Source organism: Monodelphis domestica, chromosome 2 (genome assembly GCF_027887165.1).
Source record: "Monodelphis domestica isolate mMonDom1 chromosome 2, mMonDom1.pri, whole genome shotgun sequence".
Taxonomy (NCBI): domain Eukaryota; kingdom Metazoa; phylum Chordata; class Mammalia; order Didelphimorphia; family Didelphidae; genus Monodelphis; species Monodelphis domestica.
The window spans coordinates 333,457,089-333,745,446 of record NC_077228.1 but is presented as its reverse complement, the minus strand read 5'-3'; the positions used below and the strand labels follow the sequence as shown (position 1 = coordinate 333,745,446).

The window sequence follows — 288,358 nt, the reverse complement described above, 5'->3', positions numbered from 1 at the left end:
ATCTAGTCAATCTTACAACCTAGGCTGAGATATTTTTAACAAAGTCTATTACTGCCATCATTCCAAAACGTGGCAGAAGAGCACAGAAAAACACAAACTCTGTACTGTTGATGAAAACCTTTGGAGTCTAAAATGTTACCAAGAATCTGGTTCTTTCTATTGGAAGGATAGAGTAAGCAGAAGAGTTAAAACTATAAAAATCATCCAGAAGCCACTAGGCTACCTGGATAATTCTCCCTCTCAAGAGCCATCCAGAGGTACCACACCCTCTAGAAAAACCTTTCCACCTCCAAGATGAGACTGGAACAGCCATAAAAGGCAGGTCTTTATATGTTTCATCCAGTACAGTTTTTATAAATGTGGAGGTGGAGAATACAATAGTGCTATAGCACTTCACTTCAACTGTTAAATGGACCCTTTACTTTTTATTACAAACAATTCAAAGGCAGGCAAATGATCAGTCAAAGATAGTGGTGCTCCTAGATATCCTGAAAAATTATTTATAAATAAGTCAATATAAATTTTTACATCATTAAATTGTCCAAAGGTTGTACCATCCATCATCTATGTGACAATTAACAAAGGCAAAAAGTAACAAAAGGCTGTTAAGGCAACATGTTACCTCATTGGACCTGGTGACAAACCCAGCATCCATAAGGACCTATGGTTTTGTCATGGAAAAGGGTTTGTGCAAGTTGTTTATGGACTTCTATGATGGTATTTTCTCCAGTTCAGTCATATGGGGAGGTACAAATAAAGATAGTAGGATGGTACAAATAAAAACAGTGTAACAGAACATATAGCTAATAGCCAAAACACAAGAGCCAAAAATAATTCAGTATAACAGAAAGATTAGATCAATATGTGAACTTAAAAAAATTAAATAATAAAGCAATCAGCAAATACAATATATGTGACAGGATATAGGCACTGAATTCAAGAGTCCTTTTCTTCAATTCCAATAGCTATGTTACAGATTTCTTCACTATTTGGAGGGGGATAAACTCACACTGTTAACATCAGTAAGGCAATGGGGTCTGAAAAGGCTTAAAATTCACCTCTAGACTCTTTGAGATTCCTTTCCCTTCCAACTATCATCATCCATCTAGATTCCTTTGGTCACACTTCTGGGGTTCCCCATACTCACACTGGGCATAATATAGACAAACCTAACATTGGATGTGTTGCAGAGACTGAGCAGGCCAAAATGGCAAAGGGGTGTAGGGAAATTAATCTCCATCCTGAATCTCAGGATTACTCAAGCTAATTGCAAGTGCACCCAGCAATGGTAGGGAGAAAAGACATCTTAAAACTTTGGTAATGCACTGCTCTTTGATAGAATGGGCCATGCTTGTTATTGTATTTATTGAATTGCTGGAAAGTTGTTTCCTTATTGCCAGTATTATTTGAAATACCATTCTTGGTCATGCCCCTCTTAGCTAGTTTAAAAAATGGAAGGCATCTAAAAGGCTTTAGCCAGAGGCTGTTAGGGAAAACAAAAGCTTTTTATTTTAGGCACAATGAAGGTAAAAACTCATCAGCTGCTTAGTTAAACTGATCTGGGAGAGCAAAAGGGTGTGAGTATGGAATACAGGCTGCATCTGATATTTGGGTCAGGCAAACAGAGCCTAATTTCCATAATCTGGCAGCCAGAGGATTCTGTGGTAAATTAAACAAGGGTTTAATCCACGAGATCTCCTCCAAGAAGGGGAGGTCTTTCAGGAACTAATCTCTCCAGAAGCCAGGAAAGGAGGATCAGCTTCTCACTCACCCAAACTGAAGCTCCTAAGGAGAAGGTCCAGGAGCAGTATTACCAGAAGCAGTCCAAGAGCCAGAGTCCCAGGTTGAAGACCCAAGTTATAGCTCCAAGCCGAGTCTCAGTCCAAGATCCTCCAAGCTGAAAATTCAAGCCAAAGATCCCCTTGAACAGGAAGCACTGCCCAGTGGGTGGTCAGTCACTTCTGGAGTTGACACCCACTTTTGGCAAGTGGCTTGTGGACCTTCCCTACTTAGTATTAAGTAGGGGTATTTCCAGGTTTTGTTGATTAATTTTAAAATAGGCAAGAGGACAGTTAATCCTATCTTCACCTAGTAAACCAAATTATGGATGATGGAACAAAAAATAAAGGGTTAAGAAAGAGGAAGTATGTGTATATATATATATATATATATATATATATATATATATATATATATAGTTAAAATATAAATTATTTGAGAAAATAGGTAAAGAAAGAGTCTTGCCAAATTCTTTTTATGACCCAAATATAGTTTTGGTACCTAAACAAGAAAGAGAAAAAGGAGAAAGAAAACTATAGGCCAATTTCCTTAATGAATATTGATGCAGAAATTTTAAATAAAATACCAGGAGGAGATTATGGAAATATATCACAAAGATTATACACTATGACCAGTTGGGACTTATACCAGGAATTCAGGAAAGGTTCAGCATTAGGAAACTATAAATATAATTGACTATGTCAAAAATGAAAACAACAAAAATCATATGATTATGTCAATAGACACAGAAAAAACTTATGAGAAACTATAGCCCTCATTCCTATTGAAAACACTAGAAAGTATAGGATGTGGGGCAGCCAGGTGGCTCAGTGAAGAGAGAGGGTCAGACATAAAGATGGGAGATCCTGGTTTCAAATCTGGCTTTAGGCACTTCCTAGCTGTGTGATCCTAGACATGAACCCCGATTGTCTAGCCCTTCTAGCTCTTTTGCCGTGGAAGTGATACTTAATATTGATGCTAAAAAAGAAAGCATAGGAATAAAAGGAATCTTACTTAAAATGATAGGTAGTATCTATCTATAACTGAGATCAAGCATTATATGTAATGGAAATAATCTTGAAGCCTTCCCAATATGATCAAGGGTAAAGCAATGATGGCCATCTACTAGAAATGCTAGCTATAGCAATAAGCAAAAAAGAAAGAAAGAAAGAAATTTAAGGAACAATAAGCAACAAAGTAAAGAACTATCATTCTTTGTAGACAATTCAATAGTATACTTGGAGAGTCCTAGAAAATCAACCAAAAAATTAGTTGAAACAATTAACAACATAAAGTTGCAGGATATAAAATAAACCCATGCAAATCATCAGTATTTCTATAAAAATTACTTTTTAAATAACTGCAGACAATATTGGGGACAGCTGGGTATCTCAGTGGATTGAGAGTCAAGCCTAGAGATGAGTGGTTCTGGGTTCAAATTTGACCTCAAATCCTTCCTAGCATTGTGACCCTGGGCAAGTCACTTAACCTCCATTGCCTAGGACTTACCACTCTTCTGCCTTAGAACCAATACAAAGTATTGATTCTAAGGTGGGAGTTAAAGGTTTAAAAAAGCCAACTACAGAGAATATAAAATATTTGGGAGGCTACTTGCCAATATAAACTCAGGGACTATATGAACATAATACAATTACAAAACACTTTTCATATAACTAACGATAGATCTAAATTATTGGAAAATATTAATTGCTTATGGGTAGAAAAATGACAATTCTACCTACATTAATTTATTTGTGTAGTGTAATATTAATCAAACTATCAAGGGATTATTTTAGAGTGCTAAAAAAATAACAAAATCCATCTGGAAGAATAAAAGTTAAGAAACCAAGGGAATCAATGAAAAAAAAAGGTGAAGGAAGGTACTACCTTGCAATACCATATTTCAAGCTATATTACAAAGCAGTAATCATGAAAACAATCTGTTACTGGCCAAGAAATAGAGTGGTGGATAAGTAGAATAGTGGAAGTATATATAATACACAGGAGTAAAGGACCATAGATATCTAATGTTTGATAAACCCAAAGATCCAGACATTGAGGGTAAGAACTCACCACTGACAAAATTTGCTGAGAAAAATAGTTTGAAATGAGAAAAGTAGTTTGGCAGAAACGAAAAATAGAACAATATTTTGTACTATGTACCAAATAAGATCAAAATAGACACATGATTTAGACAAAAATTGTAAATTGGTAGAACATATAAAAATGTACCTGTCAGATCTGTGGATAAGGGAAGAATTTATGACCAAATCAGAGATAGAGTGGATCATAGGAAGTAAGATGGTTAATTTTGATTATATGAAATTTAAAAGATTTTACACAAAATTAATGTAGCCAAAATTAGAAGGTAAAAAGTGTGAAGATTAAATTGTAATCACTGCCTATTTTTAGATTTTAATCACCAAAAGTGTAAATTCCCTACTTAAAAGTTAAGTATAGAGATCTGCCTATTTTTAGATCTAATCACCAAAAACATAAACATCCTACTTAATCATTAAGGGGAAGGTCTGTGACCCACATGTGCAATAGTGGGTGATGAATCAGAATTAAACTAACTGCCCCTGGTCAGTCTTAAAGCAAAGCTTCAACTGTGATTGGAGATATAAAATTAGGAGAAGACACAAGAAGTGATACAAAAGAAGCATCTTTAAAAGGAGTTGTCACTTCCTGTGAGAGACAGTTTTTCATTCTTTGGAAGTGGAGACTGGAGACAATTCTTCATTCTTTGGAGTGGAGGCTGGACCAGAAACCCTGTTCCTGGTGAGGCTGCTCTAAAATCTCTTCCTTTGAACTGACATATGAGTGAAAAGCTGACTCTTAACAGCTTGATTTTCCGAAAAAAACCCAACAACAACAACAACAAACAACAAACTAGACTCAGAAGAGATGTACCTTTTGAGAGAGACTTCCCCAGGACCTCAGCTTTGCAGAAGCCTAAGGACTAACTCTCCCTGCCTGAGTTAAGCCAGGGGCTGGGAGTACTTAAATACTTAGTACTTAAGCTAGATATCTTACCCTATCCTCTCTCAGATTTTCTTACTTCACTCTTCCTACATTTTGTAAATAAATTGTAAATAAATCTTTTTGGAATAAATTAAATTCCTTGTGACCATACTCTTAAACAATCCAGCCCAATCCTTTTTAAAAATAACTCTTCCCCCCCCACACAATAGGAAACTAGAGAAAAAATATTTGTCTTTCTGATAAAGGTCTCATTTTTCAAATATATATGGAATGAGCCAAATTTATAAAAATACAAACCATTTGATGAAAAGTCAAAGGATATGAATAGTCAACTTTCAGATGAGAGAATTAAAGCTTAATAATAATAACCTAAAACCATTCTCTAAATTCCTACTGATTAGAGAAATGAAAATTAAAACAACTTTGAACCAGGAGAACATTGTACATAGAGACTGATACATTGTGACACAATCGATTGTAATAGGCTTCTCTACTAGCAGCAATGCAATGACCCAGGACAATCCAGAAGAATTTATGAGAAAGAACATTATCCACATCCAGAGAAAGAACAGTGGGAGCAGAAATGCAAAACAAAAACATATGATTGATCACATAGTTCAGTAGGAATATGATTGGGGTCTTGATGTTAAAAGATCACTCTACTGCAAATATGAATAACTTGGAAATAGGTTTTGAACAATGATACTTGTATAACCCAGTGGAACTGCTTGCCAGATGTGGGAGGGAGGAGGGTAGAGTGGTGGGAAAAATCATGAATCATGTAACCATGGAAAGATATTCCAAATAAATAAAAAAGAAAAAAAAACCTCTGAGGTACTACCTTATACCTATTAGATTGGCTAACATGGCAGAAAAGGAAAATAGTAAATGCTGGAAAGTATGTAGAAAATTAGTGATTTTAAGAATTGTTGATGGAGTTATGAACTGGTCTAATAATTCTGGAGAAGAATTTGTAGCTATGCCAAAAGGGCTAAAAAAAAACTCTGTATTCTCTTTAACTCAGAAATAGTGCTATTAGGTCTGTATCCCAAAAAGATTTAAGAAAGAGGAAAATACCCATTTTTTCAAAAATATTTATAGCAACTCTTTTTGTGGTGATAATTTAAAAATGAAAGAATGCCCATCAATAGGGGAATGACTTAACAACTTGTGGTATATGATTGTGATGAAATACTATTGTACTATAAGAAATGATGAGCAGAATGACTTCAGAAAAACCTGGGAAGACTTATATATACTTATGCAAAGTGAAATAAGCAAAACCATAAGAACATTGTGCACAGTAATAATCATATTGTAAGGTGTGAAAAACAACTACTCTAATCAATATAATGATCCAACAATTCCACAGAACTCAAGATAAAAAATTCTATCTACCTTGAGAGAGAGAACTTATGAACTCTGAATACAGATTGAATTATACTTTAAGACTTTTAAATCTTTCTTGTTTTGTGTGTGTATGCTTGTGTTTTGCAAAATGACTAATGGGGAAATGTTTTGCATGGTATTGGTTGTCTTCTCAAGTGTAGAAGAAAGGGCAGAAAGGAGAGAAAATTGGAAATCAGTCTTCAAAAACGAATGTTAAATTTTTTTTCATGTAATTGGGAAATATTTAATAAATAAATTTTTAAGATTTCCCAAATCAGTATTGCTGAACCCACATGTTCTTTGTTTTGAGGCAAGTTTTTTATTCACTACATCATATTATCTCTCTTTAGAGTCAATAGATTTTTAAAAATAGGTCATCTTGCTATAAATTTCATCCTTTCTTCCAAATTTGTATTGATCTGGACTGTTACCTTAAGTAGTTGATGCTGATTCATAAGTGATTGACAGTTAGCCATTGTATTATGTGAAATAGCTCTTTTTTTATTTTAAAATAATATAATACAAACTTTTTCAAACTGTTCAAAACTGTCTTTTTAACTTAAAATTGTCATTAATTCATTTAATTTTTTTAAATTTGTGTACCAGGAAACATATTTCTCAAGAAGTATCAGATGAAATTGTTAATAAATGCAAATCTCCCTATCAAGAAAAGTACAGAGGCAGCTCCAAGACCACTCTCTAATGTGAGAATGTGCTGTGATTTTCACTTCCTGCTGTGTCTAAAGGAGTAATATGTTAGATTCAAAATACATCACTGTGAATCAAATTGTCATAGCTTCATCAAATTGTGACTCAAGAGCTGTAAGGGATCTCTCCTTCCCAGGCTTAAAACTGAAGACAAAACATTGCTAAACGTCCTCTACTTTCTACCGCAATGCCTTTTTGTCATTCTTCTGTATTTACTTGTTGGGTCACTTTTTACATTCTTTCTTAAGTATTTATACCCTTTGGATTCCTGTAGTTAATTATGGTTTCCTTCCTGAATCCTCACCCAATCAAATTATACATATTCAATTCTCCTTAAGTTATTCCACAGCTAGGACTCGGCCAAATACATCCTGATCCAATTTATAGAACACTTGGTTATATTCTTGAATTAACCTTACCTGATGTTCAATTTTATTATAGCATTTCTGATTTCTAACCTTTCCCCAAGATTGTCCAACCAGGATACTGATATATCATCAGCTCCAACATTTAAGAAGAAGTTTTTCTTCAAAGTTGTAAAGCTGACATATAATTAAGAAGTTCCTTTGCCTTTAGCAAGATGGAAATTGTGTAAACACCTCTGATTCATACACTGAGCAACCCTGAGTGTGTGATAGAACAGTAACAAATACTCATCATGATGAAAACCAAATCAGGGTAAATTGCAGTATAATGCCTCAAGGCCACAGAGAGATGATGTCTTTGATTAAAGGAAGAAAAAAAAAAGAATATTTAAAGGCAACAAGGTCACTCTGGAGCTAAAAACTCAAGAACCTTCTCTTTACAGAGACCTGAATCTTTACAGAGACCTGAATTGAGTGATACATCATGGTGTAGTGGGCAGAGCCTTGTTCCTGGAGGCAGAAGGGCTGGTTTCACATAATTATTGGTTGTGTAAACTTGGGCAAGTCACTGAACCACTATAGGATTCAGTTTCCTCTTCACTAAACAGAGAAAACAATAAACTGGTATCAATGATCTCTCAGATTCCTTAAAGCTCTAAATCTGTGATCCTAAGATTTATTCTCATAATATGAATTTTTTAGTGTCATTTTTTAATATTTATTCATTTCTTTATGTGTCTTTAGGTTCCAGTTTAGATAATAAACATTTATTAAGTATCTACTAACTATGTTCCAGGCACTGAAATTAACATTAGCTGGAGATACAAAGAAAGGCAAAAGGAAATTTTTGACTTCCAGGAGCTCACAATCCTACATCACTAAACTGCCTAGTGGACATACCGCATATCTTGGAGGTCTTATAAACATCCAAAACAACTTTCCAACCAAACTCTTCCCTCTTCCTAATATCTTTTTCTGTTGAAGGTACCACCTTCCTTCTAGTCATTCAGATTTGCATCCTTAGAGACATCACTGACTCTTCCATTTCCCTCACCACCCTCCTCTCTCCCTCATACATAGTGAGTTGCCAAGTCTTGTTAATTGTATCTCCTTAACATTTCTCACATTGTCCCTTGTCCTCATTAAAAAATCCACCACCCTAGGTCAAGTCTTCATTAATTCTTATCCTTTAATTTCTGGTCTCTCTTCTCTCTAATCTCTCCTCCAGAGTAATTAATCTGGTTAAAGCAAAAGTATGACCATGTCAGCCTTTTGCTCAACAAAATTTAGTAGCTTCATTTTGTTTCAAGGACTAAGTACAAACTTTAGAGCTTAGCATTTATATGCTTAGGCCAACCTATGTTTGCTTGTTTATTATTAACTACTCTCCTTCAGGAACCCCATGTTTCAGTGAAATTGGCCTATTTGTTATAATTTCCTGAACTTGGTGTTCAATCTCCTTGCCTGGAAAGATTTATTTTTCTTTTAGCAACTTTACATTCCTTAAAGATTCAGTACAAGTTTCACTTTCTATGGGAAGATTTTTGTGATTTCTTTAATTATTAGTTCTCTTTCCATCCTTCTCAAACAGATAATGCTTTTTTATCTACAAGATGCTTCCTTCTAATAGAATGTAAGCTCCCCGAGGGCTTCATTTATTTAGTTATTCATTTATTTTATTTATTTATTCATCCATTTATTTATTTATTTGTTCATTCATTTATTTATTTATTTATTTATTGGTTGTTTGGTTTACCACTGAGTTTTAATTTGTGATTATAACAGAGCATTGCACATAATAAGAGCTTAATAAATGGTTGAGAAACAGCTTTTCTAATGTGTAGTTGACCTTGGAGCCAAGAAGACCTGGATTCAAGATTATAAGAATATATGGTGGATAAGTGACCCTAGGATAGTCAACCTTTCAGCAATCTAGGTAACTCTCTAGGAAAGTAAGTTGCAGAGAAAGTACTAAGTAGCACCAGTAAAAGGAGTTTCTTGAATCCAAAAGGTCCCTATGTCAGCACAAGTCTAGTCCCTAACCCTAATATATTATTATTTGATTGGATTATAACCTTTATAAGGAGTTTCATATTGGTTTAAACTGTGTATCCCTTTATAAGCTGGATCAAAATTTGGACTAATTAACTAGCAAGTAACATAAACTTGTTATTTTAGACAATGACTCAAGTAGGTATTAAATGGTTAAATAGACTTACGCATCATTAAATGGACTTAGACACAGCATCAAATTGTTTTCTAATAGAAGCAGATCTGAAATAATAATTAGAAATCATTATACCTGGTGTAAAATGTAGAAAAGGTGCCTTGATTTGGCATAAAGACTGAGATTACAGGATAGAGGTAGAGTCAAGATGGAAGCATAGAGGCAGCAAAAGTTCAGACCTCTGAAAACTCTTCCTTATTGATTACAAACTAAATGCTCCTAGGGGACTAAAAATCAAACCTAACAAGAAAGAGCCAAGGAACCCTCCTGCTGGACTCACCTTGAAAGGTATGCCCCCAAAAGCCAGAATTTGAGAACACTTTGGTTTAATGGGAAGGAAGGAGGAAGGTCCCGGGACCCATCCCTCACCTAGAGTGCTAAGCCTCCAGTGGCAGCTGGAACCTCTGGGCTGACAAAGGTGCTGGTCTAGAGGAAGTACCTTGCAGGCAAAGCTGTGCCAGGCTCAAAGCATCAAACATAGGCAGTGGGGAAGCAGTTAAAGAAGAAGTGCACAGTGTAGAGTGGGTAGCCTAGTTATAGCAGCCAAGAAACTCCATATTGCCCACCACTTCCTGAGGTTTTGGCCTCAGGGCACATCCAGCTCAACCCAGCTAGACTTAATCCCATCAAAGTCTTCAGAGGTCAGGGGATGTCAAGCTCCAACACCCCTCCCCCACAGACTACACTGAGAGATTTGCTGACAAAGCTCTAAGGGGGAAGGTGGACAGAAAAGCCCCAAACTACCAAAAAATGAGAGGAGCAAGAGCACAGGCAAATGCAGGGAGTAAAGAAGGGGTAAATATGAGCAAACAACAGAAAAAGAAAAAAGGAATTACAATCAACACCTTCTATACAGGCAATGAACAAAGAGCAAATGGAACAGAGAAGGATGAGGGAACACCAAGCAAAAAAACTAGAAATCCCAGCGTTGGATACAGGCTCTGGAAGAACTCAAAATACAATTCAAAACACAATTAAGAGAGGCTGAAGACAACTGGAAAAAGAACTTGAAAAGTAAGATAAGTTATCTGGAAACAGAGGCACTTGAACTGAAATAAGAAAATAGTGTCTTGAAAGCCAGAATTAACCATCTTGAAAATGAGGCAAAGGAGATGAAAGATGACCTCCAAAGAAAATCAGACCAGAAGGAGAAAGATGACCAAAAAGCCATGGATGAAATCCAGTCTTTAAGAACCAAAACACAACAGTTAGAAGCAAATCACTTCACAGGGCAGCAGGACACTATAAAACAAAATCAAAAGAATGAAAAAATTGGGGAAAATATGAAGCATCTCATTCACAAAACAGAAGATTTAGAAAATCGTTCCAGGAGTGACAACTTAAGAATCATTGGTCTACCAGAAGACCATGGCAAAAGAAAAAGCCTGGACATCATACTACAAGAAATTATCCAAGAAAACTACCCCGATATTCTAGAACAAGAGGGAAAAGTGGAGATTGAAAGAATCCACAGATCACCTCCTGTACTTAATCCCCAACTGACCATTGTAAACCTTAAAATTTCCCAGACCCTACTTTATAAGATTGGATTAAGACCATTCCCCATTTGGGCAGTGAACTCTACTTAAAGCAGGAATGTGAGAATTCTATTTTACCTACTTGGGTCTGCCCTAGGGGAAGATAAAGTTGTAAACTCTTTTCTGAACAATGAAAAATACTTAAACCCATACTTTTCTTAATCTAAGTACCTATAAAGGCCAAGCAACTTGTGAATTTACAAGGAACAAAGAACTGGAAAACTTACTCAGAGCTTTCCTGGTGTGAATTACTCAAAAATCCACACCTTCTTAGGTGTGGACTAAGAATGGGCGGTCCTTTAGAAACATCTACAGTGGTTGGTAGATGTAAGGACTTAGGGGAGGTGATGGAGGAAATTTTGCCCTTAAAAATAAGAGCTCAGAGAAGAGCAAAAGGATCTCAATTTCTGATTCTCATTCTGGAGGAGAGCTCCTTGAGGAGCTCCTCTGAGGGGCTCTGTCCCGAGGCTCTTGAGAGAGAGGCCCTTTGAAGCAATATCTTGCTGGAAGACTCTTTGAGGAAGGACGCTGGCCTGGCGTCACTAGTATCCTTGTTTAGTCAGACCTTGTGGTGAGTGTTAAAAAACTGACTGATTTCTCTTTTAAGACTCAGGTCTAGGCCATATTGGTTTGAGGCCCTTCATACTTATTCCTTTCTTACTCTCTCTCTCTTTCTTTGATTACTCATTGTATTGTTAATTAAAATCTCTATAAAACCCAATTGACTTGGGTATTTGAATAATTGGGAATATTTCCCTGGAGACCACCTTATATTTGATTTAAAAACCCAAGACACTGTAGTGAAACATATTTCTGCGGTCAAATTTATTCACCCTCTCTTATATCTATCACAATTTATATCTTCCACTATTTTAACCACTACAGTTTAAGACCTCAACCATTTTAAATCTCACACCATACCCGGGAATGTTACAGCCAAATTCAAGAATTGTCAGACCAAGGAAAAAAATATTACAAGCTGCTAAGAAGTCATTCGTATATGATGGAATCACAGTGAAGATAACACAGGATCTGGCTGTATCTACACTGAAGGACCGAAAGGCATGGAATATGATATTCTGGAAAGCAAGGGAACTAGGTCTACAACCAAGAATCAACTACCCAGCAAAACTGACTATATTCTTACAGGGATAGGTATGATCAATTAACAAAATAGAAGAATTCCAAGCATTTGTAAAGAAAAGACCAGACTTGAACAGAAAATGTGATGCCCAAGCATAGAATTCAAAAGAATCATCAAAAGGTAATTAAGAAAGAGGGGAAAAAACAAAACCAAAAACGACAACAAAAAAATTTTAAGAGACCCAATAAGTTAAAATGATATGTATCCCTATAAGAGAAGAGGTCACTGGTAACTCTTAAAAATTTTTATTATCACCGGGCCACTAGAAGAATTACACTTAGAGGGAACAGTGACAAACTGTATAGGATGAAATGCCAAGACATAAATATGTATATAGATATATGTATGCATAAATACATATATATGTGTGTATATGTATATACAACTGGAGCTAAAAAAAGAGGTTAATACTAAAATAAATGGGAAAAGAAACAAAATGGGGTGAATTTATATGTTACAAAGAAGCTCATGGGAGGAGGGGGAGAACATCAATACACTGGAAGGGTAAAGAGGTTGAAGATAGGAAATACTCAACTCTTATGTGCACTGAAATTGACTCAAAGAGGGAAGAACAAACAAATACATTGGGGCAGAGAATTTATTTGCACCCTATAGGGAAGTAGAAGGGTAACAAACAGACTGGTGGGGAGGGAAGCAGTACAAGGGAAGGAGAGGGTGGGGGTAGTATAAAAAGACTGTAAAGAAAGTAAGAGGGGAAGAAGAAGGGGGGAGGTTAGAAAGAGAAGTAAAATAATGTTGGGAATCAGGGGGACTGATTAAAAACAAAACATTGGTGTAGAAGGAAATATTGAAAGGAGAAAAGGCAGGACTAGGAATGGAAATCAAAATGCTGGGAAATATACAAATGGTAATCATAACTCTGAATGTGAATGGAATGAGCTCACCCATAAAATACAGGCAAAGAGCAGAGTGTATTAGAAACCAAAACCCTACCATATGCTGTCTACAAGAAACACACATGAGGAAGGTAGACACACATAGGGTAAAAGTAAGAGGATGGAGTCAAATGTATTGGGCATCAACTGATAAAGAAGACAGAAGTCACAATCATGATATCTGACAAAGCCAAAGACAAAAATAGATCTAGTTAAAAGAGATAGGGAAGGTAATTGCATCCTGATAAAAGGCATTATAGACAAATGAGGAAATATAAGTACTCAACGTGTATGCACCACAAAGCATAGCATCTAAATTTCTAAAGGAGAAACTAGTTGAGCTCAAGGATGAAACAGATAGAAAAACTATACTAGTGGGAGACTTGAACATTCCTCTATCAGAACTAGATAAATCAAATCAAAACATAAATAAGAAAGGGGTAAGAGAAGTGAATGAAATCTTAGAAAAATTAGAGTTAGTAGATATGTGGAGAAAAATAAATAGGGACAAAAATGAATACACCTTCTTTTCAGCAGCACATGATACATTCACAAAGACTGACCATGTATTAGGACTTAAAAACATTGCAAACAAGTGCAAAAAGAGCAGAAATAATAAATGCAACCTTCCCAGACCATAATACAATGAAAATAATAATTAGTAAGGGTACATGGAGAGGCAAATCAAAAATGAATTGGAAATTAAACAATACAATTCTCCAAACTTGCTTAGTTAAAGAACAAATCATAGAAACACATTGGCAAATTTGGTGATAGAAACTTCTAGGGAGCAGGGATTTTCCTTCAGATGACACCCATACTCCATTAATCTGTTTTGCTTTAAATTTTTGTTTTCATTTTTCCACTTCCTTTTCGTTACAGAAAAGTGATAAATTTAAGTTATCAGTGGTTGTTAATGTTAAAATTAATTCAGTCCCTTCTATGGCTGCTAGCTTTGCAGTGGTATCTGCTCGGCCATTTCACCTTGAGACAGGGTCAGTGCCACCTGTATGGGCAGAGCAATGAACTACAGCTAGGGCTTTAAGTTTCTTTAGAAGGACGAGATTTCCTTCAGGCTGGAATTGGTTTTTGGGTGGGAGAAGGAACAGGAGAAACTGGGATTTCAGAAGTTGGAATTTCAGTAGAAGGGTCTTGGGAAGTAAGTTTAGCCAAGATTTGCAGACCATGAGAGAAGCAGTTAGGTAACTGAACTATAGGAAAGATATTTTCCATCCCTATTTTGGGGGAAGAAATTTCCTCATTTAGAGGCTCAGTAGGAGGTTTGTAAGGGTCGGACATGTTTTGAGAGGGGTCAGTATTTTCCATTTGACCCTGTGAGAAGTATTTATCCAATTGGTTTTGTATGTTTCCTGAATTTTAGTTTCAAATTTTTTCAAGGTAGCATTTCTCGTCACAATATTTAGGAGTATAAAACTGAAATCACCTAAGAACATGAGAAATTGGAGGTATTCTGAAATCTTTAATGTCACTAATTTTTGAAATGCCATGAAAATTTTGTTGAATTTAGTATTCATTTATATATATACATATATGTATTTAAATTATTTATAATTTTGGTTTTAGTCTTTGTCACTACTGGCTAGGGGTTAAAGTCAGGGAGTGAAAACAAAAGATTTGGGTGGAGACCTTTTTAGGAGCCTTTTAATCCAATCAAGTCCTCTAGGCCAAAGAAGGACAGAAAACAAGACCTTTTGCCTGAGGCTAAGGCTGAGTTTTTGTTTGATTTGGGAGGGGTCATGATCCTTCTCTCCTTCCCTTTCAGGGTAAAATCCTTTCTTTCTTTGAGAAAAGTCTCAGCTTTTCCTAGCTGGACTCACCAGGTTTTTTAATTCTCACTTAATTTAAAAAACTAGAGACACATGAGGGCTTGGGCAAAAAAAGAAAAAAAGTAAAGTAGATCTCTAGGAGCAGGACTTTCTCTAGGTCTTTCTCACCACTACTTAAGCATAATCTAGCCAGCTAGTATTGTCAGTGAGGGTTGGCTAATTGGGTTGTTTGTTCCCTAATGGAAGAGAGATTCGGAAACAGCTTCTCTGGCAGAGGCCTGCACCTTAAGGTTAAACAAAGAAACAAACAAAAATGGCTGTATTCAATTCAAATTAAGGGGAAAAGAGAAAAAAAAAGTTTTATACTAACCTGATCTCACAGCTGTGCTTTGAACTGCTGAGTTAGATGCTGAAAAGACTGACTTGAGGAAGTAATAAAGAGAGAAAGAGGAAAGAAAGGTTTTACAGAGATTTGAGGATACTGGTCACAACCTTCATGGATTAGCCAAACTATAAGGGGAAAAATTGGAAGTTATTGATTGAATATATTATACTAGTGGTCACCAGAGATCAATTCAATCCCAATAAAATACTCAAGTCAGTTTGGGGTTTTTATGGTTGTTTAATTACAATAGAGGGAAGAAATTAAGAAGAAGAAAGAGGGAAAAGGATATAAGTTTTTCTCTGGCATAGTCTAATCCAAAGGAAGTTCAGAGAACTCATCCATGAGGCCTCCTCAGAAGATTAAATGTACCTTCTTTTCAATAGCACATGGCACATATATGAAAACTGACCATGTATTAGGTCATAAAAACATTGCAAGCTAATGTAGAAAAGCAGAAATAATAAATACAATTTTTTCAGACCATAATGCAATAAAAATCATAATCAATAAGGGCTGGTGGAAAGGCAGATTCGAAACTAATTGGAAACTAAATAATCTAATTCTTCAAACTGGCTTGTCAAAGAACTAATTAAAGAAACAATTACTGATTTCATTAAAGAAAATGACAATGAAGAAACAACTTATCAAAATCTATGGGATGCAGCCAAAGTAGTACTCAGGGGAAAATTTATATCCCTGAGTGCATATATCACCAAATTAGAGAGGGAAGAGATCAATGAATTGGGCATGCAACTTAAAAGACTAGAAAGAGAACAAATTGAAAATCCCCAAATTAACACTGAATTGGAAATAATAAAAATCAAAGAGAAATTAATAAAATTGAAAGCAAAAGAACTATTGAACTAGTAAATAAGACTAGGAGCTGGTACTTTGAAAAAACAAATAAAATAGATAAAGTACTAGTTGATCTAATTTAAAAAAACAATTTAACAATATCAAAGATGAAAAGGACAACATCACCTCTAATGAAGAGTAAATTAAAGTAATTATTAAGAACTACTTTGCCTAATAATATGGCAATCAGTATGACATTCTAGGTGAAATGGATGAATATTTATAAAAATATAAATTGCCTTGAGTAACAGAAGAGGAAATAAAATACATAAACAATCCCATCTCAGGAAACGAAATTAAACAAGCCATTAAGGAAGTCCCTCAGAAAAAATCCCCAGGGTCAAATGGATTCACAAGTGTATTTTATCAAACATTTAAACAACAACTAATCCCAATACTATTTGACAAAATAAGCAAAGAAGGAGTTTTATCAAATTCTTTTTATGACACAAATATGGTACTGATTCCAAAGCCAAGCAGACCAAAAACAGAGAAAGAAAACTATAGATCAATTTCCATAAGGAACATAGATGCAAAAATCTTAAATAGAATACCAGCAAAAATACTCCAGCAGGTGATTATGAGGATTATTCACTATGATCAGGTATAATTTAAACCAGGAATTCAAGAATGGTTTAATATTAGGAATACTATGCACACAATTGACCATATCAACAACCAAACTATCAGAAATCACATAATTATCTCAATAGATGCAGAAAAAGCCTTTGACAAAATACAACACTCATTCCTATTGAAAGCACTAGAAAGTATAGGAAGAGAAGGGCCTTTCCTAAAGGCCTTTCCTAAAAATAATAAACAATATATTTAAAACCATCAGCAAGCATCATCTGCAATGGGGATAAATTAGAAGCCTTCCTAATAAGATTAGGAGTGAAGCAAAGATGCCCATTATCATCTTTCTTATTTAACATTGTACTAGAAACACTAGCAGTAGCAATTGCAGAAGAAAAAGAAATTGAAGGTATTAAAAGAAGCAATAAGGAGATTAAACTCTCATTCTTTGCAGATGATATGATGGTCTATGTAAAGAATCCTAGAATATCAACTAAAAAAACTTTAGCAAAACTGCATAATATAAAATGAACCCACATAAGTCATCAGCATTTATATATATTTCCAATACATCTCAGCAGCAAGAGTTAGAAAGAGAAACTCCATTTAAAAGCACCCTAGACAATATAAAATACTTAGGAATCTATCTGCCAAGACAAACACAGGAACTATTTGAACACAACTACAAAACACTATCCACACAATTAAAACTAGATCTAAATAACTGGAAAAACATTAATTGCTCATGGGTAGGATGAGCTAACATAATAAAAATAATAATCCTACCCAAACCAATTTACTTATTTAGTGCCATATCCATTTAATTACCAAGAAACTTAGTTCATTTGGAAGAACAAAAATCAAGAATATCAAGGGGAATATTGGGGGGAAAATGTGAAGGATGGGGGCCTAGCAGTACCAGATCTTAAACTATACTATAAAGCAGTGGTTATCAAAACAATATGATACTGGTTAAGAGACAGAAGGGAGGATCAGTGGAATAGAGTTGGGGTAAATGACCTCAGCAAGATAGTGTACAATAAACCCAAAGATCCCAGCTTTGGGGACAAAACTCCACTATTTTACAAAAACTACTGGGAAAATTAGAAAACAGTATGGGAGATATTAGATTTAGATCAACATCTCACACCCTACACCAAGATAAATTCAGAATGGGTGAATGACAAATATAAAGAAGGAAACTATTAGTAAATAGGGTGAAAATAGAAAAGTATACTTGTCAGATCTATGAGAAAGGAAAGATAGAGAATATTACAACCTTTAAAATGAATAATTTTGATTAAATTAAATTAAAGAGTTACCAATGACCTCTTTTCTTATAAGGATACATATTTTAACTTTAGTCTCTTAAATTTTTTTTGTTTTGTTTTGTTTTTCTTTTCCCCCTCTTTTTTAATTACCTTTTGATGATTCTCTTGAGTTCTGTGCTTGGACATCAAATTTTCTGTTTAGGTCTGGTCTTTTCTTTGCAAATTCTTGGAATTCTTCTATTTTGTTAAATGACCATACTTTCCCCTGTAAGAATATAGTCAGTTTTGCTGGGTAGTTGATTCTTGGTTGTAGACCTAGTTCCCTTGCTTTCCAGAATATCATATTCCATGCCTTTTGGTCCTTCAGTATGATGTAAAAATGGAGATTTGAACCCTGGACTTCAATTCCCAGAAGTCCTTGGAACTTTTTGCTAGCTCCCAGAATTCCCTCTAATCTCCCTGAGTCCTCACTTGGACTGAGAGCAAAAGAGGGGTGTTTAAACTGACTGTACACGCAGCTCGCTCTCTCAGCTTCCACTTCTAGGGACATGCGGCTCACTACTTAGCCGGCAAGATGTAGGTTGCACATGCTTTCTTATTTTGTATTTTCTGTATTTTTTTTTATTTCTTAATCTTTAATAAACCTCATAAAAATATAATACTTTTAGCAGTGAAACCAATTTTAATCTTAACAGTGGATGTAGCCAGATCCTGCGTTATCCTCACTGTGGTTCTGTGGTATCTGAATGACTTCTTCTTGGTAGCTTGTAATATCTTTTCTTTGGTCTGATAATTCTTGAATTTGACCATAACATTCCTGGGTGTTGTCAGTTGGGGATTAAGTACAGGAGGTAATCTGTGGATTCTTTCAATCTCCACTTTTCCCTCTTGTTCTAGAATATCTGGGCAGTTTTCTTGAATAATTTCCTGTAGTATTATGTCCAGGCTTTTTCTTTTGTCATGGTCTTCTGGTAGACTAATGATTCTTAAATTGTCTCTCCTCGAATGATTTTCTAAATCCTCTGTTTTGTGAATGAGATGCTTCATATTTTCCTCAATTTTTTTCATTCCTTTGGTTTTGTTTTATAGTGTTCTGCTGCATTTTGAGGTCACTTAATTCTAGTTGTATTCTGGTTCTTAAAAACTGGATTTCATCCCTGGCTTTTCTGTCATCCTTCTCTTTCTGGTCTGATTTTCTGTAGAGGTCATCTTTCATCCTCTTTACCTCATCTTTCATCTTCTTTGCCTCATCTTCTCCTTTGCCTCACTTTCTAGCTGATTGATTTTAGCTTTCAAGACACATTTTTTTTTTGTTTCCAGATGACTTATCTTGCTGTTAAAGTTGTCTTCAGCCTCTCTTAATTGTGTTTTGAATTGCATTTTGAGTTCTTCCACAGCCTGTAACCAGTTCTCTGGGATTTCTGATTTATTGTTTGCTGATCCTTCCCCCTCTGTTCTGTTCGCTGTATAGAAGCTATCTATTATAATTTCTTCTTTTTCTGTTGCTTGCTCATATTCACCCCTTCTTTGCTCCCCGTATTTGTGCTCTTGCTCCTCTCATTTTTTTGGTTTTGGAGGCTTCTGTCAGTCTCCCCTCTTGGAGCTTTGACAGAATATCTCTTGGTGCAATCTCTGGGGGAGGGTTGTTGGGATTTGGGCTTCCCTATCCTCTGGAGGCTTTTGATTGGATTAAAGCCCAGCAGTCAAAGGGGGAAGGGTGTGGAGCCTGGGCTTCCATGAGTTCTGAAGACTTTTGATGGGATTAAGTTCAGCTTGGTTGGGCTGAGTGTGCTCTGAGGCCAAAAACTCCTGTAAGGCTGGAGCAAATATGGAGGATTTCCACAGCTCTGGCCAGGGTGCCAGCTCTATGTTCCTTCTTTAGCTCCTTCCCTGCCATCTGTGTTCAACGCTCTAAGCTTGGCACAGCCCTTCCTGCAAGGTACACCCTCCAGTCCAGGACCTTTGACAGCCCAGAAGTTCCTGCTACTGCTGGAGTCTCACTGCTCTAGGTGGGTGGGGGGAGGGGACCTGGGACCTTCCTTCTGCCTTCCCCTTAAACACAAGTGTTCTCAAATTCCGGCTTTTGTATTTGTGTACCTTTTGAATTGATTCCAGCAGGAGGGTTCCTTGGCCCTGTCTTATTGTTAGGTTTGATTTTCAGTCCCCTAGGAGCATTCAGTTTGTGATCTGTAAGGAAGGTAATTCAGAGGTTTGATCTTCTGCTCCTTCTAGGTTGTCATCTTGACTCCGCCCCCCTACATTAAATTAAAAAGGTTTTGTGCAAAAAAAACCATTGCAACCAAAATTAGAAGGGAAGCAACAAATTGGGAAAAATCTTTATAACAAAAACCTCTGACAAAGGTTTAATTACTCAAATTTACAAGGAGCTAAATCAATTGTACAAAAAATCAAGCCATCCCTCAATTGATAAATGGACAAGGGGCACGAATAGGCAATTTTCAGATAAAGAAATCAAAACTATTAATAAGCACATGAAAAAGTGTTCTAAATCTCTTATAATTAGATAAATGCAAATCAAAACAACTCTGATGTACCACCTCACACCTAGCAGATTGGCTAACATGATAGCAAAGGAAAGTAATAAATGTTGGAGGGGATGTGACAAAATTGGGACATTAATTCATTGCTGGTGGAGTTGTGAATTGATCCAACCATTCTGGAAGTCAATTTGGAACTATGCCCAAAGGGCACTAAAAGACTGACTACCCTTTGATCCAGCCATAGCACTGTTGGGTTTGTACCCCCAAAGAGATAATAAGGAAAAAGACTTGTACAAGAATATTCATAGCCACACTCTTTGTGTTGGTAAAAAAATTGGAAATTGGGTAATGGCTGACAAATTGTGGTATCTGTTGGTGATGGTATAGTATTGAGTTCAAAGGAATAGTAAAGTGCAGGAATTCCATGGAGACTGGAATGATCTCCAGGAATTGATGCAGAGTGAAAGGAGCGGAACCAGGAGAACATTGTACACAGAGACTGACACACAATCGAATGTAATGGACTTCTCCATTAGTGGCAATGCAGTGACCCTGAACAACTTGGAGAGATCTATGAGAAAAAACATTATCCACATTCAGAGGAAAAACTGTGGGAGTAGAAACACAGAAGAAAAATAACTGTTTGAATACATGGGTCAAAGGGATATGGTTGGGGATGTAGACTCTAAATGAACATCCTAGTACAAACAACAACATGGAAATAGGTTCTGATCAAGGACACATGTAATACCCAATGAAATTGCACTAGCCACATCCAGAGAGAGACCTGTGGGAGTAGAAACACATAAGAAAAACAATTGCTTGATCACATGGGTTGATGGAGATATGACTGGTGTCAAATTTAAAATTAGTTTCTCTGCTAAAAGTATTATATTTTCATGAGGTTTATTAAAGATTAAGAATTAAAGAAAATATAAAATAAGAAAGCACATGCCTAGGCACAGAGCCCATTCACAACCACTTCCTTTACATCTTGCCTGCTAGGTAGAGAGCCGCGTGTGCTTAGAAGAGGAAGCAGAGAGCAAGTAGGTGGTACAGTCAGTTTAAATATCTATTTTGTTCTCGGCACAGGTGAGCACTCAGGTGAGATTTTAGGAAATTCTGGGAACTACCAAGGACTTCTGGGAACTGAAGTCTGGGGTTCAAATCTCCATTTTTACACTGGGGATGTTGACTTTAAATGATCACTCTATTGCAAATATTAATTATATGGAAATAGATTTTGATCAATGATACATGCAAAACCCAGTGTAATTGCTTTTTGGCTATGGGAGGGGATTGGGAAGAGGGCAGGGAAAGAACATGAATCATGTAACCATGTCAAAATATTCTAAATTAATTAAATAAACTTTTTTTTAAAATGAACACATGTACCCCACACCAATCTGTCTGAGATACAAGTGCCTTATTCAGAAATGAACACCAGTGCCTCACTCACTCAAACAAAATCAGAGTCAGAAGGTAGGAGTAAAAAGAGGCAGTTGTTTATTCACCTTCATGAAAGAGAGCACTTCAATGGTGGGCTAAGAAGTGCCAACTGAATAGCCAGCAAGTAGTCAAAAGGCTCTTACCTCCTCCCCAACCCCCCATCCCCAAACTAGGCTTTGACCTACAAATCAAAATACCTGTGCTTCCAAGTCAAGTCAGGTGAGGCAAGAAAAGCAACCAAGCTGTTGTTCATTGCTCCTTCTGTCTTTCATTAGTCTCCCTCCTAAGGCTGTTCCAGAGTCCTCAACCAATTTTTATAAGCTAAATGCTGATTCTGAGAATAGTGCATTCAATTCTATTCCCTCCATTGAGCATCTTTCATCCTACCAGACTTCCATACTCTAGAATTTTAGTCTGTAGGTTCCTATTAATCCTTCCTCTGAAACCTTTGAAATCTACATTCCTAATATTTGTGGTAGTTGTCAGACCACACCCTTTCATTGTCCTTCTCACACTGAAGGAGAGAGTGGTCATTTTCCTCCTGTGGTTCCCATCATTTCTACCAAAACAACCAGTTCCTTGCTGTTAGTGAGAATCAGATCCACTATAGAATTTACTCTTATTCTCTTGCTTTTTGAAGGATGCAATTATCCTTAAGGCAAGTTAGTAGGCAGGGAGAGCTCCAGCAGAGTTCATGTAGCAAGACTGAAAGATAATAGGATATCTTATCCAAGGGGTAGAATGTCTTTTTATTTTGGCAGGGAGTAGGGCATCTAGACTTGTGGTGTTATCAATGTAACTAACTACCAGTGTAGAAATTCAGTTCTACCACTGCAAATCAACAAGTCCTCTGGAACTGGTAATCCTAGAGCTTCCTGACACACCAAGATCTTACTCAGGTTCCACAGATAGTGTGTATCTGAGGTAGCACTTGAACCTCCATCTTGTTGCTTCAAGGCCTGTCCTATAATATACTTTGTTCCAGCTGCCTCTTAGAACATTTTCTTCTATGGATTTAAAATTAAAATTTAGATAAAGAGTTCTTAACTAGGGGGTCTATGAATTTGTTTTAAAAATATTTTGATAATTGAATTTCAATATAATTGATTTCCTTTTTATAAAAAAAAAGTTTAGTTGTGTTTTAACATTACTAACTTTACAGATTACCCTCAATCCTTGAGAGATCTCTTGTCACAAAATAAAACATAAAGCAAATCTAATCATGTGACAACATTTGAAAGTATGTATATACATACATTTCACATCTATTGCATGTACAACTTCCATCCTCTTAATTTAAAAACTTAAAAATAAATTAACAGAAAAGTATTTTCTTCCTCAGCCCTAATCCTATTGGAGGCAAAAGGGGGGAAAAGAGAAACAAATTCCTTTTAACAAATATTTATAGTTAAGTAAGACAAATTATCTAATTTGCTTTATATAAATGCATATATAGATAGATGTGTATACATGTGTGTATATATGATTATATATACAATACATGCATACATATAAGTATATATCAAATAAATATATAAAACAAATTAAGAAATATATGCTTTCAAAGAGACAGGAAGATTTATGGGAACTGATACAGGGAGTGATGAGTAGAACCAAAAGAACAATTCATCCTACAAAATCAGATTATAAAAAAAGAGCAATACATACATATATATATATAGTCATCTATACAAGGTGCAGAATTATAGTGGATTTATAGGTCTATCAATGGGTAGACATATAAATAGATATAAAAGTTCCCTACTCTAAACCTGCCATCTTTTCGTCAGGAAGTGGATGATATGCTTCATCACTGATCCTCTGGAATCACAAAATGGTCATTGTGTTGATCATAGTTCTTATAGCTTTTGAAGTTTTTTATCTTTATCTAAAGCAATTAAGTGGCCAAGTGGATAGAATGCTGAACCTGTAGTAAGACCTGAGTTCAAATATGGCCTTAATCACTTACCATCTATGGGTTACTGGGCAAGTCATTCATTCCTGTTTGCCTCAATTTCCTCATCTGTTAAAATGGGGATGATAATAGCATCAATCTCTCAGGATTATTGTGAGAATGAAAGGATAATAATAATACTAAATAATTATAGTGATTAGCACAGTACCTAGCACATAGTAAGTATATGTAGTCATCTATTATTATCTTGGTTTTGTTCATTTCCTTCTTCATCAGTTTATTAGAGTCTCTTGCTCCTTTTTATAATTGTTCTTTTTTTATAATCTGATTTTATAGGATGAATTGTTCTTCTGGTTCTACTGTTCCCATAAATCTTTCCATCTCTTTGAAAGCATCTATTTCTTGATTTCTTGTAGTATTCCACCACATTCACTCTCAATTGATAAGAATCTTTTGTTTTCTTATTTCTTTTTGCTACCTCAAAAAGAGCAGGTATATATACATATTATATATATATAATATATATATATATATATATATATATGATCTTGTCCTTTTTCTTGAGTCCTTTGTGTTTATAGGTCTACACAATATAATCCTATGTATTTTATTTTATGCATTTAACACTATTATTATGAGAAAGGGTATACAGGTTTCACCAGACTGTCAAAGGGGTCTGTGATATAAACATGACAAAGAACTCCTGTATATAATATGTAAAATAATTTATTGATTGGAGAGTAAGATTAAGAATTGTTTTCTTTTCACCATCATTAAAACATATAACCTTGAGAAGTGAAAATTTGTCTGAGTCCTGATAGGAGGGATTTTGGAGGAAAAGGTAATGGACCAGAGTGGAGACACAGAAATTTGATAGAATGTAGGTAACCAGGAAGTACAAGGGGAAGAGCTCAGAATCCTGGGTAACTGTCATTGGGGGGAGGGTTTTGAACTCTGGGGAAGTAAACAGCTCCTAAACCCAGCTCTCTCCTCCTATTGATCTTTATCTTGAATCCTGTAAGAAACCTACCAGTTCCAGATATACATCTTTGATCCCAGACTCTGAAGAAACATCAAGTGATGTCTCAAGAGAAAATCATCCTGAGTTACCTTGGTGGACTCGGCCAACCCCTGGGTGTAGGTCATGCCTGGCTCCAGTTCCTGACTAAATGATGATCTCTGGCTTTCACTAAAGACTATAATTTGTGTGGGCTTAGTTTAGGTAGCCAGATAGAACTGGGAATAGAGACAGAGAGGTAGGAAGAGTAGCCTTAATTCTGTTGAGAGCCAAAGTGACTCTCTGCAGGGTCAATGGTTTGAGAAAGATAGATAGGGAATCCCTAGCCCATATATACCTCAACTTACTCAAATCAATACTTCATAATAAACCTGTTATTGTTTAAAACAAAAGTCAGATTGCTTGTTCAAGATTATAAAGATAGAGCAGCCATCTTTCTCTCTGTGCCAGAGTAAAAGCCATCACTAGACTGAAATTCCACTAACCTCATTCAGCAGCTTAACTACCATCATAAAACCCCATTTTACATTTTTTTTGTTCCAATTCTTTTTTTACTAATGATTTAATGAGGCTCGATGATACTTTAGTGAACCTTTCTGATACTTGTCATATGTTTGTTTTTACCCCTTACTTTCTGTCTTAGTAACAACTTTAAGACAGAAGGGTAAGGGCTCAGCAAATGGAGTTATGCAACTTGTATAAGGTCACCTAGCTAGGAAGTATCTGAGACCAGATTAGAACCCAGGTCCTCCTGGCACTCTATCCACTGTGCCACTTAGCTGCACCTTGTTATATGCTTGTTAGCAATCAGTTAGACTCTGAAGGACTTGTGATGAAAATGCTATCCACCTTCAGAGAAAGAAGTGATGAACTTTGAATGCAGATTGAAGTATAATTTTTCTCATTTTATTTTTCTTGCAACATGGCTAATATGGAAATGTTTTGCATGATTTTTTGTGTATAATTGATATATTACTTGCCTTCTCAATGGTAGAGGAGGGAAAGAATTTGCAACTCAAAAAAAAATTTTTTTTAAAATATATTTTATTTGATCATTTCCAAGCATTATTCGTTAAAGATCATTTTCTTTTCCTCCCCCCCACCCCCCATAGCCGACGCGTAAGTCCACTGGGCATTAGATGTTTTCTTGATTTGAACCCATTGCTTTGTTGATAGTATTTGCACTAGAGTGTTCATTTAGAGTCTGTCCTCTGTCATGTCCCCTCAACCTCTGTATTCAGGCAGTTGCTTTTCCTCGGTGTTTCCACTCCCATAGTTTATCCTTTGCTTATGAATGGTGTTTTTTTCTCCTGGATCCCTGCAAGTTGTTCAGGGACATTACACCGCCACTAATGGAGAAGTCCATTACGTTCAACTCAAAAAAATTTTTAACAAAGGTTAAAAAAAAAAACTTCATTCTAAAACAAATTACCAATGATGGGTGGGATGGGCAGGAGTTTACAATCATTTAGGACCTGGATTTCAAGTTAAGAGAATCAACTTAGTTGGCCATGCTAGAATATGGCCCAGGGTTAGGCATTGCTAATACATTCTGCCTTGAGCTGTTATAGGAAGATACATTCTCCATCCTGTATTTTTAATTAAAGCCAAGTGAGAACTAGATTCAGGTGATAGAGAACAGGTTGTTTTGTGTTGTGATGGAGCCCAGGAAAAAAGAGATAGGCATGATCCTGCTACAGCTAAGACAGTGGGCCAAAGGTTATGCTGTTCCTATCCACGTGGAAAGCAGGCCCCAAGGATTCAGTGCATATGACTTGTCCTAGAGCGCTGCAGAAACCCTCTGTAGTGGCTCCCCTCACCAACCAGCTAAGACTATCCAGTGGCCACTGTGGCTTTCCAGCCAGCGTGGGATGTAAATTCCTTGCAATGGCACTAGAGGGAGATGGAAGACTGAGATAATAGCCCAAACTAAGGAGAACCAGACTTGAAATTAAATAATGATGAAAGCTGAAGTGGAGGTTGCTCACTAGAAAGCATCCTATCTGCAAGACTAATAGGAGGGTGTTAGTTTGCTAATTAGGCTAATTTACATTGACTTCAAAATCCCAGAAAATAAGAAAGTGAATTAGGAGTTTTGGAGTTGAAAGGGCATGGACCTTGTTCTTTAATTCCCCTCCCTATACCTCCTTTTTTCTTTAATATAATAATGCTTTAGGTTCCTAGAACTAGAGCTAGAAGGGAAATTGGAGGTCATCTAGTTCAATTCCTTCATTTTACAGAAGGAAATTGAGGACCAGAGAGCAATTAGCTTGCTCCCAGTCAAACAGATGGTAAGGGTTAAAGCCAAGGTTTTTTGACCCATATCCTCCAAATGAAATCATGAAGAGTGAAATGAACAGAACCAAGAGAACATTATATACAGTAACAGAAATAATTGTTTGAAAAATAATTGTGTAAGTCTACTTCCAGAGAATAATTAATAAAAAGAAATAAGCAAGGAATAATTATAATTATATATATATATATATAATCTTTTTTTAATGATGCCTTCTCTAGTGCAAGGAGGGGAATATGGGAGATGTGACAATTTTAATATAACAAACAAATAAATTTTAATTAAAAAAAAAAGAATGCAAGGCAAAGGGCAGCTGGATGGCTCAGTGAATTAAGAGTCAGGCTTAGAGACAGGAGGTTTGGGGTTCAAATTTGACCTCAGATGCTTCCTAGCTTTGTGACCCTGGGCAAGTCACTTGACCCCTTTTGCCTAGACCTTATCACTCTTTTGCCTTAGAACCAATAAATAGTATTGATTCTAAGGTGGAAGGTAAAGGTTTAAAAAAAAAAAGAATGCAAGCTTGGCCAGCCAGCCCTCTTTCCCACTGAAATACTCTGCCTCCTTTCTGAAAGCCTCCAGAATTCTTTGCTTTACAGTATAGCCCTAAAGGCATTCCATTTTCTTTTTGTTGTTGTTGTTCTTTTTGATGAGTTTGCAGTTGGCACTTGGGTATGAAAGAGAGGGATTACTTTATTATGCTTGCTATTTATTCTTTCCCAACAAATTAAGAAACTCTTCTCTCCATAAACTTCTGTTGACATTGTTGCTATCAATAGGGAAATGTTGCTGTGCTAATCACTTTTATCTGAAACATTGTTGAAAAGCCAGATATGAGGAGCCTCACTAATTTGTAGTTGTTCATAGGTTTCAATCATGTTTCCACTCTTGGAGTTTTCTTGGCAAAGATACTGGAGTGGTTTGCCATATCCTTTGCCAGACCATCTCACAGAAGAGGAAAGTGAGGCAAACAAGGTAACACACCTAGTAAGTATCTGATTCTGGATTTGAGTTCAGGTCTTCCTGACTCCTGGCCTGATTTTTTAAATTCCTTCTCCTCCCCTTTCCAATTACTTAGCACTAATTTTGCATATATCCAGTATTTACTTGTAAATAATATTGTAAACATATTGGATCTCTTTAGTAGAGTGTAAGCTCCTTGAGGGCAGGGACTATCTCACTTTCATTTGTCTATATATACACAACCCATTGTCTATATGCTGGCCACATAGCTAAGGTTTAATAAATGTTTATTAAATGATTGATTAGGGCCCATCTCTTATAGATAAAAGATAACAGGGTCATTTTGTTACCTCATTAAGTGAAACTCCAGAATTATGGTCCAAGGCCCTTCTACCTGCCTAGTCTCTACTTGTGGCACTATTCAAACAAAGAATGTTCAGGGATCATTCCAGTGGGACACCTGCCCATCATCAGTTGATAAACTATGATGCTTAGCATCTTTGGGGAATTGCCATAACTATTACCAGCCCAACAGAACAGGACCAGCAGTGGATTAGCAACACTATCTCTGATTTAATGCAAATACAGTAGATCAAGGATCCAAATTCCTCGCTTGGAAATGTTACCACTTGCAATGGCTCCATATCTCTGCTCTACCCTAACCTGGACAAGGGACACTCAGTCATGTTTTCTTTTTTGGAATTAATATGTTTTACTTTATCTATATTTGATATTTTTTTCTCTGGAAATATCCCAGTAGATTGTGAGCTCCTTGAGGACAAGGTTAGTTCCCTTTTTGCCTTGTGTCCTCAGCACCTGGCACACAGTATAATGCTTAATAAATGTTTGTTGGCTTGAATTAAATTGAATTGTAGCTTTCACTCCATAATGTAGAGTGGTTTGGTTAATTCACAGAAAATGCTTTGTCACCTTACTAAGCTAAATGATTTCCAAGAAAGGCCAAACTCATTAGTTGGTGTCACCTACATTATCTGACTTAAGGAATAAAGGGCATGGTTTCTGCCCAGTATTGTAAAAGAAAAATCAACACTGGAAATCATTTAACTTTGTAGAGTTTACTTATTACTAGGTAAGAGAGAAAGAGGTTAGCAATGTAAGAAAAGGGAACCCTGGGAAGAGTAGAGAATGCTGAGGGATGACATTTTTTTTTTAAACCCTTACCTTCCATCTTGGAATCAATACTGCATATTGGTTCCAAGGCAGAAGAGTGGTAAGGGCTAGGCAATGGGGGTTAAGTGACTTGCCCAGGGTCATACAGCTGGGAAGTATCTGATGCAAGATTTGAACCCAGGATCTCCCATCTCTAGGCCTGGCTCTCAATCCACTGAACTACCCAGCTGCCTGGGGGTACAAAATTTTAAAACACACACCAGGCATCTTTTCCTTGTTGTCTGTGACAATATTTAGTATTCTACTAAATTCTTCTGGACCTTGACAGCATTCTGATTTCATCTTTGCTATTTAAATACAAATCCCCTCTTCTACATCTTTCTAATTTTAAGATCACCCGATCCATAATGGTAAATGATAATACTTAAGGTTATCATTGATATAGTGCTTTAAGGTTTATAAAGGATTTTACAGACTTTTAAAAATCTCATTTGATCATCATTATAGCCCTATGAGGAAGGGATAACAGATTTTATCATCTATTAAATAAGTATTACTAAACCCATTTTATGGACAAGGAAATTGAGGCCCAGGGAGATTAAGTGACTTGCTCAGGGTTGCATAGCTGATGTACATCCAAGGCAAGATCTTCACTACACTAGGCACTAGAGCACAGTGTCTTTTAACAGAGGCGCCTCTGTTAGCGCAGTTTGCAATTCATCTAAACCTTTTCATTTTGTGTGGGACTTTGTCCATGTTCATACATGGGTTTTCCATAAAAGAATAACCCATCTTGCTGAGGGCCTCCTTCCAAGTCTCTTTATGTATCATTATGTTTTTCATACAAGATACTTTTTTCACTTCTCCCATCTCATTTCTACCTCCTGGATTCTCTGGCTTCCTTCAACATCTCAGCTAAATTCTCCCTTCTGCAAGAAAATTTTCCTGCCCTGCTATAATACTAATGTTTTCTTTCAGTGATTCACATTATCTAGTAGATATTTCTATATAGTCACTAATGTGTTGTCTTCCCCATTAGAATGTAAGTTCCTTGAGGTCATGGATTCACACACCCCCTCTTTTTTTGTATCCTCAGCACTTAGCCCAGTGCCTGACAAATAGAAAGCACTTAATAAATATTTGTTGGGGGCAGCGGGGTAGCAGGGTGCTCAGTGGATTGAGAGCCAGGCCTAGGGATGGGAGGTCTTTGGTTCAAATCTGGCCTCAGACACTTCCTAGCTGTGTGACCCTGGACAAGTCACTTAACCCCCATTGCCTAGCCCTAACTGCTCTTCTGCCTTGGAACCAATACCCAGTATTGATTCCAAGATGGAAGGTAAGGCTTAAATAAATACTTGTTGACCTGACTTGAATTGACTCATGTTTACTAGTAGGTCACTCAGATTGCCTAGCAGTTATCTCTTATGACTGGTCTATCTTGTTCTTGATCATTCATTTCCTAGGATGTTATCTCTAACAATACTACTTGAGAATAGGTAGGTCATTCTTGGAATGCACTACAAGTGACTCATGTCCACCGAGTCCATAGTGGCCAGCACATAAGCCAGTACATGCTACAAGTGTTAATGTCTCCTTCCCTAATCCTTTGGGTCATCCACTCAGTTGTAAGGTAGGACTGATAAATTCCTTCCTCTCTTCTTCCCTCTCCGTCTCTGCCAGCATTTCACTCTAATAGATGGAGTTTTTCTTGCAGCTGGACTTGGCTTGAACTTTTCAACTCCTAGTAATAACTCCAGCCTCATCTACTTAAAGTCTTCCAAGGGTGTGGCTAATTCTCAGCCCCTTCCTAGGTAGTGCCCATTTGATTAAATTAAAGTGTTCACATTTTGGAAGGGGATAAAAGGGTGTTAATATCTTGGGATGGGCTGGAAACCAAATCCTCCCTCTAATTACACAGAGGTTACAACTTCAGTCTTTATCAAAAACCACCCCAGTGAGGACAGGAAGAAAGCTTTTTGGGGAGCCAGGTCCTATCGCCCAGGAAGAGGCCCCAATTTAAGTGGAGGAGAGCTGGAGGGAGCTGATTTGAAGGACATTAAAAGAGGAGGTGTAGCTTGCTGAGCCAAACTCTCCCTGCAACAGTCTTTGCATAGGACCGATCTGTTTGCAATGGTGCATTTGAATCTTAAATCTAACTCTTGTCATGTCAATGAAATGAATTCTGACCCCATGAGAAACATGATGGTAATTACTATTCACATGTAATAATGCTTTATTTTTCTTTAGACTGAATACTCACAATCAATTTTGATGAAGATCAAATTTATTTCTTCTGGTATCTGAAAGAGTTCCAATGTTCTTTGCATTCTAATAAGCAGAGAGCATTCAGAAGTGTTCTGGGAGCTAGGACCTTTCTCTGCCAGCCCTTCTCTGCCCACGTTCATTTATTTCTGGCTCTCCTCTTAAATTCTGCCAAAGGCATGAAGAATGATGAGGAAGTCCTTGGAACAAATGTCTCTACCAAGCTGTACAATTCGTCTTTTTGCTTTCCTTTAAAAAAAAATCAATATCCAGCATATTATTTCTAAGGTCGAAAAGAGGCAGTTTTAGCATCCAGTCTGACATCTAAGTTACTGACCTTGAGGACCCATCACCAACCCAGAATGCCTACAGCCACTGGATGTAGCTAATGAAGAAATTCAAATACTCATCAGCAGGCGGGGCACTTTCTTCAGAATGCAGCTCCCTTTTCTCCTGATGAAACACTGGTTAGGGCTGCCTTTGTGAGAGCTAGCATCTGCCTTCTCTTTCCAGTCACATAAGAAATAAAAATACAGATTTTTCCAAAGAAGGGTGGCTCACATTCATACCTTTGCCCAGTGAATTATCTTCACTTTTTGTCCATAATTCCTTATTCTGATCATAGAACATCAGGAGAGGGAGATCAATACCTATTGGAGCCAAGGGCTGCAGGGGAACCTGTGATTGGTATCTGTTTAAAGGAAAATAAGCATTTAAATATCATTGGATTTAGAAGTGGAAGGAATTTTAGAAGTCATCTCACTTTATAGAGGGAGAAAATGAGGTTCAGTAATGAGAACTTACCTAAGATTACATATAGTAAAAATTTTTCCTTTGAAAGAGAAGACAAAATGACAGTGGCTCCAAGAATAGCAGGAAAATAGGTAGAAAGATTGATCCTTAAATAATTGACTTTAATAATTTATAATAAATTTTATTTTGTATGAATCTTGCAATTTCATTGGGAAACCTTCTCTGCCAATGAAGATCAACATCTGGTCTGAAATTTATCGTGTTGGAGAACTGTATGGGACATTGAGATGTTAAGTATGAAATTGTGGAGCCCAGGGTCACACAGTCATTCTGTGTCATAAGCAGGATTTGAACCTATGTCTTCTTGAGTATGAGTTTAATCCACTGCCCTATGCTGCCACTTCCAATAATAATAACCACTCAGTTCTTTCAACCTTGCAAATCTCTTTACATGTTACCTTGGCCAATCGTCATTACAAGCCAGTGAGGCAAATGCTATTATTGTCCTCGCATCTCAGACTTAGAAACTATCACTCATGATGCTTTAATGACATGGTTAATAAATGTCTGAGGCGATTGGATTTTATTTTGGGGTGCTCTGTTCCTTAGTTGTAGCGAACAACTTGTGCATCTGTGACTCTACAGTCAAACTCATGACCTTCTCTCAGGGTTTTGCTGATAAATGTTCCTCAGACCGAAAAACAAACCTTGTTTTAAAACCTTGTCCTTTGTAGAATGGAGTAAGCTGCAGGATCTTTAAGGCTCTCCTCTGGTAGCTGCTTAATAAATAATCTTGAATAAATCACTCGTCAGGGCCTTAATATACTCCCTATCTTTTAAAAAAAACCTCTCTGTAACTAAATTAAAAAAAAAAAACTCTCTGTGGCAAAAGAATATTATAAGGATTATGCTAGTGGAGAAAAAGAAAACCAGATTTACTACTAAGTGGTGATGATGGATTTCCAGACCTCTGCATCCACATAATAATATCAAGAGAATTTAGCTGCTCCCACGTTAGGTGGGAATTCTGTGGTAAACTGGATAGCTTGCGATATGTATTGTTCAATCAATCAACTGAGAGCATTTATCCAGGGCCTACTATGTGCCAGGCACTATTCTAGGCCCTAGCAGTATGAAGATAAAAATTAAACAATCTTTGCCCTAGAGGAGCTTATATTCTACTGGGGATAGTAAATACTCATTTTTAAGTACTGGGCCAATGCCAGCCTAGGATATATCTTGACATGCATGTGAATTAGATTTCTTTCTTTGCTTGTTTTTGATTTTTTTTTCAGATTATACATTGACACAATCCAATTTCTGACATTTTGCAATCCATATTTTCTCTCTCCTACCCACTCTTCCTCCCACCTCAAGAAGGGAGGCAATATGATATAAAATTGTATGTATATTATCATACGATATATTCATTATATGGTGAAACAAGACACATACTGTTTACACTAGGGAAAAATTCATGGAGGAAATAATGTGAATAATGGCATGTTTCAATCTGTATTCAGACTCTGTTCTTTCTATGATTGTGGGAATCTTTTTTCATCATGAGTCCCTTGGAGATATCTTGAATACTTTCTTTGTGCATAATAATTAAGTCATTCACAGTCGATCATCACACATTATTGTTGTTACCATGTACAATATTCTCCTGGTTCTGCTCATTTCATTTTTCATCACTTATTTCCAGGTTGTTGTTGTTGTTGTTGTTATTTTTTGTGTGTGTGATCATCTTGCTTGTCATTTCTTAAGGCATGATAGTATTACAAGCATATACCACAACTTGTTCAGCCATTCCCCAAGTGATGGATATCCCTTCAGTTTCCAGTTCTTTGTCACCACACACACACACACACACACACAAAGAACCATTGTAAATATTTTTGAACAGGTAGATTCTTTCCCCCATCTTTAATCTCTTTGGAATACAAACGTAGTAGTGATATTGCTAAGTCAAGGAATATATAGTTTTATGGCCCTTTGGGCATGAGCAAATTGAATTTAAGTGAGAAAAAGTTGTTCAAAGTTGTCAGCCTCACTTTTTTTTAAAACCTTATTTTCTGTCTTAGACTCAATACTGTGTATTGGTTCCAAGGCAGAAGAGTGGTAAGGGCTAGGTAATGGGCGATATAAGTGACTTGCCCAGAATCACACAGCTGGGAAGTGTCTGAGGCCAGATTTGAACCTGGGACCTCCAATCTCTAGTCCTGGCTCTCAGTCCACTGAGCCACCCAGCTGCCCCCAACTTCACTCTTTCTTCCAGTCATCAAAGTTCAGTGGCAAGTCAAAAGTCCAGACAACTGATGATGCACTGGGATTGCAGTAGACTGACAGGTTTGTGGCTTGTCGATTATCTTCAACCTGATTTGGCCGTTCTGCCAAGATGGTTTTACATGTATGTAAAGAATGGGCATCCATATTTTATGTAAAATAGGAAATAGGACATATGATTTCATTGACATAGGGAATCCTCAGACAAAGGAATTTCCTTTATTAGGTTGGCATCTTCCCTGTAATTTGGAGAGTTGCTTTAGATTACGGGAAAGGTAAGTGATTCATCTAGGATACACAATCAGTATGTCAGAAGTGGGATGTAGGGGTGTTCTGGGACCTGATCCTCCAAGTTCCTAGACTCTTTGTTAAATTTTCCACATGAGCATTTATACATCAGAAATGGGCTCCAAAACACGACTTGCTCTATTGCTTTGTTGATTGTCTAGATTTTAAAAAATGATGGATAACATGTTGATGATACATACAGTCAAGTACATTCAACCCCCTCAACTCCCTTCACCCCATATTAAACAATCCAGTATGTCACTGTATTTAAATCCAAGTATTCTGACTTTAAGACTTACCCCACTACCCACTTTGCATACCACCTTTCTGTATACAAATATACTATACATAAATATAGGTGGATGTTTATATTGTTGGAGAGAATACTTCCACATTGATAAAATCACAGATTCATTGTCATATTGAAACATAGTAACATACTTTCGGTTTGAACTTCCTGCTTGAAAAGTGGCATTTTCAACAACAATAAAGTATGTATAATTTCACAGACCAATTTCTCTCCAGTCATGCAGATAAGCTTTTCTCACTGGCATTTTGCTTAAGCTCACACTACACATTTTGAAACAGAAAGCTGAGAAAGAAGTCTTTAAGAAAAATTCTTTGCCATTTCAGGCAAATGTAGAAGGAAAAAAAGAAACCATAACAAACTCCAAACTCAATATCAGAATATTGCATAGAATGTATTTGCCACCCTGAAATCCCATGGAGTGGATGTTACTTTCATTTTTCATTACATATTTTTAAAATCCTGAACTCTAATTTATAGTATCTGGATGTGAGAATCCTAAATAGATCATGGATCTAGGAAGTTAGAAATCATCTCATTTAAGGTCTTCATTTTTGCAGAAAAGGCAACTAAGATCCAAAGTTTTTAGGAAAATAGTTTTAGCCATGGAAGGGACTTAGAGACCATAAAATCCAACCCTCCATTTTATAGATGAATAAATTGAGGATCAGAGAGGTTAAATGACTTGCTCTTAGTCATATAGCGAGTATCAGAGGCTAGATTTGAACCAAAATGTTCCTCTCTTATTCTCCTCATTCTATCTCTATCGCTTTTGTCTTTCTTCCTTGATTACTCACTTACCTTAGTCACCAGTCTTGGCTACAAATGATTTTCAGTTGTTTCCAGTGATCAAATTCACCTTCATAGGACATAGACTTCTTACCCCTGAAGATATTCAAAAGACCGAAGTCAGTCCCCCATGAATTAATCGGCTTCATCCAGCAAACTGTTTGTTAAATGCTTACTATGTGCCACGCTTTGAGCTTGTTGGGTTTGTTAAACAATTCAGTATTCTTGTTTATATCAAGTAATATCTTGAAAATTATGTGCTAAAGTGATTCGAACAAATGTACTGTTTGGGAGAAGCTAAGTCCTATGATTCTACGGTTCTGATAATATTCATAGCAAGAACAGTAGCTGGCATTTACATAGCACTTTAAGGATAGCTAAATGCATTTTGAGAAGTGTATCATCATCATCATCATCATCATCATCATCATTTTAAGTCCTTTCCTTCTGTCTTAGAATGGATACTAAGTACAGGTTCCAAGGCAGAAAAGCAGGAAGGATGAGACAATTGTAATTAAGTGACTTGCCCAGGGTCACAAAGCTAGGAAGTGTCTCAGGTCAGATTTGAGCCCAGGTCTTTCCAACTCTGCTACCAGAGTGCCCCTAGAACCTCAGGCTTCCCAGCTGAAAGAGAATGTGGTACAATGGAAATAATTCTGGATTGGGTATTAGAAGACTGGGTTCAAATCCTGCTTCTATCCCTTGCTATAAATGTGTGACCTTGGGGAGGTCACTTAGCCTCCTTAAGCCTTAGTTTCTCTATTTGTAAAATGGAGGCAAAGGATATGCTAAGTCAATGGTATTAAAGTAGAAATTGAATCTTATGAACAGCATATTGACTTCTTTTTCAGTCATGTCCAGCTCTTCATGACCTAATCTGGGGTTTTCTTGGCAAAAATACTAGAGTGGTTTGACATTACTTCTCCAGCTCATTCTACAGATGAGGAAACTGAGGCAAACAGAGTTAAGTAACTTGCCCAAGGTCACACAGCTACTCCACTGAGATCTGAGATCAGATTGGAGGTGAGGTACTCTAGCCACTGGACAACTAGCTGTCCTGCATATTGACTTTTAAAAATAACAAATCAGCACTATCTGTGTTGTATTACACTCTTATTTATTTTGTTAAATGCTTCCCAATTACATTTTAATCTGGTTTAGACCAGGTGTACAAAGTCAGCCTGAGTGACTCCATTTGAAAACTTTATTGAAAACTTTGAGAATGTTAGTCTGCCCTGCAGGTGCACTAATCCCATCTCTATATAATACCTGCAATGAGGTGGGAGCTGCAGTGACACTAATTCCATCTTTTTATAATTACACATACCAATCAAAATGCTTTTACCCTTATATGGAAGCTGTTTTTTCCTGCCTATAAAAGCAGCTTGCAGCTTGAATCCACTCCATTTATTTGCTGTCTTGGTGTGCTCTTTTGTCTTACTTCCTTTTTTTGTCTTATTGACCAAGGCTGGGTCTGAATCAAGATTTCTTTTTTTTTTTTTAACCCATCTTAAAATCAATACTGTGTACTGGTTCCAAGGCAAGAGAGTGGTAAGAACTTAGGCAATGAGGGTTAAGTGACTTGCCCAGGGTCATACAGCTAGGAAGTATCTGAGTTCAAATTTGAACCTGGGACACCTCATCTCTAGACCTGGCTCTCAATCCACTGAGCTACCTCGCTGTCCCCCAAGATTTATTTTAACACAGATTTCAGGGAAGATACACTCACAGTCTATAAATTTAACACTTGCTGGATTATATGACTTGTGAAATTCTTTACTTCTCACAACTCTGAAGCTATCACTGATGAATGAGAGGAGAAGGGACACTGTTACAAATGAAACTTGTTATTATATTTCTGGGAGCATCTAATTGGAAATCCAGAGGGAAGAGAGGGAAATTTCTATTTATTCCTACATGTCCTCCTGCTGTATGATCAGATACTTCTGCAAAATGCTCTAATAGGTTTCATTTGTGCTTTCCCTTTTTCTACTGCTGTGCCCTCTAAAAATTAAGTTCAAAACTGGGGAGAAGAAATTTCATTTCTTACTGGCAATGGGTGACAAACTTTTGAAATTACTAGAACATCAGTTAGTAGGTGTAACTAGCCTTCTAAGTATTATTTTTTTAATGCATTGTTTAGCTGACTGCTTTTTTAGGATTTTTATTTTCTTCGTTAACCATGAATCAGAGTAGATAGATGACAGGAGTCTCATCTGTTTCAAATCACAGTGATGAAACTTCCTATTTTTACGTAAGATATTATTATATCTTTATATAATACGTAGATATTATATAATGTCAATTATATAATAATTATATATAATGTATATTCTATATATAGATTATTATATCACTACCTGATGATTACATTGTTTGCATTTATCCATCCTGCTGAGATATCTTATAGATGCTAGCAAAAACCATACTTTAGAGTACCAGAGAAACAGCACAGTCTGAAGCTACCATCACATTATTCATCTAGCCCACTTAGAACTTCTCTTGTGCTTTGGTTGCTGTCCACTCGGGTTTGTATCTTTGTGATTCCATTTGGGGTTTTCTTGGCAAAGACAAAGGGGGACGGATTGCCATTTCTTTCTCTAGCTCATTTTACAAACGAAAAAAGAGTCAAACAAGGTTAAGTGTCTAGGCCAGGGTTGCACAGCTATTAAGTGTCTAAATCTGGATTTGAATTCAGGTCTTCCTGCTCCAGACCTGGTACCCACTTTGCCATCTAGCAGCCTTTGGGCTTTGGTAGTCTAATACTTAGTTCCTAGGAGGAATAACTCTATGGAAGTTAGGACTTTGGGTACTTCTAGCTGTCTAGTAGTTGTATAACTTTAAAAATATATAGCTGAGTGGATGAAGCAAATACAATTCTACAAAATTATATGATAACCAGGATTTGGGAGACTCTCTTTCCCCATGTTCTTGCATGTGGATATAGTAAAATGTTATTGAACTGGATTTAGGGGAAAAATAATAAAACTCACTAATAGATCAATAGATGCTTAGTTTGCTATTTAAGATTTCTTCACCTAAAACCTTAAATAGATCATAGATCAGAAATGCAGTGTTACTGATTTTGATGAGATTGATAATCAGTTCTGTTATTAACATATCATTCGAAGAGTAGACATCTTGCCAGTGAAATTTCTGAAATTTAGATACCTTTTTAATTGTTGAGAAATGAGTAATAACAAGACTAAAGAATAACTTGTGTTTTTGTGTACTTGTTTTAAATGTGTTGTCCCTTTTTTTTAACATGACTGCCCTTTTCTAGTGTATCCTCACCCAGAACTCTCTCTTAAAACAAAGGAAAACAGTGAATATTATATAAATTCTACATTTAATAGTATGATGCTGATATTTTGAATTTTAGTCTTTTACCATTGTGCCCCCCAGAGATTCTGAATGCTGGTCTTTTTAACATTATTTTCCTTTATATTATTATAATCATTAGATATTGTGCTCCAGGCTTGCTTTTTCTCTCTATGTTAGTTAATAAAATCTTCCCACATTGCTCTGAATTCTTCATATTCATCATTTTTATGTGGCAATCATATTTCATTATTTTTGTATACCACGTTTCGTTCAGCCCTTTCCCAACTGTTGTACACTGAATTTGTTTTTAGTTTCATGCAATCCTCTATTTATGAGTTTTACCCCTAAATATTTTTCTATCTATATAAAAGCACTGAAGATCATAGATAAGGTCTGTGAAAGCCAGAGGGAGAGTTTTGGGGCGGGATAAGGAGTTGTTACAAAGGAGGTAGCATCCCTAAGGGGGTCAGGATAAAATTTGAGAATCAGACTCTTGAAATTAAAAAGAACCTTAGAGGCCAAGAACAACAGCACGGTATAGTGGATAGTGCATTTGACTTGAAAAAAGAAAGACATGAATTCATATCCCTACCTCGACATGCTCTATCTGTATGACCCTGAGCAAGCCATCTAACCTCTTTGTCTCTGTTTTCTCATTTTTAAAATGATAAGGAGTGGGACTGGACTCAATGACTTCAGCATTTCTTCCAGCTTTAAAGCTCTGATTCTAAACCAGTCTCCCACTTAATATGACTTCTTATTTTAAGGTCTATCCCTTATCCTATTGTTGAATTCTTCTGGGAGCCTTTATTTTGTGCAGGGGTCCAAATCAGCTTTCATTCTTATCCAGGTTCTGATCCTGACTTCTGGACTTTGTGTATTGTTCCTACCCATTAGAATATAAGCTCCTTGAGAGCAAAGGTCATCTTTATTTATTTTTAGAATTAAAAAGAAAATCAACTCTATTGAGATACAATTATCAAATAAAATTTTGAGGCCAGAGAGCACAGCTTAAGAATTGAGGAGAGTAGCAACCTATGTTTATAAAGGTCGTGTAAAATGACCTGAGGAAGATGATACATCAGTGGAAGATTTAAAGAAAGAAAGTGAAATGTTAAAGAGACAATTGAAAAATAAGGGAGAGACTATAGCCCCTTTGAGGGAATTCACAAATAAATCAATAACTTGCCACTTTTGTGAGAAGAAGGGCCACAAAATGATGGAATGTAGAACCTTTCTTAAGATGATTGGAAGGAATACTCAGTTTAATAATAGCTTTAGAGATAATAACTATAGAAATGATGATAATGGTCATAGAAACCAGAACAACTATAGAGATGATAATGGTCATAGAAACCAAAATTTTAGAAATTTTAGAAATTATAATAATGATTATGGAAATAACTATAATGAATATAGAAATAAGAATTTAGAAACCAGAATTATAGAAACAGGAACTGGGAAAATAATGACAATGCTCCAAATGAAGAAAATTATAATGATAATGACCAACAACAAAATATAAGAAATGGAGCTTGTCCAAAAAATAGCCGAGGTGCCCTTCAGGGGGGTGCCCAAGGAATATCCCAAACACAATGATGGTGCCTGGGGGGTGCTGGGGCACAAGAAACAGAGGATACAACCTTTGATTTTCCAGACCCTGATGTCCTACTACCCGTTGTCCCTATCCACTGCCCTCCCCATACTAATGAACCCCATGTTACCTTAAAGGTGGGTAACACTTATTATGATTGTCTTTTAGACACTGGAGCTACCTGGTCTGTATTGAAGAAGGTACCAGATTTAAATTGTAATTCCGTTGATTCACAAAGTGTAGTGGGAGTATCAGGAATACCCCAAAGAGTTGAAAAACTTGCCCCTAGAATGGTGTCTGTAGGACCCCTAGAGGTACAACATTCCTTTCTTTTAATGCCTGACTCCCCTTTAAATTTGCTGGGGAGAGACCTTGTATGCAAACTCAAAGCCACAATAACTTGTTCACCAGATGGTTCTTTATCATTGGAAGTACCAGAGGAATCTTTAAATTTACTCCCTGTACTTCTCTCAGAAAACCAGGAGGCAAAAGAGCCTTCCACTTTTGAAATACCTAAGGATATACCGGAGTCTCTTTGGGCCACATCTTCTTCCGATGTAGGCTTACTTAAATCTGCTGTTCCTGTGCAGATAAAAACTAAATTTAGCCCACCTCCTTTCATCCCTCAGTATCCCCTCCCAAAGGACGCAATTGAGGGTATTACACCAGTTATTAACTCATTAATAGAACAGGGAATAATAATCCCTTGCAAATCTGAATACAACATGCCCATCCTGCCAGTTAAAAAACCAAAAAGAGGGCCTGATGGCAAGCACCTCTATAGATTCATACAGGATCTGAGGGCAGTGAATAATCACGTTATAAAGAGACACTCCATAGTTTCTAACATAAATACTATTATTTCCTCTATTCCTAGCACAGCTACATACTTTACAGTAGTAGACTTGTGTTCAGCTTTCTTTTCCATATCTATACATGAGAACTCCAGGCATATTTTTGCTTTTACCTGGAAGGGCTCACAATATACATGGAGTCGGCTGCCACAGGGTTATGTGGAAAGTCTGAGTTTATTTGAGCAAATTTTGAGCCAAGACACAGACAATATAACATTTAAAAATAGTAAATTAATCAAATATGTAGATGATCTACTCTTGGCTTCAACAGATGCAGAAACATGTCAAGAAGATAGAAAACACCTTCTTTTGGAATTGCACAAAAGAGGACATAAAATCTCAAAGGATAAAGTTCAGTGGTGTCTCCCAAAAGTAGAATATTTGGGATTCATCTTGACTGCGGGTGTTATATTTCTCCAAAACGAATTGAGAATATTCAAAATTTAAGAGCTCTGTAAACCTCAAAATTTCTTAGACTTATAAATGTTGGAAATTTCACCATTGGGAAATTTCATACTTGAAAAATTCCCTATTGATAGTGGGTCTTGGCTATTGGAATGTGAACCCCATTGGCATGAGAGTTTCCCCCTCCTCCCTTCTTAAGATTACTTTAGGACAGAAACCTTTTGCTGAACAATGGAAAGGACTTTGACCTATGCTTAAGCATAGAACAGGAATTTCTTTGAGTCATGATTGATTTTAGAATTGATACAATGGAGATACTTGGAATCAATCTCCACCCTACTCAGTCCTAACAGGATTGAGGAAGGGCTGTAGCAAAGGATCAAAGATTTAATTATTTGAAAATATGACCTTCAACAGACATGTGCAAAGCCAGAGACCTCTGGGCGGTCCTGGGTTAAGCTAGAGCCTCCATTGGCACAGGGAAAGTGATGGACAGTGATTGGTAGATGTGAGAACTGAGGGGAGGCAACTTGGATGGTTTCCTGAGAGAGAGGGGGTCTGAAGACTCAGAGTGGTGGTTGAGGAGTTTGTCTGAGTGGTTGGAGTGTGCTCTGAGAAGCTTGCTCTGAAGGAAGCTGAAGGTGGGGGCCTCTGAGACTGTTTCTCCATTTTGGTCACGTGAGTAATAGGGACTGATCTCTTTTCTTTGCCCCAGCTATCTAAGGGCTTGGGCCTTTTGGCCCAGCCTAAACAGAAGGGGTATTTAAGCCCTATTCCCTTCTCTCCCTTTTCTCTCTCTCTATCTCTAATTCCTTTCTTCCTCCTGTTTGTAATTAAACTCCATAAAAGATTGACTGCTGACTTGAGTTTTCATTTAGGAATTACATAGCTGAATTTCTTGGCGACCTTAAATTAATATATATCAGTCTTTTTAAAGTGATTTCCTTGTCACAGCTCCTACTACTAAGAAACAGTTGAGAGCAATTTTAGGAGCAACAGGGTTTTGCAGACAATGGATTCCTTGCTATAGGGAAATTACTAAACCCCTTATAGCATTAACAAAGGATTCAGTTCCTGAAACCCTCAAATTAGAGCCTGAACACTTGTCAGCTCTATCAGATCTAAAAAAGGCTATCATGTCTGCCCCTGCTCTAGGCATCCCAGATTACAACAAGCCATTTACTTTGTATGTGCATGAGTGAAGAGGAGTAGCTTCTGGCATGTTAACTCAGACTTTGGGACCTTCTCAGAGCCCAATTGCTTATTATTCTGCTCAATTGAACCCAGTAGCAGCAGGAGCACCACCATGTCTTAGAGGAGTAGTTGCTACAGCCTTACTAGTAACAAAAACTGTTGATTTAGTATCGGGATGTCCATTAACAATAATGTGCCCACATGAGGTAGAAGCATTGTTGATAAAACATAGAACACAGGCATTCTTGGATCAGAGAATTACAAGATATGAAATAACCTTATTAAATAGTGAAAACATTACTTTAAAATGTTGTACTACTCTTACCCCTGCCACCTTCCTTCCAGATTTACCAACTTCAGGAGAACCATTACACAATTGTGAAACATTAGTGTCCAAGGCAGAAAAGCCTGAAGATAATCTCTTGGACACTCCCTTAGACAATGCAGATCTGATTTTATTTACCAATGGTTCCTCTTTTATGAGGGATGGCATACGTTACACTGGAGGGGCCGTAGTCTCAGAATTTGCCACTGAATGGTCAGCTTCACTACCTTCTAACATTAGCACTCAAGGAGCAGAACTCATAGCTCTGAAGCAAGCTTGTATAATTGCCAAGGATAAAAAGGCAACAATTTATACGGATTCTAGATATGCTTTTGGCATTTGTCACTCAGTCAGAATGTTATAGCTCCAGAGAGGATTTTTAACCTCAGCTGGAAAATCTATAGCTAATGCAGAAATTATTAATGAAGTTCTTTCTGCTCTTCAGCTTCCTGAAGCCCTAGTTGTAGTTCATTGCTCTGCCCATACAGGTGGCACTGACCCTGACTCTAGAGGAAATGATCGAGCAGATGCCGCTGCAAAGCTAGCAGCCATAGAAGGACCGGAATTAATTTTAACATTAACAACCACTGATGATTTAAATTTATCACTTTTGTATAATGAAAAGGAAGTGGAAAAATGGAAACAAAAATTTAAAGCAAAACAGATCAATGGAGTATGGGTGTCATCTGAAGGAAAACCCCTGCTCCCTAGAAGTTTCTATAACCAAATTTGCCAATCTATTCATAAAAACGGTCATTTTGGCATGCAGGGCATCGTGGACTCTGTCAAGAGAGTATGGATAGCCCCTGGTATAACTACTATAGCCTCTAAAATATGTTCAGCATGCTCTACCTTCCAGGCATATAACCAACATGCATTTCATGGAAAAGCCTTTGGTGGACGTCCTCTGACTTACACACCTTTTGAACATCTACAGATAGATTTCATAACAATGCCAAAGGCTAGACATTATAAATTTTGTCTCTTAATTGTAGATCAACTAACCAGATGGCTGGAAGCATTTCCTGCGACCCGAGCCACAGCAGATTTTGTTGCAAAGATACTTTTAAAGGAAATTATTCCTCGCTTTGGACTACCAGAACATATTGATTCAGATAGAGGAAGTCATTTTACTGATTCTGTCCTGAATCAGATATATTCTTGCTTGGGAATAACTCCCAAATTCCATGTTCCATATCATCCCCAGAGCTCAGGACAAGTTGAGAGGATGAACAAAGAACTTAAAACTATGATTGGAAAATTATGCACTGAGACACATTTAAAATGGCCTGAAATCCTACCTCTGGGCCTATTTTATCTTAGAAGCAGGCCTAGAGGAGACTTACACATCTCACCATTTGAGATGCTTTTTGGACATCCACCTACACAGGCTAAACCTTTTTCCCCTGCATATACATCACTATTAGGGGGAGATATTACTATTGCTTCCTATATACAGGAGTTACAGCACAAACTACATGAACTTCATGAATCCGGAGCTGCAGTACAAGCCTGACCACTAGACTTTTCTCTGCATGACCTGAACCCAGGAGATAAAGTTTATATTAAGAATTTCAAGCATACTTCCTGGGAAGGACCATTCCAAATATTGTTAACTACTGAAACATCTATAAAGGTTGGAGAAAAGGACTCTTGGATTCACTGCTCACATGTGAAGAAAGCATCTTCTGCTGAGACTGATTGACTGTAACCTGTCACATGCATTGGAGATAATAATCCATAGACAAATGGATGCTGTTTTTCGAGAGACACATTGAATTACTGATTTTTTCCTGAATTTTCATTATTGCTTTTCTTTTATTTTTTTATCAGAATATTTGATTTTTTCTCATGTTTTATACTAAAGGTACATATAATTAATATTAATATTTTTTCTGCAGTAATACAAGTTAATATATATATTCTTGCTAGTAGTAGTAGTCTCTCGGTGATCGAGAATGACTATTGTCTTTGTGCAGTTTCATCTATGGTGTACCCTCATGTGGCTTTGGAGTCCAAAGGCTGAGGCTCACAGTTTGTGGCACATAGGGCATGGGACTCCAGTTGTTACGGGAGGTGTGGTTGTGGCCTGGTGTCGGCGTTCATGCACAGCGGCAAGACGTCGACGTCGCTCATCTTCAAAGGTGGCGGCGGCATGGTTAATGTGGGTTCGCCAGCTGCTTCTGTCAGAGGCAGCGAGTTCTAGTTGCTTTGGTGTGATGCCAGCCCACTTCAAGTTGGACTTTAGCTGATCCTTGAATCTTTTCTTTGGTCGGCCTTGTTTCCTGAGTCCAGCTGACAGTTCACCATAGAATACCTGTCTTGGTATTCACTGTCGGTCCATGCGGATGACGTGTCCAGACCATCGTAGCTGGGTTTTGAGGACTATTACTTCGATGCTGGTGGAGTTGGCTCTGTCGAGGACTTCCTGGTTGGTGATTCGGTCCTGCCATCGGATCCTCATGATTGACCGGAGAGAGCGTTGGTGGAATTGCTCCAGCTGTTTCATGTGCTTCCGGTACAGTGTCCATGTCTCACAACCGTACAGGAACGAGCTGAGGACCACTGCATTATACACTTTGAGCTTCGTCGCAGTGCTTACACCTCTGTGTTGGAGAACTTTGCAGCGCAGCCGCCCAAGTGCCTGGCTGGCCTTTTGGATCCTGGCATTAATCTCGTGGTCTAGGGACCCATTGTTGGCGATGGTGCTGCTCAGGTACTTGAAAGTGTTGACGTTAGAAAGCTGCGTGCTGTCGATTTTAATGCACAGCTGGTTAGTTGTCCTCCCTGGTGCAGGTTGGTACAGCACCTCTGTTTTGCTGAGGCTGATAGTCAGGCCAAACAGTTTTGTTGCGGTGGAGAACCTGTCCACAATGGTTTGCAGATGATTTTCTTGGTGGGCCATGAGAGCACAGTCATCTGCAAAGAGAGCTTCCAGGATGAGTCTCTCTGTTGTCTTTGTTTCTGCAGTCAGGCAGCGAAGGTCGAATAGTGAGCCATCCAGTCGATATTTGATGTAGATGCCCAGGTCTAGATCCATCACAGCATGTTGTAATACTTGGGTGAAAAATAGGTTGAATAGTACCGGAGCGAGGACACAGCCTTGTTTCACACCATTGGAGATGTTGAAGCAATCGGAAGTCTCTCCACCAGATAGGACTTCCCCTGCCATGTCGACATGGAAGAGCTGGATCAGTTTGACGAATTTTGCTGGGCAACCGAGCTTGCTGAGGATCACCCACAATGCGTCCCTGTTCACTGTGTTGAACGCCTTTGTCAGGTCTATGAAGACAATGTAGAGACTCAGGTTCTGCCCAAGGCATTTTCCCTGCATTTGCCTCACTGTGAAGACCATGTCGATGGTGCTGCGATCTGGTCGGAAGCCACATTGTGATTCAGGCTGTAAACCTCAAAATTTCTTAGACTTATAAATGTTGGAAATTTCACCATTGGGAAATTTCATACTTGAAAAATTCCCTATTGATAGTGGGTCTTGGCTATTGGAATGTGAACCCCTTTGGCATGAGAGTTTCCCCCTCCTCCCTTCTTAAGATTACTTTAGGACAGAAACCTTTTGCTGAACAATGGAAAGGACTTTGACCTATGCTTAAGCATAGAACAGGAATTTCTTTGAGTCATGATTGATTTTAGAATTGATTCAATGGAGATACTTGGAATCAATCTCCACCCTACTCAGTCCTAACAGGATTGAGGAAGGGCTGCAGCATAGATCAAAATTTAATTATTCCAATCTCTACCCTACTCAGGTTAACAGGATTTAGGAAGGGCTGTAGCAAAGGATCAAAGATTTAATTATTTGAAAATATGACCTTCAACAGACATGTGCAAAGTGTAAACCTCAAATTTCCTTAGACTTATAATTGTTGGTAATTTCACCATTGGGATATTTCATACTTGGAAAATTTCTTACTGATAGTCTATTGGAATGGGAACTCCATTGGCATGGGAGGTTCCTTCTCTTCCCTTCTTAAGATCACTTTAGGACAGAAACCCTTTGCTGAACAATGGAAAGGACTTTGACCTATGCTTGAGCATAGAACAGGAATTTCTTTGAGTCTTGATTGATTTTAGAATTGATACAATGGAGATACTCCACCCTATTCAGTCCTAATAGGATTGAGTAAGGGCTGCAGCCTAGATCAAAATTTAATTATTCCAATCTCTACCATACTCAAGTTAACAGGATTTAGAAAGGGCTGGAACAAAGGAGTAAAGATTTAATCATTTGAAAAATATGACCTTCAACAGACATGTGCAAAAGCCAGAAACCTCTGGGCGGTCCTGGGTTAAGCGAGAGCCTCCATTGACAGGGAAATTGATGAAGAGTGATTGGTAGATGTGAGGACTGAGGGGAGGCAACTTGGATGGTGTCCTTAAAGATAGGAGGGTCTGGAGACTCGAGGGGGAGAGAGGATTGAGTTTTGGTCGGTGTGGTTCCTGGGCTCTGAGGAAGCTTGCTCGGAAGGAAGCTGAAGGTGGGGGCCTCTGAGACTGTTTCTCCATTTTGGACACGTGAGTAATAGGGACTGATCTCTTTTCTTTGCCCCAGCTATCTAAGGGCCTGGGCCTTTTGGCCCAGCCTAAACAGAAGGGGTATTTAAGCCCTATTCCCTTCTCTCCCCTTTCTCTCTCTATATATATCTCTAATTCCTTTCTTGCTCCTATTGTAATTAAACTCCAAAAAAGGCTGACGGCTGATTTGAGTTTTTCATTTAGGAATTACATAGCTGATTCCTGGGCGACCTTAAATTAATATATATCAGTCTTTTAAAGTGATTCCCTTGTAACATTGTGGCTGACCACACGGGAGTCTAAAGAATCCTCTCAATAAAACTTTTTCCTTGCCTTTTTACTATACTGTTTCACCACTTAGTCCTTTTTTTTTTAAAAAAAAAAACTTGGCTTAAAGACACAGCTGCTAGAACACGTGAGTATAAAAAACTTTTTCTCTTTTCTCCTTAAGTTAAATTGGAATCAGCAGTTTTTTCTTTTTCTTCCCTTTAATCTTAAGGGACAGCTGGGTAGCTCAGCGGATTGAGAGCCAGCCCTAGAGGCAGAAGGTCCTGGGTTCAAATCGGACCTCAGATACTTCCCAGCTGTGTGACTCTTATAGACAGAAAACAGCTGTTTTTAAATCTCAGCAACAGGACTCTAAAGTCCTGGCTGGAAGAACTGTTTCTAAATATCCTTTCCCTTAAGGAACAACTTCCTGGATTAAAAAAAAAAAAAACCTGTGGAAAGTTTGTTGCTTTGCCCTGCTCCCCACGTGTTTTGTGAAATTACAAAATATACATATAAAAATGAGTACTACATTCTTTGACAATTATATGGCAGCTGAAGAAGTAGGGGCATTGAGGAATGAAGGATACCTCCAAATTTTTATATTAATAGGTACTGTCATTTTTGTACTCCTCAATACTATATTTAGAGATGAAAAAATAAAAAATATTGAGGATAAAATAAAACAAAATGAGGATAAAATAAAACAAAATGAGGATAAAATAAAACAAAATGAGGATAAAATAGAAAATATTGAGGATAAAATAGAAAATGTTGAGGATAAAATAGAAAAAAATGAGGATAAAATAGAAAATATTGAGGATAAAATAGAAAATGTTGAGGATAAAATAGAAAAAAATGAGGATAAAATAGAAAATATTGAGGATAAAATAGAAAAAATTGAGGATACAATAGAAAAAATTGAGGATACAATAGAAAAAATTGAGGATACAATAGAAAAAATTGAGGATAAAATAGGAAATATTGAGAATAAAATAGAAAAACTTGAGGATAAAATAGGAAATATTGAAAATAAAATAGGAAATATTGAGGATAAAATGGGAGATATGGAAGATAAAATAGGAAAAATTGAGGATAAAATGCAAGCCCAATTAGAAGATCTAAAATGTTTCTTACAGGATCAATGGGCAAACACCCACTCTACCAGAAACAGACCTGTTTCTGAACCTTTGAATGAGGAAATTTCCTTCCCTGAAATAGAGATGGAAAACACCTTCCCTATAGCCCAGTTAACAGACTGCTTCTCTCGTGCAGTGCAAATCTTGTCTGAATTTAATCCCCAAAACCCTTCCCCTGCAATCCCAGCTTCTCATGTTCCTTCTCCTACAGAAAACCAAATTCCAATGCAAGGGAGATCTTGTCCTCCTAGAGAAACCTGTCCTTGTCAAACTGACCCACAGGTGCAAAATTCAACTAGAGGCCTGTTTCCTCTAAGAGAAGTACCTGAAATAGGACGAAATGGGGATGTGGTGACTTTAAGACATAGGATACCGTTTACTCCCCAAGAAATAAATGAATTTACACGAAATATCCCCACATATGAACAAGATCCTTTTCTAGTAACAAAAAAGATGGGAGACATATTTTTTCAATATAATCCGTCTTACAAGGACGTTGAGAGCTTACTACAGGCTTTTTTAAGTGAACGTGAAAAAAATAAAATAATTGCTCATGTCAACAAAACCCGGGGGCATAATGCAGCACATTGGCCATCTCAGGATCCCGAATGGGACTATAATAATCCTGAGGACTATCTACAACTATACCGTTGTAGAGAGGCCATCCTCACGGCCATGAAGGAATGTGCGGACAGTACAGATAAGTGGATGGAACTGGAAAAAATTAAGCAAAAGGAAAACGAAACACCCTCCAGATTTATGGACAGAATTATCGAGTTTGGGGACAGATACTTAGATTGGGACTTAAATAAAGAGAATAGTTTAAGACAAGTTAGAAGAATCTTTGTAAATAATTCTTGCAAAGTAATTAAAAATTATTTTAAAACACAATGCCCAAGATGGTCAGATATGGACCTTGAAGAATTGCGAAAAACAGCTATATATGTTTTTAAGGGAAACGAAGAAAAGGAGAAAGAGAATAATGATGACATGGAGGAAATGAAGAAAAAAATGAGATGTGTAATAGATAGGATAACTAAATTAGAAAGTGGGCATGATAATGAACCAACGACAATTGCCCCTCTCCAGAAATCCAATTATCAATCCATTACTTGCCACTTCTGTGAGAAGAAGGGCCACAAAATGATGGAATGTAGAACCTTTCTTAAGATGTTTGGAAGGAATACACAGTTTAATAATGGTTTTAGAAATAATAACTATAGAAATTATGATAATGGTTATAGAAACCAGAATTCTAGAAATTATAATAATGACTATGGAAATAACTATAATGAATATAGAAATAAGAACTTTAGAAACCAGAATTATAGAAATAGGAATTGGGAATTTAATGACAATGCTCAAATTGAAGAAAATTTTAATGATAATACTCAACAATATATGAGAAATGGCGCTCGTCCAAAAATTACTCGAGGTGCTAATGATCCTCAGAGAGGTGCCCTTCAGGAGGGTGCCCAGGGAACTTCCCAGTATAATAAAGATGATTCTTCTTAGATTGTATTGATTTTGTTGATATTAATTAACCTTTTTCAGTTTTTTTTCTCCTCTCCAAATAGTAGGAAAGATGAATAAAGAACTTCACCATTTGAGATGCTTTTTGGACATCCGCCTATACAGGCTAAGCCTTTCTCCCCGGCTTATACATCGCTATTAGGGGGAGATATTACTATTGCTTCCTATATACAGGAGTTACAGCACAAACTACGTGAACTTCATGAATCTGGAGCTGCAGTACAAGCTGGACCATTAGACTTTTCTCTGCATGACCTGAACCCAGGAGATAAAGTTTATATCAAGAATTTCAAGCGAACTGGAGCAACTGAACCTTCATGGGAAGGACCATTCCAAATATTATTAACTACTCCAACATCTATAAAGATTGGAGAAAGAGACTCTTGGATTCACTGCTCACATGTGAAGAAAGCATCTTCTGCTGAGACTGATTGACTCTATCCTATCATATGAATTGTGACTCTATCTTATCATAAGAATTGGAGATAATAATCCATAGACAAATGGATGCTGGTTTTTTTTCTCTCAAGAATATATTGAATTACTGATTTTTTTTCTTATTTTTTCTTATTTCTTTTCTTTTATTTTTTGATCAGAATATTTGATTTTTTTTCTCATTTTTTGTACTGAAGGTACACATAATTAATATTAATATTTTTTCCCTGCAGTAATACAAGTTAATATATATACTCTTGCTATAATATCAATTTATGCCTAAAAGCTTTAAACTATGGGAACCTGCCATTTATTGATAAAATATTATAGGACTGTGATTAATGTTTGTGTCTGATTCCAGGAAAAGGGATAAAAACAAGGAGCACAGACTAAACCTGAATAGTGCCAATAGAGCACACTAGAAATATTAAAGTGAGACTCGAGGTTGCGACGCTTAACTTATGTTTAAGTCGTAGGACTTCCTTGTATCTACACTCTTTTTGAAGTACTCAAACAAGTAAAAAGCTTGACTATCATGCTGGCTCCCTATATCCCTGAGGAAAAATCAGACAAGGGAATGACATTTCCCCATCAAAATAGAATTCTAATTCTTTTCTTCTTATATTATGGCAACTTCCTGTAGTCTTGGCTACAAATGGCTAAGTGAAATATTACTGCATTCTGTCCTACATACTTGTGGGATAGAAATTACTTTAAACTGGACCTATACAAGGCCTATTTTGAATTTTTCTTATGTTTTTGATTATTTTTCTATTCTTTTGATAATTGACACATACACCCCCATAACTGAACATTGCATTCTGAGCTAAACTTGATATTTTTTTTTAAATACTTACTTCAGGGGGGATTGTATTTTAATTTAAAATCTAAGAATTTTTGAATTTTTTTTGTTTGAGATTTTATTTTTATAAAAATCCAAGACTTTTGTTTAAGATTTTACTGTTATAAAAAATTTTCAAAGATTTTGATTTTGTTCGAGAAAAGATCTTCAAGAAAGAAGCTTGAAACTTTTATATCCAGAGAATGAACTGTTGCAGAAAGATGCCAAAAACCTACACTTCATCAAGAAGATCAAGAATGAACTTTGGATGTGATTGATTGGACTGAACTTTTGATTGAACATTTATTGTAACATTTATGCCAAAAGGGACTGCCCCTAATTTGGCTTTCTGTCAATGCGCCTAGCAAACATTGGTTTTGCTTTCTTTTCTTTTCTATTTCCTCTCTCACTATTCTAATTTCTCTTAGAAAATTGAATATTGTGTATATCTTTAGTTAGAAGTGAATTTAGAACTACAAAATGATTATGTTAAATGATCAATGGGGAGACTAGTCTCCCAATGATCATCAGGGGGGATTGTAAACCTCAAATTTCCTTAGACTTATAATTGTTGGTAATTTCACCATTGGGATATTTCATACTTGGAAAATTTCTTACTGATAGTCTATTGGAATGGGAACTCCATTGGCATGGGAGGTTCCTTCTCTTCCCTTCTTAAGATCACTTTAGGACAGAAACCCTTTGCTGAACAATGGAAAGGACTTTGACCTATGCTTGAGCATAGAACAGGAATTTCTTTGAGTCTTGATTGATTTTAGAATTGATACAATGGAGATACTCCACCCTATTCAGTCCTAATAGGATTGAGTAAGGGCTGCAGCCTAGATCAAAATTTAATTATTCCAATCTCTACCATACTCAAGTTAACAGGATTTAGAAAGGGCTGGAACAAAGGAGTAAAGATTTAATCATTTGAAAAATATGACCTTCAACAGACATGTGCAAAAGCCAGAAACCTCTGGGCGGTCCTGGGTTAAGCGAGAGCCTCCATTGACAGGGAAATTGATGAAGAGTGATTGGTAGATGTGAGGACTGAGGGGAGGCAACTTGGATGGTGTCCTTAAAGATAGGAGGGTCTGGAGACTCGAGGGGGAGAGAGGATTGAGTTTTGGTCGGTGTGGTTCCTGGGCTCTGAGGAAGCTTGCTCGGAAGGAAGCTGAAGGTGGGGGCCTCTGAGACTGTTTCTCCATTTTGGACACGTGAGTAATAGGGACTGATCTCTTTTCTTTGCCCCAGCTATCTAAGGGCCTGGGCCTTTTGGCCCAGCCTAAACAGAAGGGGTATTTAAGCCCTATTCCCTTCTCTCCCCTTTCTCTCTCTATATATATCTCTAATTCCTTTCTTGCTCCTATTGTAATTAAACTCCAAAAAAGGCTGACGGCTGATTTGAGTTTTTCATTTAGGAATTACATAGCTGATTCCTGGGCGACCTTAAATTAATATATATCAGTCTTTTAAAGTGATTCCCTTGTAACAAAAGCCAGAGACCTCTGGACGGTCCTGGGTTAAGCTAGAGCCTCCATTGGCACAGGGAAAGTGATGGACAGTGATTGGTAGATGTGAGAACTGAGGGGAGGCAACTTGGATGGTTTCCTTAAAGAGAGAGGGGTCTGAAGACTGAGGAGGGGGTTTTAGGAGTTTGTCGGAGTGGTGGCAGGGTGCTCGGAGAAGCTTGCTCTGAAGGAAGCTGAAGGTGGGGGCTCTGAGACTGTTTCTCCATTTTGGTCACGTGAGTAATAGGGACTGATCTCCTTTCTTTGCCCCAGCTATCTAAGGGCTTGGGCCTTTTGGCCCAGCCTAAACAGAAGGGGTATTTAAGCCCTATTCCCTTCTCTCCCTTTTCTCTCTCCCTCTCTCTCTCTATCTCTAATTCCTTTCTTCCTCCTGTTTGTAATTAAAACTCCATAAAAGGTTGACGGCTGACTTGAGTTTTCATTTAGGAATTACATAGCTGAATTCCTTGGCGACCTTAAATTAATATATATCAGTCTTTTAAAAGTGATTTCCTTGTCACAAGGCAGGTTCTGCTCTGAAACGGATGACAGGAGTCTGTTGAGTATAACATGGGCAAGGATCTTTCTGGCAGTGGAGAGTAGTGAGATGCCTCTGTAGTTGTCACAAGCTGCTCGTGAGCCTTTGTTCTTGTATAGGGCTATGATGGAGGCATCTCTGAGTTCTGAGGGCATGTCTTCCTCTTCCCATATGCTGGTCAGCACTATGTGGAATGCCTGGAGCACCTTTCCATCTAAGGCCTTGTACACCTCGGTTGGGATCCCGTCTTTACCCGGTGCCTTGCCTGCACTAATTTGTTTAATGGCTTTTTGGACTTCCTCTATTGAAGGAGGGATGTCAAGTTGTTCAATGCAGCGGTTTTGGGGGATCTGGCCAAGGGTGCTTTGGCCAACTGAAGAGGGTCAGTTGAGAAGCTGACTGAAGTGTTCTTTCCACCTGTTGTTGATGCCTTTTTTATCTTTTATGAGAGTGTCACCGTCAGAGGATAGCAAGGGAGTGGTAGTGGGTTTTAATGGCCCATAGACAGTCTTGAGGGCACTGAAAAATTGTTTGTAGTTTTTCATATCAGCAAATCGCTGGATTTCTTCTACCTTTTTTTCCCACCATCGGTCTTGCATCTTCCTGATCTCACGCTGTGCTGTGGTTTGAAGAGACTTGAATCTGTCCTTTTTAGGAGCAGAGTTTGGGTTATTTTGCCACTCCATAAAGGCTTGGTTCTTCTTGCTCAATAGGTCTTCAATAGCAGTGTTGTTCTCATCGAAACAGTCCTGGTGGTTGCGTTGTTTGGGGCCTAGGACTGCCTTTGATGTTTCTTTCACTGCATCTCTGAACTGGTTCCATTTTTCGGTTAAGCTTCCAGTGAGTGGTCCCTTGGCAGACAGCTTGTTGTCCAGGCAGGACTGGAAAGTTTGCAAATAAGATGGATCTCTTAGACGACTCACGTTGTAAAATGTGCGAACTGTCTGGGCGCGTTTTGGATGGTGAGGCGCAATGCGCATTTGTCGCTTTAACCAATCGGTGGTCTGTCCAGCATTCAGCTCCTCTCATGGCTCTGGTGATCTTTACATCCTGGATGTCTCGCCGGTGTACAATGATGTAGTCAATGAGATCCCACTGTTTTGATCTTGGGTGCATCCACGTTGTTTTATATTTGTTCGCCATTCTGAACACAGTGTTCATGATGGTGAATTCTAATTCTGAGCATTTGCTGAGTAGCAGTAGGCCGTTGTTGTTCATTTTGCCCACACCGTGTTTGCCGAGCACTCCTTTCCATCTTTCATGGTCCTGACCAACGCAGGCTTTGAAGTCTCCCAGTAGTATCAGCTTGTCATTTGTGGGCACTGAGTGCAGGATGGCACTCAGGTCAGAGTAGAACTGCTCGATGGTCTCCTCTGTGCTGGTCAGTGTTGGGGCATATGCGCTGATGATTGTGGCATACCGGTCTTTGCTGAGAGGCAAACGGATCTTCATGAGCCTCTCGCTGATGCCCACAGGCAAGTCTGGCAGCTGTTTGAGCAAACTGGTCTTGATGGCCAGGCCAACACCATGGATTCTGTCTTCATTTGAGGCTCTACCTTTCCAGAAGAAGGTGTATCCAGTGGTGGGTTCTCTGAGTGATCCCTCTTCTGGTAAGCATGTTTTGCTTAAGGCTGCAATGTCGATGTTATATCGCGCCAGTTCTTTACCGATTAGAGCTGTTCTTCTCTCAGGTTTTGGGGTATTCTCTCTATCAAGTAATGTCCTGATGTTCCATACTCCTAGTTGGAGTTTCTTTGTATTTTTTCTTTGATTTTGACCACTTAAAGGGGATGACCTGCCAGTCATAGTGTGCTGACTGGGTGTTTGTAGGGCAGGCAATGTTTGGGACACCTTTTCTAGTCCCCTCCCTTGATTAGGGTGAGCAATGCTGTCCTAGAGAGGGCTGCTCAGTCACCCAGGATGCTGCCGAACGTCCCTGCTGCCCACAGGGCCGAGCGACCACTGGTCCGTGGGCCACCTATGTGCAGGATCGTGACTACAACTGCCAGTGGTCACCTCCACCTGTTGCGTCGTCACTCCCCCATCACCACAGGTCTTGAAGAGGGTGGACGAGGTTAGGATAGATGAGTGTGCACAAAGATACTTGTGCGTGAAAGAGATTTAAGTGGAAAAGCCGATGCACAGAGACAGTCCCACTCTCTTGGCGTTGGAAGTCTGGGTCCAGTGGCACGAAAAATTGTTACGTCTGGAGACTTCCTCAGCTGCATTGGATGGCTGTATTGTCCTTTGTGCTCCAACATGCCCTAAGCACTCCACAGTGCTTTGCTGCGTCGCCCTCTCAGCCGTTGAACCTTCTTATTGGTTTCTTCCATCTGTTCAGCCGAAGCAGTCTTCACATGCTGGGTGAGCAAGGCCCTGGTTCACCAGGGGTCGATGACCCGAAGGCTACCCTCACAAGGTTTAGCCGGCCTGTCAAAGCCGTTGCCCGGGGTGTGGCCGCTGCCACATACTAGCAGCTACTGGGAGCCACAGGTGAGAGCTGGGTGTCAGGTGAGGGTCAGAGGCTGGAGAGCTGCCCTAGGAGGGCACAACAAGCCCTCCATACCAGAGATACTACCCCTCCCTGAGCACCCCATACACCCTTGCTATAATGTCAATATATACCTAAAAGCTTTAAACTATGGGAACCTGCCATTTATTGATAAAATCTTATAGGACTGTGATTAATGTTTGAATCTGATTCCAGAAAATGGGATAAAAACAAGGAGCACAGACTTAACCTGAAATAGTGCCAAAAAGAGCACACAGGAAATACTAATGTGAGACTCGAGGTTGCGACGCTTGACATACGTTAAATCATAGGACTTCCTTATATCTACACTCTTTGTGAAGTATTCATACCAGTACAAAATTTGACTATCATGCTGGCTCCCTATATCCCTGAGAATGTCAAAAAAGGGTCAGACGAGGGAATGACATTTCCCCATCAAAATAGAATTCTAGATTTTTTCTTTCTTATATTATGGCAACTTCCTATAGTCTTGGCTACAAATGGCTAAATGAGATATTACTGCATTCTGTCCTACAGACTTGTGGGATAGAAATTACTTTAAATTGGACCTATACAAAGACCTATTTTGAATTTTTTTCCTTATGTTTTTGATTATTTTTCTCTTCTTTTGATAATTGACTCATACACCCACATAACTCAACATTGCATTCTGAGTTGAACTGAATGTTTTTTAACACCTACTTCAGGGGGGATTGTATTTTAATTTAAAATCTAAGAATTTTGATTTTTTGTTTAAGATTGTATCTTTATGAAAATCCAAGATTTTGAATTTTGTTCGAGAAAAGATCTTCAAGAAAGAAGCTTGAAACTCCTATATCCAGAGAATGAATTGTTGCAGAAAGATGCCAGAAAATCCACACTTCATCAAGAAGATCAAGAATGAACTTTGGATATGATTGATTGAACTGAACTTTGATTGAACATTTATTGTAAATGTATACATTTATGCCAAAAGGGACTGACCCTAATTTGGCTTTCTGTCAATGCGCCTAGCAAAACATTGGTTTTGCTTTCTTTTCTTTTCTATTTTCTCCCTCACTATTCTAATTCCTCTTAGAAAATTGAATATTGTGTATATCTATAGTTAGAAGTGCATTTAGGATTACAAAATGATTATGTTAAATGATCAATGGAGAGACTAGTCTCCCAATGATCATCAGGGGGAATTGTAAATCTTGAAATTTCTCAGACTTGTGAATGTTAAAAATTTCCCCATTGGAGAATTCTCAATTGGAACAATTCCCTACTGGGAACATTCCACATTTGGATGTGAGAACTCTACTTGGATCAGAAATGGGAGGACCTCTACTCCACCCATACTTAGGACTGCTTTAGGGGGAAAAACTCCTTGCCAAACAATGAGGGTACTTGGGCCCATACTTATAATGAGGCAAAAAGTTCTTTAAGCCATGCCTATTTTTAGAATTAATACAATGGGGTGCTAAGTACCTATTAAAGGTCAGGCAACTTGTAAACTTGCCAGGAGCAAAGAGGTGAAAACTTATTCAGAAGTTTTTTCTGGTACAAACTTACTAAAGGGATTAGTCAACCCAGCAGTGTTTTTAGAATGGGTTGTCCTTTGGAAAAACGTCTACTGTGATTGGTAGATGTAAGGACTTAGGGGAGGTGACATAGGAGAAAAACCCCTATATAAGAAAAAGCAGAAATCTCTTATGACAATCTTTTTGAGGATCTCTTGAGAGAGGCTCTGGAGAAGGGAAGCTCTTGGAGGACAATCTCTAAGGAGGTCTCGCTGGAGCTCTTCTGAGGGGACTCTGTCCCTCTGGAGGCTCTTGAGAAAGGCCCTTTGAAACAGTCTCTGGCTGGAAGGCTCTTTGAGGAGGACTCTGGCTGGAACTCTCTCTGAGGAGACTCTGTCACTAAAATCCTTGCTTAGACAGACCTTGTGGTGAGTGATAACAGACTGACTGACTGATCTCTCTCTCTTAAGACTCAGGCCTAGGCCATGTTGGCTTAAGGACCTTCATACTTATTTCCTTTTTCTTTCCTTCTCTCTTTCTTTAATTCCTCATTGTATTATAAATTAAATTCTCTATAAAACCCAGTTGACTTGGGTATATTCATAATTGGGAATAGTTCCCTGGCGACCACCTTATATTTGATTTAAAACCAAGACACTGTAGTGAAACATATTTTCTGCGGTCACAAATTTACTCACCCACTCTTATATCTACTACAATTTAAGTCTTCCACTATTTTAATCACTACAGTTTACAACCTCAACCATTTTAACTCTTTTAATCACCATATTTTATGACCATAACTATTTTAACTCTTACAATTTACTCTCCAACTATTTTAAAAGCTACAGTTTATGGCAGACAATTATTTTAAATATAACCCTTCCCCAAATGATTGAAAAAGGATATCTAAAGCTTGTCTGTCAGGAGAAGAATATGTGGAAGTCTGAATATGAGGATGAAACAAAGATTCAGGCAGAAAACAATAGGAATGCTCAGCTTATTACCTGACATGTTTAACTGGGCAAGGAGCTTATGTGGCAGCTCAAAATCATTTGGCTTATAATTCACTAGCATACCAGCAAGTTAAAGTCATAGTATTGCAGGCCTGGCAAAGACTTCCCATGGCCAATAAGGCCCCAGAGTTAAGCAAGATCAGACAAGGACCAGAGGAACCTTTTCAAGAATTTGTCTCCTGATTGTCACAGTCTCTAGAAAACCCCCGAAGCAGAAATCCTTTTAGTCACCCAACTTGCCTTTGAACATGCTAGTCCGTTTTGTAAGATTGCCATCAAACCATATGCAGATCAAATTTCCCTAGATGGGTACTTGAAGCCCTATATAAACACAAGACCCTCATATATTCAAGGTGTGGTGTTTGCTGAGGCAGCGTAAAACAAACAAGCAAACAAACAAACAAACAAAAACGGGCTACTTCCAAAAAGCGCTCAGACTTGTTTCCAGGCTCTTCCCTGTCCCTTTGCCTGCGCTATTTCCTTGGATACCACTGGTTAAATCAGTGTAAATCAAAGATTGATCAAATGAGAAGGACCTTCCACGGAAGGGCCAACCACAGCCCCATCAAATGATAGAGGCAGCTCCCACCAGTTGACTTTCCCCCAACAGAAAGAAAAAAGGAACCATAAGAGATTTCTCCCAAACCACCATAAGTAGTACCAGCCTTGATTTGGCCCCTACTTCTTTTTCCATTACTCTGTATTGTAAATTAGTAATTAAATTAATGATCCAAGGAAAAAAGTGAACCAGTGTCCCTCTAAAAGAAAAACCAAAACCAATTCTAGCAATTTCAGTCTCCCCCGACAGGACTTGTGTTATATGTTTATCTTGTAAATCTGTGATGTCTGTGTCATGAATCTAGATTTTTTTCTAGTCTGTATGTGGGCACTGGGAGGATTAATTTTGGGGGAAAATAAAAGAGATACTTTGCACCTGGCTACCTCTCTTTCTCTCCTTGATTACCCCAGGGAAGAATGGAGGAGACAAACCAGAGATTCAGAAAAAGCATTGTAGAACCTTTTGCGTGTCCTAAAACTTGACAAAATTTAATCAAGTGAAAAGAAATCTTACACTATGCTCTCATTAAAGCAGAAGTCAAATAAACAAATTTGCCAAACATTTCTCTTATTTCTCACTGGCAATGAGAGAGGGAATGTAGAAATCTAAAAGACAGAAAAAGGGACAAATTGATCCCACCATTGAATTCTATCAGCCAGTCAAATACTGAGACATATATTTTATGAAAATCACAAAGGATTTTAGAATGCAATCTAAGGAAACAAGCTGAACAGCTTTCAAACAGCTACCTATAAAACAATGACTCAGAGAAGTACAGTGACACTCAAGCAGGTAGTTGCTTAAGAAACTTGTGCCAACTCAAGCTCTATAAAGTGTACAAATAATGTTCAAAGAATGCAGGTTTCCCTAATTCACCACAATTGGAATGAGAATTATATAAAAAAGGGGAAAACCACAGATATTACTAATAAATGGTGAAAAATGTAAAATATAAAATATTTTTAAAGAATTGGTTTAAATTAAAAATTGACACAATCTAAACATTCTCGGAGAACCTATGAAAATGAAGAAGAAATATAGGGAAAAAGAAATAGTCAATGCTTAAAATAATTCCAACTTTCTAAAGTTTTCTAAACTTTCAAAAATTTCTTCTAAAACAACATTTTATTAAACCACAAAGTTAGAAAATGATGACATCCTATACAAAAATTTGGTTCAATTTAAGTGGTTATCTGCTGGAAGCCATCAGGCCATGACTCCTTGACAGAGTCACGCATGGTAGTTAAGGAGGCCACAGAGTGGCCCTTGGCAAGATGTGATTGCCCACTCTATTCCCCTTTGCATGACCTCTCTCATCAATATCCTTTACCTGTGGAATTGACATGATTACTATTCCCCCTAGTCTCAGAAGGAATAATGCAAGAGCAAAATACCTGTACCCTAATTCTCTAAAACATCACCAAAAGATCAGACCCTCAAACCCTATCCCAAAAGACTATCATGGGTTAACTTTTACTTAGGTACATAATCCCCAGTGAAACTGCAGCTACAAGCCAAGCCCCAAACTTTCCCACTCACAGAAACTTATTCTCATGAAGCCAGCACACAAATCAATCATAGAGGCCCATACAATAAGTACAAGTATATCAAGCTTCAATATGCTGACTCAGTGACTCAATTACACAAATCAGTAACTCCCTAGTAAAGAATCCTGAGAAATGACCAGCCTAAATTTGAATTGTGTTCCCAGTATCCCTCAACCTCAATGATTGTTGAATTGTCTTTTAAGAACTGTTGATTAATTATCCTATTTTATTAAAAGCAATAAGTAATTTTCCTTAATTGTAAACTCAAAACTTCTCACAGGGTAATGAGAAAATTAAGCCACCTGTGACAAAATAATTTACCTTGTGTGCAACCTTTTATTCTGTCTGTAATCACAATATAAGAATATAAAATGTTAATCAAGTAATTTATTAAAAGTTAATGTGTCACTTTTCCAATTATCTCTCTTTGAACATGTGTGTTAGGTAATGTATCTGTGTGCCAAGAAAATGGGTATAAAAATAAATCCCAGGCCTGGGAATGGTGGAGCAGTTATCAGATGCAAAGCAGTCCCATGGCCTTAATGATTAAGCTGTCTTCCATTTGTTATATTTTTTTTTTGACTGATTGTTCACCACCTGTCCGGAAACCCTGGAGTCACAAGCAAGGGTGGACTTTGCCCATGGCAGTTATCTTTACTTTTAAAAAATTACAAAAGGCAAAAATTAACATCTAGTGTGGCAGCTTAAAACTAAACTTTAAGATACTAAAACTTACTCAAATAATGCCTACTGTGTTGGTTGTCTGACCATGGCTAAAAAAAGTTATTTGAGTAAACTGGAATTGAGATCAAAATGTAAAAATTAAAGATATTAAAGGAAAGAGAAATTCAAATATTATTAATCTGCTATTGTGAAATATCATTGAAGATTAACATGCATTAAAATACAATTTGTCAATGAATAATTATGTATAAAAATGATGTATGCAGCTACACTGTAAAAAAATTTATTTCTTACCTGAATTGAATAAGGATAGATGAACAAATGTGATATGCAAACAGAGTAAATGAATAATGCATCTTATTAGAAAAATTTGACCAGTCCAGAAATCATATAGGATTTGGAATAAGATTGTTGATTATAGACAATTAGGTGCAATTACCTCTCCTCTGTTTTTATAAGGGTAAAGAGGAGATAAGGAGTGTGAAAAATCTAGTGCAAAATATATACAACAAATGTTATATGAGAATATAATTGGTGAAATTTAATTAATTATATAAAATATTTTGGGGTATCCATTGAAAGTTCTTAAGTTTTAACTCAATATCCATTCAGAGTAATTTAATATCAAGGTTAATATATGCAAATTTTACAAGTACAATAATCTAAATAGCAAAAGAGGATTAGAAAAATAAGGTTACTAGTAAGAAAAAGATTTTTCCTCATTTCTAAAGACTTAAAACTTCCTACAAATTTATTGGCCCTTTTCTCACAGTAAATTTAAAACCTAAGCTGTTAACAGCCTTATTGAATTTTGATCTGGTATGGAAAATAATATTGCAATTAAAGCAGTTATAAGGATTGAGTTTTTGTCTAAATTGTTATATATTGAGTGTTACCAAAACATGTATTTTATTCTATAAAAACTGAAAATGTGTTTAAATATAAACTATATGTAAAAGCAATTTGTCAGGATTTGATCATGTTTCCTTGCAATGATATATGATTTGTCCTGTAAACTAAAAATTTAAGATGAATTGATTATGATAATGTACAAAAAATATGTTATATATTAGGATAATGCTGACTCTCTTCCAAGTTACTGATCAGTCCCTGTACCAGCCACCATTAATCAAGATAATGCCAGTAGAAATTAACTCCCAACAATATTGTTAACCCTTTTTCTATATAAATTGGGAAGACTTGCCAGATAGCTTATGAATTGTTAGTGAGTATTGAAATTTAGAAAAAACTGGAAAATTATTGGAAAGAAAAATTGGTTATCATAACTTGTAAAATCACATTTTTTCATTGTGTATATGAATCTTGGAAATTTTTCAGCTCCAAGGTACAATTGGTGAGATTTGCTATTTAAGGTAAAAGACTTTGGAATTGCGACTATTATTTTTGAGTTTTGAATTCAGATATAGTTGTCTGATAGATCATTGAACTGTATCCACCTTTCAAAAGGAAAGAATAATCCTGATTCCAACTTTTTGTTTCAGTTGGAGTTACAATGAATCTCTTGTAAGTTAATTCGTTCAGATAATCACTGAACATGAGTTGGAGGAACTGTATTAAATAAAGCCTGAAAGCTTTATAGAAATATGAGTTCTTACTATTCGTGCTCCTTATGCCTATACCCCAAGTTCATGTTCTCTTTTCTTCTGTCTTGATGTCCTTTTTCATCCATTTCCAAAGCTCTAATCACCTCTATATGGATGACTGCCAAACTTAAAATTTCCAGAATCAAATTTTTCCAACTGTATAATTACCATTCTAATCTGTATATCCCACTAAAACTTCAAGTTCAACACTTACAAAAACAAATCTTCTTCAAAATTCATTTTAACTTCTTTATGTCTATTAATGGTATCATTATTCCCCCCAAATTACCCAGGCTGAAATTCATGGAAAAAAATTTCTCTTCCCAAAGAGAAAACATAAGTTCCTTGTGTGCAAGGATTATTTATTTCATTTTGCCTCTGAATCCTCAGTGCCTTGCACAGTGCCTGGCATTTAAAAATACTTATTAACTGATAGATCTTTAATTACTCATCCTTCTTTGCTCACCACTTCCAATCAATTGCCGAATCCTACACATCTGTTTTTACAGTGTCTTTTCCATTCATTATCTCTGCCACTACCCTTATGTGAGTCTCTTATCTACCTTCTCTCACTCATTCTCCACGGACCTATCATTCTCAGAATTGCCAAAATAATTTTTCTCATAGGCATAGTTCTGATTACATCATACCTTCTTAAAAGATTTAAATGACTCCCAATTTTTGTTGTTGTTCACTCATATCCAATTCTTCATGATCCCATTTGGGGTTTGTTAAGGGAAAATTTAGGGCTGAGACTGAATATAATTTTAGTTTGTCACCAGGGATTTAATTTCTAAATCCCAATTGAAACACTCAAGTCAGAATGGAATTTTATGGTGGTTTATTTACAATAGAAGAAAGAATTTAAGAATGAGAGAGAGAGAGGAAAAGAATCTAACTGCTCCAGCCTGAGCTGAGCCAGGCCTGAAGTTCAGAGGCCTTGGCCAAGGGGGCCTCTCCAGAAGGCCAAGGGAAAGGGGAGTCAGTCTTATTACTCACCTCCTGACTGTCTCAAAGAAGCTGTCTGAGGGGCTCCTCCAGGCTCGAGTTCCAGGGTCAACATGCACCCAGGTCCTCCCCACTGGAGGTGACACAAAATACAAAGGCAGTTCTCTACATCACTTCCCGCATTTCAGTGATAGAGGCTGACACTAGAGAAAAAGTACCAGATTGAAGAGTATATGAAATTGATTACCTTGACAGGGGAGGGGCCCTAGGAGTGAATTTACTGAGGAGAGAAGACTGGTGAGGAGAATAGTGAGTGTCTCTCCGTCTTGAGATGTTGAAGAGAGAAGGTGGATAAAGACTTTCTCCTGAAGGTTACCCATTTTTCCTGCTGGTGACTAGAAATCTTTCCTCCCAACACTTCCCAATTGAAGGGACTTTCTGAAGAGAAACCTGAGCGGACTTTACCTCAGCTCCTGTTGCCCAGAGGTGATTCAATTTGACTTTCTCTCAGGGGACTCAGGCTGCCAAGGCCTGAATCCCCCCCCCAAAAGCGAGGAGGGAGGGGAAAGGGTTTAGATAGAGACAGGAACCCTCTTTTCCCATTTTCCTTTTCCCATTCTTCCCTGCCTGTTATTCCTTTTGTATTATCTGATTGAGTTAACATTAAAAGTTATCTGTTACGACCTCCGGTCAAGATGGCGGCTTAGAGAAAGCTAAAGTTCAGATCTCCGGAAACCCTTCCCGACCAATCTCAAACTATAGGCTCCTAGGGCGCCAAATTCAAAACGATCAACAGCATAGACCCTGGGACCTCCTCCTGGACCTGGACCTGGATCAAAAGATATGGCCCCCCCTCAAAAGCCAGAACTCGAGAATACTTGGACCTAAGGGGTAGGAGCGCAGAGTCCAAGGCTCTGGGAAGCCGTGGCCCCTCCCCCCTCAGAGAGCAGGGTCGTCTGAAACAACAGTAACCCTCCACGCGGCAAGACAGCCTCAGGGCCAGCTATTCTGAAGGCAACTTCCGGAAAGCAACCCGACCCAGTGGAGGGGGCACCCAAACAGCAGGGAAACAGAGAGAGTCGGGGGTGAATGTAACCCCCTGGCCAGATCCTTCCATTCCAGTTCCAGTGAAAGTCACTGCCTTAAGGCATACTCAGTTCAACTCAGGGAAAGTTCATAGAATGGACAATCTGCCCAGGACTAAAGCCTCTGAACACCAGACAGAGATAAGACAAGCTAATCCTCCCCATTCAGAGATGGCAAACTCCACAGAAGCACAGAAGCCCCAAAATCCCAAGAAAAATAAGAAGAAAGGGGCGACTTTGGACACATTCTATGGAGCCAAAATACAAAATACAGAGCAGATAGAAGATAATATACAAGAAAATGCTCCAAAACCTTCCAAAGGAAATGGAAACTCTCCACAAACCTATGAAGAATTTGAATCAGAAATGACCAAAAAGATGGAAGCCTTCTGGGAGGAAAAGTTGGAAATAATGCAAAAGAAATTCACGCATCTACAAAACCGGTATGATGAAACTGAAAAGGAAAACCAGGCTTTAAAGGCCAGAATCAGGCAGCTGGAAGACAACGATCGTGTAAAAGAGCAAGAATTAATAAAGCAAAGCCAAAATACCAAGAAATTAGAAGAGAACATAAAATATCTCACCGACAAGGTGATAGATCTGGAAAATAGAGGGAGAAGGGATAATTTAAGAATAATTGGACTCCCAGAAAAGCCAGAAATAAACACCAAACTGGACATGGTGATACAAGATATAATCAAAGAAAATTGCCCAGAGATTCTAGAACAAGGGGGCAATACAGCCACTGACAGAGCTCACAGAACACCTTCTACACTAAACCCCCAAAAGACAACTCCCAGGAATGTAATTGCCAAATTCCAAAGCTATCAAACAAAAAAAAATCCTACAGGAAGCCAGAAAAAGACAATTTAGATATAAAGGAATGCCAATCAGGGTCACACAAGACCTTGCAAGTTCTACTCTGAATGATCGTAAGGCATGGAACATGATCTTCAGAAAGGCAAGAGAGCTGGGTCTCCAACCAAGAATCAGCTACCCAGCAAAACTGACTATATACTTCCAAGGGAAAGTATGGGCATTCAACAAAATAGAAGACTTCCAACTTTTTGCAAAGAAAAGACCAGAGCTCTGTGGAAAGTTTGATACCAAAAAACAAAGAGCAAGGAATACCTAAAAAGGTAAATATTAAGGAAAGGGGAAAGGAGAAAAATGTTATCTTCTTCTTTTATTCAAACTCTCTTCTATAAGGACTACATTTCTATCAATCTATGTATACTAACATGTGGGGAAAATGTAATGTATAAATAGGGGGTAAAGAAAGACCAAATAGAATAATCTTTCTCACACAAAGATTCACATGGGAAGGGGAGAGGAAGAAAACTCCTATAAGAAGGAGAGGAAGAGAGGGTTTTTTACTTAAACCTTAATCTCAGGGAAATCAACTCTGAGAGGGAAAAACATCCAGATCCATTGGGATCTTGAATTCTATCTTACCCAACAAGGGTAGGGAGAAGGGAAAACCAAGGGGGGAGGGGGAGAGGGAAAACAAAAAGGGAGGGAAAGAGAGGGGGGAGGGGGAGGGAACAAAAAGGGAGGGACTAAAAAGGGAAACATCAAGGGAGGGGAGAAGGGGGACCGATTCAAAGTAAATCACTGGACTAAAAGGTAGAGCCAAAGAAGAAAAGGTTAGAATTAGGGAAGGATATCAAAATGCCAGGGAGTCCAAAAATGACAATCATAACTTTGAATGTGAATGGGATGAACTCACTCATAAAACGTAGATGAATAGCAGAATGGATTAGAATCCAAAACCCTATCATATGTTGTCTTCAAGAAACACACATGAGGTGGGTTGACACCCACAGGGTCAGAATTAAAGGATGGAGTAAGACCTTCTGGGCCTCAACTGACAGAAAGAAGGCAGGAGTGGTAATCATGATATCTGATAAAGCCAATGCAAAAATAGACCTGATCAAAAGGGACAGGAAAGGTAATTATATTTTGTTAAAAGGGAATTTAGACAATGAGGAAATATCATTAATCAACATGTATGCACCAAATAATATAGTACCCAAATTTCTAATGAGGAAACTAGGAGAATTGAAGGAAGAAATAGACAGCAAAACCATATTAGTGGGAGACTTAAACCAAACATTATCAAATTTAGATAAATCAAATCAAAAAATAAGAAAGAGGTAAAAGAAGTGAATGAAATCTTAGAAAAATTAGAATTAATAGACATATGGAGAAAAATAAATAGGGATAAAAAGGAATACATCTTCTTCTCAGCACCACATGGCACATTCACAAAAATTGACCATACATTAGGTCACAGAAACATAGCACACAAATGCAGAAAAGCAGAAATAATGAATGCAGCCTTCTCAGATCACAAGGCAATAAAAATAATGATTAGTAATGGTACATGGAAAACCAAATCTAAAACCAATTGGAAATTAAACAATATGATACTCCAAAATCATTTAGTTAAAGAAGAAATAATAGAAACAATAATTTCATCGAGGAAAATGACAATGGCGAAACATCCTTTCAAACCTTTTGGGATGCAGCCAAAGCAGTAATCAGAGGTAAATTCATATCCCTGAATGCTTATATTAACAAACTAGGGAGAGCAGAGATCAATCAATTGGAAATGCAAATGAAAAAACTCAAAAGCGATCAAATTAAAACCCCCCAGCAGAAAACCAAACTAGAAATCCTAAAAATTAAGGGAGAAATTAATAAAATTGAAAGTGATAGAACTATTGATTTAATAAATAAGACAAGAAGCTGGTACTTTGAAAAAACAAACAAAATAGACAAAGTACTGGTCAATCTAATTTAAAAAAGGAAGGAAGCAAAGCAAATTAACAGCATCAAAGATGACAAGGGGGACAGCACTTCCAATGAAGAGGAAATTAAGGCAATCATTAAAAATTACTTTGCCCAATTATATGACAATAAATACACCAATTTAGGTGACATGGATGAATATATACAAAAATACAAACTGCCTAGACTAACAGAAGAAGAAATAGAATTCTTAAATAATCCCATATCAGAACATGAAATCCAACAAGCCATCAAAGAACTCCCTAAGAAAAAATCCCCAGGGCCTGATGGATTCACCAGTGAATTCTATCAAACATTCAGAGAACAGTTAATCCCAATACTATACAAACTATTTGACATAATAAGCAAAGAGGGAGTTCTACCAAACTCCTTTTATGACACAAACATGGTACTGATTCCAAAACCAGGCAAGTCAAAAACAGAGAAAGAAAACTATAGACCAATCTCCCTAATGAATATAGATGCAAAAATCTTAAATAGGATACTAGCAAAAAGAATCCAGCAAGTGATCAGAAGGATCATCCACCATGATCAAGTAGGATTTATACCAGGGATGCAGGGCTGGTTCAATATTAGGAAAACCATCCACATAATTGACCACATCAACAAGCAAACGAACAAGAACCACATGATTATCTCAATAGACGCAGAAAAAGCATTTGATAAAATACAACACCCATTACTATTAAAAACACTAGAAAGCATAGGAATAGAAGGGTCATTCCTAAAAATAATAAACAGTATATATCTAAAACCATCAGCTAATATCATCTGCAATGGGGATAAACTAGATGCATTCCCAATAAGATCAGGAGTGAAACAAGGATGCCCATTATCACCTCTACTATTTGACATTGTACTCGAAACACTAGCAGTAGCAATTAGAGAAGAAAAAGAAATTGAAGGCATCAAAATAGGCAAGGAGGAGACTAAGTTATCACTCTTTGCGGATGACATGATGGTCTACTTAAAGAATCCTAGAGATTCAACCAAAAAGCTAATTGAAATAATCAACAACTTTAGCAAAGTTGCAGGATACAAAATAAACCCACATAAATCATCAGCTTTTCTATATATCTCCAACACAGCTCAGCAGCAAAAACTAGAAAGAGAAATCCCATTCAAAATCACCTTAGACAAAATAAAATACCTAGGAATCTACCTCCCGAGACAAACACAGGAACTATATGAACACAACTACAAAACACTCGCCACACAACTAAAACTAGACTTGAGCAATTGGAAAAACATTAACTGCTCATGGATAGGACGAGCCAATATAATAAAAATGACCATCCTACCCAAACTTATTTATCTATTTAGTGCCATACCCATTGAACTACCAAAATACTTCTTCACTGATTTAGAAAAAACCATAACAAAATTCATTTGGAACAACAAAAGATCAAGGATATCCAGGGAAATAATGAAAAAAAAAACACATATGAGGGGGGCCTTGCAGTCCCAGACCTTAAAATATATTACAAAGCTGCAGTCATCAAAACAATTTGGTACTGGCTAAGAAACAGAAAGGAAGATCAGTGGAATAGACTGGGGGAAAGCAACCTCAACTAGACAGTATACGATAAACCCAAAGATCCCAGCTTTTGGGACAAAAATCCACTATTTGATAAAACCTGCTGAGAAAATTGGAAGACAGTGTGGGAGAGACTAGGAATAGATCAACACCTCACACCCTACACCAAGATAAATTCAAAATGGGTGAGTGACTTAAACATAAAGAAGGAAACCATAAGTAAATTGGGTAAACACAGAATAGTACACATGTCAGTCCTTTGGGAGGGGAAAGACTTTAAAACCAAGCAAGACATAGAACGAATCACAAAATGTAAAATAAATAATTTTGACTACATCAAATTAAAAAGCTTTTGCACAAATAAAACCAATGTAACTAAAATCAGAAGGGAAACAACAAACTGGGAAACAATCTTCATAGAAACCTCTGACAAAGGCTTAATTACTCAAATTTATAAAGAGCTAAATCAACTGTACAAAAAATCAAGCCATTCTCCAATTGATAAATGGGCAAGGGACATGGATAGGCAGTTCTCAGATAAAGAAATCAAAACTATTAATAAGCACATGAAGAAGTGTTCTAAATCTCTTATAATCAGAGAGATGCAAATCAAAACAACTCTGAGGTATCACTTCACCCCTAGCAGATTGGCTAACATAACAGCAAAGGAAAATAATGAATCCTGGAGGAGATGTGGCAAAATAGGGACATTAATTCATTGCTGGTGGAGTTGTGAACTGATCCAACCATTCTGGAGGGCAATTTGGAACTATCCCCAAAGGGTGACAAAAGAATGTCTACCCTTTGATCCAGCCATAGCACTGCTGGGTCTGTACCCCAAAGAGATAATAAGGAAAAAGACTTGTACAAAAATATTCATAGCTGTGCTCTTTGTGGTGGCCAAAAACTGGAGAACGAGGGGATGCCCATCAATTGGGGAATGGCTGAGCAAATTGTGGTATATGTTGGTGATGGAATACTATTGTGCTAAAAGGAATAATAAAGTGGAGGAATTCCATGGAGACTGGCACAATCTCCAGGAAGTGATGTAGAGCGAAAGGAGTAGAACCAGGAGAACATTGTACACAGAGACTAATACACTGTGGTATAATCGATCGTAATGGACTTCTCCATTAGTGGCGGTGTAATGTCCCTGAACAATTTGCAGGGATCCAGGAGAAAAAAAAAACACCATTCATAAGCAGAGGATAAACTGTGGGAGTAGAAACACTGAGGAAAAGCAACTGCCTGACTACAACGGTTGAAGGGACATGACAGAGGAGAGACTCTAAATGAACACTCTAATGTAAATATTATCAACATAGCAATGGGTTCAAATTAAGAAAACATGTAATGCCCAGTGGATTTACGCGTCGGCTATGGGGGGTGAGGGGGAGGAAAAGAAAATGATCTATGTCTTTAATGAATAATGCTTGGAAATGATCAAATAAAATATAAAAAAAAAGTTATCTGTTCCCTAAGCTGAGTGTGAGTGAATGAATCAAGGGGAGACCTTTTGTTCTCAAGTAGTGGAAGGGGGACAAGAGGGACAAGAGCAAATATGGGAGAATGGCTTTAGCTAAGGAGAGAAGGCAGAAGGGGGAAAATCTTCAAACCCCCTCTCCTCTCTCTGAGCCAACCTATTGCATCTACTATCTCCCTTGAACCCCACTTTGTAGAAAGGGGGTTCTCCTTTCTTCCCCCCTCTCACTATTCATCAGTGTCCAAGTCCCCCATCGGTGTACATCCCTTCCTCTCTCTTATATTTTTTTAAGACAGTCTCACATGTGCCAATGGTGGATCAAGTTTGGTTTAGGATTAGCCCAGGGGACAATCAGTTGTTTCTGATTTCTCACTTGCTAGCCCATGCCAGTGTGGTATGGGTTTACACATTCCTGGGTGCTAGACTAAGCAAAATGGAGAAAATCTAAAATTCACAATCCTCCTGATAATGATTGAGGGACTAGTCTCCCAAATTGATCACTAAATATAATCATCCTGTACCCCTAAACTTTCTAACTGCAGGTGTATACAAAATTTTACCTTCTAAGAGAAAAACTACAATAGTTAGAGTTAAGAGGGAAATAGAAGAGAGAGAAACAGCTGGGTGCATTGACCAGTTGGGAACAGTCTCCTTTTGGCATGAGTGTACATTCAAAATAAATGTTCAATCAACCTTCAGTTCAATCAACAGCACCCCAAGGTTCATTTTGGGTCTTCCTGATGTAGTGTAAGGTTTATGTATCTTTTTTCAAACAGTTCATTCTCTGGATTTTAAGAGTTAGCAAGCTTCTTCCCTGAAGATCTTTCTTGAACAAAAAATTTAAATCTTGGATTTTATGAAAGTACGATCCCCCCTGAAGAGGGTATTGAGAAACACCCAGTTCAGTTCAGGATGCAAGGTTGAGTTATGGGGTGTGTGAGTCAATTATCAAAAGAATAAACAAAAAACAAAAAAAGAGAAAAAAATAATGGAAAAAAATTAAACTTTTTTTTCTAATAAGGAATTCAAAATCAGTATCAAAATATTGAAAATCTATGTATACAAAATTTTGATTAAGCAAGAATAAATTCATAACAGGCCTTTGTATTAGGGTTTAATAAATTTCTAACAGGTCCTTGTATTAGGGTCCAATTAAAGTAATTTCTAATCCCACAAGTCTGTAGAACAATGCAGTAATATTTCACTTACCCATCTACAGCCAAGGCTACAGGAAGTTACCATAGTATAGGAGAGAAAAAAGGGCCAGATTTTTATTGATAGGTAAGTGTCATTCCCTGGTCTGATTTTACCTTCATTCTCAGGGATAGGGAAAGCCAGCATGATAGCCAAGCTTTGGTACTTGGTTGTAAGTATTTTCACAGAGTGTGGATACAAGGAAGTCTGATGTCTTAACATATGTCAAGCGTCACAACCTCGAGTCTCACACTAGATTCAAGTCCTTTGTATTGGCTTAGAAGTGCATCAATCCTATCTGGATTGGTTTCTTTCTTTTTTGACCTGTGTGCTCTTTTTGGCACTATTCAGGTTAAGTCTGTGTTCCTTTTTGATCCCGTTTCCTAGAATCAGACACAAACATTAATCACAGTCCCATGACAATTATTGATAAATAGCAGGTTCCCACAGTCTAAAGCTGTTTGGGTATGCATTTATATTATAGGAAGTATATACATGTACACGTATATATATATATATATATATATATATATATATATATTAAACTTATATTATTATAGATAAAAAATTAATATTGATTGTATGTACCTTAAGTACAAGAAATGAAAAAAGGGAAAAAATCAAATATTCTAATCAAAAGAAAAGAAAAGCTATAGTAAAAATAAGGGAAAAGAAGAAAAAATTCAGGAATTTAATGTATTCCCCCAAAATGGCATCCACTTGTCAATGGATTATTATCTCCAGTGCATGTATAGGATACAGTCAATCAGTTTCAATAGAAGATGCTCTCTTTACTGTGAGCAATGAATGTAAGAGTCCATCTCTCCAATCTTTATAGATGTTGAAGTAGTTAACAATATTTGGAGTGGCCCTTCCCAGGAAGGCTGAGTTGCTCCAGTACACTGGAAGTTCTTTATATACACCTTGTCTCCTGGGATCAGGTCGTGAAGTGAAAAGTCTAGTGATCTGGCTTGTACTGCAGCTCCAGATTCATGGAGCTCATGCAGTTTGTGCTATAGCTCCTGTAGATAGGAAGCAATAGAAGTATCTCCCCCTAATAGTGATATATATGCAGGGGAGAAAGGCTTAGCCTGAACAGGTGGATGTCCAAAAAGCATCTCAAATGGTGAGATGCATAGCTCTCCCCTGGCCTGCTTCCAAGATAAAAATAGGGCACGAGGGAGGATTTCAGGCCATTTTGAGTCCTATTTTATCTTTTTTTTTTTTTGGAGGGGGGGCAGAATGAACCTTCAAGTTGTACTGTGAGCAGATACACAACTGTATCATTCAATGTGGTGGTCTCTGGGTTTTTTTTGTCAATGTGCCTAGCAATTATTGGTTTTGTTCTCTTTTCCTCAAATTATTGTAATTTCATAGCTGGTATGACCCACTGGAGAGACTAGTCTTCTGCCGGTCTCAGGGGGGAGTGTATAAATGGAGATTTTGAACCATTGACTTCATTCCCCAGAAGTCCTTGGTATTTCCCAGAGTTCCCTATAATCTCTCCTGAGTCTCCTCATTGGTGAGATCACCATTGGTATTTAACTGGCAGTAACACCTCCCACACTCTCTTCCTTTGCAATGATGCAACAAGTATAGTGGTAAGCTAAGTGCAGGGATTTTAAATGGGCTAATCAGCTATGGGCACGTGGTTTTTATTTTGTATCCTCTTTATTCCTTGATTTCTAATGATCTTTAATAAATCTCATAAAATATAATATTTTTATTATTAGAGATATAATTTAATTTTTACAGGTTTTGCGGCAAATATATTTAAATAGTTTGCTCTTTCCTTCTCCAGGTCATTTTACAGATGAAAGAACTGAGGCAGATAGGATTAAGTGACTTGCCCAGATTCACAGGGCTAGAAAGTGTCTGAGACCAGATTTGAACTGAGGAATATGAGTTTTCCTGACTCCAGGCCTAATAACACCTATCCACTTTACCATCTAGCTGCCCCCAATTATACTTTCTTAAAAACCTTCAATAGTTCTCCAGTGTTTACTGAATAAAGTTCAAACTCCCTAAGCTCTCAGCCTAGCCTGAATCTTATCTTCCTCCCTTCCCACTCCATCATCCCATCTTCTCTCTCATCACTACAAAGATACCTTCCTTTTCTCTCTCTAGGCAGCAAACTCTCAGACATAAAGTCTGTGAACTCAACTGAAGTAAATCTTTTCAGTTTCACTGACCTCTGGTAGTTCCAATCAGCTTATGAATTGGCAGCCCTCACATAGATAAGCAGGAAAATGAAAACTATCCTCTCATCTCACAGAGATAGGAAACTTGCATCAGCTAGATGAAAACTCTAGAATCTATCCCCCCAAAAGATTCTTAATACAAGGTAGAAAGTGCCTGGCCATTAGAAAGGGTAAAAGTAAATCTAAATATGAACCTTGTAGGACTTTCTCGGAGGCACAGTTCTGTGGGGAATATTGCAACAGCCTACTGAGGGGCCAGATTTTTTAATAACTAAGAAGGATATTATTGACTGGTTCCTATAACAATAACTTATAGATGAAAAAGACAGATGTCTTGTGGCATAGATATGGGCCTGGGCTAATGCCCCTGGGTGGATTATAGACAGCTGTTCTCAGACTTACATGGTTTTCCAGTGGCTTCTACTCATTGTCAGTGCTTTTCCTTCATGTATTCTCCAGCCAACCTGAACTCTTCATTGATCCCCAAACACATGCTATATTTTCCCACCTCTGTACTTTGACATTTCTGTGGCACAGTGGCTAGAGTGCCAAACCTGGAATCAGAAAGATTCCTTTCCATGAATTAGAATCTAGCCTTAGATACTTACTGGCTGTGTGACCCTGGACAAGTTCACTTAAACCTGCTTGCCTCAGTTTCCTCATCTGTAAAATGAGCTGAAGAAGGAAATGGCAAACCACTCCAGTATTTTGCTCCCCAAAAACCCCAGAGAGGAACACGAAGAATTGCTAAAATAGCTGAACAAGAACTTTTGCTCTTCCTGTTCTCTATCCTTGGATTTTCTCTCCTTATCTGCAGTGTGAAATCCTACCCAGCCTTGAAGTCTCAGGTCAGATTTTATCCTATCTATAAAAGCTTCTCTCTGGCCTTCTCAGTTCTGGGGCTTCTACTGTACTTCTCCCTTTTAAAGTCAAATATTTCTGTTTGTAGAAAAATATTTATAGCTTTTCTCTTTATGGGGGCAAAGAACTAGAAACTAAAGGGATGTCCCTCAATTGGGGAATGGCTGAACAAATTGTGGTATATGATGGTGATAGAATACTATTGTGCTATAAGGAATGATCAACAGGATAGTTTCAGAAAGAGCTGGAAAGACCTACATGAACTGATGCAGAATTAAATAAGGAGAACCAGGAGAACATTATATTAAGTAACTGCAATATTGTAAAGCCATCAAATGTGACAACAGACAGCTACTAACAGCAATATAATGATGCAGGACAATTCTGAGGGACTTCTGAAAAAGAATGCTCTCCACCACCAAAGAAAGAACTGTTGGAGTAAGAATGCAGATGGACACCTATGATTTACCACTTGTTTATTTGGATATATGTGTTGGGATTTTGGTTTTATAGGATTATTCACTTATAAAAATGAATAATATAGAAACATGTTTTGCATAATAATACTCAGGATGGGGAAGGGAAGAACGGAGGGAGACAATTTGGATTATATAACTTCAGAAAACTCATGTGGAAATTTGTTATTAAAATAAAATAATTTTTTGAAGTCCAATATTAACTTCATCCACAAAGAACTATTAAAGAGGTAGTAATCAAACCTTTACATCTTGTCAATGAGTTAATGAGATTGTAAAGAGAAAAAACACCCGATTAAGGAGACATCATTAATGCCAGGATTTGGTTAACAAGGAGTTAGCCTTGTGAAGGAGTTCACCTTGTTAATGGAATTATACTTTATTAGGGAAAGACTCAGGAAGGTAATTGAATGGTTCTTCTTTAGTACATCCTCTACAATAGTATCTGAAACCAGTGGAAGAGGAGGACTTTTAAAATAAGATATTAGAATCACCACTGAAGTGTGAAAATTGGACTGGACCAATCAAGGCTTTATTAAAGTCAATAATACATTTGCTTATGAGGGTTGTTCTTGTCTTGCTTTTATGCTTTTTGTGTTGTTCCTAGTTAACGTCCACAATCATACTATAAATTCCTTGAGGGTAGGTGCTGTGAGTTTTATTTTTTGTTCTCTCCTGCCTTGTCTAACATAGTTCTTGAAATCTATCAAGGAGAATATAGTTTGTGTGGTGAATAGAACTCCCCACTTGGTGTCAGAAAGAGCTGTATTCAAATCTGACTTCAGACGCCTGCTCATTGTGTGTCTTAAGCGACTTAACCTTTGCCTTCGTCCAATTCCTCAACTATAAAATGGGGATCTACTTCACAAGGTCATGGCAAATCCTCTTAGCACAATGCCTGGCACATAGTAGACACTTAATAAATGCTTTTATCCTTCCCATCTTCATATTATCTGGTCAATAAATATTTGTTTCATGATAGAAACTGGTACATTTAGTTCCCTGGCATTGGTGGAACTATGCAAATGGATCAAAGACAGCCTCCAGCAATATTGGGAAAGTAAAAGAAGCTTATCTTCATATCTCTCAGCCTCTCCTTTCTGAGCTATGATCTCCTCCCACATAAGGTACCTTTTATGAACAGGTAGTGACAGAAAGCAAGCAGCTAGATGACTCAAGAGACAGAATGCTAGGCCTAGAGTCAGAAAGACCTGAGTTCAGATTCTGCTTTGCACATGTGTCATATGCATGACCTTGGGCAAGTCACCCTGGTTTGCCTTTATTCACTGGAGAAGGAAATGTCAAACTACTGCAATATCTTTGCCAAGAAAATCCCATGGATGGTATTGGTACACACAGAGTCACGAAGAGTGAGATTCGAATGAATTACAAAACAACTGGCAGAAAAGAGCATGCAAAGGTGAAAATAATTGATGTGTTAGTTCTCCCAGGAGTATTGAGCAGCTGTAAGTCAAAGGAATGAATATCAGTTTGGTACAATGGATAACATTCCACCTCTGGAGTTAGAAATTGTTTAGCTATTTTTCAGTCACTCTTTCTGACCCCATTTAGGAATTTCTTGGCAAAGTTACTGGAGTATTTTACCATTTTCCATTTCCAGTTCATTTTACAGATGAGGAATCTGAGACAAAAAAGTGACTGGTCCACGGTCACACTTCTAGTAATTGTCTGAAGACAGATTTGAACCCAGAAAGATGAGTCTTCCTAACTTTAGGACCAGCACTTTATTCACTGTGTCACTTAGCAGAAGGTGAGGTATTTTTCTGAGAGTAAGGAAGAAGAAAAAGTTCCTTTACATGGGTCCTTGAAATCACAAAATAGATAGCCACCAAGTCTGTCTAAGCTCTAAGTAAGCTTTGAAACTGGCCATGGTCAATCAGTCCCACTCAACCTTATTTTATCAGATTTCCTTTCGCTTTCTGCCTTAGGGAGGGAGGCAGTATCCAAGAGCTAAATTCATGACTTGGCAAATGCACCAATAAAGATCTTTTATATCTGTAGATTCATTGAATTTTTTTCTGCACTACTTATTTCCCATTTGCCTCCTCTTTTCACTTTAATTTATTCTGCTGAGTCCCTCAATCACTACTGCTAACGCAATAGAAAAATCAATAGGCTTTCCTTGTGAAGACAGTCTCTGTCTCAGTGAAACAAACCCAGAGCCTTCATATTTTGTTTTTCCAATTGTAATTCATATCACTACTTATCAAATGTTAGTATGCTCAGAAGATAAAGGATTAACTCTAAAGCTTCTTAAATTGTATGCAATATTGTGCTTTGAAATCTAGGCTTCTGATTTAATTTGCCATCTTTAAATTGCCATTGTCTTAGTCTGAGCCTGTCAGGTTTCTCTGACAGTTTCTAGAACTGTGCCATAGGGAAATAGCAGGAAAAGGGGGCAGAAGCTATAGTAGCAGACCTGGATGTTCCAGAATCAAGTTAGCAGTCAAGGTGCACGTTTCAGGAACCCCAGCGGGATCAACTAGGAGAGGAAATCCCAACTCAAGACCCCAACAGCTTGGAAATGTTGACCTTCTGGGCTCTCGACTTCACTTGTAAGTTTCTCCTTTTCTTGCCTGGATCCAATCCTCCACCTTGATTCCAACCATCTCCAAATATTTACATTCCATGGCATCTTCCTCCCCCTTCTAGTTCTCCTTTATGTGTTATCTTCCTCTTTTAGAGGAAGGGCAACAATTGTATCCCCAGCACTTAGCATAGTTCCTAACACATAGTAAGTACTTAATAAATTCTAGGACTATTGATCTATTTATCTAACTTCTTAATTTATTCACTATGTCTGTCACTTCCTTGGCTAATCATTGGGTTCTCAAGGATGTATCCAAGGAAGGAAAATTACTTGTTGGTTCATATAGACCATGGCAGGAACTGGATTGGATGAAGATAAGAAGATTAAGGGAAGGAATATAGATCAAAGGTCAAGCAAACATTGACCAACATATAATGAGTTTTTTAGAGGTTCCTCAGTTAATCCTGTTTATTGGATAGTCTGAGTTTTTGTAATAATAATTAAAGGATTAATAAAATTTAGTTTACTAAAAAATATATTGAACTTTAAAAGCATTGTTCTTGCCCTCAGGTTTCTTGCTTGATAATAATTGAATGAATGAAAACAAAAAAAATAGTATTCAATTTACACAGATCATTTTGAATTACATCCCCATATTACTTAGGGAAGAAAGGAGGTAAAAATAAATGCTAGATATCAACAAGAATTCTGCCATTTTTAGGATACCAACCATTTCCTAGTAGTTTGTGATTTTTTTTATTCCTAAGTTTGCATACTATTTCCTACTTTGAAGATTCTAGTGTGCTCTCATGCTGGATTTCAATGAAATAATTTCAAAGTTTGTATGTGAAGTAACAGACTGACATTCAGTAGAGAACTTTAGTAGTCTTCACATTTGGTAACTTTGTGGTAAAGGCCTACAGAAAGCTTTTCTAATTACATTAAATGTTATTTTTAGCATCAGGCATGTGAAGCTGGAAAGACATTTATTCTAAACTGAGAAAGACTTCTAATAAAATTTCATATAGGTGAGAATAACAAATCTCTGGAACACGGCGCATGAGCCCTGCTGAGCAAGTTCAAAAAATGCCATGCAGACAAACCCCTGAGAGGGTTTTATAGGGTGTGACATCACTTGAGCCAAGGGCAGAACTAGTGAATTTAAGAGGCTAGATTTAGAATGGGAGATTGGGTTCAAATCCTGATTCTGATATTTACTATTGTAGTGGGAAAAGCTTCAGGTATTCCCCTTTTGGGACTCCCTTATACCCTGAGGACTGGCTTTGCAAGGCTGACACACCCAGAAGCTTGCTACAAACAGGGTGATGGAGAGCCCCCTCCTTCCCTTGCACCTTCTGGAACTCCAGAACAAAGCAAGTGATTCTACTTCATGGGGCAGTGCAAATCCATGATGGATTGATGTTCTGGACTTACACTGTCTGCACCATACTAAGGACTATACTAGTCTGCCTGACCCCTTGATGTCTGTCCTTGCCTGTGTTCTGATGCCCAAACTTGCCTGTCATGTTTGTGTTCATAACCCATGGAAACCATTGTGTATGTATCGTGTAACCTATGGAAACCCTCCCTGATTGATTGTGTATTAAACAGCCAGAGTTCCAAAGCTTGGGGCCCAGAACTTTGAGGAAAGATCCCATCTGGGAGCCTGGATAATAAATCTCCTTCCTTCTTTACTCCAAGTGACTTTACTCCCCTCACCTGGCTAAACAGAAAATTCTGTAACACTATTAGTATGACCACAGGAATATCTCCTTACCTCTCTTCAGTTTCCTCAACTATTCAGACAGATAAGGTTCCTTTTTGTTCTAAATCTGATGGACTCCTCTAGCTGCCCAAGTTGCCCCAGGCATGCTAAGCCACAAGGAAAATAGTCAATATCCTCCCTGGCCTGTGAGACCTCTTAATTTTCTGTATTAAGATATATGTGGTGTCTGAGAGATTGCCATGTACATACACACTGGGGCATCTAGTGACTTCCTGAGGGTCTCAGAGGCAGTTTGTGAGAGGTGGGACTTGAGCTCAGGCTCTCTTGGTTTCTACTAATATATGGCTTCATTTCTCTCTGGCTTGTCCCCTTTATTTTTGTTTCCACTTCTGCCTCCCTTCTGAATTACTTCAAAGTCAATCTGCTCTTCTTTCATTCTGTTCATGCATCTAGGCAAAACTACAAGGAAGAAAGAAAAGAAGGAAGGAGAGAAGGAAGGAAGAAAAGGCATTTACTAAGCACTTACTATGTCTAATAAAAATCTTTAGTGATAGCAAGGATCTTAAGAAATCATTTAAGACAATTATTCATAACATTATATCCCTAGTAATCTTGTAGTGGGTAGAATTGTGTAAGAGAGACAGGAAGAAATGCAAAACAAGGAAACTATATTTGGAGGTCATCCTTCTACCTAATCCTTTTGATATTATCCTAAATCAGAGGTTCTTAGCCTGGGATCCCTAAACTTGTTTATATATATATATATATATATATATATACATATATATATATATATGTATATATATATATACACACACATACTTGTACACACACACACATATATACATATATAAACTCTATTTCTACATAATTGTTTTCCTTTGTAATCCTATGTGTTTTATACATTTAAAAAGAGGTCCATAGACTTCCCTAGGCTGCCGAAGCATTGGCCAAAAGCATATTTAAATATACAGGGAAATACACAGAAATAAAATCTATAAGTATATATCTAAATATATGTGTATATTTACATTTAAATTTACATTAAATATAATGATATAAAAATGGTTAAGAATCCTTGTCTTATTTTATTCACCTAGAAAACAAAATAATTTCATACTCATGGCTTCACATGCTCTTTTAGTATTTGTTACTAAGTGAAATCCTCAGGATATTTTACAGATATACAAACTAATGGCTAAGCTATGTCAGGACTTAAAAGGTATTTCTAAACTCAAGTCAGATAAAGACAGAGGCCAGGGAGCTGCAAGAGAAATGTGGTTCAAAGGGCACACTTTAATGAAACTTGAAGAAGTTTGCTTTTAGAAGATTGAAACCAGGTGATAATTATTTTAGACACAGTAAATCACTGCACTAAGATCACCATTGGAAGGAGTACCTTGCCCTAGTAAGAACCCAGACATTTTGAAGTATTCAAATAACTTATATGATGAAGTTAAAATTAGTAATTACTTCAGTGTTTTGAAGAGTTGAAGTAATTTATAATTTATAATAGAGCTTTAATTACTGGTTAGAAATCATTTAGCTGATTGCAATTTTTCTTATAAAAATATAACTTGACTGCCTTAGTTTTCCTTGAAAGACATACTTTGCCAAAAGTACAGATAATTTGTTTGTAGTGAGAATTACAACAAGATTTGGAAAGTCAAAATGTTACATAAAAGCCTTTAAATTTTTTTTTTAATCCTTACCTTCCATCTTAGAATCAATACTATGTTTTAAAGCAGGAGAGTGGTAAAGGCTAGGCAATAAGGGTCAAGTGACTTGCCCAGGGTCACAGAGCTAGGAAGTGTCTGAGGCCAGATTTGAAGCTAGGACCTCCTATCTCTAGGCCTATATACAATTCACTGAGCCACCCAGCTGGCCCCAATACCTGTAAGATATTAAAAGAACCAAAGGGAACCTTTGACTAGACATTAGTCACTCATCATCCTTACCCCTGCAAGAGTGAACCCAGAATCTCCTCTCTATTTGAACTCTCTTCCCAAAGGTGCTGTATATGTATGTGTGTATAGTATAACATTAAATACATATATGTAAATAAATATATACTGGGAAGATTAAATTAAATCTCTCCCCTGATTGTGAAAATGAAATTAACTCCCCTGCCCATTTTTAGGTTTAGTCACCAAAAGTATAAACATCCCACTTAATCATGAGGTGGGAGGTCTGTGACCCACATGTGCTATAGTGGGTGATGAATCAGAATCAATCAATTGCCTTCTGGGCAGTCCTAAGCAAAGCTTTAGGCTATGATTTGTCCATGTAAAAAGTGGAGAAAGTGACTCAAAAAGGTGTCTTTTAAGGGGAATTACAACTTCCTGTGGAGGAGACTCATGGGAGAATTGTCTGAGATCTTCAGAGAGGACTTCAATTTCTTCTGGAGTTCTGAGTTCAAGTTGGAGGCTGGTGAAGAATTTTCTGACTGGACCTGAGACCTTTTCTGGTGAGACTGTTCTTAAATCTCTCCCTTTGGACTGACTCGTGGTAAGTGAAAAAGGCTGATTCCGTTCCTGGATTTTTTTTTTTTAAGTTCTATCCTTCTCCAAGGCAGAAGACTGGTATGGGGGTTAAGTGACTTGCCCAGGGTCACACAGCTGGGAAGTGTCTGAGGTCATATTTGAACTCAGGACCTCCCATCTCTAGGCCTGACTCTCAATCCACCGAGTCACCCAGATGCCCCCTGTTCCTGGATTTTCTGAAGGGATTAGCCTCAGGAAATACTTACCCTCTTGAGAGAGGCTCCCTGCATTGCCATGTCCTCAGCTACAAGGGCCAAGGCCCCTCTGGCTAAGGACTAAGTTTTTCCTACTTGGTTGAGTCAGGGGCCAGAGCAAAATACTCACTCTTTCTATATTTTGTAAATAAATTGTAAATAAATGTCTTTGGAATTAATTAAAATTCCTGGCTACCTTTTCTTAAATAATCCAGTCAAACCCCTTTTATAATTAAACCCTTTTGGGGCAGCTGGGTAGCTCAGTGGTTTAAGAGCCAGGTCCAGAGACAGGAGGTCCTAGATTCAAATCTGACCTCAGACACCTCCCAGCTATGTGACCCTGGGCAAGTCACTTAACCCCCATTATGTAGGCCTTACCACTCTTCTGCCTTGGAACTAATACACAGTAATGATTCCAAGACAGAAGGTAAGGGTTTAAAAAAAATAATTAAACCCTTTCCCCCCTACAATACATACATATATATATGTATATATAAATACATATACATATATAAATATATAAATATATTCCAAGACAGAAGAAAAGGATTTAAAAAATAATTAAACCCTTTCCCCTATAATACATATATATAGAAATATATAGAAATAAAATCTATAAGAATATATCTAAATATATACATGTATTTACATTTAAATTAGCACATTTAAATGTATATGTTGAATATAATTAAATAATATTAAAACCTGTTATATAATATGCAAATTCAATTATATATTTAAATATTTATACATATATGTATATTATACATATATTTAAAAACATTAAATATACATACATACACATAGTTCCTGACACAAAGGCCCATCTTTTAAATACCAATGTTCTCCTAGTGCTATAATATGGCTCTAAATTATGGGATCAGTACTTTATTTGTATTTTATTAATAATTAATAATTTATAAATTATTATATCACAAGCCCAGAAGAATCAAAATAAGCACTCCCAGGTCAATGGAAAGATACATGGTGGGCATAAGTAGCATATTATCATTGTGGAAAGTGGCCAGTAATCCCTGATCATCAAGGGCAAATTTGATGAGAAAATGAGGTGGCATGATCATGTAGCAAGAATGAAAGATAAGAGATGAACCAGCTAATGCTGCCCTGATTCCCTCAGGATATTAAAAGGACCTTAGTAAGGCCTCTGATTATGTGGATTTTGGATTTGGTTATTTGGAAGGATTTAAGAAAATACAAGGACAAGAATCATTGAGGATGAGAATTTATGGAAATAATCATGATCAATAATAGAGGGAATTGGAAATCATGACTCAACCAAAGTATTACCATAGTACTCTTGAAAAACCTTCTGGATTTTTATCCAGATAGAAGATAATTATTGTAATGGATAGAGATGTAAGGGGTTTATATAAAAGGTTGGACTGGATTATTCAAGAATAGGGTGACCAGGAATTTAATTTAATTAATTCAAAAAAGATTTATTTTAACAATTTATTTATTTATTTATAAAATATTTAAAATTAAAATATTTATAAAATATAGAAAGAGTGAAAGTAAGTAAGTCAGAAAGAGTGAAAATAAGAAAATCAGAGAGAGGATTGGGTAAGATATCTAGCCTAAGCACGAAGTTTTTTGCTCTACCCAGGACTCAGCCCTGGCAGAGCTAACTAGTCCTTAGCCAGAGAGGCCTCAGTCTTGAGCCGAGGAGCTGGGGATGTAGGGACTCTCTCAAGTGGATAGATCTCTCTTGAGGCTAGTCCCTTCAGAAAATCCAGGAGAGGAGTCAGCCTTTTTCACTCACCCCATGTGGTAGTTTAAGAAAAATAGAAAAAGTCCGAGATCCTCAGTCAGAGCTCCTTCAAAGTTCATTGGAAGATGAAAAACAGAAGAGCCCTCTCACAGGAAGTTCTTGGCATTTTTAAAGACCATTTCTTTTCATCACTTCCTGTGACTTTACTCCACTTACATATACCAATTACAGCTAAAACTTTGCTTAGGACTGCCCAGGGGTCAGTCAGTTGATTCTGATTCATCACCCACTATTGCACACGTGGGTCACAGACCACCCCTACTCAAGTTTAAGTGGGGTGTATACATTTCGGGTGACTAAATCTAAAAATGGGCAAGGGAGAGTTAATTTCTTTTTCACAATCAATGGAGGGTTAATTTAATTGTCACACTATGTATTCAACACAGTCTTACTGTTAAATGTACTATATGATGTCCTATTTTTAAAAATTAGACAATTGGTTTACAATCTTCATGATATATAATGATTGTTTAGAATAAGTTAAGTTACTATTTACTTTGTGCCAGGCACTGTGATAACTACTAGGGAAACAAATACGAGCAGAAAGAAACTGTTACAATTAAAATTATCTCAAGAGACTGATTTTTGGGAAAGAAAATGTATATTGATTATATCAGGCTTATTTGTTAGACCAGCTTTATAACTGATAAAGTTAGAATAGGTCTCTGTGGCTCTCTTTAGACCAGGAATATCTTAAGCTAGGTCAGGCAGCTCAATAAATAAATTTTTAGGACCTCAATATTCAGCCCCTCCTTTGAACATCCCAAGACATCTTTCATTGGTAATAGCTAATTAAGAGGCATTCCATCAACCTATCCATCACTCCCCATCCCCATAGGTATGTGACCCCACAGGTCACATACATATGGAGAAAACCCTTATCCCTTTCAAATTATGGTAAAAAAGAAGATATTACTTGGGATCCCCAAGGGCAAAGAAAATGAAAAAAAAATCAGACTAGATGATATCTCTAACCTATATCACAGACATAGGAATACACAGTAATTCTCCCTAATGTACAGGAAAAATGCAGTATAGGAAAAACAAATTCTTGCAAAAGACAGTCCCTATCCTCAAGAGATTTGCATTCTAATAGGAGAAAACAACACACACACAAATGATGAAATGGTAGAGGATAGAGAAATGAAGGTATCAAACATGAAAATATTATAGAAAATATCTAGTAGAGTCAGGAATATCACTTGAGTAGGAATGAAGACAGGGTTGGCCTCAATATCTTCCTCAAAATGGAGGTTCTTGATAGAACCAGTCATTTAGAAGGAAATGGCCCAGAGTTAGAGGGTATTTCTAGTGTATGGAGTCTAGGGATAGAGTGAGTTTATAGGTTTTTATTGCATTATAGACAAAGTCCAGGAGAGTCAAGAGTGCAGCATGGAGAGGAATGAAAAAATGACTGACATAGGTGTCTGGAAGCACTTGGGGGAATCAGCCAATCAGGAGAAGGGACCATAGGGAAAAGGGTACTTCTTGTGTGTAGACCCCAGGATAGTGAGCTTCCAGGCTTCTAGGGCATTATGTATTGGGCATATTGACTGGAGAGCTGGCCTTGGCCAGGAAACTAGGTTCAAGCACTGCCTCCAAGACATGATGGCCAAATGACCTTAAGCAAGTCAATTTGTATCTCAGTAGCCCAGGCTCCTTTCTAAGACTATAAATTGATGAGCAGTTGCCAATCTGCATTGGTAGAGGAATTTTCCTCAGAAGTTCAATACATAAAAGGATTTCTAGAAATGCTCTATAAACCAGAATATTTGATTAACCAGAACACTTCATTACTAAAGATGCCAGCTAAGAAAGTTCATTGTAGTTTTTGTATTCATCAAAAAGAAAAATCATGTTGAAAAGAGAAATAATTCTTTAGGGGGTTGCTTTAGTATTATGGAACTAAAAACTTTATGCAAATCACTAGTGCTTCAATTTCATGTACAAATTAATTCAGAAAAAGGATCAGGACAAGATACTAATTTTCAGATATTATTTTTGAATGCTAACTTTGTAGTACCTTTCATAGCTCATAAGCTGCCAAAGGGCAGAGACATTATTAAAGACATCAAGTAGAAATGGAATAACACTAAATAAAAATAATTTTAAAATCCAATAAAACTATTTTAATTATTACTGCTTTACTTAACCTATTCCTTAAGGATATATAGTTCTAAAAATTCAAAATAATAATGTATTCATCAATGTCTCCTAGCTTCTTTCAAGTCTCCTCTAAAGGCTTACATATGTCAGTTCTCCTTGATCTTAGTACCTTCCCTCAGAAGCTACCTGCCATTTATTTCATATATATCTTGTTTCTAGATAGTTGCTTATTCTCGAATTGGTTACAAGTCAAACCAGGCATCCCTGAGAATTTTACCACTGAACCACCATTCCAAGAAGACTAGTACTTCTGGTGTAAGAGATCTCTGACACTTAATAAGTTTGTAACCTTTAAGTGTCTCCACTGTAAGGGTCAAAAATGTAAGGGGTAAAAATAAAAGGGTTGGACTAAATTTATCAAAGTGTGGTTGCCAGGAATTAATTAATTCCAAATGATTTTTTAGCAATTTATTTATAAAATATAGAAAGAGTGAAAGTAGAGAAATGAGAAAGAGGGCAGAGTAAGAAATCTAGCTTAAGGAGCTAAACTATTTGCTCAAGCCCTGGCTTTACTCCTGCAGGGCTCCAGAAGCCCAAGTCAGAGGGCCCAGGGGTCAATTAAACAATTAAACTAGCAGAGGCTACTACCTCTTAGAACAAACCAAGGAAAGGAGTTAGCCTTTTTCACTCACCCACAGGGTTGTCCTAATAGAAGCAGTCCTCAGCCAGAGTTCCTCCAAGGTCAAGTTGAAGTCGAAAGACCTCTTCACAGGAAGTTCCTGGCATTTTTAAAGACCATTCCTTTTTGTCACTTCCTGTGCCTTCCTTCCATTTTACATGGACCAATTACAGCTAAAGCTTTGTTTAGGACTGCTCAGAGGGCAATCAGTGGGTTCTGATTCATCACCCACTTTCACACATGTGGGTCACAGACCTCCCCCACTTAAGGATAAATGGGGTGTATATACTTCTGGTGATTAAATATAAAAAATGGGCAGGGGATAGTTAATCCCATCTTCATACCAGGCAACTCTCTAGGACTTACATTTTAAAAAGGAGTTGTTGCTGAGGGAAAGAATTTCTACAGTGAAAGATTCTCTATAGTGATGAAATCACAGGACTAGATATCTTTTCCCTTTAAAAAAAGTGTCTAATACACAAGGTGTATAAATACCATCAATCTTTGCCTGATCACCAACTAGTTAATATGAAGAAATTCCCACTATAAATAAAATCTTTTAGAAGAAAATATTCGAAGAGAATAGAACAGATAACTAACAGTATAATACATTACAATAGAAAGCAGTTGCAACAAAGTGGAGAGGGTAAGGAGAACTTGGAGAGATAAATAAAAGAAGTAGTTGTATTTTTTCTACCAAAGGCAACAAGAAATATCATTTAATTTGATCATTTTATATTGTATAACCTGTCAGAAACATAAAGAAACTGACCATGGACAATAATTATAACTTATGTGCCTTTTCCCAAGACAAAGAAGTTGAGGAATTTTGTGAAGAATTTGACAAGATCCTCCATATAGTCAAGATATGATTTGAAACTTGGTGATATCAGCATGAAAATGGGATTTGGGGAAGGATAATATTGGAAAACATAGTTTGATTCTAAGAAAAGAAAAGCAACTTTTATAGACATTCAAAAGACTGACAAGGTGATTAGAGGCCTGGGCCTGGAATTAGGAAGACCTGAATTCAAATTTGGTCTCAGATTCTTAATAGTTGTATGACATTGAACAAGTCACTTAACTTTTGCCTGGTTCAGTTTTCTCAACTGTAAAATAGAGATAATAATATCTGTCTCTTAGGTTGGGAACCTAATGAGATAAAATTTATAAAGTACTTAACAAAGAGACTGTCACAAAGTAAGCAGTCCTGTAATCTAATCTAATCTAATTTAATCCAATCCAGTCCAAACCAATCTGATCTAACAAACTGTCTCAGAACAATTCAACAAAATCTGTTTATTCACAAAAAATTAAAAAAAGGTGTAAATCTAATCTCAAATAAGAGAAAACGAATTTTTTTTTGGAGGGGGAAAGAGAGAGGAGATAGAACTACCAAAAATGTGAGAGAAATTGAGATCACCTCCATCTATCTCCCCATATTGTATCACTTTATATAGTATTTGGAAGAAACGAAGACCAGACATGGGCTCTATCTGGCACCTGAGTCCAGAATCCATCTTCTGAGTTTTGCCTTCCATTACCTGATATGGTTGGAATGGAAATGAATGAAAGATTGTAGCCTAGAATGAATGTGGTAGATTGGCTTTGATATTAAACACTTATATTCCAAGATATCCACAAGGGATTTTATGATGAAAAATGTCAAAGATGGAATCATTGGAGTTTGATTGCAGATCCAAACATGCCATCTTCCATTTTATTTCCTCTGTGAGATTTTTATCGTACATATAATACATGTCTTCTGTCATGACATTAGCAATATGGAAATCTATATTGAATGAAAGTATTGATATAACCTATATGAGACTAAATACTTGGGCAGAGCAGGATGGAGAAAATCTGAATCCTAAAATGTCAGAAGACAATTGTCAAAAGTCCTTTCTAAGAACACTATATCCATATCCATATCCATATCCATATCCAGAGAAAGAACTGTGGAACTAGAAATGCATTAGAAAAATATATGCTCAATGCTCAATCACATAGTGTGATAGGGATGTGATTAGGGTTTTGACTCCAGTCCCAGCATTCTGTCCACTCTACCACCTTACTGCCCTTAATAAGCAGGGAATAGTAATCTGGGACCATCTAGTCAAGAGGTAGTCATTGAGGAGTAATTGGCAACCACAACCATCTACCTGAAAGTCTGACAGATGAACAAGAAGGTTGACCAATACTCACAGCACCCTTTCCTGTGGAATGGCTGTTGCTATTGTTGCTGAGGGTAGCTAGGTAGCACAGTGGATAGATTACTGGGCATGAATTCAGGAAGACTCATCTCCATGAGTTCAAATCTGGCCTCAAACACTTAGCTGCATGATCTAGGGAAAGTCATTTAATCCTCTTTGCCTTAATTTTCTCATCTGTAAAAGGAGCTGGAGAAGGAAATGGCAAACCACTCTAATAGCTTTACCAAAAACAAAACAAAAGAAAACAAAAATCCAAATGGGGTCATGAAGAGTCAGATACAATTAAAATAACTGAATCACAAAAATCACTGCTGATATCTAGAATACATGTCCAAAGTATATGGGGGAAAATGTACAACAGAGAGCCAGTGGCCAATAATCCTTCTTTGTGGCCCAGAGTGAGACCAAATGAGAAAAATGAAAGCATAGAGTAAATGAAAACTTTGTCACTGAAGGATCCTTGGAAAGGAGAGGTCTAATTGGGAGTCTGAAGTATTTGTTTTTAATGCTGTAAAAAAGAAATTTCAGGATATCTCCAAAACAATATCTCTGACAAGTCAGCCCAAGAAAATCCTTTCTCTTAATAGTCAGAAGGCAACATGCAGAACTAATCTTAGCTGACAAGGGAAATCCAGGAGGGAAAGAATGAAAGCTTTTTCTCCTATATATTCCTAATTACCAAGGAAAGACTCAGTTACAAAATTATATTCAGTGAGCTTGCATGGTATTGAATTAATAAATGATGGGTGACTGCCAAAAAAATTCAGGAACCCTCACAGTGTGGTCCAGAGACTACTAATGTTTTGCCAGCATCTTCAAAGTGGCCCATTGGCTGGACTTCTATGATAATCACATATTTTTTCTAGAATTAACAATTTATTTATGCTAACTAATAAAAACTAGATTTCAATTTCAATTTCATTGATATTTCATTAATAATACCAGGCTAGAATCAGGAAGACTTGACTTGACAGTCAAATTCAGTCTGAGATATTTACTAGGTCTGTGACCCTGGGCAAGTCATCTTGTTTGCTTCAGTTCCCTCAACTGTTAAATGGAAATAATAAGAGACACTTACCTCACAGAGCTGTTGTGAGGATCAAATGAGATAGTACTTGCTAAAAAAACACACACACACATGCACATGCACACACACACACATACATACACACACACACACACACACACTGAGGACTGGGTAATAGAGTAAGAGTTAAGCCCAGAGATGGGAGGTCCTGGGTTCAAATCTGGCCTCAGACACATCCCAACTGTGTGACCCTGGGCAAGTCATTTAACCCCCATTGCCTAGCCCTTACCACTCTTCTATCTTAGACTCAGTACCAGGTATTGAGTCTAAGATGGAAGGAAAGGGTTTAAAAGTAAAAACCACTATAGCAGGTGCTACATAAAAGATTATGCCTTCCTCTTTACTTCTTGCCATTAATTCTAGTAAGAGATTTTGTTTTTGTTTTTGTTTCTTGATGGCAAGCTGGAGTTGTTCTAAGTGCTTTACAGAGTTCTTCTCAAAGGATCCTGCAGCCCCCAAAAGTTTGAGACCCAATACTGAAAGTACCACATACAAAGAAGGAGACAAGTGAGGTGGACTGGCTAGTCCTCAAGGCTCTTGATTGTCCAGTAGAAATCCCCCCATCTTCTGGCAACCACACTTATGTGAGAACCATAATCTTCATGTTTGAAATCATGTAATATTCTAAGTTTTCCCTTTTCCAAAATGGCACACCGTATTTGCGAGTCATGAGATTCTGAGCACACCTGTCAAGATTACCAACATTTACAAGAGAGGTAGTCCAGCTGCACATCCCCAGCACACACTCACTCCATTTCCCACTCAAAAGAGTGGAATTTAGTGGAACAAAGAGAGCCATCTTGGCTGTTCTTTTGGAAATGTGTAGAGTAGTAGGTTTGCCTCAGGCAGAATTTACAAGATAATTCTATATCAATGATCTGAAAGAAAAGAACTTTAATGGGGGCATGTGTGTGTGTGGGGGGGGGGGACAGGCTGCTTTGTCCATAGCTTGTCTATCAAAGAATAGCCCAGAGGTTGCCTCTCTTAGCCTCTCAAAATAATCTATAGTTTGGGACAACAAAGAGAAAGGAAGAAGCCCCAGCCTGGAATATAGCTAATGATACTAAGTATATGCAGATTCCAGGACCTTCCCACCAAAGAAATCTTAGCATCTGGGGACAATGAGGACAAGTTCTGTCAACTGTGAAATATCATCCCCTCCCAGTAGTCTCTACCTGGGAAGAGACAGTATCTGGAGATGAAGGGAAATGCAATGCAAATGGACCCAGAGTTCACCACAAGAGCCCTATGAGTGAGTCTTTGTCAAAATGCTTTTATGAGCTAATCTTTTTCCTCACTATAAATATGTTTTAATCCATAAGATAAATCAGAAACTTGGATTTAACCTTGATGGTTTTTAAGAAGAGATAGAGTGATATAGTGGGAAAAGTGCTTGGTTTTCTGTCGGGACGTGTAGGTTCAAATCCTAACTTTGACATTTAGTGTATAATCATCATCAATTTGTTTCTTTTTGATTCTTAATTTTCTTATTTGTAATATGGGGATAACAGCACTACTGTGGGCAAGTAGATGGCTCAGTGTATACAGTGCTGGGTATAGAATCAGGAAGACCTCATTTAAATTCTGACCTCAGACACTAGTTTTGTGACATTGGGCAAGTCACCTTACTTCTGTTTGCCTCAATCCATTGGAAAAGGAAATGGCAAAGCACTCTAGTATCTTTGCCAAGAAAACCCCACAGACAGTATGGTCTACCAGGTCACAAAGAGTTGGACACAACATTACAAAAACAAGTGCCAATTCTATTTAATACATAGGGTTATTATAATAAAAAAAATTTTTCAGAGTTCTATACAACCATTTTGTAATTTAGTCCATCTGATATTCAATTTATGAATCCTTCTAATACATGGAGTTCTTAATTTGGAATTCATGTTTTCCTCCAAGAGGTCTGTGGGTAGATTTGAGAGAATCTATGAACTTTTATGAGAAACAATTACCTTATTATTTTCACTAACCTCTAAATGAAATTTAACATTTTTCATCAAATATGATTTTTTCAAAAAATTATTTTAAAAATTGTCCATAAATTTCTTGGCCTACCTAAGGACCCCTGACATTGAAAAAAAAAAGGTTAAAAACTCCTCCTCTAATCTCATTCCATCCTATATTTCCTACAATATGAGAATCAGCAACCTCCTTACTTTGTGAATATGGTTAACTTTCAGAGTTGGGGGCAAGGGGAGATCTCAACCCATGATTTTATTTGTATAAGGAAATTTGGAAGCTCCTTGTACCAATTCTGATTAATAAGTGTTTTTCAACTTAAAGTCTTAAAGGCTGTCCAGGGGATCAAGAGTTTAAGAGATTTGTCCAGGGGCATAATGCCGATGTATGTCAGAGGAGGAGATTGAATGGAGGTCGTCTTCATTTCAATGCCCTGTCTCCATTCACTGCACCATATGGCCTCTTTCAATAATAAACTTATAGGAGCAAAAAAGCAAGATGACGGAATTCAACTGAGTTACTGTAAAATTGCCTTACTATTTTTTTGTTCTTTCTTATCAGCAGTTTGTCATCTATCAAATACTGGCAAATACATTTTTCTATAAAAAACAAAAGATGTCTTCTTCAGAGCAAACTAGATAAGTAGCAATAGCATATTTGATAGCTATAAATAATTCTCTTCATCCAAAGTACATAGAAAATGTTACTAATGGAAAACTTTTTGTGTGGACCTTAAAAAGACCCATTACATCTTCTTGTCAGCATTTTGATAACTACAGGCCTTCGTAGAACACAAAGAAATAGAGATTGCAGTTTAACGTTTGCAAAGGCAATGAGTACAGATGATGGAACCTCATTTGCTGGGCAAAGAGACTTAAAATTGTTTCACACAATGATTTGCTCCCAATGATATCTCCATTTACTTCTCTGATACCTTAATAGGCAAAGTAGATGATGGGTTTTTTGTTTGTCAAAATTTCATGACTTCAAGGCCAATCACAAAAAATGAGTTGAAAATCAGTTCAACTTCTGATCCAAATTTTTCTCTCTGTCTCTCTCTGTTTTGTCTCTTCCTTATTGCTGATATTTTCTGGATCTCTGTCTGCCTCTTTCTCTATTTCTCTGGCTGTCTCTATAGTTGTCTATCTTCTCTGTCTCTTTCTTGGATTAAAGCATTTGCAGACTTTCTCCCTATTACACAAGTACTACCCAAACCCAACCTTAATACTTTCCCACTCACTACATAGGCACACTAGTAACTCTTTGAACCATTTATTAAAATCAATCAAGAAATATTTATTGAGCATCTCAGCACAGCATGAACTATATAGTAGTTAGGATACGGAAACAAAATGTCCTTGGCATTAAGGAGCTCATGGTCATAGCCCCTATGGTGTTGAAAAGATCAGGGTCAGAAGGTTCAGAGACTGCTGATTTTAATATATCTACCCTAGTGTCCTCATCCTTTAGCCAGCCCCAATTCTTGATTGTTCAGGTGTAAATAGGACTAAATTATTTCTTAACTCTTAACTCTGTGATTCTCTGATTTTGTAGTTGGGAAAGTTATCTAGTATCAGGTAAATGATTCTCATTCACTTTTTGTGAAGGGGGAGGTAAAAAATACTATTATCCCCCCCCCATCTCTTTTTGGCATTCTTCCTTCTCTCATATTAAAAATCAATCTTTCTCCAATGTGCTACCTTCATTATACAACTCTTCTCAGTGCACTAGTGTGATTTGGCCATCCTTCCAGACTGCTTCGTAAATGAAATACCATTTCTTCTTCACATAGCATCCAGGTTCTAATGTATTATATTCTGTTTTCATTATTATTTGTTCTATAGAAGCATTGCTTAACCTATTGAATTTGGCATTTATTTGTCATTCTGTTTTGTTTACTTTCTATAAATGATCTTGGAAATCTCACATTTCATCTTTGGTCCTCTTGAATTATAGCCTCTTGTTGCAATGATCGGAGACCTAAAAGTCTTTCAAAGTTGACTTTCTTTATAATATTGTTACCACTGTTTAAATTGTTGGGGGTTTTTTGTTGTTGTTCTGTTCACATCCCTCTGCATCAGGACCAAAAGGTCTTCCCTTGATCCGTTCACTCACACTCAGCTTGGGGAACAGATAACGTTTTAATGTTAACCCAATCAGGTACTACAAAAGGAAATAATGGGCAGGGAAGAATGGGAAAAGGAAAGTGGGAAAAGGGGGTCCCTGTCAATATCTAAAATCATTTTCCCTCCCTCCTCGAGTTTGGGGTGAACTAAGGCCTTGGCAGCCTGAGCCCCCCTGAGAGAAAGTCAGGTTGATTCACCCCTGAGCAATAGGAGCTGAGGTAAAGTCTGCTCAGGTTTCTCTTCAGAAAGTCCCTTCAATTGGAAAGTGTTGGGGGAAAAGATTTCTAGTCATCAGCAGAAAAAATGGGTAACCCTCAGGAGAAAGTCTTTATCCACCTTCTCTCTTCGATGTCTCAAGACGGAGAGACCCTTACTGCTCTCCCAGCCAAAGTCGTCTCTCCTCAGGAAATTTACTCCTGGGGCCTCTCCCCCATTGAAGTAATCAATTTCACATACTCTTCAGTCTGGCACTTTTTCTCTAGTGCCAGCCTCTATCACAAATCCTCCATTTCCTGTTTTTCACGTGGTGCCACCCTGGCCCACACCAGTCACTTATCTTCTATGTCTGTTCTAATCTATGCTACTTATTGTTCCCAATCTAACCTCCCCCATCCCAAAACAATAAATCTTATCCTAATCTGTCTATTTGCTAATCTAAATTCCTATCCTATGCTAAGACTGAGATGTGGGTATCATGCAGTAAAAAATCAACTGACCTCCACTCTGGTATGTCTGGGATGACAGAATGTTCTGTGCAAGGTCCCAGGAACTACAAGGCCCTTGGGTATGCCAACAATCACCCACCAGGGCCCCATGGCATGCCAACAATAATCTACCTTTTATATCTGTCCAAGCACCCACCTGATATGCCCCCCTTCATGTCTTTTCTTGTCTGTCCAATATCGCCCACCTGTTATGTCTATCTGCCAACCTAGCCAAAATCATTAACAGAATATTCTAAAAATATTGTCATTCCCCATCAAGTAACTCAACTATGACTGCTTTAACCAATATAAACTCCACTCTGCCTCTGCCTCTTCAGAACCCCTTGATTGGGCTCTTCTAGAATTGCTAGTAATAAACTTCCCCTTGCCTGAATTGCATTGTTTCCATGTGTTCCTTGGGGTGGTCTTCCACTCAGACCCTAATACATGGAGGCTCATCTGGGATGGAAATGACCCCCTGAGGACCACCGGGACAAGGGAAGTCCTCTCCCAGCTTTCGTGGCGATTCTCTAGAGATGAGCAGAGTGTCTGTGCAGTGCAATTGGTTGTGCGATTGTGACTGATGGGGGACAGATCATGGAATTAGGGCATATGGATAAGTGGTCCAGCTAGCCCCTCTGCCTCGGGGTTTATACGAGGGGACCTACGCTAAGCCCAATTCTGCTAAGTGGTCTAATTCCACCCATGTGTGAGTGAGGACTGGCAACTACTACAGTTCCTGTTTCCTGCGAGGGACCAGTTTGGGAAATTCAGGAAGCGAGTCCATTTAGATGGGTGGGAAGGGAGTCATATGAAAGCTTGGAGACAGGTATATGGAACTTTAGAAGGTTGGAGGCCTTCTACAGAACTTCAGGAGGTTAGAGGCCTTCTGTCCCCTGGGAAATAAGGGGGGAGTCAGAACTTCAGGAGGTTGGAGGCCTTCTGTCTCCTGGGAGATAAGGGGGAGCCCAGGGTTGGAGTCCCTGGCGGAATTAAATTCCAGGAAGGCCCATAGTGAACACACTACAGGCACAGATTAAGTAAAAGGGCACTGTGCACTGCAGTCAAGTAAAAGTGACACTGGGTCCTTTTGGAAGGACACCAGAGAAGGTGGGCTGGAGCCCTGAGCAAGCTCCAACCCCTGTACAAATTTTGTGTGGTACCACAAAAAAGAATTATTTGTTTGTCTTTTTGTCTGTCTATCTCTTTGTCCATCTTGACTCTTTGTTTTCTGTGTCCCCACTCAAATGCCTTATATCCTGACCTGGCAGGACCTGGTCTTAGACCCCCCTCTCTGGGTCTGTCCCCTGGTGTTGGCCACCAACCCTTCTACCATCCTGGTGGCCAAGACACTGACCCCAAACCCTCCTGTGTTGCCCTATTTGGGGTCACCACCCCTGGACCACCCATTACCCCCACCCCCATACATCCCTAGGTTTCCTCTCTTCCCAGTCTCTAGCTACTGGTATAGAACTCTTAGTCGGCAGAAAAGGAGTTAAGCCAAAAACTCAGTGGGGCAATGGGCTGGCATCCTGCCATGTCCGTTCTGCTCCACTGGCACTCAGAGGAGCCCTTCCCCAGCCCTAGGTGTAACCCACTCAGAGCTGGGTGGGCTAGATGGTGGGGCCTGGGGTCGGGTGGGCTGAAATGGAAGGACAAGTCTGTGGTCTGTGTGGAATTTTAGGACAATAAATGAGGATTTGGGATTTCTGCCTGGGAAAATCTTTGCTCTCCCTAAGGGTTGGTGAGCTGGGAGAAGAAGAGTAACAAGTTTGTCCTGTATGTGGCTGTAGATCCTTGGGTTTCCCCCTACCCTTCCTCCCAATGCCACACCTGCCGCCTAACCCCCCCCCCCCCGAGAACAACCCCCCTTCGTCCACAATGGCCCTCCCAGTTGGAAAGATTAATTCTAAGGGTTGATACATGCAACTTGGGAGGATTGCTAATGATTTTGATATGGTACAAATGTAATTTCATGTATTACTGTTTGTCAATTAAATGTGAAATGTTAGCCAGATTTTTATTGAGCACAAAAACTCATGGTTAGAGGTTTGTTTTGCTAGATTTTGCAATGCATAATGGTTTCAGTGAATTTGAGAATTGTCCAAATGTGACTGATAGCAAGCCTGACACAGAGAGGGAATGTTTTATTCTATAAGGACAGAAATTGTACTGGCTACTTTATAGATGTAAAAGTCATCCAGAAAAAGTTGTTATGTTGTTGAGGAGAACTTATTTTAGAATTTAAACCTGAGATTTTTCAAATCAGATGTTATTTTAATTTATATGCTGTCAGAACTAGCAAAAAGTACTCCTATGACACACAGAAAGTTTTTAAAATGGGTAATCTGTGCATAGGACTTAATAATACCAGCACTGAGCTAAATGGTGTTTTATTTGACTAAGGTTATATGAATTGTTTTTTTTTTAAATGTGCAAAATGCATAGAAAGGAATTTGTGATCTAGAGATGAACATGTATTCAGATATAAATTATGTGTGTATTTGTATTATATTTGTACCACCTAAAAAGGTTAAGGGCATATATGATATGCAAACTATATGTCCTTGACAAGACAAATTTGACCAGCCCTGAAATCAAGGAGGGCTTGAATTCTAGTGTGAAATGGATACAACAAATTATAAATTGGAATAATGTTGATGGAATTTAATCAGGTATGTGGTAATGTTTTTAACTAAAAGAAGACTAAACTGGAGGTTCTATTCTACTTTAGACAGAGGAAGGAGAAAGAAGTGTTTATGATTGTTCCCCACTGATACTTAGAGACTGAAATAGGGATCTCACAGAGTCTGACGTAGGGATAATTTCTAAAATTAATGTATGTGTTCTGGGAAAATCACATATGACTCTATAATTTTTCTGGACAGTTACCCTGAAGTGATTCCTGAAGGGCCTTGTCTTAGTCTTTCAGATGGCCTAGGTCCAAGAGATGATACAGCTCTGATTTATATTACTATGGAGCTACTCAATTCAGCACTCATGTTCTTTATTTCAGGTTTGTGACTAAAGTGTGATATGTAAATTATTGCCAAAACATGTAAGAATAACTGCTATAATGTAGATTCATAGGCTTTAAGTAATCCATAGAGAGGGTAAATGATCAAAAAAGCTTGTTTGAGGGTATACAAATTTATTTCTGAACTGATAAGCAGAATTTCTCTCAGCTGAAATGGGTGAGACTTGTCTTTTAAGCAATAAGAAGGCTTCTGAGATCGAATGGTGACAAAGTACACAAAGGACAGGAAAATGTCCTGGGATGGTTACAGAGGCATACTCTGGGCTCATCTGGGAATGGACCTTTTCTGACTATCTAGGCTATTAATCCTTGATTAACCAATGGTGGCATGAGCTAGTGATAGCTTTGGCCTGAATGTGAAGCCCTCACTATGTGTCCTTTGGGACATGAGGAAATATTTTCCCTGCCTTTTCTTTGTGACATTCCCATAATCAGCACATAATGCAAATTGTAAAATTTAAGTTTCCATTTCCCCAAACAACATATTGGTTAATAATTGAACATTCTTAAATTGTTAGGGAACATACTTTGAGAAGTAGGTGAAGTTTATTAATAGACGGCTTGTACTTGTAGCCTTAATTTCCCCCAGTGGAAGTTTGGATCTTGAGTTTGGAAATATAGCTCAAAGCTTTCTTGAATTTCCCCCAGAATCTGGGGTAAAGAAATTCATCTGTAAAATATGTTTATAGATGTTTATAGTTAATGGGTACTTTGCAAAAGGATATTCTTTAATAGAAACACCACATACCAACTCTGCAAACAACTCAGGAATCCAATTTCCTAAAGGGATCTATTCCTGTCAGAAGACTTCTGAAGATAGCGTCTGTTGGCTAAGATACCCAAATGCAAATGTGTAATGCCAATTGCTATTGTACTAATTTTCTCTGTTTCTATCTGGTGTTCTAGTTTTTGCCCCAGTCCTGGCTTCTACACCTCTATCTTAGGGGCCGACTCTCCCTCTTGTGACCTTTCTGCCAATGGGGGAAGCAGTTGCTGGACATCCTTCAGATCTCCAAGCAGGTCCCCACCACCTAGGACCCAGGCATTCACTGAGGACACGCCCTTAAAGACCCTGTTTGCAGCCTTTCCCTCCCAGTTAACTTTGGCAACTATTCCAGCCTGAAGCCTTGGACATTACATTGTCAATACCTCTCTCTCCTAACAATAGTCAGGGACAGCTCTACACCTATTCTCAGCTCTGAAGAAGCTACAGAATACTGAGACCATCACCCCCTATCCCCTAGATATTTGGAGAGAGGGGAGATGACATGGGCATTGTACCCCCAGAAACTCAGGCAGACTATTGACAGGCAAATTCTTCTGCTCCCTTACATTCTTGTGACTCCTAGCAACAGTAAATACCTTCTCCCACCCAAAGGTGCCCAATGGTTCTGTGCATCCTCAGGTTTGACCTCCTGTTTAGCTAAAGGCTCCTTAGACTCAAAGGTCTTAATTGTAGAAGGCTAGATCTTCTATTCCTCCAGCAGGGTTGTCTCTGTGCTGCCCTTTGGGAGGAGTGTTGCTTCTACACAGACCATACTGGCATAGTCAGGGAATCAGTTGCCGAACTCAAAAAGAGCCCAGATTCCAGTGAGAGGGTTTGGGCAACAGGCCAGCCATGGTACTAGCAGCTATTATGCTCATCTCTACCCTCCTAGGACCCTTGATGATTCTTGTCCTTTTTCTGACCTTTGGGCCTGTATCCTTAACTGCTTGGTTTGGTTTGTGAAGGATCGCATCAACACTGTCTAACTCATGGGACTAAGGCAACAGTACCAACCCTCTAAGCTATATAATAACGATATAGCCATGAGTAAAATTCCTCATTATGAACAACCAGAAGTGGGGAATGTTATGCAGTAAAAAATCAACTGACCTCCACTCTGGTATGTCTGGGATGACAGAACGTTCTGTGCAAGGTTCCAGGAATTACAGGGCCCTTGGGTATGCCAACAATCACCCACCAGGGCCCCTGGGCATGCCAACAATAATCTACCTTTCATGTCTGTCCAAGCACCCACCTGATATGCCCACCTTCATGTCCTTTCTTGTCTGTCCAATATCGCCCATCTGTTATGTCTACCTGCTAACCTAGCCAAAATCATTGATTAACAGAATATTCTAAATATATTGTCATTCTCCATCAAGTAACTCAACTATGACTGCTTTAACCAATATAAACTCCACTCTGCCTCTGCCTCTTTGGAACCCCTTGATTGGGCTCTCCTAGCGTTGCTAGTAATAAACTTCCCCTTGCCTGAATTGCATTGTCTCCACGTGTTCCTCAGGGTGGTCTTCCACTCAGACCCTAACACTGGGAAGAGGGTTAGGATTATGTGCCAACAAAATTTTTACAATATAACAATTTCTTAATACAAAAGACATTCCTATTGCAATCAATATAAAATTTGAATCTTAAGTAAAATTGAACTATCCTATAAATTATGCAATACTAATTCCAATGTAACAATTCATAACATTTATAGGTATATATATATATATATATATATACATATATATATATATATAAATTTGTATCTAATGAAATCTGATTTATTCTGTCCCTATGTTACCTCTCTAGTTACAATATTCCCTTTTCCACCCTAAACTACTCTGTCCCTGTCTATTAACGGTTAGTATTTTAACTCTCCTTTCTATCTATATTACTGGATTAGATCATTATATATATGTGTGTGTGTGTGTGTGTGTGTGTGTGTATGTATTTATATATATACATGCCTGCTATTTTTATACATTTACATATTTCACATGTTATTTATATACATATATACATATATATCTTCAGGTAGTAGAGATCTATTTACACATATACAATTTATGGGTTGTCCTTATTTATGGCACAGGCCCTAATGTCAATGTGAAATTTGTTCGTGTTCTAGATATGTCATGGTGGATGCATATTTATTCCAATGTATATGTGGATGTACTTCCCTATATGTGAAGTTTATAAGATTGGTGATTAATCTTATGTGACCCATTTTCCTGAAGCTCATTCCCCATAATGTCTTTGATTTAAAGTTCTTTCCAGTTGTCAATGTATCTTCCATCCTTTGGTACTGCTTGAAGTTTGTCACAGGTCTGGGGTACCTTCTCCTTTACAGGATACATACTTGCCTGTTGTCTCACCTTGAAAGATGATCTCAGATATCCGGAACTACAGGATCATGCATGTGTGTAAGATTAACATGTGCATACATGTAAGAGTGAATACTTTGATGCATGTGAGTGAAACTTTATACAGGATGTATGTGCCATCCTCATGTGTGCAAGTGAGATGACTTTTTTATGTAATGAATGTAGGTAACATTCAAAATGTGTGATTGTAAGGATTCTATTCCTATGTGGCTGATTGTACAAGTTAATAATATTTTAGTATAGGCTTGAGATTGAAATTCCTATATAGATTTAATAATTCTAAGGGATTCTAAATCCACCTAAATAAACTCCCAGGTTCCACAAGGAACCACTTCTCCTGTGTTTCACAGGCTACACTAATCCTCCCTGATCTAACTAACCCAAATTTATACTTGGGCATTATCCTGTTTTGGTTTCATGCAATAATTTTGTTTGGGTAAGATGCTCCAATAGCATCTTGGGTGGTTTTCATCTACATTTACTGGGATTCATGGACTTTCAGTTTTATTTTGTTTTGTTTTTTCAGCCAGGGATTATCATTATGGTCTTAGGGGTTTTCCTGATTTGAACAAGATTTCTTTGTGGATCATGTGTCAGATCTTATGCCTAGTACCAGTCTGGGTTGTTATAAGATTATCGTGTTGTTTGCTACTCTAAAGAACTCAAACCAGTCCTGGTACCAAGTTCTCTATCATATTATTCCAATTCAGTGTCACTGTCTCCTAAATCATATTTCTTACAAAATTCTTACAAAATTACAAAAAAAAGAAACAAGCTTTTCTTATTCTGATTCTGATTCAGCAATTGAAAACATAGAATTACTGACTCCTGTAATATACAGTATTTCCTGTACTGATAATGACTTACCTATGTTTTCAATTGCTGAATCAGAATCAGAATAAGAAAAGCTTGTTTCTTCTGAATTCAGGTATTCACTATGCCAATTTGTGTCCCATTCATCTAAATCTTTATGAACTTTATCATAAAGCTTAATGTACTCATAAGGTTCCTGTCCTTGCTTTTCTCCATGCAGTTTTGTGTACCCATATATTGTGAACCATAAATGTCATGTTTCATATCTGCTATTATCTGTGCAATTTCACTCTCCATCTCAATGATACCTTTTTGTTTTGTACTTAAGTTGCTTCCCTTGGCATCTCACCCAACTATCTGTTTCTCTACCACCAAAATTTCAAAGTTTTCATTTTCCTTTCTACCATCTCCCTTTTTTTCTCTTTATGCTTATGCCCTCATCTTTCTACCCTGGGGTACCTCCCAAATTCATCTCTTTTTCACTAGATAATGCTAGGGCCTGGCATCATGTGGTATAATGCTTATTTCTCGCTACAACTTCTGAATAATGGGGTTTTGCTCCAGAAGCTATTGCTGCTTCCATGGATTTCAGGTCTGGGGTTTCCTGTTCTCTAAGTCTGCAGTGAGAGCAACACTGCTTGCTATTAGAGTCCTGTCTCCCATAGTTTTTGTTATTATATACTTTTCCCTTATAATATGCATTTTGACCTTTCCCATCTCTCTAATTTTGGCCCTGTTCATAGAGATATTTCATTGGGGAGTTTCTTACTATGTGTCCTTGACAAGAACACAAAAAACAAGTCCTGGTATCTCTTTGCACCCTCTGTTGACTTTGGGGTGTCTGTCTATACTGTGTGGTTTGTCTGCTAAATGTCTTAGTCGTAGCCAGGTTTTTAACCTCCTCTAACTCTTTCTGCCTTAACATTTCAGAGGTCTCTTGGAGCTTTATCTTTAGATGATTCTTTTCTTTTTCTTGATCTACTTTGTTATCCATGAACATAGGTGTCAGAATCTCTAAGTTCAGTAAGTGAGATGGTGTCAAATTTAGGGCAATAATTGCTGAAGAAATCCCTCAAGTGCTTATCACAGCCCTTGAGAAATTGCCTCTTCATGTGTACTTCTGCTTCTTTTGAATCAGGGCTAAAACCTAACAGTCCCTCAGTTTTTTCAATAAGGTGATCAATAATTGTACTTGGGTGTTCATTTTTTCTTGGGATAATGTGTCAAATCTTCCCCATGCATTGGGTCTTTCTGACAATTACTTCATTCCCTGCAATAGATCCTCATGACATTTTCTTAGATAAGCCATGGATCTTGGATTAGAAAAATCCAGATCCTCAAAAACTTCCAGCCAGCTCGTGAGTGGAGAATCTTTTCTAGTTTGCTCAATAAAATTTTTATGTTCCTGGGGTGTAAAAAGTTCAGATAAAAGAATTTCTACATCTTCAAAATCTGGTTCATAGAGGTGAAATGCACTTTTCAGTTCTTTAATTGTGAGATGTGGCTCTAATAAAAATTTAGGCATACATTTACGTAAAGACTCTAAGTCATGGGTGGTGAATGACTTATGAACCTTTGCTTGTAAAATGCCAGAGTTATCAGTGACCGTAACTACATTGAGCAAAGGCATAATCTTTTGAGCCTTTGATGCATTTGCAAGATTGTTAGCATATGCATTATTAGTTGGTGCCTATATATTATTGGCAAAGTCATTTTCCCCTACTACACCTAATGGTGTCCCAGTATTAGTATTAGTAACTACATCATCCTTATTAGTCTGTCCTGTCATGTCCCCAGTCTCCTTGTAGGTTCCTTTCCCCATGCCATGTTTTCTCTGCATATAATCCTAGTACATCTCAGTTATAATAGGGACCTGACCAAACAATGTCTCTAATCTTTTATCAATGACTAGAGCATGTTTCTTTTGGAAAATCAGGTTGGCACCAGCTTTGATATTCTTTAAGATGTTAGTCACTGTCACGAACACAAAGTAGACTTGGGTATGATTTGCCAGAGGTAATTTACATCTAGATAGTTCATTGACAACTGTGTCCATCCCATAGTCATATTGGTTAATGTCCCCAGAACATTGTCTGTCATCCATGCCATTATATTATAAATGATACAGTAGCCCCAATAAATGGCAATTATTCCTAGCACAGTCGACCATAGTATTAGTTGCAACATGTTTCCCATTAGATCTTTCTAGACTCTAACTGCCAGGAGTTAAGTCAGAAAATGGTTGTAGTCTCTACAAGTTTGCTTCTAGCTAAATAGGATCCAAGATGGATAGATCCTATAAACTGACAGCTCTAGTACTGCTTCCCTTTTACAATAGATACTCTCTCTCAGTTTTGTAACTGACCAGTGTGGCAGTTGGTAACTGACTTGTTCTCCCACCCACAGAGTCAATGACAAAGGCTGCTTGCCTCAGGAGTTGTAATTGACAACTTCACAACTGACAGTTGATGGCAGTTGGTGACAGTCACTAAAAGTTATTATTTTTTAAATAAATGGGGTCCTAATTAATCTGGGGTGCCAACTGTTTAAAAAAATTAAAAGAAGGAAGGGACAGATGTACCCCAAGGGAGGCTTGGGCTTTTCAGTATGGAGAGGGAAAAGAGAGGAGAACTCCCTACTCCACAAAGTGGGGTTCAGGGGAGACAGCAAATGTAATGGGTTGGCTCAGAGAGAGGAGAGGGGGTTTGAAGATTTTCCCCCTTCTGCCCTTACTCCCTAGTTAAAGCTGCTCTCCCCAATTCGCTCTTGTCCCCCTTGTCCCCCCTCCACTACTCGAGACCAAAAGGTCTCCCCTTGATCCTTTCACTCACACTCAGCTTGGGGAACAGATAACTTTTTAATGTTAACCCAATCAGGTACTACAAAAGGAAATAATGGGCAGGGAAGAATGGGAAAAGGAAAGTGGGAAAAGGGGGCCCCTGTCTCTATCTAAAACTCTTTTCCCTACCTCCTCAAGTTTGGGGGGAACTCAGGCCGTGGCAGCCTGAGCCCCCTGAGAGAAAGTCAGGTTGACTCACCCCTGGGCAACAGGAGCTGAGGTAAAGTCTGTCCAGGTTTCTCTTCAGAAAGTCCCTTCAATTGGAAAGTGTTTGGGGGAAAGATTTCTAGTCATTAGCAGAGAAAATGGGTAACCCTCAGGAGAAAGTCTTTATCTACCTTCTCTCTTCGATGTCTCGAGACAGAGAGACCCTCACTGCTCTCCCAGCCAAAGTCGTCTCTCCTCAGGAAATTTACTCCTGAGGCCCCCACCCCATTGAAGTGATTGATTTCACATACTCTTCAGTCTGGCACTTTTTCTCTAGTGCCAGCCTCTATCACACTCTGAGTTCGTTTTCTAACCTGTAAAATGGATATGGTTATGCCTATGGAACCAGTCTTACAAGGTTAGTGTGAGATTACATTGAGATAATATAGAGAAAATGCTTTGCAAAACCAAAATGCTCTATACTGTGTTCCAAATGTCTTAATGTATAAGTTATTAAAAAAAACAAAAAACTTTTACCTTCTATCTTAGAATCAATACTAAGTATTGCTTCCAAAGCAGAAGAATGGTTAAGGGCTAGGCAATTAGAGTTAAGTGTCTTGCCCAGGGTCACACAGCTAGGAAGTATCTGAGACCCAAGTTTAACCCAGAATCTTCTATCTCCAGGCCTGACTTTCTATCCTCTGAGCCACCTAGCTGCCCCAGTTTTAAGTTTTTAAAGCTTAAAACTGCACCAAGACATTTAGGACACCATATAAAATATAAATAAATAATTTTTTTAAAGAGTCTAGAGTCCTAGAGAGCGGTGACAAATTCAAACAAAAATGGGGTCTACTAATCTTTACATGGCAGCTAGATGTCACCTTGAATAGAGTATTGAACCGGCAGTCAGGAAGACATCTTTCCAAGTTCAAATCTGGCCTCAGACATTTAGTAGCTATGTGATCCTGGCAATTCACTTAAGCTTGTTTACCTCAGCTTCTTAGTCTATAAAATGAGTTGGAGAAGGAAATGGCAAGCTACTCCACTATCTTTGCCAAGAAAACCCCAAATGGGGTCACAAAGGGTCTGAAACAACTAAAAAGCAATAATCCCTACATAAAAATATAAAAATCCCTGTTGACTACATATTGATAGTTTTTAAATGTAATATTCCATGTATTTTATTGAATTTTTATCTTGTTAAATATTTCCCAATTATACTTTAATCTGTTTTGGGGAGCCACAGGTAGTATTGTGGCCTACATTTAGCCCAGGGGCCACATCTCTGAAACCTCTGCTGTAGAGACTCCAGTTGGTCATAGAAGAGGTAGCATAGGCCATGGGATTTCCTCTGCAGAAGCAAATTGAATAGAAACAAGAGGGTGGTGCTGAGCACACAAAGAGGCAGTTCTAAAAACATTTCTCTATAACCATTTAGTCTTTTCCTTGTCCTTCTCTGAACCCCATTGCTCCACTAGCATGGAAACCTTGCTTCTCAAACTGCAGATTGCATATTCTCCTAAGTCTCCCTACTCACATACCAGAAATCATTGTCTTGGATTACCCTATCACCTTTCCAGCCCTTTAAATTATAAGGTCAACTGCTGCTTGATTTTCCTATGTCTTCCCCATCTTCGCATTATAGCCTATGCTCGGATATGTTAGTAGGGCCAGGAAACTAGAAATTTGTTCCAGATACCAAACAACATTTTCTCTCCTTCAGATGCACAGAAACAACTGGATTTTATACCTAAGCTAGCACAATTTATTCAAATAGAAAGTTGCCAGATGGAAACTTCCACTTCTAGGATACTGCACCCCAAGTTGAGCTATTTCCAGGCAGGTCTGACCCCCTCCTGATCCCCACCACCCCATGCCTGAACCATACCCTAACCAAAGGCAATATTCCCAGTGGCAACCTTCTAGTGTTGGCAAGTTTTATTCCTCTCGCCTTATGCATAAGATAGCATAGGCATGATTTAGATTTAGGAACTCAGATCCTAGATTATGTCAACTTGAAGTCTGGGAAGCCCAAGTTTTACCCCTATCCCTTAGGAAAATATCTGAAGGGGACTCCCAGACTGACTTTGTTTCAGACTGAACAATAGATCTTAGAGTACTTAATGATCCCAGTTTTGGTGGTACTAGTAGATATAATAAAATGTTAGGGACCCTTTTTGTCTTAGAAGTTTCTCCCATTGAATGGCTGAACAAATTGTGATGGAATACTATTGTGCTCAAAGAAATAATAAATTGGAGGAATTCCATGGGAATTGGAACAACCTCCAGGAATTGATGCAGAGTGAGAGGAGCAGAACCAGGAGAACATTGTATACAGAGAAGGCACAATCGAAGGTAATGGACTTCTCCATTAGTGGCAATGCAGTGATCCTGAACAACTTGGAGGAACCTACAAGGAAAACCACTATCCACATTCAGAGGAAACACTGTGGGAGTAAAAACACCGAAGGAAAACAATTGCTTGGGTAGAGGGGATATGGTTGGGGATGTAGACTCTAAATGAACATCCTAATGCAAACACCAACAACATGGAAATGGGTTTTGATCAAAGACACATGTAATACCCAGTGAAATTATGCATCAGCTACAGGGGAGGGGAGGGAGGGAAATAATGTAACTCTTATAACCAAGGAATAATGTTCTAAATTAACTAAATAAATTAAATTTAAAATTAAAAAAAATAAAAGAAGTTTCTCCCATTGTATAAAGTCCTCTCCCAGGAAGTTCAGCTTATCAACTTAAATGTGAAAGGGACTTTAGCATCCTCAGATCCAATCCCTTCCCTTTACAGTAGAGAAAACTGAGGCATAGAGACAATAGGGGTCTTGCCCAAGGTCACACAGCTCATAAATATCTGAGGTGGTGTGTGCCTCAGATCTTCCTGACAAAGTTCAGCCCTCAAACTTCTCCTCTCCTCCTCCAATCCAGGAAGGTTGCAGCCAATGCCATTTCACCCTGTTCAAACTCAGCTCAGGACTAGGTTAAAGGGAACGGAAACATTTGCTGATCAAATATGTGCGTGCCAGCATAACTCACAAACATAAACACACACACACATTTTGGCCAGCTTTAAAAACATCTCTCCATGAGTATACTAAGGATGAAGCCGATGATGAGCTTATATATAATAACAAAGGATCATATTTGTGATGAATGAATAAAATAGTCTTTTTATCTTGGGGCATATCCCATGATTTCCTTGGCCAAGAAAAAAAAATGACTTCACTGGTCTGGGATGCTCCAAACATGTAAGCACTATGTCATTACATATGCAACCAGGATTCTGTGCAAATAAAAATCACCTCCCCCACCCCAAATACTCCCAATCATCCTATCTTGCTTTATCCCCTCTCGCTTTGAATACATGTGGAAATGCTAACTCCTTTGTGCATTAAGAATAATGAAACATTATTTCAATGGCTTTGTCCCTGGTAACAAAACCAGTGGTGAGACTTTATCTTTAAATATTTAATTCATCACCATAACAGCATCATCTGGATCACAGATGGCAGATGTACACTTATGGCTCTATTTCTGAGCAGACAAATAGCTTTCCCTCCAACATTTCAGCCAGAAGGGCATGGAGCATCTCTTCTCTGAATTTTGTCATGGTTCATAAGAGCACTATGTATTTCACCCAAACCCCAAAGGAAAGACCTTTCTAAGTAAAATGGCTATTTGCATAAAGCTTATTCAGCCCTTTTGCAAGAGTATATGTATGATTTTATCTTTCTGTTTTCTCTGACCCTAAATACCTGACTAGACAATTCCTTTAATTAATAGCTCTCTTCATGGAGTGGTTTTCTAACTGTTGTATCTACTCTTTCCTGACCTTAAATGAAGGAATATTAGAAATAGTTAATGTCAACTTGAACTCTGGAGACCCCAAGTCTGCCCCTGTCCCCTGAGAACTCACCCTTGAGGGAAGTCCCAGACTTAACCATTTCAGACTAAATAATAGACCTTAAAGTACTTGGTAATCCCAGTTTAAGTGAGGCTAGCAGATCTAATCAAATGTGAAGTACCCTTTTTGACTTAGTGGTTTCTCCTGTTGTATCAATGTACTCTCCCAGGAAACCCTGACCTTAGCTGGATCTTTCCCTTTTGTATCCACTGTAAAACATCAGCCTCTCCCTGATAATCCTGTCTTGGGCTTTTCATTTCCTTATAATCATGATAATGCCAATCAATCATACTTCCTGGTCCTTATTTCACCAAATGGTATATATGTTCCCCAAATTCTATTGTTCACTGGAGAATCATCTAGCACAATGATCCTCTCAGAGATACTGTTGCCAGAGTGTCAGAGCTTTTTTGGCTCTATGTTGCGGCCAAATATTGAACACTATCTCTTTCCTGATTACAGACTTGATTTTTCTGACTACTAGTTCTGTGTTTTTCAGAGTTAACATAAATGACTTAATGAATTTCAAAAGGTTGAAAGATTAGGCCACCAGAGTCCAGGAACTAGAGTCCATGCCAGAGTTGCTGGCAGTGAAGCCTAATTTGTAATTAATGTTCTATACTTGACCTTGCCCAGCAGTGGATGAATGGATAACAGAAGTGTATTCTGCAAGCATTCATCAGCTATGCCACATTAGAAATGATTGTAGAAATGTCTTCAAATTTGAGCAAGGTAGTAGAGGGGAGTATGTGCCCTTTGGTTCTGGGGCATGTTTCTTATACTTTTGTTCTTGTTAAGTATTCTTGGCAAACATCTCTTGTAGACTAAATAGAAATAGTGATGATGATGATGATGATGATGATGATAAACAGCTCTCTAAATTGATTTCATTGTCTGCCAAAGAGAAGCCTGAGGCAGAGATGAGTGAGTACACAGAAATTTGCCCCATGAGGGCTGAATTGTAGACTCTCATCTCAGGAACAAGAATACCCTAAGTGTCAGTGGCAACAGAGCAGAAAACAGAATCATTAGACTACAGAATCATATATCTAGGAACTTCCAGCTATACTCATTTTACAGATGAACAAGCTGAGGCATAGAATGATAATGTGACTCATAGAATTATAGGATCATGTATTTAGAGATATTTATAGATTTCTAAATCACATATTTAGAGCTGGGAAGGACTTTAGAGATCAGTAAGTCCAAACCCCTTTAAGACAGTAATGGATAGATCACTGGGTCTAGACTTGGGAACATCTGAATTTAAATCCAGCCTCAGATACTTACCCAGGGCAAGGCCCTTAACCTCTATTTGCCTCAATGGGGACATACTAGAGAAAAAAATAGAAAACCATTCCAGTATCTTGGCCACAAAAACCTGATGGACTTGTCCATGGGCTCATGAAGAATGGGACATAACTGAACAACAACAGCAAAAATCCAAGCTTTTCATTTTTTAGATGGGGAAACTGAGACTTAGAGAGATTATGTGACTCACCCAGGGTCATATAGCTAGAAAGTACTTGAGACAGTATTCAAACTTAGCATTCTTTGACTCCAAGTCCAACCATACTAAACCTCTCTTGCCCAAGATCACTCAAGTAATAAATGACAGAGTTGGGATTTGAATCTTGCTCCTACTCCATCGCCATTGGTATTTTTGTTAAAACATGCTGCAACTCAGGGCCATTGCAGAGAAGAAAAGTGATGCAGAAGGAAAGTGAAAAGTCATACATCTGGCTTTCACATGTTGTGATTGTCTTTAATAAACTTCAGAGTCCTTTAAAAAAAATGAACTTCAGAAATGAGCATGATCCAGTGAATTTCCAAACGGGTGAAAGTATAAGACACTTAAGGCAGTCCTAATTTTATGGAAGCAGAATATTTCAGGCATTCACCACATATAAAATGGTATCCTCTGATTTTAGGGGATGTAACAAATATCAAAATGTTTAGGGTATAGAAATGAGATGGCTAAAAGTAAGTTGGTAGACCTCCACCAAAAAAAAAAATTCTCTCACCTTAAGGAAATTTATCAGTCTCCTTTGCAAAAATGAGTAGTACAGGGCTGATTTCCAGGCTGCCAGATAACTAGGGCAAAGGCAATTTAAAACTGTATGCAATTAGCTAATTGAATACATTAAGAAAGGCAAAACACAAAGTCTTGCTACATATTTTCTGTAGCTCAAGTTAGGATTGTATCATGGATATGTTGGGAGTATGAAATGTTTACAATTGATATTGATCAAAGATTTCTGTGCTCTTTTCATGACTTCGGGGATGGGAGGAACTGACATTTGACCTATAAGAAACAACCAAAGGAAAAGTTGGCATTCTTGAAGTTGTTTTATTTTTACCAGCTATAAGAAAGTGAAAATTTTGTGTGGTATCAATTCTTCTTTTCTCTCAAAGACTTTCAAATTAAGTACTTAGGGCTCTAAAGTCTATCTAAAGGAATTTTCCAAGCTTTATTTCAACTTAAAAGAAATATAACAAGTAACAACAATAAAATTACAAATAACAACAACAAAAACCAAATATATAATAATGGAATGAAATATACAAAAGGATACTGAATTGAAGGAAAGCGAGCTCAAAATAGAACAAATTCCAAAGACCAGAGGAACATAAACAGATTTGGAAGGGTCCTTAGAGACCACTGGATTCAAGCCCATCCATTCATAGGTGAGTAAACCAGGGACCAGAGAGGTTAAATAACCCACTCAAGGTCATACAGGTGACCTGAGTGCCTCTCAAGAATCTGCCTTCATCCTTGATGCCTTCTTCTCATCTCCATCTATACTATTTTGCTTGGTGTTCTCATCAGTTCCCACATTTTCAATTATTGTCTCTTAACATAGGATTTTCAGATTTATTTGTTCAGTTCTTATCTCTTTCCTAAATTTCTCAAAGTAGATGTCTTATGGGTATTTTAAACATTCAAAAGGGAAGCTATTACATTTCTCCCTTAAACGGTCCCCTCTTCTGCACTTTCTTGTTATTGTTGAGGGTACCACTATTATTCTCAGTCACCCAAGCTCATAACCTCAGGTTCAACCTTGAATTCTCACACTTTCTTCTTCCCTCTTCTAGTTAGTTGCCACATTCTGATGTTTTCATCTTCTAAAATATCTTAGTTATGTCCCCCTCTCTTCTCTGATGCTGTCACCACCCTGATGCAGATGCTCACCACCCCACACTTGGATTATTGCAGCAGTCTGCCTCAAATCTCTCTCCACTCCAGTCCACTGTCAAATGGATCTTCCTAAAGGACAAGTCTGACCATGTCACTGTCTCTCCCCTCCTTGCCCTATTCAATCAACACCTGTGGTTCCTTATTTCTTATCAGATCAAATACACTTTATCATTTTTTAATTTTTATATTTTTTAATTTTGTATTTATATATCTCATTTAATTTATTTATATATGTATATATTTTCATTTTTAAGGTCCTGCATAGTCTGGCCCTTTTCTACCTTTCCAATCTCCATAAATCTTTCTGCCTTCTTCCCACCACCACACATACTCCTAGATCCAACAATTTTGGCTTCCTAGATTTTACACAGGAAACTCTATTTTTAGACTCTGTTCCTTGCATCTAGGACTTTCTCCTCTTGCTTCCCTGCCTTCCTTCAAGTCCTACTTTCTAATGTCCTACTTTCTGAAGTTTTTACCAGTCTTGAATTTTAATGTCATCTCTTGAAAATTTCACCAATTTGTCTTCTAAGTATCTTGTTTAGGTAGTTGTTTGCTGTATGCTCCCCCCACCCTTTAGAATGTTAACACCCTGAGAATAAGTATTATTATTTTTTCTTTCTTTGTATATTTAGTACTTAGCACAGTGCCTGGCACATAGTAGTCACTTAATAAATCTTTGATGAATTTATTTGACTCAGTAGTAATCTGGCAAAGATGAGTTTTGGGCCTAGATCCTCTGCCTCCAAATCTAATAATCAAAGCATTGAACCATATTACATCTAGGCTACTCTTTGCTAGAAGAGCCCTTCAAGGGCTATTTTGGGTTAATAAAGTAGGTCACTGGCTTCAATATTTCTATCACCCTTCACCTTCCATTTTGAGAAACCTTTTATCATTATATATGAGGCCCCAAGGGATTTCTGTCTCTTTCCCACACTTGTAATATAAGCATATGCTTAGGCAAGGAATGGCATAGAGGTAAAATTGTCAAGGGACCTTGAATGTGAAGCTATACCATGTATTTTATCAAAATATATGTGAGGGCAGGGAGGATTCTATTTCATTGCTTTCTTTCATCAGTAAGTTGTTTTGGATTCATTCTCCATTTTGGTTATTAAAAGTCAAGCTCCTTTTGGCCCAGTGTATAATTCTCTTATTTTCAGAGTGAATTTCCAATCCATTTTCAAAACTCATCTGCTTTAAATTGTAGAACTATTAGAAATCTATTTATAACTTTATTCTGAGTTTGTCCTCTTCCCTCAATTGGAGACTAGTTCTTATGTAAACAATAAAGGATCTCCAAAAGGGGAGGAGTGGAGCAAGAGATTTTGCTATTTTTTTTCTGTAATCATTTTTTGACTATCTAATTAATCATAGATTCTTGGATATAAAAAGAACCTTAGAGAGTATCTAGTCAGTCTTATCCAGGTATAATTTTGTAATTTCATAGATTTAGAGTCAGAAAAGATCTTAGAGATCATCAAGTCCAATCCTTTTATTTTTCATAAATGAGGAAGTTCAGTCCTCTATTCTCTTCCTATTCAGTTCATTATACAGTAAAAAGAAACATTGTTATGTAATTAAAAGAATGTTATACTTGGAGTGCAAAGATCTGTGTTTGAATCCTGATGTTGATATTCATTAACTTTTTAATCTTGCGTAAGTCACTTCTCAGCCTTAGTTTCCCCTTCTGTAATCCTTTCAGAGCTATTATATATAATATAGAAATATTATATATTAATATTATATATTGTAAAGACAAAATGATAAACCATGTGTATAGTTTGCAAATCTTAAAATATAAATGTATATTTGTACACACATGTATGTATTTATGTAAATGTATTTATCTTGTTAAGATGTGATTCTACAGAGCTATAATACCAGATTTTTAAATCAGTATTTCAGAAAGTTATATAAGCTGTTGCCTTGGACAACTCATTTTTTACTTATTCCAATCATATTGTTATTGTACAAGGTGTATTGGCAAAATGCTTCATTGGAAATGACCTTCAAGAACCTCTGGCACCTTTGGAGGAAAATTCCTAATGGTGACAGTTTTTTTTTTTTAATGAAATTTAAAAAATTTTTGAATAACCCTTACCTTCTGTCTTAGAAGCAGTACTATGTATTGGTTCCAAGGCAGAAGAGTGGTAAGGGCTAGGGATTGGGGGTTACAAAACTTGCCCAGGGTCACATGGCTAATGTCTGAGGTCAGACTTGAACCCAGGTCCTCCCAACTCCAGGCCTGGCTATCCTTTGAGTCACCTAACTGTCTCAATGGTAGCTTTGACCACTAATGATGGATTCAATTTCTGGAACCAGACAAGTCATTTGGCACTAAGGGTTATACTTCAACCAGAGAACAAAATGTCACTGGCAGCTCCTAAATGGGCCCACAGGTGTGAAGTTCCTAACTACTTCCCCTACTCCCTTTGGACCCCATAGGGAGTAGCCAGGGTAACTGCAGAGGTTTTGATCCAGCCTGACCTTTGGTAATGGAGAAAAGAAGTTTCCCCCCAACACTAATGGAGGAGTAAAAGAATGGAGGAGGACAGTAAAGAGTAGGCAAGTAGATCTTCATGGAGACCAGGGAACCAGAAGCCATGAGGCAAGACCACATGTATGAAGTGGTTTGGGATAAGTGGGTAGATTCTAAACACATACTCAGTCTTTCATTCATGTCTACCCTCACTTTCCAGCTACAGAGAAAAAAAAATGAACCTATATATTTCTAGAATTGATTTTGGATGAGTTTTTGTCCTTAACTATTAGGCGTAAGATGAAGAGATAGGACCTGATTATTCATAATCACAGCCAATTCTTTTTATTATTTCTTTCTTCATGAGTGGTCGAAAAAATACTTGCATTCTTGCTACTCAGGAATGGGCTAAAGGGAAACCTCCTCACCCATCATTCACAGACAACTTCTCTTCCCTTCTGGGGAAAAAATAAAGAGGGGAATGGAAGGAATTGAAAGCAGGTGGTTCCTTGGAGAGTTGCTAGCTAAATTTGCTTAGATGGTTGAATAACCATGTGTTGGGGTCTCTTAGGGCAAGAAAGGTCCAGGTCACCTTAGCGAGAACCTTAACTTACCAACTCTTTAGAAACTCTGCCCAGAATCCTGAGGACAGCTCTGTCATACACACACAATACAGCTTTATCTTTGCAAGCAGGCTGCTTTTGAGAGGCAGCATTATTTCACAAATAATACAGAAATACTAACAGAGGAAACTCATAAATGGTTTAAGCTAAGATAGTCACTGTAGTCCACTGGGCAGTGCCATCAGTTTGGCCTCAGAAGACCCATATGGGCTTAATTTCTATTTGTGTGGCCATAAGTAAATCACATAAACTCCCGAGTCTATGAAATAGGAGTATAGCATAGGAATATAGAGCTAGAGTTAGAAGGATCTCAGTGGCCATCTAATTGAACCTCTCATTTTAAAGTTGGGAAACTGAGGCTTATGGATTTTAAGTGATTAGCTACATAGTACGATAATAAATGCTCATCATCATCTCTCCAAATGATAAAAATGTTTAAATTCCATATCTTCTGTTTAAGAAGTCACAGTTATATGTAATACAGTTTTAAAGATTTACATAATTTTTTAACATTTACATAAATTTAAAAAAAGATTTTCATGTTTAAAAGGATAAGTTTGACTCCTCTGGAAAACCGACATGTCAAACATCTCTTTCTCAAATAATGCCAGCTAAATGATATGGTATCATATGTTTGTTCCTTCTGGTGGTCAGGATTTCAGCTCTAGAACAAATATTAACCTTTTATTATGAACCTAGTCTGTCAGAAAAGAAGGAGGGATTTATTTTTTTCAAATTCATTTCTCAAAGAACAGAGGATATATCTCAAACAGAAGGTTGCCTGGGAATGTTAGGGTATTGTGATAGTTTTTTTGTTTTTGTTTTTGTTTTGAACTGGGGAGGAGAGAATTTGAGTGTACTTTTAGGCAGCTGCACAGGGACTATTAGGAAAGGAGAGACTAAAGAGAGAGGGTACAAAATTATGGGGGAAATCTGCTGAAGAAGGAGGGAATGAGGTCAAGGTTACGTATAGAGTAATTGGCTTCCACAAGGAGAAATGTCACTTCCTCAATAGAGAATGGAAGTAAATCATTAATTTGAATCAGGGGAAGTAGAGAAATCTCATTAGAGGAGGAGAAGGGAAAATGAGATTCACAAAGGCATAAGCTAAAATTTTCATCAGAGCAAATACAGTTGGCACACTCTGTGCTCTTTAGCTACTAATAATAACGAAATAGCAATATAGGAGGGGCTGTGGGAAGACAGACATACTAATTCACTGCTGGTTGGAGTTGTTAATTGGTTCACTATTCTGGAAAACATGTTTGAAATTGTGCAAAAAAAAAAAGTTACTATATTGTTTGTACTTTTTGGGCAAGAGATCCCATCACTGGGACTTTTTCTCAAGGAGGTTATTGACAGAAAGAAAAGTCCCATTTTTGTAAAAATATTCCTAACAGTATTTATGAGTGCTTTTCAAAAATCTTACAGCAAAACATATGTCCAACATTTGAGAAATGTCTAAATAAATTGGAATGTAGATGTAATAAACTATACCTGAATTATAAGGAATGACTAGGAAGAGCCGATCAAAATATGGAAAGACTTGTAAGAAATGATAGAAAGTTAAGAAAAGCAGTGCCAAGAGGATAGTATACAGAATAACTACAAAAAAATGTAAATAAAGTAAGGATGGATAAGCAACAAAACTCTGGTCAAAATACCACATTCAGTGTCAATATCGTGGAGCACAAGTTAAAGGACTTTTTTTCCTTGAGGCAAATAGATTGTATGTTATATAGCATGTTAAATTTGGGATCTGGAAGCTTTGAGTTAAAATTCTGGCTTGGACTTGCTGTCTGACCCCAGCCAAGTTACCTAATTTCTTCCTCCATTTATAAAATATAAGTAAAACAATGATAAGAACACCAACTACTTTCAAGGGTTACAATAAAATACGTAAAGCTTTTTACAAACTTTGAAACACTATATGAATGTTAACAGCTTATTATAATTATCTTTTCTTCTGATAACAATTCATAAGCTATTTTCAGGGACTGTTCTTTTTTAAGATGGAAAAGAGTTGTTTGAGAATTTATATAAGGATGTATTAGTTATGTAAAAAACAAAATATGGTGATATGTTTAACTCAGTAATATCACTATTACATTTATTTCCTAAAATGATCAAGAAAAAAGGAAAAGAAATGATATGTTTGAAAATATTTATAGCAGCTCTTTTTGTAACGGCAAAGAACTAGAAACTAAAGGTATTTCTATCAATTGTAGAATGGCTGAATAACTTGTGGTATATGATTGTAATGAAATACTGTTATCCCATTAGAAATGACACACAAGATGGTCTTAAAAAATCCTGGAAAGACTTACATAGTCTAAGCAACATGCTTGTTTCAGACATGATGATGAGGGAAATATGTATTATATGATAATACATGTATAACCTAAATCATATTACTTGCCTTCTTGGGGTGGGGGGGAGGTGAAGAAGAGAGGGTTAAAAGATTGAGATATTGATTTTTGGACAACCTAATGTGAGAATTTGTTTCTTTTGGATAAAATATGTTTATTATATTACATATTTATAACAAATTATGCATTTTATTATTGTCATGTCACATATAGTAATAAAAATAAATAGTAACTCAAATAGAGAGGACACCTGTGACTTCATTGGTTTGGAGAACTCCCAAGTAAGGAAATGACCTATACGAATGCAGGTCAACATTTTTTTGCATCTTATAGAATGGAGAGTTGCCTTGAAAGCTGAGAGGCTTACGTGACTTGCCCAGGGCCACACAATCTGCATATGTCATGCTAATGTCAGAGGCAGGATTTTTGAACCAAGGCATTACTGTCTTTTAGACCAATTCTTTGTTCACTATGACACACAGCCTCTTCTGAAAAATACATTAAGGAAAAAAGTGATGTTGAAGTGTTGATTTTTTTTTACTAGAAATAGGAAGCTAATTATTTTAGAGTGTATATATATGTATATGTATATATATATATAATATATGTATTTTCTTCTGTTTTTTCATTTTTTCATTTAGTTTTGTTATTTTTTGTTGTCTTAAGAAATTATCAGCTTTCTCTTGCCCAATTCTAATTTTTAGTGAATTTTCAGATGCTTTTTCCATTTGGTTTGACCTTTCTTTCCTATTTTCATGCTTTGGTCTTTTTTCCCTCTAACTTTTCTTTAACCTTTCTCATGGTTTTTAAAGCTTAAAAAAATCCCTCTCCTTCCATCTTGGAATAATTTGTTGGTTTTAAGGCAGAAGGATGTCACACAGGGTTACACAGTTAGGAAATGTCTGATGCCAGATTCAAATCCAGGATCTTCCATCTATCTCTAGGTCTTCCTCTCAAGCCAATGAGCCACCTCATTGTTCCCTTAAAGTTAAAGAATTTTTAAGCACTTCCAAGAAATCTTTTCTTTGTAGTTTTAGAAGTAGATACTTTAATATCACTGTCTTCTGAATTGCAACCTTGATTTTTATTTCCAAAGTATCTCTCTATGGTTGGGTTCTTTCTCTTTTGCCTGAGTGAAGCTCCAGGACAGAGAGATGATGCTTATAGCCTCTGGTGTACATATATGTACAAACCCAGCCGGGGCATATTCTAACTAGAATGCAACTCTGTCTATGGATTAATCAATTGATCAATCAACAAGTATTTATTAGTCACCTACTGTGTGCCGGGCACTGTACTAGGAATGATGTTACAAATACTTGGGATGAAACAATCCCTATCTGAAAGGACCTTATATTGTAATGGATTGTAAAGGGTAGGGGCAAGTGAATATATATATATATATATATATATATATATATAACACACACACACACACACATATATATATACATACCATACAGATACAAATTCAATAAATAGATTGAGTTAAATAAAGTCATTCAAAACAAAGTTGTATGAAAGGGAGAGTCCTTGAAGTTGGGAGATCCCGAAAAGTCTTCATGAAGATAATGTTTGAGAAGGAAAAAAGAGATTCTATGAGATAGAAGGAGGAAGTGCATTATAGGAATGGAAGAGGGCCAGTAATTCCAAGATCACTCAGCTAGATGAGAATATATTTTAGCAAGTGCCGAAATTCAGGTAGATAAGATTTCAGTATAAGTACTGTCTGAGAGCTATGAGCTCAGGAAATAAAATTAGCCCAACTACAGGTTATGCTTCAATGCTTGCTTGGCACCAGAATCTGAACCTGGACAAGGTCAATAATTCAAGATGGATTGTGAGTGTTAAGTAACATATTTATCTCTCCTACCAATACTGGAAAAATGGGAATTATAGCTAATTATAGCTATATGATTATAGCTAATAGCTAATTCCAACACTATATAGTATGAACCTTTGTAAAGTGAGTTCTTGAGTAAGTTAAGGGTTAAAAAAAAAAGGTGGGGGATGCATCTGGGTGGCTCAGTGGATTGAGAGCCAGGCCTAGATATGGGAGGTCCTGGGTTCAAATCTGACCTTAGACACTTCCCAGCTATGTGACCCTGGGCAAGTCACTTAACCCCTATTGCCTAGTCCTTACCACTCTTCTACCTTGGAACCAATACACAGTATTAATTCTAAGGTGGAAGGTCAGGGTTTAAAAAAAAATAAAGTGAGTTGTTCATTAACCCAAATAATGACACCAATGTGTTCAATTATGCCAAATAGGGTATTTAAATTTTTTTTTATTTAAAATTTGCAGGTGATTTGATAAGACCAGTATTATATACCTTTGACAAGTCAATAAAAACTAGCAAGAAAATTTACAGCTTATGAAAATTGCATTTGGAAAAATTAGACAGTTGCCCCCCAAAAGCTACATTCTTATTTTCCTCCAACCTCAAGAAACTCTTAATATGTTTTCTATGTTAATAAAAATGCATTTGCTATATTTATTTATTAGAAATATATTTGTTATAATATAAATATATTAGAGAATTATATATTATATTTATATTACATACAAACATATTTATATTGTTTATATATCATATTACTATATATAATATACCCATATTCATATATTAAATATATATTAATATTTTCTTGAGGATGGAGAAAACTAGAATAGAGAAGCTCTGCATATGCATATTTATATAATCTTAAAGTATATATGTATCTATACATTTTAATGGCATATAGGAATTATAATCATTACTAGAAATAATAAATATACACATTGGTGTTCTCACAAAACATTGATTAAATAATGATTTATTTTTTTTTTTTTGCAAATTTCTCAGAGACTGAGAAATTGTTCCAAGGATAAAATGATGGTTTGGAACAGAGTGGGGGCATTTTAATAATATGTCAATATTCATACTTCATTAGGTCAGCAAGCTAGGGATAAGGGACTGAAGATTTCAAAAGGTCCTTTAAGTGTCAGCTAAGATAATGTCCAAAGTCACCAGTATTTTAGTGACTAATCTGAAAGTCGCTCTGCAAGTGAAGCTGATGAATGGTAACTGGATCTATGTGTAATTGGAATTACTGTCAAAGGCAATGGGTCACAGGCTTTAATTTGTGCTTCCTATTTATTTTGTTGTCAAGAACAACTATGGACTCTGCAGAACTTTTTATTCTTGAGTTAGCTAAATTGGGTTATTTTATAAATATATGAACTCCCAGAGATTTGTCTGCCTTGATTTCCTAATTCCTAATGGAAATTAATGTCTCTGAGGCTTTAAAATAGTGCAGGAATAGGCATATGCATTTGGAACATATATATGGCTTTTTGCATATCAAATTGAATTTATAATTAACCTGAGTTTAAAACATGAACATAGAAAAATATGCTCAATGTTGTTTAATTATAATGTCCAATGTTGGCCCTAGAGAAGAATTAAGAAGATACATCTCCCTCCCCTCTTCACAGTGGTAGGGAACTATGGGCCCAAGACATTGCATATGCAATCAAACACAGTTAATATACTGTTTGGTTTTGCTGAATGATCTTTGACATATGGATAGTTCACTGGATAAGGGAAGATGGAGGAATAAATTCAGAAATGAGAGTGATATTAAGGTAAACAGTACAAATAAAAATAAGATTAAAATGTTCAAAATAAAAAGCTTTGCAGAGAATAAAAGAAACAACAGCAACTACAAAACTATGACTTTTCCTACTATAATCACTAATCTGCCCCTTTCTGCTGCCTTCTGGGAACTTTTTGCTCAATATAATCAATCAAACTTTTGGGGTTCTGGATAAGATTTGATTAATGAGTAGGATTAGTGTTGGAAAATAAAATCCAAATTGAATGTATTCTTTATTGCCAGGAATATTTGTTTTGGCAATGATAATGGAAAGATCACTTTTCCATAAACCTAGTGCAATGAGGAAATCATTAATCATAGCTGTCTTACTTTTAGCAGGAGGCTCCATGACATGTGCTGGGATTCCAGGTTTGCATATTCCACAAAAAATTAAAAATTTTAAAAATCTGACAAACATGAAGAGCAGCAGCTCCGGTTCCCACTGATTACATAGTTTAATTTAGCAAGCCTTCTGGGAAATAGATTTCCTTGTTATTTGAAGTGGTTTCCTTTTTGGCTAGATATTGTGTTTCCTACTTATCTTAATAAAAGACAGGAAAGGAATGGAGAAGATGAAGTGGTTTTTCACAGGAGGGACATGCTAGAAAGCTTTGAAAGTTATCTTTTCCCTTCATTTGGATCAGACAGTGAATTCTTTAAGCCAACTCTTGAGGTTTTCTTTTCCTTATCCATCTTTATTGCTTTCCTCTCTATTTTCATTCTTCCCAAGGATATACAGCAAATCCTTCCAACCAATGTGAGGCTTACAGTTGTTGAACCTCTTAGAGAGGGAATTTTTTGTTTCCTAAGCATTTTCTCTGGGTACTACATCCTTTCTGGGGATGGGAAACACAACAGGGATGTAGTAACTAGAAAAAGGAGATTCTCACTGTCCCCAGAGGGGTTACAGAATCACAGACTACTAGACACAGAAGGGACACCCCTCCTTATTTTATAGGTGACAACACTTGGGCTCAGAGAGGTGATGAACTTGCCTAAAGTCACTAGCAAAGTAAAGACCTAAACTCAGGTCATCCTGACCTACACCTTTCCATAGCATCATGCTTAGCCCTAGGAGCTGGGAAACAGTGACTAGAGAGGGCTCAAACTTCATAGTGAATTGCCTAGTTTGGTAGCTTTCTAATCTCTCCATGCTAGGTCTTCCCTGTTCTGTGGAAGGTTTCTGGAGAGAAATCACTCTACTATTTTCCCACTATGACTCAAAATGTACAGAATGATGCCAAAAGACTGAGTAATTTTTTCCCCAAAAAATGGAGAGGGGAGAAGTGATGCAGAGCGAAAGGAGCAGAGCCAGGAGAACATTGTACCCAGAGACTGATCCATTGTGGTTCAATCGAACATAATGGAATTCTCCATTAGTGTCAATGCAATGTCCCTGAACAATCTGCAGGGATCTAGGAGAAAAAACACTACCCACAAGCAGAGTACAAACGGTGGGAGTAAAAATACCGAGGAAAGGCAACAGCTTGACTACAGGGTTTGAGGGGACATGTCTGAGGAGAGACTCTAAATGAACACTCTAATGCAAATACTAACAACATGGAAATGAGTTCAGATCAAGGACACATGTGATACCCAGAGGAATCACGTGTCGCCTATGGGAGAGGTGGTGGGAGGGGGCGGGGAGAGGAAAAGAAAATGATCCTTGGTTTCCAATGAATAATGTTTGAAAATGACCAAATAAAATAATGTTTAAAAGGAAAATAAAATGGAGAGGGAAGTGAAGTCAAACATTTTATCATAATGTAGTATGATATATTGGAAAGAGTGCTTGACCCAGGGGCGAAAGGTGGTGGGATCAAATCCCACTTCTGATGATAACTATTTGTGGGAAAATGTCTCTAAGTCTCAATTTCTTCTCTGGGAAAGGAGAGTTGGGTTAGATAGTCTCTGAGGTCTCTTCCAGTTCTAGACCTATCCATCATCATAATAAAAACTTCCATTTATGGAGCACTTTAAGATTTGCAGATCACTTTACCTACGTGATCTCATTTGATCTTCAACAACCTTGTAAGGTGAGGGTTATTATCAAGTTAGAGCCAATAGTTAATAATATATTGTTCAGTCATTTCAGACTCTTTATGATCTAATTTGTATTTTTCTTGGCAAAAATACTAGAAAGGCTTATCACTTCCCTTTCCATCTCATTTTACAGATAGAGAAAATGAGGCAAATAGGGTTATGTGATTGGCCCAGGGCCACACAGTAAGTATATGAAGCTGGATTTGAACTTAAGTCTTCCTAATTCCAACCCAATACTCTATCACTGTACCACCTAGCTGCCCATAATAATAATAATAATAATAATAATAATAATAATAATAGAATTTTACCATTTTAGAACTAAAGAAACCAAGTCTGAGCAGAAGGGGATAAGCAACTTGACCAGGGTCCTACATAACTAATAAATGTCCAAAGAATGCTTGAAATTAAGGTCTTCCTGACTCAAAGTCCAGCATTCTCTCCAATGTAACAACAGGGATGGGCTGGTACCAGCCTGGACTGGTTTTTAAGAACTGATGGTTAAAATTTCAATATGAGTGTTTTTATCTTGGAAACTGTAAGATTTAAAATTGTTGTGGTTGTAAATTGTGGCAGTTAAAAGAGTTAATGCTATAAATTGTAGTGATTAAAATAGTGGGTGAGTAAATTTGACCTCAGAAAATATGTTTCACTACAGTGTCTTGGTTTTTAAATCAAATATAAGGTGGTCGCCAGGGAATATATTCCCAATTATGAATATACCCAAGTCAACTGGGTTTTATAGAGATTTTAATTAATATAAATGTGGAATTAAAGAAAAGAGAGAAAGAGAGAAAAAGGAAATAAGTATGAAGGGCCTTAAGCCAACATGGCCTAGACCTGAGTCTTAAGAGAGAGAGATCAGTCAGTCAGTCTTTTATCACTCACCACAAGGTCTGTCTAAGCAAGGATTCTAGTGACAGCAGGCCAGCTCCATCTCAGCTGACTTCACCAGAGAGAGTTCCAGCCAGAGTCCTCCTTAAAGAGTCTTCCAGCCAGAGACTGTTTCAAAGGGCCTCTCTCCAGAGCCTCCAGAGGGACAGAGTTCCCTTAGAGGAGCTCCAGTGAGACCTCCTTAGAGATTGTCCTCCAAGAGCTTCCCTTCTCCAGAGCCTCTCTCAAGAGATTCTTCCCAAGCGATCCTTATCCTAGCTTTCTCCAAAAGGATTGTCTTTCAAGAGATTCTGCTTTTTCTTATATAGGGGGTTTTGTCCTATGTCACCTCCCCTAAGTCCTTACATCTACCAATCACAGTAGATGTTTTCCAAAGGACTGCCCATTCTAGAAACACTGCTGGGTCGACTAATCCCCTCAAGAGAAAACCTCTGAGTAAGTTTTCACCTCTTTGCTCCTGGCAAGTTTACAAGTTGCCCAACCTTTATAGGTACCTAGCATCCCATTGTATCACCTGGCTCAAAGAACTCCTTGCCTTATTATAAGCATGGGTCCAAGTACTTTCATTGTTTAGCAAGGAGTTTTCTCCCCTAAAGCAGTCTTAAGTATGGGTGGAGTAGAGGTCCTCCCATTTCTGATCCTGGCGAGTTCTCACAGTCAGAATGGGGAATGTTCCCAGTAGGGAATTGTTCCAATTGAGAATTACCCATTGGGGAAAATTTTTAACATTCACAAGTCTGAGAAATATCAAGATTTACAAAACTGGAAAATCTTACAAATCAAGGGTTGATTTATTGTATGTTGATTGTCTAGAGTTAAGAAAGTGAGGAAGAAAATATTAATAATGTAGATTAAACTTAAAAGTATGTTGTCTTTATGCATGATGGATGTGTATATATAAAATAGGTAAAAAAAAAAATAGACACAAAGAGGCAGATAGGCAGTGCAGTGAATAGAACATCAGATCTACACTCAGGAACATTCATCTTCCTGAGTTTAAGTCTGGCCTAGGCACCTACCTATGTTCCTGGGCAAGTCATTTAAACTTGTTTGCTTTAGTTTCCTCTTTTCTGTACAATGTGCTGGAGAAAAAAATGCAAACCACTTTTCCAAGAAAACCCCAAATGGGATCACCAAGAGAGATGAATATGACTGAAATGACTAAAAAAACTATACATATTCATATAGTTATTGATATGTGTTATCACATAACTATATATTTCTATATAAATTTTTAAATAAAGTTGTTTAGTTACATATATGTGAAGTAAAGTAATCAAGGGGAGAGAGTCTGGCCCTTAGAGTTGGAATCCTACTTGGTAGATGATGGCAGACTCCAGAGCTCAACCCCTCCTGCCTCTTAAGTATGGAATCCAGTTCTTTCTGAAAATGCAGAGCAGAACTCTAAGCAGCTGAGCCTGAAACTAGAGGCACTGGTGACCCTGAAAAAGCAGCAAGGCCGTAGCTCTCTGAGAATACAAGACAAAGGTTGACAGAAGCGGTCTGAGTCTTGCAATACTGGAGAGGTGAATGGCCCTCTATTACCTGCATGTGATGCGTCTCCCTATTTGGCCTATGTTCATACCTCTTTATTGGGTGAACTCTGTGTGCCCAATCTTCTCACTGGCACTGTGTCTATTTGTGGGAAGCATACTCCAGGGAGGTGAGAGTAGGTATTTTGTTAGTATTTCTATGAGGAATATCTTATTACCTAATGTCTTTTTTTTTTTTTAGCTATATCATTTTTTTTAGCATATCCTCTGGCTGACTAGTTTATAATTAGAATCTGCTCCCCAGAACTCTAAATCCCAGCATCCCGCTTTCATTCTTATGTTATGTCCTTACTTTTGGAGGTAAAGTTTTTTGTAGCCCCACCCTGCTCTCTTTTCCTGTGAACTTGGCTGGGAAAACTTTTCTTTACTCAGGCTTTTACTTTTGTCCTTTTATTTCTTCTACTTCAAGTAATTATTAATAAATCTTACAAAATATAATACTTGGAGTTACTGGATATTCATTTTAATTTTACACTAGAGCCAAAGTAAACACTTTGTTTGGGACTGATGAGCTACACTTTAAGTAGCATAAATTCATGGAGTATTTGGGACTTGGAATAGTTGCCTCCCTGGAACCCCAATTCTAAGGGTCAGGGTTTCATGATGGGTAACTCTTAAATTATCTTTTCTGATCATGGAAATCACTCCTTGTGGTGAGATTGAGAGCAAGGGTGTGGTCATCCCTGTGAAGGGCTAAAATTCGATGAAGGAATAGGTCATGGGACTGAGAAGATAAAGATATTGGAAGGTCAAGATGTTTGAAGGAACATCATTCACTAGCAGAGGCCAGTAACGACTAAGTAGTGACTATCAGAGAGGTATGAGTTGCCCTAGCCACAGAAATATACTGGCCAGGTTGATGATCTATATAGATGAATTTCTGATTTGCATCAATGGTGAATTTTCATGCTTGGAGCAACCATACCAATGAAATTACAAATTTAGACCTAACTGTCCTAATAGGATCTACTTCAGAGAAATTCAGCAATAGATCCTGAATTCTACCTTCCCTATCTCTGGAAACACATTAAACTCTGAATATATTTCAAGATTTCAAGGTCATTCTTGGTAAGGCCTTTCATTATTGGCTGAACAGCTTTAGCAGGAAATTCTTTTCTTAAGTTATTATAGAACTGAGTTGTTATTGTACTTTTTAATGTATATTTTTCAATGAATTAATTCTAATTTTTCAATTAAAATAATTAATTTCCTTTTTTCAATTTTTCAATTTCAATTTTCAAGAATTTCTATTCATTTCCTTTCCACATATCCTTTTTGACATCTGAGAAAATTGAAAAAAAACCTATTGTAACAAATATATTCAAGCAAAACAAACTCCCACATTGTCTGTCTAAAACTATATATCTTATTCTGCACCAATTAATTACTTCTTTTCCTGGAGGTAGGTAATAGTACTTCAGCATAAGACCTCTGGGTATCCAGATTAGTCATTTACTTTGATCAGAGATCTCAAGTTTTTCAAAGTTCTTTGTCTTTACAAATTGTTATGATTCTTTTTTTTAAATATATTTTATTTGATCATTTCCAAGCATTATTCGTTAAAGACATAGATCATTTTCTTTTCCTCCCCCCCACCCACATAGCCGACGCGTAAGTCCACTGGGCATTAGATGTTTTCTTGATTTGAACCCATTGCTTTGTTGATAGTATTTGCATTAGAGTGTTCATTTAGAGTCTATCCTCTGTCATGTCCCCTCAACCGCTGTATTCAGGCAGTTGCTTTTCCTCGGTGTTTCCACTCCCATAGTTTATCCTTTGCTTATGAATGGTGTTTTTTCCTCCTGGATCCCTGCAAGTTATTCAGGGACATTACACCGCCACTAATGGAGAAGTCCATTACGTTCGATTATACCACAGTGTATTAGTCTCTGTGTACAATGTTCTCCTGGTTCTGCTCCTCTCGCTCTGCATCACTTCCTGGAGGTTGTTCCAGTCTCCATGGAACTCCTCCACTTTATTATTCCTTTTAGCACAATAGTACTCCATCACCAACATATACCACAGTTTGTTCAGCCATTCCCCAATTGATGGGCATCCCCTCGTTTTCCAGTTTTGGGCCACCACAAAGAGCGCAGCTATGAATATTTTTGTACAAGTCTTTGTGTCCATTATCTCTTTGGGGTACAGACCCAGCAGTGCTATGGCTGGGTCAAAGGGTAGATATTCTTTTGTTGCCCTTTGGGCATAGTGCCAAATTGTCCTCCAGAATGGTTGGATCAGTTCACAACTCCACCAGCAATGAATTAATGTCCCTACTTTGCCACATCCCCTCCAGCATTCATTACTTTCATTTGCTGTCATGTTAGCCAATCTACTAGGTGTGAGGTGATACCTCAGAGTTGTTTTGATTTGCATCTCTCTGATTATAAGAGATTTAGAACACTTCTTCATGTGCTTGTTAATAGTTTTGATTTCTTTATCTGAGAACTGCCTATCCATGTCCCTTGCCCATTTATCAATTGGAGAATGGCTTGATTTTTTGTACAATTGATTTAGCTCATTATAAATATGAGTAATTAAACCTTTGTCAGAGGTTTCTATGAAGATTTTTTCCCAATTTGTTGTTTCCCTTCTGATTTTAGTTATATTGGTTTTGTTTGTACAAAAGCTTTTTAGTTTGATGTAGTCAAAATTATTTATTTTACATTTTGTGATTCTTTCTATATCTTGCTTGGTTTTAAAGTCTTTCCCCTCCCAAAGGTCTGACATGTATACTATTCTGTGTTTACCCAATTTACTTATGGTTTCCTTCTTTATGTTTAAGTCACTCACCCATTTTGAATTTATCTTGGTGTAGGGTGTGAGGTGTTGATCTATTCCTAGTCTCTCCCACACTGTCTTCCAATTTTCCCAGCAGTTTTTATCGAATAGTGGATTTTTGTCCCAAAAGCTGGGATCTTTGGGTTTATCGTATACTGTCTTGCTGAGGTCGCTTTCCCCCAGTCTATTCCACTGATCTTCCTTTCTGTTTCTTAGCCAGTACCAAATTGTTTTGATGACTGCTGCTTTGTAATATAGTTTTAGGTCAGGGACTGCAAGGCCCCCATCATATGTGTTTTTTTTCATTATTTCCCTGGATATCCTTGATCTTTTGTTGTTCCAAATGAATTTTGTTATGGTTTTTTCTAAATCAGTGAAGAAGTATTTTGGTAGTTCAATGGGTATGGCACTAAATAGATAAATAAGTTTGGGTAGGATGGTCATTTTTATTATATTGGCTCGTCCTATCCATGAGCAGTTAATGTTTTTCCATTTGTTCAAGTCTAGTTTTAGTTGTGTGGCAAGTGTTTTGTAGTTGTTTTCATATAGTTCCTGTGTTTGTCTTGGGAGGTAGATTCCTAGGTATTTTATTTTGTCTAAGGTGATTTTGAATGGGATTTCTCTTTCTAGTTCTTGCTGCTGAGCTGTGTTGGAGATATATAGAAAAGTTGATGATTTATGTGGGTTTATTTTGTATCCTGCAACTTTGCTAAAGTTGTTGATTATTTCAATTGGTTGAATCTCTAGGATTCTTTAAGTAGACCATCATGTCATCTGCAAAGAGTGATAACTTGGTCTCCTCCTTGCCTATTTTGATGCCTTCAATTCCTTTATCTTCTCTAATTGCTACTGCTAGTGTTTCTAGTACAATGTCAAATAGTAGAGGTGATAATGGGCATCCTTGTTTCACTCCTGATCTTATTGGGAATGCATCTAGTTTATCCCCATTGCAGATGATATTAGCTGTTGGTTTTAGATATATACTGTTTATTATTTTTAGGAATGACCCTTCTATTCCTATGCTTTCTAGTGTTTTTAATAGGAATGGGTGTTGTATTTTATCAAAGGCTTTTTCTGCATCTATTGAGATAATCATGTGGTTCTTGCTAGTTTGCTTGTTGATGTGGTCAATTATGTGGATGGTTTTCCTAATGTTGAACCAGCCCTGCATCCCTGGTATGAATCCTACTTGATCATGGTGAATCATCCTTCTGATCACTTGCTGAAGTCTTTTTGCTAGTATCCTATTTAAGATTTTTGCATCTATATTCATTAGGGAGATTGGCCTATAGTTTTCTTTCTCTGTTTTTGACCTGCCTGGTTTTGGAATCAGTACCATGTTTGTGTCGTAAAAGGAGTTTGGTAGAACTCCCTCTTTGCTTATTATGTCAAATAGTTTGTATAGTATTGGGATTAACTGTTCTCTGAATGTTTGATAGAATTCACAGGTGAATCCATCAGGCCCTGGGGATTTTTTCTTAGGAAGTTCTTTGATGGCTTGTTGGATTTCCATTTCTGATATGGGATTATTTAAGAATTCTATTTCCTCTTCTGTTAGTCTAGGCAGTTTGTATTTTTGTATATATTCATCCATTTCTCCTAAATTGGTGTATTTATTGCCATATAATTGGGCAAAGTAATTTCTAATGATTGCCTTAATTTCATCTTCATCGGAGGTGCTGTCCCCCTTTTCATCTTTAATGCTGTGAATTTGCTTTTCTTCCTTCCTTTTTTTAATTAGATTGACCAGTACTTTGTCTATTTTGTTTGTTTTTTCAAAGTACCAGCTTCTTGTCTTGTTTATTAAATCAATAGTTCTATCACTTTCAATTTTATTAATTTCTCCCTTAATTTTTAGGATTTCTAATTTGGTTTTCTGCTGGGGGGTTTTAATTTGATTGCTTTCGAGTTTTTTCATTTGCATTTCCAATTGATTGATCTCTGCTCTCCCTTGTTTGTTAATATAAGCATTCAGGGATATGAATTTACCTCTGATTACCGCTTTGGCTGCATCCCAAAAGGTTTGAAAGGATGTTTTGCCATTGTCATTTTCCTCGATGAAATTATTAATTGTTTCTATGATTTCTTCTTTAACTAAACGGTTTTGGAGTATCATATTGTTTAATTTCCAATTGGTTTTAGATTTGGTTTTCCATGTACCATTACTAATCATTATTTTTATTGCCTTGTGATCTGAGAAGGCTGCATTCATTATTTCTGCTTTTTTGCATTTGTGTGCTATGTTTCTGTGACCTAATGTATGGTCAATTTTTGTGAATGTGCCATGTGGTGCTGAGAAGAAGGTGTATTCCTTTTTATCCCTATTTATTTTTCTCCATATGTCTATTAATTCTAATTTTTCTAAGATTTCATTCACTTCTTTTACCTCTTTCTTATTTATTTTTTGATTTGATTTATCTAAATTTGATAATGGTTGGCTTAAGTCTCCCACTAGTATGGTTTTATTGTCTATTTCTTCCTTCAATTCTCCTAGTTTCTCCATTAGAAATTTGGGTGCTATATTATTTGGTGCATACATGTTGATTAATGATATTTCCTCATTGTCTAGAGTCCCTTTTAACAAAATATAATTACCTTCCCTATCCCTTTTGATCAGGTCTATTTTTGCATTGGCTTTATCAGATATCATGATTACCACTCCTGCCTTCTTTCTATCAGTTGAGGCCCAGAAGGTCTTACTCCATCCTTTAATTCTGACCTTGTGGGTGTCAACCCGCCTCATGTGTGTTTCTTGAAGACAACATATGGTAGGGTTTTGGATTCTAATCCATTCTGCTATTCGTCTACGTTTTATGGGTGAGTTCATCCCATTCACGTTCAAAGTTATGATTGTCATTTGTGGACTCCCTGGCATTTTGATTGCCTTCCCTAATTCTAACCTTTTCTTCTTCGGCTCTACCTTTTAGTCCAGTGATTTACTTTGAATCAGTCCCCCTTCTCCCCTCCCTTGATGTTTCCCTTTTTAGTCCCTCCCTTTTTGTTCCCTCCCCCTCCCCCCTCTCTTTCCCTCCCTTTTTGTTCTCCCTCTCCCCCTCCCCCCTTGGTTTTCCCTTCTCCCTACCCTTGTTGGGTAAGATAGAATTCAAGATCCCAATGGATCTGGATGTTTTTCCCTCTCAGAGTTGATTTCCCTGAGATTAAGGTTTAAGTAAAAAACCCTCTCTTCCTCTCCTTCTTATAGGAGTTTTCTTCCTCTCCCCTTCCCATGTGAATCTTTGTGTGAGAAAGATTATTCTATTTGGTCTTTCTTTACCCCCTATTTATACATTACATTTTCCCCACATGTTAGTATACATAGATTGATAGAAATGTAGTTCTTATAGAAGAGAGTTTGAATAAAAGAAGAAGATAACATTTTTCTCCTTTCCTTAATATTTACCTTTTCAGGTATTCCTTGCTCTTTGATTTTCGGTATCAAACTTTCCACAGAGCTCTGGTCTTTTCTTTGCAAAAAGTTGGAAGTCTTCTATTTTGTTGAATGCCCATACTTTCCCTTGGAAGTACATAGTCAGTTTTGCTGGGTAGCTGATTCTTGGTTGGAGACCCAGCTCTCTTGCCTTTCTGAAGATCATGTTCCATGCCTTAGGATCATTCAGAGTAGAACTTGCAAGGTCTTGTGTGACCCTGATTGGCATTCCTTTATATCTAAATTGTCTTTTTCTGGCTTCCTGTAGGATTTTTTCTTTTGTTTGATAGCTTTGGAATTTGGCAATTACATTCCTGGGAGTTGTCTTTTGGGGGTTTAGTGTAGAAGGTGTTCTGTGAGCTCTGTCAGTGGCTGTATTGCCCCCTTGTTCTAGAATCTCTGGGCAATTTTCTTTGATTATATCTTGTATCACCATGTCCAGTTTGGTGTTTATTTCTGGAAAAATATGGAATGCTTCACGAATTTGCGTGTCATCCTTGCGCAGCGGCCATGCTAATCTTCTCTGTATCGTTCCAATTTTAGTATATGTGCTGCCGAAGCGAGCACAACTAAGACATTTTTCTAAAAAAATCAATAAAATATATAAACTTGTTCAGACCACAACAAAATGGTAAAAATAAGTCCAGAGTAATTCAGACCAGTTCAAAATTATTGGGGTTGGTGAAAATAGTTATAATTTATTTAAACCATTTATTTATTTTTAAACTTTCACCTTACTATGTATTGGTTCCAAGGCAGAAGAGTGATAAGGGCTAGACAATGAGGGTTAAGGTGACTTGTCCAGAGTCACACTGATAGGAAGTGTCTGAGGTCGGATTTGAACCCAGGACCTCCTGTCTCTGAGCCTAACTCTCAATCCACTGAAGCACCTCACTGCCCCCATCCCCACTTCAAACCATTTAAATACTTAAATAGACTGTTGAATTCTTCAATGTGGATTGTTCCTCCAACAATGTTTATTGCAACCCATCTAAACTTATCCATTCTGTATGTCTTGCCTATATTTTACCATAAGTTTGCTGTAGTAGATCCATTCAACATAGTAGGGACCTTTCTCACTTTTTCATTATAACAATACTTGTAATGTGCATGGGCCTTCAATCTTGTGATGTAACTAGCTTGTTTCCCTTTAGATCATATCATTCTTTAATTACATCTTTTATTCTAATTCTTTGTAGTTCCTCACTTATGTGTTACAGTTTGCTCATACTTGCCATACACCTTGATGTGCTTATTTTTAAATCTTTGAAAAGTGCATCATTTTATGACTTACAATAACACTCCAGTATATTGATTTTTAAAAGATGGATCTTTGTTTCAGGAAAAATTTGGGGTCAATAATAGAGCTTTGTAATTTCCCAAGCAATCCAGTCTATGCTCCTCCTGATTAATTTTGGTTAGAAATCAAAAGGAAGTCAGTGCAATAAGAAAGGATAATTCACAAGTTCTATTTCGAGATACAAATTAAGGAATTGAGGTAATTGGTTTTGTCATGTTTTTAAAAGTAACAAGAAACATAATTTCAAGAGCCACTTGGTCATCTCTTATTGCAATACTCTTTTCATTACTATTTATATTTGAAAAAAAATCACTCTAAAAATAAATGCAATTTCAGAAAAAAGGAATTAATATGCTTAATCTGACTAGGCTGAAAGTAATAAGTTAGACAATTTTCCATTAGGATATAGGCTTTTGAGTTTTCATTAAATAGTCTCCTCCCAAAATAAAATAATCTCTGTTTATTTGGGGTTAATAATCACTCTCTCGAGGTACAGTTGCTTACATATTTGAGACATTCAATAGCACTGATATGTTAGTGCTGGTAAATGTTTAACACCATGTAGACATAGATTTGCGTGTGTATATACATGCATCTATATGTATATATGCAGTTTAGATGGTACATTGGAGCATTGGTGTCAGAAATATCAGAATTCAAATTTTATCTCAGACACTTACTAGCTCTATGACCTTGGAGAAGTCACTTAACTCCTGCCTGAATAGGAAGGAAATGGCAAACCACAACAATGAACTACTGGACCTTTACATAACAGATGTGAAATGGTTACACAATACTTTATTATTTTTTTTAAACCCTCACCTTCCATCTTGGAGTCAATACTGTGTATTGGATCCAAGGCAGAAGAGTGGTAAGGGCTAGGCAATGGGGGTCAAGTGACTTGCCCAGGATCACACAGCTGGGAAGTGTTTGAGGTCAAATTTGAACCTAGGACCTCCTGTCTCTAGGCTTGGCTCTCAATCCACTGAGCCACCCAGCTTCCCCCTGCATAATACTTTAGAAAAATCAAAGCGGCATCTAAAAGGAGGATAAGTTGGAGTGAGAAGAGATAAGTTAGGGAGACCAGTCAGATGGCTATTGTCCAGGTGAGAAGTGATGAAGGAATGAATTCTAAGTGGAAGAATCTCACTGGGAAAATGAAGGTTTCTTATCCTACTCTATTGTGTGGATCTGAAAATATCCTCTGAGAATATCTAAACTTGAGAATATCCAGACTCCACAGCAGTCAGTCAAAGGATGGTGTGCTGGTCTGCCTCAGTTTGGTTATCCAAGGTATAGTTGTCTATGCATCTTCAATACTTCAGGTGACCGTTAATCTCCTCAATGTGGGTGTTTCCTCTATTGATGCAAATCATAAATCCTCCACCCTTTTTATTGCAGAGTTCTTGTTCACATTCTCCCACAAAACTCCTCTAAGAAGGAAAAACTGTGGGAGTAGAAACACAGAAGAAAAACAACTGCTTGGTCACATGGGTCAAGGGGATATGGTTGGGGATGTAGACTCTAAGTGAACATCCCAGTGCAAACACCAACAACATGGAAATAGGTTCTGATCAAGGACACATGGAAAACCCAGTGGAATTGTGCCTCAGCTATGGGAGGGGAGGGGAGGGGAAGAACATGACTTGTAACCAAGGAAAAATATTCTAAATTGACTAAATAAATTAAAAATAAAATAAAATAAACCTTCTCTAAGAAAATCTGGATTTATTGAGGGATTCCTCTACATCTGACATTAACACAGGTACCAATGGAGTACATATTTATACCTATACACATATAAGATCAGCCCTTTTTTTAATCCATTTTTGATAATATCCTGAATAAAATTCTTGGTTGATAATACATTGTAGCCAGTTTTTACCCGCCATTACATGTTTCCATTGCCCTTTGGGAAATTGATAACTCTAGTGGTTGCATGGCATAGTGGATAGGGTGATGAACTTGGTAATTGGAAGACCTGGATTCTAATCCTACTTCTGATATTTATTAGCCATATGACCTTGGTCAAGTCATCTAAGTTCACTGAGTCTTCGTTTTCTGTTGTGGTTGTTATTCAGTCATTCAGCTGTGTCCAAATCTTCATGACCCAGTGGATCAAGTTCCCAAGGGATTTTCTTGGCAAAGATACTAGAGTGGTTTGTTGTTTCCTTCTCCAGTTTTATATATATGGGGGTTAAGTGACTTTCTCAAGGTCATACAGTGAATAAAGTGTATGAGATCAAATTTGAACTCTGGTCTTTCAGGCACCAGGCCTAGTACTCTTATCTACTGCATACCTAATTGCCCCAAGCCTTAATTTACTCACAAAGTAGGTAAAATAGTATTATCCATAGGGTTTCTTTCATAGAGTTTTCATGAGACTTGAATGCAATAGTATGTAATGTAGTTTGTAAAATTTAAAGTATTACTTAATTATATTCATTTGGAGCTGCAAGCAGAAATTGTCCTCCAAACCCTCAGGGACCTTTCTGGATTGTAGTTAGTGTGTTGGTAAGAGAAAAAGTCTAAAGAATAATAAAAGAGTGTTCTAGACCTATAAACACATCCGGAATTCTCTTCATGTAGGCCAAATGTTAGAGAACTGATCCCTTGAGAAAACAATTGCTGTTTGCTAGAAAGTGAGAGAATAGGCGGTGTCATACTCAAATAGAAATGAGAAAGCCTCATTTTAACATTATCTATGCTTTATTGTATTTTTATTTATTTTGTGAAGTATTTCCCATGTACATTTTAACCTGGTTCCTTTTTTCTCAGGAGTGTTATAGGCAAATGTGGCCCATTCTACTTCTGCTGCAGAACTGTGGAAGAGAGTTAGCGAGTCATTAGATGGAGACAGAACAACCACTTCTACTCTAGGAGCTGAGGGGATCTCCAAGAAATGCATAGAGGCTGTGGAGGAGAGGGCCAAAAATCAGCATTGAGAAATAGACTCATGGAGAAATGACTCATGAGAGCTAAAGGAAACAAGTAATGGGGTACAGGCAGAAGGGCTACAGGGGAGAAAATCTAGGTGGATAAGTCAACCATAGCTTCTCCCTGTTGGCGTCCTACAGAGGGCAAAATTGCAAGTCACTGACACTGAACAGGTCTCTGGGGATAAAAAATAATCTACTGTGGGATTCATTCATTGGTGGGTTCATTTGTGAGTCGTCACTTTGACCATTAACTTGTAAAAAACATTGTTCTTGTTTCAAGCTCCATCTGCCTGTGAGTATCTTTGGGGAAGAAGGAGTTTCAGATAACTGAATTTTCCAGGAGTTAATTGTGATTTCTATACATAAAAATAAGAGGAATTGAAGTGGTTTAGTGACTTATCCAAAGTCACCCAGCTTTTAAAGATTCTAAGATCTGTTCCTTAATAACTGTGTGACTTTGGACAAATCACTAAACCACTTCAATTCCCCTTATTTGCAAATAGGGTTATGAATACCTATCCTGCCAAGCTCACATGGTTATTCTGAGGACCAGTTAGCCCGAATAGTAGAAAGCACTCTAGACAGGGTCTTTGAGGACCAGGGTTCTAGTCCCAATCTCCCCACGAAAAAATTAGGGAGGAGTATACATGCTCTTTAATGTCTCTTTAACTGTAAAGAAGTTTCTTTTTCTATGAACTGTGTAATATGGGTTTTCCTTAGGCAGCACTAGAGGAGCAAATGGGAGAAATCTGGGGAAAACAAAAGCAGAAATTGCTTAGGTTTTTATAAGAATGATTGTAATAATTATAAAGCACCAAGAACGTATAGTCTATTACACATTCTCATTGTAAAAGGAACTAGCCCCATGTCGGAAACATTTTATTCACTGCCATTAAATTGGGACTGCAAACAACCCAGCTGGACTGAAAGAGTTAAGGCAGATGCCTAAAGTGCTCACTGCCCACAAAGAGACACTTTACTTACTGTGTTTAAAAAAAAAAAAACATCTGATGAGCATCCTCTGGGATAATGTGACTCAGAAGTCACTGCAGAAATCTCAGCATTCAAAAAAATGTCACACTGTGCATGCACAAAAGTAATTTTTCAGTCACGCAATTATTTTTTAATGTCAGGTTTTCAAAATACTTTTAGAGGAGAAGAGTCAGAGAAAATTCCAGGTTTAAAATGTTTTAGAAAGATCTGGGGCAGCAGGAGGAGGCAGAACATGAAAAGAGATATTAAATTGTTTTTAAGGACTTCAAGCAGTGACTCTCCCTCAAACATTTTTGCATAACTCAAGACTGAAAGGTAATATGAAAATGATTTACTCTGATAATACTTACTGTTTATGTAAGAAAATTTTAGGGGCATATTTTACATTCACTAACTAAATGTTTCTTGTTGCATTCCAGTAGGAAAGGTATATATTCGATTTCTGTGTGTGTGTGTGTGTGTGTGTGTGTGTGTGTGTGTGTGTGTGTGTACTGATGGGAAAACTCCAACAGGGCTTGTTAAGAATCAGAAGATACAATATAGAATTCTAAGTTGGTCCACATTCTTTCTATTCCCTGGAGATCTTCATTATCTGGATAGTCACATCTCATGAATGACCCATCAAAGTCACTTAGCAGTGTTATTAATGCAGAGTGATAAGATTTAGAAAAAAGCCTCTAGTTTTAAAGTCATCTGGTTTAACTAGAACTGAAGTCTTCACCCAGGATGCTTTCTCCTAGACCAAACTTCACAGGAAGCTAGGAAAATGTGAGCAAGGAAGGAAAAGAAACTAACACTTGCTATGGGCTAGGCATTGTGTTAAGCTCTTGGCCAATATTTAATTTAATTCCCATAAAAATCCTGGGTGGTAAGTACAACTATTACTTCATTTTAAAGTTGACAAAAAAAGGAGGTTAACTGACTTACCTATGGTAAATGGCCAAGGTCTCCCTGACTTTGGTCCAGAGCTATAACCACTGAGTAACAATAATATTTAATAGCTAAATTGAACAGCTATTAATATTCCCATTTTATGATACATCCAGTATCTTGCCCAAAACCATTCATCTAGGTGGTTCAGTGGTAGAATTCTCATTTGCCCTGCAGAAATCCTGGGTTTGATTCCTGGTCCATAAACTGGATTACTTTGTCAAGGTAGTGTGGCACAAGAGAAAGATCACCAACTTTTGGAATCAAATCTTGCCTCTGACATTTCTTACTTGGGTGAGTTTGGGCAAATCATTTATTCTCCCAGATTAAATTTCCTCATTTGTAAAATTAAGGTGTTGGCATACAGACAGGTTGTCCCTGAGGTCTCTTCTAGCTCTAGATTTTGAGCCTAAATCCTCTGGAGACCCAGAGAGATTATATCATTTTCCCAATGTGACCTAGTTGGCAGAATTAAAGTTTGACACCAGATCTTCTGCCTAAGGCTGTTTTAGCTACTCTTCCCAGCCCCCTCTCTGCATCCACCAGATCTTTCGACATCCCCACAGCACCCCTGCCCTGGATTACCTTTGCTCAGCTTCTCCCCAAACTCCTTCCTCTTGCTCAATGGAGCAGATCATAGAAACACCAAATTTGAGAAATGAAAGTGACCTCAGTGTCCATCTAAGTGTCACCCAGACATGCTACATGAAAAGAATTCCAGTGACAATATGTTGATCAAGTAAGAGCTCAACCTCTACTGGAATAGTATCTAGAACCACTCTGGTCCTATGTTCAACTCAGCCCCGGTGTGACATGGACCTCTTTGACAATTTGGTGAAAACTATGGGTCCCTTAGAATAATAATGTAAAGCCATCAAATGAAATAGATTAGGTTAGGAAGGCAATTAAATAAATTGAAATGCAATTATAAAATTTTTTAAATAAAATTTTAAAACCTCAGGTTAAAAACTCCATGTAGAGCTTCCAGTTTCCTTGAATTTTGCTTTCCCTCCCTACTTCCTAACTATGTCAGGCATTAAAGGAAGGATTCTGTCATTCTTTGTACTTGTATCACCACGAAAATGGATCTTCCATCTATAACCCTGTTCCTAAGGCATTCATTGCCTTCTTTTGTTTCATCTAAAGTTGTGTCAAACCACCTCCATAGTATTGTGTTGAATTATATTTTAAGACAAATGTTGTCAATCTGGAAAGTGTCCAGAGGTAGATAGATGATCAGGATGGTGAAAGGTCTCCAGTTAATACAAACTGAAAGAAATGGGGCTCTTTAGCTTATTGAAGAGAAGATTTTTGTCAGGTAGAGGAGGAGAGGGAAGGGGAAGGGGAAGTAAAAGAAATACTTTTTCTCAAACATTTGAAGTATTGTCACATAAAAGAAGGATCACACTTGATCTACTTTGTTCCAGAAAGTAGAACTCAGAGCAGAGGATAGAAATTTTAGAAGCAGATCTGAGCTCCAGATAGAGAAAAAAATTTCTAAATAATTAGAGATTTCTCAAAATAGAAGGTATCACAGTGGAAAGAGCACTGGGCCTAGAGTCAGGGAAATTAACTCATCTTCCTGAGTTCAAATCTGACCTCAGACATTTGCCAGCTGTATACCCCTGGGCAAGTCACTTAATCCTGGTTACTTCACTTTCCTCATCCGTACTATAATCTGGAAAAGGAAATGGCAAACTGTTCCAAAAATCTTTGACAGGAAAACCCCAAAATGGGCTCACAAAGAGTGACTACTTCCACCATGGAAATTTTCAAACAAAGGCTTGACTACCCCTTATCAACACATCAACAAGTATTTCTTAAGAGTTTCCTATGTGCTGGGCACTATGCTAAGTATTGTTTGTATAAATACAAACAGAAAGGAAGATGGTGCCTGCCCTCAAGAAGCTTACATTCTAATGGGAGGAGACATAAAAGCAAGCTAAAAAAATGAGGAAAGAGGGATATCCAAGGTAAGGAAGCAGGATAGAAAAAGTCCAAAGAGTCAAGATAGTCTGGAGAGAGGAATGAAGACATGGCTAACCTAGGTACTCTCTTTATAATGAAGATTCTAAGGGAAACTAGTCAATCAGAGGAAGAAGATGCAGGGGCAAAGGGTACTTCCAGTATGAGAAGTTTAGAGGTGAAGTGAATTTCCATTGTGAGGAGATTTTGTAGTATGGCAGAGAAAGTACAGAGAATCTGAAGTGTATCCTAGAGAAGAATGAAAATTAAGAGAATAATTAATTTTCATGGTCCTCTTCTTCAGTCTAATAAAATCTATGGACTCCTCAGAATAACTTTTTTAATACATAAAAATCTAACATATATAATATATTGTATATAACATAACACATATAATAATACATATATATAATTAAATGAAAACCTTTAAATGCATGTAGTACTTTGAGATTACAAAGGGAACCAATTATATTGAAATATAGTTATAAACTTTTTGGTTTTTATAAAACAAATTTACATGCTGACTTCAGGTTAAGAACCCCTGAACCAAATAAATCATTTTGTTGTTGTTCAGTCATTTCAACCATGTCTGATTCTTTGTGACCCCATTTGGAATTTTTGTGACAAAGATACTAGAGTGGTTTGCCATTTCTTTCTCTGGCTCATTTGACAGATGCAGAAACAAGAAAACATTGTTAAATGACATGCCCAGGGTCACACACCTAATAAGTGACTGAGGCCATGTTTGAACTCAGATCTTTCTAATTCAAGCTCTGGCACCCTATCCATTGCACCATATAGATACACAGATGAATCATAGGATTATTGATTTCAAGTTGGAAAAGATATTTTTTAAGTCTTTTGGTGACATCCTCTGAAACTCTTTTTTTATGTTTTATGAGAATTTTATTAATAATAACTTGAAGTAGGGGAAATAAAAACCGTGAGGAGAGGGAGAGAGAGAGAACCTGAGGGGAGGGGGGGAAGGGAAGCATGGGATGAGCCAAAAAAAGGCGGGATTACAGAAAACTTTTATCACCAAAATGTAAGGATGCAACATGGGGATGAAAAAGGAAAGGGATTCTGGGAAATGGAAGTCTAAGAGTACAAAATTCTATTTACACATAGGATGAGGAGGACAATCTTTACCCCAAAAGAATGACTAGAAATTCAGTCCAGGATTACTTCATGGGATGCTCAAATCACACCCAAAGCATCTAGATTTCTATCTAGATACACACACTGCTTTTAAACTAATTTTGAAAAACTTACATTAAAAATATTATATGAAACCTGGAAAGACTTGTATGAACTGATGCAAAGTGGATAAAACCAGGAGAATAATTTATACAGTTAGCAATATTGTAATGTTAATCAAACTCAAAAAACATAGTAACTCTAATCAATGCAATGACCAACCACAGTTCCAAAGGGTTGAGGATGAAACACTCTTTCTACTTCCAGAGAGAAAGCTGATGGACTCAGTGTAGAATGAATTTTATTTACTTCTATTTCTTTCTTTTTTTTCTCTTGGGGGGGGGGGAGGAACATAGCTAATAAAGGAATTTGTTTTGCGTGTCTATGAACATTTATACTAGATTTTATTTTTCTTGCCTTCTCAATGAGTGAGACAGAGCAGAAAGAAAATTTGGAAATGAAAATAGAATAAAATTGAATTTTCAAAAATCATATCACTGAAAAATTACTTTTTTTTGGCTTGACCATTATGACCTTTTTTTAACTGTTTAGATTTCTGCAGTGGCCCAGAATTTTATAGGCACTGGGTGGTACAGGGGAATAGATTATCAGGCTTAAGCCTGGAGTTGGGGAGATCTGACTTCAAATCTGACCTCTGACTTTTTCTAGCTATGTGACCCTAGGCAAGTCACTGAATTGCTGGCTGCTTCAGTATCCTCAGTGATAATATGAGAATAATAATAGCACTTACTTTCCAGGGTTGTTGTGAGAATTAAAATAAATTTTGCAGAGGATTTAGCATGACTTCTGGCACATAGCAAGCATTTACTAATATCCTTATTTTCTTCTTTGCTCACAGGATTGGGTGAGGATTTGCAGTACAGTATAGTGTAGGGGTCCCCAAACTACAGCCCCGGGCCATATGCAGCCCCCTGAGGCCATTTATCCAGTTCCCACCACACTTCCACACCTCTTTCATTGGTGGTCAGTGAGAGGAGCAATGTATGTGGTGGCGTTGCTCACATATAGTACCACTTCCAGTGACATAATTCTTCATGTGGCTCCTCGTTCTGAGAGTAACTGAATGAGAACAAGGCGCTGCACAAAGGATTATGTGGTTGCACAATGGAAGACATCAGCATGGTGAGCGGTGATCTGGGGGAGGGGATTCCGCTGCCCGGTATAGTGGTGGTGATGATGGACCTGTGCAAGGTGTGACAGGCCCATCACAGCCAGTGCTGCAGCCTTTGCTGTCCCAGACAGCAGTATACAGATTTGTTCATAGTTTTTATTTTTTATAGTCCAGCCCTCCAACAGTCTGAGGGACAGTGAACTGGCCCCCTGTGTAAAAAGTTTGGGGACACCCTGGTTTAGTGGAAAGCCTCCTAGATAGAGAATCTGAAAGGCTAAAATATGTGCCTGGCACATAATGGATGTTTACTAAATATTTGTTTCCTTCTTCCTTTCCCAAGGTCAGAAAGACAGGAAATGGCAACACTAGCATTGGGATTTTGAGCTTGTGTTATTATGTGAATAATAACTCTCTGAGTTATGTAAACAAATAAACAAACAAATAAATAAATAAAACTTCTGAAATAATGTTATTCTTCTTATGTGGAACCAATCAACATGTCAGGGGATGCCCCACATAAAATTCCTTTCCAGGCTTGACCTTTCACCTCTTAACCTATTCTTGGCCAAACTAAAGAACTCTAAATTCCTCAATCAGGGTCAATTCTCATTCCCCACCCTTCTCTTTTTAAAAAAATCTTTATCTTTCATTTTGGAATCAATACTATGTATTGGTTCCAAGGCAGAAGAGCAGTAAGGGCAAGGCAAAGGGGGTTAAGTGACTTGCTAGGAAGTATGTGAGTCTACATTTGAACTCAAGACGTCCCATCTTCAACAGTGGCTCTTGATCCACTAAGCCACCTATCTGCCTCTGACTCATTTCCTTTTTTCTTTGTGCTAGCAATGTCCACTTATGACTTGGGCATGTGCCCCAGCCAGATTACCTGTTTTCTCACACTACTGAATGCTTTTTACTCCATTTTTTTTTACATTGCATAAACACCTACCAGTTGGACTATTATCTGGGTATAATAAGCATCCTTTAAAAAAAAAAGAAAGACAAATACCTCTGATAGGACCATCCTTTTTGCACTTCCATAAGATCATAAATTTAGAAGGGACTTTAGAAATCATCTAGTCCAATCCTCTCATTCAGTTAAAGGACAATCAAACATTTACATATTAGTATGAATAAGGTCAAATGGCTTACCTCCAAACACCTAGCTGAGATCTATAATCTAGAGTAGAGAATTGGTACTATGATTGGAGAAAAAGGATAGGAGATAGGTAATTTTGGACTGTATAACATTTTGAAAGAGTGGGCATGTATGGGTAGGGTAAATTAAGCAAGGGGTTTGGACCACAGAGTTCAGCAGGTGCTTCATGGAGTATACCATGTATATAACAGAGCAGTGACTGGGGACGTGCTTACTTTTCTCTATGGACATCTCCTAGAAGGCTTTGGGGTCCACCAAGACTATGAATCTTTATTTTTTAATTTTTTAAAAAAATTTTATTAAAGTATTTTTCCACGGTTACATGACTCATGTTCTCTCCCTCTCCACCTTCCCTCCTCCCTCCCAGAGTCAACAAGCATTTCCACTGGATTACATTTATTATCACTTAATATCTGTTTCCGTATTATACATTTTTGTAATAATCTTTAAAAAACCCAAACCCCATATCCAATGCCCATATAAACAAGTGGAAAATCAAATGTTTTCCTTCTGCATTTCTATTCCCATGGTCCTTTCTCTCAATGTGGATGGCCTTCCTTCTCAAAAATTCCTCTGGATTATCCTGGATCATTGCATTGCTCTCAGTCGCAAAATTGATTACATGTGATCATCCCACAGTGTTTCAGTCTCTGTGTACAAAGTTCTTCCAGTTCTGCTCATTTCACTCTGCATCAGTTCCTGGAGGTCTCTCCAGCTTGTATGGAAATCAAGCAGTTCATCGTTCCTAATAGCACAATAGTATCCCATCACCATCAGATACCACAATTTGTTCAGCCAAAGAAAATGAATCTTGAAAGTCATTTCTACAGGACAGTGGCTCCTTATGAAAGTCATGGGATTCACTGGGCCCAAGAGGAAAGAGAAAGGTTGCAATTATTGCAGATGCATGGCAGCAAAGGGAAAAGGTTTCTCTGCAACTTAGCCTGCCCCCATACCTAGGGAATAAGCTTCTTGTTCCACTGGCATAGAAGCCGGCAGACAGCAGCAGTGGAATGAGAAAGGGTCCTTAGCCAAGCCAGCCAAAAGCAATAGAGCAGTAAATGGGGGATAAGATTCAGGTTCAGTCATTGGGGAAAGGAATAAGCATTAAAGTAGCACCTACTCTGGGCCAGATACCATACTGAGGGCTTTACAGATTATTATCTGTAAATTATCTCATTTGATCTTCATAACAAACCTGCAAAGTAGGTGTTATTATTCCTATTTTATAAATTGAGGAAACAGATGCAAACAGTGGTTAAGTAACTTGCCCATGGTTAACAAAGTAGTAAGTATCTGAGGCTAAATTCGAACTCAGATCTTCCTGAAATGAGGCCCAGGGCACTATGGCAGGATAATGTGAGACATCTGCTATTTCTGAGATAGATATCTCTTGCTCATCACTGTTTACTTACTCTAATTAAATTGCTTACTAACACAATAATGCTTATTGATATGGAGCTACAAGTGACCTTAGAGATCACAGGAACATAGATTCAGAACTTGAAGGGAATTTAGAGAATGAACTGGAAAAATGGGAATATGAATGACACAATCTATATACATATCTTTTTCTTGGTGATACCTTCTATAGTTCAAGGAGGGTAGGGAGGAGCTGAGATATATGGGAATAAATTATTAAAAATAAAAGTAAAAAAAAAAGAATATAAACACTGAGGGACATTTTTGTATTTGTATTCCCAGTGCTTAAAACAGTGTGTGGCCCATATTAAGGGCTTAACAAATACTTTTTCATTTGTTCATTCGTTTCATAACTGGAAGAAGAATGGCTGGAGTTGGGACACTACAGTAGAAGATTTGATGGGCAACACACACATACCTCCATACTGATATAATTTACCACATCCTGACTGGATAGTTTAGCTAAATGCTCACAGTGCCCCCTGATGGTAGTAAGTATAACATTATTTCTTTATGAAAATTAATTAGTTCAGCCTCTCCACAGACTGTCATGTTGGGGCTCTTGGGGTTCTATCAGGACCGTGGGGGTTTGGTCACTGCCATAGGCCCAGACATTGCTAAAGGTGGCATTGATATCCCTAACGAAGGGGAGCCTCCAAAAATGCATTGTGGCTATCACTGGGGCTGTGGTGGATGGATGTACAGTTCAACAAGTGTCTCTCTCCCGTGTTCAATGCCTTAGAAGTGCAAGATAGGGAAACCAGACTGGTTTTGGAGATCACCCAACGTCTGTGTGAGAGCACAGACCAGACTATTGCTATAAATGATAATGAAGGATTAGTGAGAGGTCAGAAAGTCCTGAATTCTGGCTTCCCAATCAAAATTTCTTTGGTCCCTGAGATACTGGAAAGAATTATGAATGTGACTGGAGAGCCTATCCATGAAAGAGGCCCAGTCAAAACCAAACAGTTCACTGCTACCCATGCTGATTCCTAAGTTCATAGAGATGAATGAGGATCAAGAATTTCTGGTCACTGGCATCAGAACTATTGATCTTTTAGTCACCTATGCCAAAGGTGTCAAAAGTTGGACTATTTAGTGGTGCTGGTGTGGGTAAGATTGTATTGATTTCAGAGCTAATCGACAATGTTGCCAAGGCCCAGGATAGTAATTCTGTGTTGATGAATGGACTCAAGTAATGACTTGCACCATGTAAAGACTGAGTTTGGTGTTATCAATATGAAGGAAGTCACTTCCAAGGTAGCCCTGGTATATGGTATATTAATATATGGTCCTATGAATGAACCACCTACTGTTCAGGCCTGGGTAACCTTGACAGGTCTCACTATGGTTAAATACTTCAAAGACCAAAAGGATCAAGATGTACTGCTTTTCATTGGTTTTATTTTATTTTAACTTTTAAAATGTAAATTAATTAGTTTCTTACATTAAAATACTCACTTAACTCCCTCTCTCTCTCTGCTTCCCACCATTAGAGAAAGCATCATTTGAGAAAAAGACAAATATATATGTATATTGTAATAGTTAAAATAGTTGATTGTCATAAACTGTAGTGATTAAAATAGTGGAAGATATAAATTGTTGTAGATAAAAGAGTGGATGAGTAAATTGTGACCGCAGAAAATATGTTTTCACTACAGTGTCTGGTTTCAAATCAAATATAAGGTGGTCACCAGGGAAACATTCCCAATTATGAATATACCCAAGTCAACTGGGTTTTATAGAGAATTTAACTAATAATACAATGAGGAATTAAAGAAAGAGAGAAAGAGAGAAAAAGGAAATAATGAGAAAAGGATAGGCCAGCCCAGGGCAGCCCTGGCCAACCCAGGCCCAAGCCCTAAAAGAAAGATCAGTCAGTCCTTAATCACTCACCACAAGATCTGTTCAAGCAAGGATTCTAGTGACACCAGGCCAGCTTCATCTCAGCTGCCTCCACCAGCTCAATCCTCAATCTGAATGTCAATCCGAATGTCCCTGAGAGAGTCCCGAGAGAGACCCTTCAAGGCAGCCTTGGCCAGCTGCCTCCTTCAATTCAGCCTTTCCCAGCTGACTGTCCTCAAGAGACTGTCCTAACAGACTGTCTCCAATAGACTGCTTTTGTTCTCAGTTTCTCTTCTCCTTTTAAAGGGAATTTTCTCCTATGTCTCCTCCCCTAAATTCTCACATCTACCAATCACAGTAGACATTTTTCAAAGGACAGACCATTCTTAGTTCACACCTGAGTAGACTAATCTTTTGAGTAATTCACACCTGAGTAAGTTTCTCACCTCTTTGTTCCTCGTAAATTCACAAGTTGCTTGACCTTTATAGGTACTTAGCACCCTTTTGTATTAGTCCTAAAATAGGCATGGCTTAAAGAACTTTTTGTCTTACTATAAGTATGGGTTTAAGTACTTTTCATTGTTCAGAAGAGTTTACAACTTTATCTTCCCCTAGGGCAGACTTAAGTAGGGGTGGAGTAGAGGTCTCACATTCCTGATCTAAGTACCTTCACTGCCCAAATGGAGAATGGTCCCAATGGGAAATGGTCCCAATGGGGAATGGTCTTAATCCAACCTTATGAAGTAGGGTCTGGGAATTTTTTAAGATTTACAATCCTAACCTTATGAAGTAGGGTTTGAGAATTTTTAAGATTCACAATATTTGAGAATTTTTAAGGTTCACAATATATACATATATATATATATATATACATACAATATCTTACTTATTTCTATTTCTCAGTTCTTTCTCTGGAGGTGGATGTACACAAGTCATTCTTCATTCTTTTCATTGATATCTTCCAATTCACTCAGGCTTTGCTAGGCAGTATCACTTCTACTATAGGTTACCAGCTCACATTGGCCATTGATATGGGCACCTTGAAGGAAAGAAGTACCATGAGCAAGAAGGACTCTAGCACCTCTGTGAAAGTCATCTATGCATCTGCTATTAATTTGACTGGCCAGCCCACCACCTTTGCCCACTTGGTTGGAGGCTATCACTGTGCAGCCCTGGGCTATTGTACAGTCTGAAGCATTATCTTGGAGAGGATCCTCTGGACTCCACTTCCAGAATCACAGACCTCAATATGGTTGGAAATGAGCTTTATGATATTGCCTATGCTGTGCAAAAGATCCTACAGAATTATAAGTCCTTTAGGGACATTGTTGCTATCCTTGGTATGGAAAACAAATTAACAAATACTTTTTCATTTGTTCATTCATTTCATAACTTGTAGAAGAGTAGCTGGAGGTGGGACATTATTACTATCCCTGGTCTGAAGAAAACAAGTTATAGTATCTTATGTCCAGAAAATCCAGCATTTCTTGTCACAGCCATTCCAGGTTTCTGGGGGTATTCAGAGACCATATAGGGAAGCTGGTATTGTTGAAAAAAACTATTTAAGGAATTCTAACAGTTCTTGGCAAATCAGTATGACCATCTCCCAGAATGGATCTTCTATATGATAAGACCTATTAAAAAAAAAAGGCAAAAGTTAAAAAATTGGCTAAAAGAATCACCTTCGTCTGTCATATTTCCCCATTATCCAATTTCAGTTATCTCAGCAAACAACACAAAAATTTTAATTAGAAAAACTATGTACTATCTGAAGAACATTTAAATTTTTGAAAAAAATGTACATTTCACAGTCAAAAAAATATCCATTAATGAGTATCTACTAAACACCAAGTTCTGTGCTAGGCACTTGGGATACAATACAAAGAATGAAACAATTTTTAATTTTCAAGAAACTTATATTCTAATTTATTCTGCATTCTAATCATTCGAATCAGCTTAAACTCTTTTTTTTTTTTTAAACCCTTACCATCCATCTTAGAATCAATACTGTGTACTGGTTCCAAGGCAGAAGAGTGGTAAGGGCTAGGCAATGGGGATTAAGTGACTTGCCCAGGGTCACACAACTAAGAAGTGTCTGAGGTCAGATTTGAAGCTAGGACCTCCCATCTCTAGGCCTGGCTCTCAATCCACTGAGCTACCAAGCTGCTCCCTCAGCTTAAACTCTTAAAATACAACCTGTTCTTTATGGAAATTTCTGTTCCTTTGTCACCAGTAAGTAAGGTTCTTCTAACATCTAACATTACTATATTTAAAGTAATCAAAAGGAGATAAATATCTGAGTTTGATGTTCCAGATATCTGTTCCTTATAGCTTGTACTTACACTTACAAAACAGTTGGCATATATTTCAAATGAGGCAATGTGTCAAAGTGAATAGAAACTGAGCTTGGGGTCAAGAAAAACCAAGTTTGAGTCGTTTGGCTAACACATATTATCTCTTGTTCCCCCAGGCAACTCTCTGAAGCCATAAATTGAAGAAAATATGCCCAGCTGGTGACTATAGAGGATGAAGCAATTAACCTTGTTTGTCTTATGGATCCCTTCTCAGAAGAAAACAATGTTTTTAGATGTGTAAACTAAAAAGTTTAAGATTACAAAAGAATTCAACAAAAAATACAAAAACAAAAAACAACGTTCATAGACCCCAGATTAAGAACTCTTGCTATATAGAGGTAGTTTCTTTAGATTCTTATAGTTAAAAAATCATAGATTTCATTCCTTCCTCCTCTTCTCCCCAAAACGTTTCAAATATTTGGTATTATGTAAAACCATAATGCACCCTGCCCACTGGCTCCTCTCCCTGTAGAAACATACAAGAAAAGATTAAAGTTCTGGGCATCTGGATACTTGAGCTGAAATGGCTTAGGGGAGACACGGGAATTTCTGAGTCATTCTGTAGAGAAGCTGCTTATTGGGGTAGGGATTGAGGGTTGGGAGGAGGGGACTGAGATCCTGTGGAGCAGCTCCAAACAGTAGGAGGATGAACTTGGAGCTCTCAGCACCAGATCAGTCGACAATGCGAACTGTTCTATTCCTGAACAGGCTTGGAAATATCCAAGGGGAAAGCAAGGACATACCCAGACACACTCTTTCAGTTAAGGAAAACATGCCCCTTTGTACCACACAGACTACAACACATTTAGCCGTGGGAGAAGCTCCTTTCAGAAATCTGTCATCTCCTGTAAAAGACCTGCCTTATGCATTAATCGTCCATTAGTTTCCGAGCCTCCATCCATTAAAATCCTCAGCCTCTCATTATGCATATTGGACCTGGGTGCTGCCTGTCATTTTGTCAATGCAGAGCTGTTTTTTCTACATCTGTCTTAATTGCTCTAAGTGCCTGTTTCTTAGAGAAAGCAGCCAGTTCTCCAATTAAGGCTAACTTGCCTTCCTTGCTAGGTTTAACAGATAAGCAATAGTAAAGGAAGGCCAGCTATTATTTACTCTAATTTATTAGAATCTTTTATGCGTATGCTCACCCAGTGGGTGTTTTCCATATGCAGGTCTCTGTTTGCCCAATGGTTCCCTGATATGTTTGGAACTTGCTCTTTGAAGGAGTCATAAATGCCACACAAATTTATAATCCATCCATGTTACTGTGATGATGGGTTTAAATTTCCTCTGGTGCTGATTACTTTAAACATGTCATTTTTTTTTTAATGTGGGTGGCACTCAGGAGAGCAGCTTGGCTGAAATTGGCTTTGTTGATGGAAAAAAATTAAGCTTTCATCCTTTCCAAATCACAGCTCACAGAGGCAGTGCAGTCATTTAATTACTGTGACTCATCTACCTTGATCAGCATGGCTGCTGGATGGGAGCAAAAAGCACACTGGAATGGAAGAAAGAAAGGAAGAAAGAAATTGCAGTGTAAACAAGAACCAGAGTTGCTCTTACTAATTGTGGGAACAACTGGAGGAAAACAGAAATATTATACTATGCTGGGTAAAAAAACCTTCACTTATATATAAATGCCTTAGGGGACAAAAATCCCTTTTAATTTTTTCTGGATTGTCTTTAAGGCAAATGTAAAAGTTTAAATCCTTCTGTATTCCTATTGATCTTTGTAAGACCACATATATTTCATTTATAGAATTAAAAATAATCACTCATTGGTTCTCAATAGTTTTGAAGCATTCTATATTAAACAGATCCTATATAAGCTTTTTTTACTGGTTCAAAAATACTTCTCAAGCTTGTGTTCCATTTTATAATAATGGTTGTTAATAAGTAGGACCAGAAAGAGTTTGGGGAATTATAGGCTCATTGATTTTGGAGCTCTGGGTCCAGATCTTTTGATTTGTTTTAGGGAGAAAATAAGAACAAAGGCAGCAGGAAAGCCTGGCAGAATTTTCCTGCTAGAAGGTGTTTTCGAGATCTGTTGCAAACAAGAAGAGAGAATCCTGGCTAGTATTTGGCATTTCTATCTTTATGGGAGCTGTGGAGAAAATGCCCACTTCCTCCCTCAATAGTTATGGCTTATATCAGGGATTCAGGGATAGCAGTCAATGGAGGGACATTTTGGCACCTTCAGCTAGTCATCAGATCTAAGGCCTAAAACCTCACTCCCCAGCACATATTCTTCAATCCAGTGACACTAGCCTCCTGGCTGATTTGCCAATAAGCTACTGCATCTCTGCTCCAGGCATTTTCTCTGGCTGTCCCCCATGCTCTCCTTTCTCTATTCCTACTACTGGCCTCCCTAACTTCCTTTAAATTCCAGTTAAACTCCCACCCTCTGGAGGAAGCTTTCCCTAAGCCTCTCTCATTCTCGTGCTTTCCCTCTTTTATTTTTTTCCCTATGTCTAGCTAGCTTTGTATATATTTGCTTGCATGTTTAGATTAGATTGTAAGCACCTTGAGAGCAAGGGTGATCTTTTGTCTCTTTTTATCTCCAGTGATTAGACACATAGTAGATGCTTAATACATGTTGATTCATTGACTTGCCCAGGGTTACACAGACAATAAACAGGGGAGATAAGGTTTAAATTCTTGTCCTGAAATAGCAGATTCATTGTTCATTCCATTCTACCAATCTGTCTCTCTTATTTGGGTTTGGGGATATCTCCCTCTCATCAACAGATATTATTTATTGTTGTTCAATTGTATCAGTCCTGTCCAACTCTTCATGACCTGATTTGGGGCAAAAATATTGGAGGATTTGCCATTTCCTTCTGCAGCTCATTTTATAGATGAAGAAACTGAGGCAAAAAAAAAAAACAACAACAGGATAAAGTGATTCAACTAGGGTCACACAGCCAGTAAGGGTCTGAGGCCAGAATCGAACTCGGAAAGATGAGTCTTCCTGATTCAAGTCTGGCACTCTCTCCACTGCATTATCCAGCTGCCTCCTATACACTGCAGAAAATATGAGGAGGTAAAGACAAGGTCTGGTACGAGAGATAAGCGACAGAAAGAGGTGAAATAGCATATAAGTACCAAATAAATTGTGCAGGCACTAAAGAATTATAGTTCATGGGCTAAGGTAATTGAGGAAGATTGCAGGGAAGCCCTGAAGAGGGTCTTAGTGGATGAGAAGATACATAAGAGCAGGGGCATCATTATTTTAGTCAGTAAAAGTGGGAAGAGCAAGGATGTAGAGAAAGAAATACATATCCCATATATAATTCATGGTTTAGGGGATATTGTATTGCATTTAACTAGAACAGAAAACTTTGGTAGAGAAGTAAAATTATAGAAGCCCCAAATGCCAAGAATTTTCATTTTACTTGGTAACCAATAGGTGCCACTGAAAGCTTTTGAACAAGAAACAAAAAGGTCAGAGCTGTGCTTTAAAAAGATGGATCTTGCAGACATGGATAGGGTAGAAAGGAGGGCTGTAAGAAGCCTGAAAAAGGGACACATTGGGATGGAAGGGGGAGAACAGATTTGATAGACATTAGGAAGAGGGAATATCAAGGGGAACTAATGGTTAAAAGAACTTCTAGGAGAATTACCACAATCACAAACATAGAAATCACTCTTCAATGTTTCAATGGATCTGTGATCTCATCATTTCATGAGTTCTCTCCAATAATGATTTTGCAAAATATGCAAACCTGTCTGTCATGTGAGTCTCTTAGAAAAGTGAGACTTCTCAACATCCTTGAAATTGTGGCCCTTAGACAGATGCTTACCCTTGACGACTAATCAAGACATTACTGGTAAGAGTCAAGGTCATAATGGTGGTATTTACTGTTCTACTGACGCAGTAAATTCCAAAAATGACTTCTCCTTTGGGAATACTGGAGATGTCTTGAGACTTGAGAGTTCTTCTATATGCTGATGCCCAGATGATCCCTCCAACTTTTTAATTGGGGATTGTCAGAGAAATATTAATAGGAAAAGGTCTAAGACTCCCTGTAAGAGTTAAAATCATTGGAAGTAAGGATCATTTCATTCTTTGTACTTATATCCCTAGCATCCAACATAATGCTGGCACATAATCTGTTCCTATTTCCTACATTGCATACCACATTCTCCTACACATGAGGCACCCAGTAAATGTTAGATGAGGAGGAGGAAGTACCTGCTGGAAGCAGTAGCATCTTAAATCTAAATAACAGAGGCAGATTGGTATACCAGATGAACAATGTATCTGGAGTTGGAGGATCAAGCTTCAAACTCCACTTCTGCCATTTATTACCGGTCCTATACATCATCTGGATGAACCTGTTGTTCTCTCCTTGGCTGGATGGGGAGGACTAATTAAAAGATGACTCAGGTATAGAGTTGAGGGAAATGTGCTATGTTTGGAACCAGAAGTTCAGGCCTCTACTTCTAATTATACATGATACTTCCCAATTCCAGGTCTCAATGTCCCTATTTGTAAGATGAGAGGATTAAATTAGATGATCTCTGCAAATTCTTCAAACTCAACAGTCTAAGATCCTAAAGCCTTGAGCAAAGAAATTTAGAGCAAAGTAATCAGACCTTTGCTAAAAACTCACCCAAATCTTCTGTATTTGACTCTGTGTTATTAGTGGACTCATGCTTTTATGTTATTTCCTCACTGAATACCAGAACTAATAAATGGTCTAACCCTTTGCAGCATTTTTCTCCTTCTAGATTAAAAAAAAAAAAACAAAACAAAAACAATGAAAAATCATTTAAGACCATTTAGATAAACAGATTTTCCAAAATAAAATTTTACAATAATCCTTTACAACAATAACTTTTCAAGCCCTACCTTATGGAGAGCAATGTGCTTAGATGGCTGGAGGAAATACTGAATTTGGTTTGAAGAGGGAGGAGCAGTGTACTATATAGGCTTATTCCCAAAGTTTCCAGATTTCTCTCTCTTACAATAGTAGCCTCCACAGAAGAAGGAAACTAATTTGGAGGAACTATCTGCTCTCTGGAATGCCTAGTGTCTTGTTTTCTATTCTTTTACTGTGGTCTGGTCTGAATCTTGACTCTTCCAACTGCTCTTCTCAGTCCCTTGAATTTCAGTGTTCTGAAAGAATATCAGGTATTGAATTGGCCTTTACTGTTTTTCAACCTTGTCTGCCTCCCAATTCAGACCCTACGCTTCTGCACAGGAGAGAATTGCCTTTTCCCACATCTTGACATTTGCCTCAGCACAGCAAACAGATGAATAACAATGGCAGGAAGACTTGAGTAATTGCAGAAGTCCCAGCAGGGGGCTCCAGAGACTGAAGAGTGGCTGCCGAATTGATCTGTCCTCTGAGGAACTGGCTATCTTGTACACTACTTTTGCTCACTTGAGATTCAGAAGCTTCTGGCTTAGGAAGACACTGGAATCAGCAGTTCTAGCCTCAGATAGAATACATTAAAGCATTATTTATGAGCTAATCCAGGGAAAGGAAGAATGGTCAAATGGGAAAATGCAGGGGATCTAGAGTGAGAGATCGGGACTCAAATCCGATCTGTGATGCCAACTGTCTTTGTGACCTTAGACAAGTCATTTAACCTCCCTTGGCCTCAGTTTCGTCATCTATAAAACAGAAATTTAGCTAAATGGTCTCTGAAGTCCCTCCCATGCCTAGAGTATAATTTAAAAGACCATAAATTATATTAGTACTTAAAAAATATGGACTGTAGATTTAGAGTTAAAAAGGACCTCAACCATCTATCCCGACTCCTTTATTTTATAGAGAAGCGATGAAGGTACTTAGCAAACCTCAAATATATAGTAACAGCAGAGACAACTAGGACCAGAGTCCTAGTTTTGAAGCAAGGACCAGAGTCCAAGATTTGGGGTTTATACTGTTAGTTCCTATATGATAGGAAAGAATTAATAATTAACAGAGCAGAACCAGGAGGATGTTGTACACAGTAACAACAATAATGTATGAGGATCAGCTGTGAATGACTTAACTGTTTTCAACAAGGCAAGAATCTAGGACAACTCCAAAGGACGCATGATGAAAAAAGGCTAGCCCCCACCATAGAAGGAACAGATGGAGTCCAAATGCAGATTGAAACATGCAGTTCTTTATTTCCTCCATGAATTTTTCTCTAGTGTAAGCAGTATGTGTCTTGTTTTACAACATGATGAACAGGGAAATATGTATTATATGATGATATGGGTACAATCTCTATAATATGACCTTCCTTCTTGGGGACTGAAGAGGGGAGAAAAAAGAGGAGACAGAATTTTGTACATAGCTAATATTAGAATTTGTTTTTCTTGAATGAGTATATTGTAATTTATTACATATTTATAATAAATCATATTTATGATATTATATGTTTTAAAATCTATACTTTCACAAAACATTTTTTTTCAGGAAAAAGAAAAAACTATATATAGTCCTTATGCCTAATTTCTTATATTCATAAAAAATCTTTCTGAAGATGATCTATATCTCAACAATCCATAATCCAGGTCTTCAGTGACAGGGAATTGGCAACCTATTCCATACTTAGACAATTCTAATTATTAAGAAGGTTTTACTTACAGAGTTCAAATCCACTACTCAACAGAATGTTGTCAAGCAAGTTCCATGGAAGCATCGTTTCTGTGCTTCTATTTCTCAATCTCTTTGAATGTGACCTTTCACTTCTAGTGAGAGACTCCTGGTTGAAGGGGAGTTTTGTGGTACATTCTGGGATCCGTGAAATGAACTGTCCTTAAAAATCATGAAACAAGAAAGGATGGGATCTTGGCTCCCCCCACCCCCCTGCACATTTCAGTCAATGTTGTAGTTATCATGTGGACTGAGTACTCTACCCACTAAACTATGCTACCTCTCTCTTTGTCTAAATGACTGGCCCCCATGGCCAGTCCCAGTCTCAGGAGTTGGAATTATTGGCACTATCCATCATGAACTCTTTACAGCAGTTGTAGTTATTCTGCAAACATTTAAGCCCAAAGAATCTTCCTTGAGATAGCAGAACCAGTTAGATCACCTCATCCTGCCTCGAAACAAAAGACCTAAGGAATTCTGATTCTTCATAAATGAGTGAATGAATGAAAAAAGAATTTGAGTGCCAAGCACTATGCTAAGGCTAGTGATACACTTTTTTTTTTTTAATTTAAAAGACTCGGCTTTCAAGATAAGTGAGACTGTTGAGGAAAAGACTGGAGAGCAGGGAATGAGAAGAAGAGTTCTTATAGCATTGCCCCTAGTTCTATGATTGCTCTGGTTTGTACTCTTCTATCGTATGTGGCTATTTCTGACCTTAGATTCTACCTTTGGTTGGCCTGGCTCCTTCGCTACAACCATGCTTCCTTCATACTGTTTAATCTTGCCAGTGACTAATCCAAAATGCCTATCTCACTTAGCTGTTGGACCTCACTATTATTCCATGAGGCACAGGGAAAATGCTTCCTACTTCCTCCCATCTACGAGTATCTCCCCTTTCTTATAACCTTAATTGGAAGCCCATTTCCTTTGGGAACATTTTATTGATTACATATCACATATTCTCAGTTAAAGGGCAGCTAGGTGGCATGGAAGATAGTTCAGGGCCTGGACACAGGAGACTAATCTTCCTGAGTTCATTTCTGGCCTCAGCCACTTACTAGCTGTGGGATCGGGAACAAGTCACTTAACCCTATTTGCCTCAGTTTCCTCATTTGTAAAGAGACTTGGAGAAGGAAATGGCAAATCACTCCAGTTTCTTTGCCAAGAAAACCCCAAAAGAGGTCACAAGGAGTCAGATATGACTGAAAAATGACTCAATAACAATTTTCCATGAGAATAATCATATCTGTTGGCATTTATAATACTAAGGTTTGCAAAACACTTTATCTCATTTGATATTTTGTCTTATTCAATCTTCACAACAATCTTGTGAGATAGATAATACTCTACCTACCTTATTACCCTAATTTGCAGATGAGTAAATTGAGGCTCAAAGAAGTTGAGTGATTAACCCATATAGCGAGTATGTTCTAGCATGTATTTGTCCAATGTAGGGAATGTGCAGGATAAACATGTCCCCCAGGCTTCTTGGCCATCCTAAGGAGTTGGTGAGAGAGTCTCTTTATCTACTGTCATCAGCTCAAACCCTCCCTCACCAGCTGAATTCTTCCATTGTTAGGTGCCAGGGACTAGCACCCCAGTTTCACCTTTTTTTTTTTAAAAGGGATATTTACTTCAAAGACATAAAAACATGCAAGACTTTTCCTGTTTGCCATGTACCTCAGGGACAGCACCTTAGCTCAGTTCTTATATAGCATTGTGCCCACCAAGATCCTGCCCAGATGTTGGAGTCCTTGTTTTGATAGTGTTGGTAGTCTTAGTTCAGTTCTTATATAGGATCATGTCCACCAAAGATCCTTCCCAGATGCTGAAGAAGTCCTTGTCTTAAGAGATCATTGGTGAAGGTTTGGTGACCAACCTGGTTTCTGAAACCTGAGGAGGCTGGGACATACTCCTGACCTTTTGAAACTCACAAGAGTAGAGGATTCACTCTCTTCATTAGAATGGAAAGGAATAATCCCAGTGGCCAAGGCCTGAAGCCCATTTCTCAGAGGAAGAAAGCTCCAAGGCTTCTCCCTCTATAGCATGGTCTCTCACCAGATTCAGTGAACAAAAGAGTCCAATCAGGAACAGAGCCACTGAAAGTACTGAGGCCAGAGAGATGGAGTCAACTCAGTCTTTACATTGCTTTTTGCATCCCAGGAAAGGGCACCCCATTCCCCATGGTTCATTGACCAGAACCAGTTACCGAATACTTATCCATGATGTCTCTAAGACACATCCCTTACAGTCATGCAAAAGGAGGCTCCCCAGCTTCTTCATGTGAAGAGAGGCATCTGAGGGAGTCTGTACAGGTACTAGATCCCTGTTACACCAGGATCACATAGCTAGTGCCTGAGGAAGGGTTCAAAGTTAGATTTTCCCAGCTCAAACTGGTATTAGAACTCAACTTTGTTACACTGCCCACTATAACATTTGCATCCTTAGGTATGTCTAGAGTATGTGTATGTGTGTGTATATTTTGATTACATGGCTTCTGACCTATTTCTTCCATTCCATTGTGACTTACCTGATGGTCAGGGACCCCATCACATCTTTAACATGAATCTCAGGCCACTTAATAAATTGTTAATACATAGACTATGTGCACTCCATTGATATTTCTTCCTGGGCCCCACCATTTCTGTTTATTGGAAACAAAATTAACCCAAAATAAAACAAAACTGCTTAACCCATATCTGTTTTCAAATTCATACCAAAGACAGTTGTTTAACCTCTGTGGACCTCAGTTTCTTCATTTATAAAATGATGGAGTCAGTCCAGATGACCCTAAAGTCTTTTCCACTTCTAAATCTATGACCCTACAATGTGGACTGTCATGGAGGGAGAGGGAGTGTTCAACCTGCTCTCTCTTCCCTGATGTGGTGGTTCCTGAAAGTGGCCTTGGGCAGATGTCTTTCTTTGGATTTGCTTTTTGTGCTCTGTGTCCTCTTGTATCTCCACGCACACATACACCCTTCTTCCCAATGTAGTGCTCAAGCCAGATTTAGCTGTTTTTGTCTCACTTAAGGTTTTTTCTTTAGAACACTGAGATCAGAGGGGTGAGTTCCTGAAGATTTAAGCTCTAAAAAAAGGATTAGAACCAGGCACTGAAACACCAACATTTGCTTGCAGTGGCCTTGAGCTCATTTAAAAAAAAAAGAAGAAAAGGTTCTTTCAGTGAAGAAATGGAAGGGTGTTTTCCTTCCTTCTTCTTTAAATAAAAAGAAATAGATTCAGAACCAAATGATAGCCTCTGCAAAATTAGACAGATAAACCTTCGTGAATACCAAACACTTCTCTTTTCTACTGATCTAAGAGCCTATGATGATTTTGCCCTAGTCATGCATGAAAATCTTTCCTCTTTATATATATATATATATATATGTATACACACACACACACACACACACACACACACACACACACACACACACTCCAAACAAAACATTGTTGTTAACAGTCAAAACTGGACTTAATCTTGTCTTCTTGACTGAGGATAAATAGAGTAGAAAGAGAATCCAGTGACAGACGGGCAAAAAAATGCAGAAACAAAAGGCTTATAGATGATATTTCTAAATATTCTGTTTCCACTGAAACCTGTATTGTATGAATCAGAGCTAGGTCAGTTTTCAGTCCTCAGTATTTCCTCTGCTCCTACTCTGAATCCCTGGGCATTCAGGGACACCAACATCATTATAGGACTCAGAAGACAAACTCCAGGGCTTCTTAATCCCAGGAGTGCTAACGGTCTATATTTCATTGAGGTCAACCCAAATAAATTTTTAAAAAACAGTGTGAAGGGGCAGCTAGATGGCTTAGTGGGTAGAGTCAGACTTGGATATAAGAGGTCCTGGATTCAAATTTGGTCTCAGATACTTCCTAACTGAGTGACCCTGGGCAAGTCACTTAACCCCAACTGACAAGTCCTTACTTCTCTTCTGCCTTGGAACTGATTACTTAGTATTGATTCTAAGTCAAAAGGTAAGGATTAAAAAGAAAAGTGGAAAGTCAGGTCTTCCTAGAGATGTTTTTTTTGAAACATTTATATAAATCCTCCATTTGCTAGAAGCTATAATCATATATTTGGTTGAATGAGATTGGAATTCAAGTAAAAGAAAATGCAGTGTGGAATTCTCCAGGAGAATATGTTGCTTCTCTATAGCATTCACTGATGGGGATAAAATAGATAGATAGATAGGTAGATAGATAGATAGATAGATAGATACATACATACATACATACATACATACATACATAGGTAGATAGACAAATAGCCCTTAGTGTTTGTACTCTTACCTTGAAACCATACTTTATATTGGTTCTAAGACAGAAGATAAGAGTTTAAATAAATAAATAAGTACTCCTATACTTTTTCTGCCTGCCTTTCCTATAGGAGATTCTTTCTGAAGCTTTTAATATTATATCCCTCTCCTTGATCTAGCTCCAATTGGTCTTACTTTCTTTTTAGAGTCCACAATCAAGGACCAATTTAAGCAGATGAGCGTATGAACTCTATGATTAATATATACTAATTTAGAGATCCATAGCCAGTGGTATTCACACCTTGACCACAGGATTCACATTTCATCTAAGTAAAGGAGAGAATCTTTCTGGATGTTCTAATAGAACTTCTGAAAGCTTTTAGGTAGGAGAGAGGCCATATATAGGTTCCCTCTTACCCTGAACCAGCATCAAGAGTTCATGGTATAAAGGATAATTTCAGCGTTGTGACCTAAACTATATTAATTATTGGTCACCATGGATATCCCAAATAATAAAAAAAAAAAGTTACCCAAGTCAGTCTGGAAATTTATGGTGATTTAATTAATATAGTGGAAGGAAATTTTAAAAAGAAGGGAGAAGGAAAGGGTGTAGGATTTCTCCCGCCTGGCTTGTGCCGGGCAGGAAGATTAGAGGCTCTGGATGGTGAGTTTAGATTTTGGAGAGTAAAAGAGGAAGGAATCAGCCTGAACTCCAAGAGGGCTCAGCCAAGATGCTTGAACCTGAATTAGCTCAAGGGCAAACTCACCACCAAACCCAGACAAATAACTGCCACCACGCCAAGATGTCTGAATGCTTAGCACGCTGCCAGCCAGAGATGCCTCTCTGGGAAAAGATCCCGAAGAGAGCAAATGACGTGCCCTATACAGACGGTTTTACGTCACTTTTCTGCATCTCATCTGTACCAATGTTAGCTTAGCTTGACCTAGGACAGCCCAGGAGTCTGTCTGCTATTTCTGCACATGCCTGTTGAAGGCCACTTTCTCAGATACTTCATCCTTGAGTATGGTGCAGACATTCCTGACCTTGTTAAACTAAGTAGGGTGGAGAAATGTAGAGTTCCAAAGACTTGATTCTGTTAGACCAAGTATCTCCATTGTTACTAATCAGGAAATAGCTAAATCAGATCTTCTAAAGTATGGTCTGAGTAGGGTGGAGTAGTTTTAAAATTCACAATTCTATAACTGCTATACCAACTCATCTTTCTTTCTCTTGGGTAAAAAGATGATGACCTTGTGAGATCTAGAGGGTCAGAACAACCAGGTCTTGGAGCTAGAGTCCATATTGGGATCTTTATTTAGGCACAAAGTACTGAGCAACTTTCTTGACTCTTCCCAGTGGTAGCTGAGACTGTGGGCCTATCCAACAGCTTTGCTTCATTTGGAAGTGAATTTGAGGGGACCAATGCCATATAGAAACTGCTTTAAGTTTGAACCCAGTCTCCCACAGGATCAAGGCGAGAGAGTCTGCTTCCAGGTTTTAGGGAGAAGTGCTTGTTCATATGTTCTTGCTATATATTTTTTTACATTAAATATCTCTCTATAAAAACTTTTTCAAAAAAGAAATAGAAGGGAAAAAACCTTACCCTACTCCTCTAGCTACATGCTTACACAAACCTGCTGCATTGAATATGCCCATGCAAACTCTCCTGCCTCTAAAATGGGATTATTTTTGTTTCTTTGGGTTCATTATTTTCTGATGCAAAGGTAAATTTATCTCCTTTTCCTTCTTACATAAAACACTAAGTGTATCAGTGAATAATTCATTTCAATCAGAAATGTGTGTTCTAATGAGTCATAGAAAAAAATGTTTTTTTTTACCCAGCCCCAGCACATATTGTGAGAAAAGTAAAAGCCATCCCAGCAGGTGATAGTGTATGTGATGACAACTATGACTGGACAATCTGTTGAGTATTCTGATGTATGATAAATCACGTGTGCATTCCTTCTTCTGCCAAAAGAGGGGTGTTATGACTTCAAGTACTCAAAAGGTACAATATTTAAACAACACTCAGCTGTGCTCTGAGCACACTACTAAAGTAACTCTCCTCCTTGGATCTACAAAGTCTGGCAAAATACAACACTTTGCATTGTTGGCACTTTCTAGAGAAAATCAGAAAAGCCAATCAGTGTTCTGTGACAGTGCTCACTGAGGAATGTTTTAATGATCGTCTCATCCTAAGACTTCTACAATTCTTCCATTTTGAAGGACTTTCTTGAAAAGATTTCCCAAGGCCTCCTTTTAACGTATTGTAATTTGTATTTTGGATCCCTACTTATGGTTTATCTGTACTTAGTACTCACGCCAATTAGAACATGGTGCTGAGCCAAGGGTCATAGATTTAGTCCCTACATGGGCCAGTGAGTTTCACACAGAGAAAAGCTCTACTCCATGAGGAGTCAATGCAGCAAGCTGTTCCCCTCTCCCCTCCCCCAAACCCAGCCAGTTGTTGAAAATGCCTGTTTCCTTGATGAGTAAGAAAATTATATGGTTTAGTATGAGAGAGAAGCAAGAAGGTGGGGACTGGACTGGGGACTGGAATTGCAGTTGGGATGATCTGGGTTCAAATCTTTCCTCAGACACATATATAGTATGAGCCTGGGTCAACCATTTAACCCTTCTGAACCTTGTTTCCTCATTTTTGAAATGAGGGAGGTAGACTCAGTGACCTCTCAGGTCCCTTTAAGCTCTAAATATATTGCATGATCACTGCTTTTAGGAAAAAAGCAACCTAAACCATCCTTTTGGCATTATCTTTGTGTGCGAATCCCTTATGTTGCCCCTATACAGGTTCTGGGCTCACTGTCCCAACCAAAACTCCACTGGCATGTTGGGACCCTAGAGGAAGGCTACTGATCTCTCTTCAGGCCTCTAGGGATAGCTCTGAAGGGCTATGAGGTCCTTCTAATGACATTAATCTGAGTTTCCCATTCCAATGTGTTCTCTCCAGTAACAAGCTAATCACTAGTAATTAGCATCCTGATATCATTTGCCAGTGTTAGTTTGTGTCTCTCCAGTATCATTAAACCAATTGATATCTCCTCAATACTATTGACAAGTAATTAATACCAACTAGTTTTTACAAAGGAATATTTAATGAGAAGATATAGCAAGATTATAAGTATATCCCCCAGATCTTGGGATGATATTCTCCTCTCTACCAACTTAGAATGATCTGGAAAGAATGGTCTAAATTTTAGTGGTTATTAATATTCTTCTCATCATGTTCACTTCTAAATGTAGTATAAATGATGGTTACTCTCTTGCTTACAAGACATAGTGTTGCCTCAGCTGCCATGTTGGTTTGCTGCTAGGCTGGGTCCCATGTGTCATTCCTAAGGGCTGCCATTGCCTCTTCACACAGCTTGGCTATGGCAACTCCAGCCATCTCTGCCATGGACTCCTGTTGCTGGACCTCTGATGGCTCTTTGGACCTTTTGAAGTTTACAAGGTCATTTTTATCCCCAATACTCCTTCAACTAGGATAAGCAAAGAATAAACTCATCAGAAACAAGCAGGACCATGCATCCAAGGGCTGCATGGCTATTCTGAAAGGGAAACAACATAGCCAAACCAATGACGTCTCCTTACCCCCCAATCAACATAGCAGCTACTTCTCACTCACCACAAGGGAAGAAAGGGAGGTCAGGTACCTCTCTTGGAGCCTTTTTATGTACCCTCAGTGCTGGGTATCCTCAGCAGCCAACTAAAAAATGTTTTTTCATCACACAGGAAGCAAACAGGAAATAGCCACTAAACATCTGCTAGTGCTTTGAAGTGGAGAGAAGGCCTTTTTATTATATATCATGTAAAAATGGAGATTTTTGAACCTTTGGGCTTCATCCTCCAGAAGTCCCTTAGTATTTCCCAAAATTCCCTTTAATCTCTTCTGTGCCTCCATGTTTGTGCTATCACATTATTGTTTTATAAGTTCTATAGCTCCTCCCTCTTCCTCTTCTCTAGTGAATGGACTGGGTTGTTGAGGTAGCTTTTACTCTAGTTGTTATCAATAAAACATCTTAAATATAATACTTAGTTATTTAATATTAATTTTAAAGCCCACAATCATCATACATTTCCAGAATCAGGCTCTTCCAGCCTCTTAATCTTCTTAGCACCAAGCAGAGAAGACTGCATATGGCTAATTCTCTGTTAAATTTTTATTACCTGCCATTTATATAGTTCTTTACTAATAACAGATGTATATCATCTAATCATCCTAACAGACTGTGGCAGAGGTGATATTATTGTACTTTTACAGATGTGGAAACTGAGAGAGACTGCTACTTGACCTGACTCATGAATCTAAACGGTGATGAAGACAAAGTCAGAAACTCCAGGCTTCTGACTCAAGTCCAGCTAGAACTAATTGTCTGAGAAGGGACCCTCTATTATAATAAGGAAATCTGACTTTTAAAATTGAAGGAAGGAGAAATTATAGAACCACCGAATGTGAAATTTGGAAGGGACTTCAGAGAGCATCTATGTTTTGTCATCTGAGGAAACTGAGGTTCATAAATGTTATGTGATATGTCCAAGATCACTCACGTATTATGTGGCAGAGCCTCAACTGAAAGCCAAGTCTTTTGCCTTAGAATCCTGTGTTCTTTCTATCTCAACACATCACCCAGATGGAGAAAAGAAGGTATGACAGCCTTGCTGGGCATCCCAGCCTAACCTAAGTTACAGAGGTGGTTATCAGTGTGGTGTGTTCAGGGCAAAGTAGAGAGATCAGCCAAAGGTTTTTCAATGAAAAGGACAGCAGAGGAGAGAGTATTTAGCTGGGATCCTGCTTCTCAAGGCCACCCTGAGAAAGGAGCAGCCATTATCAGCTTTTCTTATTCCTGATATCCCCTAGGGGTGGTGAGAGAACAGAGAATGTATGAGAGGCTTCTTTCTCCCATGCAACCCCTTCTCCCTGCTTAGTTTCTGAATACAGAAGCAAAATTAGGGAGAATGGAATCTAGGGAGGAGTAGGGGAGAAAGTGATCTAGGAAGAAGGGATATGCTCAAAATGTGATTCATATTATGGAAGAACTAAAATCCTCAGGATAATAATAAAAATAATAGCTAGCATTTATTTTTATAGTATTTTAAGGTTTGCCAAGCACTTTACATCATTTATCTCATTTAAAGCACTTTATTATTGAGTTATTGAGAATGTCCTCTCCCTCAACAAAATACTGAAATTATTATATATGTATACATACATATTTTGTATGTAATATGCATATATATATATTTAATGTACTTACCTGTATATATGTAGTTCCCACCCCAATAATCTTCTTGAGGCCAGGAATCATGTAAACAAATGGAAATTGTCTTTGTATCCTCAAGGCCAAGCACAGTGTCAGCCATAGAGTGGGCATATAAGAAATACTTCTTGAACTGAAGGAAAAGTGCTTCAGAAATATTATGTTATTTTATCTTCATTAACAGCTGCGAAGTATATATTTGCATCATCTATTGTTCTAAGATCTATAGAGCATTTTTCCTCCTAGCAACCAGTATTGGTCATATAATAAAAAATAATATCATGCTTATTTTATAGATAAGGAAACTGAAATCCAGAGAGATTAAATGATTTTCCTAGGATCACAGAACTGGTAAAGACTGGAAATGGAACTTGAACCCAGTTCTTCTAATTCTAAGTCCAGATGGCATTAAGAAGCAGTTTTGTTGTTGCTTTTATGGATATGGATAGATGAAATTTTATGTAATGTAAATCTTCTGCTTGGATTAAAAAATCGATTACATAAATTCACAATGAAAATGGCAAGATGCCTACTAGTTGATTGAAGAAGTTTGGGGGGATTTTAGTGGCCTTTAAACACAAAATGAGTCAAGAATTATATGGTAGCTAAAAAAGATAATGAGACCTTAAGCTCCAATAAGAGGCAGGGTGACTAGGGCTAAAAAAATGAAAATCCTTCTGAATACATTCTGCCCTATGCAGACTACATCTAGAGTATTATAGTAAGCTCTCTCTCTCTCTCTCTCTCTCTCTCTCTCTCTCTCTCTCTCTCTCTCTCTGGCAAAGACATTAAATATGAAGTACCCAGGGAGGGTTCTCCATTAAAATATAAATATAATTTCCATGAAGGCTAGGGTGGTTTTGTTTCTGTCTTTGTATTACCAGCACCTAGCAGACTGCCTGACAAATAGTAGACTCTTAACATGTGTTTAATTGAAAGTCATGACAAATTTTATTCAGTCTCGTTTTTCCCTTACTTCTTTTTACTTTTATATGAAGCAATACTTCTCAGAATCATCTGCCATTGTCCTACACAGTGTCTTACAAGTCAGTTTATACTCTAAACCCAGTGTTGCCTTTGTCTTCTAAAGCTCTGACTAGGAAAGGAAAAGTCTTTTCAAATATCAGGATGGATGTGTATACATAGTCAGGAATACTCAAGGGGTTTAGGGAAGATTCTATTAGCTTGAGCAAGTCATTTACTCTCTCTACCCTTCAATGCTCTCTTCTTTGAAATAATAAAGTTGGTGTACATGATCTCTAAATTCACTTTGATTTCTAATTCTATGATCCTGTTTTCCTCATCCAATCTGAGTAAATTTGTCCTGAGAGAGAGGAGGAAATAGATAATGACCATAGTAAAATTGTTTAATATATTAATTGTAAAGCACTGTAGAGAATTTCTAATCCACTATCTAAGCCTGTCATTTTACATTATTTTCTTTAGATTGTAAGCTACTTAAGGATAGAGCCTGTCCTTTGCTTCTTTTTGTACCCCCCAGATCTTAGCACATAGTAGGCACTTAATAAATGTTGATTGATGGATTATGATACACAGAGAAATTGAGTGATTTTTTTTTCAAGATCACATAGGTGGTCTATGGTAAAGCCAGGATCTGAACCCACATACCAGCCCACAGTCTCACAAATAGTAAACACAGGAGCCAAGACTCATATTCAGTATCTGATCCCTTTCAGCTCTAAATGTATTATCCCATGATTACTGGGGGAAAGGAGGGGGTGTGAACCAACCCAAATGTCCTACTGTCATCATCTTTGTGTGCAAAATGTTTAGGTAGCTAACATAAAGGCTCAGTCTCTCAGCCAGAGCTCCACTAGCAGAATGAGTATCCAGAGCAAGGCTTCTGATTTTTCTTTCTGGTTCTAGGGAAACCCTAATCCTTCTAAAGCCTATGCCTGTTCCATTGTACCATATCTGTATCTCTCAGCCAAACTAGATAAACTAAAAATGGAGAAGGCATCATTTTCTCTCTTCTGGAAGGTATAAAAAGGATGGATGCTAAAAAAGGACTCCTCCTGGAGTCCTTAGCTACCATTTACCACTTGGATATCAGGGTAACTTTCCACCATTTTGGTTTTTTACAGAATCGGTACTGGGCACTATGGGATCTGCCTTCCCTTCACTAATAGCCACTAAAACACAGTGAATAAATACTTTCTTTTCCTCTGGGAGTTTATTTAGGAAATCTTTAGCATAGGAAATATCACAATGATTTAGGTTTCCACAATAGGAAGGCACTATAATAAAAACCAACATCAAACCTAATCCATTTAGGTAATTGACACGCTTGTGACGGCTTCCCTGAAACAATCCAATACCAGGGTGAACATTAAGGCCCTTAAATTATCACCCAAATGTACAGGTTTTTATTCTTTATTAAATGATAGCCTTGTACAGCTGCCCATTTGGAGGATCTAGTATGTTATTTGCTATTAAGAGCAAATGGATGGATCTTTTATATAAAAAGAAGCATTAGTGGATAGAGGGAGAGAAGGTCGTTTGCCTTTCCCTTAGGAAAAAGCTATAACATTTTCTCTAAGTGCTTTTGTACACTTAATGTTCAAAATTTAGGGGGATGGAAAAAATAGAATATATTCCTGGCTTCCTTAATTTACTTTATCAAATAATTTGATTGGTGCTTAAGAATTCATAAGCAATTCTCAATTCTTCCACAGAACTACAATGCTTGAAATCATGCCACAGCAAATTAAAATGCATTTTTTTTTCTGGCAGAGAATAGTAATTCCCACCTCAGACATGGTTGCTTTTCTGATGAATACACCAGGGGAAAAGCCATGGAGGAGAGGATTAAGCAATAATTAATATCTTGAAATTTGTGCCCCATTTCAATCAATTTAGTAGGTGAAGAAAATTAGTTCACCATGCCGCCGCTGCAAAATGTTCATTGGCCAAGTCTGAAGGGACTCACTGAATCCATGGTGTTCTTTGGAGCATCAGTCATCTGTTTCTGGAGCTCTAGAAATCTATACAAATTGACAAACAAGAAATTAAAGCAGTGGTGTGAAACAGGCTGCCCGGCCTTCTTTCATTTGATTTATAAATCGCTGCCAAATGGATGGGGTGGGATAGGAGACTGTCATTTCGTTGGTTAATAAAAGTTCCAACTATATATAATGTAAACTGCAGCCCATTAGACAAGACATATTGCTTCTCTACAGGGCTGGGAGAATAAGGAAACAGAGCAAAGGTGGATTATTTACTCCCACCCAATCATTCATCAGAGTCCTTTAATTTTAGTTTTGATGCTCTCTCTTATATTAGTCACTTTCTTCCTAGTCCAATTATCATCATCTTTATCTGAGCCCTCATTAACTCACACATGGATCATTCCACCTCTCTGCTTCCAACATAGCCCACACAGCTTCCAGTGTGTAGTTAACATCTTTCCAGCCCCCCCCCAAGTTGACAATCTTGTAAAAAATATTGTTATTTTAAATTGCAAAGTTTAAATTCCTTTTGAGAAGAATTTTAGGTAAAGAAAGATGATACCTCTCCGAATCCAGAAACTGAACTGTTAGAGAAGACACCATGAAGAAGCCTCCAGACCACAAGCTGCACAAGAATGAACTTTGGGTGTAGTTGATTGAACATTTATTTGTATGTATACTTTCATGCCAAAGGGGACTGCCCCCTAACTGGCTTTTTGTCAATGCATCCAGCAATTATTGGTTTTGTTTTGTTTTTTCCTCTTTATCCTTTTTCCCCTTATCCTCAAATTATTGTAGTCTTTAAATTGATTATGTTTTTATGATCCTTTGGGGAAAACCTTTTTTCCCAAATGATCACACAAGGAAATGTAAAAATGGAGACTTGAACTCTGGACCTCAATCCCCAGGAGTGCTTGCTAGCTCCCAGAATGCCCTCTAATCTCACTGAGATTTCCACCTGGGCAAGGTCAAGAATTTCTATTTAACCTGGCTGTAAAGGCTACTGGATCTCTTCCCTACTTCCGCTTCGGAGCAGATGAGGCTCTCCACCTAGCAGGCAAGATGTGAGTGGTCGTGAATAGGCTCTTTGGGCCTAGCACATGCCTTTCTTACTTGTATTTTCCTAAATTCCTTATCTTAAATAAACCTCTAAAAATATAATACTTCTAGAGAGAAACTAATTTCTACCTGCCTCAGTTTCCCCCCTAATTTTAACTGTTACAATCTTGGAGTCATCTTTTGACTATTCTCACTATTCAACTGTAAAGTCTTGTCTTTTCTAATCACATCTGTTGCATCTGGACAACCCTTCTGTCTTTCATGGAACCACCATTCTGACTCAAGCCCTCATCACTTTAAGCCAACACTATAACAAACTCTTCCTTATTGACTGCCAGTCTCTCCTCTCAGAATCAGTCTTCAACAAACCTGCCCAGCCAATATTCTCATGATATCTCAAATTTTACCACGTCAACAATTTCAAAGATTTCTTTGAAGTTCTACCTTTGTTTTGCTTTTTAATGCCAAAGTCTAGAGTAGAAAGACCAGACAGACAGAGACAGAGACATGGGCACACACATACTTCCTATTATTCCTATTCCAAGAATAGCTGGATCTTTGTTAGGGGTATTTTTGTTTTTTTTGTTTTTTTCCAAGGTCCTCAGAGAAGAAATTAAGGAGATCAGTCAGGAGGTGTTTAGGGAGATGAAGAAATGATTGGACCAGACACTCCATGGAGGAGTATTTAACCATTTTCTTTTCATGTTGCTATGTCTAATAAACTATTTGGTAATAGTGAAATGAGTAATTATACCCCATGATTTTATAGGAGTTATCAGTTGACAAAGAAAATTCCAGATATTGGTATGAAGTAAAGACTTAGATTTTCCTATAATTTTCCAATGATTCAGAGCCTTATTTGGTCACCTTGTAGCCAAAATTTGGAATTCAGACAATATGTATTTTTTTTTACCTGCCTAGTTGTATAGCTCAATGTTGTGATACAGAAATTTCTTGAGCACAGATTTGAGAAATTTTGATCAAAGTGGCTTGAGTATGGTGCCTCCTGGTGGATAAATTATACATTATATCCCTTTGCTAATAAACTAAGAAACATATCATTTTTCAATTTATTTCTTACATGAATTTATCTCTAGTGTAAACAATATGTATCCTGTTTCACAACATGATGACCAGGGAAATATGTATAATGTGATAAAATATGTAAAACCAATATAATATTACCTGCCTTCTTGGGGAGGGGGAAGGGGTAGAAAGGAGGAGAGAAAAGAAAAAAATGAGATGTAGATTTTTGGATATAGCTAATGTGAGAATTTGATTTTCTTAGATAACCATATTTATTATAATTTAATACCTATCTACAACAAATCATATGTATTATATATTATTGATATCTGCATATTATGTTATATAGAGAAAAGAAAGAAGATGGTACCTCACCATTCTATATATTTAAGGAAGGGATAGGAGCAACTTGCTAATGTGAGCATCTTACACTACTGTAATATTCCAAATGTCACATGAGATACACTCAAGATGACACACAACAATAAATGATTATATATAGGGTTTAAGAGTGAAGAAAGAATCAAAAACAAACCCAATCTTTTAATTTTTTTCTTTAATTAATTAATTTGGAATATTTTTATTCATGTTCTTTCCCTCCCTTCTCCCTCTATTCTCACACAGCCAATGCACAATTCAACTGGGTTTTACAAGTCTCGTTATCAAGACCTATTTCCATATTATTAATATTTGCAATAGTGTGATCATTTAGAGTCTATATCCCCAATCACATCCCCATCAAACCACGTGATCAGGGAAATGTCTTTCTTCTGTGTTTTTACTCCCACAATTTTTTCTCTGGGTGTGGATAGCGGTCTTTCTCATAAGTCCCTCAGAATTATCCTGGATGATTGAACAGCTGGCAATAGAAAAGTCTATTACATTTGATTGTACCACAGTGTATCAGTCTCTGTGTATAATGTTCTCCTGTTTCTGCTCCTTTCACTCTGCATCACTTCCTGGAGGTTGTTCCAGTCTCCATGGAATTCCTCCACTTTATTATTCCTTTGAGCACAATAGTATTCCATCACCAACATATACCACAATTTGTTCAGCCATTCCCCAATTGAAGAGCATCCCCTCATTTTCCAATTTAGGTAGCTAGAAAATATCTTTTTTATTTCTCAACCATATAATTTTGAAAGCTTAAACTAGTAAAAGATCAAGGAAATTCAGTATAACCTGGGATATTGAAAGAGGATATTTTCTGGAAAGGTCAAGTCAACTTTTACTCTAAATTTAAATAACCTAACTTCTTGCTTGGATTTATTGTATTTCCTTTCATTTCTTTGGGCTCTTAAAAGCAACAGGCTTGACAGACTAAAAGAGACTATGTGTCCTAGTAATTGCCTATAGGCAGTTCTGATTCATTCAATGGGCCATCCTCATAAAAATTCTAATTAAATACTGTCACACTGCTTACTCTAAGAGGTGTAAGTGGAATGGAACTTCTATTAGCTGCCCAATGGACCAGGCCACCTCACTAGTGAAAGATGCCTTAATGAATATGTTAATGCTCTGTAAAGACCATCATAGAACTATTAAACCGAAAATTATAATGGAGCTTAAGCTGTTAGTTGCTCTTAGACCAAAGTCATCCAGATTAGCTACAAGTATAGTTCACTCAGAAAGCTTGCCTTGTCAGACTGATCAAGATAGATTTTATTTTTTAGTCATTTAGGTAGAGTTTTAAATTTTGTTTTTCCTTTTTCTTTCTCAACTTGAGAAAATACCAATTTTCCTCTAACTTACATTGATGTCATGAAAACACAAGTGTGTCCAAAGAAATGAAGTCAAGAATCAACCAAAGACAATGGAAAATTGAAAGTGGATGTCAAAATAGGCCATACACATAATCTTTACAACAACCAACAACCTGGGAGGTAGTGTAAAAATTAAATTATATCTAATAATAAAATATTATATTTTATGAGGTTTATTAGAAATCAAGGATAAAAAGTAAAAACCACATGCCCATGGCTGATTAGCCCATTCATAATCCCCTCGCTTAGCTTATCACTACACTTGCTACATCATTTTAATGGCAGAGAAGAGAGCGTAGTAGGCGTCACTGCCAGTTAAATATCAATTGTGATCTCACCTACGTGGAGACTCAGGTGAGATTATAGGGAATTCTGGGAAATACCAAGGACTTCTGGGGATTGAAGCCTAGGGTTCAAAATCTCCATTTATACAGTAGTAATTATCATTAGTCCCATTTTACAAGTGAGGAATATGAACAGACAGTGGTCATAGCCAGTAAATATCAGAGGCTGAATTTGATCTCAGGTTTTCCTGACTTCAGGCCCAGCTTCCTATCCATTATGGTACCTATGAGCCAAAGAAAACAAAGTATAATTTATGATTAAGCCCAAAGAAAATAAAGATTAATGAGCCACCTTCTCCTCAGAGTCCTAAGTAGAACCTCAGTCCCTTAGAATCACTCATGAGGTAGGGCTCCCATGAGGTGTCACCTCTCCAAAGGGTTGAGTAAGTGCCTTCCTTCATATGTTCTTCTCAGTTCTCCATAGATGGCATCAGCATCTACTTCATTCACTTTGTGTTTCTTTCTAGAGTTATTTAACACATCTTGCCCCTCTCATTTCCAAATAGCACTCAGTCACCAAAACCAGGGTCAGATATAGTGATTCCAGAATCTCATATCCTTTCTTCAGGCATTTGAATTGAGATATTTCCTGCCAAATTCTCACTATCATCTGAGAACTTGACAAAACACCTTGATTTCCCCCTCATAAATCATTTAGATTCCCACCAGTCTTCCAGACATCAGTGAGGTAGGATTATTCAAATTATCCTACATTCCACTTGTTCATCATAGCATTCATTACCTTTTGGTGGGGATAGCCCTCAAAAAGATGGTTAGGATACTAGTGAACTCGGGGAAGTGTGAGTACACCTACCTCCATCTCCAACAATATGAGCTAGGGCTTTGGTAAGCAAGCAAGTTCTGGGGCAGACCTGGGACAACCTGGATTTATTTTACTACAAGTTGAAAGGATCAGGAGGCAGCAAGGTGGCCCAGTGGATAGAGTGCCAGGACCAGAGATGGAATTCAATTCTGGCCTCAGACACTTCTTAGCTCTGTCACCTTGCTTAGCTCTTACCTATCATCTACTTTGGAACCAATAGACAGTATTGATTCAAAGACAGAAAGTAAGAGTGAGAGAGGAAGATAAGGAGAGACAGAGAGGCAGAAACAGACAGACAGATTCAGAGAAACAGAGGCAGAGAGAGAGAGACAGACAGAGAGACAGAGAGAGACAGGGAGAGAGAGAGAGAGAAAAGGAGAGAGAGAAGGAGAGAAGAAGAGGACAAGGATGAGTCAGTCCAAGTCCTTTTCCCTACTTGGAAGCTCATCTTCCCTAACAAACATCAGCCAGCCAGCAAGCAAAGAGAGAGATCAAGAAAGTTGCTCTGAATGTTTACTGACTTTTTCAGTGTATTACAGTTACAGAATCCATAGAGAATCAAAAAGCACCTTTTCATTATGGATTAGAAGACCAGAATCCATTTCAGAGCATCTGGAAGATTTATCATATGGTCCCCATCCTGAGTCTTTCTGGAAGCAGGTTCTCTCTTCTTCCACATGGGGATCACATCTGCCATGAGCTGTGAGCTGGACATGCTTACTAACCCCGCCATGACACAAAAACCTGCAGCTGATCTATAGTAGCATGTGAGTTTTTTGTTTGTTACTCTACATCCATCATTCTACCAGTGTTTATCAAGTGCATTCCATGTTCTCAGCACTGGTGCTGAGCAGCTAAAGCAGAGTCAGTCCTCATGACCAGTTTGACAAAAACACAGTCAAAAATAAAACTATTTGCAGCAGAAAGTCAGGTAAGAGAGATCAGTGAGGATTATAGGTATTAGAGAAATCTCTCTGTAGAAGATGAGATTCAAGTTGATTTCAAGATTGAAAGGATTTGGATGAGCTGGGAGAAAAAGAGGAAGGATGTCTCAAGTTAGTAAAAAGCTATATAGGAAAGGCTTGGAGGCAAGAATTGCGATGGGTTTTGTACAAAGTGGTGAAAAGTCTAGTCTACAAATGGAGTGGAGAGTACATGCTACAGAGTAATGGAAAATAAGATTGAAGAAATATATGAAGAACCTGAAAGACAGAGTGCTTCAGAAGTAAGATTGCTGGTGATGCTAGAAAAACCATCAAGAGTAGGAAAAATTCTACAAGAAAAGAAAATTCTTCAAAAGGTAGAAAGTGTACTGTCTAAGGAGATTGATTTTGACTGTTGGTAAAATTCTAGAATTTGTTATCAAAGAGACGTTTTGTCAGTAATTGGGAAATAAAGAGGTTACCACTGAGAATCAAGAGTCTCATTAGGAACAGGTCATGTCCGGATAACATTTTCTCCTTTTTTTTTCAGGGTTATTTAAATTGGTTACTAGATTGGTCACTCAGGGGACTTTGTAGCTATACTGATGGTGATGATGACTAACATTTATATAACATTTTAAAATTTACAAGGTACTTTATAAATGTTAAGTTATTTTATTCTCACAATAACCCTCTGAGGTAGGTTATTATTATCCTCATTCTGCAGATGGAGAAACAGATGCAGAGAAGGTAAGTGTCTTGCCCAGGAGTCACACAGCTAGGAAATTTCTGAAGCAGGATTTTAATTCGAGTCATTATTCCTGTCTCCAAGACCTTCCTCTTTCCACTGTGCCACCTGGCTGCTAAAAATGTCATCTAGAAAAATGAGATTTTGGTTAGAAATCTAACAAAATCTTCTTATTCTCTTTATGAGCAAGATTGGGAGATATATCCTAGATGACATTACAGTGACATGTATTTAGTACTAACTAAAAGACTGGACCCAAAACATACTGATTTAAGATGGATAAATTTCAAACTGAAGGATCTATGAATCTTTCTTTGTTTTTGTTCTACCCATGACTCTTAGCTAATCTATCTATTCCATCTACTGAAATGGAGTCCTTAGATAAAGGGCTTGGAGTAAGGAAGATCTCTATTCAAATCTGACCTCTTATAAGCACTTATAAGCTGTGTGATCCTGGCCAAATCATTTAACCACACTCAATCTCAGGTAACCCCCAAGGACTTCTCTTTAGACAGGCTGCCTTATTGAGAGGAATTAGTTCCTGTATCAAGAATTCCTGACACTGACAAAATCACAGATCCTTTGAATTGAAAGAATGGGGGGATGTTTAGTCTGGATAAAACTCAGCAAATGTAATAGCTAACTGCAAGAATTTGAAGAGCTGTCATGTGGAAGAGGGACTAAATTTATTCTACTTGAACCCAGAGGAAAAAATTAGAACCAATGGGTGGAAGTTCCAAAGAGTTTAGTTCATTGTAAAACTTAAAAATGGTTAGAGCTGTCCAAAAATGAAATGGGTTTTCTTGGCATTCTGTGAATTCTATACCCTTGAAAGTCTTCAGGCAGAAGCAGGGTGACCACTTGGCATAGATGTTATAGATCATGTTAACCTGTTGCTGCTCAGGTACAAGTTGATAGGTTCATGTACATTGAATTAAAAAGTCATTTAAAGGCCATGTAGTCGCCTTTTTAAAGATAAGGGAACTGAGGCTCCAAGAGGTTAGATTCCACAGGGAGTGAATATCAGAGCTATGATTTGAACCCAGGTTTTCTTATGAAAAATTCCTGATGACTTGTTTCTTTCCAGCTCTGAGATTCTTTGATTTTATAATTTGAACTTTACAAAGCAAGTAATTAAAGAGCCATTGTAGGTTCTTGACCAGAGGAGTGACAATGAAAACTTTTATTTTAAAAAGATTAATCTGGCAATAATATTCAGGTTAGGTTGGGAATGATGAAGTGTGACAGTACGGAGGAAAAAGACTGGAATATTAGCTCTTTCCTCCTTTAACCTTTAGCTTTTAGGCTACCAAGGTATAGTAGCCATGCTTTTCTTTTTATATCCTTTCATGCCTGAGGGACCAGAGCAGTGGTCTTTGGAAACTCAAGAAATGTAGAAAACTTGAGTAGCCAGATAGCTAGCTACATATTACACACACACACACACACACACACACACACACACACACACACACACACACACTCCTATATCAATCTCCAACCAAAAGTCCAAATACACAATGCAGAGGAGGAACAGAGCATTTACAAAATATCACAGCAGCAATCTGAAGGGTTGGAACTGGACATAATCTTGCCCTTTGGACAGTACACATTGTGTTCTGCTCAACCAGATACTTACAAGATTAAAAAGAAAAGCTGCAGGATATTCAGTTACGTCTGAGCAAACACAATGGTGAGAATGTGTTGTAAGAGGAAATTTCATTAGACAATCTAAGTGTGTCACCTCTGCTCAGTGCTGGGCTTTGGCAATCTTTCTGCTCTATTTGCTGGCATGAAAACTCATTATTTTAGATCAAAGAACACTGAAGGAAGACAATCATGTGGATCCACTGTGTCACTCATTAAAATTAATTATTTTCCCAGTTCAGTTCTTCTTGTTTACTGTTTTGTCCAATGAGAGAACCAGGATTTACAGAGCCCAATTAGGGCCAAGGCCATTTAAAAAATCAGATAAAATGTTTCAGGGTGGGAAAGAGCCAGAGGAGACTTAGTGCTAGGAGGAGGATTGCCAAACTCCTACTTTAAAAAAAATGATTAAAGAAAAAGGCTGTCTCATCAAAAATTTTCCTCTTTGGAATTCATTTTCGGACAGTTCAGCCAACCTATATAGACATCCTTTCCATATCTCATTTCCAAAAGCTCCTGGTTAAAAAGAATGAACCAGTTTTCAGTGTTACTTTACACTGAGTAATTTTAATTAGTTCTCCAGTCAATAAAAATTTTTCAGATGTGGATTCCCCCCACTCCCACCCCTGAAAGTGTCTGTAGGTGTCTCTGTTGTTTCATTTTTGTTATCCTCTTAAAAAAAAAAAATATATATATATATATGTATATATGTGACTTTTTTGAACTTGGGAAATTTATCATAAGATTCATTTGCAAATGAATTTATTGATTGCTGCCAATAAGCTAAATATAACTGATTAACCTAAGAATGAAAACAAATGGAAAATCTGACAGTACAGCTTAATTTCACATACCTTATAATTTTTACTATTCATAAAAAGGCAGAAGATAGCTTTTTTGCCAAAGGCAAGCGTACTGTTCGTAAAAGGTGCACAGAATATTAAAACTATTAATATTCCTTGCTTCTGACTCTATCATATCAGTAATAGTGAAGGATTCAAGGTTCATTTTTGTTTTGTTTTTTGTTTCTCCTTAATGTACATCACTGCCCTATAGCTTGTATGAAATATGAGAAATATGCTGAAAAGCTTGTGTTTTCCCTCTTTTATGCATAGAGGTAAGGACGCCATTCATATGTATTTTTAAAACATTGATGGTGAGATTTCCTATCATAGCCAGTATGAGGGTCTTGGGAGACTTAGCTACCATTTGTGAAGTCACTGAGGTCTGGCAAGTCAGGAATTTGGGGAACTGAGTCCAAGTGATAATTCAGTTGAAGTGGTAGAGGAAGAGGCATTGATTTGGTCAGTAGATACCAAAAATATTTAAAGTTCTCATACAAGATATGATTATAACTAAATTTGTTTTCCTCATGACTTCAAGAAATCAGTCTTATTACTTCACAATCACCTCTACCTATGATATTTACTAATTGTATGTTTGTTGGACAACTTAACTTCCAAAGGTCTGTTTCTTAATTTATAAAATGAGGCTTTGGATATACATGATTCTAAGGTCCCTTTTAGCTATAATTTTATAGTCCTAGTCTGCGAGACTCATTATCAATAAGTCATATTCTGGCATAGTGAGTTAGGGGAGTATCTACCTGTAGCATGGGAAGACATCTCTAGCAGAAAGGGCAGATGAGAATAGTTTGTCCTAGTGGCCATGAAGGAAGCTGAAGCAAGTGCTGTGGAGTCCTTAGTGCTTGGTCAGACATTGACTAGACCAAGGACATCCTCTGTCATCTTGACTTTTGTTTTGCCACTTGATTTTGATGATTCTGGAAGAAAAAGTGAGCCTGATAACTTTGTGTAACTCTGCCTCACTTAAATTCAACTCCCAGGCAAGTTACATCATCTTGTGATATCATTGGTCTTCTTCAAAGATGAAGGATGAACAAGTCCTATTCTAGCAAATGCAACAGGTTTTTGGTAACTATCTGGAATAGGACCATGGTTCAGTGGAAAAAATACTGAATTTTAATTTAATTTAATTAATTTGTTTATTTATGTATTCATTTATTCCTTCCTTCATCTATTTATTTATTTTAATAACATTTACTTTCTGTCTTAGAATCAATACTTTGTATTGGTTCCAAGGCAGAAGAGTGGTAAGGGCTAGCCAATGGGGGTCAAGTGACTTGCCCAAGGTCACACAGCTGGGAAGTGTCTGAGGTCAGATTTTAACCTAGGACCTCCTTGTCTTTAGGCATGCCTTTCAATCCACTGAACTACCTAGCTGCCCCCGAATACTGGATTTTTAGTCAAATAATCTGGTTTAAATCCTTTATTGGATTCCAAATCTTTCCCATATCCTGGATGAGTTCTTTTCTCACCTGGTCCTTCCCATAACTAGCTTCCTGATCTCCCAATTTCCTTTACCATCCTATTCACCCCAGGGGTCATACTTCCTAACTGTAGCTCTTCACTAGATCTTAGGAACTCTCTCTTCTAGATGAGTCCACTTTATACTACATTTGATTGCCTCCCCTCCAAATATTGACTCCATGGTATAAGAAGTAGGTATATATAAGGAGAATGGACATTTGGGGACTGTTTCTCAAATTAAAAAGGATAATTTAAAAGCTAGTTTTTCCTCAGATGAGAAACTAGTAAAACTTGTTTCTTTGTCTATTTTCAAGTTTGAAAACATAATTTGATTCTTTTCAAACATGCTTATGCTTGCCTGTTGGCTGTTTTAAAATGAACTTCTATGACAAGTTTGTACTTTGTTCACTGAGGAGCTCAGCTAGTCACTTTGGATGGAAAGGCAAAGGAAGAAAAGCATATGGAGCCAATATTTGATATCCTGTGTCTCTAAGAATATCAGAAAACAATCCATTCAGCATATGTTCTGGAACAGGAATCAAACAAGGTAGGACCTATCATAGGCAATGTGTAACAGGATATCTCCAGATATCAACAAGAGATAGCAAATGACAGCACCATTGTATAATCATACTCATTAAATGGAGTGCAAGGGCATTTGGGAAGCGACATATTTCTTGTTCTGCCATAGAATACTAGGCACAACTTACGATGAATGTAAGCTACCACCAGGTGGATAGTGGTTCTGGGCTATGACCTTGTGGTCTGATTGGATAGGCTTTCCATGGCTGTAAATAACTGAGAGAGGAGACATAGAAGGTCAGCATGCCTCTCACCATTACTAAATTATTTTCTGAAATATTATTTTATATTAAAAGCACTTCTCTATTATAATATAATATACTTTATAGTAATAATCCTAATACCAATAGTATACTAAAGTAAGGAAATTATATTTCTCTATAAAATTAATACTCCATAATACTCCATATTAAAACGGAGGAACAAATATTAGCAGATCACTAAGTACTAATAGCAGCAGTTCGCAAAATATGGTCCAGAGATTTGCTGTCATACTTTAGAATAAAAGGAATTGTGGACATAGAGTTGTCAGGTCAGGAAGACCTAAGTTCAAGCCCTGCATCTAATATGGCTTTGTGACCTTGGGCAAGTCACTTTATTGTAACTAAGCTCTTTAAGTCTAATGATCTCCAGTGGTTCAGAGTCTCCTCATCAAAATTCCCTATATACTGGTCCAAAAAAATTAAAAAAGAAATTAAAGAAATATTCTTCAAAGTACTTTTGAACAGTGAGGTACCTTTCTCACTAACCATTATTTGTGAAATCACTGTGCAATCTCTCCTTTTGTCTGCCATTTTTTTCCTTCTAGACTTAAGTAGAATAAATAACATTCTATTTCCATGAACATTTTTTTTCAGGCTCAGAATCCTCCAAGGAAATATAGGAAATATAACTTTGTCTCTGGTACTTCACCTTTTGACAGATGAGCATACGAATCCCCTAAAGGCACCTTATATTTAGCCTTCCCTTTCTCTCTCCTCCAAATCAAGCAGGAAGAAGGCACTTGGGTGTCCTTTTAGTTTTCCCAGTTAACCCTATGACTCTCGAGACTCTTTCTTACCTTTTATCCAAATCAAAGAAAAATAAAACCACACTGTAGTATAAAGCTGGAGGTCTGTGTGAAAAATTTCATGTTGATTTTTTTCCTAGTCAGTATTTTCAGTGACACAGCATTTCTAACCTATTTCTGCTATTAATCCCAGTACTTAGTAACTGATGAATAAAAAGAAATGAAAGACAGGTTTAATTAAATACCTACTATGTGCTATACACTGTGCTAAGTGCTTTACAATAAGTCTGGGAAGGAGGCACTCTTTATCTTTCCCATTTTACAGTTGAGGAGACATGTTTTATAGAAGTTCAATGACTTGTCCAGGGTAAAACATGTGTCTGAGGTCACATTTGCACCCAGGCATTCTTGACTCCTGTACCTTATTTAAGGTTAATGAATGTAACAATCCATTATAATTGCTCATAATTTGAAAAAAAAATGCCATCCACCTCCGAAGAGAGAACTGATGAACTCTGAGTGCAAATTGAAGTATAATTTTCTTACTTTATCTTTCTTGCTTTTTTGGTGATATATAGCTAATATTAGGAAATGTTTTTGCATGATTTCACACGTACAATGAAATAATATTGCTTGCCATCTCAGTAGGTAGGGAGATGTTGGAAAGGAGGGAGAGAATTTGGAACTCAAATGAAATGAAAAGAATGTTAAAAATAAATAATAAATTTCAATGTAAAAAAGGGGGAAAAAAACAAAAGGAAGCTGAGTGATATGATGAATAGAGCACTGGGCCTGGAGATACAATTTTTTTTTAATATATTTTATTTGATCATTTCCAAGCATTATTCATTAAAGACATAGATAATTTTCTTTTCCTCCCCCCCCCCCCCATAGCCAACACGTAAATCCACTGGGCATTCCATGTTTTCTTGATTTGAACCCATTGCTTTGTTGATAATATTTGCATTAGAGTGTTCATTTAGAGTCTCTCCTCTGTCATGTCTCCTCAACCGCTGTCTGGAGATACAATTATTATAAGAATCAAATAAGAGAATTTCTGTTTTAAAAAATGTTCCCTTCCTTTTCCTTTCCTTTGTCCACTGTGCTACTACATGCCTTGGATAAGTCAACCTATCTGGCTCCTGGTTAGCTACAGAGAGGTGGTAGGTCCCTTTCAGCACACTCGCAGTACTGGGGCTCTGTGATGAATGAACAAGTGGGTTTAAGGAGGGTCAGAACACAGGACTAGAGAGGTCTATATCATACAGTCCTATCCATTATGTAGACAACTTTCAGTAGAAATTTCTTTAGAAACTAGGAGAAAATCCAGGTAAGTGGTTGAGGCAGGGGACTCTCATCTGTGTGAGAACACATAGGTAGTGAGAGGAATAATTTTTATTACCTTCATAAGATAATAGGAATGTTTGTCTGCTTAATATAACAAACTCCATTTTGCTTTAGGCTTCCATTGTATGATTGAGTTATTTTGATTATATTATTTTCTGGTGATTTAAGTTGTTTTTTCAGGAATAAGTTAAGCTGGTTTTGTATAATAAAATATATATGTTTTTTAACAACTGATAAATATCAACAAATCCTCCTTTAGGACAGGCCACCATAGAAAAAGTATTATAATCAACTACGCAGTCATTCATGTAATAAACTATCGTAAACAAAATAAGGGGACCCATAGCCAAAACCCAGAAAAAATGCACAGGGTGACACTGAGACTGGCTCCTGCTTCCCAGGCACTCAAGATTCCAGTATAGGCCATTTAGCTTGAGAATAGGACCATCAGCTACTTGTGGCCACTGGCTGGACAGGGAGGGCACCTTGTCATGAGCAACTGCCTGAAAGAATTCCTTTGACCTTTAAGACTCAGGATGATGGTTCCATCTGGGAGGGTGGGGTTATTTATTCACACACTTTGTCTAATAATGCTTGATTGCATGCATTAATGAAATATATGTGTCTAATGAGTAATTCCCTCACACTAGTTAGCATATGGTAAATCTGCTCTAAATGTACTCCGCATTACAACACAGTAAGATAAGAGAGTTCCTATAGACATTTACTAATTGTGTGACTCTGGACAAGTTACCTTCTGGTTCTGGGGAACAAGTTACCTATTAGAGCCTCAACCAAGATGCATTGATGTGTTTAAGGAAGCTTACACTAGAAGCAAAAAAAGATAAAATGAATGAAGGCAGACAGATAAGACATATAAGGCAGACAGATAGTCATAACCTATAAGGATAGAAGGTTGATGCTGTTATTAGCACCAATATCATAGGATTATCATAAGCATCAGATGGTATAATATAAGTAAATTAGTTTGTATGGGGGGCAGCTGGGCAGCTCAGTGGATTGAGAGCCAGGTCTAGAGATGGGAGGTCCTAGGTTCAAATCTGGCCTCAGACACTTCCCAGCTGTGTGACCTTGGGCAAGTCACTTGACCCCCATTGCCTAGCCCTTACCACTCTTCTGCATTGGAACCAATTCACAGTATTGATTCTAAGACAGAAGATAAGGGTTTAAAAAATTACTTTGCATACTTTAAAATATTATATAAATTAAATTGAATTATATAAATAAAAGTATTATATAAATATTAGCTATTAATATTGTTATTTTACCATACAGTCTATTTATTTATCTAAATATCTAAATTATTCAATATTTATCTAAAAATTTTCAGTGCTTTATTGTGACCTAGGACCACCAAATTTTATTTAAAAAGAAGAGTCCAGTCCACTAGGAGTGGGAGATACTCTTTGGAGTCTCTGAGGATTTTTGCTGTAGTTGCAGAATTAAAGGTAAGTACAGGAATGATGACAGATGCTGGAGGATGAGTTCCTATAAAGCCAACTGTATTCTAGGCTTTTTTACACAACCACCACTACTGCTACCTTCTGCTATGGCAAGTTCCCTCTTGCTGAGATGTCTCAGATGCATTACTAATATTGTTTTTAAACATATTCAGGAAATCCGCCCCCAAGATGGCACATGTAAAACCCAGTAGAGTTGCTCCTTGGCTATGGGGGGATGGGCGGGGGGGAAGAATCTTGAAATCTGGAAAAATCTTCTAAATTAATTAATTAAAGATTTCCAAAACTTGAAAAAAAAAAGATATGCACCTCTCATACACTTACCTCTAATTATTTTGAATTCTAACCTTTTGTACATGTATCACACTTCTTTCTCTCTAAGACTATTTCGTCCATTGGGGGTAGAGTTTGTATCTCCTCGACACTTTCTATCTCCTTTTCCTCTTCCTAGCTAAGCAACAAGTAACTAATAAATATTTGTTGTGAGGTGGGTCTGACCCGCTTATGATTTTATTAGGTCAAGGTCCTCAACCATACAATTTTCTCTGACATTGTTTTCAGGTTCTTGTCTCAAAGGGATTAAGTGACTTGCCTAGGGTCCCACAGCTAGTGTCAAGAGGGGATTTGAACCCTGGCTTTCCTGACTCCAAGCCTAGCATTGTACCCAATACACAAGGCTGCCTCTCACCAGCATGTTGTGAAATAAAAATAATTCATGTCTCTTGCTGTGGTATTTTAGGACCTGTGGGCTGCTACCATATGGTGGATCACTAAATAGGAACACTGTTGTTGTATTGAAAAGGAGGATGTTTTAATAGTCTGTGATGAAAATCAACATATTTAGGACCTTTGACCATCTTTGGCATTGGCTGATAGGCATTTCTGCATTTTGAACTGTTAAGTCTTTAACTAATTAATTTAGCAAAATTACCCAGTGAGAGCAAAGACTAGAAGAGCAGCATGATATGGGAGAAAATACACTAGATTTGTAGCCAAGATCTGAGGAATGTATTCTGGATCTAGCACTAACTACCAATATGCCCATGAGCAAGTTATTATACCTCAGTTTCTGTTGAATAGAAATATGAATAAGGGGGCTACTAGGTAAAGGCATAGGGGATTGGGTACCAGACTTGGAATAAGGAGGGCCTGGGATCAAATCTGACCTCAGACATTTCCTAACTGTGTGACACTGGGCAAGTCAATTAACTTTATTTACCTCAGTTTCCTAGTCTGTCCAAATGAGACATAGAAGGAAATGACAGAGTACTACAGTATTTTTGCCAAGAAAACCCCAAACAGGGATCACAAAGAGTCAAAACTAATAAAAACAAACTTCATTTTATAGATGAAGAAACTGAGGCTCAGAGTATAAGAGACCCCAGTTCCCTATTTCCAAATCTGGTTCAAAGGGTTATTATGAGAAAAGTGCTATGTAAACCTCGGAGTATTATGTAATGTAAATTATCCTTCTTATTTTTATTAGATCAGTCTTCTTTTCTATATTGTTCAATTTAATTTCAAATATGTTCTAGGAGATGATAGGTCTAGAAAGAAATTTATCCAGAGATTAATTGTATGGCATATATTTGTAGAGGGGGGGGGGGGGATATTTTGTCTTTTCTATTGGTAGTAAACCAATGAAAGTTTTCCCTAAAAATATGGTTTGAAATGGCAAATAATATGTTAACCAAAACTATAAACTGGCAAAAACATTTTGTTTATTTTATTTTAAAAGACTAGTTATTTGAAAAGGTTTAAACAGTTGTTACTTCAATTCAGTTTTTAAGTAGAAGAGTTCAAGTCAGATTTCCCCCAAATTGTCATGTTTAATTACTGATAATACTGCTTCATTCCTTTATGCATGACATGAAACAAAATTTGGTATTTAACTAAAATTCAATAGTCTTTATTTACATGTTTGCAGAAAATACACAATGTACTTTTCCTAAGTTTTTTTCCTTAGCAAATGAACAAAATGCTTTCAGATTTATTGGGGAGGGGGTAGAAATAATTAAACTAAATTGGCATTTTACAATTTAATTATTTTACTGACATTTGCTTGAAATACAACTAAATAATGAAGCCAAATCTATGCAGTTCACAGAGTTCCCGTCAAGGAAAATTACAGGATGAGCTTAATTATCCCGTGTTCTGGATTACCCAAGGTGAAAAAAAACACTGAGTAAAAGAAAGAGAAAATAGGGCATAGATGTCTTATTCCATCCCTGCGGCATCTCCTTCAGACTCAATTATATTTATGTACATAAGCATAACTAGGCAGTAGATCTCAAAAAATAACAGAATCATAGAATGTTAGCAGTCATCCTGTCCAGACTCCTCACATCACAGACTTAAAACTGGAAGGGACCTTAGAAGCCAGTAACTCCAACTCCCTCATTTTACAGATAAGGAAATTGAGGCACAAAGTGGATAGGGTCACATAACTAAAAAAGTACCCAAGTCAGGATTTAAATTCAGGTCTTTCTGACTCCAGGTTCAGCACTCTATCAATACCACCTAGTTTCCTAAAATCACTTAGCCAGTTAGTGTCAAAATCCAGGAGAGGGGAAAATTAAATTTTTCTCCATTTTCCAATTAGTTTTGGTCAGATTTGCTCCTAATATTTGTTTATGAGGAAATTCATATGTCCTGGTTACAGATAGATGCTTCTGTCCTATGAGTCTAGTGTGGGGAACCATCTGAGGTATCACAGTATTTGGTCAGAAGAGCTTTGAGAACTAGACCTAAGTTTTGGTTCTCAACTCTATCCCCTAGTTCTCTGGTTTATGAAATGTAGTGTAGCTTTCCTATGTCTCAGCTTCCTCACATATAAAATGAAGAGCTCTAATATTTGGAAACTCTATGGTTAAGCCCATCTATTTAGCTGAATTAGTCAGAGCATAATACTGCTGAGGTTCTGGTCCCATGACTCTGAGAAAGGGTCTGTTAACATCATTGTATTCTGTAGTACAGATTGCATCTCTAATTTTGACCAGATGTCTTGGAAATATGAGCCATTGGTCATAAAGGAAACTAGGTCAGGTAAGGTAGGTGAATGGATCACACCTATAAGCATATAAAATTTATCATCAGCATGGCATGCTGAAAAGGTCCCTAGGCTTGGAATCAGAAACCTGTGCAAGGCTGAAATTAAACTTACATCTAAAGGAAGACTTAAAAAAAAAACACGAGATTCTGGTTTTCCCAAAGAGATCTTAAATAAGGGAACAAGCTAATTTGAAGTATGAGTTCTTGTCATTCTGGACTTCTGGTTCTGGGGAACAAGTTACCTATTAGAGCCTCAACTAAGATGCATTGATGTGTTTAAGGATGCTTACTAGCAGCAAAAAAAGATGAAATGAATTAAAGCAGACAGATAGTCAACAAGCATTTCTTAAGAGTTTATCATGTGCCAGACATTGACTGTATGACAAAAGGAAAGTACAAACACATTTTCTGCTCTCAAGGAGCTGACACTGTAATGGAGAAGATAACATGTAAATAATTATGTAAAAACATATATATATATATAGTGTAAATGGAAGATAATCTCAGAGGGAAGACATTAGCATCGGGAGGTAGTAAGAAAAAGATTCCTACACATTGTCCACAAACCCTGGAAGAGTCTCAAATGGAGCTTATCATCAAAAAGATGGAAGCCCTCTAGAAAGAGAAATGGGAAATGGTTCACAGAAAAAATGAAGAAATCATAGCTGAATGCCAAAAGATTAAAGCAGAAAATCAGGCCTCAAGGACCAGAATTGAGCAACGGGAAACCAATGATCTTGCAAAACAGCAAGAATTAATAAAACAAAGTCAAAAGACTGACAAAATAGAATAAAGCATAAAATATCTCACTGACAAGGTGACAGATCAGGAAAAGAGAGGAAGGAGAGATAATTTAAGAATCATTGGTCTACCTGAAAAGCCAGAAATAAACAGGAAACTTGAGACCATACTACAAGAGATCATCCAAGAAAACTGCCCTGAAGTTCTAGAACAAGGGGGCAAAAATTGACATTGAAAGAGGTCATAGAACACCCTCTACACTAAGCCCCCCAAAATCAACTCCCAGAAATGTAATTGCCAAATTTCAGAGCTTTCAAGCTAAGGAGAGAATCCTGTAAGAAACCAAAAAGAAACACTTCAGATACAAAGGAGCACCAATCAGGATCACACAAGACCTGGCAGCTTCAATGCTAAAAGGCCACAAGGCCTGGAACACAATATTAAGAAAGGCAAGAGAACTGGGTCTTCAACCAAGAATCACCTATCCATCAAAACTGACTATATAGGGGGAAGCTGGGTAGCTCAGTGGATTGAGAGCCAGGTTTAAAAATTTATACCCCCAGGCAGCTGGTTAGCTCAGTGGATTGAGAGCCAGGCCTAGAGATGGGAGGTCCTAGGTTCAAATCTGGCCTCAGACACTGCCTAGCTGTGTGACCCTGGGCAAGTCACTTAACCCCCATTGCCTAGCCCTTACTACTCTTCTGCTTTGGAGCCAATACACGGTATTGACTCCAAGACAGAAGGTAAAGGTTTAAATTTAAAAAAAAACTGACTATATGTTTCCAGGGGGAAGTATGGGCATTCAACAAAATAGAAGATTTCCAAGTATTTGTAAGGAAAAGACCAGAACTAAGTGGAAAGTTTTATATCCAAACACAAAGATCAAGAGAAACATGAAAAGGTAAATATGAAAGAGAGGTAAAAAGAGAAAAATGTTTTTTTTTTCTTTTTTTATTTCAAACTCTCTTCTTTAAGGGCTACAATTAGATCAAATTATATATATTAATATATGGGGAAAATGTTATTTGTAACTCTAAAAAGTGTTTTCATTATTATAGGAAATAGAAGAATCATTTATAGGAAAAGATTGGGGTATTTAAGGCTACAAAATGATATGGGAGAAAATGGTGAGGGGGAATTGAGGATGGTACTAAGAGATATTTAAAGAAATAAAATAAATAGAATAATCTTTGTCACACAAAGATACACATGGGAAGGAGGGGAAGAATACTCTTATAAGAGAGAGAGGAAGAGAGTGCTAATAGGTGATACCCGAATATTACTCTCAGTGAAATCAATTCTGAGAGGGAAGAGCATCTAGAGTCATTGGGATCTGGAAGTCTATCTTACCCTACAGGGTAAGGAAGAAGGTGAAACTAAGGGGGTAAGAGGGAAGGGAGCTCAAAAAATAAAAAAGGGGAGGGAAGGAGAGGGAGGATAATAACAGGAAGGGAACAAAAAGGGAAGGGCCAGAAAGGGAAGCATATTAAGGGAAGGGAATGGAGGGGGGGGGTTGACTAAAAGTAAACCACTGGTTTAAAAGAATTTAAAAGAATATAGCACAAGAAGAAAGGTCAGAACTAGAAGAGGATATCAAAATGCTAGGGAATTCAAAAATTACAATCATAAAGCTGAACATGAATGGGATGAACTCACCCATAAAATGTAGAGGAATAGAAGAGTGGATTAGAATCCAGAATCCTACAATATGTTGTCTATAAGAAACACACATGAGATGAGTAGATACTCACAAGGTCAGAATTAAAGGGTGGAACAAGCCTATTGGGCCTCAACTGCAACTCACAGAAAGAAAGCAGGAGTTGCAATCATGATATCTGACAAAACCAAAGTAAAAATAGTCCTGAATAAAAGGGATAGGGAAGGTAAATACATCCTGATAAAAGGGAGTATAAATACTGAGGAAATATCACTAATCAACATGTAAGCACCAAATGGTATAACACCCAAATTTCTAATGCAGAAACTAGTAGAACTTTGGAGGAAATAGATAGTAAAACTGTACTAGTGGGAGACCTGAACCTACCACTATCAAATTTAGATAAATCAAATAAAAAAGTAAGAAAGAGGTAAAAGAGGTGAATGAAATCTTAGAAAAAAATTAGTTAGTAGATATATGGAGAAAAATAAATAGGGACAAAAAGGAATACACCTTCTTTTCAGCAGCACATGGCACATTCACAAAGATTGACCATATACTAGGTCATAAAAACATGGCATAAAACTGCAGAAAAGCAGAAATATTAAATGCAACCTTTTCAGATCATAAGACAATAAAAATAATGATCAGTAAGGGTACATGGAGAGCTAAATAAAAAACTAATTGGAAATTAAATAAAATGATTCTCCAAAATCAACTAGTCAAAGAACAAATCATAGAAACAATAATTTTGATGAAGAAAATGACAATGATGAGACATCCTTTCAAACCTTATGGGATTCAGCCAAAGCAGTACTCAGGGGAAAATTTATATCCTTGAATTCATATATTAACAAATTAGGGAGGGCAGAGATCAATGAATTGGACATGCAAATCAAAAAACCTGAAAGCGAACAAATTCAAAATATCCAAAAGAAAACCAAATTAGAGATCCTAAAAATTAAGGGAGAAATTAATAAAATCAAAAGTGATAGAACTATTGAACTAATAAATAAGACTATAAGCTGGTATTTTGAAAAAACAAACAAAATAGACAAAATACTGGACAATCTAATAAAAAAGAGGAAAGAAGAAAATCAAAATAATAGTATTAGGGATGGAAAGGGAGAACTCACCTCCAATGAAGAGGAAATTAAGGCAATCATGAAAAACCATTTTTTCCCAATTATATGGCAATAAATATGCCAATCTAGGTGATGTGGATGAATATTTACAAAAATTAAAATTGCCTAGATTAACAGAAGAAGAAATAGACTTCTTAAATAATCCCATATCAGAAAAAGAAATTGAACAGGCCATCAAAGAACTCCCCAAGAAAAAAATCCCAAGGGCCTGATGGATTCACAAGTGAATTCTATCAAACATTCAAAGAACAGATAATCCCAATACTATACAAAATATTTGACAGAATAAGCCAAGAAGGGGTTCTACCAAGTTCATTTTATGACACAAATATGGTACTGATCTCAAAGCCAGGCAGGCCAAAAACTGAGAAAGAAAACTACAGACCAATCTCCTTAATGAACATAGATGCAAAAATCTCAATACTAGCAAAAAGACTCCAGCAAGTCATCACAAGGGTTATTCACTTTGATCAGGTAGGATTTGTGCCAGGAATGCAAGGATGGTTCAATGTCAGGAAAACCATTCACATAATTGACCATATCAACAAGCAAACCAACAAAAATCACATGATTATCTCAATAGATGCAGAAAAAGCCTTTGATAAAATACAACACCCATTCCTATTGAAAACACTAGAAAGTACAGGAATAGAAGGATCTTTCCTAAAAATAATAAACAGTACATACCTAAAACCATCAGCAAACATCATCTACAATGGTGAAAAACTCAAAGCCTTCCCAATAAGATCAGGAGTCAAACAAGGATGCCCATTATCACCATTATTATTTAATATTGTACTAGAAACACTAGCAGTAGCAATTAGATAAGAAAAAGAAATAGAAGGTACTAAAATTGGCAGTGAGGAGACCAAGGTGTCACTTTTTGCGGACGATATGGTGATTTACTTAAAGAATCCTAGGGAATCAACCAAAAAGCTAATCGAAATAATCAACAACTTTAGCAAAGTTGCAGGATACAAAATAAACCCACATAAGTCATTAGCATTTCTTCCAAAAAACTTTTTTTACTGAACTAGAAAAAACCATAACAAAGTTCATTTGGAAGAACAAAAGATCAAGGATATCCAGGGAAATAATGAAAAAAAAAATACAATGGAAGGTGGCCATGCAGTCCCAGATCTCAAACTGTATTATAAAGCAGTGTTCATCAAAACAATTTGGTACTGGCTAAGAGACAGAAAGGAGGATCAGTGGAATAGACTTGGGTTAAGTGACCTCAGCAAGACAGTCTATGACAAACCCAAAGACCCCAGCTTTTGGGACAAAAATCCACTATTTAATAAAAACTGCTGGGAAAACTGGAAGACACTGTGGGAGAAATTAGGTTTGCATCAACATCTCACACCCTATACCAAGATAAATTCAGAATGGGTGAACGACTTGAACATAAAGAAGGAAACAATATGTAAATTATGTGAATACAGAATACTATACATGTCAGACCTTTGGGAAGGGAAAGATTTTAAAACCAAGCAAGACTTAGAAAGAGCCACAAAATGTAAAATCAATAATTTTGATTATATCAATTTAAAAAGTTTTTGTACAAATAAAACCAGTGTAACTTGTTAGATTTAAAATGGTTGAGGTCTTAAACTGTAGTCATTTAAAATGGTGGAAGATATAAATTGTGATAGATATAAGAGAGGGTGAGTAAATTTGACCGCAGAAAATATGTTTCACTACGGTGTCTTGGTTTTAAATCAAATATAAGGTGGTTGCCAGGGAAATATTCCCAATTATTCAAATACCCAAGTCAACTGGGTTTTATAGAGATTTTAATTAATACAAATGTGGAATTAAAGAAAAGAGAGAAAGAGAGAACAAAGGAAATAAGTATGAAGGGCCTTAAGCCAACATTGCCTAGACCTGAGTCTTAAGAGAGAGAGATCAGTCAGTCAGTCTTTTAACACTCACCACAAGGTCTGCCTAAACAAAGATTCTAGTGACACCAGGCCAGCTCCATCTCAGCTGACTTCACCAGAGAGAGTTCCAAAGGACCTCTCTCCAGAGCCTCCAGAGGGACAGAGTCCCCTCAGAGGAGCTCCAGTGAGATCTCCTTAGAGATTGTCCTCCAAGAGCTTCCCTTCTCCAGAGCCTCTCTCAAGAGATTCTTCCCAACGATCCTCATCAGAGATCCTCCAAAAGGATTTCTCCAAAAGGATATCCTCAAGAGATTCTGCTTTTTCTTATATAGGGGTTTTTCTCCCATGTCACCTCCCCTAAGTCCCTACATCTACCAATCACTGTAGACACTTTCCAAAGGACTGCCCATCTAAATTCCTGCTAAGTTGACCAATCTCCTCAGTAAGTCTGAATGAGAGAAAACACAGCTGAGTCAACTAATCTCATCAAGAGAAAACTTGCCGGACCCTTTTAGGTACCTAGCATCCCATTGTATCAATTCTAAAAACAGGCCTGGCTCAAAGAACTCCTTGCCTTATAAGTATGGTTTTTCAAGTACTTTCATTATTTAGCAAGGAGTTTTCTCTCCTAAAGCAGTCTTAAGTACGGGTAGAGTAGGGGTCCTCCCATAGCAAGGAGTTTTCTCCACTAAAGCAGTCTTAAGTACAGTTGGAGTAGAGGTCCTCCCATTTCTGATCCTGGCGAGTTCTCACATCAAAATGGGGATTGTTTCTCAGTAGGGAATTTGTTCCAATTAAGAATTCCCCGATGGGGAAATTTTTAACATTCACAAGTCTGAGAGATTTCAAGATTTACAAACAAAAATCAGAAGGAAAACAGCAAATTGGGAAACAATCTTCATAACAAAAACCTCTGACAAAGGCTTAATCACTCAAATTTACAAAGAGCTAAATCAATTGTACAAAAGTTCAAGCCATTTTCCAATTGATAAATGGGCAAGAGACATGAATAGGCAGTTTTCAGTCAAAGAAATCAAAACTATTAATAAGCACATGAAAAAGTGTTCTAAATCTCTGATAATCAGAGAGATGCAAATCAAAACAACTCTGAGGTACCACCTCACACATAGCAGATTGGCTAACATGACAGCTATGGAAAGTAATGAATGCTGTAGGGGATGTGGCAAAGTCAGGACATTAATCCATTGCTGGTGGAGTTGTGAATTGATCCAACCATTCTGGAGGGCAATTTGGAACTATGCCCAAAGGGCAATAGAAGACTGCCTACCTTTTGACCCATCCATAGCATTGCTGGGTTTGTACCCCAAAGAGATAATAAGGAAAAGACTTGTACAAAAATATTCATAGCTGCGCTCTTTGTGGTGGCAAAAAATTGGAAAATGAGGGGATGTCCTTCAATTGGGGAATGGCTGAGCTAATTGTGGTATATGTTACTGATGGAATACTATTGTGCTCAAAGGAACAATAAAGTGGAGGAATTCCATGGGAACTGGAACAACCTCCAGGAATTGATGCAGAGTGAGAGGAGCAGAACCAGGAAAACATTGTACACAGAGACTGATCACTATGGTACAATTGAATGTAATGGACTTCTCCATTAGTGTCATTGCAATCTCCCTGAACAATCTGTAGGGATCTACGAGAAAAAACACTATCCACAAGCAGAAGACAAACTGTGGGAACAAAAACACCGAAGAAAGGCAACTGCTTCAAATACATGGACCTAGGGGACATGATTGGGGATGGAGACTCTAAATGAACATCCTAGCGCAAATACCAACAACATGGAAATGGGTTCAGAACAAGGACACATGTGATACCCAGTGGAATCACGCATTGGCTATCGTTGGCTATGGGAGGGGTGGCGGGAAGGGAGGGAGGAAAAGAAAATGATTTTTGTATTCAATGAATAATGTTTGAAATTGACCAAATAAAATAATGTTTAAATTTAAAAAAAGAAAGGAAAAGACTCCTACAGAATATTATATCTGAGCGTAGTCTTAAAAGAAACCATAGAAAATAACAGGTAGAGGTGAAAAGGAAGAGGTTTCTAGGTATGGGAGGCAGTCAGCACAGATGCCTAGAGCTAGGACAATGTGCAAAGAAGAGCCAAGGAAACTGGTAGAACCAAATTGTGAAGTACCCCAAGGTGACCTGCAATGTGAATGTTCACCCACATTGCTTTTCCTTTCTCTGAAACAGGAATTGTATTGCTGACTTCCCAGAGATGGAGGTGAAGACTTGTGAAAATGGCAGTCATTTTTGGAAGGTGAAGGAATACTATGATCCCGTCCAAAGTATCATCAAGCAAAATTTGGATGTATTAAAAAACAAGCAATTAAAATGCCCAGAAATCTCACTGCTTAATGTCTACTGTGATACTGAAATCACTTTAAAAAGACTGATATATATTAATTTAATGTCGCCAAGGAATTCTCTTATGTAATTCCTAAATGAAACACTCAAGTCAGCTGCCAATTTTTTTATGGTGTTTTAATTACAAACAGGAGGAAGAAAGTATCAGAGAGAGAGAGAGAGAGAGAGAGAGAGAGAGAGAGAGAGAGAGAGAGAGAGAGAGAGAGAGAGAGAGAGAGAGAGAAGGATAAGGGAGAGAAGTAAAGAAGTTTAAATACCAACTCTGGCTCAGGCTGAGCCAAAGCGGGCTAACACCCTGGATAGCCAAGGCTATCAGGGATAGTCTAAAGGGATCAGTCCTTATCACTCACATGACCAATCTGAAGGAAAGCAGTCCATGGGCTCCTCCAACTCCAAGCACCAGCCTCCAACTGCCTCTCGCCCTCCTCACAAGAAGTTCTGAGAACTTCAGAGGCTGTTCTCTACCTCACTTCCTGCATCTCGCATGTGCCTATGGTGGCTCTAGCTTGACCTAGGACCACCCAGAGGTCTGTCCTTTTTTTGCACATGTCTGTTGAAGGCCATATTCTCAAATAATTAAATCTTGAGTTTGCTGCAGCCCTTCCTAATCTTGTTACACTGTGTAGAGTGGAGATTGTAGTTTCCAAGACCTGATTCTGTTATTCCAAGTATCTCTATTGTTATTGATCAGGAAATAGCTAAATCTGATCTTCTAAAGAATGGTCTGAATAGGGTAGAGTAGTTTTGAAATTCACAATACCTCAAGGAAGTCAAAGGCAGAAATTTCTCCTATATACAAAATATTTATAGCAACACTATTTGTACTAGCCAAGACTAGCAACCTGTGAAGATAAAATTATCTCTCTTTGTTATTTCTAATGTAATCAATCAGCACCCTATAGTTTAATCAATCAAAAACTGAAAACACCCCTACTTAACACTTGACCAATCACTAGGTAGTCAAAAACTCTCACCTCCAGAGGGGACTGCCTAGCCCTGGGTAGGGCTAAGCAGTTTGGAAGCTGTGATTGATTCCTGTGAAGAGGGGAAGAGATAGGAAGTGATGTGGGAAAAGGATTATAAAAAGGCCATGGCTTCCTGGATTCAGGACTTCTTCTCTCTTTGAATCTTTTGGCTTGTAGTCATTCCTGCCTTGGTGCTTGAAGATATGCTTCCCTTGAATTCTGTGGTGGTGAGAGAAGTGATTCCTTCCTTGGTCCTTTGGTGAGGAGACCTCTTTGCTTGTTTGCTCTTTGGCACTTCAGTGGGACAACTCTCTTCAGTGTGAGTTCTGGGGAGATTTTTGGCAGTTTTAGCCTTCGGTGCACTTAAGGTTCTCAGCTGGAATCTTAAAATTTCTTAGACTCTACCTTGGAACATTTGGTTAAGGCTATTCCCTATTTTAAACAATTAAGGTACTTGGTCAGGAATGTACTGAGAACTCTAACATTACTCCACCCATACTTAGGCATACTTTAGGGGGAGATAAAGTTGTAAACTCCTGATGGAACAATGAGAAAAAGTCCTCAACCCATACTTATAGTGAGGCAAAAGCCCTTAAGCTAAGTCTACCTTTAGATCTAATACAAAAGGGTGCTAAGTACCTATAAAGGTCAAATTAATCACTAAAAGGTCAAGCAACTTATAAAGGGCAAGCTTAGCAAAGAGGTGTGAAGTACTCAGAAGATATAATCTACCCAGAGAAGGTGAGAACTAAAGAGTGGTGAAAACTAAGAATGGGCAGTCCTAGGAAAAGTGTCTACTATGATTGGTAGACGTGAAAATTTAGGGGAGATGACACAAGAGAAAATTTTCTTTAAAAGGAAGGAGCTTGAGGCCTCTGGGAAGTTCAGCTTTGGAAGCTCAATTGGAGGTTAGGAGTCAGAGGAGGCTCTCTGAAGTAGGGGGAGTTCGAACTAGTTGGATCTCGGACTAGTTGGAGTAGCTGGGTCTCTGAACACTAAAGTTTTGCTTGGAATGACCTTGTGGTGAGTGATTAAAGACTAATTTAGTTTCTCTCTTAAGACTAAGGCCTAGGGCCTTTCCTACTATTTCCTCTTGGTCTGTCTCTTTCCCTTCCCTTAATTCCTTCATTTGTATTAAATTAAATCCCCATAAAACCCAGCTGACTTGGGTATTTCATATTTGGGAATTTTTCCCATGGCGACGACTTATTTTTTATTTAACTCAAGCACTAAAAATTATCTTTACAGTTTTGACAATTCAAAGTCTTGAACTCACATTTTTGCGGTTACACAGCAGATTCTTCAGTGTCTCTGGGCTCTTCAGATTTTGGCTTCCTAATTTAGAACTTTGGATTCTGGTGAGATTCACTTTTGGATTTGCATTTGTGGTCTGGAGACATTAGGATTAAACTTGGGGTATTTGTAGCTAGGCAATACTTTCTGTCTCTTTCATTTCTCACTTTTTCTCATTCCTACCTCGTTGTAAATAAAGCTGCTAAAAGTCATTTTGACTTAAGCTATCATATTTTCAAATCTGTGTCCATAATATTACTTTAGAATTCTCATATTTAGCACAAAACCCTAAATTTAAATCTTACAAAACTAAATGGGCATCCATTGTCTGGGGAATAACTATATAAATTGTGGCCCACGAATATGCAGTAAGAATGATGATTATAATGAATTCAGGGAATCATTAGAAGATTGATATAAACAGATGTAGAATGAAGTAATAAGAACTGAGAAAACAATATGTATAATGATTACAACAATATAAATAGAAAGAATAATAAAATGAAACTGTGTAATTAAAATGAGGAAATTTTGCCCTGGAGAAGAGATAAGAGGGGCACTCTGACTGTAGGATGCTGTTATGCTAGCATATGAGGTTGATGAGTTAGTTGTTTTCACAGAACTCTGTGTGTGTGTATGTGTGTGTGTGTGTGTTAATCTTTGTTACAAGGTTTGAGGAAAGGGTAAATTCAGAAGCAAATGTGATGTAAAAATAAAGTATCAATATATATTTGTAAACTATCACTGAACAAAATGGACAATCTGCTCAGTTTCCTAATTAAAAAATGAGGAGGTTGGACCAGACAATCATTAAGGCCCCATCTAGCTCCAATTCTATGCTAAAATTACAATATAATGTTATTTGTTATGGCCTGAAAATACTTCTTCTCACTATTAGTCAAATTGACTCATCTCGCTCATCTCCTTTGTCTTAAAACTATGATATAGTTTCTCATTTTTCTATGAATCTTATTTGTTAAAAGAGTGAAACCCTCAATGTGTACAGTTCTGGCAATACTCATTTTGCCTTCTCTTTTAAAATTTGCAATTTCAGAAATAAAGTTTGTGACATGAGAAAAATACACAAAGAATGCATGAATAATCATTGAAAGAAATAATTCACAAAAAACCCCTATCTTCCCTAAGGATTATATGCAGTACCAAACTGGACTTTTAAAAAAAGTTTTTTAAATTTAGTTTATGTCTCCTTCATTTCAGAGTATATCCTTCCCTCTTCCCTTCCCAAAGATCTATCCCACCTAACAAAGAATAAACAAGGAAGGAGGGGAACATTTCAGTGAAACTCATCAAATGAGTCAGTGTTTTAGAGAATTTTCCACAGCTAGGGAAGGAGGTTATTTTATTCTTACCCTCTTAAGAAGTCAAGCTGGAAAAGACTTTCATTGTAGGTAAAAACATCAGTCCCCATACTACACAGTGATATATGCCAATAAGTTCTTCCTTCAATCCTCTATGTTGAAATAATATACTTTATTGGATGCCAGTCATGGCAAATCCAGAGATATGGTCAATGTCATCTCACTACCCATCAAAAAATCTTCTCAACTATTCTGACTACAAAGATAGCTGACTCCTATTCTAACTTCTGCGAACTTCTTGTAGTCTCTATTAAACTCAGTCATTTAAGTGAGCCAAAACAAATTCTTCCATCCTGATACCAGCTGATTAGAGTCCTCTTTCACCTCTCACCTCCTTCTTGGCTACTACATTTTATCTCAGTCTGGCATGAAGAATGAGTGATTGAACTCATTATCCTTAGAAGGGCAATAGGCAGTGAAAAAAATCTGACACAGGAGACTGATTAGCAAAGTCACTGCTTATTTACATGTTCCTTAAGGGACAAGTGATTTGAAAAATCTCCTTCTGAGGCCTCTGGCATTTTAGCCTGGTTCCTTAAATGTAAGTAGTCACTCATATATTTGTCATGGATGAAAAGAAATATGAATGACTTCATTATAATCCATACTGGGCACTATTATAAACAAACTTGATTTTGTCCAGTAACCTATATGTGATTAAAGTTATATATATATATATATATGTATATATATATATATATATTTTTTTTTTTTTTAACCCTTACCTTCCATCTTGGAGTCAATACTGGGTATTGGCTCCAAGGCAGAAGAGTGATAAGGGCTAGGCAATGGGAGTCAAGTGACTTGCCCAGGGTCACACAGTTGGGAAGTGTCTAAGGCCATATTTGAACCTAGGACCTCCCATCTCTAGGTCTGGCTCTCAATTCACTGAGCTACCCAGCTGCCCCCTTATATATATATATATATATTTTTTTTTTAAAAATGGGATTTATTTATAAGATTCAGTGGCTTCCTATTACTTTCAGGGAAGTATGAATGCCTCAGTTTGGCATGTAAGCCTCTTCACAATCTGACTCCAGTCTCCTTTTACAGACTTTTTCATTCACATTACTCACTATTTCCCTAATCTATGCCCCAATCAAACTGACTTACTTGCAGTTCCCCAAACCTGACAAACCTTCTCCTACTCCTTAACTTTGAATAGGCTGACTTCTTGGGCCTAGAGTGCATTCTCTTCTACCCTTCTACCTCTTAGAATTCCTTTTTTTCCTTTCAAATCTTAGCTAATTGCCATTTCCTACACAAAGCCTTTCCAGTTTCTCTGAGTTATTGGAATATTCTCAATGTAGCCGTTTACTACATGTTCTCTACTTATGTGCCTCTTCACATGTGGGAGAGTAAGAAACAGGTGTATGGAGGAAATGTTTTATTACTACTTTTATTACTATCCTATTTTGTTAAATACTTTTGCTTTAAAGTAGTTGTGTTCTCTGAGAAATAGAGGTAAATCCATCAGAGGGGCATTGTGGTTTTGAGTGAATGGAATATCTTAAAGTTGACATAGCTTTGTCTAGATGATTTACAATGAGAGTGGTATGGCATCCCCCATATATGGTTATTATTCTCTCTTTATATGTGAAGGAAGTTGCCTATCCAGCAACCCCAAAGTGTGTTTCCCGAAGGTGGAATCAAGATGGCGGCCTAGAAGGAGCAGAAGTTCAGACCTCTGAATACTCTTCCTAACTGATCACAAACTAAATGCTCCCAGGGGACTGAAAATCAACTTAACAAGACAGAGCCAAGAAACCCTTCTGCTGGACTTAATTCAAAAGCTATGCCCCCCAAAAAGCTGAAATCCGAGAACACGCGGGTTTAAGGGGAAGACAGAAGGAAGGTCCCAGGACCCATCCCCCCTCCCACCCAGAGCACTGAGATCCCAGTGGTAGTGGGAACTTCTGGGCGGGCAAAGGTGCTGGTCTGAAGGGCATACCTTGTGAGCAGGGCTGGCCAAGTTCAGAGAGTCCAACACAGAGGGCGGGGAAGGAGCTGGAGAAGAAGCATAGACCTGGCAGCCTGGCCAGAACTGTGGACATCCTCCATATTTGCTCCAACCTTCCAGGAAGTTTTGGACCCAAAGTGTGTTTCCCTCAGAGGTGGTTTATGAGTAAGACACCATGGAAGAGATTCCACCAGAATACCAGAGCATTACCTCAGTGACAATTCTGATTTATGTATTTTCTATATCTCTGACCTTACAGAATTTCTATGACCTGGTGGATTTATCCACTCTCCACTTCCTCCCTCTTATCTAAGAAGTCATGTAGTTAAGGGCTATCATCTTTCTTCTTCCCCTCTCTCCACCCTCCTGCCATTTAAGAAGAGTTAAAACATGTTTTATTCTTCTGTCCCTAATGGCCTCTGATGGCTTGAAAGCCTGATTCTCTTTTATAAATCAGCTCGTTCTCTTTGTCTATGGAAATATAATTACTTGAGATCAGAATATGCATGGGGGACTTCCTTGACAAATTTAATTTTTTGTCTGTTTGTTTTACAGACTAGCTTCATGAGGAGCTATGGAGGGTTCTGGCAAAGGAAGTTAAATGGTCTTCCTGGGGATTCCCCAATTCAGTTCAATTTTATGGATAACTCCATAATTCTCCTAAGTAGAACCGTAAAACTTTCCCTGGTAGACTAAAGGTATCAACACTGGTCCTGCAAGCTCAACTCTAATTTTTACCCAAAGGAAGGGGCTAGTTAGAAAGGATTAAACCCCTTCTTTTCTACAGTAACATTTAGTGTTACAAGTACATTATTTCCCTCTTTTTCTGCCTCTGTCTCGCCAACCCTGTCTTTCTTTTGGTCTCCATCTCCTTCTCTCTCTATAAATGTATGTGATTATGTTTGCCTTTGTATTTAAACTTAATGTCACCTCAATAGAACCTCCAATCAAGGAAGTTTATGGCTCTCCTCCAAGAATAAATCATAACTGCATCCCAATGAAATCAGTGTGGAACAGTGGAAAAGATCATGGGCTCTGGAGTCAGAAGACCTGAGTTTCAGTCTTGGCCCTGCTAATTACTAGCCATTTGATCTTGAGCAAGTCACTTCATCTTTGTGCACCTCAATGAATAGGCTCATAGGATGAGGTAAACAAAGAGGGGGAGACAGAAACAGAGACAGAGAGAAAGAAACATCAATAAAGCATTTACTATGTACCAAGTATTGTGCTAAGATAAGCAAACAAAATGGTCCTTGCCCTAAAAAGCCTTATTATCTAATGGAGGCACCAGTGAGAAGACAACAAATAAAGATGAGCTGGAAGCAGGCGAGGGTAAGTGGCAGAGCCATTTAAATCCTATCTTTTTTCCACTGTATCATGTTGCCCCTCTCTAATGACTTCTGAGGTTCCTGGTAATTCTAAATCTATGAGATTATGAAACTATGCATACACAGGGCAGGGACTGTTTTTACTTTTCCTTTGAACTCAGTAATGAACATACTGTTGGGCTCATAATAAGAACATAATAAATGCTTGTTGATTGAAAAAGCAAACTAATCCTATACCAAGATAAAGTCAAAATAGGCATATGATTTAAACATAAAGGGTGATACCATAAGGAAATTAGAAGAATATAGAATAGTTTTCCTGTCATATCTATGGAGAAGGGAAGAATTTATGATCAAACAAGAGAAAGAGAACATTACAAGATATAAAATGAATAATTTTGACAATATTAAATATAAAAGTTTTGGTACAAACTAAGATTAGAAGGGAAACAACAAACTGGAGGAAAATTTTTATAAATTACATAAATTTATAAACGTCTCATTTCTCAAATATATAGAAAACTAAATCAAAATTTTAAGAATACGGGCCATTCCCCAGCTGATAAATGGTCAAAGAAGATGAACAAATAGTTTCAGATGAAGAAATCAAAGCTAACCATAATGATATGAAAAAAAAATGTTCTAAGTCACTCTTGTTTAGAAAAATGGAAATTAAAGCAACTTTGAGGTATTACCTCACACATCAGATTGACGGTAAAGGAAAGTGATAAATGGAGGGGATGTGGCAAAATTGGGGCATTAATGCATTGTTGGTGGAATTGTGAACTTATCCAACCATTTTGGAGTGCAATTTGGAATTATGGTCAAAGGGCTACAAAACAGTACATACCCTTTGATTCAGTACTACCACTACTGAGTCTGTTTCCCAAACAGATCCAAAAAAGAGGCAAGAACCTGTTTGCACAAAAATATCCATAGCAGTTCTTTTTGTGGTGGCAGAGAATTGGAAATTGAAGGGATATTCATCAATCAGGGAATGGCTGAACAAATTGTGATAAATGATGGGTATGAAATATGTTTTATAAGAAATGACAAACAGGATGATTTCAAAAAGAGCTGGAAAGACCTACATGAGCTGATGCAGAGTGAAATAAGCAGAATCAGAAGAGCACTAAACATGATAATAGCAATATTGTGGAATGATCAACTGTCACAGACAGTTACTCTCAGCAAAAAAATGATTCAGGATAATTCTGAAGGACTTGTAACAAAGAATGCTATCTGCCTCCAGAGGAAGAACTATTGGAGTCAGATGCAGATCAAAGCATGTGATTTTTCATATGTTTATTTGAGGTTTTGGTTTTACGCGATTATTCACTTACAAAAATGCACAATATGGAAATGTGTTTTGCATGATTATATATGTATAACCCAGATCAAATTGCTTACCCTATCTAGGAAGAGTGGGGGAAGGGAGGAAGGGAGACAATTTGGATCATATAATTTCAAAAAAAGTATGTGGAAAATTATTATTACATGTAATTGATAAAATAAAATATCTATAGTTTTTAAAAAGGCAAATTACTCTATATTAAAGCCAAGAGTAAAACTCAGAGAGCCTATCCAGAAAATTCACAACTAATCAACTCAACTGGAACTCACCAAATGATTCTGAAAAATTACCCATGGGCATGATACTTTTCCTTATCTTCAATTCCATGTGATCAGCTTTGCTTTCCAAGAAAGAAAGGAGTCCCCTTTCCTGTTTTTTCAGAACACAACCTGAGCCTTTCTAGCTCTAAGTGATTGCACAGGAGTCTTGAATATTTCTCTTTTAATGGTTCAAATTCTCTGCAGAAGAAAAAAAGCAGTCACTAATTAGGTAGGTGGAAGTAAAATCTAATTCATTACAAATTATCTAACTGAAGTGAGCTCTATTTCAGGGTGAGTGAATAAATCCTTCTCAAGAAACTATTGAGCCTTAGGCTACCCACCAAGTTTATGACCTCTGTCATTTATAATTGTATGTTTGTATACAAACATTGCATATATACTCCTATATATGTATGTATGGATATGCATATCCATAATACATAATCCCAGGCCCTCTCTAACCTGGAAAGAACAATAAATTTGGAATCTGATGACCTTCATTTAAATCCTACCTTTTCCTATCTATGTACTTTTGAACAAGTTACTTAATCTTTCTGGGCCCGAATTCCTCATTTTTAAAATGAGATTTTAAAGCAAAAAAACATAAAAGTCTTGTCCAAGTCTAAATATAAGACTGTAAGAGTTAAAATGTATTTTGGTCAAATTACGTGTTAAAAAAGTTGTTGTGTGGTCACCATTTATAAAAATTAACTCAAGTCACAAGGCTGTTAGTAGCATTAGTAGCTTTATTAAAGCAAAGTAGAGATAGTAAAGAGAGGGAAATGCAGGAAGAAAGTAAAAAATATTGTCTAGCTAGATAACTTAAGTCTAGATTTGAGTCCAAATCCAAATGCAAATCTAACCAGTCCACGAGAGTGTCTCCAGCTAAGCGTTTCACCAACCAAAAGACCAGCACCAAAGAGGCTGAGCCACAAAGAGCAGTCTCTAATGCCAAGGAGGCAAGAGTGTCACCGGAGTAAGCATCCCTCTTCAGCCTGACCAATGCAGGATGCCGAATTCGAAAAGGGAATCCAAAATGAGAATCTGAAATGAAAGAATTTCTGACTTCCTGTTGTGTCTCACCTTATAAGCACTTTTCTCCACCCAACAGTTCTCCCAAGTCATGTCTTAGGAACCAATCATAGTTCCTTAATTTGTCTAGCACTGCCCAGGGGGCAGTATTTGTGGGATCCACTTCTGGTCTTTGAGGGTGTGAACTTTCTTTTCTAGTAAAAGATTCTTCAAGTGCCTGACTAAGTGTGAAAGAAGGGCACTCCAAGTTCTTGATTAAGTTAAAATAAACAAAGGGTATTTAAAATTCCCTTTCACAAGACAAATAGGTAGCTAAATATTTAGATGATAGATACAGAGAATAAGTAGACAAGATTGATGATAATGATGTTGGAGAATAGGTAGGTAAGCAAAAAGTTTGATAATGATTATGATAGGCAGACAGAAAGACAGAAAGGATAGCTATATAGACAGATAGATAGACAGACACAGACAGACAGACAGACAGAATAGATAGACACAGATAGATAGAAAGACAGAATAGACAGTCACAGACAAACAGACAGACAGACAGACAGACAGGGTAGGCATAGACATAGATATACAAACACAGACAGATTAGATAGATAGATAGGTAGACAGACAGACAGATAAGTAAAGTAGGCAGGGAGATATAGCGAAAAGGTAGATAAATAGGTAGATGATAAGGAGGAAGAGGAAGATAGATACTATTTACACATGAAACAAACACCAGTTCATTTTTCATAGGTCTTCAAATCTATTCTCTATTTCTTTTTTATACTATATATAATCACAAAAATATACACTGGTCTTTAAGGTATTTCTTTTCTATCTTAAATAAGAGTGCCATGTTATGCAAAAATGTCATAACAATATGTTAAATCATGTTAACTCTTCAGCTAATAATTTCCAAACCACATGTGCGCACACACACACACACACAACCTGCTACTAGGTTCCCTTGGAACCAACACACAGTATTGACACCAAGACGGAAGGTAAGGGTTTTAAAAAAAAAAAAGAAAAGAAAGAAAGCAGAAAAAGACTGCAGCTCCTCCTGAGCTTCCACAGAAAGGATGTGATCACCAATCTTTAGTTGGGTTTTATGGACACATCCACGTGACTGCCTTCCTGAAACACTGAAGTTAAACTCAAAATACTCCCAGCCCCATATTCATTCCTACACTTTGCAATATTAATGGGCTGTAGCTGCTTGAAAATGAAAAACAATGAAATAAAACATTTAATCTCTAAAATACATCCTTTATCTAAGGTTAGCACTTTGTTTAGGAAAATATGAGTTATCTCTCACCATTTTCATACACAGGAGCAACTGATGTTTCCTACTAGCTGATGTTTCTACTTTCATTTCTTTAAAGGTTTTTTAAGGTTCTTTAAAGGTGGTAATAATGAAGTACTTGGTCATAAAAGTTAAAACAAAAATTTATCTAGCAGCAGGGAAAGACCATGGAAAACTTTGGAATCAGGTAAAATGAATCTCAATTAATCCTTCTCTTTTGTAGTCTTTACCACTGAAGAATCTCCACCTCCTTGAATCAAGAGGCCCTGGTACTCCTGTTTAGAATCACAGATTCTTTATATCTCTCCAGTATTCAAATGTAGTCTCTGGAAAGTCTCTTGTAACCTGGTTTATGTGTAAATAATGGATATAAATTGCTTCCTAGTTTTTAACAGGGACCAAAACGAGATTAAAACAATAATGCTCTATTGGCAGTGTTTCAATCAAACTAGCTAAACAAGGATACGCTAGATGGAAAGATTTTTATTTTTTTAAGAGATAACTTGGTAGATTTTCTGACTTCCATCCAAATTGCATCCACATCCTATTTCTTTAGCTGAAGTGACTTATCTGGGATCTGTGTTTCTAATAACCAAATGGAAGATTTTTCTAACACTAGTCATTCTAAAATCCATACCAGTGGTGAGCCCAGCCATAATAAACACTCAATGCCAAACCTTCTTCCTAAAAAATTACAGTGAATGAGTAGGAGCCCTACATGGGCTGAAAAATACATGATATGTGATCCCTAAGAATGTTGCAAGGAAGCAGGAAATACCAGGGCAGGGTGTGTTAATTCAATGAGGATTTTTATTAGGCTAATTCATAGCTACAGGACAAAAGCTTACAGTCATCAAGGTAGGTTGGTAACTTGATTGGGGCAAGGGAAGGGTGGGAAAAAGGTAGAAAAATTATGAAGAAATTGAAATCTTAGAGATTCTATGTGTTGCGAAGTATGAAAATGTCGAAGAGATGGGGGAAAACCCAAGAAGGACCAATTAAGATGGGGAAGGTTAGAATAATCAATCTATATACTTGGAAAACATTAGAACCAGCAATAAGTAAGAATAGTTATAGGGTATGTGATCTCATAAGGAGAATACTGGGATGGAGGAACTGGGGAATCTGGGTTCTACTTGTGATTTTGCTACTAGCTGGCTGTGTGACTTTGGGCAATCTCCTTAATCTCTCTGGATTTCAGTTTCCTCATTTGTAAAAGGAATGGGCTGGACCAAATGATGAGATCCCTTCCAGCTGAGATATTCATAGCTTTTGACATTAGAATGAGAGTCTAAGAACAGAAGAGAATGTGAGTCACTTGCTTTTCAGAAACCCATAAAAATGGGCATGTAAATAGACAGGTTTGTGTTTGTGTGTGAGTGCATGAGAGACACAGACATTCTTCTCCAGAATCCACTCCTGATCTCCTCTACCCTTCCTCAACTCTTCATCTTAGAACTTCACGTGAGCCATGGAAGTCACACCTCAGGATTACTCTCCACCCTGTTGCCTCTCCCTGTGATTGGATGGCTCCTTCAGGCCAGCTTGGTCAGATATCAAAGGAGTCAAGGTCATCCACTGCATCCTGGGCATCATCAGACATCTTGACTTTTATCATTAGTGATGTCATTAGTTCCTCTTTAAGTATGAAAGACAATAACCCTATATTCACATATAGCATTATCATAGTGCTTGAGGTTTATAACAAATGTTTGTTGGCTGGCTTAGACAGAAACGTATACAGGGACTTGAAGACACAGGGAGGCAGAGAAACAGAAGGGCAAACAAAAAATGATCTTGCCAGATCCTGCTCCACCCCCAGTTTGCTGTCTTATGCCATAGCCTTTGAGAACTCAAGGGAACTTCTATGCCCTATTGGACTATCAGAGTAGGATGTCCCTGGGAAGATATATCCATTAAAAGAAAGTTTCAAAAGAAAGTTGTTCAGGGAAGGTTGTTGCTGGTATCAGAGATGAGGAATATCCAAGTTGAAAGGGATCTGATCATTTTTCACTTGGTTACACTCCTCTGGATTTCTTCACGCCCCAGTAACCTCTTTACCAAGCAAGGTCACCTCAGCTGTAACTCATGCCTCATCTATATGTTCCCTTTCCCATCCTAGCCTTCCTTCAGCTTCTTTTCTGGGATTTCCTTCTCCCATTAGAAAGTAAGCTCCTATGAGAAAGAACGCTATCTACATTCAGAGGAAGAACTGTGGGAGCAGAAACACAGAAGAAAAGCTACTGCTTGATCACATGGGTTGATGGGGGTATGATTGGGGATGTAGACTCTAAAAGGTCACCCTAGTGCAAATATCAATACTATGGAAATAGGTCTGGATCAATGACGCATGTAAAACCCAATGGAATTGCTCGTTGGCTATGGGAGGGAGGAGGGGAGGGAAAGAGCATGAATCATGTAACCATGAAAAAAATCTTCTAAATAAATTAATTAAATAAAATTTTTCAATTAAAAAAAAAAAGAAAGTAAACTCCTCTAGGACTCAGGGTGATTAAATGACTTGCACAGCTAGGAAATGAAGAAAATAGAATTTGAACTGTGAAGATTAAATTTAACTCTCCCCTGCTTGTGAAAATGAAATTAATTAACTTTCCCCTGATTGTGAAGATTAAATTGTAACTCCTTCCTATTTTTAGATTTAATCACCAGAAGTGTAAACACCCTACTTAAAGTTGAGTGGGAAGATCTGTCCATTTTTAGATTTAATCACCAAAAGTGTAAACACCCCATTCACATTTGAGTGGGGGAAGTCTGTGACCCATGTGTGCAATAGTGGGTGACGAATCATAATCGACCGACTGCCTCCTGGGCAGTCCTAAAGCAGGACTTCAACTCTGATTAGTAGATGTAGAATTAGGGGGAGGCACAGGAAGTGATGCAAGAGAAAGTGTCTTTAAAAGGAGTAACAGCTTCCTGAGTTCAGTTCTACTGATAGTTCTTCATTCTTTGGAGTGGAGTCTGGTGGAGAATCTGCTGACTGGACCCAAGACCCTGTTCCTGGTGAGGCTATTCCAAAATCTCTTCCTTTTTACTGACACATGGTGAGTGAAAAGCTGACTCTTAACGGCTGGATTTTCTAAAAAAAACTAGCCTCAGGAGAAATTTACCTCTTGAGAGAGTCTTACTTTGCAGAGGTCTAAGGCCTAACTCTCCCTGCCCAGGTTGAGCCAGGGTCCAGGAGTAAATTACTTAGCGCTTAAGCTAGATATCTTACCCTAACCTCTCTCTGATTTTCTTACTTCACTCTTTCTATATTTTGTAAATAAATTATAAATAAATCTCTTTTGAATTAATATAAATTCCTGGAAACCCTATTTTAAATATAATCCAGTCCAACCTTTTTATATAAATAACTCCTTCCCCCTCACAGAACCCAGGTCCTAGAACTCCCAAAGGAATGCTCTTTCCACTACAGCACAATATATTTTATACCCTTATTTGGGAACAAACATTAAAATTCCTAAATAACTTCTAAATATTGAGACTAATTCTTAATAGTAACTCTACTCACACTGCCAAGGAAGCATTACTGCAAAGAAGATGGAAATAGATTAAAAGGCATTATTTGACTCCCATGGAGCCATCAGAAAAGAGGGTAACAGGAAGAAAAGAAGAGAAAAAGAGAATGGCTGCCTGCCTGGAACTCTTGCCCTCTAGGAAGGAAGCCATAAAGAGAGAATGCCCAGAAACTCCTTAAATCTTTCCCACTTTCCTGTCTTCCTAGTCAGATCCCACGTAATTACTTCTTTTATGACTAGAATCTTTCTAACCTGTCCTTTGGAATTCCCTAATGGTTGTAGCCAATTTCATACCATCAGCACCGCAAGTTCTATGGCAGATCTCACATGGACTAAATGTCTTACTAAGTAATTCTTTGGCTCACACTTCCAAGTAGTCTTTTTCATGGAAATATACGAATCTGACTCAGTCTACATCTCCACCAAAAATGAAAAATAAAAGAGACATCAAGTTCTGTGCAAGAATTCAGGCTAACAGAACATTACATCTTGGATAGTTTGCTGCTTTCAAGGACTTTATTGTCTTAAAATTGTACCTTGTGATCAAGGACACATGTAATACCCAGTGGAATTGTGCGTCGGCTACGGGAAGGGCAGGGGGAGGGGAGGGAGGAATAGAATGTGATTTTTGTAACCAAGGAATAATGTCTCAAACTGAACAAATAAAAATTTTTTTAAAAATTGTACCTTGTCCTGGTCCCCCTAACCACCATTTCCTAGAAAGGACAGTATAATAAGTAAGTTTACAAATACGCCATATAAAGGGCCAATAGCAGGAAATAAGATTGCAAAGGAGAATTTGGAAGTCAGTCATATAACAGACTGTTCCCAAGATCAAAGGAGGATAATTTACAAATTGTATCATATATTAACCCAAATGCCCATTTTAGTAATATGTGCTGAATCGGGGAAAGTCATGTAGTTGCTGCTGTCAGGATTTTGGTCCTATGATATGTAAATCCCAGACAAATTTCAGACCTCTACAATTCCAAATCAGCAAAACATCAAAAAGGTGCTGGCAACTTTAAAGTTTTAATGATAACTCTGAGATGATTTAGATATGCTAATGAATTAACCCCGAGGGACGCAAGTTAGAATGAGTCTATTTCCCTAAAAGTTCTATAAAATGAGACCTCCAATTCCTGCTCCATCTCCATGGAGTTCATGTTGCCTCATGCTCCCAATTCTGACCCATGGTTATGTGAGGATTACTCTCTGCCTCTCTCCTGCTCCCCAATCTCTTCCCTATACTACTACCTGCCTTTCTCCACTGTCCTGTTCTCACCTCCCACCTCCTGCCTCTGTTCTCCTTTCCACACTTGTCTCTGTACCCTCTGTGGTAATCAAAGTGTGATTGCTGCTCTCTATCATGGTCTTTCCTGTTGAATACCCAAAGAACCAGGTATGCCTACCAGAAATTTCACAATTTCATAAATTAGTTCTCAATTGACCAGGAGGAAAAAATTGGTATTCAGATATACAATGCAATTTGGTGGATAGCTTAGTTGCAGAAGGAAGTGATTGGAGTAGCCTTCTGTTGATCTCCCTGCTGCAAGATTCCTTCTTCCAATCCATTCTCTAAAAACATATGTCTAACCACATTACTCTCCTGTTTTCAATAAAACCCAGTGGCTCCCTTTTACCTCCAGGTTCAAATTAAATCCTCAGAATTTGGCATTTATCCCTTGGGACTCAAATTTATTGAATATAAATTTCTTCCTAATCTAGATCTTTCTGCCTTCTTACAATTCCAGTGTTCTTACAATTTACTCTTTCTGAATACTCCATAATCTAATTTACAATGACTACCTGGATGTTCCTGACAATACTCCATTTCCTAACTTAATGGAATTTTTACTGAGGGGTACTCAAAGTTCCAGTTCTCATTTGGGGCTGGGAAGAAAAGTTTGAGAAAGAATATAATTATTGTTATCTTTGTTTTTAAGAAACTGAGGCTCAAGGAAATGAAAGGAGTTGGGCAAGGTCACACAGCTAAAATATAGAGGAATTAGGACTAAAACTCAAGTCTTCTGATTCTTCCATTCAGGGATTTGTTTACTACCCGAGGGGCAGAATAATATACTACAGTAAGGAAAAGGTGGTTTATTAAAGATTATTAGAAATCAAGGATACAAAATAATAAACCACGTGCCTAGGGCTGATTAGCCCATTTACAGACTTGCTACATGTTGCAATGTCCAAGTAGAGGAAGAGAGAGTCTTCGGAGGCAGAGAGCCCATTAAATACTAAATTGTGATCTTGTCCAGGTGGAGACTCAGGTGAGATTATAGGGAATTCTGGGAAGTACCAAGGACTTTTGGGGATTGAAGTCTGGGGTTCAAATCTCCATTTTGTTGAAACTCCAATCACCACTGACACTTACTTTGTGTCTTGGCAAATAATTTAATCTCCCTAAGCCTCAGTTTCCTCATCTATATAATGGAGATACTAGTACCAATTTCACATGAGGTTTAAATGAAATAATGCAATAAAGTGGTTTGCCAATTTTAAAGAGGTTTTAAAAAGTTAGTTGTCATTGTTATTGTTATTATTATTATTATTATTATTATATCATATTGCCTCCAAAAGTGGTATGAATCAGGGAGCTAGATAGCAAAGACCTGGGATGAAAGCCAGAAAGATATGAGTTCAAATTCTCCCTCTGACACTAGCTACCTGTGAATCTGGGGAGATCATCTAACCTCTTTCTTCTTCAGTTTTCTCATATATAAAATAAAAAGTTGGATTTGATAATACCTAAAGTCTTTTCTTGCTCTAAATCTATGATTATGTGAATTAAACATATCCTTTTGATTAAGTTGATGCACTGAAGAAGCAGGCATTTGGGTCCTCAAGAGTGATATGGTTCATCTAATGCTACAAATGCAATGAAGCAGTATGTCATTTAGTTGGCCCTATCTCAAAGATGACTAGCAAAGCTAATTTTGATGCCAAGAGAATATGTGTCTTAGCCCTAAGTCCACTGGGCTATAGATATTGTGCTTGGTCAAATCTTGATCTCCTGTGGGAATTCAGAAAGGCATGAAAGGCTGGAAAATCACAGAACCTTTGTGAACCCTGTAAATACTGCAAGGCTGAAGGGGAATAGATTCAGGCTCAAATTACTATCCTTCCTGCATCCCTGCTTTCAATGATGCCAAAGTATAGGGCACATTGCATCAGAAGGACCTGGAGGAAAAAGTTATAATAAAAGGGTCCCCAGTTAAAGAATAGCCATGGGATAATTTGTCTGCCATCAATGTATAATCACTGTAATTCTTATTATACAATTAGATCATGATGTACCCCAAGGGGAAGTATTTTTGCAATGGAAAGGCTGTTGTTTTTTCAATGCACAGGGAAAAGGAGCATTTGGGCACCATGATAAAGTTGTCTCCATTTTCAGATGTCTTATCGATGAAAAGCATTTTGCATAACATATTAATTTTATAGTATATGATCATTATTGAAACAAAGGACTTTAAGCTAATAATTTAGAAAAGGCTGAATTAAATAAATCTTTGGTGTTACATTGGGTGGGAATGGGAAATTCCTTCCCACTAGGACCCCCCAGCTCTGGACACTCATGGAGCTCAGATTAAGTTTGGGGGGAACTGAACCCCTTAAGGTGAAAGTATCCAACTTTTTTTTTAATACTCTGGCTCATTATGCCTTGATCCTGGAGTTCCAAGGGAAATTTTCTCAAATAAAGCTTAGATTTGGTTTATGTCTAAGGTCTCTCTAACAGGGGACTGATTAAGTGACCTTTCTAAGTTACTCACTATGTAAAGTAGTAGATGACAAGTTAGAATGGCTATTTATTGCATCCACTATAGAAGACATATTTAAAACACAAAAGACTAATAAATATATGTTATGAAATATTTAAAATATAAAACAAAAATCCACCAATCCTATTTGGAGATAAAAGATTCCCAGAAGATTTAAGGGACTGCTGAATAGATACTGCATCTTTACTTAACTGTGCTGTTTCAGCAAATTACAAAATCCAGGGCTCCTAGAAAGCCGGGGAATCATTTGGCCTTTAGTCTTTCCATTGTAAATATCTCTCAGCAGTAGTGTTCTTTTCTTTTCTTTCCTTTTTTTTAAACCTTCTTGGTAACAACTCTAAAACAGAAGGTCAAGAGCTAAGCAAATGGGACTTGCTCAAGGTCACATAGTTAGAAAGCATCCAAGGCCAGATGTGAACCCAGAATCCTCTTGAATCCAAGCCTGGTACCATACAGTTGCCCCCTTGGTGTTCTTCTTCAAGAAACTCTGCAGTTGAAGAAATCATCTTTAACTGGTAATCAGCCCCCAATGCCAGAACTTGTAAACTCAAGCTTACAAGCTAGGTGTCAAGACTAGAAAAGTCCATCTCAGGACTGCTGGTCATGTACCTATGCTCAAGCTAAAAATGCAAGGAGGAAGAATCAGCCAGAGCCTTGAGATCCAGTCTCAGATTCACCTGGGCATATCGCCCTATGTCCATAGTTGCTCTCCTTGGTAGGTGCAGAGGGGAAGAAATCCTCTCTTCCTCCCCCCCTTATGGGAAGTCCAAGAGAAATCTGACAGATTTCCAAAGCATTGCATTCAAAAGACAGGAAGAGATATGAAGTTATATCTTTCCAGAACTTTTTCTGGCTATTAATTGGATATCTCTGTGGCCATGTTATCAATCATCTCTGACAGTCTAATAGCCAAACAAACAAACAAACAGACAAAACTCAGAAGGGATCCCTGAATCATCCCAAAGCCTGGACCCTCAAGCAAGGCACCAGTGCTTGTGTGGCCCACTGGAAGAAACCCATCCTTATGCATGCTTCGTAAGATGGCTCCTGATACATTCAGACTGTGTAAGCATGCTGAGAACAGGAAAAGTGTGGAGGCAGGAGTTGCAGTTGAACTGAGGAAAGACAGATAAAGGCTACTCCTGGGCTTAAGTTTCCCCAACTATAAAATGAAAGGTCTGGATTAAATTATAACTAAAGTTCCTACTCACTCTTAACATTCTATGGCTCTCTCATATCAAACATTTCCAATAAGGAAACAAAATGCAATAAAGAAAAAGAGACATGGAAGCAAGGAAGAAGGGATAACCTCTAAGATGCATTCGGCAGTTCTTACACTAGCTTGTTTTTTTAACCCTTACCTTTAGTCTTAGAATTGTCACTGTGTATTGGCTCCAAGGCAGAAGAGTGGTAAGGGCTAGGCAATTGAGGTTAAGCAACTTGCCCAGGGTCACACAGCTGGGAAGTGTCTAAGGAGAGATTCAAACCCAGGTCCTCCTAACTCCAGACCTGACACTCTAACCTCTGAGTCACTTAGCTTCCCCTTTTGCACTAATTTTTGAAGGAAATTCTAAAATTGTTCTCCATCTCTCTTTTTTTTTAAAACCCTTACCTTCTGTCTTTGAATCAATACTGTGTGTTGGTTCCAAGGCAGAAGAGTGGTAAGGGCTAGGCAATGGGGGTCAAGTGACTTGCCCAGGGTCACATGGCTAGGAATTGTCTGAGGTCAAATTTGAACTCAGGACCTCCTGTCTCTAGGCCTGGCTTTCAGTCCATTGAGCCACTGAGCTGCCCCCTCTCCATCTCTTTTGCTCAAACCCACCCCCTTCCCAGAACTCTCCAGAACTAAGCTGATTTTTCTGGGAATCTTCTGGGGGGAAAAAAAAGCCAAGTACCCTCAGGGTCATTGCCAAAGGAAATAGTCACTAGGAAAATGGCAGGCTGAGCCAGTTCTGATCCAACCCAAAGCAGTTTAGCCATATCTGAACTGATCCTGAAGATAAAGCGGGTCATGGGATTATAAATCCCTGGAAGGAGCCTCAGAGAAGATCTAACCAATCCCCTCATTTTATAGATGAAGAAACTGAGATCTAAAGAGGATAAGAGAATTGTCCACAGATATGTGGGCAGCTAAGTGATTCAGTGTATAGAATGCCAGGTGTAGCAGTTAAAATTAAGTTTCTCTGCTGGAAGCATTATATTTTTATGAGGTTTATTAAAGATTAAGAATTAAAGAAAATATAAAATAAGAAAGCACTAGGAGGGCCGAATGGCCCATTCACTTACACTGCATCATAAGAGACGCATCTGCTCGGAAGCAGAAGTAGGAAGAGAGACCCAGTAGGCTTTACAGCCAGTTTAAATAGAAATTTTGATCTCGCCTAGGTGGAGATCTCAGTGAGATTAGAGGGCATCTTGGGAAGTAGAGCAAGGACTTCTGGGGATTGAAGTCCGGGGTTCAAATCTCCATTTTTACACAGGCCTGGTCAGGAAAACTTCTCTTCCTGAATATGACATTCCATACTTACTGGCTGTGTGACCCTGGACAAATCACTTAACTCAATTTGTCTCAATTTTCTCATCTGTAAAATGAGCTGAAGGAAAAAATGGCAAACCACTACAATATCTGTGACAAGAAAAGTCCATATGGGATCACGAGTAGAACACAACTGAAAAATGACTGACCATAGGTAATAAGGGCAGAGCTCAGATTCAAACCCATGTCCTCTTAACTCAGGTTCACCTCACTTTTTCCTGCACCCAGTCAAAGAAGCTGCGGAATCTGGCATAGAGAAACTGCCAGGGACAGCAACGAACAGCAAAGATTATGATGGATGGATGCACTAACTCAGCTTGAATCAAATGGAGTTAGACCATCTTATACCAGTGATCCAAGAGCTACAGTTGCTTCTAGTCCCAAACCTCACTGGATTAGACTGGTCCAATTTAATATGAACCAGTGAATTTGGTTTAATGGAGCAGTCTAGGGACTCTGTATTTTTAAGCATAAGACTTCATCTAAATCCCTCTTTTGTAATAGAACAAGAATGCAAAGAACAACCAGAAAGTTGTAAAATTATAAAGAATGAGTTTATTGTGAGACTATAAAGAACAAGCATGGTTCCAAAGAAGAAATATGAAAAGACATCTCCCTCACCTGCCCCAATTCATCAAAGGTGGGGGAGGAGGGAGCGGTCCATTGGTATAGAACATTGCCTATATTGTTAGAATTTTTCAGGGTATTGATCAGTTTTGATAATACTTTTCCTTTTTTCCTTTTTTAAAAAGTATTTCAGGATGAGGGAAAGCGATATAATAGGGAAAATAAAAGATATTAATAACATTTTATTTTTAATAAAATAGAGGATTTTTCAAAATTCTATAACAAATTTTTTCTCTAAAAAAAATGTGAAAATGGGCTAAATTATATGAGCTATCTCAAAGCTGTATTTTTTTCAATAATTGGACATGCTATCAAATTCCATTTGAAATCATAGAAATGACTTAACATATATTATCTCATTGCAAAGAAGATGGAAATATACTGACCTGTGCTTAATAATGTGAAGCCACATTGTGCTAAACCCATTTGATATTGGTCAAATTCACTTTAAGGAAAGTCAGCCTCAAATTTATGTATCTCTGCTTCTCTAGTTCATTAATGACAGTAGTTAGTTAGTGTTAAGGATTTATTTAATAGTGTCCTCCTGGATTATGCAAGGAAAATTACCAAATTCTTCCACACCCTTTGACCCAGAGATCCCAGTTCTAGGAAGTCATTGACAAGAAAAATGCTACCACCATCACTCCTCCCATCCCACACTTACATCATCTGCATAAAAATGTTCAGAGCACTATTATTATATGTTGTGTTTTTTTAATAATGGAAAAAAACAGCACCAAATTTTGGAAATTTGTTTCCAAAACTATTGGGATAGAATATACGTAAATACCACTGTCATAAAGAATACTGAATATGAAAAATTCTGAGAAATATGGGAAATCCCATATTTATTGACATGGGGTAAAGAATCAGTGGAAATTGCATGTAAATAAAGTCAACAGGGGGAAACAACAAAATTATAGCCAATTACAGTGTTCTCTAGTAATACTGTATTACCAAAGGAGCATATTTCTTTCTGTTAATAACTGATTGGGGTGTACAGAGCATTCAGGGAAGACTCATATCTCTGGTATGAAGTCTTGCCAAGCCCTTTTCAGAGAGGCTTTCCTCCTCTGGTGTCTACCTACCACCCAACTCTCACATGTAACTCCAAGAAGCTGTAGCATACACAGCAGTCTCATCCTGATCAACCATTTCAGCAGATGACCAGGTTGAGATTAATTGATAGACCACAAGTCCATCAGGGAATTAGGAGATGCCTACTCCAAGCATGTGAAGACTCTTCTCAGCAGAATGGGCAGGTGAGAACAATTTGTTTCATCAACCATGAAGGCAGCTGAAGTAGGCATTGTGGAATGCTTAGAGGTTGGTTAGACAACAAAGAAGTCAACCTTACCCACTGCATCCTGGGTCACCACCAGTTGTGGTCTTTTGTTTTGTTTTGTTTTTTAACTTTTTACTTAGTTTTTTAAGGTTGGCACAGAAGCTTCTTTATAACAACCTTGCAATTTAGGTAGAACAAGACTTAGTATCCCCATTTTACAGATGAAGAAACTGAGACTTTGAGAAGTTTAGAGATATTATCATATCTAATTTTCACCTCCAGGTTTTAAACTGAGTTGTCCTAATTCCAAATCCAGTAGTCATTCCAATATAGAATGCTAGATCTGTGACTTGTTTGAGATGTTTAGAGCTGATACATAACAAAAATAGTCATACCTCATAGAGAGGATAGTTGAAAACAAGGGGCAGAGAAAAATAAGAGAGGAGAGAGAGAAAGACAAAGAGAAAGAGGAAAGAGACAGAAAGAGACAAATAATTAAGTTTTATGGCTTCACATTCATAGAAGAATATCTAGAAAGAAAAACAAAAATGTAGTAGATATAGGCAGCTGGAGATGTGTAGTAGAAAAAATTTTTTTAAATGTTCCATATCCTAGATACCTGAAAAACCCAGCAGAGAGAGTTGTTTCACATTGTCAAATGCCATATAGAAGTCATGACTTATGATGATGAAGATTTCATTGGCTTTGGCATATTTGGTCATAGATAAATTTTAAAGGGGGTATTTAAACAGAATTCCAGGGTCTAAAGCAAATTTCAAAATTGAAAAAGAAATCTACCTCCCAAATGAGATAGATTGATTGGGAAGGACCTAGATGGATTGGTGATGGGGGGGGGGGGAACCAAATAGGGACCTTTCCAGGGCCAGTAAAGCACAACCCCTTGAGATTATAGAAAACCAAGTTTATTGAGGTTAGGGAAATGGTAGATAAACTTAACAGGGTCCCTGTCTCTAAAAACTCAATCTCCACTAACTCTTCTATGCTCTCCTCATGGGGAATGCTCTTCTGGTCTTTTCAAGCCCTCCTTATCAGCTCCTTGATCTGTCTAGACCCAAAATCTATCTCGCTACCTTACTAACCTAAATATCCCAGATTGTCTCTAAAAGGCTAAGGAGTCAGGACTCACAGGTGAACTGAATCCTTTCCCAGACTGGGTTTGGCTTCCTAAGTAAAAACCAAAGTCCCAGATGTAAAACCCTTGGGTTTACCTTAACCAAGTTGTCACAACCAGATTGTTCTCAGCACTTCAGGGAAACACAGATCACCTCCCAGATATTTCTCCACACCCAAGAATCTACTAATCTTTCCACAAGACTAATCAGTTCCCAGAAGATGATAGAGCTGCTCTATTCCCTTCCAGCTCAGAGACAAATCAGGAGTGGCAGTTAATCTCGGTTAACTCCCAAGAGCCTCCTCAGTAATGCCTTCTCCCTCCAGAATTTTTTCCCAAGGTTTGTAGCTAAATTCTCTTCCTACCCCTTAAGATGATCTTTACATTTTTTCCCTATCCCTTATCCTTATAGAACCAAAAGAAGAAAGAAAAAAAAAATAAGTAGGAAAACTGGGAGTTGCATATATCTTATTAACTCAAGAAGTTTGTTAGTAAAAGAAAAAAAAAAGAAACATAACTAAAATTGGTCAATAGATTCAAGGAAATATTTTCTACTTCTAGGAATACAATTCTACAAGAATATAGAAGTCACTTTCTTGCTTAAATATCCTGGGATCATTTTTAGAAATACATATCACTCCTATATAATGAAGCTATGAGGTGATTCTGATTTTCCACACCATCCTACCTTCCAAGTTTTTATGTTTAAAGGGTTAGTTCATGGTAGACCCATAGATTTATCATGTGAAAATGATATGAAAAAAAAATTTTAAACCCTTACCTTCTGTCTTGGAGTCAATACTGGGTATTGGCTCCAAGGCAGAAGAGTGGTAAGGGCTAGGCAATGGGGGTCAAGTGACTTGCCCAGGGTCACACAGCTGGGAAGTGTCTGAGTTCAGATTTGAACCTAGGACCTCCCATCTCTAGGCCTGGCTCTCAATCCACTGAGCTACTCAGCTGCCCCGAAATGATATGAATTTTAAAAGATGCCATAATGCTGTTGTTGTTGAGTTACTTTTCAGTCATGCTGAACTCTTTATGACTTCATTTGGGATTTTCTTGGCAAAAAACACTGGTGTGATTTGCCATTTCCTTTTCCAGCTTATTTTACAGATGAGGAAAGTGAGGCAAACAGGGTTAAGTGATTGCCAAGGATCACAAAACTCATAAATGTCTGTGATCAGATTTTAATTCAGGTCTTCTGCCTTCAGTTTTGGCACTCTATCCATTGTGCTGCCTACCACTGATTTTTAAAAAATCATCAAGTTATGCTTAGACTAACTGGCTAACTAGCTACACTAATCACCTAGAACTTCACCTCCCATGTCTATACAGCATATGTGGATAAATCTCTTTTTAAAAAAGAATTTCAAATTACTCTTGCCATTCAGGCATCCTTTGCCCATTGGTCAAGCACATCAATACTCCTATCACATTTTCATGGCTTCCCCAGTCATTTGCATGAGGTTCTTAGAATACTTTTGGTTTCTAATTTTGCTTTCATTCTTCATTTGTTCCCCACTGGTTCATTGCTAGCTCCAAGAGGATTGATACAATACAATACAATATCATACAGTCAAGAATTGTATCACAAACTACTTTGACACCTTTCTATGTACCTAGCATGCTAATTTTGAGAAAGGACAGGGAAAGAAGACAGTCTACCATTATGCCCTTTGATATGTGGTTTCATTTAATACTATCTGATAACCAGAATACCTTGAGTTCAGTTAGTATTGAAGGCTACAGAACTTTTTTGACTTTCTTAAAATCAACATTGGTTGAATTGGGCATGCAATTAAAAAACTATAAAAAGAATAAATTTAAAATCTCCAATTAAATAACAAATTGAAAATCCTGAAAATGAAAGGAAAGATAAATAAAATTGAAAGTAAGGGGACCATTGAACTAATAAATAAGAAAAGGAGTTGTTATATGAAAAAATAAATAAACTATTGGTTAATTTGACTTAAAAAAGGAAAGAAGAAAAATTACCAGTATAAAAAATGAAAAAAGTGAAATCATAAGTAATGGAGAAGAAATTAAAGGAATTATTCAAGTTATTTCACCCATCTATGTGTCAATAAATCTGACCATCTCAGTGAAATAAATGAATGTTTACAAAAATATAAACTGTCCAGATTAACAAAAGAGGAAACAAAATATTTAAATAGCCTCATCACAGGAAAATAAATTGAACAAACCATCAAAGAATTCCCTGAGAAAATGGCCCTAGGGCCAGATGGATTTGCAAGTGAATTCTGCCAAACATTCAATGAACAATTAAATACATTACTATATAGACTATTTGGAAAAACAGACAAAGAAAGAATTCTTCTAAATTCCTTTTATGACACAAAATCATCATTAGTTCCTTGTTGCCAAAGAGGGCAACTTCACTTTCACTGGAAATCTACTTTGGTTTATGGCAGGATATTCCTTCTAAAATTGATTTACTTTTTTCTTTGATGCCAAGATCTCTATATATGTGTATGCCTGAATGTATATATGTATATACCTATGTATAAACACATTTATATATGTATGTATGAGACTGCCAGTAAATATTTAATAACTAGGTCTCTAGTGGGAAATACAGAAGGGTCCCTTTATCTATGATTTCACTTTCTATGGTTTCAGTTGTTCACAGTCAACCTGAAGCATTGGTCCAGCAAAGCACCAGAAATTCACTCAGGAAGCTCAGGAAGTCTACCTGCAGCAATTTGAAAAAAAGTGAAGTCATAAACAATGGAGAAGAAATTAAAGGAATTATTGGGAGTTATTTTGCTTATCTATATGTCAATAAATCTGACCATCTAAGTGAAATAAATGAATGTTTAAAAAAATATAAACTGTTTTGCCTAAATCTCTTCTGCTTCCATTTTTACTTTTTTTTGGTGTAGGAGAGGGAGTAACATCAAGATGAGGACCAGAAGGCATTAAAGAATATATACATAAATATGTCAACAGGTATTTGAATATATCTGTAGTGGTAGGTATTGGAACATACCCCTGTGAATACAGGGGCCCTACTTGAGATTAGTTGGTTTGGAAATCGAGTAGACTGGAAATGACCATGTCTTAGAAGTAGAAGGCTACCATGCTGGGGACATTATTTTTATGCTTCACTTAAGCATGAAATTTGCTCATAAATCTTTCTTTTTAATTCTGGTCATTTTGTCAGGAATGCCTGGAAGTCCTCTACTTCATTAAATATCCATTTCTTTCCTTGGAGTATTATGTTCAGTTTTGATGGGTAGGTAATTTTTGGTCATAGATATTTTGGCTTAGATCCTTTGCCGTGGATATCACATTCTGTGACTTCTATGCTTTAAGGAAGGTCCTGTGTAAACCTGACTGTTGCTCCACGATATTTGCATTTTTTTTCTGGCTGTTTATGCAATTCTAGTTATCTTGCCTTTTTCCTTGCCACTGGACTTTAATAACTCTAGAAGAGAGAGTGAAAACTTTGTGCAACTCTGCCTCACTTAAATTCAATTTACTCGTGAGTTAAAAAGCTTCACCAACGATGGCATTTTGGACCTCTGAGTACAAAAGACAACAATATAATAACTGATCATATAACTGGTTGGAATTTTTAATTTTTGAGGGGGAATATAATTAATTACTAAAGGTCCCTCTCTTGTTTCTTGAAAAATATCTATTATACTAAACAAAATTTATTAATACATATTTTAAATAAATGGTTCCTCCTTCATCTTAATGAGTTAATGCAATCCTTTAAGTTTATAGTATCCTTATGCATACTGCACTAACTTTAGTCTCCAGTTAACATAATATTTGCCAGAAATATCAGGCTCCTCTTATATGCCAATCAACTTAAAACCAACACTGACCTTACTTTCTCTTTTTTCTCTTCTTGTAATAAGTGAACAATTTAAATAATTAATTCAAAGTTACTTTGACTTTCTGCTTGGGGGGGGGTGGTTGACCTCTATAATGGGGAATATATGTGGATATTGCAGAATGAGAAGCTGCTAGAGAAAAATGAAGCTCATGAGTTTCTGTTTGATGTTAGGGTGGGGGAAAAGTCTGTTTTGTGTATAACAATTCTAGAATACCGTGCTTCTTTGAAAAAAAGGAAATTTTTAAAGAGGCAGAAACACATTTCATGTGGACTTGCTCCTCAATATTTCCTGTAATAGAAACATTGGTTCCAGTCCACTGACACTGAGGAATGAAATTTAGTAAGTAAGCTGACTATAGGCATAATGATTGATGGTCTTTCTCAGAGGAGCTTAGGAAAACAACTCTGTTTTAATAAGATAGTATAAGAAGTCTGACTAAAGATAATGGGTAGCATGAGAAGGAAATTCTAAAGATGCTTAAAGACTGATAACTTGAAACAAACAAACAAACAAAAAAACACAATCTTAAAAAAGTGCAGGTCATGTCCCAAAGGTGAGATTTTTCTTTCTAATTTTTACTATAGTGTCTATCTCTTCCTCAAAAGTATTCTTTGATAAATCAACAGGCAAATAGAAAATTAAAAAAAAAAAAACTGCTACACTAATTTCAACCTTAGAGTATCTAATGGAGAAAGCACCTTGTATTCTTCCCTATTCTGTTTACCTTTATTCTCCTACATTCTTCTCTGCTTTGTGAATAGCCCTGCCTGATATCTAAGTTTGCTGGTTCAGAATTGGAACTAGCATGGCACAATGCTGGATTTTGACTGATGAAAGGTTTGGGGCTTTTCCTCCCCTGGAAAAACACTTCCTTGTCCTCTCCTCTTGAATTGCTGGCTGTTAGACAGTCCACAGACTGCTACCTCCACGGTCCGTGGGCCTCCATGAAGGTAGGAACAAAACCTGGGAAGAGATGAGGATTAGTCTCACTCCTCTCTTTGGTACAATGGGGGAAAGTTCTGAATTTGGAGCCAGAAAGCCAGACACTAAATCTTAGTTACGTGTAACTATCTCTACCTGTGTGTCTTTAGACAAATTGCTTGCCCTCTCCTGTTCCTCAGTTTCCTTCTCTGTAAAATAAAAGAACAGTGTCTAATTCTAAGGTGTTTTCATTCTAATTTTACTCCATGAGATTAAGAAGTAAGTGAACAGTAGAAATCTCTTGTTAAAAATGAGGCATACTATCTCTCTAGTTAGAAGCGAATTTGGGTTTGAATGTGGTTGCTTCTTCTCAGACATTCTCAGGTTTCACAAGATCAGGGCAACACTCAGGCCATGACTGTTACAGCATCATATCTCCCTAGGTAACAGCTTGTTCCTACCTTTTTTTTTTAACTGTTTATACTTATCTGGCTCAAATAGATGACTCTTAAGATCAAAGACAAACTAAATGAAAATCTAATCAATGGAACTGGATGGCTACCTTTGCATTCAGTCCATCATCATCACGATTCACATTAATCATAATGACAATTGTACTCATATTTAATACCAGGTGTCCCCAAAGTCTTAATGCCATTGTAAGCTTGAGGAGTTTGAAGAGCTTAAAACAGTACCATGACATTTGAAACAGCCTGTATCCATTAAATCAAATAACTAAATTTATGAGTCACTATGCAAACATACAGCAAAACCCAGCCACTATCCAAAAAAAAATGAGGTGTCTTATGGTTATTTAGCTCAGCTCTTTTCTACCTTTCTCAGCTCTCTGCTAAAGGGATTGAAATAATACAATGCCTCTGGGCTTGAAAGATGATAATTATTCCTTGTTCTCTACATTATTAAAGAACCCAATTTCAAATGCATGGGTAATTTGCTCACCCTGTTCCTGTCACCCTGATCCAGTCACATCAATGCACAAACACAGGCTTAAAGCAAGTACAAAGTCAAATGTATCAACTGGAAAAGCTGAATAAGAAGGTATGACGGGATACCAGTGGCCACCTGAGAAACTGACCTTAGAACTTCTGCCCTGAAAAAAATTAAATCCACATTCAATACAACAGCAGAAAGATAAATAGGATCACTTAAATGGACTTCTAGTATGTGTTTACTCTAAAGATAAATGAAACAAAGATGATTCATTGTGAATTGTGTCTTTGCTGAAACTGATTAGAGCCCTGAACATTGTCACATTCTGAATGAAAAATTAGTGGTGCTGTAATGAGTTGCTCTTCCAGATACAGTACTAGCAGCCAGACAGATCTTCCTTAGCTCAAAGACTTTACTACACATAAATTTTCAGCCAAATCAATTAGAAAATACTCTTTAAGAAGAGCAACCCTGAAAGGGCTCAGATTGGCCAGTGGTGGTATGGATTCCTTACAGAGCTATATTTTAAAGAATGGCACCATTGTCTCTTTAGAAACTCCAAGGAAAGAGCGACTTAAACCAAGTTTTCTATTTTATTTTAAAAGCCAGACTTCAGGGGAAGAAAAAAGCAACAACAGTGAGCTCTTAATAATTTAGTAAGGGAACAGGAAACAAGAAATTGTCAGCCAGAGCAGAGACAATAAGCAAACATTCAGGAAATGTAAAATCCTAAAACCTCATACTGTGGAAGGATTCCTCCTCACACTTGGCCCAATTTCAACTATATACTTCTCCATGGAAAGAACATAGGAGAGCACGGACTGGCTATTGTCAAAGAGAGGATCATTTACCCTGGGGATTGTTTAATGGTTCCTACATCCATTCATCCATCCATAAAAATTGTAATGAAGATCTACTGCATGCAAGGCACCATAGCAAGCACCACAATAATAATAACTCACATTTATATAGTACTTACTATATGCCAGGCAATATGCTAAGAGCCTTAAAATTATTATCTAACCTGATTCTCACAACATCCCTATTATTTTCCCCATTTTACAAATGAGGCAACTGAGGCAAATAGAGGTTGTGACTTGCCCAGGATCACATTGTTAAGTGTATGTAGATGGATTATAATTCAGGTCTTCCTCACTCAAGACCTAGCGTTCTATCCACTGCCTAACCTAGCTGCACTATGGAGAAAACAAAAAAATAAGACAACTGTGTCTTTATAGAGTCAATTTTGCTTTGTGATTTCTAGAATGAAAGGAACTTCCAGCATAGATACTCCCTTCTTTCATTCAGATTGACAAGTGTCTGTAACTTATAATTTAAGGGAATTGTCTGGGTCATTGGAAGATAAAGTGATTTGCTGATGATCCCACAGTAGTATCAGAGACAGTACTTAAATCTAGAATTCCTCATTCCAAGACTGGACCTTCATCCAATCAATCAATTAACAAGCAATTATTAAGCATTTACTATGTGCAAGGAACAAGGCATAAATGAAATCATTTTTGCACTCAAGCAACTTCCATTTAGGGAAGAAAAAACATACATTGAAAAGTCATTTGTCAAATAGATATAGAATAAATATAAGATGATTAGAAGAGGAGGGTTGGCCACAAATCAAAGAATGCTTCCCATAGAATGGCCCACCAGCTCAGCTTTGAAGGAGCCTCCAGAGTCTAATAGGTGGAAGTGATGAGTGAATGCCAATCATTGACAGCTTTAAGTTCATAAAGAAGATAAATGGAATGTCTTATTCAAGGAACAGTGAGAAGGTCAGTTTGGCTAGACTAGAAGTGGAATAATATGAAATAAAGCTGCAAAGATAGGAGCCAAGATGTGACAGTCTGAATATCAAACTGAGTTGTTTGTTTTATCCTACGAGAAATAAAATATCACTGGGATTTTTTGAGTAAGGGAAGGATGTGGTAAGGCTTATTCTTTAGGAAAATAACAGGCAAATATGTGGAGGAAAGATTGGTGGGAGGAGAGAGCTATGAAAAGGAGATAGAGGTGAAAACTATTGCAACAGTCTAAGAGGTAATAAAAACCTGAATAACAATAATAAGAGCCACTGAAACATACAGAAGGGGACAGACAGATGCAAGAGATGTTCATAGATATGCACAGCACATTTGTTAGGGGAATTTAAAGAAAACATCAAATATATTGATTATCCAATCATAAGGATATAATTTTATTCCTCAAACTCAGGCGACTAAGACAATATTGTTTAAATTAACTAAACATTAAAAATACTAATTTAAAATGGGATGCAAAATACCAATTATTTTTGGTATTTTGTAGGCACGTTGTAGGCATACCTATAGCAATATCTTGACCATAGCATGGAAAAGACATAAGAACTGACTGGATCTGAGAAATAAGGGAGAGTAAGAAATTGAAGATGACTCCAACATTCCAAACCTTTGGAAATAAGAGGAAAATGGGGCTTCAGAGGGGAAAAAAGGAAAATCAGAATTGGTGGGAGGTTTAAGGGAGAGAGAATAAATTCTGTTTTGGACATATTGAGCTAGCTTTAAAATTACGATGTGACATTTGGGTAGAGATGTCCAACCAATAGTTGGCGATGTGGGACTGGAACTCAGAAAGGAGATGAGGACTGGATATGTAAATCTGAGAATCATCTGTGTAGAGATGATAACTGAACCCATATCTGATGGGCTACTAGAGAGGGATGAAGGTCCAGAATAGAACCTTTGGGACAGTGATCTAGATGATAATATTGTGGGAAAGACAGAGAAGGAATGGTTATGTAGGCAGGAGGAGAACCAAAAGAGAACTTTGTTGGAGGAGAGAGTATCCTGTGGAAAGTTTAACATGGTATTGCTCCCTTATATTTTCAGTCTGTTCCAATTAGATAATTCCTATAAGGTGCCTTGTAAATCTTAATGTCCATTGGGAAAATGGGGTCCAAGGTTATAATTTTCACAAGGTATTTCCAGTATTTCTAATAATATATTTCCTCAATTGGGAACCCCATTAGATCAGACATATTCAATCTTCTACCACAGTGTTAAAACACTTTAAGATACATTATCAGTTTGGGCGGGATGAGGGAGTTTTATTTCTTTGCATCTTCAAAAAAAACAATTTCTTCCCTTCCAAGACTTTTTTTCTACCCAGGTTTCAACTAGACAGTACAAAAACCTCTACTTACTTTTTTGGTTAAAGCTTCCCTATCCTGCCACCACTAAAGAGGATGTGCATGCTTTTCTATTCTGTGCTTTTTCTGGCCTCAATTGAAGTCAGGACTGGTCATAAGCCCATAGAGGTCCATGGACTGACTATCAGGCTCCTAAAAATCAAGCAACCATGCTAAGATAAACTTAACATGCAGCTGCCTCCCCCTCTAAGTAACTGTAGTCATGTGGCTGCTTCCTGACTGCAAGCACTTTAGTGTAATCACCTAAATTATTGACATGAGAATTTAAAAAGAGGGTTGGGGAAAAAGAGAAAAAGAAAGCACTGGTAAGTGTGGGTGACATGCATATTTATGGTCTCATGACTTTTAGAAAATATTTGCACAGTTGTGCCAAGTGTCCCTACCCAACCTCACAGGATGGAAGCTGGATTTGGAATTTGAGAATCTGAGTTCAAATGCTGGCTCTGATATTTGCCTTCTATGTGATCCTAAGAAAGTCCTCTAAATTCTCTAGGCTTGTTTCCTCACATGCAAAAAGTAATTTTAATTTTTTTTTAAAAAGGAGAGTTGGGGGGGGGGCAGCTGGGTAACTCAGTGGATTGAAAGCCAGCCCTAGAGGCAGGAGGTGCTGGGTTCAAATCTGACATCAGACACTTCCTAGTTGTGTGATCCTGGACAAGTCACTTAACCCTCATTGCCTAGCTCTCACCATTCTTCTGCCTTGGAACCAATACACAGTATTGATTCCATGAAGGAAGGTAAGGGTTTAAAAAACAAACAAACAAATAAATAAATAAATGAATAAATAAATATATAGATAGATAGATAGATAGATAGATAGATAGATAGATAGATAGATAGATAGATAGATAAATAAATAAATGGATGAATAAATGAATGAATGAATGGATGGATGGATGGATAAATAAATAGACAAATAAATAAATGAATAAATAAATAAATGAAAGGAGAGTTGGAGTAGATGGTCTTTAAGATCTCCCATCTCTAAATTTATGATTCTCCCTTTGATGGCTATTTATCTTCAGAAAATAAGATAGATTAAAGGAAATTCTGCCAGATGTTTAAGGAACAATTAATCCCAATACTATATAAAATGTTTGAAAACATGGGAAAAGGAATCCTACCAAATATCTTTATGAAAAATATGGATTTGATACCTAAACTAGGCTGAACAGAAACCATGAAAGAAAACTATAATCCAAACTCCTTAATGGATATTGATGCAAAAATTTTAGATAAATTGCTAGTGAGATGATTACTACAACAATATATCACAAAGTTCATCTTCTATGACCAGGTGAGATTTATACCAGGAATGCAGGGCTGGTTCAATATTAGCAAAACAATCAGCATAACTGGTCATATCAATAACAAAAATAACAAAAATGTTTTAATTATATCTATAGATGCAGAAAAAACTTTTGACAAAACAAAATATCCATTCCTATTAGAAACATTTGAAAGCACAAAAATAAATTGAGTCTTGTAGTGTATATAAATAGTATATATCTAAAACCAGGAGCAAGCATTATCTATAATGAGGATAAACTTGAAGTCTTCTCAATAAGTTGAGAGATGAAAAAAGATGTCTACCATCACCAATACTATTCAATATTGTATCAGAAATGTCTATAGCAATAAGACAAGAAAAAAGAAATTGAATGAATACAAATAGGTGATGAGGAAGCAAAACTATAACTCAAAAGATGATATAATAGTAATACTGAGAGAACGCTAGAAAATCACCTGGGGAGATTTTATGTGAACTGATGCAAAATGAAGTGAGCAGAACCAGGAGGCAGTTAAAGCAATACTGTGGGATGATCAACTATCAAAGGCTTAGAATCAAGACAATGATTCAAGAGATTTCCAATAGACACACGAAAAATGCTCTCCATCTCCAGAGAAAGGACTAATGAACTCTGAATGCAGATTGAAGCATACTTTTTCAACTTTATCTATTTTTTGTTTCTAATTTTGCAACATGGCTAATGTAGAAGTATGTTTTGCATGACTTACCATGTAAAATCAATATCAAATTGTTTACCTTCCCAAGGAAGGGGGAGGCATGGGAGGGAGAAAATTTAGAACTCAATTCTTTTTTAAATGCATGTTAAAAAATTTACTTGTATTTGGGAAATATTTAATGAAATAAAATACATTGTAAAAAAGAAAATGAGATAGATACCTAATATAAAATGGAAAAGGATAGAAGATTTGTTGGCAAGTAGAAAATAATAATAATTCTTAATAGTATAGTATATAATATAGAAGTATGCCTTGCTTTTTCTAAACACATTTCTTGATGTACAAATCCAAACTTTTTAAATTTTTTTAAGAGCTAGGAGAAGTTTTTGCTTAAAAGGATACTATAGTAAAAAATAAATTCTATAAAGCAAATAATCATCTTTGGACTTATTTAGACACAGAATCAAGAGAACTAGATTCATATCTCAGCTTTGACACAGCTCATGGGACCATATCCAAATCATGCAATCTCTGAGCCTCAGTTTCTTGATTTGTAAAATGAGAATAATAGTATTTGTGCTACCAAAAGGTTGTTGTCAGCAATGTGTCTTTTAAACCTGAAAGCACTCCGTAGGGGTGTAATGTCCTGTGTGTTTTGTCTATGTAGTTTATGTGTGTCCTCTCACCTAAGTGTGTATGTTAACTTTTAGTGAGGCAAGGCAAGATAGATATCTCTAAAATCTCCAAAGGAGATTTTTATTCTTCTCAGGAAGGTAAGCAGGAAGCTGGGGCCAGAGGATGATTGCTCTGCTCTTTTCAGTGAGAGGTGGTACTAGACTAAAATTATATCCATCTGCTCTTAAATATTATTAGTCTAGTAGTAGGAATTTTCAGATTCAAGCTGCATTCCTGATTACTATTCCTTTAAAGGGCAGGAATGCCCCAAGCTATATATCCAAGACTTGATTCCCTTCCCAGTAAATACCACGTCCACAGTGAAATTCATTTATACAAGTCAAGAGCAAAACAGAAATCAGAGAAGGTATACATATGAGAACATACCGCACCATACAGAGAAAATGAGCCATGTCCATTGGGAGTGAGATAATTCAGTTCAAACAAAAGTAACAATCTCGAATCTCACTCAAACTGAAATCCCCCAGTCTCTAGTGTAGTTAGCTGGAGATAGATACATGACAGCTTTTTTCATATTGGCTTTTTCCTAGAATCTGTCTTCCTTCAGGGACTTAAAGAGTATCTGGAGCCATGTGTGTTCTCTCTGGTAGCTGGGAGCCAGAAAATCAGAATCTCTCTTCTCCTAAATTCTAATCAATTCATGGGGCATTGAATGCAATCAATTTCTATCAGTGAGAAGAGTCTTATGTAAATGAGCCTTGAGCCACAAAATACAACTGTTAGAGGGTGATTATTATATTCTGTTTGGCATCAGGTTCTTTAAATATCTCGATTTCATATTAACTGAAATACTGATTCAGTTTTCTGAAAGCAAAATAAAAAAAAAACAAACACCTAATGACAGACATTAATTTATTTTCCCTCCCCCCATGCTTCCATTGATCTATTTCAATATTGGGGTAGAGCTCATTTTGCTATTAATTTTTCTTCTATTATTCTTATGATTTTTCACTAAGATGGTCCTTATTTCTTTTCAAGTCCACATCATGAATTAGTGGCTAGGAAGGGCTAAAAGGATGAAGTCATAAAAATGCCATGGGGTTCACAATCACCTATCAATTTTATCACAAGTGTCACTCCTCTGGTATTCCAGCCTGCTTCATTTATGGTACACTTTTGGATAAGTCTGCTTGCTAAGTGCTTGCAAAGTGATTTATAGTTTGGTGGCAAATTCCTTGGAGGACTTTGAGAGTACTAGGCTTGGAGTGAGAAATTCAAACCCAGTCTCACACACTTACTAGCTATGTAACCCTAGGTAAGTCATTTAACCTGTGTCTGCCTCAATTTCTTCAACTGTAAAATAGGGTTGTTAAAAATAGCACCTACTTCCCAGGGTTGTTGTAAGGATCAAATGAGATATTTGTAAAAGCACTTAGCACAGTGCCTTGTATAGTTGGTGGTTAAGATGTTCTTATTTCCTTTCTTTCTCTCTCTATTTGGAACTTGGTGTATGTGATTTTTCTAAAAGTGAAGTTCTCCTGTATTATCTCCTCTTGAAACAGGAAAGAGTCAGCATTTGTCTTTGTGATCACTGTTTTTACAAGAAAGAACGAGGGGAAGTTTTTGCTTAAAAAGAATGCACAATAAAAAATAAATTCTGCAAAGCCAATAATCATCTTTGAACTTCCAGTGAGCAGAAAGTAAAGAAAATTTAGCCTATGCCTGTGCACTGTAACTCACCTTTCTTAATTAACATGCTCAGCTTTTTCTGAGGCTTTCTGCTGAGGCAAAAGAATATCCTAAAGAAAGAGTACAAAGCAAGGGATGGAATTAGGGATTCCCAGTCTCCATGCAGATTTTTTGATGTTTGCTGTGTTCTTTTAATAAAAAGTAGGAGGTGATTTAGCGCAGTAGAGTAAGTCCTGAGTTTGAAATCCATGGTAGCCCTACTTCCCACCATTGCCCCCAAGAACAGAGTAATTTGGACACTTTTTGATAGGCTAACAAACCATTAAGAAAATGCAGTTGCTCACATTCCACACTTGGCTCAAGTTTATTGATCCTTTCACCTTTGAGCATCTTTCTGCTCCCTCCCTCTAAGCACACATAAGTTCCCTCTTGATGCTTTCTTCCATCTAGTGGCCCACTTCCTGCCATTATTTAAACTGCATACTTCACTATTAATTTCCACACATTTTTAAATTCAGAAATTAGAATCAAAAGATCATAGATCTATAACACAGAGGGGAAGCTTAGTTCCATAGAGCTTAAGTGATTTGACTAAGGACACCTGCAGAGGGCATCACAAAAGTTGAGATACCCTGTGTAATAAGAGTCAGGACTGAAGTCCAAACTCAGATCTTCTATTTCCATTCCATTGTATCACAACTTCTCCAGCTGTCCATATTTGGAGAACTTTAAACTTTTCTCCACTCCTCATTATACATATACAATAATAACAGCCAGGATTTACTTTAGTATTTTATAAATATTATTTTATCTTCACAGTAACCCTGGGAGGAAGATGTTATTATCCCCATTTTACAGTTGAGGCAAACAAAAATTAGTTGATTTGCCCAGTCACACAGCTAGAAAGGGTCTGAGGCTAGATTTGATTGAAATATGGGTCCAGAACTATATCCCTTGACCCATCTACCTGCCTCTTACAATTATGTTCCCTTCTCTAGTTCTTCTTCGTTAAACCCTATAGAGTATCCATTCAAACCTTATTCTACTTCTAAGGACTGTACAATAAAATTCAACTCCTTTTCAAAAATGAGGTTTCCAGACAATAAGTTAATTTGAAATAATATATAATAGCAAGACCAGTTGACCTTTATATTGAACTTGCAAAGCATTTTAAATAATTGTCTCAACAGACCCTCAAAATATCCCTGCAAAGTGGAACCTATTAGTTCCCCTTAATACATTGAAGATTAATAGACATAGCTGACCAGCAGCTACAAAATATTCTTGTGTGGGTTGACCACCTGAAAGGTGTGCAATTGAAAATCTGTTACCCTAAAAAACTACTTTTCCCAAGAGCCCACTGACTTCCTGTCATTACATACTTCCTATAAACAGAGGATATTAGCGAGTGGGCGGTCTTTTTGGGCCTCTTTCTTGGACTTGCAGCCAGCATGGTGGTGGTGGTGGTAACCTAAGTGTGGGGATTTTAAATGGGCTAATCAGCCATGGGCATGTGGTCTTTATTTTGTATCTTCTTTTTTCCTTGATTTCTAATGATCATTTAATAAATCTCCAAAAATATAATATTTTTATTTATTGAGACTAATTTTAATTTTTGCAAAGGAAAGCTGGGGATTAAGGGAAATATGAGTGGGAGGTTTAAAGATTAAGGTAGGGAAGACATAGAGAGGGTAAAGAGAGGTACAAAGACTCAAGATTCTTCAGCATAACATTAAGCCAGTGCTGAATTGCTCTGATGATGGTCGAGCCTTTTCTTCTCTAGACAGGCAAATAGACTGGATTTTTATTGAGGATTTTTAGGAATGGAGGATGTAGGAAGGTTAATCAAATAGGTGACATAGCAGAAAAATTAGCATCATATCAGTAATCCATGACAAGATAAAAGAGCTGGACCCTAAGACAATGGAGTAGCCAATATCCAGACCAGAAGTTCATTTTACCTTCAGCCCAGTGGCCCTATCTCATACAAATGCTAACTGAGTGCCTTTGTTATTACACAGAAGCTATAGAAATTGCTGGCCAGCCTTCTGGACTGCCCATGTGGGGAGGGGTTTGAATACCACAAGATTTGAGCTCCAATTCAGTTCAAGGATCCAGAAATCAATTATGTGAAATATTAGAAATATATCCATAAGTCTGGTACATGGGCACAATGCTCATAAGAGTCAGGTGTTGAATGTATCTTAAATACTTTCAAGATTTGCTTATATCTGGAACCCTAAGAGGTTAAAATGGATTAAGTGGCTTCTCAGTGGTCACACAGGTATTCAATGTTAGAGGAAAGAGTATTTATTAAGTGCCTGTTGTTTGCCAAGCACTGTACAAAACACAAATATTTTTTCATCAGATCATTTGAGGGATTTGAACCCAGCTTTCTTCTGACTCCAAGTCTAATGCTCCTTCAATGCTCCTTCTATAATACTATGCTTCCTCTGGAGCAGGGGTTCTTAACATTTTAAAAAATATATTTTCAAGGACTCCATTGGCAGTACCTATTATATATTAGGCACTTTGTTAAGTGTTGGCAATCTGGTGAAACCAATAGACCTCTTCTCTGAATATTCTTAAAAATCATAATCTGAGGAAATATCAAATTTTATTTAGAGCTTAATGAAAATAAAAATGTGACTTTTTCCCATCCAAAATTACAGACTCCCTGAAATCTATCCATGGACCCTTGGGAGAAAGGGGTGTTGGTGATTAAGAACCAGGACAATAGGTTGAGTCTGTTCCATATGACCTTTAAGAGAATTCTTCCTGGAAAACATGTAGTTTATTTTACATATGAGGAAAGTGAAACCAAGAGAAGTTAAATAACTTGTCCAAGTGACACAAATAAGAGGCTGTTGTTCAGTCCTCTCTGACTCTTGGTGACTCTGTTTAATGTTTTCTTGGCAAAGATACTGGAGTAGTTTTCCATGCAGCAAAAGCAGGGTGAAATAACTTGCTCAAGGTCACATAGCTAGTAAATGTCTGAGGCTAAGTTTGAACTCGGGTCTTCCTAATTCTAGGCCTGGCACTCTATCTACTGCACCACTCAGCTGTCCTAGGATAAGAAAAAAAAGTGGCCAAATGGGGAAAAAATCTTTGAATCAAAAATGTATAATCTTAATATCTAACTATTTAATAAACCAAAAACTAATTATTTAACTTACCTGCTTAGTGACTTCTTTGTTCATGTGTCAGTCATTTCTTTTGTTGATCTTGATACTATTTAACTTGTGTGGGGTGCCATGAACTAAGCTAAGTGAGGAGGAGGGGAAATTCTTTAACTAGCCTATTAGTGACTTTTTTGTTTCTGAATTTCATTGGCTAAATCTTCAGTTGAAGTTTGGTATTTTGTACACTTCAAGCCCAAGAAAGTGCTACTAACTTCATCTGTCAAGTAGGCAGACTGTCCCTGTTGACTTTCATTGTTTAGCCTAGACTAATGGTTAAACTTAGCCACCAGTCTCTCTTTCTTTTTTCTCCCTTCAATATGTATCTGACTGCGATTTTTCTATTTCTCAAGTAGTTTAATACTTAGCATAAATCAAGAAAGGGAATAGGTAAGTGGAAATAGGAGACCCTTGCTGTTTCTTCAGCTGAGTGGCTCAGCTTCAGCTTTTTCTGTCTTCTACCTAGCCAGTCTCTACCTCTATCTTACAAAACAAAAGGCAAGTGTCTTTTTTGGGAAGGTCAAAGGATATAACGGATCTTCAGGGTGAGTCCCTGAAGTTAAGAGATCAACCCTTTCAGAAGCTTACTTTGTCTTGTTTTTCCTCTAATGAATGTTCTCACACCTACAGGAACCTTCTTTTTCTTCTCCAGGGTAAGGGAAATGGAGGAAAGGTAGTCCATAGGTTGGGATATTGAGCTCCTGGTCTTCGCTCCACACTCAGTCAAGTTCAGAGAACAAAGACCCTTTTCCATTAGCAGTTCTTCCCACAATTCTCTTCTCCCACTCCAACTGTCAAAGCCCCTCCCATCACATTCCAACTGTTGTCTGCTCGACCTAAGTGGCAGAAATGCACAAGTTTGATTCAGTTTTCCTTTCCACAATGCCCACTAATAGGGAATGGCTGAACAAACTGTCCCATATGAATGTAAGAGAACATTATTGTTATAAGAAGTGATTTGTGAGATGAATTCAGAGGAGCATGGAAAGAGTTACATGCACTGATACTGAGCAAAGAAAGTGGAACCAATAAAACAATTCACAAGTAAATAAAATAATAACAACATGCTAAAAGGTCCAAAGTGAATGTTACAAAAGTATAAAGATCAGGTATGATGCAAATGAACAGATTTGAAAGGTCACCTGCAACCTACTTCTTTTTGGAGGTGGAGGTGCAAAGGTGTTACATATCAAATGTTTTCAGGCTTTTTCAATTTATTGTTCAGTTATCCTGATTTCTTTTCTTCTTCTTCTTTTGTCTTTAAAATATGCCATTGGTGGGGGGCGGAGTCAAGATGGCAGCTTAGCAAGCAGCAAAAGTTCAGACCAAGTGGAAGACCCTTCCTTACCGATACAGACTGAATGCTCCTAGGGCACCGAAATTCAATCTGAACAACAGGACAGAAGCGGGGAACCATCCTTCTGGACTCAAATCAAAAGGTACGCCCCCCAAAAGCTGGAATCTGAGAATACTCAGGGTTAAGGGGAAGGCAGAGCGAAGGTCCCAGGACCCCTCCCCCACAACCCAGAGGGCTGAGCCCCCAGCAGCAGCGGGAACCTCTGAGTGGGCAAAGGTGCTGGTTTGCAGGGTCTACCTTGTGAGCAGTGGGGCGCCGGGCTCGGAGCATCCAGCTTGGACAGCGGGGAGGAAGCCAGGGAGAAACGGGCATGGCTGGGTCCGGGCTCCAGTCTCATCCTTGCCTTGGGCACATCCAGACCAAACCAGTTGAACTAATCCCATCAGAACTCCTCAGAGTTTAGGGAGGCAGGCAAAGGCACTTGCGGACAGCTGGGAAGCAGCTAGAGAGAACTGGAGAGAGCCTGGGCGGCCCAGCCTTCCAGGAGTCTTCAGAGCCTCAGTGCTTCATACCACATACAGCCCAACCCAATTGAACTCAATCCAATCAAAAGCCTCCAGAGGACAGGGAAGCTAACATGCCTTCCCCAGTGACTGTACCAAGAGATCTGACAAAGCTCCAAGAGGAAGACTGACAGCCCCAAAACCAAAACAAAATGAGAGGAGCAAGAGCACAGCCAAATACGTGGAGCAAAGAAGGGATAAATTCGAGCAAACAACAGAAAAAGAAGAAAGAAATTACAATAGACAGCTTCTGCACAGGTAATGAGCAAAGAGCGAATGAAACAGAGGGGGAGGACCCAGCAAAGGAAAAATCAGAAATCCCAGCAAATTGGATATAGGCTTTGGAAGAACTCAAAATGCAATTCAAAACACAATTAAGAGAGGCTGAAGACATACACATGAGTATGCATATATACATATATATGTATTTATATATATAACTAGAGCTTAAAAATAGGTTAATATTAAAAGAAATGGGAAAAGAAACAAATGGGGGTAAATTTATATGTCATAAAGAAGCTCATGGTGGGCAGAGGGAGAACATCAATACACTGGAAGGGTAAAGAGGTCAGAGACAGGAAATACTCAACTTTTATGTGCTTTGAAAGTGATTCAAAGAGGGAAAAACAACCCAATCCATTGGGGGCAGAGAATAGATTTGCACCCCATAGGGGAGTAGAAGGGTAACAAATGGTCTGGTGGGGAGGGAATAAGTACAGTAGAGGGGGGGAGCGGGGGCTTAATTTTAGAAAGACTACAGGGAAAATAAGGGGGGGATAAATAGGGAGGAGGGTAGAGAGGGAAGTAAAATAAGGGTGGTAACAAGGGAGACTGTTCAAAAGCAAACATTGGTGTAGAAGGAAATAGTGAAAGAAGAAAAGGCAGGTAAAGGAGCAGAAATCAAAATGCTGGGAAATACACAGCTAGTAATCATAACTCTGAATGTGAATGGAATGAACTCACTCATAAAACGCAAGCAAATAGTAGAGTGGAGTAGAGTCTAAAACCCTACCATATGCAGTCTACAAGAAACACATATGAGAAAGGTAGATACATATAGGGTGAAAGTAAGAGGGTGGAGCCAAACCTATTGGGCATCAACAAACAAAAAGAAGGCAGGAGTCGCAATCATGATATCCGACAAAGCCAAAGTAAAAATAAATCTAGTTAAAAGAGATAGGGAAAGTAATTACATCCTGATAAAAGGCAGTATAGCCAGTGAGGAAATATCTGTACTCAACATGTATGCACCAAATGGCATAGCATCCAAATTTCTAAAGGAGAAACTAGAGGAACTCAAGGACTAAATAGATAGAAAAACTATACTAGTGGGAGATCTGAACCTTCCTCTATCCGAACTAGATAAATCAAACCAAAAAATAAATAAGAAAGAGGAAAGAGAAGTGAATGAAATCTTAGAAAAATTAGAGTTAGTAGACATGTGGAGAAAAATAAATAGGGACAACAAGGAATATACCTTCTTTTCTGCAGCACATGGTACATTTACAAAAATTGACCATGTATTAGGGCATAAAAACATTGCAAACAAGTGCAAAAGAGCAGAAATAATAAATGCAACTTTCTCAGATCACAATGCAATGAAAATAATAATTAGTAAGGGAACATGGAGAGGTAAATCGAAAATTAATTGGAAATTAAACAATACGATTCTCCAAAACCTGCTAGTTAAAGAACAAATCATAGAAGCAATTAATAACTTCATTGAAGAAAATGACAATGATGAGACATCCTTTCAAAATCTATGAGATGCAACCAAAGCAGTACTCAGGGGGAAATTTATATCCTTGAGTTCATATATTAACAATTTAAGAAGGGCAGAGGTCAATGAATTGGGAATGTAAATTAAAAAATTAGAAAGTGAACAAATGATAAATCCTCAGATGAAGACTAAATTAGAGATCCTAAAAATCAAAGGAGAAATTAATACAATTGAAAGTCAAAGAATTATTGATTTAATAAATAAGTCTAGAAGCTGGTACTTTGAAAAAACAAATAAAATTGACAAAGTACTAGTCAGTCTAATAAAAAAAAGGAAAGAAAAAAACCAAATTGACAGTATCCAAGATGAAAAAGGAGATCTCACCTCTAATGAAGAGGAAATTAAGGCAATCATTAAAAACTACTATGCCCAATTATATGGCAAAAAAATATGGCAATCTAGGTGATATGGATGAATACTTACAAAAATATAAATTGCCTAGACTAAAAGAGGAAGAAATAAATTACGTAAACAACCCCATATCAGAAAAAGAAATTGAACAAGCCATCAAAGAACTCCACCCAAAAAATACCCAGGTCCAGACGGATTCACAAATGAATTCTATCAAACATTCAAAGAACAACTAATCCCAATATTAAACAAACTATTTGACAGAATAGGCCAAGAAGGAGTTCTACCAAATTCATTCTATGACACAAACATGGTACTGATCCCAAAGCCAGGCAGGTCAAAAACAGAGAAAGAAAACTATAGACCAATCTCCCTAATGAATATAGATGCAAAAATCCTAAATAGGATACTAGCAAAAAGACTCCAGCAAGTCATCACAAGGATCATCCACTATGACCAGGCAGGATTCATACCAGGAATGCAAGGATGGTTCAATATTAGGAAAACCATCCACATAATTGACCATATTAACAAGCAAACTGACAAAAATCACATGATTACCTCAATAGATGCAGAAAAAGCCTTTGATATAATACAACACCCATTCCTATTGAAAACACTAGAAAGTATAGGAATAGAAGGGCCTTTCCTAAAAATAATAAATAGTATATATCTAAAACCAACAGCAAACATCATCTGCAATGGGGATAAACTAGAAGCCTTTCCAATAAAATCAGGAGTCAAACAAGGATGCCCATTATCACCTCTATTATTTAACATTGTACTAGAAACACTAGCAGTAGCAATTAGAGAAGAAAAAGAAATAGAAGGTATTAAAATTGGCAATGAGGAGACCAAGCTATCACTCTTTGCAGATGATATGATGGTTTACTTAAGGAATCCTAGAGAATCAACCAAAAAGTTACTCAAAATAATCAACAACTTTAGCAAAGTTGCAGGATACAAAATAAACCTGCATAAGTCATCAGCATTTCTATATATCTCTAACCCATTTCAGCAGCAAGAATTAGAAAGCAAAATACCATTCAAAATCACCCTAGACAATATAAAATACTTGGGAATCTCTCTGCTGAGACAAACACAGGAACTATATGAACACACCTACAAAACACTTTCCACACAGCTAAAACTAGATCTAAACAATCGGAAAAACATTGATTGCTCGTGGGTGGGATGAGCTAACATAATAAAAATGACAATCCTACCCAAATTAATTTACTTATTTAGTGCCATATCCATTGAACTTCCAAAAAACTTTTTTACTAAACTAGAAAAAACCATAACAAAGTTCATTTGGAAGAACAAAAGATAAAGGATATCCAGGGAAATCATGAAAAAAAAATGCAAAGGAAGGAGGACTTGCAGTCCCAGATCTCAAACTATACTATAAAGCAGTGGTTATCAAAACAATTTGGTACTGGCTAAGAGACAGAAAGGAGGATCAGTGGAATAGACTTGGCGTAAATGATCTCAGCAAGACAGTTTATGACAAACCCAAAGACCCCAGCTTTTGGGACAAAAATCCATTATTTGATATAAACTGCTGTGAAAATTGGAAGACAGTGTGGGAGAGATTAGGTTTGGATCAACACCTCACACCCTACCCCAAGATAAATTCAGAATGGGTGAATGACTTGAACATAAAGAAGGAAACTATAAGTAAATTAGGTGAACACAGAATAGTATACCTGTTAGACCTTTGGGAAGGGAAATATTTTAAAACCAAGCAAGACTTAGAAAGAGTCACAAAATGTAAAATAAATAATTTTGACTACATCAAATTAAAAGGTTTTTGTACAAACAAAACCAATGTAACTAAAATCAGAAGGGTAGCAACAAATTGGGAAACAATCTTCATAAAAACCTCTGAAAAAGGTTTAATTACTCAAATTTACAAAGAGCTAAATCAATTGTACAAAAAATCAAGCCATTCTCCAATTGAAAAATGGGCAAGGGACATGAACAGGCAGTTCTCAGCCAAAGAAATCAAAACTATTAATAAGCACATGAAAAATGTTCTAAATCTCTTATAATCAGAGAGATGCAAATCAAAATAACTCTGAGGTACCACCTCACACATAGCAGATTGGCTAACATAACAGCTATGGAAAGTAATGAATGCTGGAGGGGATGTGGCAAAGTAGGGACACTAATTCACTGCTGGTGGAGTTGTGAATTAATCCAACCCTTCTGGAGGGCAATTTGGAACTATGCCCAAAGGGAGATAAAAGACTGTCTGCCCTTTGATCCAGCCATAGCACTGCTGGGTTTGTACCCCAAAGAGATAATAAGGAAAAAGACTTGTACAAGAATATTCATAGCTGCACTCTTTGTGGTGGCCAAAAATTGGAAAAGGAGGGGATGCCCTTCAATTGGGGAATGGCTGAACAAATTGTGGTATATGTTGGTGATGGAATACTATTGTGCTAAAAGGAATAATAAAGTGGAGGAATTCCATGGAGACTGGAACAACCCCCAGGAAGTGATGCAGAGCGAAAGGAGCAGAACCAGGAAAACATTGTACACAGAGACTGATACATTGTGATACAATCGAAAGTAATGGACTTCTCCATTAGTGGTAATGCAGTGTCCCTGAACAATCTGCAGGGATCTAAAAAACACTATCCACAAGCAGAAGATAAACTGTGGGAGTAAAAATACTGATGAAAAGCAACTGCTTGACTACAGGGGTGCAGAGGATATGACTGAGGAGAGACTCTAAATGAACACTCTAATGCAAATACCAACAACATGGAAATGGGTTTGAATCAAGAATACATGTGATACCCAGTGGAATTGTGCGTGGGCTATGGGAGAGGTGGTGGGAGGGAGGGGAGGAAAGAAAAGGAAAATGATCTTTGTTTCCAATGAATAATGTTTGGAAATGACCAAATAAAAATTAAAAAAAAAATATGCCATTGGTTATATTTGTTATATGGAATGACTCTCTGAGAGGTGGAGGGGGACTGATATTCAGAACAACTCCTAACAAAAAATCATTAGGCATGAATAAAAATGTACATTAAAAATGAAAATGCAGAGTGGACCATGAGATCAAAGATTTTACAAGTGGTTCTCAAAATAAGAATGTAAATTATTAATAACCATAAAGAATTCTCTAATCACTAAAAATTAAGGAAATGAACATCAAAACATCCCTAAGAGAAGGAGAGCAAGACAATTAAAATTATGCGAAGTGAAGTAAATAGAGACAAGAAAACAACATACACAATGACTACTACTATATTATAAATGGAAAAAACAACCACCATAAATCAATCACAAATAGATGTTTCAAAATTACAAATAACAAGCTTGACCCTAGAGAAGATACTTTCTCTTACTCCTTTGGAGATCTAGGGAATCCACAGGTATTAAACATTGTATGATATTTTGACATATTGATAAATTTTCTTGATTTTTTTCTTTTCTTTTTCTTTAATATTTTTTGTTATATGAGTGAGTCTATGCAAAGAGGCAAGAGAGAAAGATGTGGGGAAATTTATGTAACATGAAAACAAAAGATATCAATATAGATTTTTTTAAAGAAAATGCATGGTGAATAGAATAAAAACTATTCAGAGAAGTTTTTTCTACAAGCAAAAATACCATTGCAAGTGTGAATTTAAGTACTAAATTCAAACTACTAAAGACAAGTGAAAGAATTTAAAGGGATAATTGTAGTCCAATGCTCCTTCTTGAATCCAAACTATAAAGGGGCAGAAAGGATGAATAATCCTAGGAAGATAGCAGATAGTTCTCTCTGATGGCCCAATGCTGCCAAGTAATGAAAAATCAGCAATGTCCATGGGAAACTTGGCTGAATAAATATTGTGTTAACTGAATCACAATCAATTTCAGAGAACCTCAGAGCCTCAAGTGCATGTTCCCAGAAATGGCTATTGCTGGAAAAATAATAACGTGGGTTGAAGAAGGTAATTCATTCTACATCTTTCAATTGGATGTAAAATCTGAGTCAATTATGACTACTTTCAGAATCAGCCCTCCCAGAACAGTGAGAGGCCCTCTAAAAAAAAAAAAGAGAGAGAGACCTGAAAGCAGTATAAAACTAGGGTTTCTTGTATAATCACTAGCTTTCATGTACTCTATTCATTGTAGCATTCCAAGTATTTTCCATTTGTTCTGTTTCCTCTGTTTATTTCCATTTCATATCCCATAAAAACCTCTCATATTTTTTCTGAAAAAAAAAATCAAGATAGAATTCACAGTCCATCCAAATGGGACCACTAACCATAGCCCCTTGTGTCCTATATTAGTATCAGCTAAAGGTTTGTCATGCCTCTAATTCCTTTTCATAATATATACATATATAGATACAGATAGATAGTTATGTCTGATATATACATATCCTTCTCAGCACCAAATGGGACTTTTATAAAAGTCAACCATATACTGGGGCACAGACATAATGCAAACAAATGTAAAAAGGCAGATCTAGTTAATACTGTACAACCTTTACAAACCATAATGCAATAAAAATAATGAATAGAAAGTGGTTCAGTGTAAACCTTAAAATTTCTTAGACTTATAAATGTTGGAAATTTCACCACTGGGAAATTTCATACTCGGAAAATTTCTTACTGATAGTGTATTGGAATGTGAACCCCATTGGCATGGGAGGTTCCTTCTCCTCCCTTCTTAAGATTACTTTAGGACAGAAACCTTTTGCTGAACAATGGAAAGGGCTTTGACCTATGCTTAAGCACAGAACAGGAATTTCTTTGAGTCATGATTGATTTTAGAATTGATACAATAGAGATACTTGGAATGACAGAATCAGGTCTTGGAAAATACAATTTCCACCCCACTCAGTCCTAACAGGATTTAGGAAGGGCTGCAGCATAGATCAAAATTTAATTATTTGAGAATATGACCTCCAACAGACATGTGCAAAGCCACAAGACCTCTGGGCAGTCCTGGGTTAAGCTAGAACCACCATTGGCACAGGGAAAATGATGGACAGTGATTGGTAGATGTGAGAACTGAGGGGAGGGAACTTGGATGGTTTCCTTAAAGAGAGAGGGGTCTGAAGACTGAGGGGGTGGTTGGAGAGTTTTGGCACTGAGTGGTTGCAGAGGTGCTCTGAGAAGCTTGCTCTGAAGGAAGCTGAAGGTGGGGGCCTCTGAGACTGTTTCTCCATTTTGGTCACGTGAGTAATAGGGACTGATCTCTTTTCTTTGCCCCAGCTATCTAAGAGCTTGGGCCTTTTGGCCCAGCCTAGACAGAAGGGGTATTTAAGCCCTATTCCCTTCTCTCCCCTTTCTCTCTCCCTCTCTCTCTCTATCTCTAATTCCTTTCTTCCTCCTGTCTGTAATTAAACTCTATAAAAGGTTGACGGCTGACTTGAGTTTTCATTTAGGAATTACATAGCTGAATTCCTTGGCGACCTTAAATTAATATATATCAGTCTTTTAAAAGTGATTTCCTTGTCACATCAGGAACCACAAACCAAGGATATAGACCCAAATGGAGACAACAATAAAATTCTAAAGAATGAGTGTGTCAAAAAACAAATTATACAAACAACTAATAATTATGTAAAATAAAATGATAATGATAAAACAGCATACCAAGATTTATGGGATACAAATAAAGTAGGCTTCAGGAGGAAAAAACATATATCCTTATAAACAAATTAACAAAATAGAAATTGAAAGTATTACTGATTGAATATATATTTTAAAGAAATAGTCAACAAACAAATGTAAATAAGCAACAAAAAGGAGATATTAAAAATTAGAAAGGATACAAATTAGAAACAAATTTCCCCACAAAAATGATAAGTAAAATTACAAGTTTATTCTTTTTTTTCTAAAAAAATCCTTACCTTCCATCTTAGAATCAATAGCATGTGTTAGTTCCAAGGCAGAAGAGTATTAAGAGATAGTTAATAGTGTTAAGTGACTTATCCAGGGTCACACAGCTAGGAAGTGTCTGAGGCCAAATTTGAACCTAGGACTTCCTGTCTCTAGGCTTGGCTCTCAATACACTGAGTCATCCAACTGCCCCTAAAAGTTTATCCTTTGAAAAGACTAATGCATTTGATAAACTACTAGAAAATCAAATCAATAATATAATAAATGATAAGGTGAAATCATACCTAAACCAGAAGAAATAAAAAAATCAATCTGAACTTATTATGGTCAGTTATGCACTAACAAAAGTAAGAACACAAAGAAATGGAATAATACTTAAAAAAAACATAAAATACTCAAAATATTTGAATAATAGAAATCTTTAATCCAAAATCAGAAAGGAAATGTATCAAGTAGTAACAGAAATATCAAACAACAACAACCAACCACATTCTTCTGAATTCAGAAGAGAATTCTATCAAACTTTTAAAGTACAGTTCCAAACTATACTTCACAAATTATTCTCAAAAATTCAGAAATAAGGCAAAGAAGAGGGAGGGAGATAATTCAAAACACAAAAAAATTTTAAATGAAATTAAAATTATTTTTATGTGTAATTGGGAAAAATAAAATATAAAAATTAAATTAAAAAAGAAGAATGTATGCATACATTTGGCAATAGGAGATGGTATGGGGAAATCATGGGAAGAATCTGTGATTCCTTTGGCACAGGAAATTTCCTAATAAGTTGATTCCTTTCTATCAATACAAATTGAGACTTGATCTTCAATTTACATATTTAGTGAGTTACCTAGGATAACTGAGAGGTTGTCACCTGACTAGAATCAAACAGCTAATATGTAGAATGAATAAAACCAGTATTTGCTAAGCACCTACTTTGTGCCATGCTTTATAACTATTACCTCATTTGATCCCCTCAGCAATCTTGTGCGGTAGATGTTGTTATCCCCATTTTACAACTGAAGAAATTGAGGCAAATAGAGATTAAGTGATTTGGCCAGGATCACAAGGTTATGGGTGTATTGGCAGCTAGGTGGTGTATGGATTGAATGCTGGGCTTGGAGTCAAGAAGACCTGAGTTCAAATCCAAACTCAGAAACTTCCTAGCTGTGTCCTTGAGTAAGTCATTTAATTGCTTGGCAATAAAGAAGTGAAACACTCCAATACTTTTTACCAAAAAACCTAATGGACAGAGGCTCCTGAGGTCATGAAGAGTCAGACACAATTGAACGACAACAGACAGCTAATAAGTATCTGAGGTCACATTGGAACTCTGTTCTTCTTGACTTAAGGCTTAGCACTTCATTCACTTTATCACCTAGTGGGTCAGAAGCAGGACTGGAACCTAGGTCTTCCTAGCTCAGAGGTTGGCTTTCTCTACCCACTATACCAGGTTTACATTAATAAAGGTGATTCTTTTCCCCTAACATACCCTTCTAAAGTTTTCTCTATTAGGACTCTCAAACCTAACCTTCACAAGTAGAATCTCAAGGGAAAGCTATAGCTCCCAGGAGCCAAGAATCTGTAGCCTTCCCGGGACTTGCACCGAGGCCACTTTCCCTGAAGATCATTCAAGGGATTTCAAGATTAAAAAAAAAAATCATTAGGATACTCTGTTGGGAGTTCAGTATCTACAAATATTCTCTTGCTTACTGTTTAGTTTGCAGCTGCCACTATTTTGTCCCACACTCCCAAAGAAGCTCTTTCTCTGTTTCCAAAAATCACAGTCATATCATATTAGTCCAAATGAAGTCTCTGTAGCATCCTCACTCTAAAGACTATAGTCTTAGATTTTCAGCTTCTTTAAAAAAACTTTTAAAAAATGTTTTCAATGAACAAAAATCTACTTTCTCTCCTTCCCATTCCCTGCCTGCCATTGAAAACTAAAATGAAAATCTTGATAACAAAGAGGCATAACTAAGCAAAATAAACTCCCAAACTGACAAAAATCATATGTGTGTGTGTGTGTGTGTGCTTCATTCTACCTCCTATGTCCACCACCTTTCTATCTGGAGGTAGGGAGTATACACCATCACATGGTTGGTCATTGCACTGATCAAAGTTCTTAATTTTTAAAAATATTTTAGTTTCATGAAAGTCTTTTTTTTTAATTATACATATGATAGATTGTATATATTTTAAAATAAAGTTGTTGAGCTATCTTTGGTGCTGACATTCTTATCTGGGACACTGACTTTCCCTAGAGGTGCTATGATCCAGTTTTTGGCATTGTTATCCCAATGGACCATATGAGCATTGCCACTCTCACAATAATAAAAAGAGGGTTTTAAGATTTGCAGAGTACTTTACAAATGTGATTTTTTTTTTATCCTCACAACTCCAACCTTATTTTACAGATGAAGAAATTGAGGCAGTAGATTTGTGATTTGTCCAGGGTCACTTAAGTGACTTGTCCAAGGTCACACAATTAGTAAGTGTCTGAGGCCAGGGTTCAGCTTAGGACTTCTCGACTCTAGGTCTAGTAGTAGTAGTCGCTCGGTAACCAAGGATGACGATTGCCTTTGTGCGTTTTCATCTATGGTGTATAGATGAGTGTGCACAAAGACACTTGTGCGTGAAGGAAATTTAAGTGGAAAAGTCGATGCACTCCAGGTCTAATGCTGTATCAACTGCATCAGCTACCAGCTACAAGCTGATTTAAAGTTCCAGCACTATGCACCTTCCAAATAGCTTGTGGAAATCCATCTTTGGCACTGCATAATGGCTATGGCACTGTGACCCTCCACTTATCACTGGAGAAGCTACTTCCAAGTTTTTCTGAGACCACAAGTGTCTATACTATCCAGAGAACCAGTATAGACCTAACTCTAAAGGTAATCACATAAGAACCATAACAATCTCTTCCTGCTTCTAGTACATTCAAGATCTCTACTGGTTGCAGAAAATATCTTTCAATAAACTTCCTTAAGCTACATGAGCTCTGTGTATGTCCTGTTTCTTTCTTCCCAGAATTAAATTCCTTAACTTTTTTATGTCAAAGAAGAAGCCTAATAGTCACTCTCTCAAAAGAATATTTTGATAACTACTTCAATATAATTGATTATTTGCAATCCTATGTATCAACTCCTTTTAATTGATAGAATTCTTTTTTGTAATGCTATGTATTACAAAAGAAAACAATTATATTTAAATAATCATCAAAATGTTGGGGGGAAACAAATTCATAGATGCCAGAATAAAAATTCCTGTCCCAAAATGCAGTGATCATAAAATCACTTATATAAGATAGTGATGATAATGAGGAGATAGGATATAATGGAATATGTGAATGAATAAAAGGAACTAGGCAATTGAGATTAAGTGACTTGCCCAGGGGGTCACAAAACTAGGAAGTGTCTGGATCATATTTGAACTCAGGACTTTCTGTCTTCAAGTCTAAAGCTCTATCCACTAAGCCATCTAGCTACCCCCACCATAAGACTTTTAATTAGCTGGAGTGCATTCAAAGGAGGGCATTTTGATGATAAAAACCCTTGAGTCTCTCCCTACTCTCCTCTACCCCCAACCCCCTATATCTATAAAATCTAATGATATCTTCAGGAAGTCCTTCATCACATAGGAAAGATCTTTTATAGAGGTACTTTGAAAGAATAATAAGAATCACACAGAGTGAGAAGATGCCAATGGTCCAATGAAGGAATGCTGACTTCAAAGAGATAGCAGACCTATTAGTACTGAAATATAAGGTAGGAAGCATGAAAGATTATTTTCATAAGTGCAAAAATCTAGTAGCTTTGGATTATGGAATTAGTGAATTAGAATTGCATTATAATTTATGCAAAAATCACATGTCTTATTCCCTGTCAGTGTTATTTTATTTAAATATAATTAAATATAAAAAATCTGTTATTTTGTACACCATTTGTGAAATATGCTTGGGTTTTTTTTTAAAGAAAAATTATTTCTTCTCACATCATGTAAACACTTCTCTGTGATACATTTTTCTCAGTCAGCAAAGTTGTATTTCTGCCTTCCCTTACATTGGCTTATCAGCTGAGAACAAGTGACTTGTGTCGTTATACTCCAGTGAAAATTCAATTACTTATTCTTTATCAATTTAGCCTTGTTGACCAGAAGTTCAAATGAAATTTGAGGAAGATGAAAAAGATTAGGATAAAGAAAATACCATACATCACCCTGTGTGAATTTTAACAAGAGCCCCTTTTCTCCTTCAGCCATATAATTTACATTTAAAAAATGCAATGAATTACATGGAGGACTAAGGGAATTCTGTATTGGGTAAATATTCAAATGTACTGAAATAAGAAAACTTTATGGAAAATAGGAAAGGTGATGGACAGTAAGGGGATGGAAGCAAATCAAATAATACTAAGGAAATGAGACTGGTCAGTCAGTAAATAAGTTTTTATTAAACCTTTTCTATGTGTTAGTCACTGTGCCAAATGCTAGGAATAGAAAAAGAGGTAAAAGAAAGTCCCTTTCCTCTAGTTTAATGAAGGAGAACACAAGCTAACAAGTATGTACGAATGCTCTACATAGAGAACAAATAAAATATAAGTAAGAGAAAGGAGGCACTCGATTTAAGGGGAGTTGGAAAAAGCTTCCTATAGAAAAATGATTTTTAGTTCAGATTTTAAAGAAACCAGGGAAGTCAAGAAGCCAGAAATGAGAACAAAGAGTATTCCAGGCATGGGAGACAGTCGGAGAAAATGCATGGAGCTGAGAGATAGAGCATCTTGTTCATGGAACAGTAAAAAAGTTGTGTCACTGGATTGAAGAATGGCAAGATGTAAGGCAGAAGAAGACAAAAAAGTGGGGGTACTGAGTTATGAAGGGCTTTGAATCCCCCCAAAAAGAATTCTATATATCATAGGAAGTGATGTGGAGCCACTGGACTTTATTGAATATGGAAGTAACTTGGTTAGTCCTATGCTTTAGGAAATTCTCTTTGGCAGTTGAATAGAGAGTATATTGGAATAGCAAGTTTTAAGGCAGGCAGACTCACCATCAAGCTGCGCAACAATCCAAGGATGAGACCTGTACCAGGGGTGGTGGCAATGTCAGAGGAAAGAAGGAAGAGTATTTAAGAGATATTGTAAAGATGAAATCGATAGGCATTGGCAAAAGATAGGATCTGGGTTGTGAGAGATAGCAAGAAGTCAAGGATGACACATAGGTTATGAGCCTGGAGGACAGGGAGGATTATTGTGCCCTCAATAGTAATTGACAGAAAAAGTCTTAGAAGGAAAGATGATGAGTTCAACTCAGGATATTTTGACTTTAAAATGTCCCCTGAATATGCAATTTGAGATGTCGAAAAGGCAGATGGAAATACAAAACTGAAAGACAACAGAGAAGTCAGGGCAGAAGAGATATATTTGAGAATCATCAGCCTAAAGATGGTAGTTAAATCCATTGGTGCTGATGAAGTCACTAAGTCAAGTAGAAGAGAAAAGGGCCCAGGATAGAACTTTTGGGGAAACCTATGATTAGAGGGCATGTTTAGGTGAATATCCAGTTTGATAGGTAGGAAGAGAACTAAGACGAGGGGTATTACAGAAATCTAGAGAGAAGAGCTTATTAGGAAAGAGAGTCAAAGTGTCAAAGGCTCCAGATTGAGGAGAACAAAGTTGAAGAAAAGGTCATTGGATTTGGCAATTAGAAATTACTGGTAACTTGGGAGAGAGTGGCTTCAGTGAAATGATGAGGTTGGGAAATGGATTATTAGGGGTTATGAAGAGAAAGAGGAGAAAATCTAGAGGCACCAACTGTAGACCAATATTTTCAAGGAATTTATCCACTAAGAGAAGAAGAGTTATAAAATGATATTGGGGATGGAAGGATCAAGTAAAGAATATTTTTTTGAGGATGAAAGAGATAATAAGCATGATTGTAGGAAACAGGAAAGGAGCCCCTGGGTGAGGACTCTAGTGAAAAATTGTTTTTAGCACTGCTGTGACTAATAACACCATCAATGAATCACTAAAATCGATTGATTGCCAAGCAATTTAAAAGGCATCATGCATGACTAATGCCTTCATCCCCTATAGATTTCTGCAAAATAGAAATAATAAACTTTATTCTATGGCATAGATTTTTATTTCTTGAGGACAGTCTTTAAGAGTTACCATTAAAGTTTGGTCTATGCTAAGTTTACTCCTGAGCCTTTCATATAATTTCTTTTTCAGTTCTACCCAATGGGTTCCATCTGTGGACAATCTCTTGCTTACCACAGTCACCCTCTCAATGGAAGGTACTTGTTGTGTGGACAATAGAGCAAAGTTAAGGATCTTCCACTCTATGTGACTGTAGTATTCCCTTTAAAAAATCCCTCTCAAGTCTCTTGGATGCATACTTGGCACAGAATGGATCCTATTTAGATTAGGCCTGAATTAACATTTAGAAACCATATTTGAAATTCACTAAATTCCAGAATCATGGGATTTCAGGAATGGAAGAATCTTTAGCATAGCTCTAATCAAGCTATGCCTAAAAACAGAATGTTGCTACAACATATCCAGTAAGTAGCCATTCAGTCTTTGTCTGATATCTTTCAGTAATACATTCTCCATGGCATCCCATTTCAGCTTTTACTACTTTGAGATGGTTTTCAGGAATGTTTTCAAGCTTAAATGTGCTTCTTTGCAATTTTCACAATTAATTTCTCCTATTTCTAACTTCTTTAGCCAAACAAAACAAGTCTCCAAGGTGTTCTGGAGCTCACTGATTAGGGAGAAGGGAAGAGAAAGACAGACAAAGAGAGAGACAGAGATAGAGACAGAGAGAGTGTGTCAAGTGTTAAATTTTCAGTGACAGAACTTACACCTCAGAAATTGGCAAACACTACATGTCAGGGCTTGAATTATCACTTTACTGATGGTCCAGACTTAATAGAATGATGGAGGAAATGTTAATAATTCAAATTAAATTTAAAAGTACAAATTACATTTAAAAATACACTTTTTTGGAGCTCCTTTTAAACTAATGCCTCTTCCACATAAATTTCTTTCAAGTACTTGAAGCTGGCTTATTGAACCCCTGATTCTTCTCTTCCCCAGGATGTACTTAGAGCTCCTTTGGCTAGTCTGCTCATGGCATGCACTCAAGGGCTTTCATCATCCTAACTGCCCTCCTCTGAATGCCAATTAAAAGTCTTCTGGTGGGGGCAGCTAGATGGCTCAGTGGATAGAGAGCTAGGCTTGAAGACAGAAAATCCTGAATTAAAATCTGGCCTCAGACACTTCCCAGCTGTGTGACTCTGAGAAAGTCACTTAATCTTAGTTGCCTAGCCCTTGCCATTCTTCTGCCTGAGAACCATTACAGAGTATTTATTCTAAGATGGAAGGTAAGGATTTTGTTTGTTTGTTTGTTTTTAAGTCCTATGGCACCTATAAATGATTTTCACTCAAAAATAATTGACAAGGGGTGAATTTGAGCAAACAACAGAAAAAGAAGAAAGAAACTACAATAGACAGCTACTACTCAGCAAATGGAACAGAGGGGGAGAGATCAGCAAATGATGAACCAGAAATCCCAGCAAATTGGATACAGGGTGTGGAAGAACTCAAAACACAACTAAGAGAAGCTGAAGACAATGGGGAAAAGAACTTAAAAATTAAGATAAGTCATCTGGAAACAGAGGCACTTGAACTAAAATGAGAAAATAGTGTCTTGAAAGCCAAAATCAACCAGCTGGAAAATGAGGCAAAGGAGATGAAAGATGAGGCAAAGGAGATGAAAGACGAGGTAAAGAGGATGAAAGACGATCTTCAAAGAAAATCAGACCAGAAGGAAAAAGATGACCAAAAAGCCAGAGAGGAAATCCAATCTTTAAGAACCAGAATACAACAAATGGAATTAAGTGACCTCACAAGGCAGCAGGAAACTATAAAACAAAACCAAAAGAATGAAAAAATTGAGGAAAATATGAAGCATCTCATTCACAAAACAGATAATTTAGAAAATTGTTCAAGAAGAGACAATTTAAGAATAATTGGACTACCAGAAGACCACGACAAAAGAAAAAGGCTGGACATAATACTAGAGGAAATTATCCAGGAAAACTGTCCCGAGATCCTAGAACAAGAGGGGAAAGTGGAGGTTGAAAGAATCCACAGATCATCCCCTGTATTTAATCCCCAACTGACAACACCAAGAAATGTTATAGCCAAATTCAAAAACAATCAGATGAAAGAACAGATATTACAAGCTGCCAAGAAGAAGCCATTCAGATACCATGGAAACACGGTGAGGTTAACACAGGATCTGGCTGCATACACACTGAAGGACCGAAAGGCATGGAATACGATATTCCGGAAAGCAAGGGAACTAGGTCTACAACCAAGAATAAAATACCCATCAAAACTGACTATATTCTTACAGGGGAAAGTATGGTCATTCAACACAACAGAAGAGTTCCAAGCATTCATAAATAAAAGACCAGACCTGAACAGAAAATTTGATGTCCAACCACAGAACTCAAGAGAACCATCAAAAGGTAATTTAAAAAGAGGGGAAAAAAACAACAACAAAATATTTTTAAGAGACTCAATAAGTTAAAATGATATGTATCCCTATAAGAAAAGAGGTCATTGGTAACTCTTAAAAACTGTTGCTATCACCTGAGCAGCTAGAAGAATTACACTCAGAGGGAACAGTGACAAACTGTATAGGATGAAAGGACAAGACATAAATAGGTATATAGATATATGCATGCATAAATACATATACATGTATGTGTGTATATATATATATATATATATACATGACTAGAGTTAAAAAAAGAGGTTATGACTAAAAGAAATGGGAAAAGAAACAAATGGGGGTAAATTTATATGTCACAAAGAAACTCATGGCGGGAAGGGGAGAATATTGATACACTGGAAGGGTAAAGAGGTTGGAGACAGGAAATACTCAACTCTTACGTACTTTGAAACTGACCCAAAGAGGGAAGAACAATCCAATCCATTGGGGAAGAGAATAGATTTGGGTCCTATAGGGGAGTAGAAGGGTAAAAAACAGACTGGTGGGGAGGGAAGCAGTACAAGGGAGGGAGAGGGGGGCGGGGGGAAATTTTAAAATTTAAAATTTAAAAATAAAAAAAAACTATAGGGGAAAATAAGGGAGGGAATAAGAAGGGAGGGGGGTAGAAAGGGAAGCAAAATAAGGGGGGATCTAGGGGGACTGACTATAAATAAACATTTGTATAGAAGGAAATAGTGAAAGAAGAAAAGGCAGGACCAGGAGTAGAAATCAAAATGCTGGGAAATACAAAGCTAGTAATCACAACTCTGAATGTGAATGGAATTAACTCACCCATAAAACCCAAGTGAATAGCAGAATGGATTAGAATCCAAAACCCTACCATATGCTGTCTGCAAGAAACACACATGAGGAAGGTGTGTTTCACGCATAGGGTGGAAGTAAGAGGATGGAGCCAAATCTATTGGGCATCAAATGATAAAAAGAAGGCAGGAGTAGCAATCATGATATCGAACAAAGCTAAAGTAAAAATAAATCTAGTTAAAAGAGATAGGGAAGGTAATTACATCCTGATAAAAGGCAGTATAGACAACAAGGAAATATCTGTACTCAATATGTATGCACCAAATGGCAAAGCATCCAAATTTTTAAAGGAGAAACTAGAGGAGCTCAAGGATGAAATAGATAGAAAAACTATACTAGTGGGAGATCTGAACCTTCCACTATCTGAACTAGATAAATCAAATAAATAAATAAGAAAGAGGTGAGAGAAGCAAATGAAATCTCAGAAAAAATAGAGTTAGTAGACATATGGAGAAAAATAAATAGGGACAAAAAGGAATACACCTTCTTTTCAGCAGCACATGGTACATTCACAAAAATTGACCATGTATTAGGGCACAAAATCATTGCAAACAAGTGCAAAAGGGCAGAAATAACAAATGTAACCTTCTCAGACCACAATGCAATAAAAATAATAATTAGTAAGGGTAAATGGAGAGATAAATAAAAAATTAATTGGAAATTAAACAATATGATTCTCCAAAACCAGCTAGTTAAAGAACAAATCATAGAAACAATTAATAACTTTATTGAAGAAAATGACAATGGTGAGACATCCTTTGAAAACCTATGGGATGCAGCCAAAGCAGTACTGAGGGGGAAATTTATATCCTTGAGTTCATATATAAACAAATTAAGAAGGGCAGAGGTCAATGAATTGGGCATGCAAATTAAAAAACTAGAAAGTGAACAAATGATAAATCCTCAGATGAAGACTAAATTAGAGATCCTAAAACTCAAAGGAGAAATTAATAAAATTGAAAGTCAAAGAACTATTGATTTAATAAATAAGACTAGAACCTGGTACTTTGAAAAAACAAATAAAATAGACAAAGTACTAGTCAGTCTAATTAAAAAAAGGAAATAAATAAACCAAATTGACAGTATCCAATATGAAAAAGGAGACCTCACCTCTAATGAAGAGTAAATTAAGGCAATCATTAAAAACTACTATGCCCAATTATATGGCAACAAATATGGCAGTCTAGGTTATATGGATGAATAGTTACAAAATATAAATTGCCTAGACTAAAAGAAGGAGAAATAAATTACCTAAACAACCCCATATCAGAAAAAGAAATTGAACAAGCCATCAAAGAACTCCCTAAGAAAAAATCCCCAGGTCCAGAAGGATTCACAAATGAATTCTATCAAACATTCAAAGAACAGCTAACCCCAATACTATACAAACTATTTGATATAATAAGCCAGGAAGGGATTCTAGCAAAATCTTTTTATGACACAAATATGGTACTGATCCCAAAGCCAGGCAGGTTAAAAACAGAGAAAGAAAACTATAGGCCAATCTCCCTAATGAATATAGATGCAAAAATCTTAAATAGGATACTAGCAAAAAGAATCCAGCAAGTCATCACAAGGGTTATCCACTATGATCAGGTAGGATTCATACCAGGAATGCAAGGATTTTTCAATATTAGGAAAACCATCCACATAATTGACCATATAAACAAGCAAATCAACAAAAATCACATGATTATCTCAATAGATGCAGAAAAGCCTTTGACAAAATACAACACCCATTCCTATTGAAAACACTAGAAAGTATAGGAATAGAAGGGCCTTTCCTAAAAATAATAAACAGTATATACCTAAAACCATCAGCAAACATCATCTACAATGGGGAAAAACTCAAAGCCTTCCCAATAAGATCAGGAGTCAAACAAGGATGCCCATTATCACCTTTATTATTTAATATTGTACTAGAAACACTAGCAGTAGCAATTAGAGAAGAAAAAGAAATAGAAGGTATTAAAATTGGCAGTGAGGAGACCAAGCTGTTACTCTTTGCAGACGATATGATGATTTACTTAAAGAATCCTAGGGAATCAACCAAAAAGCTAATCGAAATAATCAACAACTTTAGCAAAGTTGCAGGATACAAAACAAACCCACATAAGTCATCAGCATTTCTATATATCTCCAACCCAGTTCAGCAGTGAGAATTAGAAAGAGAAATTCCATTTAAAGTCACCTGAGACAATATAAAATACTTAGGAATCTATCTGCCCAGACAACCACAGGAACTATATGAACACAACTACAAAACACTCCGCACAATTAAAACTAGATCTAAACAATTGGAAAAACATTGATTGCTCATGGGTGGGACGAGCTAACATAATAAAAATGACCATCCTACCCAAACTTATCTATCTATTTAGTGCCATACCCATTGAATTACCAAAAAACTATTTTACTGAATTAGAGAAAACCATAACAAAGTTCATTTGGAAGAATAAAGGATCAAGGATATCCAGGGAAATAATGAAAAAAAAAATACAAAGGAAAGTGGCCTTGCAGTCCCAGATCTCAAACTATATTACAAAGCAGCTGTCATCAAAACAATTTGGTACTGGCTAAGAGACAGAAAGGAGGATCAGTGGAATAGACTTGGGGTAAATGACCTCAGAGCAAGACAGTCTATGACAAACCCAAAGACCCCAGCTTTTGGGACAAAAATCCAGTATTTGATTAAAACTGCTGTGAAAATTGGAAGACAGTGTGGGAGAGATTAGGTTTGGATCAACACCTTACACCCTACATCAAGATAAACTCAGAATGGGTGAATGACTTGAATATAAAGAAGGAAACTATAAGGAAATTAGGTGAACACAGTATACATGTCAGACCTGTGGGAAGGGAAAGATTTTAAAACCAAGCAAGACTTAGAAAGAGTCACAAAATGCAAAATAAATAATTTTGACTACATCAAATTAAAAAGTTTTTGTACAAACAAAACCAATGTAATTAAAATTAGAAGGAAAGCAACAAATTGGCAAACAATCTTCATAACAAAAACCTCTGACAAAGGTCTAATTATTCAAATCTATAAAGAGCTAAACCAGTTGTACAAAAAAATCAAGCCATTCTCCAATTGAAAAATGGGCAAGGGACATGAACAGGCAGTTCTCAGCCAAAGAAATCAAAACTATTAATAAGCACATGAAAAAGTGTTCTAAATCTCTTATAATCAGAGAGATGCAAATCAAAATAACTCTGAGGTATCACCTCACACCTAGCAGATTGGCTAACATAACAGCTATGGAAAGTAATGAATGCTGGAGGGGATGTGGCTAAGTAGGGACATTAATGCATTGCTGGTGGAGTTGTGAATTGATCCAACCATTCTGGAGGCAATTTGGAACTATGCCCAAAAGGCAATAAAAGACTGTCTGCCCTTTGATCCAGTCATAGCACTGCTGGGTTTGTACCCCAAAGAGATAATAAGAAAAAAGACTTGTACAAGAATATTCATAGCTGCGCTCTTTGTGGTGGCCAAAATTTGTAAAATGAGCCCTTCACTTGGAGAATGGCTGAACAAATTGTGGTATATGTTGGTGATGGAATACTATTGTGCTAAAAGGAATAATAAAGTGGAGGAATTCCATGGAGACTGGAACAACCTCCAGGAAGTGATGCAGAGTGAGAGGAGCAGAACCAGGAGAACATTGTACACAGAGACTGACACATTGTGGTACAAGAGAACGTAACAGACTTCTCCAGTAATGGCTTTACAATGTCCCTGAACAATCTGCATCGATCTACGAGAAAGAAAATAAAAACCATCCTCAAGCAGAGGACAAACTGAGGGAGTAAAAACACAGATGAAAAGCAACTGCTTGACTACAGAGGTTGAGGGGACATGATTGAGGAGAGACGCTAAATGAGCACCCTAATGCAAATACCAACAACAAGGAAATGGGTTCAGAGCAAGGACACATGTGATACCCAGACGAATCACACTTAGGCTAGGGAGGGGGGGGGGGTGTGGTGGGGAGGAAAAGAAAATGATCTTTGTTTCCAATGAATAATGTATGAAAATGACCAAATAAAATAATGTTTAAAATGAAAAAAAGAAGAAGAAGAAGAAGAAGCAACAGCCCTGCCACTTCTCCAGAATTCTTGAACCTTCCTGTTTCTGCTGGAGTGATCCTGAGTATACCTGAAGTAACAAAAGATTGAGAATCATGGTCTGGCACACAGACACTCTATTAGCTTGCTAACTTGATGCAACCTCTCCAAAAGAAGTATGGCAGGGTGCTAGATTCTGACTCATGGTTTGTAAGGTAGGTGTGCTTTTAGAGAGAATGTGGAACACGTATGGACTTTATATAACTGATTTCTGGTTGGCTTACCAATAGGGACCTTTTCCCATTGGCAGTGGCAGTATCGCCGTAACTGTTGGCATCTTCAAAAAGGATTGTCAACATCATCACCTCTTCTTTGCTCATTTGAATCTGAGAATGCTTGGTGACTATTTTGTTTGCATCATCCAACCAGAAAATATGTGTCAGGAGGAGGAGAAATCTTCTTTTTTGCTCTGAAACCATATGGTCCCTGAAGCACTTTTGTTCACATTTTTCCACTCTAGATGGAAGGAGTGGAGCCTCCATTACCTTTCTTGGTATCCTGATATTCCAGACAAAGTTTTTCTTTTTTTTTTTCCTTTTTTTAAATTTAGAATATTTTTCCATGGTTACATGATTCATGATTCACACACACACACACACACACACACACACACACACACACACACACACACACACACACACACACGCTTTCCTCTCCCCTCCCGAATTCAACAAGCAGCTCCACTGGGTTAACAGGCAAAGTTTTTCAAACAGTTCAGCATCAGTGCCCTGAGTAGCAAGGAATGACCTTTTGGAATAGCATTGTGAAGGAGTCATTAAAATCCCCCCAAGAGTAATTGAGGCAAAAGAGGAGGTTGGATGATGTTGACAGGCTTTTTTGAATGCCTCCAAAATCAATCAAAGAGACCCTCTCCTTCACTCCATGTTAACCAACTAGAACTGGCTGCAGAACATCTACACATGCTCTGTATTCTTTCCAAGGTACTTGCCTTATACAATATCACAATTCCCCTGGAGGCAAACTCTCTAGCTTCCTCCTGGTGAAGAGATTGCATTAGCAAGGCAGGCTGTTGGGATCTATTCATGGGCCAGATCCCCATTATACTAGCTTTCAAGTGGAGTAAAAAGGGTAGACATAGGCTGATGTTCTTTTTCCAAATTCACTTTATTGATGGCTAAATCCTAATCTACAAAGTGACAGATTTATTTGAGGAAATTGTTTTAAAATCCTTTTCTTAATAGAATGTTTCCTTCTTAAGGGCAGGAACTATTTTATTTTTCTCTTTGTATCCAAAACACCTAGCATGATAGCTGGCACTTAATAAATGCTTGTTGATTGATTTCTTATTTTTATTTTTATGAGGGATGGCTCTTTGGAAAGGAAAGGCAGGATGCATATATTAGGAAATATAGATGATGTAAAAAGAGAAGATATCAAACAATCATTTTTTTTAAGGCTAACTGAGCAAAGCTGAGTCAAATCATACTACAAGAATTTTTGCAGTGTGCTTGGAAAGAACAATAAAAACAAAAACAAAAAACTTGGTTTTGACTCAAATTTACAAAGAGCTAAATCAATTGTACAAAAAATCAATCCATTCTCCAATTGAAAAATGGGCAAGGGACATGAACAGGCAGTTCTCAGCCAAAGAAATCAAAACTATTAATAAGCACATGAAAAAGTGTTCTACATCTCTTATAATCAGAGAGATGCAAATCAAAACAACTCTGAGGTATCACCTCACACCTAGCAGATTGGCTAACATAACAGCTATGGAAAGTAATGAATGCTGAAGGGGATGTGGCAAAGTTGGGACATTAATGCATTGCTGGTGGATTTGTGAATTGATCCAACCATTCTGGAGGGCAATTTGGAACTATGCCCAAAAGGCGATAAAAGACTGTCTGCCCTTTGATCCAGCCATAGCACTGCTGGGTTTGTACCCCAAAGAGATAATAAGGAAAAAGACCTGTACAAGAATATTCATAGCTACGCTCTTTGTGGTAGCCAAAAATTGGAAAATGAGGGGATGCCCTTCACTTGGAGAATGGCTGAACAAATTGTGGTATATGTTGGTGATGGAATACTATTGTGCTCAAAGGAATGATGAACTGGAGGAATTCCATGTAAACTGGAACAACCTCCAGGAAGTGATGCAGAGCAAAAGGAGCAGAACCAGGAAAACATTGTACACAGAGACTGATACACTGTGGTACAATCGAAGGTAATGGACTTCTCCATTGGTGTCAATGCAGTGTCCCTGAACAATCTGCAGGGATCTAAAAAACACTATCCACAAGCAGAGGATAAACTGTGGGAGAAAAACACCGATGAAAAGCAACTGCTTGACTACAGGGGTGGAGTGGATATGACTGAGGAGAGACTCTAAATGAACACTCTAATGCAAATACCAACAACATGGAAATGGGTTCAGAGCAAGAACACATGTGATACTCAGTGAAACTGCACGTCAACTACAGGAGAGGTGGGGGCAGGGGGAGGGAAGAAAAGAAAATGATCTTTGTTTCCAATGAATAATGTTTGGAAATGACCAAATAAAACAATGTTTAAAAAAAAAAAAACTTGGTTTTGAAAGAAGAGGAAAATTACTAGGTTGAGTGAAATTATTTATGCCCCCCCCCCAGTAGCTAACAAAATTGAAATATATGTGAAATATATATAAATTTTTGGCCACTAAGCTGAAAAATAATGAAATTTGTTCAATATGCACCAAACTCCAGAGATAAATAGAAAAAGAAACTATAACCAAATATTCTAGTACAATAGTTTAATAATACAAAATACCTTATCTCTCATCTCATAAATTTTACAAGAGTGGAAATGTCCAAATAAAGGTATATGTTGACACATCTGCTGAGAATGCTCATGCTTCCTGAACCTTAATTAGCATGCAATGTATAAAACATTTTTTTTTCATTCAGCAGATCAGTCTGTTTGAAATTGGGATAAGTCCAGGGAGTATAAAATCAAATGGAAAAGAAAGCATACTTTGGATAATGTTGATTTCCGCTCATTAAGTGCATCTCTCTCGCTTACATAAAACTGGATTATGATGAGAGAAATGTGAGCTTCAAAATTGGAAACAAGAAAAAAATGAAGGCAGTTACACCAAAATTAGTATTTCATGCTGGAGAAAGAACATGCTGTATATGGAATTTAAAGAAAACATTGATCATGATACAGTGAAATATACTTTTACACACACATATGTACTTCATATATGTATATATAAATGTATTTTTATGTATTTATATAGTAAACTATTTCTAACCAAACCAAAATCTCTTACAATCTTAAGTACTGCAGTTGTCAACAATAACCCCACTGTACATAAACTAAGCACTAGAAAGGACAGTGCTGGGCAACCTTTTGAGTTTGGTGCATCAAAATTCACCAAAAAACTGAGCATAACTTAAGTGGTTTGTCACTTCAAGAAAAAAAAAATCATAATTTAGCAATATTTATAGTTTAAATAACAAAAATGTACAATTGCAATATATAACTGTATTTAATAAACCAAAAACTAATTATTTAAGTCACCTGTTTAGTGACTTCTTTGTTCATCTGTCAGTCATTTCTTTTGTTGGTCTTGATATTATTTAACTTGTGTAGGGTGCCGTGAACTAAGATAAGTGAGGAGGAGGAGGAATTCTTTAACTAATTTGACTATTAGTGACTTTTTTGTTGCTGAATTTCATTTGCTAAATCTTCAATTAAAGGTTGGTACTTTGTACCCTTCAAACCCAAGAAAGCGCTACTAACTTCATCTGTCACTCTTTTTTTTTCTGTTGGTTTTGATATTATTTAATGCTGAGAATAAGGTCTCACAAAAGTACATAGAGGGAAAAATTGTGAGTAAAGCCATTGCTATATTTTTCAGGGTGCTAAAAGTGTCTGTTAATAGGTTCCAGGCCCTCTTCTGTTGTACATGGGCTAGAGCCCTGCCCAGTCTTCTGTTGGCCCCATCCCTCCCTGCCCCTCCCCAGCTGGCTGGGGGAGGGAAGAGGGGAGGGCCACTGTGACAGCAGCTGCCACCCTGCTCCTTCCATACACCCTTGCTCTTCTTCTCTGCCCCCATAGGAACCCCCGTGCCCTAGCTGCCTGGCACGTGCCACCCACCTCGCCCACCCCCAAACCCCCCCCCCCAGTCCCCATGGCCAGTGTGTGGATCAGCCCTCCACCGCCCCAGGCCAGGCTGGGCTGGGCTGGGCATGGCCATGGCTGCGGGCACACGGCTCCCCAGATGGCTCTTGTGTCATTGTAAATGGCTATGCATGTCAGTGCTGACACACATGTCAAAGGTTCTCCATCACAGAGATTGAACGTCATGTACAACTCATATTAGTGCCACATAAGTATTGAAGGTTCCTAAGGAGGTTTCCTATAGAACAGTTCCCAGGGCGTCTCTATGATGAGACAAAATTTGATCTTGTCTTCAACACAATCCCAATCAACTCACCTTTGCAAAACTTTGCAAAGGGTTTCACTTCCACCTCAAGCCCCATGCTGGAGACCCCTTGCCTTGTATAGCCCCTAAAGCAATGTTGGCTTTGAGAGAAGGGCATCCTCTGAACCAGGGAATCAATTTTGTTAACAGGAGAAACAATTTTGTGTTTTTAAAGCACTGTTGTTCTAAGAAAACAGAAAATAAAATGGTTTGGACTGGACTGTGATCAGAAGACTGGATATTATTGTTTAAGTTATGACTTCATTGTTGCCTTTTCAAGGTATTCTTTGCATATGGAAGACAGAAAACTTTACAAACTATGATTAGGTATTTTAGAAACTTGATTCAATTCAATTAAGATTGAAGTACAAAGGGCAGGGGGAGAGCTGGGTGGACTGAGAGACAACCTAGAGATGAGAGGTGTTGGGCTCAAATGTGACCTCAGACACATCCTGTCTGTGTGATCCTAGGCAAGCCACTTGACTCTCATTGTCTAGCCCTTACCACTATTCTGCCTTGGAACCAGTATACAGTATTGATTCTTAGAGGGGAGGGAAGGATTTTTAAACAAAATACTGAATTATATTAACCACCAAGAGTGTAGTACACCCTCTAAGGCATTCTAAATAAACTCCAGTTTGAGCTGCTTCTTACATTTTTTCACAAAGAAGGCTTGTTAAGATTTTTTTCTTTTTTTCCCAAGGTCATGTTAATTACTTTGGGGGGTGGGGGGGACTATGTTATTTTTGTGAACTTTGAATTGAATTTGAGCCTAATTTAGAACAAGAGACTTCTTCCCAGAATCTAGAAGGTGCTGTGAAGTTGCCTGCAGAGACCACACACTGCACCAGAAAATCCTGATTGAACTTTGAGATATGGTGAATTTGAACTTTGAGCTGGTTGAAAAGCTTTTTTTTTTAATGTACACTCTTATGCCAAAGGGGACTTCCCCCTAATTGACTTTTGGTAAATGCACCTATTTTTGGTTTTGTTCGTTTTCTTTTTTATTTTCCTCTTATCCCCAAATTATTGTAATGTCCCTTTAGATCAAGTTATAAGTTAGTTATGTTGTCATGATCCATTGGGGAGACTGGTCTCTCAAAGGATCACAGAGGGGAAAGGTATTGATTTAGAATCTTGAACCCTAGAGACTACATTTCCCACAATACCCTTTTCCTTTTCCTATCGTGCATCATGGTATTGATTGAGATTTTAGTTTTGGTTTGGACCAATGAGCTCTCTCTGGTTTGGTCCAGTGTGGAGGAAGGGAGTGTTTTTGGGTTTTTTCCCCTCTGGCTTTACTTCCCCTTTGCTCTAAGTTGATTTTAATAAATAGTATTAAAATAATACTTGAAGTATCAGATATTAATTTTAATCTTTACACTATGTCATTGGGTGATTGTTAGGATAGTGAATGACAAATCTGTTTTTCAGTGGGGTTTTTGAGGGGTTTTTATGTGTGTTTTCTTTTTTCTAAAAATTATTTTGTTTTCTTTTTTCTAAAAAATGCATTTTATTCAATTGATACAACATAATTTAGGCTTAGTGGCTCTCCTCCAACAAAATGTCTTCAATGAATGTTAAAATAACATAAGACTCTTTAATAGATGTGACAACAAAGAATTTTGTTCATTAATCCTCTCATTCAAAGGTTCTTAATTTTTTGGTGTGTTGTGGACCCCTTTGGGAGTCTCTGGAGGCCTAATTACTCTTTCTCAGAAAAATTTTGTTAAATACATAAAATAAAATACATAACATCATAAAGAAACCAAAGGTTGGTGAAAATAAAGATATAAACTTATTTTCCTCATTAATTGAGGCCCCTTGAAACAACCCATGAGTTCTTTGGGAGCTCTGTGGACTCCAGGTTAAGTATTTCTGCTCTAATTATTGAAAACAAGCATGGCACAAAACAGAGACATGTACATTCCTAAACAGTCTTTCCTACTTGCAGGTAAATTTTTCAAGTCCAAGTTCTCTTATGTTCTTCTTCATGGATGGTGATGGCCTTCAGATGCCTCTGTTTGCAGATGCCATTGTGCTGATCCAATCCAACCCAGGAACACTGAATAAATTAGATCCACAACTATTCAAGAGAGGTCAGTGAAATAATAATAAGAAGAATGTTTATTGTCTGGGCTAAGATATACTATTGAATAGACAGTCAGACACTGCATGTGGAAATGAGCTAGGTGCTGAATTAAATAGGAGGAAAAGCATGAGCTGGATTATATTTGAGATACTGTATTTTTGACAACTTTCGCTTCTCCATACAACTAAAAACCGTCTTTATAATATCATTATTCATCTGGTTATTCTAGATGAATTATGGAATACTACGATTTCCAAAAAATCAAAACTCATGTCACCCAAAGGGCAATGGAGATATACATGTGTTTGCATCCTTAAAAATGCTTCTGACTCACTGAAAACAAATTAATGTCTTTTCAAACTGTAGGATTCTATGAATATCTGTTATTTGAGTACAGCTAAGTAATTGGACATTGTAGGGAGAATTTTGGATTCAGAATCAGAGCATCTGGGAAGGAATCCTTGATCTGCCACAGTAGTTGGGATAATCTAGAGAAGTCATATTGCCCTACTGCCCAGTTCCCTCATTTGTAAAATGGTCATGATAATGCCTATACCTGTGTCATGTTAGATTGTGGGGCTGAAAGTGCTTTGCAAGTCCTAAAGCTGTAGAGAATATGATTCATTATTTAGTACTATCATAAGATCAGATTGAGGGCTAGAAGATACCTTACAGGTCACCTAATCCAATCTGTTCCTTTTAGCAAAGAAGGCTCAGAGAGGTTATATGCTTTGTCCAAGGTCTCACAGGTTATGAGTGGTGAGCTGGAATTCAAATCTAGGTCCTCTGATTCCAAAGTCAAGCCCTTTTTTACTGTACCAGACAGAAGAGAAGTTAAATTATTCCTTTTTTTCTGCCTTATTTTCCTTTAGCCCTACCAAAGACTGTCCCAGAAAAGAGTCAGTCTCTGCAGCTGGTTGCTTGGCCATACTTTAGTCCTTTCCCTATTTCCCAATATCCTCATCACTCTCCATTTTCAAGTTCCTTCTAAACCTTTTGCTCTACTCCTCAGCAACCTGGAAATCCTCTTCTACCCCACTCAAAGTTCTTTGTCCTACTGCATTATAGGGGGAGTCTTTATCAATCAATCAACAAACATTTGTTGAGAATCTCCTATGGACCAGGTATTGTGTTAAACTCTAGGAAGGAAAAGGCAAAAAATAAGTCAGTGTGATATAGTGGGTAAACCACTGGACTTCTGGTCAGGAAGACTTGAACTTCCAGTACCATCTCAGATGTTTATTAGTTGTGTGACCTTCAATTTCTCCCAGTTTCAGTTTCATTATCTGTATAATTAAGGGGTTGGACCCATTGATCTTGTTAACTGTAAATCTATCATATTGCAAAATTACTCCTTGTCTTCAAGAGTCAAATTTATAGCTTCTGGGAGGGTCAAATGGTTATTATGATCATAATTATTCATAATATGAACTTATGAGCTATTTGACAATTAAGGATTAGTGTCAAGATAGCTTTCATTCATTTCTGTAGTGGATGTCTTCAAGAGAAGACAACATATCACACATTCATATGAAGCTGCCATACAGTTGGTCTTAACAGAATTTCCAACTCCTAGGTCTCAGAATTCCTAAGGTAAAATGCGTAAGTTACTAAATTGTTGCAAATGTTTGCATTTTGGATTTTTGTAATTGTAATGTTTGTACTTGTATGTTTGTAAGTACTTTCCTTGATTTCTTTTTCCTGTTTCTAGAAATTCTTTTTTTACCATTAGTATAGTTTAGCTTAGAATAGTGATAGCATAGTGATAGAGTAAGATAAACTTTAGATAAAGATTGTTGTCTTTTTGTGGGGAATAGTAGCATAAGTTTAGAAATAAAATTAGTCATTGCATAAGTATAGTTTGATCTAAATTGGGGAGATTATAGCTCCAATTATCATCACAAGGGGGAATTATTAGGGGTAAAATAAGAGTTGGGGTTTTGGTAAGTAAGTGACAAGAGTTTTGAGTCCTGCAGGTTGATAAACTGCCTGCCCTGAGATGGATGGAAACTTGAGCTAAGATCTGACTTGGGAATTCTGTGAGGGGAGTTGGAAATTCTGTTAAGACCAATTGTCATTCTGTCTCTGGAGCTAAGCAAGGTCCTGGAGGCTGCTTTGCTCTCTCTCTGCTGGTCTTCCCTGCCCAGAGAAGTGGCTAAACTTTGTCTCACAGAAATTCCTTGAACCAAAGTGACAGTTGTGGAAAGAGGAGGAAGGTGGATGTTTTGGGAAGACCTGTGAAGGGAGGATCTGCAATTAAGAGAAGAAAATCTGTTTTTTGCTCCTCTGTGGTTACAGTTGAGCAGCCCAGAGAAAGAACTGTGGGAGTAGCCTTTTAGATGGATGTGAATAGCATTCTTTCTCATAAGTCCCTCAGAATTGTCCTGGGTCATTGCATTGCTGCTAGTAGAGAAGTAAATTATGTTAAATTGTGCCACAGTGTATCAGTCTCTGTGTACAATGTTCTCCTGCCTCTGCTCCTCTCACTCTGCATCTATTCCTGGAGTTCGCATAGAATTACTTCAGTTCATTATTTCTTTGAGCACAAAACCTTGACTGGCTAGACGTTGAAAACCTAACTGAACAACTACAAGGAGGCAGTTCTGAATAATATATAATAATAATAATTAGAAATAGGTTTAGACAGTTAGAAATTGGGTAAGTTAGTAATAAGGAGACAGAGCAGGTCTGTTTTTTACCGTACAGAAGGTCATGTGAGGGACCTTGAGTTTGGGTGGTTGGAGGTAGTAACCCATTAGTTTTTTAGGAATCTTTCCTGCTTTTACCTTTCTGTTAAGCCTTTTAATCCTTATAACCTTAATAAACGAGAGGGTTTGTTTTTTACTGTCTCCACAGTTCTGTCAGTCAAAATTCCTAGAGAAGGCCCACTGTTCTTCCCAGCATATATCAACTTTGTTACAAAGTTAAGATAACTGACCTTTCTTACTAACAAAAAGATATAATCACAAAATATAAACAACACCAATAACAATAAAAAATGTCATTGGGAATATGGGAATGTGAAGAGGAAAAGGTTATTAGGCTAATAAATAACTATTAGCCTAGTAATCAGGCAAAACAGTAAATCCCAGAATTTTCAGGTAATTAAGGGATTTTTCATAAGAAAGATTTCCCTCAAGGTATTAACTAATTAAGACATCAAACTCCTGGTCTTCAAAAGGCAGGGTGACATTAATTCATTTTTAAAAATAAATTCTATCAATTTTTTTTGCACAATTCCAGCAATGTTTTTTTTTTTACTCCCACTTACATGTGAAATCAATTTTTAGCATTCATTTTCTAACATTCTAAGTTCCATATTCTCCTCCTCCTTTTCCTTCCTAGTTTCCTGAAGCAGTAAGCAATTCGCTATTGGTTACATATGTGCTATCATCTAAAACATATTTCCATATTAATTATGTTGTGGAGGAAGACATTAAAAGAAAACATGATAAAAATAAAGTGAAGAATGGTCGGCTTCAGTTTGCATTCAGATTCCATCAGTTCTTTCTCTGGAAATGGATAGCATTTTGCATAGTAAGCCCTTTGGGATTGTCTTAGAGAACTGTTCTGCTGAGATAGCTGTCATTCAGTGTTGTTCATTGTACATTATTGCTTTTGTTGTGTATAATGTCCTGGTTCTGCTCTCTTTACTCTACATGAGTTCATGCAGGTCTTTCCAGGTTTTTCTGAAATCTTCCTAATCATTATTTCTTACAGCACAATAATATTCCATTACACTCATGTACCACAACTTTTCCAGCTATTCCTCAGTTGATGGCATTCCCTTAGTTTCTAATTCTTTCTCACCACAAAAAGAGCTCTATAAATATTATTGTACAAATTAATTCTTTTCTCTCTTTTTTTTAGATCTCTATGGAATACAGATCTATTAGTGATACTGCTGGGCACAATTTTATACCTTTTTGGACATATTTTCACAATGCTCTCTGGAATAGTTGGATTAGTTAAACTTCTCCATAAAAGAATGAATGAAAAAAGATTTATTAAATTATTATTATATGCATTATTTATAATTTAATAGACTATCCCCTTCCTTGAGGACAGTGCAATTTGTCATGTTTATATTTCCAACAAATATGTGTCTTGGCACATAGCAGACACTTTTAATGAATGAATTTTGAATTCAACTTTATATTTCCAAAAGTAAACTCATCTCTATACCCAAACTTCTTCTTCCTCCTAATTTCTCAATTTCCATTAATGGCATCACCATTTCCTCTAGGAACTCAAGCATGATACCTTGGAATTATCTTTTATTTCCTCTTCATCTTTCCTCTAGGACCTGCACAACTGACTCATCTCCAAAGGCCTTTCTCTTTACTATTGAAGTTCAAACCACCTCTGGACTACATCTCACTGTGGACTTTTCATTCTACCCCTGGAGCCTCTACAGCAGATTGGCTGGTCCCCCCCCCCTCCCAATTTAAAGAGGAGACTGTCTTGGCCAACCACATCTTCATTCTTCTCCAGACTATACTTGTAACTCACCAGATTTTCTCTTCCATGTCCCACTCAAGTCCTGTACCTTCATTCCCACTTGGATTTCTTTTCATTTATTGTCTTTCTCCATTATAAGCTCCATGGGGGCTGATATTGTCTCTCTATTTGTATTTATATTCACAGAAGTTTAGCATAATGCCTGGCTAAGTAAGCTAAGTAAGAGATTAATAAATGTGTGTTGACTTGAGTTGGCTCATTGACATGCCCAATAAATTACCAGATTCTTCCATTTATATGCCAATGCCTTTTTAAAAAAATATTTCCTTTTCCTTTCAATATCCACTGTTTCAAGTCTGAAAGACTCACAGGCATTAGTCATCTGGGCTCCCTTCCCCAGCTTTTCACTACTAACTCCTTGTTATTCAACTCCAGCTTTTTAAAGATGACTAACTGGCATTTAACATGGGGAGAGGGAAAAAAGCCAAATTATTTTTAATGAATGAATGGCTTATGTTGAAGTTCTCCCTTAAGGCAAAGAAACTCAAGTTTAGGAATTGGCACCCAGGCAGAGAATTAAATAAATCTGCTGCCAATTTCAACTTCTTCTGCATATTGAGTTTTTTTGTTCAGAGAACGATATTTTAAATGATGTAAGGTGATTTGGGGAAGAGAGGGAAGAAACACATATTGGCTTCCACAAAGATGGCAGTGTGATTTCATCTCAATTTTAATAACTTTTTTTAAATAAGGAAAACAAAGTTATTTGAGGAAATCTGGACATCTTCAGCCCAAGTTTCAACAGTTATTCCCCAAAGCTCTAAATTTATCCAAACTTGGTCTCCCAAGTCCTAAGTCAATTACTATAGTTCACCTATCTATACAAAAAAATTTTGGACAGTGTTGGTGGCTTGGTAGAACCAACTCCCTGAAATGTACACTGTTTAATTGTAAGAACCATCTTCAGTTCTAAGGAACAACTCTTGTCAGATAGACACAAGCTCTGTGTTTTCTCTGGACTACATCTCCCATAATGCTTTGAGAGACCAGAGAGGCTTCATGGACAGCAAGACTCAGGGGGCCCTGTGTGGGGGATGGGAGGCATTTCAGCAACCCCTACTGTTGAGGATGCTTTCTGAGTATGGGAGGTTTTGAAATAACACAAGAAAGAACTGATTCTGTCTGCCGCTTCTAATCACTCGCAGCAAGAGGGGCAGCAGATATCAGCAGAGGGGTGGCAAGAGGCAGAGTTAGTTCCTCTCTGTAGGAAGCTTTCCCCTAAGGAGCGTGCTGTGGCTGTGTCCCCAGTAGAAGGCTCAGCAGGAGGCTCTTTCCCTCAGCTGTGATTCATCAGTTCACACTTTGGAGGCTGAGATTTCAAGCACATTGCATGAGTTACAGCAAGGTTTCCTGCCACCTCCTTTAAGGGACTGAGCTGCTTCTCTTCTTGATGTGTTGGGGAAGCAGAAGGGGAGCCAGGGAACTTTCCTGGAAACTCGCTGAGTTCTCTTCTGGTGTGTAGAGATAGTGGTAGGAAATAAGGGACTGATCTCACAAGAGAAAATTAGGGAGGTGGTTTGCCCTAAGAATCCACTGGTGAATGTATGGGGGGGGGGGGGGGGGGGCGGGAAGGGGGAGATTTTTCTTTCCAGCCATTTTGCTTTGATTTTGATCTAGTAGTCCTCTAATTAAATATGATTTTTAAATTTTTATTTTTTATAAAAATGACCTTCATCAGAGGCCCCTGGGCTATGATTTTGAGTAGATGCTAACTCTGAACCTGGGATAACTTTCAGGTAGCCCATCAGTAGGGGGGCCTGAGCTAAATAAAGGCATTGTGAGATGAAGAATTGAAGAAAAAAACCCAAGAAATTTATTTAGGGATCCTAATGCAAGGCATTTATCCTAAGGATGGCAAAGACAAAGAAAGTTCATAGTAGTCCTTTTTGTTTTAACAGAAAAAGAAACAAAGTAGATTCCTTTTGACTGAGAGATGGCCAAGTAAGTTGTGATAGATTAATACACAATGTACTCTCGGGGGAAAAAATGATAAAGATTTCAAAGTACTGGAAGACAAATAAACCATGAAGAAGGAAGTCAACAGAACAAGAAAAACCAAGACCACAAAGACTATAACAATTGAAAGAATAAAAAATTTAAGCACTGGGTCAACTAAATTGACCAAGAAGTTTGGTCCTAGAGGAGAGTTGAGAAAATAGATTTCCCTTCCTTCCTGAGGAGGCATATTATGACTCTGGAATATTACCTATAGCATCAGATTCAGTTGATATGTTGGTTGCTTTTGCTGGTTGCTTTTTTTTTCCTCTTTCATTTTTTATCATAAATGTAATGGAAGCTTGAACAATGGAGTTCTATTTATGGAGCCTGCAAAGTGTATTCTGCCAGCTGCCAGCCCATATAAAAGAAGCTGGGGGGCGAGGGGAGGGTGAGGAATCTGCTGCTTTCCTAAGGAATGATGATGTGTCATGGAAGATTCTGCTTCCTGATGGAGCAGGCACAGACATTCTGTAACTGATTCCTTTCTTCTAACCATGTGGTGAGGAGACACAGTTCATTGGAGCTCCTGTGATCCTGAAGGAGGCAAGGACTGATGCAAACCACTGTGGGGAGGGATGCCTCAGACCTTCATCTCCCTAACAGGGCTCCTTCCCAAAGGCTGCCAATGATCTTTGCCTCCTCCCTTGAACACAGCCAACAGAAAAAAAAACCAATCAATCAATCAATCCATCAATAATAAAAACAAGATCTCACTTGGAAAAGTTAGCACCTTTTAGATATAACCTAAGTTCAGGGTGGAAGCCAATCAATAGACTTTCTCTTCACCAATAGGTAGCAGACTGGAGCCAGTTTTAGAATGTCCACACATATTCAAATCTAGGAAGCAGGGGCCTTGAATTACATCTCATCATGCCTTTTCAGAAGCAAGTTCCCTAGCCTCTTCTAGGTGAAGAGCATGCTCTTTATGCACTGAGAATAGAGTTCTATGGGCCAGGCTCCTGTTTCACAAGTGATAGATATCTCAGTGGGTAGGGTTAGGGAAGCAACATATTTGGTAATAAAGTTGACGTAAAAAAAATAGTAATAAAAAATTTAAAAATTAAAGAAATGATTCACTGGGGAAATGTGTAACTCTGTATTCATCAGTCTATGTTCAATAAAAACAAAGTCAGGAACTAATGGAATAATTTTACCTACCTAAGTACTGAAAAATTTCATTTGAAAATATAATCTACAGAGGTACTCTATTGGTTCGCTCTCCCAAACATATATTAAATTCCTAAAATGATATCCCTTTGAAAGGGGGGGGGATAAATAAATAAATATTATGTATGCATATATATAGTATTATATGTAAAAAATAATTATTGATAATAGAAAAATATTTTTACTACCAATGAAAATTAAAAATAAATGTTTTGACTTAAATAAAATTGAGTGTGACTAGAAATCATTAATTTTCAGACACATCTGATTTGGGGGTTAATATTTGTACCCATTCTATCTATAGAAGTATTATACAGAAGTATATCCAAAATAGCACAAAGTACAAATTGAGGAATATGAACCTCATAGAGATCTCTGTGTGCTATTTGATCCAGATGTGTTCTTTTACATAGAAACTGCAAAGCCTGAAAGCTTTTTGGTGAGAACAGTGTAAAAACAGACAGTCTTTTTCTTCTACTATGTCCCTAAAAACCTTTCTTCTCTCTTTACTTGCAAAAGCCTTCATAAGGGCTTTAATCATCTCTGACCTCAAAAAAATTCTTTCCAGTCTCAGGTCTATTCAAGAGATTTTTGCAAGAATTCTTCCATCTCTGAGTCCCCAGAATGCTTTACAGTTTCTTCCTAGGTAAAAGAACAAACCTGTTCTGCCTAATTTGATCTTCTTTTCCTTCTCTGTGCTTTCTTATCTCCATTCAAGGTTCCACCCCCCCCCCCCACTATCATCACTGTATTTCTCTATGTCACAGCTACTGATGTTTGCAAAACATTTGGTCTCCATGCCTTTTTGTCCAAAAGGGCCCACTCTTCCTGTTTTATCAAAATCTGCTTCTTCAAGGCATCCTTTAGGCTATCGATCCTAAAAAGAACACAAACTCCATAATAGTGGGTACCATTGGATCATCATATCATGGGAGCCTAGATTTAGCGCTAGAATGGAATCAGAGGCCATCTAGTCCAAGCTCCTCATTTGAACTCAAGTCCTCTGATTCCAAATCCACAAGCTTTTCCTGAATTTAGTGAGAGTCTGGGAAATGTCAAGCTCTTACCTGTTCCCAAGATGTGGTAGTTGTGGGGTACAAAAGTGTTCATCCTCTTTCCCCCAACCCTTCTTTGGTTTAGCTTCACTTGGGGCTTTGTACCCCCATTCTGGGTTGAATTATAAAAAGGTGGGCCTGGGGGAAAGAAGGGAGTCGGAAATCTTTCCAGGTACTTGAACTGGCAGAGTTCTCCCTCCAATTCCTGAGCTGTGTTTTATAGTCTTTCATCCTAGTCATATGTGTTTTTCCTTAGTGAGTTTTTAATGAATATATATTGATTTTTTTGTATGTGTGTGAAAATTCCCTAGTCAATTCAGGCCTCCAGCCCTTCCGTGTGACAGATAGGGAGTAGGCCTTAAAGCCTGCGCTCACTCCCAGAAGCCTTTGCCTTTTGACCAGAACCTGAACAGACTGCAGTGGCAAATCTGGAATTCACCTAAATCAGGCACTCCTAGATTCAGCATTTATTTCCCTTTCTGTTCCTGACTTTTCTCTGTGTACCAACGTTTACTGGAGGGCCAGGTCCCTGACAAAACCCCTTTGTCTGGTTTGGACTTTGTCCAAAGTCTGGGCCATTAAATCACCTCTGAATTCCTATGAGACAAGGAGGAAGGCGGCACCTAGGGGTCGCTGCTGGCCCCTCATCTCCTAATCCCTAGCCAATCATTTTGTATTCACTTATTCCCCTGTGTGTTCCTTTGTGATTTTCTGTTTTAAGGGACCCCCTGGCAGCTTGGGCTCTGGTGTTAGGCTCTTCCTGTCCGTGTATGTCTCTGATTTACTTCTAAATTTCTGGTCTGCCTCTGGTTACATCTAGTGTCAATTCTGGCCTATCTGCTAGTAAATGTGTTTTTAAACTTCAGGTTTTGAAGTAATTTGTATTGGATTTTAAGGATTTGCAAGTGCCTATTGCATTAGTAATTAATAATAATAATTGCCATTCATAAGAAAACTTGGAATCTGAATTTTAGGTGGAGCCCACTCTCAATCTTTACAGTGTTCAGTGTGTAATGAGCACTTTATACATTTCTGGTTCCTGTCTGTTGGTGAATAAAACTGAGTAAATGCAGTTCAGTGGCCCTGGGCCTGGAATCTGGAAGATGAATCCTGGATCAGTCATTTAACCTGTTTTCTTTAGTTTCCTCACCTGAAAAAATAGCCCCCTCCTCCCAGGGGAATGGAGGATCAAAAGAAATATGTGTTAAGCCTTTTTTTTAGGCCTTAAAGTTCTATTTACATGTTAGCCATCATTTTTATGTTTTTCTAGTTTGCTTTTCTCTTTGTATCGCCAGAAAATCTCCCATGGGGCCTGGCACATAGTAGGTGATTTGTAGATGTGAAACGGAATTTAATCAGGAGCTGGAAGCTCTCTCAGAAAGCAAATGGCCCTGAGAGCACCCACATGGAAACAATTTAATATCTCTAAGGTCGGTAGGCTAGCCTGAATCCTCGATGTGACTAAGGACAAACAGACACACAGCAGCTACTCTGGGTTTTATAGTCTGTCTTTGGTCTCCCTTTTTCACCAGGCAAAGGCTCCATGGCCCCAGGCTCAGCCAAAGGGATCAGAGCTCCAGAAACTTGTTCCTGCTTAGACCTCTAGATGTCAGCATCACACAGGGCTCTCCAAGGGGGCTCGGGCTTCAAAGGGGAGATTTGCTAAATATTTCAGACCACGGCACAAGAGTCCCACAAGCTTTGCTCAGATCAATAGTTTTTCACAGACCATTCTGATACGCAATAGGATCACTAATTTAGCGCTGGAAAGGGCTGTGTGCGTCATCATCTCTTTCTTTTTCCTTTTTAAACTCTTAAGATTTATTACAGAAATTCAAACTCCGTAATAGATCTTGTGTTTGTCTTTCTGAAAGACCACTGGGGTTTTTGAAGAATCTTCTTGTGTCACAATGTCATTAGTGAAAGGAAATCGTTCTGTAACATGGTGCCTGTCTGTCTGTCCTCCAGGGTGGTTAGGGAGGATAAAGTGAGATAGAATGAAATTATACCATTGCAATCTTAAATGGAAGGGAGGGAGGGAGGGAGAGAGGGAGGGAAAGGGGAGAGAGAGAGACATACTCAGAGGCAGGGAGGGGGGGAGGAGAGACAGAGAGAAAGAAAGAAAGAAAAGAAAGAAAGAAAGAAAGAAAGAAAGAAAGAAAGAAAGAAAGAAAGAAAGAAAGAAAGAAAGAAAGAAAGAAAGAAAGAAAGAAAGAAAGAAAGAAAGAAAGAAAGAAAGAAAGAAAGAAAGAAAGAAAGAAAGAAGGAAAGAAGGAAAGAAGGAAAGAAGGAAAGAAGGAAAGAAGGAAAGAAGGAAAGAAGGAAAGAAGGAAAGAAGGAAAGAAGGAAAGAAGGAAAGAAGGAAAGAAGGAAAGAAGGAAAGAAGGAAAGAAGGAAAGAAGGAAAGAAAGAAAGAAAGAAAGAAAGAAAGAAAGAAAGAAAGAAAGAAAGAAAGAAAGAAAGAAAGAAAGAAGGAAGGAAGGAAGGAAGGAAGGAAGGAAGGAAGGAAGGAAGGAAGGAAGGAAGGAAGGAAGGAAGGAAGAAGAAAGAAAGAAAGAAAGAAAGAAAGAAAGAAAGAAAGAAAGAAAAGAAAGAAAGAAAGAAAGAAAGAAAGAAAGGAAAGAAAGAAAGAAAGAAAGAAAGAAAGAAAGAAAGAAAGAAAGAAAGAAAGAAAGAAAGAAAGGAAGGAAGGAAGGAAGAAAGAAAGAAAGAAAGAAAGAAAGAAAGAAAGAAAGAAAGAAAGAAAGAAAGAAAGAAAGAAAGAAAGAAAGAAAGAAAGAAAGAAGAAAGAAAGAAAGAAAGAAAGAAAGAAGAAAGAAGAAGAAAGAAAGAAAGAAAGAAAGAAAGAAAGAAAGAAAGAAAGAAAGAAAGAAAGAAAGAAAGGAAAGAAAGAAAGAAAGAGAAAAGATGGGAGGAAGGTTGGGGGTAGAAAGAGACAGAGAGAGAGAGAGAAACAAAGAAAGAAAAATACATTTGTTACATCTTTGCTATGTGCCAGGCACTGGTCTTAAGGGCTGGATATAAAAATATAAGTATAAAATGGCTCCTGTCCTCAAGGAACTAACATGCATTTTAATGGAGAAAAGCAGCCTATAAAGGGGAGCTAAAAGAATGAAGAGAAGGGAGTGTATGTGTGGAGATGGCTGAGAAAGGACGCGTTGTCTAGGCAAGATGAAATGAAAACTCACAGTAGAAATCAGGCATCCCAAAGAATGATGGCAGGTATGTAGGCAGGATGGTGTGGACATGGCCACAAATATTATGTAGTCTAACCCTTCCATTTTATAGATGAGGAAATTGAGTCCCAGGGAGAGGACCGACCTTTCCCAAGGACGCACAGGTAGTAAATAGGATTTGAAGTCAGATCTTCTGGCTCCTAATCCAAAATTCTTCCCCCTGGACCATGCTGCCTAATATATAAGTTAAATAGACATGTTATATAAACACCACCCACCTGTCATACATACTCCCTTATTTTCTCTACTGCATATAAATACTTGAAAGATTTTCTATTTCATGAATGTAGAGCCTTCCTGGTCCCCCTCCATCAGTGAAGGTCACAGCTTCTCTGTGACTTCCTAGGGAAGGGAATTATCTGAGTCACCCAAAGGTTAAATAACTTATCCAAGGCCATCTAGCTAAATTTGAAGCCAGGTCTTTCTGGCTCTAAGGACTCTGCTATTTCAAAATGTCTCAAAATGAAAGGATCATAGTTCTAGAAATAACTTAAGAGGCTTTCTAGTCCACACTCTCATTTAACAGATAAAGAATTTGGGGTTCAGGGAAGTTGTGACTTGCCCAAGAATGTCCAAGCAGTAAGCTGCAGAGGTAGGATATGAACCCAGGACCCTTGGCTCCAGTGCTCTTTCCATTGTTCTATGAATTTTGTTTTCACATTTTTATGAGTTGATTCTTTTTCAGAAAGAGCCAGAGATTTGCAACCCTCCAAAATGAATGGATTTAGATGGTTATAAATACTCAGGTTGTTAAATATCTAGTCTATAAATCTGGGTCTTTTCCCTTCTAAAAACTGGAAGACTTCAAATATAAGTATATGACTTTATGACTCTGAACTTAGAATATTATATAACATCCTTGGATGAAAAATATTTTTATCTTTCTTACATCACTTATCCGATTTTCATCTCCTTCAGTAGGACTCACCTTTCTCAACTTTAAACCCTCTTACACATTTGCTATACAGAAGACACAGCTAAATTTTTTTCTCCTCTCAGAGTTCCTATTAGAGCAGTTTCCATTTGCAGTCCACTGTCCTTCTGGGGCCATTTGGAGACTGACGTGGATAATTCTTTACTGCTTTTTGTCATTCTGTTGTACCGTGGAGCACAATCACTTCTGACCCCCTGTGCCAGCATTTCAGGGTCCCTCCTTTGCACAGAATTGGTAACTATTTCATCTGTCTTTTAAGGGAAGTCATTTAGGTCCTACTTTATAGAGAAGAAAGCCCTTTGGGAAATGGGAAAATTCTGTCTCAAATTACAAATATCCTCTCTAGCTATGAGCAACTTAGATGTTAGAACTGGAGTCCAGGAAAGCCTCCACCTGGTGCTGAGAAATGCCTGTTAAATACATTCTATTCTAGAACAATTTGTTCTGTTCTGGCACAGACACACCCACTGGACAAGCTGTTACAGCACATAGGCCTTTGAAGAAGTCCATCCCAGGCTGCCATTTTCCAAGGCCTTTGAAGAGGCCCAAGAGAACACGTTGCTTCTATCACCCACCCTTCAGCATGGCCAAGAAATGTGTTTACAGCGTGGTTAGCTCACTGTGGGCAGAAGCTGATAACTGGGCAAACATGGGATGGTCTAACCTTCTAATAGCAATGCAATCACTACCAGTTTCTCACTTTCAACACAACTCCAATCCAGGACTGCAAATCCTCTCCTCTGAATAGAGAAAGAAAGCATAGGGGAGGAAGTGAGTGATGGGAAGGAAAGGAGGGAAGGGGAGGGGAAGTAAGCGAGGAAGGAAGGAAGGAAGGAAGGAAGGAAGGAAGGAAGGAAGGAAGGAAGGAAGGAAGGAAGGAGGAAGGAAGGAAGGAAGGAAGGAAGGAAGGAAGGAAGGAAGGAAGGAAGGAAGGAAGGGGAGGGGAAGTAAGCGAGGAAGGAAGGAAGGAAGGAAGGAAGGAAGGAAGGAAGGAAGGAAGGAAGGGGGAGGGGAAGTAGCGAGGAAGGAAGGAAGGAAGGAAGGAAGGAAGGAAGGAAGGAAGGAAGGAAGGAAGGAAGGAAGGAAGGAAGGAAGGAAGGAAGGAAGGAGAGAAAGAAGGCGAGAAAGAAGGGAGGGAGGGAGGAAAATATTTTTTAAGTGCTTACTATGTGCCAGGCACTTGTACATACAATGAGGAAAGAAAACACATGTAGAGGAGGTGAAAGACTGGGAGATGGAAGAGATTAAAGTATGGAGGCCAAGAACAAGGTCAGGAAGGGAATGAAGGCAGCCTCTAGGCTCCAGAAGGAATTCACAGATGGAAGAGGAAAGACTTTACCAAGGGAAATTCCAAGTTGAAAAGGCCATAAGGATAGCCTTGGATATTGCAGAGCAAGGAGGCCTCAGGCTCTTAGCTAGGGGAACATGTGTTTGTGATATCAATGAGGTGGTACTAGACCTGGAGTCAGGTTCAAATTCCAATCAGACACTAAACCGTGGGGTCTAGACTTAATCTCTGCTATCTTTTTAAAACTCTTGCCTTCTATTATACCAATTGGTTCCAAGAAAAAAAGCACCAAGGTTTAGGCAACAGAGGTTAAGTGACTTGCCCAGGGTCACACACCTAGGAAGTGTCTGAGGCCAAAATTGATCTCTAGGCCTGATTCAATCCAATAAACCACCTTGCTGCCCTCTTTAATCTTTCTTACCTTAAATTTTATCTGTCAAATATCTTACTGGATTGTTGTGAGGATCCAATGAGATTACATATGGAAAATGCTTTGCAAACCTTAAGATTCTATATAAATGCTAGCTATTTGAACTAAAATTAAGAATTTTAAAAAACAATCCTATGTTGTATCAAAATTTAAAATATTAACCTATGTGCGGGAAAGAAAAAGTGGATCAGATACTTTCCTGGTTTTTTTGGGGGGGATCCAGGAATTTTTATAGATAGGACCAATGTTGTCAATTGGATTTTAGGACACAGTAATTATTATTGCCATTATCATTATTATCTAGACCTATTATTTTTTATTAATTTGGGGAGCTCTGGTATGTATGGAATCTCCCTACATCAATGCAGATAAGCCACTAACTAGTGGCTTATACTAGTCTTAGAGAATTTCCTGGAGTGCCATGGTCAGAGGCAGCTATTTCAGAGGTGGACCTTTAACATGTCTCCCTGAGACAGAGGTTGTCCCAATCCCTTTCCATTATGCCACACTATGGCAGATGAAAGATGAAAATGCTTCCACTGACAATCTTAAAGGAGAGAGGGCTTGAGAGCAGGAGTAGGACCACTAGAGGCAATCTCCAGAGGACAAAAGTGAAAGATTAATGGGAGCCCTTTAGGGATTCTGTTATCATGGAAGTTGGAGTTCTGACTGGACTTGACTGACACCGCCAAAAAACCATGGCAGGGGAAAGATGGAGTGACCGAGAAAACAAGGCTCCAGCTTCTGAGCATATTGATTTATTAAGCAATGCATGCCAAATGCCCAACAAATCGGGACCAATTCTTCTTCCTCAGCGTTGGCACTGGACCCCCAAATACAAGGGGAGAAAGACTTTTATACACCAAAAACAATTAATCAAATAATCCAATTAATTAAAAGGAAATGATACAACACTAAGTAATCTAATTGGAGGAAAGGTGTGGACCTTCCCAGTTGGGAGGGGGAGAGTGCACAGGTGTGATTCTCAGAAATCCGAAGAAGGAAGGGCACCATTTCCCGCAAGTATCTGTAGACAATCAAAGGAACACAGAAACAACAACTTTCAGCAGGAGGAGAGTTTTGGCCTAAGATATATGGGTTTCTTGAGATGTGTAAATGAGAAAACTCCTTGCATCAGTCTTGGGGTCTGACTAGGTCTCTGGTGGGCATTGCTGAGGTCCTTTGTTAAAGGTCTCTAAACAGCAGGAAGAGCTGGTATAACTTCCCCGCTACATACAGCTAGATTCAGACAAAACAATAAAGGTTTCTCTCAGTTCCAACAATGGAATAAAATTTTCTCATGAGACAGGTTTGGACTAGACCCCTAACTGAATAGAAAAGTGACTGAGCTAGCTTCAGAATTGGGTCACAAGATGGGAGTTAGTGTGATTCACTCCATTGACCCTTTCCACCATGATGGAAGAAATAATAATAGTACCTACTTTCCCAGTGTTATTGGGAGGATCAAATAAGAGAATATTTGTGAAGTGTATAAACCTTTGTTAAGTATAAACCTTAAGATACTCTGCAAATGGCAGCTATGATTATTAGTTCTATTGTTTTGATGAAAATGCTGGATAATCTTTTTTTCTTAATTCCAAAATGATAACCACAATAGTAGGATCACTTCACAGCCACACCAACTATATACTATTGTACCTGTTTTTCAACAGCTCTTCCCACATGACTTGTTCTATATTTTGTCAACCTTACCTGGTGTGAGATGAAATTTCAAAATTGTTTTTAATTGGCATTTTTCTCTTATTCTTAGTAATTGGTAGCAAATTGTCCATTTGCCACTTGTAATAAGAAATTCTTTTTCTTTTTAATTGATACTATTTTTAACCACTTAATTTTATTGGTAATAGCTATTGGTATTATATCTTTCAATCAATTCCCTATGCATTTTAAATACCAAAATTATTTAATGGAAATAGTTTTCCTACCCAACCATTTCTTTTCACATTCTATCTTCATTTATGTGTTCAGCCATTTTCCCAGTCATGTCTGATTCTTCATGACCCCATTTGGAGTTTTCTTGACAAAGACACTGTTGTGGTTTTACATTTTTTTCCTCCAGTTCATTTTGAACTCAGGAAGATTATTCTTCCTGACTCCAAAGCCAGCCTTCTCTCCATGGGGTTACCCAGATGCCTGGAAGGAACCTCAGAAACTATCAAATCCAACCCCTTCCTTTTCTAGATGAGGGAATGGGAGATGAAAAGCCTTGTCTAAGGGGATTGATCTAGCAATTGTTCAAGGTGGGATTTGAACCCTGGTAACCCTGACTCTAAATACAATTTCATATCCACTGTTCAAGACTCTAAATACAGTTCCTTAACCAGAGTTCAACCCTGCCTCTCTGAGATGCTTATCTTCCTTCCAGATGGCAATTCTGACCCCAATTCATGGAACTCTCTTTTGCTTTTATTTCCAGTATTCAGGAAGGTCTTGCCCCAATGCCCTGTCCATAGAATACGGCCATTCCTCTCTGTGGCTGGGGGTCCATACCTAGACTTTCCCAAAGGGCCAGCTCCTCCTTGTTGCCTTTCAAAAAGGGTAGAAGGAGTCAAAGTGGGCATTTTTTCATTCTCCTATTTTCCACCCCATAACAAGCATATCCCCCCGCCACCAGGATGGGGAGAAAGGGAGATTTCCCTGCCTCTGCATTTCCTGGGAAGCCCAGGCTTGGACTGCAAAGCGTTCTCTGGCGAGTCCTTCCTCTTCCACATGCAAGTGAGGGAAGCTATTTCAGTTCCACAACAACGGAAGCGTTAGTAACCAGTGTTACTAACCTAATGGAAGACCATGTGCATAGGGGTGACTAATAAACAGTTGGAAATGATGACAAAAACATTAGAAAAAGCAGCTTTTCATCAAAACTTAAAATATATGCTCTGCTAAAATGATTTGTTTCAGGACGACAGCTGTCCCCTCGATTACCGTCTGCCTGACTACTACCCAATTCCACTTATCATCAACCTGTCACTTTGCCTGCATCTATCCAATTTCGGTTTAAAGAGATCTTCTGTCCTTCCTTGCTGAAAATATAACTGTTTATGCATTTCCTAGGTCTGCCACAGTCTGTACCTGGGGAACGAATGCCCTGGAGATGGCTCCCCTCGAAGGCAGTATGTTGCTCTCAATCAGGGAGAGACAGTGAAGGGCTCCAGCCACTGTTTGGGGGTTGTAGTCATTTCATCTGCTAAACGTGTATCTTCAAAGATTTTGTTTGCACGGCCCCTCCAGGGCTAGAATGGAAAACCTGTCCATGTTCATCCCCCCATCCAATTTCTGTGATAGGTAACAATGATAAATATTTATTAGGTGCCTCAAAAAATATAATAACGCGAATTGAAGCTCAAAACACAATTTCTTCTGATTTCCAGACAGTCTTGAAAAGTGGAAAATAATGCCTTTAACATCATTTCTGCTACCCGTCTTGGTCAGGGTGTAGTGGAGGGGGGGAAATGGTCCCTGGGGAGCTTGCCATTAAAGATGAATGCAAAGAAAGATGGGAAAATTATAAGTATGGTCTAGGATCACCATGTCATTTCCAAATTATATGGCATTTAGGCCTGAGCTATAAGAGGCTCCGTACTGGGCTAGACTGGGCTGTGCTCATTCCCAGACCCAGTTACCTGAGTGCCACTTGTTCATCCTGGAGCCTCAGTGATGGCGCTGGCACACAACATGAAACGAGCTGACAGGAAGCAAAACAAGAGAGCTTGAAAACCCGAACCCACATGTTAAAGCTGAAGCAAATTAACATGAGCTGGTTGCGTGCATTTGAATTTGACAGCTTTGAAATAGGAGGCTGGTGAAAGGAAGAAAGAAGTCGAAAAGTCAAGCACAGACCTGAAGGCAGTGGCATCACAAAACTTAAATAATTCAATTAAATCTCATTCAGCAAACATTTATGAAGCAACTACTCTATTAGGTTCTGGGGATATGAAAACATAAACAAAATCCAGAGCTATGTGACTGTGGTTAGAAGACTTCAGATGACAATTACAGTAGTGACCCTACTTCTTTCCTGGCTGGGGATCATCATCATAAATCTGTCCATCTTTGATTTTAGGGGAACTCTAATTCTGGGTGAAATCCCTTAAACAAAAAGTCACTAAGACATTCTCAACTATTCTAGCTTCCTGTGATAAAGGCCAAAATCAAAATAAATTCCTCTCCCAACTTTCTCCACACCTTGGATAAACAGTGATTAGGGACATGGCATTTCCCTGAACATAAGGGGCCAATAATTCAGGAATTGTAGAGAAATTATTCTAGGATTATATGCTACTGACCTGCCTACTATTCATGGTATCTGAAGCAGGCTCATTAAACACATTTCTTTCAAAAGACAAAACAAAACACTATGATTGGGCCCATGAGCACTGAATGATTAATGAGAGAACAACTTTTTCTATAAAATAATCTAAAAAACAGAACACTGAGGTAAGAATATAGGTAACAGGATATATGGACAGATGTCACATCCTATAAAATAATATATGTATTATTTGTTTGCACAGAGGGAAAGGTAGATCTTGATTCTTGAGAAAGAAAGAGATAATGAAAGAAAGAAGAAAGAAAGAAAGAAGGAAAGAAGGAAAGAAGGAAGGAAGGAAGGAAAGAAAGAAAAAAAGAAAGAAAGAAAGAAAGAAAGAAAGAAAGAAAGAAAGAAAGAAAGAAAGAAAGAAAGAAAGAAAGAAAGAAAGAAAGAAAGAAAGAAAGAAAGAAAGAAAGAAAGAAAGAAAGAAAGAAAGAAAGAAAGAAAGAAAGAAGGAAAGAAGGAAAGAAGGAAAGAAGGAAAGAAAGAAGGAAGAAAGAAAGAAAGAAAGAAAGAAAGAAAGAAAGAAAGAAAGAAAGAAAGAAAGAAAGAAAGAAAGAAAGAAAGAAAGAAAGAAAGAAAGAAAGAAAGAAAGAAAGAAAGAAAGAAAGAAAGAAAGAAAGAAAGAAAGAAAGAAAGGAGAAAGAGAAAACCTGTTACAAGCATCTGCACTGAGTAAACCTAAAACCAGAGGAGCATTTTATCTTGGGAGTTGTACTGGAGAATTATAGTCCAGAAGACATGTCCCACCTCTTCTACTGGAAGCATTGATTGAAGAAGAAAAGATTCTGTCAAAACACATGGTAAAGGCTTTTAGAGGTATTTATCTTTCTATTGTAAATTCAATTTTAGAGGTTGATATAGAGCTTTCACTTATATTACCCAAGTGATGGATGTTTCCATCTTTTATGTATTAAAGTTCTCTTTGCGGGGAAAAAAAAAGCTGCATGCAGAGAATTTTAGTTTTAATTCAGTCATGTTTTCTTCTTAGTAGTTTTTTGTACAAACCAACAACAACAGCAATAATTTTATAATTATAAGAAACACTTTTAAGATTTGCAAAGTGTTTTATGTGTGTTATCTGTGTTATTTGATCCTCACAACAATCCTCTGAGATGGATCCTATTATTATCCCCATTTTAGTAACAAGGAATCTGAGGCAGAGGCTGAGTCCTTATTTATTATGTGTTGGCGACAGAAGATGAACTCATGTTATTATTTCCAAGGTTCTATCTGCTGTGCCACTTGACTGTCCCTACATTTCTCAGGTACCTCCTATGGACAAAGCAGTTCTAAGACTGTAAGTGGTAGAAAAGGTTCCAACTTGCACTGGTAAAAGAACAGTCATCACCAGGAGTCCCTGTAAGTTCTGGGCTCAGAAGTATGTGAGCTGTGAAATCGCAAGGTTAGTCTCCCCGAGTCCCTGTAAGTTCTGGGCTCAGAAGTATGTGAGCTGTGAAATCGCAAGGTTAGTCTCCCCACAAAATGATGTGTAAGGCACTAAGATACAAAGACAAAACAGAAAAAACTTCAATAATAGTAATAATAATGAAAATAATAAAGAAAATGGCTGATATTTATATAGTGCTGTAAGGTCTGAAGAATGCTTTAGATAAATATCTTATATATAAAAATAGGCCTTATATTCAGATAGATAAAAAGCCATCTCTACCTATCTACCATCTCGTTTGATCCTTGTAACAGCCTCATTGGGTAACTGCAATTATAATCTCTATTTTATAGGTGATGAAACTGAGGCGGACACAGGTTAAGTGATTCACTCAGTCACAAAACCACTAAGATTTTGCAGCAGAATTTTAACGCAGGTCTTCCTGACTCCAAATCCTGCATGTTATCTTCTCTGAAAAAAAAATATAAAAATAAAATGTGTTCAACTTTACCACTAAAAATGTATATGTATGTGTATACATAAATATTTTTTCTTAAGAAATATGAAGTCCCAACATTTTAAAGTCAATGAGCCTTTAAACAACAGTGTCTTAACTCTTTTACAAATATTGCCTGGTTGGGTCAATAAATTCCACAGAAGATACAGATTCTGTCTAGTTTCATATTCCTGATATAAATCAGCCAATGATTAACTAATATACCAAAGAATACTTCCTGCCTAAGAGACATGCAGTATAGTGTTGAAAGACTTTCATTCAGTTTATTATTGAATTCTTACTTAAATTCCCAATAATTTAAGGCTATTTTTGTGTTATGGTTCCATTAGCAGTTTGGTAAAAACCCATAGACCTCAGAATCATATCCTAACATGCATAAATACATAGTAATATGCATATAAATATAAAGAAAAACTACTATATTCAAATACAGATGCAGTTTTTCCCCATCCAAGTTCACAGGCCCACTGAAATCTATCCAGTGAACCCCAGGTTAAGAACTCCTAATTTAAATAAATAACTTTCTTAATGTTTTTTTTTAATGTACAAGAAAGATATTTTGCTCATTTCTGAATCTTCCTGCTATTACAGGCATTGCGTGCATGTGGGCATGTGGCAAAGGTGCACAGATACACACTTCCAGTTCATAGAAAGATTTTCTTCCACTGAAATTCAATAGCAGCAAATCACTTTGTAATTCTAATGGCTTGGATTTCTAACAAAGAAATGAAAGCATGAGCAAAGGTCCTATTCTGTCTTTCAGATACACTGACAACTTTCTAAGCACCTTTCTTTGCAGGTAGAGGACTGAAAATTAGCATTATTTGCAAATAACATAAATGGTTGGAAAGGCAGTATGACTGCAGATAAAGTATTGGACTCAGTCAAGAAAACAACAGTTCAAATTCTGACTCTAAAATTAGCTAGCCCTTTGAGGCCAAGTTTTTGACCTCCAATGAGCTACAGGTATCTCCCCAAAACTTAAGCTACAGACCAATTAGAATCTACATTAGGGAAAAAGAATTTCTATGCCAAAATACTGGAGTTCTTGCTATTCTGAAATATAACATTTTTTTTGTTAACAAAAAAAGTTAAATTTCCTTGACATATTTATGGAAGTCATTTTAATGGAACTTTTCTACTAGGAATGCTATTTTTCTGATTTGTAATTAGAAAATAAGTGCTCAATTCCTGGTTTCAGAGTAGCAACAAAAATAACAAACTGTCTCCCCTGGACCTGGATTTTATAGTCTGATTTTGAAAACATGGAACAACTGGGCCATGGTACTGATCACGATTGTCTTGTTGATTTTTGTGTGTTCTTGTATTATTAGTAATATTATGGGAGTTTTTTACTTCCTTTTATTCAACCTTATTTTGCCATTACTCCTGAATATGGCTAACTGAAACTTGTTTCTTGTAAATATTAACCTTACCTCATTAAAAAACTGTTCTTGTGGAATGACAATGACTTTTTACATTTCTGAGATAAGAAACCAAGAGAAGAGGAAGAAAGGAATTTAGCATCTACAAAATTTTTAAAACTCTGCCTAATTGATTTAGCTAACTAAAATTGTATTAGAATTTCCCTGATGCTGAACTTTTGTGACATGTAAATCTCTTTCCCTCAATTAGCCCATGATGACTTCTTTAAAATATGGTCTTTTTTTTGGAAGTGTAAGGTTTTGCAAATTCAGTATTTAAACACAAGTCTATTTACTAATTCATTCTTCTTGACTAAGTTTGTTCTACCTTAATTGAAGAAGCATGAGATAATGAATCTGACTAGGACTGTGTGCCCTTTATAGCCTAGGCAGCCATAAAGATTGTTCTACGTTAAAAAAATAAAAAAAAAAAACTCTTTTTCTGTTTCTCTGACATAATTTTCTCTGTAAATCTTTGTCAGAACTCCATTCTTTGTTCTGGTTTATTTTTCTGAAATCTGAGCCCATGCTTAAGCATAATAAAACATAGGTTTTTACCTCCATAATTTCTACATATTGATAGATTTATTTGGCAGCACATACCTAACACATAAATTGAATGGGGAGAGATTTCTTCCCTAACAGTAAACTTCTGGCTAGTTCCTTCTCCTAACTATGGTTTGGAGTTAGTGA

The 288,358-nt window shown here is 37.5% G+C and overlaps 2 long non-coding RNA genes, 1 other non-coding gene and 1 pseudogene across 3 annotated transcripts; 1 reads left to right on the top strand and 3 right to left on the bottom strand.

Moving 5' to 3' along the window:
- Window positions 1–133,458: 133,458 nt before the first annotated feature.
- On the bottom strand, window positions 133,459–133,565 carry LOC130457650 (U6 spliceosomal RNA). Its single transcript, XR_008916942.1, has one exon. It is a non-coding gene; the product is annotated as a U6 spliceosomal RNA (small nuclear RNA).
- Window positions 133,566–141,195: 7,630 nt separating this feature from the next.
- On the top strand, window positions 141,196–147,473 carry LOC100619768 (ATP synthase subunit beta, mitochondrial-like; annotated as a pseudogene).
- A 19,784-nt stretch (window positions 147,474–167,257) lies between these two features.
- LOC103098019 (uncharacterized) lies at window positions 167,258–237,161 on the bottom strand. Its single transcript, XR_462692.3, has 3 exons — window positions 236,076–237,161; window positions 203,843–204,031; window positions 167,258–169,374 (listed from the first exon to the last, which is right to left on the bottom strand). It is a non-coding gene; the product is annotated as an uncharacterized LOC103098019 (long non-coding RNA).
- Window positions 237,162–264,863: 27,702 nt separating this feature from the next.
- LOC130457413 (uncharacterized) lies at window positions 264,864–279,018 on the bottom strand. Its single transcript, XR_008916605.1, has 2 exons — window positions 278,281–279,018; window positions 264,864–265,369 (listed from the first exon to the last, which is right to left on the bottom strand). It is a non-coding gene; the product is annotated as an uncharacterized LOC130457413 (long non-coding RNA).
- Window positions 279,019–288,358: the final 9,340 nt, after the last annotated feature.